We start from the raw sequence: 288,358 nt of genomic DNA on the forward strand, positions 1-288,358 counted from the left end.
ATTGGCACAGGACTCTGAGAACCAGAGTAAAGCAGTGGGTCCAGAGCCACAGTATCTGGATGAGTTCACCAGTCTCCTGATCCCTGATGACACGCGTGTGATGGTGGACTTGTTGAAACTAGCCGTGTCTTTGCGCTCTGGTGATAAAGGAAAAGAAGTGCTGTCTGCTGTGCTATCTGGCATGGGTACAGCCTACCCACAAGTATGAATTCTTCAGTACCTTATTACACACTTTCCTAATCAATATTGTATATGTCCTTTATGTCTGTGTACTCATGTTCTGGATGTTTGTATTGTCACGCAGGTGGCGGATATGCTTCTGGAGCTGTGTGTGACTGAGTTAGAGGACGTGGCCACAGACTGTCAGAGTGGACGGCTTTCCTCTCAACCTGTGGTGGTGGAGAGCAGCCATCCATATATTGACGATACATCCACCAGCGGAACTGTCAAAATACCAGGTTACTTTGTGTTTTTCTGTTTGTTCAGCATCTAAGCAAGCTTTATAACCTCATTAGTGGTGCTCGCCAGAGTGGTGTTGTTGCTCATTAAAGCAAATCCCTAAACCAATGCAATAAACTTTGGCACAGTTAGGCACATTTTTGCACAGGCCACTTATTTTCTTCAGAAAATGTACAAATCTGGTGTTTAATTAGTGATGGTAATGAAATGACAGTTTTAAAGGGCAGCTATGATGAAAATCATCTTTTGGAAGCTGCTTGGACAGAACTGTGTGTAGGTATAGTGTGTCCACAGTCATATTGGGGTGATTATAAAGACAATAAGTGTCTTTTTTTTATTTCCTGATGTTAAAATAGGATTAAAATACCTCCCATTTTGAGTCCCACTGCAGCGTGGCGCAGGATTGCGGTTTCCCTTCCACCGAATTAACTGACAGCCGCATATTAACTTGTCTCTGTAGTAATGCGTATAATCATGTCAACAAGACAGGACTTGCGCAAAGGAATTAAAAGATCTGTTCAGCTCTCTGTGATCATCAATCATCATCAAATGTGATCAAGAATGAGTTTTACAAGTTTAAAATGTTTTTAAAACAGTGCATGTTAATGAATTTCAGTGATTTTACTTTCTTTATCACCACAGCCGCATGTCAGTACAATTATAAAAGAAGACGCTTCAATCCCGGTTTGTGGACGTTAAATCAGCTTTATTTTGTTAACATAATGGATATCAATACAGCAGTGGATATTAACGTGTATCTTGTCACATTTGCTGTGAAAAAATGCAAAGTTAAACAAACACGCATGCAGTGTACGTGCGTGTGTGCGTGAATTTTGTAAATGCACTGTGTGTGACTCAGCGTTGCAGAAAGGCTTGAATTAACTCCACAACAAATACATCAAATAATCTTTGGGAAAATACTTACTGTAGAATTTCTCACAAACGTTACTTGAGATCTGCTTCCTTCATGTCTGTCACTGTGCGGTTTATCTGACACAGCCGAGGTGGAGATTGAGGCACACTCTGACAGGCATGTGGGAAGGGTGGTCGGGGAGAACTAGCATTAAATGTACAGGCAACAAAAACAGCTACATTGTGTTCAGAGCAGAAAATTCCAATATTCTGAAAGGTATAATAAATAATCTGATGGGTGTTTTAAGCTGAAACTTAAAAAAAAAGAGGCCCTTTAAAAAAACAATTCAAGGCTTGGCTGATGTGTACTACTAGGGCTGGGTAAAATTTGTTTAATGAGCCTTTTTTGAAGTTTTGAAACATGTTTCTAGTTGTAATGTTATACAATATTTACATATTTATAATGTTTGTATTTTTGCGCAGAATGTGCTATGCATTGCTTAGCGTTTGTTTATCACAGTAAAACTAAAAAGTAATTTAACGTAATTGTGTGAGCTCTATTGTTAATGTAAATGTTTCATTAATTCAGGAGGGTTTAAACCCCATATAAATATATATCGAATTGGCAAATTGGTTACAATACCAAGACCCCCCCCCCAAAAAAAAAAAAAGTCTTCATTGGATATCTTTCTTTTCTGTGGATATAAAGTAAGCCACTAAACTGTTCAGGTCTATAGTTGGTCTATACGATGTTTGTGCATAAGTGATTTATTTTTTTGCTTTTGATATTGGTAATGCTTTTCTGCTGGGTATACTGTTTCCCTAAAAAAATAAATAAAATAGCAGTTAAAAAGAAAAACTATTTACATATACCATTGGAATGGTATATTTAGCTGTTTTAAAACCTTGACTTTTTCAAACTGTGGTAAACCTTGAAACAAAATGTCCTGGCTAGTGTCACCTCACTAACTCAAGTGTGCAGCATTTATGACAACGGCACCATTGCTTTATCACACACCAGTTGCAAGTGGAGGGGAGATTGTGATAATGCCAATTCAGTGGATGGGGATGATTGGGAAGGCATGAATGGTAAAGGCAGAGGGAGAGAAACTGGCCAGAACCCCGGGATTACACCCCTATTTTTTACGAGAAGTGCCATGGGATTTTTAATAACTAAAGAGCAGTTGACACTTGAAAAATCATAACACTAACTTAGTAACGCAAATCACCTCTTAGCCGGGCACATAATGGCCTCACATAATGGTCTTTTCCTCTGTGTACCTCCACAGGGGTAGATTTAGCGTTTATGCTGTTCAGGCTAATTGTTGCAGTCTTGCTTTCCATAGGATTTGGTAAAAAATGTATTTTTATCAATTGAGTGCGTCTTTGCTAAATGAAATGATTCATTTCTTTAATGGACAATCTGGACATTGAATTTTTACCATTATTTCAGGTGCTGAAGGTTTGCGGGTTGAGTTTGATCGCCAGTGCTCAACAGAAAGGAGACACGACCCTCTTACCATCATGGATGGAGCCAATAGAATTGTGTCTGTTCGATCAGGTGATGTTCTTGTTTTATTTCAGTGTCAGGCAGTAACTAACTGGAATATTGGGCCACATAACCTTATCTGTGTCTTCCTCTTCAGGTCGTGAGTGGTCTGATTGGTCCAGTGAATTGAGGATTCCAGGAGACGAGCTCAAATGGAAGTTCACCAGTGACGGCTCTGTAAACGGCTGGGGCTGGCGCTTTACCGTCTATCCCATCATGCCTGCGGCTGGTACATCACCTTAATTTGACATCGCTTCATTGTTCATGCTTCATATGTAACATGATATTCTGAAGTGCCTGACCTTTTATTGAATTATCTTCAGGTCCTAAAGATCTTCTGTCAGACCGCTGCATTCTGTCCTGCCCTTCAATGGATCTAGTAACATGTCTGCTAGACTTTCGTCTGAACTTTGCATCAAACCGCAGCATTGTGCCTAGATTAGCAGCCTCACTTGCCGCTTGTGCCCAGCTCAGCGCCTTGGGTAAGTTGAACATCTTTAAAATCATATTTACAAACTTGCTGCATTTCAATAGAATTAACCATTCTAATATTGATTTATTTGTATGAATGCATCGCTGAACAAAATTCACATTTTTTAGCCAGACATATTATTCAAACCAGTGCCAAAAAAAAGAAAATTAAATATAATAATGAAATGTATGTAATATTTTTATTTTGTTATGTAACAGTTACAGTTTAGAGTGTTATCATAGACCAGGGGTGCCCAAACTTTTGATTATGAAGGACCAAAAACCAAACTTGATTGACATTGGTGGGCCGAAGGTAAATATATAATTAAAGCTGCCATGGTAATTTACTAATGTATTATTATTCAAAAATAAATGGAAAAAATACTTTAATTGTATTAATAATCATACTTTTTTGTTTACATTTTATAATCAACTATCAATAAAAACATAAACACATTTATAACACAATAGTGTGTTCAATGTTGTGCATTGTCCTCTATTTTCGAGTGACAGCATTTACATTTTAAAAATCTGATTTATGCACAACATTTAATTGAACCATTTCATATCAGTTGTTTTTTTTGTAGCTCAACAATTAAATAAACAAACAAAAGGTTACGTTAAACTAGAAATGACAATCATTGTTGAAGGCATTCGCTCCAACCTTCCCATCATTCTAAATCTCTTCTCAGATAGGATGGTGGGCCAAATCAAAGGCTACCATGGGCCAACTTTGACGTGCGCCCTAGTTTGGGCATCTCTGGTGTAGACAATTACATTTTGTAATTGAGTTTTGCTACCTAAACTCACCAATATTTTCTAATATTGTAGGCTTAAAACATATATTTTTAGATAAATTTAAAGACTTCTACTGAGTATTATGTTTTAATAAATACAAAATTGATCATAATTCTAATTGGATATTTTAATTACACCGCAACAAAGGATAATACAATACAATTTCTGTTTTTAATAATTTATTAGTAGTAGCAGTAGTTGGTAATAAACTGTTTTGGAAAATTACGTGTAACGGGAGTTACGTAATAATATTACTTTTCTAAGTAACGAGAAAAGTAACGCATTGCTTTTAAAAAATAAGTAATATTTGAGTTACTTTTTGAAAATGCAAAGCTAGTTACTTTTTATTTTAAATAATTAGCTTTTAAAAAAATAAGTTGCTGAATTAAAATGAGTTACAATGAATCATGTAGTCAATGCGAGAATGTGTTCATTATGTGACATCCCATCACACTTCTTGTAAAGAGTAGGGGAGTAACGAGTAGAGGTGAAGGGCTGTAGCAGTGAAAAGTGAAAGTACCCGCCCTCATTACATCAGCACCGGACCTAGTTGAAACCACAGGCTCCCTCCCTCACCTCTGCTCGTGTTCAAACCAAACTAAGATCAGCGCGGTGTTTCTAATGGCAGGTTTTTATCCCTCATACATGTTGACTGATCGACTTGATAAAGGAATATGTCTTGACATAACCCACACAGACGTGACTTAGTAAAGTGTGAAGTCATGTATGATTTTAATCGTTGCATTAATTTGAATGTAAATGTCCTCGTCAGGCAGCGCTGGAGCAGCGCGAGAGGATCACAGCGCATCAAACGAACATTATCAACAAAAGAAAAACACACAACTGAAGACTCTTAAATTCTTATATTTGTTGTATTTGCACCAGCTCTGTGATGCTCGTCCAGAACTTCATGCATTGGGTTAAATTAGGCTGTCTAGTCTTTGTGTTCAGTCCGTTACAAGCATGGTGGAAACCCAGTCAGGCAGCTAAATACAGAGAGTGAATCAAAACGCATCAAATGATCGGTATTTATATTAGACACACATCTGATGCATGTATTTGCAGCAGCTCCACGTCCACAACTTCACGCATTGGGTTAAATTAGGCTTTACAGTTCCTTTACTTCCATTGCTTCTGTTCAGCGGAGGGAACTCAACCAACCCCGTGACGTCAGACACGGCGACATTCCAAGATGGCTGCTCCCTAGGTCTAAAATCTATAATAAAACACGCCATTTTCTGCTAAATAGTTACATTAATCAAGTTTGTTTAATATATTTTCATTAAAGTGGAATCCAGTGTGCAAAATCAGGTAAACTTGACTGAGTGCTTCATTTCCCCTTTAAAGCTATGCTAAAATCTAAAATCTGATCATTTGTAATCTACATGTTCTATTTCTGTCTGCATTACCAGCGGCTGGTCATCGTATGTGGGCTCTGCAGAGGCTACGCAAGCTCTTAACTACTGAATACGGTCAATCTATTAACATCAACCGCCTCTTAGGAGACACCGAAGGAGAGGCTCGCTCTATGGTCAGACATTTGTTATATATTTTGTTTATACATTTATTTTTAATCCCATTATTAATATACCTTTTACTGAATGTTGTGTAGAGTTTTACAGGAAGTGCACTAGCTGCTCTGGTGAAAGGGCTTCCTGAGGCTTTACAGAGACAGTATGAGTACGAGGAGCCCATAGTCAGGGGTGGCAAACAATTACTCCACAGCCCGTTCTTCAAGGTACATTTAACTGACTTGTGAATATTTTTCATGAGATAAATGAGCTTCCCAGAAAAACTGTTGGTTTTCTTGTGGTGTTTAGGTGTTGGTGGCACTGGCGTGTGATCTGGAGTTGGACACTCTTCCATGCTGTGCTGAGACACACAAGTGGGCGTGGTTTCGTCGCTATTGTACCGCCTCTAGAGTGTCGGTGGCTCTGGACAAGAGGAGCCCTTTGCCCCGCCCTTTTCTGGATGAGGTAGCAGTTTCTAATAGGGTTTGGTGTAATAATCTACATTGTAAAGACAAGTGTACAGGTATTAGGTTACAATTGAAGATAGAATTATTAGCCGTCCTGTGAAATTTGAGTTCTTTTATTTCTGAAGTGATGTTGAACACAGCAAGGAAATTCTTCACTGTTTTTGCTATTAAATTTTATTCCTATTACATATTATCTTTTATTTTGGCTGTGATAAACAAAATTCAAATAATAAAGATTTATTAAAAAATTCAATCAATTAATTGTGTATAGATATATTGATATAAAATAAAATGTGTATATATTATAAAAAATATAATATAAGATAAATATAATAATATAAATGTACTTATTTATATATGTGTAATACTATATATTTATATATATTGGCCATAGATCAAACCACTGTTATCACTGTTGTTACACCATGTAAAAAATTTATGTACAAACAGTTTTTTTACCGTAATATTTATGTGGTGTAAAACATTTACCAGGTTGTATTCTTTTGTATAATATTAGCAACTCTAATGTTTGCCAGGTGGCAAAGAAAATCCGCGAGCTGATGGCAGATCATGAGAACATGAACACGCTACATGAGAGCCATGACCTGTTTAAGCGGGAGCAGGATGAGCAGTTAGTTCAGTGGATGAACAGGTACTTTTCTTTTCAACACAAAGTTATTTGTTGCACCTTAAGCAATGCAAATGGTATAGGGCTTCATTAACTGTTCATTTTGATGAATTTGTTCATGTTTTCTATAGACGACCAGATGATTGGACACTCTCGGCTGGTGGCAGTGGGACCATATACGGCTGGGGGCACAATCACCGGGGTCAGTTAGGTGGTATTGAAGGAGCCAAAGTCAAGGGTCCCACACCAACGGAAGCTCTAGCCACACTGCGGCCAGTTCAGCTGATTGGAGGAGAGCAAACACTGTTTGCCGTTACTGCTGATGGGAAAGTAAGTTTTCTTTTACACTATGCATTTAAATGAACACTCTAATTCTTTTTTTACATTTTACAAGTCTCCTAGAGTTAAACCGCCGGATTTTACAATTTTGTTTGTCTATTCAGCCAATGTTTGGGTTTGGTGGGAGCACTTTTAGCTTGGCTTAGCATAAATCATTTAATCGGATTAGACCGTTAGCATCTTGCTTTAAAAAAAAGTATAATGAAATTACACAGTGCCTGAAAATAGTCCCAAGCTAGGTAACTAGTTACTGCACTGTGTAAAATCATTGCGTTATATTATTTCGTCATGGTATGGCAGCAAAGGTCCTTGATCATTACGCTGGAATGTGAGTATATTGTAGTTCATAGCTATATCAGTTTAGAAATTTCGATGTAGCTACAGAAAGCTACAGAAATAAAAATCAAGCTTTAAATAAAAAAAAAAAGTATTTATATATATATATATATATATATATATATATATATATATATATATATATATATATATATATATATATATATATATATATATAAACTTTTTTATTTGTTTATTTTTATTTTATTTTTTGAGCAAGATGCTAATGGTTTAATCCGAATCAATGATTTATGCTAAGCTAAGATGTACTGCTCCCACCAGACACTGAGTACTGTTGAATGGATTCAAAAATGGTTAAACACAACTGTTTAACTCTAGGGAAGTTGAAAATGTAGCATATTTCTAAAACATACATGTTAAATTTACAACCATCAGTTGACAGCAACTTTTTATGTGTATATATTTTTTCTCTGATTAGATTATTATCTATGTTACGTATTTAGCATTTGCTCTGATCTTCACTATCAGTCACATTGCCAGATGGGTAATGTCCTTGCTTTTGCTGTCTTCAGCTGTATGCCACAGGATATGGTGCCGGTGGTCGACTGGGAATAGGAGGCACAGAGTCCGTCTCCACTCCGACCCTGCTGGAGTCCATCCAGCATGTTTTCATCAGGAAGGTGGCTGTGAACTCTGGAGGGAAACACTGTTTGGCTCTTTCCTCTGAAGGAGAGCTGTACTCCTGGGGGGAGGCCGAAGATGGAAAACTGGGCCATGGAAACAGAAGGTCGGTATCATACTTTGACTTTGATGGTTGTCTTTTCACATGGGCATCTTTGGTTCATCTCAGGCAGTGATCTTCTACATGTTTCAGTGTTTCATTTTTTTCCCATTTTCACAAAAGCATGTAGAAAAGTACTTTGTGAACAAGTTTTGTGGTTTTTAGGTCATAAATTAGCTATTTTTTTGGAAGTTCAAAATTTTTTAAATGCAACTTCTTGCAAAAGGCACAAGACACAAGCACAATGGTGAAACATCCATAAATTTAATATTTCTTTGTTTATACAAAACATTTACGCCTACCATTAATAATACCCTGCTACTGTTGTGTTTTATACTTTTGCGCTAAAATAAATCTACAATTTGGCTAAGAAATATTAAGTGTTTTTTTATATAAGATGTATATCAGACAATATTTGCTCTAATGCTATCATATTTCATGCATTTATTTTTCAATATGGTTAAAAGCCCATTTGTATTTGTGTAATTAGACTTTTGACCAGTCCATGTGTAGTGCACTCTTTAATCAAGGAGTTTTGTAGGTTTGTAGGAATTATGCTTTAGTTTGACAATTTTAAACATTAAAAAAAACACTTTTTTTTTTTTTACACCTTCTTATTTATTTATTTATTTATCATATCATCTATACTCTGAAGAACCAAACACTATTATCCTTTCAAATTTGTGCTCTAGACTATCACTGATTTGTTTTAGTTCAACAGTATTTGTGACTGGTACCTCTGTCTTTTCCCCAGCCCATGTGACCGTCCACGCGTGATTGAGTCTCTCAGAGGGGTGGAAGTTGTGGACATTGCAGCCGGTGGGGCTCACAGTGCCTGCATTACTGCCAGTGGAGAGCTTTACACATGGGGCAAAGGTCGTTATGGGCGGCTAGGTCATGGAGACAGCGAAGACCAACTTAAACCAAAACTGGTGTGTTCATTATGCATTATTTTTTTGACTCAAAAACTTTAATCCTTTAGAATTGTTTAAAAATCTTTAAATTAATTAATTAAGTGTAATATAATCAAACAAAGTGAAAAATTACTGCATTAAATCAAATACAATAGCTGAATATTTTAATATATTAATTAATATACATAATAAATATACAAAAACTATTTTTATGATGATTTTTGTTTACTTTTTTATTCAATACATTTTATTTTTTTAAGTATATTTGGACAATTATGGTTGGTGGTTGTGGTTATGAAGGTAAATGGGAACCAATAGCAATAATAATAAAAATATTGATGAAAATAATAATGACTGCTTTTTTAATTTTTATTAAAATATGTAAATAACTGTAAACAAACTTAAACTGATTGACCAAAATCAGTCATGCTTAACTGGAATATTTATAAAATGGCTGCTTAATATAATTTAGCTATAAAAATCTTTGCTTATTAGCAGCATATAAACTGTGAGTGTGTTGTACTTGTGCAGGTGGAGGCTCTTCAGGGTCACCGGGTGATAGACGTTGCGTGTGGCAGTGGAGATGCACAGACCCTCTGTCTGACCGATGATGACATGGTGTGGTCGTGGGGTGATGGAGACTATGGCAAATTGGGCCGAGGAGGTAGTGATGGATGTAAAGTGCCGATGAAGGTGAGATGCTGGTGTAGTTAAACATTTTCTGTTTAGGAATTGTAAAGCACATTGGTCAGCTACTGTTGTTATAGATTGTGCTATACCTATGGATTCCTGTATTCACATCTCTTTCTTTGCATAGATCGACTCGTTAACCGGATTGGGTGTTGTAAAAGTGGAATGTGGCTCTCAGTTTTCTGTGGCTCTTACCAAGTCTGGAGCAGTTTACACATGGTAATCAATTTCATAATTAGGGCTCTGATTATTATTATGAACCTAGTCATAAAAAATTTTTTGTGTATTGTCATGGCATATGGTATGATTTTTGTATATGTAAATCAAAACTATTGCGTATAGACCTTATTAAATATCAAACTGATAGTGAATTTTTAAAATAAGTATTGCATGTTATGTTTTTTTGTGTGCATGCCTGTGTGCGTGTGTGCGTGCGTGCGTGTAAATAAATGATGCAGTTTTGTTTACCACATGCATAAATGCGCTCATGGTCTAGTCTTACTATTGAACACATGAACTTTGTTCTTGAGCTGATCTTAGAGTCACTTCGTTGGCATTTTAACATTTCCTGTGACAAAAGCTATCTCTGTATCATTTGCTGATGGATGCTCAAACCATTTGCAGGACAATCGATCAAAATAGTTTAAGTTTATGTTTTGGTTTCATTTGAAAAATTTCATATTTCAAAGTGTTCCTAATTTTTTTATTCTTCATAATTTGGTGTTAAATCGAGTATATTTGTTGTTGTATTTTGTTGAATTACATCCTTTTGATCAATAAAATAAAATGTAACTATTAATAAGTACAAAAAAAAAAAGAGTAAAAATGGAGTTATGGGGAAAAAATTTAATCATTTCGTAGGACTGTATATAATTCAGTGTAACATAAGCTGATGTTATGTTTAATGTGGGCAAATGTACATATTTGTTTGTGTTTTTAGGGGGAAGGGTGACTATCACAGACTGGGACACGGCTCAGATGATCATGTTCGCAGACCCCGGCAGGTCCAGGGTTTACAAGGCAAAAAGGTCATCGCAATAGCAACTGGTTCCCTTCACTGTGTTTGCTGCACGGAGGATGGTAGGTCATCAATATGTTTGTGTTACGCAGGCCTTTGTCACTTTCATCATAGTCTTGGGATTTAAGGGATAGTTTATCCAAAAAATAATAATTTCCTCACCATTTACTCAATTTTGTAGGTATTTTGTTTTCTGTTGAACCCAAAACAACATATTCTGGAGAATGTTGGAAACCAGCAGCCATTTACATCCGTAGTAGTCAATGGATGCTGCTTTCCAATATTCTTTAATATATCCTTCATGTTCAACAGAAGAAGGAAAAACCAACAGATTTGGAATAAGTGGATGAGTAAATGACAGAATTAAAATTTGTGTGTGAACTGTCCCTTTAATGAGCTACCTGCTTTTTTGTTGTTCGAGGTCCACTAATAACATTATATAGATTTTACATGAAAAAAACATCAAAATCTAGAAGCAGTTTGACTTTTTTTGTGTATTTTTTTTACCCATTATCAGAACGGTCTGTTTATATGAGTGTGACAGACTGAAAACTCAGTATACATCCACTGAGTTGTGATTGGATAATATTTTTGCGTAATAACAGGACTGAAAAAGCAGTGCTGATCTTTCTGTGGAGGCGGGGGTATACCCTCCCTGTTACATCTTAGAGTAGAACATTCCATTTTCTGTCATTTTGGCAGACATTCTTTAATATTATCTGTTTTTAGAGTAACAATAATGTTTTGAGCTGTAAAACGCACAGGATGACTCTATAGTACTGTAAAGAATGGGTTTTAAACTACAGCGATTCGAACTGTAGTTCTGCCGAATGACTAAAAAGCTGTCAGTATGATGGTGGAAAAATTACATTTCTGGTCAAACTGTCTTTCTGCAATCTTATACCAAAAACGCAAATAAGGGCAACATTAATAGCTAAAAATGTGGAAGAGCGTTGCTATTATGTATTGTATTACAGTATGAAGCAATTAAGGATTGATGTTAAATCAAAAGTAATTCACAAATACTTAACAATGAAATTATTTAATGACAATAATTCTCTATGGTTGCAACTGAATTAGTTACAAATATCTGTAAAAAATGATAAAACATAAAAATGATAACAACATATGATAATAACTGTACCCAGCTTAAATGTAAAATAATGTTACCTGAGAGAGAGGGAGAGGCAGCGGCAGGGAGAGTAGGTGAGTAGGCCTCAAAGAGAGTCTGTTAGCAGTAGAGCCAGAGAAGATAGCCCCCGGAGCAGAGCAGGAAAAGATCAGAACAGGAAAAGACCAGAGCAAAGTTTACCAAGTTATTTGTCTCTTTCGTGACCAAAGCCCAAATACTGAGACACACAAACTGACCAATCAACATGGGACCACATTGTAAAACCCCCAAAGTCCACACACCAGGCCCTGATCTTATCAGTGTCTGCCTTTGGAGTCAAGTATGCACCTTCTTGGTGAAAAAGACATGTTTTGCCATATTAACAAATGCATATGATAATTATTCATTCCTACAGTACTGTGACCTCCATTATGTCAAAAGATCAAGGAAATTTGATTTCTTAGTTCATGACCCTTTTAAGATCTGTGCAGGGACAGTTCACCCAGAAATTAAAGTTTACCTACCATTTACTCACAGTCAAACGTTATAAACCTTTATGATTATTTTGTATTCTTCTGTTGAATTCAAAAGAAGATATTTTGAAGAAACTGTAACCACTGACTTCCATAGCAGGAAAAACAAGTCTGGAAGTCAATGTTTACAGCTTTCCATCTTTCTTTAATATATTTATGTATATTTTTGTATTCAACAGCATAAAGATGAACTATCCCTTTAAGTTAAAGAAATTGAGTATTTCTTTTTGTTTGTATACTTATTTGTGCTTGCTAAAAATATGGATGTGTACTGCACACACAGGGGAAGTCTACACATGGGGTGACAATGATGAGGGCCAGCTTGGGGATGGGACGACTAATGCTATTCAAAGACCCAGGCTAGTGGCGGCACTGCAGGGCAAGAAGATTAATCGTGTGGCCTGTGGTTCAGCACATACACTCGCCTGGTCCACTAGTAAACCAACCAATGCTGGAAAACTGCCTGCTCAGGTACTGTACCAACACACACAGCCTTTTAGCCTTCATAAAATGTTTTACCTTTTGATTTTACAGTTGAGTTACATAAAAATATCGAAAAACCGTATTTGTTTTATTTAGGTTTTTTTTTTGTCATCCTGTAGTGTATAGAGTACCATTAAGTGTCAGAAATGCTTTAAATTATTTATTATTTAGTTAAATTAATTACAAATAATAGGATATAATAGGATTTATAATAGGATCTAATTATCAGTCACAAAAACATATGTACAAAAATGTACTTTTACAAAAATATGCTTTTAATACGATACAATACAGTAGAAATTAACATTTAAAAAACGAATATAAGCGATTTAAGCTGCTTTGAAATATAAGTCGCAGCACAATTCAGATTATTGCAAACTTGTATTCCACAAAGTACAGTAAAAGTTTGTGGTTAATAACATCATGTCTGTCTGTAGGTTCCTATGGAGTACAACCACCTGCAAGAAATCGCCATCATGGGCCTGAGGAATCGGTTACTGCTACTGCATCACATCTCTGAGCTCTTCTGCCCCTGCATCCCAATGTTTGACCTAGAAGGACGTCTGGGTGAAACTGGACATGGTGTATCTGTCGGCTTTGACACGCTCCGTGGAATCCTCATATCGCAGGGCAAGGTGAGGTTGCTTTACAGGAAAGTACATGTCCTGTTTTCACCAAATGTTCATCCATTTTATCACATTTGACTAAAATGGTAAAACCTTGTGGTTTGATCATAGTGGTAAAATGTGATTTAAATATGAGCTAATTTTAAATGTATTTTAAAATAACATTTAAAGTGACAATTCATTAATCTGTTATTAATTGCTCTGTTATTCCTAAAAGTCTTTAAATGTTGTGAAATGATTATTGTTTTTATTAAGAGTCTTCTGTAAATGGGCTACATTTACACTGCAGATCTTGATGGTCAATTCCGATTTTGTAACTGTATCCAATTTTCTTGACGACCTACTTACATCATCTTTTAAAAGTGAATCGTATCTGATTGTCTGCATTTACATAGCGAAATTCGCAATAAGCAGAAAAAAAGGAGTGGGCGCTGTCTGACAGCTGATAATAAAAGAGCGCTCTTATCTCCATTCCTGTATTTAATCTGTTTGCAGCATTTAAATTTTTTTAATCTTCTTTTTGACAAGTTTTTTCTATATTTTATGACAGAAACGTTATAATTTGTCCATATTCTATTAATTGAGGCTTTTTTAAACCAGTGGATTTGAATGTCTTGTCCAAGGCGTGATTTATACACGCTTTGTATGCAATAGCTTTATACTAGTTTATATTGCTTACATGGCGAATGTTGTGTTTGCTCTCTCGTTAGCATCCTTAAATACTTGTGCTACATGTATTGGCAGTATTAAAGCTTTTTTTTGTCCTAGTATATAAGATGTAAGGTTTGGGACTCTGTTAAACTCTGTTCTGAAATGAAAGCATCAAATTTGATTTCATTCACTAAAGTTTTAGACGCTCGACTTGCATTGACGGGTGAAAATCTGATCTACCTGCTCACACTGCAGACATGAGGGCGCGGATCCGATTTATATCGGATAAATTTCCACAAATGAACAAGGCCTGAATCTGATTTGTGTAGATTGGAATCCATGTGATTTTGTTTTTTCCTGCTTAAACGTACATGGGCCGTATCCGATCTGTGCCAATAATATCCAGCTGCAGGCCCGCAGAACCACACACGCTTCAGGCACACACAATCCAGCACACACGATCTAGGCAAACCATATATGGTTACAAGGGATGATAATGTTATTAACGTCTTCTCAGACATCGTCATCAATAAAATTTTTAATTGTTAATAAATATAGTACACAATAAACAATAGTGTTTACTATTTCACAAATATTGCAATCAAGACGGGCGAATGGGGAGCGTTGTTTCGATCTAAATTGGACAGGTTTAATTTATATAATGGATTCATTTATTATGAAGCAAATAATAGAAAGTTAATATAGGTAATAATACATCTTTATATGTAATAAAAATCTTTTACATGTAATAAATGTATAACACTATATTAATATTTTACTCAAGCAATTTAATAGTGTTTAATTGCTTAATTTTCTAATAACTTTTGCATTAATGATTCTCACATTAAATACTATAATAATTTATAGTAAGCAATATATTGTTTTTGTTATAAATAAATAAATAAATATATATATATATATATATATATATATATATATATATATATATATATATATATATATATATATATATAACTAACAGTTGCTACAGTTTAGAAAAAGATAGTAGTTTATAATCAGATAATCAGTTAAGATAAAATATATAAACTATATTTTATATTGTTAAAATGATTAACTATAGTAGTTAATTTTAATATGACACATTATTGTTTGCTTTTTATATTTTACAACAAAGCGATTTTACCCAAGTATGATAATATTAAGATCCTGAATTAGTTTATTACACGTAATCCTGAAACTATTGTAGGATTACTAATTGTCTATTACGTTTTCTTTGTGAATGTTGACACGTGAATAAAGTCATAAGTGTTCACTACTTATTTTTATTTACATAATTTGAGTTTATGCAGAAACTACAGAGATGTTAAAATGATGGTTACGATATAATAATGATATAATGACTGAAATAGGAAACCATATATGTGAAATTCAGTAGGTGGCAATAATGCTCCTAAGGGGTTAGTTAGTTACCATATATGGTTTGCCTAGATCGTGTGCTAGATTGGGTGTGCCTGAAACGAGTGTGGTTCTGCGGGTCTGCAGCTGGATATATCTCATCTGTGCCACATGAGAGAAAGAAATCGGAATGGGTCTCTTGAACCATGCAGTGTAAATGCAGCTATGAAGTTGTTTTGATACTTAAACTTTTCATTTTTGATTGGCGTGTATTAAAGTATATGTCTTCTCAAAATGTTTAATTATAATTATTTTGTTTTGTTTTTTCAATTGTCTATAGGAGGCAGCATTCCGCAAGGTGGTGCAGGCTACCATGGTCAGAGACAGGCAGCATGGGCCGGTGGTTGAGCTGAACAGGATACAGGTGTGAATTTATACACAATGCAGCTATATCCTAATTTACACTCCAAAATAAACCTTTCGTTCATTTTCCTTTGGCTTAGTCTCTGATTTAGCAGATTTTGCCACAGTGGAATGAACCGCTAATTATTCCAGGATATGTTTTACGCATCGCATGACTTTCCAGCCGCAGCATAGTGCTGGGAAACATAGGACAGTCTCAAACACACACTCATACACTACGGCCAGTTCATACAATTCACCTATACTGCATGTCTTTGGACTATGGGGTAAACCGGAGGAAACCCACGTGAACACAGGAAGAACATGAAAACTCCACACAGAAATGCCAACTGGCCCAGCCAGGACTCGAACCAGTGACTTTCTTGCTGTGAGGCGACAGTGCTAACCACTGAGCTTCCATGCCATCCCAATAAACCTTTCATCAGACTTCATATGCATGTTATTTACTTAGCACTAGATTTGTACTTGCATTTTTCTCTTGGTTTGAGAGTTGATTATTATGGTAAGCAGAATTCAAAATGAACAATTAATTTTAATGGGTAAAAATAGCTTGGAGGTCCTCTGGAAAATGGTCCCCCTTTCCCTAATCACCATAATTACCATTGCTCTTCCTGCTCCTTCCTGTCAGCATGGACACACAAGTACTGTGTACACAGTTTAATTATCAGCCTCCATTTTATTTTACTTACTATTTTGAGCCAGACTTTGCAGCACCAAATATGATATTTTCAGTGATGTGTTCTTGAAATTAATGTACAAGTTATTTATGGATCTGCTCGCCAGGAGGTTTACCTCCAAATTCATATCTTTATGGGTCATTGGCCTCCTCATAGAGGCCCCTGACAGTCTGCGATTTGCAGGAATGCATAAACAATGAATTTATACAGTATTTAATAAAAAAGTGATGTATATGGAGATTAATTAAACCCCTGTCATTTTCACTTTCAGGTCAAGCGTTCACGTAGTAAAGGAGGTCTGGCAGGGCCGGATGGCACCAAGTCAGTATTTGGACAGATGTGTGCAAAGATGAGCTCTTTCAGCCCAGACAGTCTGCTGCTGCCCCACCGCGTCTGGAAGGTCAAGTTTGTGGGTGAGTGTATAATTAGACACTGCATTTAGTGTGTTTTTATTTTAACCTGGTGTTTTAAAATGAAAACAATTTGTTGTCTATATTACTATATTCAGTGTGTTTCTCAAAGAACATATCACATGTCAGAACCTAAAAGCAGCTATAAAATTATAATATTTGTAGCCTGTATAGAGTTATTAAATGAAACAAATGATAATTGCATTCATTATAAATGACTGAAAATGTGTTGAGAGAAAAAGAAGTTTAAGTTGGAAGCACATTTTCAAAATGTTACCTTTTTTAGAACAGACCAAAATATAAAAAAATGAAAATATAAGTAGATGTTTGATCATAATACAAAACTGTATACACAGGTTAAGAAGTGAAACCTAGATTATAGAAGTATTTGTTATTAATGAAACTTTCTGTATACTTAGGTTTGATTGCCAAGTTCGCAATGCTAAGATATTTTAATGTGGAATCAACTGAGTTTACACGAATAAAAATAAAGCGCTGTAGAATTTCAAGAAAACATACTGTAGAATTGTATTTAATTACTGCATATATATGGAATTGATTGTTTCTAGTCCAAATATTTCAAAGCGAAAACGAGATTATTTTACATGCCTCACTGACTGTTTTAAGGAAAAACTTGAAAGGAAAAGTTGAAAACATAGCAATATGTTTACTTGATTTAAGAATTTTTAGATATTTGGACTAGAAACGAGACAAAGTGAGAAAAACAATCTCTGTATCAAATACTGTTAGACTCTATAGAAAACCATCAAATAGTGTCTTATAAAACTGTATTCCATATCACTATATTTATTGCAGAATATTAACTTATCGCAATATCACATTTTTGTCGAATATCATGCAGCCCTAGAACTTACTTTCACCAATTCCATTCACATTATTCTTAATGTATGAGTGGGTGCAGCCAGTGGAATCTTTTTGGCTTGAGACTTCCGGTGTCATTCACTTTTGTTGATTTTTCAGATGTTAAAAACAGCTCGTTGTGCTATTTGATTTTGCAAACTGGTTATTTTTATTTTTATTTATAGTTATGAACACGTTTGTTTGTAGAGTGAGTAGCTTGACCGTTTTCTGCCGTTTATTATCCCTAGTCATTTCTCCCATATTTTAAAAGTTCTAAAACAATCACGATAACAAGCTCAGTACCGCAATGCAGAAAAAAATCTGAAAATCTTTTGCGGCCACAAAAATGAAACAAAACGAATCAGCTTGGTCCTATAACAGGAGTTTGACAAATCAGGAAAAGATAAGCAATGATCGCAATGATTGATATGCAAAGGCCCAATCAGGGAGCGAATGTGGGCAGCAACACAATCATATTCAGAAGTTTTGGTTTGTTTACTCAAACACAACAACTGAAACCCCACAATTTAAAAACTTTTCTGAAAGTCTCTGTTTTTGAAGGTTGAAAACTCTGCAGTATTGTGAATGTCAGAACAAAAAAGCACAAGTGTAAACCTAGCCTTGCAGAGGGATGATTCTACATGAAAGAAAAATTATGTTTCTCATGTTTCTGTGTGTGTTTGTAGGTGAGTCGGTGGATGACTGTGGTGGCGGATACAGTGAATCTATTGCAGAAATGTGCGAGGAGCTGCAGAATGGCCTCACTCCTCTGCTCATCGTCACTCCTAACGGCAGAGACGAGTCAGGAGCGAACAGAGATTGCTTTCTGCTGAACCCAGCTGCCAAATCCCCTCTGCACATCAGCATGTTCCGCTTCCTAGGTACCAGCTGCACTCAAAACACTTTCAAGGCAGTCTGGAGTTACACAGCTGCAGTACTTTCTTCTGTCAGATTTGGCAGTAGAGCACGCTCTGTTCTTGTATTTGTGTTTAGGGGTGCTCCTGGGCATAGCGATCCGGACAGGAAGTCCTCTTAGTCTGTATCTGGCCGAACCTGTGTGGAAACAGCTGGCAGGCATGAACCTGACCATTGCTGATCTCAGTGAGGTAAGACTATGTGTGTGTGTTTGAATCCAAGGTTATTGAATTATTGTTAACGAAATCAACATTTTAAAGGCATGTGTTTAACTAAATTAAAAATAAAATAGGTAACATATTTACACTTAAATGGGTTTGTTCATCTTTAAGTTATTATTGCAAATTTGGTCAGACTTTGATTTTTAGACTGGATTAACAAAATTACAGAGCATTAAATGTAAATTTTCAGCGAAACTGCATTGGTTTGATTTGTTAGGGTTAACTAGGTTAAGATTTGTTTAGTCTCATTTCATCCTAGATTTAAAATTTAAAAATTTGTATGTTAAATTTATCAAAGCAGTGGCAAATGTGAAATACTGTCGATTTTATCTATCCGTCCGTCCGTCCGTCTAATGTTTTGTCTTACTGTTCTGTCTGTCTGACATTCTTTCTATCGTTCTCTGTCGTTCTGTCTGCCATTTTGTTTGTCGTTCTGTCTTATCTATCTGTCTATCTGTCTATCTATCTATCTATACGTTCTTTTATCAACCATTCTGTCTGTCTGTCTGTCTGTCTGTCTGTCTGTCTGTCTGTCTGTCTGTCTGTCTGTCTACCTACCTACCTACCTATCTAGTCTGTCTGTCCGCCCGTTTAATGTTTTGTCTTATTTTTCTATTTGTCTGACATTCTTTCTGTCGTTCTGTCTGTCATGTCTGCCATTTTGTCTGTCGTTCTGTCTTATCTATCTATCTATCTGTCTGTCTGTCTGTCTGTCTGTCTGTCTGTCTGTGTCTGTCTGTCTGTCTGTCTGTCTGTCTGTCTGTCTGTCTGTCTGTCTGTCTGTCTGCCTACCTACCTACCTACCTACCTACCTATCTAGTCTGTCTGTCTGTCTACCTACCTATCTAGTCTGTCTGTCCGCCCGTTTAATGTTTTGTCTTATTTTTCTATTTGTCTGACATTCTTTCTGTCGTTCTGTCTGTCATGTCTGCCATTTTGTCTGTCGTTCTGTCTTATCTATCTATCTATCTATCTATCTATCTATCTATCTATCTATCTATCTATCTATCTATCTATCTATCTATCTATCTATCTATCTATCTATCTATCTATCTATCGTCTACTTTTGTTTTCTGCTGAGCTAAAGTATAAAGTAAACTTTTTAAGATAAGGTATTTAAAGTATTTATTGTAAAGCATTCATTTAGAAAGTACTGCAAATGTGTGTTTTTTAAAAGTTTATGGTATGTGATTATTTGTATGCTAGTATGCCTACTTTAGTAAAAAAGAAAACATTTATAATAATTAAATATAAATTAAATGATGGAAAATTAAGATAGTAATATAAATTATAAAATTAATAATAATAATAGCAATGACAAAAAAACTTTTGCGAGGCGAGAAAATAAATGGAGCCTTTAGGTTTTCTATAGCACCAGGGCTCAATATGTTTCTAATCTGGCCCTGCATACACACTCACATGAACTCCAACACACACAGTTTTATGTTCAATCCACTTGAATTTGTTAAGATAACTTAATCGATTTGTGTTGGGACAACATGAATGGGTGAATTGTGTGTAACCCTGCATTTTTTTACAGTGTAGTGGAAGTTTAGCATTTATTTTATTTGCATTTGGTTTACTTTTTAATTTGTTGTAATTATGTTAATGCCGAAAGTAAGTCTGTAGCTTTTTATTTCTAAGTCCATTATATAAACGCACTGAATGCAAGCACATACCTTTTACATTCTGTACATTTGTCCTGATCAGTACGTATCAGTGGTCAGCTGATACATACTGATACGTACAACGGTATTAAACCCACCGCCCTTAATGCACATGTACTATAAGCAGCTTTCTCTAAATCTATGCGGTATGTATATGCTACAGTAATACATCAAAGTTCTACATATGTTTTTTTATTATTATTATTGAATGATCTCTGTGATGTACTTTCTGAGATCCGAGTGTATGCATCAGGCACGTGTGATGTGTAAAGACGAATGTGAGTGAGCGTATGGGTCTCCTGCGTTCACGCTGGGATCATGTGTTGTTGCAGTGATGGCATTTCTCAGTACAGGACCTCTCTTGCGCACAGAGCTGCTGTTGTTTGTGCTTTTGCCTGGAGATATCAGAAAGGTTAAAGAGAAAGATTACCAAGCACAAGACAACAGTGAGACGCTGACCGTGATGCACTTAAAAACACACGCTCATTCCTTTCATTCTTTAATACGATAATCATTCACACAGATTTAGTTTAATTGCCACACTATTTGTCTTATGATTATTTCTCTTATCTTATACTCTCCAAGAATGTATTTATTTTAAGATTTTAAAAAGTTACATTTTGACATTTTGTTTTTATTATTATTATTATTATATTTAATTATTTATTTTTTTGTTATTGTTTTAAATATTCTTTTCCCTGCTTTCACATATTTTAATATGCAATTAATTTCTGTAATATTGAAGCTGAAACTTCTGCAATTAGCGTTCAAATAGCATTCTAATACGCTATTATTGCTGTTCATGCTTGTTTAGTTTGATGGTTTTGTTGTTATTTAATTGATTTAATATTGGTATTATTTTCATTTTCTTTTTTAAAAGTCTTAATTTAATTGTTTGAATTATTTTTTTGTTTTGTTTTTTTAGTTTTTCTGGCTTTCACAGTATTGTACACCTTTTTCTTCTATGTGTTAGGTGGACAAGGACTTCATCCCCGGTCTGATGTATATTAGAGATAACGAGGCGTCTGCGGAGGAGTTTGAGGCTATGCCTCTTCCCTTTACTGTGCCCAGTGCCTGCGGACAGGAAGTCCAGCTCAGCTCCAAACATTCCCACATCAGCCTTGAAAACCGCAGTGAATATGTGCGGCTAGCAATAAACTACAGGTGAGATTGCTGTAGAAAAAAGGTTCTATTGAGCCATTTTGAATAGAGAGAGACAGTATTGGAAAGATTGCATGGCCAATATTAACTTTAAATGCAAGTATGGAAAATTGTATGCCTTGCCAATAAAATGTGTTGATTACAAGCCTGTGGCAACTTTATTGGCTGCCAGCAGTGCTAGCAAGAATTATGAGTCTGATTGGTTAGACTTTATCATAAAAGGTCATTGTTACAATGTAACTATTTATTTAACTACTGAGTAATAATACTGAATTACACACAATTTCTCTATGGTTAGGGTTAGAATACAGATTAGGTTTAGGGTTAGTTGCATGTTATTTTGCATAATTAACAATTTCACCTTAAATTTTAGTATTATTTGATGTAACAGACCGTATCTGGGACTAAAAAGAGACCGATTTTGTGAGAGCCACCAATCACATGGATGTCTGCTCTGTTAACAGTTTTCTTAACAGTATCCTCCCTATGAGCTCTAGTGCCTGTCCGATAAAAATAAAAACATTACTGTTTAGGCATGGGATGATAACTGTTTTCAAGGTTTACTGCGGTTTGGAAAAATCATGGTTTTAAAACTGCTAAATTTTTTTGTTATACCGTTCCTACTGTATAACATATATAATAAACTGTATCCTACTGTATAACATATAATAACATGTATAACATAGATGTCTGCTCTGTTAATAGTTTTCTTCACAGTATCCTCCCTATGGGCTCTAGTCCAATAAAAATAAAAACATCATGGTTTAGGCATGGGATGATAACTGTTTTCAAGGTTTACCGTGGTTTGGAAAAATCATGTTTTTAAAACCGCTAAAAATTTTTTACCTACTGTATGTGTAATGTTTTTTTAAATGCGTTTTTTTACTCTTATTTTATTTAGTACTTTTTTGATGAACAGTATCTCCAATAGAAAAGAGCATCCATATCAAAAGCCCACAATTCAGCAAACATTGCTTAAGGACCAGCATCCAATCATGCTATAGACCTGAACAGTGTAGTAGCTTACTTTATATCCAAAGAAAAAGATATCCAAAGATGCCTTTTAAAGTTATAAAGAAATCCGTGTCTTTGAAACGTTTTGAAAAATTTTTTGAAAATAAAAATAGAAGAAGTATTTATTTTAATCATGAAACATGTTTACTGTTCCTAAATATTTCTCAAAATAAAATGTGTTGTGTGAAATGGGGAAAAATATGGTTTTTTTTACGCAGACGTTTAAAAAAGGACATGTGTTAGAGTGCTAATCACATTACTGTGAAACTGTGATATTTCTATCTAGAGTTATAATACCATCAGAATTTTATACCGGCCCATGCCTACTACTGTTATAATAATTAAAATTAAAGTAAATTATTTAAATATTAAGCTAAATAAAACAAATCTGACACTTTTTATTCATTTAGTATATGTATTAAACACTTTCCCAAGCAAGCAAACTTGAAAGCAAAATTGAAATCAGTATCAGCATAGTTTATCAGCTATAATTTAGCTCATTAGATATCAGCAAAAATCCAGTTATCTCTTGAATCACTTATTCTGAGGAAAGAAAGACTTGAAGTACAAAGTAAAGTTCACCGGTTTAATGCTGTTGTTGTTTTGTTCCTCCAGGCTGCATGAGTTTGATGAGCAGGTGTCTGCTGTAAGAGAAGGTATGGCGCGTGTGGTTCCGGTGCCCCTCCTCTCTCTATTTACCGGCTATGAGCTGGAGACCATGGTGAGGACATGAGAAACATAAACAAACACTGAACAGTATGTGTTCATGAATGCTAAGTAGACCTGACTCACTTGTTTGTGTTGTTCAGGTGTGCGGAAGTCCAGACATCCCTCTGCATCTGCTCAAATCAGTGGCCACATATAAAGGAGTAGAGCCAACTGCGCCGCTCATCCAGTGGTTCTGGGAGGTTATGGAGTCTTTCTCCAACACAGAACGCTCGCTCTTCCTCAGGTTTGTCTGGGGCCGCACGCGCCTTCCCAGGACCATCGCAGACTTCCGTGGACGAGACTTTGTAGTGCAGGTAACTAACTATTGTCTCTTGAGACAAAGATTCCCGCAGTTACATCTACAGGTCACCATTAAAATCTGCTCAACAATTGCACACTCATTCAACTCTTTAAATATGTAGTTAATATGTATTAAGTATGTAGTAAGTAGTGCGGCATGATATTGGAAAAATCTGAGATTGCAATATTTTCTTTTACTGCAATATAAATAGCGATATGAATATCATTTTTACCAGATGATTTGAATAGCTCTATTTGGAAAGATTTCATTCATTTAGATCATCAAGTCTTTTTGTGTGCAGTGGATCTGAATAAATTATAATAAATTTAAGCAAACATAAACAAATAAACTGCCCTTCATGGTTTTCTGGGGAGTCTAACACTATTCATGTACATAAATTGAACAATCAAATGTAAAATAACATGGTGCTCATTGTATAGATGATTAAAAGATAATAATATTTAATAATATTTTTATCTTTTAATCTTTAATAAATCTAATCCGCCAAATGACTATTGCAGATACACACATTGTGATATAGATGCTCAAACGATTTATTGTTCAGCCCTGGTAGTTAGAGTTTTATGCTATAATAAATGGTAAATATTTTAATATGCAAAGAATTCATGCGATACTCTATATCCAGTCTTCAGTATCACATGATTATTTTGAAATCATTTTTTAAAAAGTAACTATTGTTTAAGGGTTTTCACCTTTATAGTGATAGGACAGTGAAGATTTACAGGCAGGAAAGCAAAGATAGGAAAGATCGGCAAAAAACCTCCAGTCATGATTCATTCTCGGTTTGCCTATTGGTGGCGACACTTTGAAATTGCTCTAATGTTTTTGTGAGAATTTTTTGTCTTTGTGAATATATTTCTATGATTTAAAGCTTAAGCTTCAGAATCATTTCTTCAGTCTTCAGTGTCACATGATCCTTCATGAATTCTAAATTCATTCTAATATCATAACAAGATCAAGAAACCTGAATTATTTACAGTGTTAAAAACATTTTATTTATAAGTTATTTTTACCTTTAAATTAATGAAAGTATCATAAAAAAAATACCACAAAACCCAAAAATATAAACTACAGCAACAGTGTTTTCATCCCCTTTAATTGTAAGAACCTGTATCAATGGTGGAACACCAATACTAATTGTTATTAAACATGGTGTCCGCGGGGTCTTATATTCAAAAAAGTCTTTAATTCACTGAAATATTGACTTGTAGGTTTTAATTCGTTTTAAACGGGTCTCAATTTTTTATGTCCATGTAAAGCTACCCAATCAGGCAAACGCTTGTATACAGTATACAGTCACCAACAATACATCTCAATAAAACCTTTAACAAAACTATTTACAGCTGTATTTAAGAATTTGGTTCCTCACCATAACATTTGTGCGTTCTCCATGTATTTATAGACTGTGGGGGGAAACTGACCTGGACAGAACGTTGTATATTTTGTTTATGATTAGTTTTTAAAGCTTGTGAAAGAAAAGTTATATTGGGAAAAAAAACATGACACAGTGGCTCAGTGGTTAGCACTGTCACCTCACAGCAGGAATGGCACTGGTTCAAGTGCTAGCTGGGCCGGTTGGCATTTCTTTGTGGAGTTTGCATGTTCTTTTTGTGTGGATTTTTTCCATGTGCTCCGGTTTCCCCTCACAGTCCAAAGACATGCGCTATACTGTAGGTGAATTGGGTAAGCTAAGTTGGCCATAGTGTATGTGTGAATGAGTGTATATGGATGCGTTCCTGTACAGGGTTGCAGATGGAAGGGCATCCGCTGCATAAAACCTATGCTGGATAAGTTGACGGGTCATTCAGCTGTGGCAACCCTGATGAATAAAGGGACTAAGCCGAAGGAAAATGTTGTTTTGAGACATTATTTAAGTATCATTCAAGTAATTAGAATTGTTTTTAATGAGGTAAGAAAAAATCCTTATTGTTCAGCCCCGTATAGGTCTGAAATTCCATTCATGATGGTCTTATAAAGTCTTAAATTTGACTTGGTGAAACCTGCAGAAACCCTGTTAAAGGAATACTACACTTTTTTTGAAAATAGGTTTATGTTGCAGGTCCCATAGAGGTAAACAGTTTGACATTTTTTTAATCCATTCAGCCGATCTCTGCCTCTGGCCTCATGCTTAGCTTATCTTAGCTTAGCATAGATCATTAAATCAAATTAGACCATTAGCATATTGCTTAAAAGTGACTAAAGAGTTTCGATAATTTTCTTATAGACTTTTTTATAGTTAAATTGTGTACTACGCCTGACAGAACATGAAAAGTTGCTATTTTCTAGCCCGATATAACTAAAAACTAAACTCTCATTCTGGTGTAATAATAAAAAAACACTGCTCCAGCTTCAGCCATGGTATGGTAGCAATGATGTTATGAAAAAAAAAAAAAAAAAAATCATCCAAACCTTTAACTGGCTCTGTAAATGAATAGATACCTTGCTCAGAATGATTGAGTACACCCCATCTTGAAAATGAACGTTTTGATCCATTTCTCAGTGAATATAGGCAATATATTTTGGTGCATTTAAACAAAACAGATTTATTAAACACATATATTTATTTAAATAATATTTCAGTTACCAAACATTTTGAAATTTAAAGATAATACAATTAAATTCAAGCTAAATATTACAAAAATAAACCACAACCTACAAAATTTAAACTTTTTTTTTGTTCGTTTTTTTTTTGTTTCTCTTGATTTTTTTTTCTCTTTTTTTAAAATTTGTGTTTAATATTTTTCAATACCATGATAAATGTGGGTGTACTAGTTGTAAAGTTATTTTGTTAGATAAGCTCCAGATTTGGTTTCAGTACTGACTATTCTAAAGCACATGCACAAATATAATATTGTATAGCTTCCTATTAAATTCTGATTTTAAAAGAGAGATGTGTGAGGGGTGTACTTGTATATGCTGAGCACTGTAAATATAAGTGCTCATTTTTAGAGTTTGTGCCTTTTTTTTTTTGACCAGGTGCTGGATAAATACAACCCTCCCGACCACTTCCTCCCCGAATCCTACACCTGCTTCTTCCTGCTCAAGCTGCCTCGCTACTCCTGTAAGCTAGTCTTAGAGGAGAAACTCAAATACGCCATTCACTTCTGCAAGTCCATCGACACAGATGACTACGCACGGATCGCTCTGAGTGGAGAACCGGCCGCAGACGACAGCAGTGATGACTCGGACAATGAAGACGCAGACTCATTCGCTTCTGACTCCACGCAGGATTACCTGACAGGCCACTGAGCTCATACGTTCGCACACACACACAGACAAACACTCACACACAGGCATTTGCTGTGGTAAGTTGTAGGAAACCTAAAAATAAGCTGACAAGCAGAAAAAGAAGTAAACTGAACCGAAGATGTCTGTTTTAACCTCACTTATTAATATGTGCATAGACACAAATACAACTAAATGAAGAGATTTAAGTGTATATCATTATGTGCAATTAGCTTTAAAACACCATTAAAGCAAAATAGATTTTTTTTCTTTTTTTAAATCTTTATTGTGAAGAAAACCAGAACGACGAGAGAAAAATACACACCTTTTTGTGTTAAACATTGTGTTCATGTTTTCTTCCAGAGGACTGACCGCTTAGCCTAGCACTGTGGTAGACGATTCCTGACAGGCGTCTCGGTGAAGAGCTTCACATCCGTTTTGTGTTCAATAGAGGTAGTATTATGAATTTCAGCATTGCCTCAAAACAGCAGTGTTTTTTTGAAAAAATCTTTTAAACTTGGAGATTTTTTTTTTATTATTATTTTTTTTTTTTGGTCGTTCAGTCAGTGAAGCCTGATCAGGGGTTGCTTTTAGGTTGTCGGTCAACATTTCCTCTCCTTTTTCTCTCATATGTGTCCGCACTGTTTTCCTTATGGAATGTATATAATTTGATTGTGCCATGTGTTTATGAGAGGTCTCATTCCCATGTTATAAATAAATGTTCATTTATGTTAATAAATTTAAACCAAATTGTTCTTGTAAGATTTTTCATTATAATTTTCTGTTTTTGAAACCATATCTTCTTCTGATTTTATGGGGGGGGGGTTTGTGTGTAGAGTATACACTCACCGGCCACTTTATTGGGTACACTTCACTAGTACCAGGTTGGACTCACTTTTGCCTTCAGAACTGCCTTAATCCTTTGTGGCATAGATTCAACAATGTACTGGAAGTATTCCTTAAAGATTTTGGTCCATATTGACATGACAGCATCACGCAGTTGTTGCAGATTTGTCGACTGCACATCCATGATGTGAATCTCCCGTTCCACCACATTCCAAAGGTGCTCTATTGGATTGAGTTCTGGGGACTGTGGAGGCCATTTGAGTACAGTGAACTCATTGTCATGTTCAAGAAACCAGTCTGAGATGATTCACGCTTTATGACATGGTGCGTTATCCTGCTGGAAGTAGCCATCAGAAGATGGGTACACTGTGGTCATAAAGGGATGGACATGGTCAGCAACAATACTCAGTAGTTAACACGATGCTCAATTGATACTAATGGGCCCATAGTGTGCCAAGACCCCCTCCCCCAACCATTTCACCACCACCAGATACAAGGCAGGATGGATCCATGTTTTGATGTTGTTGATGCCAATTCCTTGCCCTACTATCTGAACGTCGCAGCAAAAATCGAGACTTATCAGACCAGGCAACGTTTTCTATTGTCCAATTTTGGTGAGTCTGCGAATTGTAGCCTCAGTTTCCTGTTATTAGGTGACAGGAGTGTCACCCAGTATGGTCTTCTGCTGCTGTAGCCCATCTGCCTCAAGGTTAAATGTGTTGTGCAATCAGAGATGCTCATCTGCATACCTCGGTTGTAACGAGTGGTTATTTGAGTTACTGTTGCCTTTCTATCAGCTCCAACCAGTTCCGGCCATTCTCCTCTGCCTCATCAACAAGGCATTAACGCTCACAGAACTGCTGCTCACTGGATATTTTCTCTTTTTCAGACCATTCTCTGTAAACCCTAGAGATGGTTGTGTGTAAAAGCCCCAGTAGATCAGCAGTTTCTGAAATACTCAGACCAGCCCGTCTGGCACCAACAACCATGCCACGTTCAAAGTCACTTAAATAACCTTTCTTCCCCATTCTAATGCTCTGTTTGAATTGTAGCAGGTCGTCTTGACCATGTCTATATGTCTTAATGCATTGATTGGCTGCCATGTGATTGGCTGATAAGAAATTTGCGTTAACGAGCAGTTGGACAGGTGTACCTAAAGTGGCCGGTGAGTGTATATTGCACAAAAGAAAAATAAGCTAAATATTGTTAGAACTATTGCCAGAAACATGCTTATTTTAAGATATTTTTAATTTGCAAATGGATCTGCCACATTGAGTAATATTAACAACTAATAATATGATTGTAAGGAGAGACGGAGAGAAATCACCCAATAGCAAAGCAGTTGGCAATAAAACGAAAAAGTTGATCTAAACATCTGTATGTTAAACTATTATTAAAGTATATTTAAACTATGCATTGTGGACAATAATAATCTGATCTTTGTATGATCTGATATTATTTGCTTCCAGCATTTACACTGGGAGAAAGTAATAATAATAACTTTAAAAGGCATGAGTTCTTAAAATTCTCAAATGGGTTTACTTTTGTTTCAGGTGAACTCTCTTTAGTCTCAATCTTCTTTGGCTTTGGTCTTGTGTGGGATATTCAGACCCTTTCAGACACATTCCATAGAAACACTAGCATAAACGGTTTAATAAAATCCCCATAATGACCCGCACCACTCACACTGGCTTATGTTTATGGGGCACTTCCAGCCTTTCCAGCCGTCACGTGCAGCCAGAAGAAAGTCAAATGATCTTTACTCATGAATTGGCTGAGCCATCGAGCTTGACATACCTCACTCATCACAAGCTTTTTTTTAATGGAGGAGGGGCTGTAGTAAAGCTCAGGGGTCAGAGGTCGAACAGTAAACCCGCCTCCATCTTTTTTCTACGTCAAAGAGTGATGAAGGCAATAGAGATGAAAGGATATCAGGGGAGCATGACAGAGAAAAAAGGAGGGAAAATGATTTATGATGGCTTAATTTGGCTTAGAAATGGGGAGCATTCTTCACCGTCTTAATGCTTTTTTCTTTCTTTCATAAGCAGAAATCACAGAGCGCATTATGCTGGAACGGGTCAGGTGCTCTGCTCGTGTCAGTTTGGCTCCAGGCAGGCAGAAGAAATCAAGCAGGGCTGTAAAACTGTACTTACTTTAGAACGCAGCGGCAGCAAGGTCTGACTTTACTGTACACTCTTTCAAAATCAAAAAAGTATTTGTGTTGAATGAGTTTCGGTTTGGAAAACTGTTCATTGACATTTTGTTAGAGTTTGATTCATGATTTATTCACATTAATGACATCAATATCCTAATATTAATCCCTTTATCTACCAGTAGTTGCTACAGCAGAATGAACCGCCAACTTATCCATCATATGTTTTATGCAGCGGATGCCCTTCCAGCCAAAATGGGAAACACCCATACACTCTCACATTCACACACATACATTCATTCATTCATGTTTATTTGGGCATAGTCCCTTTATTAATCTGGGGTTGCCACAGCGCAATGAACTGCCAACTTGACCAGCATATGTTTTATGCAGCGGATACGCTTCCAACTGCAACCCATCTCTGGGAAACATCCATACACACTCATTCACACTCATACACTACGGACAATTTAGTATACCCAATTCACCTGTACTACATGTCTTTGGACTGTGGGGGAAACCAGAGCACCTGGAGGAAACCCACACGAACGCGGAGAGAACATGCAAACTCTTCACAGAAACGCCAACTGACCCAGCCGAAGCTTATACCAGCGACCTTCTTGCTGTGAGGTTACAGCACTACCTACTGCGCCACTGTGTCGCCCATACACATACACTACAGCAGCAGAAGACCACACCTGGTGCCACTCCTGTCAGCTAAGAACAGGAAACTGAGGCTACAATACACACAGGCTCACCAAATTGGTCAATAGAAGATTGAAAAAACGTTGCCTGGTCTGATGAGTCTCGATTTTTGCGGTGACATTTGGATGGTAGGGTCAGAATTTGGTGTCAACAACATGAAAGCATGGATCCATCCTGCCTTGTAGCAACGGTTCAGGCTGCTGGTGGTGTAATGGTGTGGGGGATATTTTCTTACCAAGTACCAATTGAGCATTGTGTCAACGAGTCATCGTGTCTGATTATTGTTGCTTACCATGTCCATCCCTCTATGACCACAGTGTACCCATCTACTCAAACAGCCTCCACAGTACTCAATCCAATAGAGCACCTTTGGGATGCGGGAGATTGGCATCATGGATGTGCAGCCGACAAATCTGCAGCAACTGCGTGATGCTATCATGTCAATATGGACCAAAATCCCTGAGGAATATTTCTGGTACCTTGTTGAATCCCTGCCACGAAGGATTAAGGCAGTTCTGAAGGCAAAATGGGGTCCAACCCGGTACTAGTAAGGTGTACCTAATAAAGTGACCGGTGAGTGTATTCAGTATACCGATGCTGAAAATCTTTGCCACTCATAGTCAGTGAAACACATACAGTATCTTCCACCATATCTGATGAAATGCAGCTTTAATTTTAATATGGAGGTATTCCAGTACCCTACTCGCTCTTCCTGTCGATTCAGTAAATGAAATGTTACATAAGAAGCATTGAATTCATTGGCTTGTGTTGCGTAAGCACACACCAGGTCATGTGTGTCAATTTTTTCACAACTGACTTTGGAGGAATTTTGCGATTAGCAGAGCTCAGACGGCCCAGGATCCTTTGATGGCTGCCTCCATTTGATGAGATCTCAATAATCACATACCTGTTCTGGATAAAGCATACTTCTCTTTATTCTCATTACTACTTTCCTCGTTATCCGAAGAGTATCTGACCTCGCAAAGTCCAATTATGCACTTCAGTGGGTTTCACAAGTCTCTTCCATCTCTGGTGTCCAGAGGTGTAAATGGGCTCCCACAGGATCCCTCTGAGCTGACGCTGCATCACAGCCGGGGGGTTTATTCGCTCTGGACTGTGCAGGAAGAGCTTGGGAGATATAGATGAGTCAAAACAGTCTGATTGAAGTAGTCTTGATTATTCTCAAATCAGTTCCTTCTCATCACAATCATGCCCTCATCAGTACATGTGAAAACGAGGGGGAAATCTGCTTGTTTTGTCTTAATGATGGCAGTACTTCAGGATGATCTCGACAAGTTTGTGCAAAAATTTGGTGATCAAGTTATCTAGAATCAGTTCAAAACGGTCCGATGAGCATCCATACTTGCGTAAATGTATTTAATGTCATAGACTTTCTTATCTGATTAGTAAAATAAGAATGGTAATGAATTTATATTACTGTTTTATAGCTAACTTAATTTATTTTACATTTTAAGTTTAAATTAAACTTTAAAATGTGTATTTTATTTACTTATTTTATTTTATTTTTCCTTAGCAATTTATATATATATATATATATATATATATATATATATATATATATATATATATATATATATATATATATATATATATATATATATATATATAAATTTTATAAATAAATATATATATAAAAAAAAAAAAAAATATATATATATATATATATATATATATATATATATATTTATTTTGCGTTTGCTTCGTTTCGTTTTGCTTTGACTTTGTTTTACAATGTTTTCATGTATTTTTTGCTTTCATTTGTTTTTATTTTTTGTTTGTTGTTTATTATTATTTGTTTTTATTTTTTAAATTGGTTTGCTTTTTATTTTTTGTTTTGCTTAGTTTTTTTTTTGCTTGTTTGTACTGATTTGGTTTTTGTTTTGAGATTTATTTACTTATTTATTGCTTGTTTTACTTTTGCGTTGCTTAGTTTTTTTTTTACTTAACTACTATTTTACTAACTAACTAATTTTTTGTTTTAGTTTTTAAATAAATTTTCTATATTCATTGATTTTCTTTTCGGCTTAGTCCCTTTATTAATCTGGGGTCGCCACAGCGGAATGAACCGCCAACTTATCCAGCATAAGTTTTACGCAGTGGATGCCCTTCCAGCTGCAACCCATCACTGGGAAACATCCATACACACTCATACACTACGGACAATTTAGTTTACCCAATTCACCTATAGCGCATGTCTTTGGACTTGTGGGGGAAACTGGAGCACCCGGAGGAAACCCACACCAACACAGGGAGAACATGCAAACTCCACACAGAAACGCCAACTGACCCAGCTGAGGCTTGAACCAGCGACCTTCTTGCTGTGAGGCGAACGTGCAACATTTTAGGACAGTATATATATATATATATATATATATATATATATATATATATATATATATATATATATATATATATATATATACCCCAGTTGTTAGAGCAACAAATAATAACTTGAACTACATCCAAGTCATATCTGTTGAACTGCATCCCAGTCATAGCAAATACTGGAGAAGACCTATTGGAACCCACATGGACCTAAGATTCTCACAGAAATCAGTCAAGTTTGGTGAAGGTAAAATCATGGTTTGGGGTTATATTCAGTATGGGGGCATGCAAGAGATCTGCAGAGTGGATGGCAACATCAACAGCCTGAGGTATCAAGACATTTATGCTGCCCATTACATTAAAAACCACAGGAGAGGGCAAATTCTTCAGCAGGATAGCACTCCACATCAAAGTTCCTGAAGGCAATGAATGTCAAGGTGTTTCAGGATTGGCCAGCCCAGTCACCAGCCATGAACATTATTGAACATGTCTGGGGTAAGATGAAGGAAGAGGCATTGAAGATAAATACAAATTAGATAAATCTTGATGAACTCTGAGTCCTGCAAGAACTGTTTCAACATGGCTTTGCCATTCCAGATGACTTTATTAAGTTATTTGAGTCATTGCAGAGATGCATGGATGCAGTCCTCCAAGCTCATGGGAGTCCTACACAATATTAACTCCTTTTCCACTGCACCATGACTTTATATTCTATACTGTAGATTATTTGTGACAAGATTTTTGTCTAAGCAAAGTCAGACCTTCCTGTCCTAATTAAGTAATAAAAAATCAAGGCATGATCATATTTTATTTTGCTAAAATAAGTGTAATCTAGAGACATTTGCCTTTCATATAAGCCACTTTTGAAAGCAAATGATGAACTTGAAGTTAAGTTATTATTTGTTGTTTGTAAAACTTGGATAGGCGACAGCACTTTTGTCAGGTAGTGTATATTTCATTCAATATGAATGTGTGCTTAATAACCTTATTAAAAGTTTTATGATGTGGCAATATAGCATCTAGCTAGTTAATTAGCCTTAACTCTCAGATAAGTAGATAAGTGAAGACTGCAGACTGAATGCACTGGGCCAAAATCCTGAATCTACTAGAAGTCACATGTAAGTCTGTCTCACTCTACCCCCACAGGGATCAGTGCTCTCTCTCAGACCCGTGTGATCACTCAGCCCCCTCTGCTTAGCTTCAGAACATTTTTCACATTCATTTCAACCTGAAATGTGATGCACACTAAATAATTAGCATGGAAAGAATACTTTTTGCCTAAAGCGTGTTAAGAGATGCCCACCCAGGACCAACTCCTGAATAATTAACGACTTCTGAATAATTAATGATCTCCATGACCCTGCTATTGATCTGCTCAGTGCTGCACCTGTTGAGTTAAAGTAGAATGTAGTGATTTGTTTGTAAATGTTCAATTCAATTCAATTCACCTTTATTTGTATAGCGCTTTTACAATGTAGATTGTGTCAAAGCAGCTTCACATAAAAGGTCACAGTAAATAGGAACAGTGTAGTTCAGTTTGTAGTGTTTAAGTTCAGTTCAGTTTAGCTCACTTCAGTGTGGTTCAAAAATCAGTACTGAGAGTCCAAACACTGAGAGCAAATCCAATGATGCTCAGCTCTACGGATCCCAAACCATGCAAGCCAGTGGCGACAGCGGAGAGGGAAAAAAAACTTCACTAATTGGCGAAAGTGAAGAAAAAAAACCTTGAGAGAAACCAGGCTCAGTTGGGCATGACCATTTTAATTTCTCCGCTGGCCAAACGTCTTGTGCAGAGCTGCAGTCTCAGCGGCGGAGGCTGGAAGCTGGCCTCAGCGAAGACTCGTCTGTCCCTGGAGCGTCACAGAAATCAGTCTCATGTTCCACTACTCCATGACCACCACAGTAGCTGCTCAGGATACGGCCTGGTCCAGGATATGGAAACCTTGGGATCATCTCGTCGTTGGTCTTGGATCGAATCAGTGACTCTGCATAGTCTAAGAGCCTCGGGAAGAGTATCCCCAGGTGGAAATGGAGAATAAAGAGAATAATTAGCGTAGCTGCTTTTCATAGTGTGCATAAACAAGATGCAGAACCTGTGTGGAAACCCGCTAAGTGGTGCACTGAGTGTATGCTTTACTGAACAGATAGGTCTTTAATCTAGTTTTGAATCGGGAGAGTGTGTCTGAGCCTCGGACATTATCAGGAAGGCTATTCCAGAATTTAGGAGCTATAAATGAGAAGGCTCGATCTCCTTTACTCGACTTAGCTATTCTAGGTACTACCAGAAGCCCTGAGTTTTGAGAACTTAAAGAGTAGCGAGACAGAAGGTTGGCTAGATAAACAGGAGCTAGATTATTTAAAGCTTTGTAGGTAAGAAGCAATATTTTAAATTCAATATGAAACTTAACAGGCAGCCAGTGTAAGGAGGATAAAATTGGGGTGATGTGATCAAATTTTCTAGACCTGGTAAGAACTCTGGCAGCTGCATTTTGTACTAATTGAAGTTTGTTAATAGAGGATGCTGGGCAGCCAGCAAACAGTGCATTACAGTAGTCCAGCCTAGAAGTCATAAAAGCATGGACTAGCTTTTCTGCATCTGAGATGGATAGCATACTACGTAACTTAGCAATATTTCTCAGATGAAAGAAAGCAGTTTTTGTGACATGGGATATATGATTTTTAAAAGTTAAATTGCTGTCTAATATGACACCCAGATCTTTTATAGTAGAGCTAACGCTAACTTTGTATCCCTCTAATTGCAGGTCGAGTTGTGAGATCTGCTGTGTACAGGATTTAGGCCCAATAAGTAATAATTCTGTTTTGTCTGAGTTTAAGAGAAGATAATTGTTGGTCATCCAGTCTTTAACATCTTTAATACACTCAGTTAGCTTGGACAGTTTAGACATCTCGTCAGGTTTAGTTGAAATATATAATTGAGTATCATCTGCGTAGCAGTGAAAGCTGATCCCATGTCTTCTAATAATGTCTCCCAGGGGTAGCATGTATATTGTAAACAGCGAAGGGCCTAAAACTGATCCTTGTGGTACCCCGTACTTTACTGGGCTGACTTGTGAAGGTTGTCCATTAATATTCACAAACTGGTTACGGTCAGATAAGTATGACTTAAACCATTGTAGAGCCTGTCCCTGGACACCTGTCCAGTTGATGCTTGTGAAACTACATTGAATGGAAGCATATTAATGAAAAATGTGTACCAGATTCACAAATGTTCTCAGATTTTTAGTATGTACTATTGGACAGTATATAAAGGAAAATGGTACTGCTCAAAAATTCATCTTTCTTTCTTTCTTTCTTTCTTTCTTTCTTTCTTTCTTTCTTTCTTTCTTTCTTTCTTTCTTTCTTCTTTCTTTCTTTCTTTCTTTCTTTCTTCTTTCTTCTTTCTTTCCTCTTCTTTCGTTTTTTCTTCTTTCTTTCTTTCTTTCTTTCTTTCTTTCTTTCTTTCTTTCTTTCTTTCTTTCTTTCTTTCTTTCTTTCTTTCTTTCTTTCTTTCCTCTTCTTTCGTTTTTTCTTCTTTCTTTCTTTCTTTCTTTCTTTCTTTCTTTCTTTCTTTCTTTCTTTCTTTCTTTCCTCTTCTTTCGTTTTTTCTTCTTTCTTTCTTTCTTTCTTTCTTTCTTTCTTTCTTTCTTTCTTTCTTTTTTTTCTTTGTCTGTCTGTTTCTATCTTTCTTTCTTTTCCTTCCTTCCTTCCTTCCTTCCTTATTTCTTTCTGTCTGTCAGTCTGTTTGTGTCTTTCTTCCTTTATTTTTTCTTTTCCTTTTTCTTTCTGTCTGTCTGTCTGTCTGTCTGTCTATCTTTCTTTTTCTTCCTCCATCCCTTCTTTTCTTTCTTTCTTTCTTTCTTTCTTTCTTTCTTTCTTTCTTTCTTTCTTTCTTTCTTTCTTCTTTCTTTCTTTCTTCTTCCTCCTTCCTTCTGTCTGTGTATTTCTTTCTTTCTTTCTTTCTTTCTTTCTTTCTTTCTTTCTTTCTTTCTTTCTTTCTTTCTTTCTTTCTTTCTTTCTTTCTTTCTTTCTTTCTTTCTTTCTTTCTTTCTTTATTTATTTCTTTCTTTATTTATTTATTTATTTCCTCTTCTTTCTTTCTTTCTTTCTTTCTTTCTTTCTTTCTTTCTTTCTTTCTTTCTTTCTTTCTTTCTTTCTTTCCTTTCTTCTTTCTTTCCTCCCTCCGTTCCTTCCTTTCTTTCTTTCTTCCTTCCTTCCTTCCTTCCTTAATGCATGAAAATACTAACCATTATTATAAGAAAAAAGTCAGTTGTAAGTATTGATGATGTCAAATTTAGACTTTGTTTTTATGGTGGAAATGTTTGTTAATTAATTATGTTTAATTAAAATTAATTATTTATTAAAATTGTATTGCTCATTTAATGTGATTGATATATTTATTTATTTGAGTTTATTTGAACATTTGAAAGATTTTTTTTCTTTTTTTTAATAAATGTTTTAAAGTTTTTATGTTTTGTAGTTTTTTCTGTTTTGTTATTGTTCAGAATGTAAGTGGACTGGATTGATCCTTGCAGAAGCAGGTCTTGGTCAGTAAGACGGATATAAAGTAGGGCATGAGATTCCTTCAGCTCTGGTAAGTAGAAGATTCTACGTCATACATAGTACATTTCTAGTGAGTAAAATTTGAGTGTGTGTGTGTTGAAGTTTAAAACAATCATTGTTCATTGTGCGTGTTATTTTGGTTTGGAGGGGTGTGTGTCCTCAGGCATTTGGAGGAAAGTCTGGCATGTGTTTAACAGTGAATGTTCACTTCCACAAGGTGTCTGAAAGGGGCAAGAGGGAGGAGGGAGGGCGGTTTGTTCAGTGTGCAGAGTTTGCTGTGGTTTCACTCCATCTTCTTGAAGGAGTTCAACCTCCATTTCAGACTGAGCATCTTCCTCCTCCTCCTCCTCCTCCCTCTCCTCCTCCTTCTCTTCCTCTTCCTCCTCCTGAACCTGACAGACCGGTGCAGACTCACTGGACTTCTCTTTATTTGACTTACTAATTTTTGTTAAATGTTATAAAATCATCATCTTCTTCATCTTCATCCATCCTCTTGTTCGCCACTTCACCATTTCATTCACTTATTTGGCAGGTAAGAAATTAAGTTTAATTTAAATCATGCGTTTTTTATTTAGTAAGAAAAAATCTTTATTATTTAGAATGAATTAAAAATAAAAAAAGGAGATTGGTTACAACAGAGTAATGAATTAATTTCTAATCTGCATGTTTGTTTCCGTTGGTTGATTTGGGTAACTTGGATATCATTTCAGATTTTGCTGTTTCTGTTAGTTTGTGTGGGTGTAATGTTTTTTCTTCTTCACCAAAACAAATCAAAACAAAATGGGAGAAAGTAATGAAAGGGGCAAAGAGCAATGGAGAGTAATGTCTGGAGACTGTGAGAGCTTAAAATCTTTTAAGTCTTGAGTCTTAAAATTCTTGAAGCATTACAGATTATTATTGTTCGGATTTAGAGGAAAATCTCCAAGCCTTTGTGCAGATTTTTTATTTGTTTATTTTCATAGAGTTTATATAAAGCATATAGTAGTGAACATTTGAAATGGATCCAAAATATTTGATTGCAGTATTGACACATTATTTCTTTCTTTCAGTTTATTGATGATTATTTATTTTATATGGCATTTACAGTTGAATCAGAATTATTAGCCCCCCTTTGAATTTTTTTCCCCCAAATGATGTTTAGCAGAGCAAGCATATGTCTGATAAATAAAAATATGTCTGATAATATTTTTTCTTCTGGAGAAAGTCTTATTTGGTTTATTTCACCTAGAATAAAAGCTGTTTTTAATTTTTAATAAACCATTTTAAGGTCAAAATTATTAGCCCCTTTAAAGTTCTATATTTTTCGATTAGTCTACAGAACAAACTATCTTTATACAATAACTTGCCTAATTACCCTAACCTGCCTAGTTAACCTAATTAACCTAGTTAAGCCTTTAAATGTCACATTAAGCTGTATAGAAGTGTCTTGAAAAATATCTAGTCAAATATTATTTACTGTCATCCTGACAAAAATAAAATAAATCAGTTATTAAAACTATTATGTTTAGAAATGTGTTGAAAAAATCTTTTTGCCATTAAACAGAAATTGGGGGAAAAATTAAACAGGGATGGGGGGATGGGTGGGTCGAATAATTTTGACTTCAACAGTAATAATAATAATAATAATAATAATATATATATATATATATATATATATATATATATATATATATATATATATATATATATATATATATATATATATATATATATTAGTTGAAGTCAGAATTATTAGCCCCCTGTTTGTTTTTTCCCCCCGATTAATTAGGTTAATCTAGGTTTGTAATATATCTAAAAAATATATAGCTTAAAGGGGCTAATAATTTTGACCGTAAAATTTTGCTTAAAAAATTAAAAACTGTTTTTATTCTAGCCAAAATAAAAGAAATAAGACTTTCTCCAGAAGAAAAAATATTATCAGACATACTGTGAAAATTTCCTTGCTCTGTTAAACATAATTTGGGAATTATTTAAAAATGAAAAAAAAAAATTCAATGGGGGGCTAATAATTCTGACTTCAACTGTACATATACAGTCGGACTAAAAAAAATACTAAAAATAAAATAAAATTTAACATGACGTTTTAGAAATTGTTTTATTATTACATTTTAATGAATGTTTCAACTGTCCCCCTGCTCGGGGTCAGTTGCAACGTTTGACTTTGTCTGTTCAAGTTTAAATTCTGCATATATTACCATATGTACACACATTATAGCAATGTGGGTAGGTTTCCAATATATGTGGGTTTATTATATTACCATTTTGGGTTTACACAAAAAACTGTCTCTGACAAAATGTAAAATAGTTAAATTGTTAAAAGTGTTAAATTGGTCATATAAATACAGACTACTACAAGAACAAGCAACAGCCAATAACATTAACATTCTAAAACAATAATTAATTCATTCATTCATTCATTCATTCATTCATTTTCTTTTCGGCTTAGTCCCTTTATTAATCAGGGGTCGACACAGCGGAATGAACCGCCAACTTAACCAGCATATGTTTTACACAGAGGATTCCCTTCCAGCTGCAGCCCATCACTGGGAAACACCCATACACTCTCAGGCGTAAAACAAACTAAAACAAAAATAATATAAATTTACTGAAATTCTAGACTAAACCTTTACTAAACTACCACTTTGAACTGTAAAGTAATTCATTTTTTTTTCAAATTAAATTACATTGAAACTGATGAAATGAAACTGTACATTGTTAATATGGCAAGCTTTTAAATAAATTTTGTAATTGGGGACAGTCGTGATGCATGTTGCAACTGTCCCAACTCTGTCAACCCTGATTAAACTGTCCATGCAGGGAGACACAATAGCTTTAATGCTTGATAGCTATACCTATTTAAAGCTATGAAAGCAGTGATTTGAATTATAGAATATAATTTTTTAAATAATTATATGAATAATGTTTCAGATTAGACAGTATGAGAAATTATCTGACTTTAAAAAATTTTTTTTAGTTTTATACTGAAGGAATGGTCACTGGCTAATTTCTCTCAGATTGAAGGAGGGTCTAACTGAGAATATGTAGTATGAATATCATCTCTCCAGCTCATTCCTGAATGGAGGAATAAATCTTGTTGTAACTGCCCCATGTAGCAACCGTCCCCACTTTTCCCTACAGCCTATATCGTCCATATCACACAGCTGGTCGTTAACCTCACCCTTGCTGTATTAACACTTATACAGTGAGCACCTATATTGACCACTGACAAATAAACTCATATGAGGAACGGAAATCAAACAAGCATCAGATCACCAGTCATTGGTCACAGGTCACTGAAAAGCCCATATATCTATTCAGGCCAACCTTGAGCTCTCAACACACAATGACTGTACTGTACACAATGTGTGTCTAAACGACTCTTTGAGAAAAGGGTGACCTCTTATCCTCGTTCAATTATTCCAGATGCTCTTATCAGGCCCTGAACTAATCATTTCTTAAATATTATGGTTTTAGTGGCACATTGATTGGTCGTGCTGCTCTTCTGGTGATCCTTTGTTTGTTTATTGTTGGTTGTAGAGGGCTATAAACTCTATGTGGTTGTCTCAAGGACATAATGATCCTCTCTTCTGTACAAATAAATCAATGCAATTGGTCATAGACAGAATTAGTGAATAGCGCTAAGAATTTCATGAATCTATGAGTAGTGATGTTATGTGAATATATATATATATAAATGCCCTGAGAAAAAATAATATAAATAAAATTATATATATATATATATATATATATATATATATATATATATATATATATATATATGTGTGTGTGTGTGTGTGTGTGTGTGTGTGTGTGTGTGTGTGTGTGTGTGTGTGTGTGTGTGTGCGTGTGTGTGTGTGTGTGTGTATATATATGTGTGTGTGTGTGTGTGTGTGTGTGTGTGTGTGTATATATATATATATAGTTATATATATATATATATAGTTTTTTTTTTTTTTTTCAAAGTAAGCTCCTCTTAAAGCTTCTTTTTAGAAGTAAAGAAGAGAAATCATCTTTTTTATGGGGTTGTTTTTTCTTAATAATTCCACTAGGGGGAGCTGTTTAACAAAACCAGCAAAATCTTTAAAATGAGTAGTGCTTGCAAGAGTTAGCAAGCTGATTTTTTATTACAGTTTTTCTCAGTCGCTTTGCTGCATTTCTCACTACACTATTTACATTTGCACAACAGTTAATGCATTTCTCAAAACAATTAGTCATTTGTGCACATTATAGTAGCAGTTTCTCATTTCTTCCAACAAATTGTAAATGCTTTTGGACATAGATAGATAGATAGATAGATAGATAGATAGATAGATAGATAGATAGATAGATAGATAGATAGATAGATAGATAGATAGATAGATAGATAGATAGATAGATAGATAGATAGATAGCTTGTAAACCACATATAAATACTAATGAAATGTGCTCAGAAGAGGCTCACAAACCCTTGGCTTGCCTTAGCAACACAATAACAACCACTTCAACATTTCTCATTATACTTTCTCATTAAAAATGTGAGCATATGCATGTGCAGCACTAGAGGGAGGAGGTGCATTCTTGTGAAATATAACTATATGTTGTGCACATCTCTAATTATTCTTACACATCATTATTCTGTATGACACTTTTACATTTAAGTCTGGAAATGTAAGGCTCAAAAGATCAGTCTCAGCTCATCTGATGCTAGTTACCATAAATACCCTCCATTAAAATATCATTTGACCATTTGACCTCAGCGTTCCCCTTCTCCCCCAGCTGCGGTCCAGTGAGCCTGAGTGAAGATGTACCTGGAGAATAAGAGTAATATTGAGGTGGAGATGTCTCAAACTGGAGGCCAGGGTCACTCCAGCAGGGTAGGCCGCAGAAAGTCAGACTCTGTGTCTGGAAACTTTGATGAGCTTCGTCTGCTGGAGGGATTCTCAGGAAAAAAAGAAACACAGAAATTACTGCAGGCTGCAGCCATGCCCTCAGGACACTGCATCATCTACACCGACGTCCATCAGGAGGACAGGTAGGACAGAGGTTCATGCGATTTTTAATATCAAACTGTTATTCAACATGGAGTGCACTAATAGTGTACTATTGTGCCTTTATGAGATGTATTAAAAGCCTCAGGTGTCCCCAGAAGGTATCTGTGAATGTTCAGTACAAAATACTTTACTGGTAATTCATTATAAACGGTGGTAAATGCAAAAATACAATGTTTTTTGTGTTTCTTTAAATGCAAATGAGCTGCTGCTCCCCGCCCTCTTTCCAGAAGAGGCGGTGCCTTTACATCTCGGGTCTCTGTAACTCTGGCAACAACAACAACCAAAGAATCTGTGTGCAATTTAAAGGGGTCACAAACTGCAATTTTTCTGTTCAGATTTGATCCCCCTCATCTGAACACAACATTCAAATAGCTTGGTTGATTTTAGATTCAGAATTAACCGCCCACAAGACACTTTTGCATTTTAAAAACGTGCAATGCTTTGCTTCTATTGCTAATGGCTCATTTTAACTGAGTGGTAAAGCTCGGTACAGTTTTGTTACGCATTCATTTCAGTTTCCAGTACTGGAGGATTATTTAGCATTGCATAATTCAGCATCAAATTGTGCCTTGTTTGTAAATGAATCAGTGATAAAATTAAGTGAACAATAGACCAAGATCTTAAAGATATGATCCTAAACTTCATCAAAAATACATTTCATCCACTCTTTCCTACTGTTGGGATCAGAAAGAAGGCAGTGTTTTTTTCACTACAACTATAGGAAACCTCTATAGTTTGGTTTAGCCCTGTGTTTACATATTCCGAGCTTAGTTTTTAACTTAGCAGATGGCGTTCTTTTTAATCGTGCACTTAAATGCTTACAAGGAAGAGCACTTGTACATTTGGCAGAGTCTTGTCAGTTGACTTATATATATATATAAACACAGCTCACTAGGAACACTTTGAAAAATTCGCTGAAACCTTCCCTAACGTTATTAATGATTATTTTAGGTTCAAGTGGGATTTGTAAGGAATTGAATGCAAGGAAAATACAGCTGTTTGCATGGCATATAGTGCCATCTTCTGTTAAATACTAAACTTAAAATGGCTTCAAGAGAGATCAGTGTTCTAAAAAAAAAAAATAAAAAAAAATTGCCAGAGATCTTCTAGTGCAGAGATGCCCAAACTAGGGCCCACGGTCTAAAGTTGGCCCACAGTAACCTTTGATTTAGCTTGCTATCCCATCTGAGATTGTAAATTCAAATCTATTGTAAACTTTTGTTTGTTTATGTCTGCAAATGTACTATTTACCTTATTTCCAGTAAAGGTCTTACACACACACACACACGCATGCATGCATGCACGCACGCACGCACGCACAAACACACACACACACACACGTTGGTATTGGTGGTTTACAGGGACTCTCCATAGGCATAATGTATTTTATACTGTAAAAAATGCCTATTATACGGCTCTACCACTAAAACCAACCCTCACAGGAAATTTGTGGAAAAATCTGAATTACAAAAGACTTCGTTTAGTATGATCATGAAGCTCTTTGAATTATGAATAAAGACATCAGGCATTTAATAAGTATGTAAAAAGGCAATAGAGTACAACTAATGTTGTTAAACAACAACAACAAAAAAAAAACTGTCCTTGTAGACCACCAAAACCAGTACACACACACAAAATGCCGAAGTGGACTTGTGAAGAACTCTGCTTGACAGCACTCTTTGTTAGTCCTTTCTCAAACACACATGTTTGTCTGTGCCAGTAGTCAAACACAAACAAAAAGAACAATGTTTTGTTTGTGCTGCATTGTTTACACTCCTCAGGGGGTTCGGTCTATGAATTACTTATGCAGTAGTTGTCTCTGCAAGTTAAACTGCAGCAGAAGAAAGGATTTTAACATTAAAAAACAGCATACGCCACCTTTGGGATGTTTCTGAGAAACCTTACGTTGGAAAAATGATTAATTTACTGGAAAAGAATCTTAATGTGAGATGTGCTTTACAAATTCATTGTAACACTGCACTTGTGGTATTATGGTTGACATTCAGTTGAACGCATTTGGCAGATAAGGCCTCCAGAACCCTTAGTGAGAGCTTTTCTGTGTGAAACAGCTGCTAATCGACTCTAAAGAGGATTCCAGCTCACATGTGGAGTCACATTGCTGTAGTAACGTCACTTCAGATGTGTGCATATGTGAGGGGAAATGTGTGTGTGAGAGACGGTATGGTAGAATATGATAATGGAGGTCTTAATCTGAAGCTTGAGGTTGACACTTTCGGGATTAAAGAGAGGAGTTTTAGATCAGCAGTCACGTGATGAATTGTTAGTGAGGCGTGAGATGACATCTGCTTGTGGTCTCGTGATCTCCTGCTCTTTAATAATAACCAAAGCTCTCAGTCACATCAGCTGATCACATCACATGCATTCTCAGAATCAGAATCAGAAAGAGCTTTATTGCCAGGTATGTTCACACATACGAGGAATTTGTTTTCGTGACAGAGCTTCTACAGTGCAACAGAATAACAGAGAGAGGACAAAAAACAGATAATAAATATATTTTTAAAAATAGTAGTAAGTAGTGAATGCAAATATACAAACTGACAAGTGTATGTACAGGTATATTACTATATACAACGTATATGTGCAGCTGTTGCAGCAAATTGGCATGTAAAGTGTGTTGTTAAATAAGTGTATATGTGTATAAAAGTGTATAGCAAGTAGTGATGTTGGTTCCACATATATTATCATCAAGTGTTCATGAGATGGATTGCCTGAGGGAAGAAACTGTTTCTGTGTCGGGCTGTTCTGGTACACAGTGCTCTGTAGCGTCGACCAGAAGGTAAAAGTTCAAAGAGGCAGTGTGCTGGGTGTGAGGGGTCCAGAGTGATTTTGGAAGCCCTTTTGCTCACTCTGGATAAGTACAGTTCTTGGGGAGTAGGAAGGGTTGTACCAGTGATTGGCTCAGCAGTCCGAACTATTCGACGTAGTCTTTGGAGATCGTATGTAGTAGCTGAGCTAAACCAGACAGTTATTGATGTGCAGATGACTGATTCAATGATTCTGCTACCATATATCTATTTCAGTAGTTCTTTCTTTTGTCTTATGGGAAATGTTTCATAATTTAATTACATAGAAAGTTTCATTATTATGTTTATTTGTTCTCTCATTTATTCCATCTTTTGGGTATTCCATCTTTTATTCCATCTTTTGGGTCCATCTTTTTGAAGTCAGAACTATTAGCCCCCCTGTACATTTTTTTCCCCAATTTCTGTTTAACAAAAAGACGATTTTTTTCAACACATTTCTAAACATAATAGTTTTAATAACTCATTTCTAATAAATGATTTATTTTATCTTCGCCATGATGACAGTAAATAATATTTTACTAGATATTTTAAGACGCTTCTATACAGCTTAAAGTGACATTTAAAGGCTTAATTAGGTTAATTAGGTTATCTAGGCAGGTTAGGGTAATTAGGCAAGTCATTGTATAATTATGGTTTGTTCTGTAGACTATTAAAAATATATATCTTAAAGGGGCTAAAAACTTTGGCTTTTAAAATGGCTTTTAAAAAATTAAAAACTGCTTTTATTCTAGCCGAAATAAAACAAATAAGAAAAAGTATTATCAGACATACTGTGACAATTTCCTTGCTCTATTAAACATAATTTTGAAAGTATTTAAAAAAAGAATTAAAAAAAATAAATCAAAGGGGTCTAATAATCTTCATAACTTCAATTGTATATTATACACGCAGTATACTGTATATATTATATATCACCAGTCAGTGGCAATTCTAGTTTAAATGGCACCCTGGGTGAACCACCCCATATACAAACCCACCCCCACACCCCCAATCATCCCTGGCAACTCAAACAAACAATTCAGACAGCATACAACCAAACTGAAATTTTACTAATATTCCCCTACACCTGGACCTTTCATGGCTTTTTTGCAGCAAAGTCATCAATTATATGATCATCATATAACCATATCATTAAAGTTAACCCAAACCCAGGGGCATTGCTAGACATAAAGCTCTACTGAGGCGCGCAACTAACTCCCCTCCCCTGAAAAAATTATTATAAATATTGATTTGAAATGAATATATTATAAGTAAATAAAATCATGATTCATATGCATATTCATATTCATCTTCTTCTTCTTCTTCTTCTTCTTCTTCATTATTATTATTATTATTATTATTATTATTATTATTATTATTATTATTATTATTATTATTATTATACAGTTATTATTCTAAATAATAAATAACAGAAATCAATCCTAAATGTAACTGGAAACAATGTAAAGATCTGGAAACAATGTACATCTAAACAATGTAAACAACCGGGATTCACACTGAGATCAGGAGCAACCTGTCTGCATCACCAGCAGTGAAATAGTAATTAAATTTTATTTCAAGGTGAAATATTATTGCAAAAATTTTTGTTTCGCGAGTCTATTTTATAAAGTCTATTTTTCTACATATTATAATACAATTCCTTTTTTATGGTGATAAAGCTAAGATTTAAGCACCATTACCTGTCTTCACTGTCACATAATTCTTCCAAAATCATTATAATTATTTTTAAAAACATTCTTTTTATTATATTTAATCATTTTATGCTTTTAAACTATTTTGTTTCTTTGTCTATGTGGGTACTATGATGAATTTTGTCTCACAGAATTGTTTTATGAATATATATATGAATATGTTTATATTGTTACTTATGCAAAATAGAAAGCAATTTATTTCAAATTACAATACAAAAAAATCCTACCGACCTCAGACTTTTGATACACAAAATAAATAAAAAAGACAGTTTGACATTCTAACAGCATAAAATACATTGCAGTTTTTTCGTACTGTTTATAAAATGGATCTGATTGATTGTCTCAGATAGCATTAAATTAGACTTGTATTCTAGTCATCTTACATCATCCCTGTAGCAGGATGGTAGGTGTCCTGCTGGGTTATGTACTCCCCGCCTCTTTCGTTTCATTCTCATCTGGACCTCACACACTCAGATCCAGGCACAATAAGAGAAGGCTTTGCTTCATTTATAAATCCTGCATTCGGTGAGCTAACATTTCAAATCTCCTCTCTGTTGTGTAACTGCAGAGAAAGGGATTAAAGGCCTTGAAATATCCTGTCTAATCTCCCTTTTGCCCAAACTCAACACCAGGATATATCCTGGAGGCCATGGCTATTATGTCTTGTCTGGAGCACACAGACATACACACACACTCACGCATCCCAGCTGTTTGCAGCACTGGGTGAATTGGTTGAGTCCTCTGTAATGCTAAGCAGCTGTGGTTTGGGATTTGCCCAGTGATGTGTTAGAATTGGACCGGGCTTGACTCTATAGTCTGGCCTGTGCTGAACAACATTGATCTATTCTGGCATTCGGCAAAGGCTCTCCATAACTCACACATAACACAGCAACTCAGAGCCAGCTGAGGAGATAAGAGGGACTTAACCCATTTAAACTGTCATTAATTATGACAAACAGAGAATTTTTCACCATTATTAGATTACTGAAGAGGCTCCAGTAATTAGCCGAGTTCTCAGGATTTCCATCTGCTCTATTCAGGCAGGCCTGAAAAATATCAGCACTCTTTGAGAAATGGCTCAGAACCAATCCTTTCTCTCCCCCCTCTTCTTTTGAAGACGTCTATTGATTTTTTTCTGTTGTCATTGAGTATATGAGATGTGAAATGTTTGCTTTATGACTACAGTAAATAGAGTTGTCCTTGTCTGAGGGGGCTGAGAGGATAATGTGTGATTACTGGATGAGGGAATGCTATCAGTGGCTTAAACTATGCAGAAATATATTGATTTGGTACTACAGTTTATTAAAATAAGTTTTTATGATCCATAGATTGCAAAGCCATTAAAATACTACATGGCTTTTGAATGCTTGATTCTTATTGGATGATGAATATTCTAAGGTGTGCAGTTATTTTCCAATAAATTCACAGCTGAAGTAGTTCCATACAGGGCTTGACCACATTAAAGTTCTATAGCTTAATATTTGGGCTACTTTTAAGTGTAAATTATAATAAAACCTTGACCCACAAAATTGGACCACTTGTTGAGTCCCCCTGTTATCATTCACATCACGGTTTGTTTATGTTCCGCTCCCCACCATGACTGACTGATGATGTGTCATGAAAACACAGTAATCCAGGAGCCTGCCTTGTGAGCTTTTGAAGATGTTTTACTGGAGCATGAGTGATGTTCACTACTTGACAAAAGTCTTGTCGTTGACCCCAGTTGTAAGAGCAACAAATAATAACTTGACTTCTAGTTGATCATTTGGAAAAGTGGCAAAAGGTAGATGTATTCGATGAATCGTCTGTTGAACTGCATCCCAATCTTCACAAATACTGCAGAAGACCTATTGGAACCTGCATGGACCCAAGATTCTCACAGAAATCAGTCAAGTTTGGTGAAGGAAAAATCATGGTTTGGGGTTACATTCAGTATGGGGGTGTGCGAGTAGATGGCAACATCAACAGCCTGAGGTATCAAGATGTTTGTGCCGCCCATTACATTACAAACCACAGGAGAGGGCAAATTCCTCAGCAGAAAAGCGCTCCTTATGCTTAAGCCTCCAAATCAAAGTTCCTGAAAGCCAAGAAGGTCAAGGTGCTCCAGGATTGGCCAGCCCAGTCACCAGACATGAACATTATTGAGCATGTCTGGGGTAAGATGAAGGAGGAGGCATTGAAGACGAATCCAAAGAACCTTGATGAACTCTGGGGGTCCTGCAAGAGCGCTTTCTTTGCCATTTCAGATGACTTTATTAATAAGTTATTTGAGTCATTTCAGAGAGGTATGGATGCCGTCGTCCAAGCTCATGGGAGCTTGGACACAATATTAAGCTACACAATATTAACTCTTTTTTTCCCCTGCACCATGACTCTATATTCTATACTGTACATTATTTCTGTTCAGCGACAAAACTTAATTAAAAATCAATGATCACATTTTATTTTAGTAAAATAAATGTAATCTAGAGGCCTTTGACTTTCATATAAGCCACTTCTGATACTAAATGATCAACTAGAAGTCAAGTTATTATTTGTTGTTGCAAAAACCTGAATAGACATCAAGACTCAGGTAGTGTATAAAGCCTTCAGTAGCCTATCAATTTTTTATACCGAATATAACATATAGCTTATGTTTCTATAAAAATGTAATAATTAACATGGTCTGCCCTTTAACCAGATTTCATGCCCTTTTATGAAAAATTAGGGGGCATTTCCAAAGCTATTTTTGTGCACACTTAAAACGGATCATGTCCATACATACACAAGTTTTCCCTGTTTTTGTTTTTTAAAAATCGTGCATGAAAACGCCAAAATGCACTGTGATGCTTGTTAAGGGCACAGCAAAACAACAGGCAGAGATAATGACACTTTTATGCTGAGTTTCACACCAAATGGGGGAATTAATAATATTTAGTGAATAGACTGCATACAAGTCAATGCAAATGTGAGAACAGACCCCCGTGGTCGAACAATGCGGAATATGCGATACATTTGCTGCAATTGTGTGGAATGAACCCTTTTCACAAGAATGTTGTGACGTGTTTAACGGTCATCATAATCTTAAATCCTTGAAAGTTTTTAATATTTCGAATAAAAAAAACTGAATGAACATTTATATGAAGTTATGTATGAACTATATCATCTTTGCGTCAAATTACAAAAACCGAATTACCGCTTATGCGAAGTGTTTGAAATGCAGCGTCTATGGGGCTGAGAGTAAATTTGACGTTATTCTCTTCTCTGGCTGCCGTCATCAGTCTCACACAATTTTACTCCTTTTTCTGAAAGTCTTTATAACACCATTGTGGTGTTTTTCTTTTATTATTTCAGCAAATAGGATTGTAATAAAATTATTTGTTGTACTCTTCAATTCACAGCGCTCTAAGTTTACCCAATTATGACGCCTTCCGCTACTGAGAAACCAGGAAATGTGAAAAGTGCCTATTTGCCTCATTCACGTCTTCCGCATTTAGTGTGGACACAGCCATGTTGGCCAATCAGAAAGGAGAAAACAGCGTTTATGCTGATGTCATGAGGTGAAAACTCCAGTTGTAGGGTTCACACGACCCCATTGTACCCAAAGTTTTGGAAAATCTTTACCCTTTCAGAAAGTGCAGTTTCACTCACCTGATTTTTTTTGTGTGCACCAGCACTCACCAATCTCGGTCCTGGAGGGCCAATGTCCCTGCAGAGTTTAGCTCCAATTTGCCTCAACACACCCGCCCTGAATGTTTCAAATATACCTAGTAAGACCTTGATTAGCTTGTTCAGGTGTGTTTGATTAGGGTTGGAGCTAAATCTGCAGGACACCGACCCTTCAGGAACAAGTTTGCTGACCCCTGATGTAGACAAACAACAAATGAAAATACTGTGTTAGAGTGCGCAGTTCCTAAAAAACATGGGATTCACCATTCTTAAGAATGCAGGTGCAAACATTCTGCTGCTTAAGAACATGTTGTGAATATGGCATAGATTGTTCTTAGAAAGAACAACTTAACAAAAATATTGAAGTCCATTGACTTTAGGGACATCAACCGTATAGTGTAAGAGGACACATGATACATGGGAACAAGGTACATTTCTTAAGGGCCTTTCTTAAACTTCTGTCTGCAAGTTTTAAGCATATCTATATGCTACTGTAATGTGCTTCAAAACATTGACAAAATTTGCATTTACAAAATATAAGCATTCAAAGCTTAAATCGATCAACGGTTTTATTTAGGACACCTCATACTTCAGTTTCTCATCAAATCTTGACCAATCAAATGCTCTCTAGCATCTGACATGCCCCACCCCCTTCAAGACGCTTTTCAAGATTAGCTTTTCTTTTGATGTGCTTGAGCTCAACCACTCTCACTGGCAGAGCTGTTCTAAAAACGAAACGCTATTGGCTATTTTTTAAAGGGGAGGAGTTACTCTATGTCCCACCCTCTCTTCATTTTTCAGTTGAGATTACATGAAACATTGAATAAAAATGCACATTTCAAAGCACGTCACAATTGTCTCTGGTGGAAGTGCACCCATCATATATTTGCATATTTCAAATTGGCTATCTGTGAAATATTAATATATAAATAAGTACTTTTAAATGACAACACTGTAATAGTGGCTTCTAAACAGGATTTGAGCATTACATAAACTTGTCACTGGCACAAGATAAAGTCACAACGCAATTGTTTGATTTATTTCATTGTGTCGTCATGTTTAATAGCATGTAAACCAAGGTTAGAACATAATTTTAGTGTTCAAGGCCCCAATAAATAGCATGCCGTTGTCCTTAAACCTGTCATAACCAAATCAAACTCTTGCCTCTGTGAATCCGCAAACCACCTGATGCCCGATTTCACCCTGACAGGTTTTGAGATGCTGGTTAAATCATCAAGACAGTTTGACAACAGACTGCTGTAGGAGGACACAACAGCTCAAAATGATAACTTATAGAAACACATTTCATCTCGTGGACGTCCAACTTAGGTTTATAAATCCACATTTATGTTATGATCATGTAGCTTAGACCTTGTTTGACGCATTGTCACGAAATGTTTGATAGGGGTGTAAAGATGACTAAATAGGGGTCGAAATGGAGGGATGACTTTCAGGGCTCCTCAAAGACTTTGAGTCCCGTTTTATTTCAGCTGCCAGTTTTTATAGGAGAGCCATTAAAAATGGATGCCAGGAATTGATTTCTAAATGTGGCCGAGGTGTTATTTATGACGGACGTCATGCTGGGATTTAATAATTCTCTGCTTGTTCACAGGCACAGCTTCAACATGGTAAACCTCCTCAATGGCAAATCCAACCAAGCAAACCACACGGAGCGGACACCCCTTCTCAAGTTTTCCCAAAATGATAGGTGAGCATATATGGGGGTTTTAAAGTTTCACATTGTTCTTCTGTTCTTGAGTACTTCAGTGGTGTTCGGTGCTTCAATAAATTTGCTTTCCTGCTTTATTTAATTCATTTTTTTCCCTCTATTTTTTAATTTAAAGTGGTTGTCATAGAGGTTTCTGTATCAAATCACAATACATTTGATGCATACAGTATTTTCACATATTATTTGCAAAGGTACTCCAAAAGTCAATTTTTTCCAATACTTGTCAAGACTTAAGTTAAACTTGAATCCCTCCATATAGTCTATCTCCTTTGCAATTCCTATCCATTGGATCCTTATTGGATCAGCCTGAATAGATTTTGTAGTTATGGCTTTTCAGCTTGATACAAAAAGTATTTGTATTACAATGTAAAACCCAAAAAGTTAAGGTAACTCAAACCCTTTGCAACCCTTTGCAACAAACCATTTACGTTCAAAAACTAATCCTAATGAGTACTGTGAACTTAATCCATTTGAGTAAACAAAGCAATTTGAGCACAGTGAAACCCAATAAATGAAGAGAACTCAAACCAACTGAGTACTGTGAAACCCAATAGTTAAGTCAACTCAAACCGTTTAAAGAAACTGATCGCTACAAACCATTTGAGTTAAAAACTAATCTATATGAGTACTGTCAACTTACTCCATTTAAGTTAAAGCATTACCTTCAACACTGAGGTCAAAACTCTTTTTAAATGAGTAGAATTAACTTTCAGTAAATTTAGAGTTAACTACACTCATTTCATTTGATACAGTTGACTGTTTGGTTTTACAGTGTAAGTATTTCTCATTGGCTGGAAAAATGTCTGAAAATTTCCCAAGGTATAATGAAATTAATTAATAATCCAGTTCTTCTCCAGTGCTTTCATGTCATTTAACATGAACATTCTGCTATTCACCATATAAAAGGGTATTTATTTGCAATGTTTGGAAGTTACTTAACAATATTTTATTCTGACAATCCTTTTTAAATTACATTTCTAAATAATCCTAAATCAAACAAAAAGTGCTTTAGGGATGGCAAATGCATCAGTGCTTTTTGGATTCATAAGGGTAAACAACAAAATCATTAGTCCAAGGCATTCAAACAGTAAGTGAAAAAATTTAAAAGCCTTTATTTACATGGCTATTCTTTAAACAGCACCTACGTATTTCAGCAAAACTTGTCTTCATCAGTGTAGCAATGCTCAGGTCTAATTTATTAATACATTTCTAATTACTTTATATGATAAGTAATTTAATAAATACGTAAGTTAATTATTGAGTTTGTACTACTAAAAGCTATATAAATCTTAATGCATGAGTTTATTAAATTAAACTTTTAAAATGTATATTTGAGTTAAACAGTGCCTTTTAGCTGTAAAAAAAGTTAAACATCATGTATCGAAACAACTAATGACACCATATCTCATACAAATTGTAATTAATTTCTGACTAATTAAATTTTTGCTTACGCATGAGCAATTGTTGGACAAATCCAGGTTGAAGACAAACACAGTTATTCATATAATGTATGGCATTATTATTTCTTCAAGTGGTCTTGACCTCTGTGTATATTTTAATTAAAGCAAACAGTGCTTGCAGCTCACTATCAGCACTCTGAGCTGTTAGACTCTATTATACTCAGGAAGGATTATTAAATAAGATTTTCACAGCACCGTTCACTCAACCAGTCAGGCATGTGTTATCATTAGACATGATATTTGCATAAGAATACCCTGTTTTTTTATATCTAGATGTATATTTTATCAATCATTGCTATTAGGTGAACTTTAATAACTCTTGAATAAGTCAATTTGTTTAAGGGGAGACACTGCAGACAAAAACACTTGTTGTTTCTAATTTATAAGCCATAAATCTACACTTTAGCAGCACTTATATGCCTTTACAGTTTTATTCATATCTAGGATATATAATGATATGGATAATGAGGATTTATTTATATAATATTCATGAATAGATACATTTTATTCTACAATTTTATTTACTTTCTTGCTTTGACTGTGAAAAAGAACTTTTTTTCCACAAGACACAAGAATTTTAAACCTAACTTCATCTAATGTGTGAAATGTATGCATATTTAATTTCATATTTCAATTGTAATACTACACAGAACTTTAAAAAAGCTGTAAATTTTTATTGTAAATAGTCAACTGGGGATGTATGCTATAAATTATTTATTTTTGCAATGTCACCTATTCACCTGCAATGTCTTGCCTAAATGCATTTTTTCTTCAGCATTTGTCCTTGATTCACTCGTGCATCCCTAACAGAACTCTAAAGCCAGTGATTATGTAACAATATTTGAAGAGGCATACGCATAAGGATTACACCTGTATTTAATTTTGTTGGGATGACATTGTCCTCTTCAGTGCTGAATATTCATTCATGAGATTTCATTTTATCTTTCGTTGAGTAACACTTGAATTGTCATTGATAATAGACATTCAAGTGTAACCAGACGCAACATTTTAATGCATCAATTGTTTGTCTATGGATAAAAACTGTAATGGAAGTTTTTCTCAAGAGTCGGGGGCCTAAAGTGAATAAAAATGACAGAAAGAAAAAAAGCAATACACAATAACAACAAAAAGACAAAATATAAAAGAATTTTAAAAATATTTTAAAAAATTAAAAAAAATATTTAAAAAAATATATTTATAAAAATAAAAAATAAAAATAAAAAATTAAGAAAAAAACAGAAAAAATAAATATCAAGTTGTTTTTATTTCATACAAAATATACATATACACTCCTGGCCACTTTATTAGGTACAACTGTCCAACTGCACGTTAACTTTTTCGTCAAATTTTTAATCAGCCAATCCAATGGCAGCAGCTCAATGCATTTAGGCATGTAGACATGGGCATGTAGATCTGCTGCAGTTTAAACCGAGCATCAGAATGGAGAAGAAAGGTGAATTAAGTGACTTTGAACGTGGCTTGGTTGTCGGTGCTAGATGAGCTGGTCTGAGTATTTCAGAAACTGCTGATCTACTGGGATTTTCACGCACAACCATCTTTAGGGTTTACAGAGAATAGTTCGAAAAGAGAAAATATCCAATGAGTGGCAGTTCTGTGGGCGCAAATGCCTTGTTGATGCCAGAGGTCAGAGAAGAATGGCCAGGCTGGTTCAAGCTGATAGAAAGGCAAAAATAACTCAAATAACCACTAGTTATATCCGAGGAATGCAGAAAAGCATTTCTGAACGCACAACACATCCAACCTTGAGGCAGATGGGCTACAGCAGCAGAAGACCACACCGGGTGCCACTCCTGTCACCTAAGAACAGGAAACTGAGGCTACAATTCACACAGGCTCACCAAAATTGGACAATAGAAGATTGAAAAAATGTTACCTATTCTGATGAGTCTCAATTTCTGCTGCGACATTTGGATGGTAGGGTCAGAGTTTGGCGTCAACAACATGAAAGCATGGATCCATCCTGCCTTAAATCAACGATTCAGGCTGGTGGTGGTGTAATGGTGTGGGGGATATTTTCTTGGCACATTTCGGGCCCATTAGTACCAATAGAGCATAGTGTCAACGCCACAGTCTACTCAAGTATTGTTGCTGACCATGTCCATCCCTTTATGACCAGAGAGTACCCATCTTCTGATGGCTACTTCCAGCAGGATAACGCACCATGTCATAAAGCACAAATCATCTCAGACTGGTTCTTGAATATGACAATGAGTTCACTGTACTCAAATGGCCTCCACAGTCACCAGAGCTCAATCCAATAGAGCACCTTTGGAATGTGGTGGAACGCAATTCATTCAGGTTGTTCAAACAAAAATGTATTAAGTTAGCAAATTTAAGTGGATTAAACACAAAACAATTAAGTTGCCCCCAAAATATCAAAAGTTGTGCTGTTTACGCTGATTTTACATAAATAGTTTGAACAAGCAGCAAAATATAAATAACCTTTTTTTTATTTGTGTTTGTATTTCATGTTAACATCACTTTAGAAAATATTAATAAATTTATAACATATAACAGCTGAAGGATAGTGAGTAACATATAAAAAGCTAGAAACATATATTCACTCAAATAAAACCATGTTTGCTTATCTAAATACCAAACAACAACTTTTTAATTAATTAGTTTTGCGTTTACAGTAATTAGTTTGCTATAAACAATTAATATAAACAATAGGTGCCTTGTGTTGTCTGCTCTGTGTCATCAAAACAGTCCTCTGAGATCAAGGAGTAGCTGTTGTCTTAATGCTAATATGGCAGCTCGCTATCAGTTGCCTACAGTAATACATTTTCCATTGCCTCTGTTTAGCAATGAGCTGAATGCTAATGCTGCTAGCGATTATACTGTGTACTCTGGTGGAATAGTGCATCTTGCTACTTATAATCAACTAAAAAAATCTCCAGTTATGTAGGCACTTTTATACTCATAGGTAAATGTTTATACTATTAGCATAACTTTAAAAAAAAAAAGTGTAGCATAACATGATTTTTACACCTTTATCTGACTGCAATATCTGTTATGTGGCTGCTATGAGCATTTAAATGATGGATCATTTGCTAATGGTGTCTGCAGTTATGTGTTACTTTGGTTGATAGTCAATGTTAGCTAAAACGTTGGGGAGTTTGCATGTGACTATATCTAGTGATGGCCATGTTTACACAATTACACCTGCCTTTAAGATACGCTTTCTATTGGTGTTGTCTGGCAACCTGCATGTGTCAATTTGTTGTTAGAATAACCAGTTGAATAAAACTCTCTCCAGTACTTTGAATATGGATATAAGGCATTTACAGAGGGCATGGAAAGTATTCAGACCCCCTTAATTTTTCCCTCTTTTTTATATTGCAGCCAATTGCTAAAATCATTTATGTTCAAGTTTTTTTTTCCTTATTAATGTACACAAAGCACCCCATATTGACAGAAAAACACAGACATGTTGACATTTTTGCAGATTTATTTGAAAAAGAAAAACTGAAGTAACACATGGTCCCAAGTATTCAGACACTTTGCTCAGTATTTTGTAGAAGCACCCTTTTGTTCTAATACAGCCATTAGTCTTTTTGGGAAAGATGCAACAATTTTTTCACACTTGAATTTGAGGATTCTGTGCCATTCCTCACAGATCCTCTCCAGTTGTGTCAGGTTGGATGGTAGCCATTGGTGCACAGCCATTTTATGTCTTCTGAAGATGCTCAATTGGGTTAAAGTCAGGGCTCTGGCTGGGTCATTCAAGAACAGTCACGGAGTTGTTGAGAAACCACTCCTTTGTTATTTTAGCTGTGCTTAGGGTCATTGTCTTGTTGGAAGGTAAACCTTCAAACCACTCTGACGTCCTGAGCGCTATGGAGAAGGTTTTCGTCCAGGATATATCTGTACTTGGCCGCATTCATCTTTTCCTCATTGCAACCAGTCATCCTTTCCTTGCAGCTGAAAAACACCCCTACAGCATGATGCTGCCACCACCAAGCTTCACCTTTGTGACTATATTAGACAGATAATGAGGAATTCCTGGTTTTCTCCACATATAGCGCTTAGAATTAAAGCCAAAAAGTTCTATCTTGGTCTCATCAGACCAGAGAATCTTATTTCTCACCATCTTGGAGTTCTTCAGGTTGACTTTCTTGTGTCTTACACTGAGGAGAGGCATGTGTTGGGCCACTCTGCCATAAAGCTCCATCTGTTGGAGTGCTGCAGTGATGGTTGACTTTCTACTACTTTCTCTCATCTTCCAACTCCATCTCTGGAGTTCAGCTACAGTGGTCTTTGGGTTCTTCTTTACCTCTCTCACCAAGGCTCTTCTCCCCCGATAGCTCAGTTTGGCCTGATGGCCAGCTCTAGGAAGGGTTCTGGTCATCCTAAACGTCTTCTTTTTAAGGATTATGGATGCTACTGTGTTCTTAGGAACCTTAAATTTTTTGTAACCTTGGCCAGATCTGTGCCTTGCCACAATTTTGTCTCTGAGCTCTCCAGGTAGTTCCTTTGACCTCATGATTCTCATTTGCTCTGACATACATTGTGACCTGTAAGGTCTTATATAGACAGGTTTGCCTAATAAAGTCCAATCAGCATAATTAAACACAGCTGGACTCAAATGAAGGTGTAGAAGCATCTCAAGGATGATCAGAAGAAATGGACAGCATCTGAGTTAAATATATGAGGGTCTGAATACTTTCCATACCCACTGCATATCATTTGCGCAGATTATATTCTAAATTCAAACTTGTTTAACAAACATTTTAGATCAGAAAACGTTATACGCCGCAAAACTTCACAGAACCCTGTGGGTTTTGAATCAGGCGTGATAAGAGAATATTTGCTTTTCACATTTTTTTTTATTTCAAACCAAACAAGTGATTATGATCTGCAAAGGTTTAAACTTGTCTGGATTATGTTCTTTAGCAACACCTCCTGTAAAGTGTCTACACCTTGAAACCAACCTGATCAAATGTTTATTAGATTACCTCTGTAATCTGTAAAAAGTTGACAAGCTCAAAACATTTGAGAGTTAATTCAGACTTGTATTTAGCTTTATCCACTTGGCTAAATAATTGGACAGATGATTGAAAATGCAGTTTTATACCAGTTGTGAATGGGGCCAATATAGTTTCAAACAGACTTTCAAGGTCAAACTTGTTAATTTGACTATTAAACGAATAGTTTTGCACCCAAACTCATGTCATTAGTTAGTGTCTAACTTGTGGTTTTTGTGCAGTATCACCTACATGACTCTGCATGAGCCCAGTCTGGGGTCTGGAGAGGAATCATGGGAGGCGAGCTCTGCTGAACTGGAGCGAAGGTGCAGGCTGGGCAGTGAGGTGACCAGTCTCTCACACATCACATCCCCAGAGAAGAGTGAAAATTACTTCAAACTTTCTTTTCCCATCAGGTATGAAATACTGTTCAAAGGTTGTGCTCAAGTAATGTTTTTCTTAAAAAGTGAAAACTTTTATTCAACATGAATGCATTACACTGGTCAAATGTAACAGTAAACGTAAATAAATAAATGCTAGTCTTTTGAATTTCTATTGATCAAAGAGACCTGAAACACATATGATATTCAGTTCAATTCATGTTTATTTCTATAGTGCTTTTACAATGTAGATTGTGTCAAAGCAGCTTAACATACAAGTTTGAGTAAATTAACTGTGCCAGTCCAGTTTTCAGAGTTGAAGTTCAGTTTAGTTCAGTTCAGTGTGATGTAAATTTCACTGCTGAAAGTCCAAACACTGAAGAGTAAATCGACCAGTCCCAAGCAAGCCAGGGGCGACAGTGGTGAGGAACAATATATATACTGTATATATATATATATATATATATATATATATATATATATATATATATATATATATATTTATATATAAATGATATTTAGCATCAACTGGCATCACAAAATACATTCAATTTTAAAACAGAAACATGTATTACAAAGTAAGTCACGCACAACTAACAATTTCACCATTATATGCATTACAGAACTGTGTTGTAGTGCATGAAAAGCTTCCTAAGATAAAAAACAACAACAAAAAGTGCATATTTTAATTGATACCAAAAATGGACTTAAAGTATCAAAAATTGACAATGTTTATTTTGCTAGTGTAATTTGTTATTCTTTAGGCGAACGATTGATCCATGCAGGTAAATTTACTGAAAAATAAAGTTTGTTTTGGTAATCTTCGATCAAATTCTGACCATTGCTTTTGTGCTTGGAGTGGCGGTGCTTCTCCTATGACATCAATTTGATAGCTTCAACTACAATATTTTTAACCTCACCCCTCTTAACCATTAAGGCTGATTTATACTTCTGTGTCAAGCGCACATGTATGCTCTGGCGCAGCTTTCGCGCACTTGCATATTCCTCACCATGGCTGACGCCAACACTGACGTGCACCTCTCAAAAAATGTAACTACACTCGCAACGACGCATAGCGCAAGCTCTGTGATTGGTCAGCTTGGTATCTGTGCACAAACCCATTAAGTAAGTTTTTACAAGTGTCGAGTCCCTTGAAGTAGCTCTAGATGGAGACTGTTGTTTTGGGTTTACCTTATGATTAAAGTTGTTGCACGTCCGCCAGTTTCTGCCTCTGAATGAGCTTGCTTGTACATTAAGGTAGCATTCAGAAAAACAAAACACCCATAAAGAAACTCGACACTGAGGAACATAAAAACCTACTGCCAGCAAGCATTTCAGAAGTGTTATTGCAAAGCAACACAAACAGCATGCAGAAGTATAAATGCACAACTACGCGCAAGACATGCTCATTGGGTCATGCCAATCACTCGATGCAAAAGTATAAATCAGCCTTTAGTTTGCTATGAAGGAATGATTTGCAAAAAGAAAGCCCCACACCTAATTCAATATTCAGTTTTAGTTGGAAGTACAGCAACATACTGAAATATTAGTCGTTATAATGTTAGTCTCAGCAGCTTCCAGTTCAAGCACTTTTTTTACACCAGAGAAAATATCTGTTAATTAATATTATTTGATTCATAAGTGTTTTCTATTTATTTACAGAATTGCATAATGGGATCTCTTTTCCATTGCACATAAAACAATTAAGTTGTCCCCAAAAAACTCTCAAGGGTTGTGTTGTTTCAGCTCATTTTATATAAGTAGCAAAAAAAAAAAAGAAAAAGCAGCAAAAATCATTGTTTGAATGTAATATACAACACCAACCCAGACAATATATCACTTTAAACTATTAGAGATGTTAATAATAGTCCCTTCTTCTAACATTTTTTGTTCAAGGTTTTTTTTATTTATTTGTTTTTCATTTTATACAGAGCAAACAAAAAACAAAACACCAGATCCAGGAACAATATATAATCAAATGTCTATAGAGAAAATAAAAGATGAAAACATGACATGAAAATATGACACTAGCTCTTTTTATCCCTCATATGTTGTGTGCGTCCATTTCAATCACAAGAGTTAAAAAAGATTGACCTTAAAAAAATGTCTCAACAGACTCTCCAATTGTATGCCTTATTTTCTCCAACTTAAGATGAGACATGACTTCTTTTATCCATTGATTATGTGTGATAGGGTCTTTCCATTTAAACAATATCAGTCTTTTAGCCAGAAGAGAACCAAAAGCTAACATGTTAATTTGTCTGATGTTGCGTTCTCAGGGGCCACCCCAAACAATGCGAGAAATAGTGATGGTACTACCACCCTAAATGCCTCAAAAAAGTCTCAAAAAACTAATCCAATACATGTAAAGCTTTGGACATGTCCAGAACATGTGCAGCAGAATTGCAGGAGCCTGCCTACTCTTATCGCATATGGGAGCTATGTTAGCATTGATCTTAGAGAGTCTGACTTGACCAGTGCAAACGATGAACAATTTTGAATTGTACTTTTTCTAACATTTTAAGGTTAAAAGTTGTTGGAAGAAAGATCAAGCTCCCATAATGCAATTCAAAAGAATAAATATATAAAAACGTGAATCACAAAATACAAGAAGCTTCTAATTTATGGATATTTTTATGGATGGATTACAGCCTAGTGTTGAAGGAAAAACCCTTGCTGTCCGCCATTTGATTATAATACAGTGTTTTTTGATTGCTTTCACTGCGTGTCCTTACTAAACCCTGACAGTAGTTTTAATGCCAAAAGAGGGTTTGCCCTGGCGCAAGCTGTCATCAAATCTGGCCTTAAAAAGCTGAGAGCTTTTGCTTCATAACTCACAATCAACTCTAAAAGCAACTGTTACTTTTTGGCACATGACTTTCTTTCTATTGCAAAGTAGATATCATAACAAGTGTCTGAATTTGCTTTTACAGATATTGCCTAGGGATGACAAGACTCATCACCATCTTCGTTATTGTTGTTCTGAGTTCAGTAAGTTCTCCATTAATCAGACCTAATCAACAAAGTGCTTTTGCGTGCATTCTATTGTTTTCAGTCATCTGCCTAAGTGACACTCTAAAACAACTCTATTTATCTGAATCATCAGCTGTTTTTCAGCATGTATCCCGACCGGGAGAGCCCCTGGAGGATGCTGGCGGTCTCATCCACCGAGAGCTTCTGTATCCTCCCCATTTGTGTGTCTTAGAGAGTCTGCATTGTTTCGGTTTGCATTGGCTGGATGAATAAGTGTCATTAATGCACAAGTTAAATAGTGTGCTGCCACAGTCTTACGCCTCAGACCCTGCGGGGATTTTCTGTTTGGTCGGGAGATTGCACTGAAGGGCTGCACTAATTCATTTCCGTTTCTGTGACAATCTCGCCATCTGTTATTTACAGCAGCTTGTGTCATGGAAACAGTCTTGCTTATGACTCCGTGCATAACAACAGATCTGCCTGATACTTTCGGCAGTCTGCGGGTCCTGTAGAGATGAATGTGAAGAGTGAACAATGCACTGAAGTGGTGCAAAGTGCCTTCTGCTGGTGATTGTTTGACTGAAATTGAAACGGTGGCCGGCTGACGTCTGTTTGACAAAGTTTTCCAAAACACTCCCTTTAAAATCTGTCATCATTATCATCCTTCACTTGTTCCAAACTGTTATGAGTTTCTTTCTTCTGTTGAACACAGAAGAAGATGTTATGAAAATGTTTGGTCATCATTGACTTCCAGTGTTGGTGTAATTAGTTGCAAAGTATCTAGTTACTATAATTACATTACTTTTCCACTGAAAAAGGATAGGTTATTTAAGTGCATTAAATAATATACCTGCTTAAAAATTGTACATAAGTTCAACAATTCTGTATAAATCAATTCAGATAAGCAAAATAAATGTATTTTATGTTGTTTTATTGCCTATTTTTCAACTAAAGAAGTCTACATTTATCAAGACGATTGCGTATGCTTATGACAAAATTGAACTGAGAAATTACATTCAGAGATCCACAGTAAGCTGTAGATAATTATATAATTTTATGTTTTCAGATATTTTTTTCACAATTAATGAAAAAAGAATTCACAAAAAATCATAGGTTTATGTCAGAATTGTTCATGCTTAAGAAACAATTAAATGTTTTATAAAATTTAAGTCAATATATGTGTGCAATATGATTTCATTACATTGAAATCTTTTGAGTTTGAAACATATGTTAGTTTAAAGTGTAAGGAGCCTATATCATACACCTGGCGCAATAAGGTGCAAGATGTGTTTGGCATGATTTGTTGCTAGTTTTAGACCAGTGCAACCCCAATTTTCATGCTTTGCACTACGTTGCTTAAATTTCAAATCCATTTGTGCCACTTTGTGGACTTGTGGGTGTGCTGGTCTAAAAAAGCAGGTGTGTTAAGGCGCATTGTTGACGCGTTGCTATTTTGATGAACTGAAATAGACCGTGCCATTGATCGTGCCTAAAGTCCAGCACAGGGGCGTTAGTTATGCGCCTATGCAGGTCCAAACGATTACGCATTGCTTAATACACACAGGGTGTACAGCAATACACAAATGTCTTTACATGTGAAAAAATAAAGGATTAAAATGTTTTATTAAATAAATTATATAATTTAATAAAATTATTATTTGCTGCAAAAATATAAAAACCACTACCTCTCTGCCTTCTTTATGTCGGGTGGCTTTTTTCTAGTTTATTCATGAGAATCTGCATTTGTATAATGTTATTATTAGTAGTAGTAGTATTTATTAAATGCATATTTATATTTGTTTTAATAAAACAAGTTTAGATTTGTCCATCTGTCAAGTTTTGGAGATGCATCCCCATATGGAGCATAAGAATAGGACGTGTGTGGATATACTGTAACTCAGTTTTTTGTCCACACTTCGTTATTATTGTTCATTTATTCATTTGCCGGAAATTAGAACAGAATTTTTAAATAGTTTTGAAACAAATCTTTACGCTTAACAAACTAAATTAAATATGTAGGGCAGGCTAATGGATGTCTTCAGTGGAGTGCATACAACACCATTTCACTATCCACGAATGTAAAGGAGTAAAGTAAAGAGTAAAAGTAAAGTAAAGAGGCCGAATGGTGGAGGCTCATTCTTTATCCTCGTACTGCAGATGGTCTGTTTAACTGTTTTCTCGCTAGTAAAGTGGCATTCATTTTTTCCACTTACAATGTTTGCCATGTACAGTAAATAGCAAATGCGCCATGGCGCGACACAACTGATGCTTAAAGTGAATGGGAGATGAGACTCTTATTGGTTTAATGCGCGCTATGCTCAAAACACACCCATAACTCATAAAGAGAATAAACACATCCCCTTAAAATAGCAAAAATGAATTCAGAAAAAACAAGCCCTCAATGCTTTTACGCCATGCACTTTAGATTTTGCGCATAGATTGTTAAAATAAAGGCCTAAGTGTTTGTTTTTTATAAACAAAACTAAATGCTCCTATTTAACTTTGAATTTTGAAATTTGAAGAAATAAAGTTTAATTTCTGTTGTCTGTCTATTGTTCAAGTGGGTTTTTAGTATTGAGGTAAATAATATAATTACTCTAAGTATTGAAGTTACTAATAAAATATTTAAAAAGGGCAGCACAGTGGCTCAGTGGTTAAGCACTGTCTCCTCACAGCAAGAAGGTTGCTGGTTCAAGTCCCCACTAGGCCAGTTGGCATTTCTGTGTGGAGTTTGCATGTTCTCCAAAGACATGTGCAATAGTTAAATTGGATGAAATAAATTGGTCGTCGTGGATAAGTGTGTGTGTGTGTGTGTGTGTGTGTGTGAGAATGAGTGTGTATTGGTGTTTCCCAGTAACTGGAAGGGCATACACCACATAAAACGTGCTGGAATAGTTGACAGGTCATTCAGCTGTGACGACGACCACTGATAAAGAAGGGACTAAGCAGGGACAAAGGAAGGAAATAATTAGAAAAGTAATTAAAATACAAATTCAGTGCAAGTAAATGGTGTCCATTAGCTAGAAGTAGAGGTCATTGGTGACCAATAATTCTAAAGTGAGTTACTCCAGTGCTTGATGGATATTTTGTGTTGTGTATTTTCATTTGTGTATCCCCTCATGGAAGTTTTTCTTAACCTAACTGATCACTGTAGCCATGAATCTTACAGATTTTCGTGACAACTCCTTGCTGAAGTTGCAAGTCGGTGGGCCATTTTTGGGAGGGATGGAGGCTGTGCAGGAGTCCCAGGAGTATATTCTCATCCAGGTGGAGCAGACGGAGGAAGCCGGGCCTCGCCGGAGAAGAACTCAGCAGGTTAGATGCGTTTCAGCACAGCCAAAAAGATCAATAATGCAGATTAGGCTAATGTTAAATGCAGTTTGACAGTTAATAAGATGTTCTTCACCTCGGTTTACTGTATACATGCTTTCCGTAATGTATTGCAAACAAAACTGTACTTTTTGCCTTCATTTTAAACAATATCGTCACCTTAGAATTAGAGGATTCTATCTGACACTTTTGTTAAAATTGAGTTATTGACATATTCTTATTAAATGACAACTTATTTACATTATGGGATGTATTTTTATAAGTTGTTTACATTTTAAGACTTTTTATTTAAAAAAACAGATGTTACACACATATTGTTTGCTATATGGAATGCAAAAACTTTGAAGCTCAATATCTCAAAATCATTCAGAACGCAGATAGAACCTAGATAGAATAATTCCAAAGTGACAATATGTTTATTGTTTTCTCTTGTTTTTACACTTAAATTGAAAAGTGTGTTTATGCTTTAATAGCCCAATAGTTTGGGGTTAGTAATGTTTTCACCTGTCCTGGATTAGTTTACATTTATATTTAGTCATTTAGCAGACGTTTTTTTCCAAAGTGACTTACAATTAAAGAGGCAATACATACAAGAAATGTTAATTGTACAAAGGAACTTTGAGTGCTCAGAGCGTAAAGAGGGGAGTGTTTTTATTTTTTAAGAAAGAGAGAAGTGTTTTTACAGGTAGTTTGTCAAGCCCTCTCACCAGTGTGAAGCACTTCATAAATGCAGAACGTGTCCAGTGCAAATGTACAGAGGAACTCTTGTGCAAATGTAATCAAACTTCAATAAAACAGTAAACTTCTGAAATATTATTTGAAATTCATTTTTAAAAATATTTAATACTAAAGATAAGAAACCTTTAATATTAGTATCAATGTTATAGTAAAGTTATAGTATATTATACTAAAGTTATTATATTATATTTTATTATTCATTTATTGATTTGGCTTTGATCCTTAGGCTTAATCCCTTATTTTTCAGGGCTCGTCACTGCGGAATGAACTGCCTATATTATATTATATTATATTATATTATATTATATTATATTATATTATATTATATTATATTATATTATATTATATTATATTATATTATATTATATTATATTATATTATTAACCGAATATTACATTCGGTTTAGTCCCTGATTTGTCAGGGGTCCCCGCAGCGGAATGAACTGCCTATTTTATTTTATTAATTTTTTTGTTTGTTAAAAAATGTATTTAAAATAAATCCTACTTAGTTTTACATGTTGTTATATTGTTATAAGGTTTAGCTCATAAATTTCTAAGCTTTTTATTATCCATGTAGAATATGAAATCTCAAAAAATTTTATTAAACAAAAAACACTTTTTTCCTTATGGATATATTACAAACATTCACAATGTTTTTTTCAACAGGTGCTGTATAATTGGACCATACCACTGCATTCCCAGCGAAGTGACCAAATTCTGAGAACAAGAACATTTGAAATGGTTAGCAGGTACGATTACAGTTGCAGTGATGAACTGACAAAACTCAAACCAAATGCAATGTGATATGATGATTTGCAGTAGTACCTGATTGTCATAGTTTATGCAGTTGTGCATCTCCATCCATGTGACGTATCTCTTTTTGTCCAGCGCTCCTATTCAGATCAGCGTTCAGGCCTTTCTACTGGACAATCAGGTGGTTCCTTTGTCCATGACTAACCAGTCTCTGTATGTGACGGTGGAAACACAGGTGCTCATCGCCGGTCTTATCCTGGCAGGAGTCTACGTGCTCATCATCTTTGAGGTAAAAATTTATTTTCACACCATAAAATAATCTGTTCAGAGGTCTTTCATGATTCATCATCACACTTCATCCCCTTAAACATGATCATGCCACACTGACGTCATGTCCAGCCGCTTGTTAAGTTGTGACGTATTTCACAATTTCCAGGACTAAGCCTCTCCTCGTTTGATTTAAGAAAACTCAATCTCAATAGTCGTTTATGAACACTGTTTGACCATCTGGGATTAAAAATGAACAAAATTAATCTTAAGTTTTTCAATATGATTAAGAAACAATTATGATTGTAAATGATATATTGAATATATACCACAAGTTTTGCCATGGATATAGCCAATGCTGCTATATTGTCTGTAGTGTGTGAGTGTGAATGAGTGTGTGTGGATGTTTCCCAGAGATGGGTTGCGGCTGGAAGGGCATCCACTGCGTAAAAAACATGCTGGATAAGTTGCCGGTTCTTTCCACTGTGGCGACCCCAGATTAATAAAGGGACTAAGCCGAAAAGAAAATGAATGAATGAATAAGTATTTAATAATAACAATAACAACAACAACAACAATAATAATAATAATAATAATAATAATAATAATAATAATAATAATAAATTATTATTATTATTATTAATCATGATTTCAATAGTATTACAGCACATTGTTAGCAGTGTATATTAGTGTCATTTGTACTTTTGACATTTTATTGAATGTTTGGACCCAGAAACTGTGATGCCCCACATAAAAAAAATACAATGGTCATTTATAGTAAGTAGTACTTTAGAGTTTTTGAATCATACCATCTAGTAAAGTGTATCATACATTATATATTATAGAATTTACAGCATTTTGATAAGTAGTATTAAACCTTTAGGTCCTGCCTTCATCACAATGGACATCAAATGCCAGGTTATGATTTTGCTTATGGAGCATTTCACCTAATTTAAAGCCTGTTATCCATGATGTTATACTTTTTTTTATCCAGTCCAACGACAGTAAGATTCTACCTGCTGTAATTTAAAAAAAAAGAATATGTGTGTTAAAAATATGTGCGTTCAGATGTTGTATGTGTCTGCCCAATATATTGGACAATGGATTTTTTTCATAATGTGCAGTCTAGAAGACCCTCAAAATTAAAACCAGATCTTATAATTATCAAATTTGTAACCTTGAGAAGAAACTTCAAGACCAACAATTTGTATGATTTTATTTTTCATTTGATGTTGGTTTATTGTTTTTGTAGTACAGCTGTGTTTTGATCTCTGATTAAATGTGAAATTCTTTTTTTTCATTATTGTTATTATTAAACCTAAAATTAAATAACAAGTATTTTTTCATGTGGTGTGTGACATCAGATTTCAGAAGGAAGAATAGATGTCATGGTGGAGATGTTGTTCATAAACTTTATAAAGCTGTGCTTGTAGATGGAGTATTGTGCTTGTGTGTCCTTGGTTGTTCTCAATCTTACGTCTTGTTTGTTTGTTTTATTTCTTGTACCACTGTTGAGCACTAGAGGTCACTGGGCTCTACTGATATTAACAGGATGAGTTTTATTTATCTGGCTCACACTGACTGTGATTCCACAGAGGTGCTGGATTTGAGGAAGATCTAAAAGTAACATATGAATCAACATGAGGATTTAGAGTGCTCAAATTTTATTTCATGCCCAGATTGCTTTGGTCCAAATGGCTGAAAGCATTTTTTCTTATTAATATAATATAATAATTTGCTGTAAATGGTACTCTCAGGCCATGAAAGTTGTCAGGTTATTAGAGATTAAAATCCCTCATCCTGTCCTTAAGTCATTTTGACTCAAATTGTGTTGCATTGTATTGCATTGCATTGAATTGCGTTGTATTGTATTGTTTATTTATTTATTTGTTTATTTGTTTGTTTTATTATTTACTTTTATTTATTTGATTGTTTGTTTTATTGTTTTTTATTTAATTATTGGTTTGTTTTATTGTTTATATTTATTTTTGTTTGTTTGTTTTATTATTTATATTTTTATAATAATTTGTTTCTTTTATTTATTTGAACTAGTTCAAGACATTGTGATTTTTGTACATGGCCATTCAAAACAAGTGAAAATTAAACTTAAAATTGTAAGGCTACTTAATGCAGTGTTTTTTTGAGTTGACTGACTTGAGTTGATTTAAATCGAGGCAAGTGCAGTACTTTGGCTGAAAGTTGAGTTAACTCAAAGCTCTGCAGCAAGTTGCCTTTCAATTTTGAGTTGAGTCAAATTTCTTTTTCTTTTTTTACAGTGTCACACTGACCTGCATACAGATTAATGAAACATAGTGATTTTTCATGTATGTGGATAAAAGTAAACATAAATTCCTTTTTCCATTTAAAAAATTGGTTATAAATTAAATGTCATTAAAAAAACCATACGAATATTTAAACAAAAATATACAAATTCATATTTAATTATGTAAAAATAAAATAAAATAGATGAAAAATAAAATAAAATAGTTTTTTTCTAAAAGTAATTATTATAATTTTTTTTATCCAAGAGGGGACACTATAGCCCCTTTCACACAGTTATACTGGTAAATATCCGGAAAATTTCCGAAACGACTTTACCGGTAAATTCATAAAAAAGGTGTTTACACAGGCAAGGACGTTCCATAACTTTTCCCGGAAAAGACCATTCACACATCCATTCCAAAATACCTGTAAATTCTGAACAAATGCACTTGTATTTGTAAACATAGAATGGGTCTGGCTTTTTTTGGTTTACACATTTGACTACATTACAAATTCTGTGGATGTATAAGTATTGTGATAAGTATTGTATAAGTATTGTGCACACGCGACACGCAACTGAAGGTAAACAAACAGCAGTTTATCATAAGCATTTTATCTGTTTTTTTACACGGTTTACATTAAGAAGTAACATAGAAACGGTATCTGACTAACATCTAGCAGCTAAATGTGTCTGGAAAAATATTCAAAGGCTTTTATTTTCATAAACAGCGCAGATGCGAATGCGTCTGAGTGTTCTGATTGGCTAAAGTTGACGTCTCACGTCAGCGCGTTCTAGATGTAAACGCGCTCTTTCCAACAATTTTCCATCTGCGTTCACACAGCGCAGCGTTCTGGCAAAATACCAGTAATGTTACAACTTCTGTTTCCTGAAAATTGCTGGAACTAATTTACCGGTATTTTCAAAAAGGGCCTGTTCACACATACAGACCTTTCCGGAAAATTGCCGGTAATTTTTCGGAAAGGTCTTTATGTGTGAAAGGGGCTGTTGCAAACCAAAACAGGAGGATTTTTAGCTGAAACCGATTCAAAACAAAAGTCAACAACTACAGACACGTTTAGATTCAAAAACATACAAGCAAAAAATAAAAATCTAAAACATATTGCTCTTGAACTTAACATTATTTACAACATTATTACCTTTAATGGAAATCCTTGGCAAACTTATACTCAGTAAATTCACAAAAGTCTGCTGCACAAACATCCTGATGATTTGGTAGTCTGTATATAATAACATGAACTACTTTTTACATATTAGGTTGCAGCATCCAGGATATACACAAGTACAGTTCTGATAACAATAAATATTAAGCTGACCCTCTAGACTTTTCTGAGATGTGCATTATTATATAGCCTCATAGGCAAGCACTCCTCCACATTTAAATTTCCTCTTCTCCCTGTAGTGCACACATTTTAGAGTTTTAGTGTGGCTCCAGGGGGACAGGAGGGCAGAGGGGACGTCCCTTCTTAATTACATTTATTTCTTCAGGAGGGACAGCATGCTGCGTGTCCGCTAGTTTAATTAGGCCTTTGTGAGAATGTTAATGGAGACTTTGGGGGCCATGTATCCGCTTTTACCAAAACACTGTGTTAATACTAATGATTCATAGCTATGACTACACTGTCATCAGGATGCTGAGCAAATTAAGTTTATCTATTCAGATTTTAACTAATTATTTATTAATGCTGATTGGGTGAGTAATTTTTTTATCTAATTGTTAAACATGGTTATTTAGCATTAATGTTGTTTTTTAATTTGATATTTTTTAAATAAATTAAATTTAATAATTATAATTATATTTATTTTAATTGTTCATTAAATTTATTTTATTTAAATTTTGTTTATTTTATTTTATATGATCTTTATTTTGTTTTCACGGTGGCGCAGTGGGTAGCACGATCGCCTCACAGCAAGAAAGTCGAGTTTGCATGTTCTCCCTGTGTTTGTGTGGGTTTCCTCCAGGTGCTCCGGTTTCCCCCACAAGTCCAATGACATGTGGTACAGGTGACTTGGGCAGGCTCAATTGTCCATAGTGTATGTGTGTAAATGGGAGTGTATGGGTGTTTTCAAGTGATGGGTTACAGCTGGAAGGGCTATCTGATGTGTAAAACATATGCTGGATAAGTTGGCAGTTCATTCCGCTGTGGCGGCCCCAAATTAATAAAGGGACTAAGCTGAAAAGAAAATGAATGAATGATTTTTAATTTTCTTTTTCTATATGCCATTTACTGGATTTATTTTATTTGTTTATTGTACATTGTTTGTATGTTTATTTATTTAAATTATTTTTATATTATATTTACTGGTTCTATTTCATCAAATTTCTTTATTTTATTTTTATTTTTATGAATATTTTATTTTGTATGATTATTTAATTTTTCTATTTTATTTATTCTATTTACTTTTATATATACGTTCATTCATTCATTGATTTTCTTTTTGGCTTAGTCCCTTTATTAATCCGGGGTCGCCACAGCGGAATGAAGCGCCAACTTATCCAGCATATGTTTTACGCAGCGGATGCCCTTCCAGCTACAACCCATCTCTGGAAAACATCCATACACACTCATACACTACGGACAATTTAGCCTACCCACTTCACCTGTATCGCATGTCTTTGGACTGTGGGGTAAACCGGAGCACCCGGAGGAAACCCACGCGAATGCAGGGAGAACATGCAAACTCAACACAGAAACGCCAACTGACCCAGCCGAGGCTCGAACCAGTGACCTTCTTGCTGTGAGGCGACAGCACTACCTACTGCGCCACTGCGCCGCTTTTTATAAACGCAATTTTTATAATAATATTTTTAAATATTTGTTTATTTCATTTCGTTTGTTTATTTTTCTATATTTTATTTTCTGTTTTTATTGTATTTTATATATTTATTTTATAGTTTTATTTTATTTTTCTATATTATAATCACTTATTCTATTTTACTTTATTTGTTTAATTTATTTTATATATTAAAGAAAATCAGATTATTTATTTAATTTTTCCATGTTCCATTACTAATTATTCAGTTTACAATTTAATTTTATTTGAATATTGAGTCTATTTGAAAGCACCAAAAGAGAGAGAAAGAGAGAGGAAAAAAGTTAAAATCTTATAATAAATAAACTGAAAGTCTAGTTCCAAGCCTGTTTGAAGCAATCAAAAAGTGTTAAGAAAAACATTCAATTTTAATGAAACATACCTCACACATGACCCAGCGTGAGATTTCCACAGAAGAATCATAACATCTAAAATAAGCACTCTAGTAAAATAAGAAACTTATTCTACTCTCGTCTTTATGAGCTCTTTTGTGACTTTCCATTTTTCTTAGTTTGAAATCTTTCAAGTTTGATTTGCATTACAGATATGCAGTTCAGTCCTTTGGACCCCATTGTAAATAAGCAAATGTTTGTGCTATTGACCTGTTTCCGTGTTCTTCCTGCATCTGCATTGCACGATGACTTGGCTGCTAATCCTCAGAGCTGATCTAGAATCAGCTCTCTGAAAACTGCTTTGATTAAAAGGGCTCAGATGGTGAGTTTCATCAGCAACCCTGATAGCTAAAACCCATTTGCCCCAAGAGAGGGCAAAACCCGAAACCTGAGATACACAACCACACGACATGCTTATAAATATTAATATGGCTTAAAAGACTCCTGAATAATGCATTTCTCCACAATCTAATTGCAGATATCTTGTAAACATTTTAATAATGGCTGATAGATTATTTCTGAATTAGACTCGAGTTTCACTGTAACCGGGGGTCTTTGGATCTATAAAACCAGCGTTATATCTTACGCATTTCATTTCGACCATAAAGTGTTTCTTGCCCTATAATTGAGACTAATTGGTGAAAATCACCAAACAGAGAAGCATTAGTCTCAGAGGATGCTTTCTTATGCAGAACAGCACAATGTATATCCATGTTGCTGATTAATTCTGCAGAGAAAGCAGTGTTCAACGATTTATCTTAATGACCTGTTTTAGACTTACAATCACAACATTGCGCCGAGCGTTCCTCCTCCTCGGGGAAGTTGTCGGACTGACACAGATTACTTGCTCCTTGGAGAGTGGAGTCATTAGCTGTTAGCCCGAATGTTATGTTACTCGTTGTCCTTCTCTTCGCTCTTCTGGCTGATTACACTATTCTTGTAATGATGGCTTTATTGCGCCTTGTGACGTCTGGAGAGGTACATCAGGTATTTGATTGTAGCGTCCTGGATGGTCAAGAGCTCTTAGCAGGAAAACAGATGCTGAGGATGTTGATGGCTTACACGCTGTTGGAGGTGCTGATTTTAGCCCAGAGAGTAATTGAAGAGCAGAAGACCTGAAGATGTTGTTGAATGATGCAAGATCAGAAGCTGATTGAAGATTCTATGAATTTGACTTTGCTGCTACTGTTTTGTTTTTACTCTATTTTGTTTTTTATTCCATTCAAATAGATTATTGAGTGCAGACCAGCTTTGATATTTGTGGTCATTTAAATATTTAATAGTAATTAAAAATAAAGGCCACACTTTATTTTGATGGTTTGTTGAATTTTAGTTACATTGCATCTACATGCCAGCTAATTCTCATTAGATTATAAGCAGACTGTTAGGTTGGGGTTAGGGTTGGTGTAAGTTGACATGTACTTGCAAAGTTTCTCATAGTCAGTTAAATGTTGCTGTTGAATGAGCATATCAACAGATATTAAGCAGACAGTAATACTCAAATGGACCATCAAAATAGTGTTACCAAAATCAATTAAAAAGAACTGTGGTTCTCTAATGCTAACACTTTCTATTCTGTTTTCGGTCTCATTAAAATAAAATAAAGTATAAAATAAAGTAAAATAAATACATATTTTACTGCACCTGCTTTTCTAATAGTAAATTTCTGTTATGTTTTCTATTCTTTGTGTGTGTGTGCTGTAAAATACTACATAGTTAAAGTCAAAATTATTAATCCTCCTGTAAATGTTTTTATTTATTTTCAAATTTCACTAGCCACTTTATTAGGTACACCTGTCCAACTGCTCATTAACGCAAATTTCCTATCAGCCAATCCCATGGCAGCAACTTGGTCAAGACATGGTCAAGACGATCTGCTGCAGTTCAAACCAAGCATCAGAATGGGGAAGAAAGGTGATTTAAGTGACTTTAAATGTGGCATGGTTGTTGGTGCCAGACGGGCTGGTCAGAAACTGCTGATCTGCTGGAAAATTCATGCACAACCATCTTTAGGGTTTACAGAGAATGGACCCCACTGGGTGCCACTCAGGTAAGATTAGGAAACTGAGGCTACAATTCAATTTTGCTGCTACATTCGGATGGTAGGGTCAGAACTTGGATTCAAAGCATGGATCCATGCTGCCTTGTATCAAAGATTCAGGCTGGTGGTGGTGGTGTAATGGTGTGGGGGATATTTTCTTGGCACACTTTGGACCCATTAGTACCAATTGAGAATCAAGTCAAAGCCACAGCCTACCTGAGTATTGCTGCTGACCATGTCCATCTCTTAATGACCAGAGTGTACCCATCTTCTTATGGCTACTTCCAGCAGGATAACGCTCCATGTTATAAAGCACGAATCATCTCTGACTGGTTTCTTGAACATGACAGTGAGTTCACTGTACTCAAATGGCCTCAGAAGTCACCAGTTCTCAATTCAATAGAGCCCGACTGGGATGTGGTAGAACGGGAGATTTCTCATGAATGTGCAGCCGTCAAATCTGCAACAACTGCGTGATGCTATCATGTCAATATGGACAAAAATCTCTGAGGAAAATTTCCAGTACCAGAAAATGTATGCCTTGAAGGATTAAGGCAGTTCTGAAGGCAACTTTTTGTCCAACCCAGTACAAGTAAGGTGTACCTAATAAAGTGGCCAGTGAGTGTATATGTATGCTGTATTCATGTACGTAATGTAATGTAAAACTGTTACGGTCAATATTTATTTTGGATTACAGAGCAATGCTACAGAACATTTCAGACCTTAACTGAACTTGCCTAGTTAACCTTATTAGTTAAGCCTTTAAACTGTACTTTAAGCTGAATGCTAGTATATTGCAAAATAACTAGTAAAACATTATATACTGTCATCATGACAAAGACATTAGACATTAAAAGACATTCGATATTAGAAGTAAATTATTAAAACTATTGTTTGTGTTGGTCTTGTTGCTTTGATTACCCTTCATTTGTAAGTTGCTCCGGATAAAAGTTTGCCAAAAGAATAAATGTACATGATTGCAGAATTATTGAGAAATATGAGAAATGAGGTGGATCAAACTGCAAAAGGACATAGAGGAAGTGTTATTTATAGAAAGTTATTTGTCCAAAGTCTTATGCATTACATATTTGGCCATTCTTGCTAAGGTATGCACCATTGTTATTGTTGCAAATGTGGAAAGTTGAACCTCTAGTGTTATAATTTAGCATTATATTGAGCATAGAATCTCATAGCAAGCAGCTTGTTGACTTGAGGAGAGCTATTTCTTTTATAAGCAAACAGATATTACTTTTTGCATGATGGATGAAAAAAAATGAGAAAAACACACTGGTTTAGAGTCGATCAAAAACAAAATAAAAACAATCATTTGATTTGTGGTACACTGTGGCCAATGTTATGACCAAATTTTGTGAAAAATATTAGGCAAAGTATATTGTGATCCAGCTTGGAGTTATTATTCTGGTGAAATGTGTATTCCTCCACCTTATTTGTCCTTCTTTGTCTGTGTTTGCAGATTGTTCACCGCACTCTGGCTGCAATGTTAGGCTCCCTGTCCGCGCTGGCAGCTCTGGCTTTTATTGGAGATGTACGTTTTATTTATTCCATTCTGATGAAGATTATTTGTCTTGAGTCAAGAGTTGGGCTCTGGGACTTCATTAGTTTGGTAAACTGCCGTGATGGTCTTTAGTCTTATTAGCTTAAAGTATGAGAGCACTGCTACAGAACATTCTGTCTTGTACTGAGGTCTGCATGAATAATATATAAGGGGCAAACACGCATTTAAATTACAGTACAGAGTGTGAGCTTCAGAATAATATGTAAAGAAGCACCTACAGTACATTTACACAATTAAGTAAATCAGACCGGGCCATTTCACATCAATGGGATTTTGGTGGTAATTGCATTAATTGTCTTTAATGTGTAGCGCAGGACGGTGAATAATGAAAATCTTGACTTTCTCTTTGTGGCTCTATGTATTAGTTTTTGTATTACAGAAACCAGAGATAAGTGCGTTGTTTGAGCGCAAGTGAAATTACTCAGTATACTTCTGTCTCTTTGATAGATGGAGTGCCCTTTAAAAAGTCCCAGAGCTTTGTAGTCTTAGATCTCTGTTTTTCACTTAAAACTTTATGAACTTTGAACTTGGTTAGTTGTTAAACTCTCCCGTAAACAGAATGCAGTATTAAGGTTTAACTGATATTGCTATGGATTTTTAATATTCAGAGAGCCTAGTTAAGACTGAAATATTCTCATCCCATTGTCTCTTCACTGTAGAGGCCGAGTCTTATGACTGTCGTGGAATGGATTGACTATGAGACGCTTGCTTTGCTGTTTGGAATGGTGAGTATATTAAAAAAAGTCTGTAGGAGTTCTAATGCTAATCTTTTTCCCAGTAAACCTTAGTACTGTGGTTGGAATGTGGTATACATGCTTGCATGAGAGTTTTTTCAATTAAAAACCAAAAACATTCACATCGAAAGCATCTTTTCTTCTAAAAATCCGAGATGCAACTCTTCAAACAGGTTTGAAAAAAGGGTAGCATTAAGCACAACAGTATCCAGATTATTCTGATTGGTCCACTGCTGGTGAACTGATTTTTTTTTATTTTAAAGAGCCCCTACTATGGTTTTTTTTTTTAAAAATGACCTTCCATGCAGTGTGTAAACCAGCTCTAAGTGAAGTGAAATATTCAGCTAAGGCTTAAATCTGAAAGTGCACCATGTTTAAAACTATTGACTCTTCTATAAAAGAGTCGACTCATGGTGGTTCGAATTAATCACAGCTGTAACGAATCCTTAGCTGTGGTATTTCCCCTACCCAAAGATGAGGCTGTGAAGAGTCAGTGGCTGAAGTTTATTTTTGCAAATATACCTCAGCATTATAGCCCCAGCCTTGTGCTGTGTTCCTGTCATTTTTCTGATGAGTGCTTCAGCAATCTACATGCTTACAATGGGAGATTTGTTGGCCGTTTGTTAAAGGAAGGATCAGAAAAGACTATTGATGTATGGGACTTTGTCAGAGCTTGACAGGAACTTTACAGAACACAGTTTATGGATCAGTTACTTCCTCCATTTCATAAATGTAAGTAACTTAGGTGTGATTAAAATGGTTGCCTTCTTGTTTTGTCTAGCTTGCAAATTATGTTTTTAATTGTGTTTTGTTGCTTGTAACCGCTTGTACTGTATCTGGTTAAACGTGACACGTGCCGCATTGTTTACGGGTTTAAATGCTTTCGTGAGCTTGCGATCCTCTTCCGTTTGTCGTTTCTATGGCCACCATCAGCTGTTTCTATACACGTGCGACGGTCAAGTTTCAAAGTAGTTCAGCTGTTGCCGCTGTGTGGATTAATACTGAATGTGTGTCATTGTTTTTACTTATGGTTAAGAATAGAGCAATATGCTGGTCTTCAACTGCGTTGCTTTAATGCACTCCTGCATTGGGCTCACACATCCGCTCTGCACTCTGACTACTTCAAAATTGTTGATAAGCTGTGGTGGGCATATCTTTCTGTCTCAAGCTGAACGCAGTCGACCAATCGCAATAGACTGGGCCATTGGACCAATCAGTGCAGATTAGCATGGTGCTAAGGAGGGGTTTGGGAACAAATGAATCACTGAACGAATCATATGGGAGTCGTTGGGATAATGCGATAAAAATAAATGCATATTATAAGACAATGAAAGTGTTTTTTAACCTTGCATGCATATCAGACTGTTGTTGGAGACCCCCAAAACCAAAATATGACCTTTTTTAATACGAACATAACGGTCACACACTTCAGTCAAGCGTGTGTTTACATTGAAAACCAATAGAAAATAAGTCCACTGGAAAGGAAAAAAGCGTTCTGTGTGAAGGGCCCATTAGATTTGCTCATGAGTGATGCTTTCTGTTTTACTTCTGTGCATATAAAGTCATACCGGGTTTGTTTTGTTGCATGCTTCAGATGACAAATCCACTAGAGGGCACTGTTTACAGTTTTGTGAATCTGAAATATGTTTTGTTATTGGGCTTGTCATCAGATCACCTATAACAGAAAACCACTGACCTAAACCCTTCACTAATTCCAGTCAATAGTGTTTTCAAAAGCAAACATCCAATGCAACCATGCAGTTTTAATGTCATGACTTTTATGGCATTTTAGTAGTTTGAGACAATATATTGTTTAAGACATTTTAAAGAGAATTAAGTCTCTTATAACAGAAATAACAGAGCAACTCTAAATTACAGAAAAAGTACAGGTAGTTTATTTCCAGGTTTTTCTACCCTAATTTACAACACAAACCCAGACAATATATCACTTCAAACTATTAAAAAATGAAAACAACACTAATTTTTTTTACTTTTCCACATTAAAAGCTTTTCGAGGAAAGATCTAGTTGGAAATGTGGCTCAGTCTACGTTTTTGCAAAAGGTAAATAATACATTGTTCCGGATACATTTCGTTGCATGCTTCAGTTGACAAATCCACTAGAGGGCACTGTTCACATTTTTGTGAATATAAAATATGTTTTGTTGTTGGGGCTTGTAATACAGATCAACTTGACCAGCAAACCACTGACCTAAACCCTTCACTAAATCCAGTCAATAGTGTTCCCGTAATGCAATTCAAAAACATAGATTAAAAAAAACATGAATTACAAAATACGCAAAACTGAAAAAAAAATTTCACAGTATTTCCAGTAATAATTTTTATAATATTTTCCTATTTCTTTTAGTTTTCAATTTCTTGAGTATTTTTAATTTCCAATATCGTGACTAATTAACCTAACTTGCCTTTTTAATCTAATAGTTATGTATCTTGCAAAATAAGTAGAAAAAACATTATGTACTGTAATTATGGCAGAGAAAAAATGATTAGATATTAGAAATTACATTTACTAATTAATACAAATCACTACTTTGGCTTAGTCCCTTTATTTATCATGGGTCACCACAGTGTCAACTTATCCAGCATATCTTTCACACAGCGGATGCCCTTCCAGCTGCACACTCCACAACTCCACAAAAATACTGCTTACTGACTCAGCCGGGATCCAAACTAGCAACCTTCTTGTTCCTTCAGTGAGATGAGTGCTAACCACTGAGCCATTGTGTTGACCGTACTGGAAATACCACTACATTTTAAAATGTGTTGGAAAAACTATTTTCCATTAAACAGCACTTGGGAAATATAAAAACAAAATCAAGATTATTAATAATTAATTAATACATTATCATTAGTCAATTAATAAACTAATAATTTAGATTTAAATTAAACTACTTGAGTTGCTTTACTGCACAAATAACATGAATTATACTGCAGCATTGACAATAGTATACTGTCTGAAAAATATTGTGGGATTAGCAGTACAGTATTTTACAACTCCAGTAGCGCAATCCTGCCGTAGTATCTGTAAACGTGCAGCCCTATTAGATACTTATCTCTAGTGTAATGAGATGCTTTAACTTGCCTGTTGACAAAGAAGCCCTAATTGTTTGACAGGCTGACAAACCGCTAATCCAACCTCTAACCTCAACCCATATCAGCCCCTCCGTCAACCTGCCAGGCTCTAAATGGGGCAGCTTTCTTTAATGTGCTATTAACCTAGTGCTTCTTTTAGAAAGAACTCTTCAGAGGTCATTTATAGGGTTACTTTACATTGCAGAAGAAATGTAAGGTGTTTTATGTGTCTGGATGTCTGCTTAATAAGAAATGAGTCCATGTTTTACATGGTTATGTGACAAAGTATGACAAAATATGCGAAAACACGTTAAAACACACAGGCTCTGTAATATTATTACTGAAGTGGCACCCTTTTCAAGATCTGTGTTTGTTCAATGGCTGTCTCCATGGAAACAAATACGTTCAATCAGCCCTCATCCAGAAGACTACATGTAGGAGTATTTGAGGAAAAGCATAAAAGAAAATCAGACACTGATGATAGAAAATGAATCACAGCATCTGTCAATTTTAAAGATGAGCGTACGAGGCTGAGACGCATTTTACATTCGAAATGTTAGCTTAATGAACTCAGCAATGTTGATGTTTCACTTTATTGATTTCCCGTATTTTAGGAATTCAGTATTTGAATCTGAAGCAGAGAGGAAAAAAACAGGAGAAGGATATATGTGGCATGAAATTGAGTGAGAGGCTGTGTGATATTTGAGACATAATGTGATTTTATAGCAACACATGAGGCAGTAAGCGCTAAAAATAGAAAGCATGAAATGTCTCATAACCCTTCCTGTTTACTTTCAGATGATACTGGTGGCAATATTCTCGGAGACTGGTTTCTTTGATTACTGTGCGGTGAAGGTGAGTTTTCTTCTTTTACATCTGCTTGTTTAAGATTTGTTTAGCATATGTCTGCTTATGCAAGATACAATGTCTGTTCCTGAGAGAGTTCAGTCCTGATGTTTTCTGTAAAATTAAATGTTATCTTTCTAAACCACCTTAAATATAATTATTGGGCAAAGACGACTAAAGGTTTTCATGCATTTAAAAAATCCAATAGTACAAGTTAAATGTTTCCTGTACATAAGAATATGTTTTTATACCTTATATATTTGTTTTTTTATATATGTTTTTTTAATAATATGATTTATACCTTCGACTTGCATTGCATCACGCACCTCTGCTGACTGTGTGCGCACCTGGTGAAACGGACGAGGCTTTTATACTTGACGCATTCACCATTGTGATATTCTTTAAAATGACAGGGGGCTGTCAAAAGAAACCCACTGTAAGATTAGACGGATAAACAGAGATGTAGGAAGTTTGTGGAACTACGTCATATCATTAATATCATTTAAAATTATTCAATTGTTTTTATTAATTATTTTAATGATTCTAAAGATTTTTATAACCATTTAAGATTTTTTAAATTGAAACTTTGATGCATCTCTTGCTTTTGTTCATATCTCGGACAGTTCCACCTTTTAAAGTTTATTAAAATATTAATGACAACAGAGCATGGGTTACTCTACAAGTATATTTTTTATTATAGCGAGAACAAAAGCAAAAAAACTGAACAAAAAAAAAAACACTCACTAAAATTCTAAAAACTAAAGACTTTTAAAAACAACAATTCACAATGCCCGCTCAACAATTCACATATTACAGTCTGGCTTGTTTGCCATTTAGTGATATGCTAAAAAGGCAATAATGGTCCAACATTCCTGACCATTATCACCAATAAAGTCTAGAAAAACAGGCCATCAGTATATTGTAAATCGATAGGTTCAAATATTCTTTTCCAGTTATCAAAGAAATAATTTGTTCCTTAATTATAGTTTTGCAACTATTAAATTGTTTTCAATTCAAAATTGTAATATATACATCAGTGTAAAACATATGAATGGTGGAAAAACATATTCCGTAATATTAAAACCACCTGGGTCTCCACTTTTGCAATGGCCTCTCTTTTTGCTTTTCACAAACTTGTCCCTCGAGTTTATCTAAACTTTTACAAAAACTTTCTTCCTTTTCCCTCGGCTGTAGCAATTTCTAGCCAATAATTATTGTCCATCTGGTTATCCCTATGATCAGGCATATACGGATCATAAAAATGTGTGTACACTCGTGCCTGTTTCAGACAAAATCTCTTCAAAGTGATTCATATTTAACTCAAATCAAATGCAGCACCGCACAAACTGTTTGCTTGAGTCTCAAAAAAAAATGGTGCGCTCAGCCAGCTGAAATCATGTCGCACACACCCAAAGCGAACTTCCGCAAACACTGCGAAGACGTCACATTTGCAGCACGCACTCAAGCGAACTAGCGGATGCGTCGAGTATAAATCAGGTTTTACAGTATTTATTTTGTTCTCATCAATGACAGTGATGTGTTTGCCAGCAATAGATTGTTAATCAAAAACTTCTTGGCTGGCATATTTAGAAGAAGAACCATATGACATAATAATAAGAATAAGAATAAGAATAAGAATAAGAATAAGAATAAGAATAAGAATAATTCCTTAAATAATAATAATTCATATATTTAATTTATATAGCGCTTTTCTGGACACTCAGCGATTTACACACATGTTTGGGGGGACTCTCCTCATCCAACACCTGTGTGCAGCATCCACCTGGATGACACGATGGCAACCATATTGCACTGGACAGCACACCCGCTGATTGGTGGAGAGGAAACAGAGATGATGATGAAGCCATTTAGGATATGTTGATGGTTAGAAGGCCATAATGGACAGAGGCCAGTGGGCAAATTTGGCCAGGATGCTGGGGTTAAACCCCCACTCTTTTTTTTGAAAGACATCCTGGGATTTATAATGACCACAGAGAGTCACGACCTTGGTTTAGAGATCTGCGCAGGACCGAATTTTTAGTCCTGCTCCCACCAGGTTTAATTCTGCACCCGACCGCTCCCACTGTAAATTCAGCCTTTGTTCACCCGCTGCCCGCCCCGTCCCGTTTTCTACCTGACCTGACCCAATCGTTTCCGCTAAATTTAGATCTGGCTTCCAAAATCTGACACTAAAATTGGGTTGTACCAAAAGAGAGCCATAACAGATAAAAGTGTAGGTTGTGCAAGGATTGTAGACTTAATGTCAGTTTTGTTTGCCCGCCGCCTTAAACAGCGAGGTTTGTGGCTGGTGAGGCACTGACTCTTTCAGATCAGTCAGATTTACAAACATATCTACTCAATATATTTGCCAACTACAGATTGTGTTTCATATATCATATCAGCATTATTTCTATACACATGGCAGGCACATATCCAGACAGCCTATAACAAGCGACACACAACACCACGGTGGATGCGCGCGCTCTCTCTCATTCTCACACACACACACGCACACACACAGCACCACTGCGGATCTCTCTCTCCCTCTCTCTCTCGCTCTCTCTCTCTCTCTATCTCTCAGGATCGCTATATTGTTAGACCGCCCACTCCGGTTCAAATTACACCAGAGTTACCGACCGCTGCATTTTATTTAGAAATTAATTACCGCGCCGCAAGAAATCCGGTCAGGTCCCGCGGTACAGCCGTGGGAATGCAGACCTATACCTTAGTTTAACATCTCATCCGAAAGACGGCACTCAGTGAGCAGTATAGAGTCCCAATCAATATAGAGGGGCGTTAGGACCCAAACAAACCACTGGTTGAGCTCCCCCTGCTGGTTTCACTAACGCCACTTCCAGCAGCAACCTAGCATTCCCATGTGGTCTCCATACAGGTACTGAACAAGCACAGCCATACTTAGCTTCAGCAGTCGACCATGTCAGAGTTGCACAGAGCTAGCTGCCGGCCAAAAGATAATATAAGATTATACAGTATTTAGGGATCACGGTGCAGGCAAAAATTCTCATTTTAAATATATGTACTTCTTGTTTTATCAATTTATTCAGCAAACAAATGTTTTTTAATAATTAAAAGTCTCATAAAATCTAGTATAATCCCTTTTTTCATTTTAAATGTAAAAATAATGACAGGTCAGAATAAGTGTGTTTTTATATAAATACATTTCTTAAACACTCAATGACAACAAGCGTAAACTATTTGACCATTATTTTGAAATGCAATTATTTGAAGCATTAAAGTAGGCATTACCTGTGGAATATATAACCTGCTTTACACGATTATAAAAGCACTTTTTAAAATTGCGTATGTGCACACCGAAATGAGATGTTGTGTCTTTGACCCACCAAATAACAGCGGTCTCTGCTGCTGATTCAGTCTGATATGCTTTCATTTTACATTATTGATGTTCCGGTTTTGAATTTTGTCAGTGTAATCCCATCATTTTACTTTTACCCAGTAAGCTTTGGGGCAAAGGAGCAGAGCTATTACCATAGCTGCCCTGAAAATCCCTATCGTTCACAAGCAAGCAAAGTGATGAGAAGCCATCCAATGTTTTATATCTGAAATTTACGGGTGAACATCAAGCCCTGATAGAGATAGAAAAAAAGGAATCTGATGGAACAAATCTTTGTGAAATGATGCAAAAGTTTATAAATCATGAAGAAAATGAGTTCTGAGAGATTATGAAAGCCTTGAAATGAATCCACGATGAGCGTCATTGGATGGATATCTGTTCAAGGATTCTGTGGACCCCTATCAAAGCTCTTTTAGATCATTAAAGATGTGCTCAGGACATTATGAGGGCACACGCTTATGTCCTCTCATCCCATTCATGAATATTAAGAGGGTTTTGGACAAGGGCATGTCCAACAAATTAAAACATTGCCATAGAAACAACTTCTGATCGAATTCAATGGACCAACTCAAGAGAGGATGAAGTTGGATTTTTTTATTTGAAATAAAAGTGTATAGTCGTGTGTGTGTGTGGGTTTGTATATATATATATATATATATATATATATATATATATATATATATATATATATATATATATATATTTTGTTAGTTACCACCAATTTGAGACAGGAAGGTGGGCTACAACACTCCAGTGTTACCACTTGATTAAAATGATTCCAGACAGTCTGACAATGTCTCCATAGTGACAGGATCTTAAAGTGCAGCCATTTTCTTTCTATTCTTTCCAGGCTTGTACAGTCTTTTAGCAATAAAGCATGAATGAGCAAACACACTATGGATCTGTGTCAACTTTTAGACTGAATCCCTCATTAAAGCTCACTTTTGCACGCTGCGTTGTGAGACCCTCTCAGAGGACTGCTCTTGATCCTTTATCTTTGAGCCACTGATAGATCTATCTCTTCTTTCCAATGAAGGATTTTTATGAAAACATGATGGTGTTAATGTTCAGAAAGGCATTTTTTTTTGTCTCAGTTAGTTTTAATTTCTGTGAAGTTATGAGAAGAGATCTAAGTTAACGAGAAGAAGAGATCTAAGTTTGTAAACTAATTGTTAAGGTATTCCCCACTCTGTTTGTTTGTCTCCACGCAGGCCTATCAGTTATCACGAGGAAGAGTTTGGCCCATGATCATCATTCTCTGCTTAATTGCGGCAATTCTGTCGGCCTTCCTTGATAATGTGACAACTATGATGCTCTTCACCCCTGTGACTATAAGGTATACTAGTCTCTTTTCCTATTTTGTTTTTACCTAGTTAATTAATTAGCTTACAATTGAATCAGCATTTGGCCACAGCCAGTTATTAAAAGTAGAACATTATTACTTGTCATTACTTATGACTAGGGCCAGACAGAATCTGTGGACATTTTTTGCTATTTCTGCAGAGAATTTTGTAAAAATCTGCAGATTTATGTGGAATTATTTTGGGAGTATCGTAACTAAAAACTTAATATATGAAATAAAAAAATAGCTTTTTAACTTTTATTTAATATTTACAATGCAAATCCATCTAGATCTACTTATTTGGTAAACAAAGCAAGTCTCTCATATCTCTACTAAGAGACAGAAAACATGACTTTACAAACTGTATTGTAAATGCATTAAACGAACACTTTCATATTAGTCACTAATATTACTGAAATTAATAAAAAAAAAACTGAATAAATATAATAAAGGGACTAAGCCTTAAAGAAAATGAATGAATGAATAAATATAAATTTACACACATTTACACAAGTAAATAAATAAACTGTCAGACCCCTGTGTTTATGTCATGTGACCTTTTTTTTCTCCTTTATTCTGTTTCCCGTTGTTTCTTAATGTTCATTAGTTCAACCTGTGTCTCACCCGTTTGTCATTAGTTCCATCAAATCATGTGTATTTATACTTCTGTGTGTTGTTCAGTTCTTCGTCCGTTATTCTTCGTTATGCATTGTCTACACTCCATGTTGTTCCTGAGTCTCCTGTGTTTCTTGTGTCCTTCAAGTGAGTGTTTGTAAATAAATCGACGTGTTTGATAACTCCTGCGATCCTTTGTCTTTGTGAGAGAGCCCAGGCGTCACATAAACTCAATGGTGGACTTGAAATCGGCAGATTTCTGTGCGCACAGATTTCATGTGGGCCCCTTTCAAATTTAATATTATTACTTATTACCCCTTGTAAATGTTTATTCAGTACATTCCTCACATTACTTAACCATAACAAAAAAACTAAATGGGTAATTTTGGGATTTCTCCTCAAAATACTGACTTTGTAATGTTTCTTATTTCTACCTCCTTGATCACTTATGCATTATTAGCTGCACATATATCACCCTTACAATGTTTATAACCTGCTCAGACTCTTCTGATGATAAACTTTAACAAAAATTCTGCATTCTTACGAACTTACGCAGGGAAATATTAATATAGATATAACATGAGTTGTATGTTATAATCACTCACTGAACCTAAGTGAAATTTTTTTCCATGATTAAAGTGAAATTCTAAATAATGACTGGAGCATTATTATTGAAATTTTAGTAGTTTGTTATACTACTTTCTACACTGTATACATTTAGTTTTATTAGTTCATTTACGTAATAAGCAACAGGTTTATTCACTATTTAAAATCAACTAATCAGTTTAAAAGCAATGAACTTACTCACTTTTTTTAAAAGTCAGTTAATTGCTTTTTGCAATGTATTGGAATCATTGTTGTAAAGCATTAACAGTATTGCATTACTGCCCAACTCTCTAAGGAAGTCTATGGGGCAAATGGATGTTATCTATTCATATTGTGAAAATACAATTTTATGAGAGTTTAGTAAAAAACATGCAGAATACATGTTAAAGAAGAACCTCAGAGAACTTTTAGAATGCCTTAATACTTAGAAATTCATTGTAAGTTCTGTACAGTATATATGCTATTTCATATTTTACATACTGAGAGATGAATACAGATTATTTTCTTTAGCAGTCCACACTGGTGTTGTCAGTATTGCTTAACTTGCATTGTACAATATGTGAAATATTTCTTTGACATGACATTGTAAAGATGTCTGATCAGCTGAATACTAGAAGGCCTTGAATTTTCTTTGGACAAGACTTTTTCTTTCAGTCTGCTTAGTTATAATAGGAGTCAAAAAGTCATTTCACCACACTATAAACTTCCCACCCTATTTGCTCTTTTCAGCTCGAATGGAGCATATTTGAACCTTCCATCTTTTTACTTTTACACAGTCTCTTTCATGTGATTCATCTTGTATTTCATATTTATGTCACTTACAGTATATGCTGTTTTTGCTTATACATGCCATTATTTCTACAGGACACCACTTCCCTTCAGAAGTCACACACTGTGAACCAATTAGTTTCATCATGTGCCATTCCTGCTTAAAATAAATGTATATAAAATAATCCAAATCCACTTTTGTTATAGCAAAGATACTCTTTTGGTACTTCTGCGAAAACCATCCATCAAATTCTTATCATCTCATTTGGATCCTAGAAATCCCTAGTCTGGTAGCATAAAATAAATCTATATTTCAAATAGCCATTAAAATGTGAGCCGCTGCCTCAGCACTTTCATGACATTGCTGGTGAGAAATGACTCCTTTTTTTTTGATTATGCATCACCAATTGCATCTTCAAACACCTTCAGGGCTTCAGGGTTTAAAAACAGAGAACACACACACACGCACGCACATGCCCGTGCGTGCGCGCGCGTTAAAGAATGAATTTTAGAAATTAGAGAGTTCAGCTTTTCGTTGACTGCCAATTTGATTGTGCAAGTGCTTTCTTCACGGCAATTTAACAAGGAAACTGATTTGCTTATCTTTGGGTTTGCTTGCAATTCAGTGTTAATAACTAAGCTTGTGCACAAACCTAGAATTTTGTGAAGCTCAGCTTAAACTTGATGAATTAGGCCCTCTCATCTTCCTGTTTTATAGTACTATTACAAATAGGGCATAATTAAAGGTACAGTATTTACGTTTGACACCCAGTGGTAGAACTAGGTATTGCACACCTGGTTCAAAACAAACACAAGTGCAAATTGCCAGATTGATGATGCCAACAGCAGTGTGCTTGACTGTAAAACCTAAAGGCTGATATAAGGCTGATTATTAAATTATGTTGTAAATAAAAGCAACGGCACGCGATAGAAGGAATATTTTTCATATTAAAAGGAGTTTTAAAAATAACACCTGAAATTTATATTTTAGAAACTATTTCTTGCAGCTGAGCAACAGAAAACTGACAATGATTGCCTCAGGTACACTTTGTGTGCTTTATTCAGTGTTAAATGCTAATAGTGCGAGGTTAAATGCCATTTTGCATGATATTTATTGCCATACTATTGAAAGCAGCAGCAGATCTTGAAAATAAAATAAACCATTTAAAAATGGAACTTCTGTGCAAGCCAACACATATCAGTGATTAGGCATGTACATTAAATAATGTTAATATGTGTTAATTAGATTATAAACCTTACCTACTCACCTAATGTTTACATTCGTAACATTTATATTATTTGCTAATTAATAACCACGTCATGTGGAACTCTGAATCTGCGTTATTTGGAGTCTGCTACTGTCCACCGGAAATCGCATTTCGGTCACGGATGTGTAGTTTGAGAGCGTTTTTGACTGAATAAATGAAATACGCTGTTTTCCCACCAAGGTAACCCAGGGTGCTGAAATATAATTGGCTAAACTGGCATAAGGCAGGCTAAATGACCAAAACAAAGACAGACTTTCCAGCATGGAACGCACATTTTCAAAGCAGAATATCTGACTTCAGCATTGCTTTTCAAATAAACAAGTATCTTAACTTGTTTCTTAAATATTTGCAAAGATTTTATGGTATTCGTATGCTTTAGAAGAGTCAAAAACCTACATACAGCAACTTTAAAACTACAATCCTCTGTAAAAAATACATTGATGTAGCCACCGATGGCGCAATAAAGGTGCCATACACATGCACACTGAAGAGATTCATCCTTGTCTATTGTCTGTTTTTTTTCTGCTATGGGTTTTGAGTGATAGAAATGTCTGCACTTATTTAAAATTAAATAGTTTGCACTGTTCGACATTCCAGAATCGCCAGTGCTAATCAGATTTTTGGTGTCTTTTGTACACTAGGCTTTGTGAGGTGCTTAATCTGGACCCCAGGCAGGTCCTGATTGCAGAAGTAATCTTCACTAACATCGGAGGAGCTGCCACTGCTGTCGGAGATCCCCCAAATGTTATCATCGTATCTAACCAGGATCTCCGCAAAAAAGTAAGTAATTATTTATTACCTTTAGCGTTTGATGCTAGGTCATTCATGGGTGAACAGATATCGTGCTGCTGTCTTGTGGCTGTCGAAAATGTGTCCGGGAACTTGACGGACAAATTATACATGGCTGCTCAAATAAACAAAAAACACACAGACACATGACCAAGCATTTTTCTGGCATGGAATGATAGCCTTGTGCCAAAACACCCTGTCACTAGCAACTCAAGGCTAAAACACTATGGCATTCTGTCTTACACCTCAGACTATTAATTATGTAGGAATGTTTCTTGCCAGCTTCGGTTTCACTCTGCCAAATTCTCTCTCTATCTCTCTGTTTCTCTCTGCAGAACTGAAAGCGTTTAACTTCCGTAAAAGCAAAACTGCAATTGTGTAGCAGACAGTTTGTACAAACTCTGAAACCACCAATTTCTAACTAGAGCTTGTGGGATGTTTGGCTGCAAGAAACCTAGCTTTCCCATGTGGTCTCTCATCCGGGTACTGACCGGACGCAGCTCTACCAAGCTCCTTATTCTGTCATGATTAACTCACCCCTTTCTTGTTCCAAACCTGTTTGAGATTATTTCTTCTGTTGAACATAAAAGAGGATATTTTGAGGAAACTGGAAACCTGTTACCATCACAATTGTATTTGTTTTTGTTATATAGAAGTCAGATTTCCAGCTTTCTTCAACATTTTTTCTTTTGTGTTCAACAGAATAAAGAAACCCATAAATGATTGGAACCACGTGCATCAAATATAGTAAGTTAATGCAATTTTGGGGTCAACTATCCCTTTAAGTTAAGCTGCATGAAGGGCATTTGTCGGTAAAACATATGCCAGAGTAATTTGCAGTTCATTCCATTGTGGCGACCCCTGATAAAGAAGAGAGCAAGCTGAAGGAGAGTATATAGCACCACTTCTACTTCAGCCTGCACTTTGAAACAAGTCTAGAATGTGTTTCTTGATGCGGTTGAAAGCGACCGATTACAAAATATTGAGTCTGAAACATTGCTGTGTACTTACTTTGCTAACTTAATCACAGAACAGGAGCACAAGGATTTTCTTTCCTTCTAGTACAACCTTAGAGTCTATGTTCAAACCTATCAAACCCTTAGTCAAAGGAAAGTACAATTTAAAGTTCCATCCTGCCAACTGGACAAGGTCACGAGGAGCCTGAATAATCTTCAGGTTTATGATGTGACCTCAAAGCACAGAGTCTTGTGTGCTTTTGTCTTCATTGAGCCTTGTGCAAAACTGGATTGACTGAAAAGGTGAGGGGACATTTTGTGATTTATTATTCGCTTTAATAGAAAAGACAGAACCGTGGGACTCAGGTTTGTGTTTGTGACTCACCAATGTATGACCTTATTGGTGGTATGGCTAACACAAGTGTATTTATTAAGATAGTACTGGAGTGTCTGCTAGTTTGTCTTTTTGTTGTTGGGTGTGTTCATGTATTTCTCATTTAGAATTATGCGTTTGATTCTTGGCCAAATGGAGAACCCTTTGAATGCATTTATAACACACCTGAAGTATGCCCTTCAGAGGCAGATTTATTGCATGCACGTTGCATTTACATTGCTTTATGTATTTCACAGACACTTTTATCCAAAGTGATTTACATTGCATTGAAAGGTAAATACTTGATCTGTTTTTGCTTTCATTGCGAATCAAATTCACAGCCTTGGGGTGTAGTGTCATGTAAAGTAACTTGAAGCAAGACTTCAATCTCATTTACAAAGTGTTGGGTTACACACTACATCCTGTAGCTTTTTGTCAATCTAATAGAACTTGACACTCATGTTTGTATAGTACATATTCAATAACCTTTTGGATTTTAGATAATGTCATTAGATCAAGACATTAGATCCGAAAACATTGATCATTACGCTTAAGAGGACTGCCAAATATAGTTTTTGGATAGATAATAATAAGTAAGTAGTATTCAGGTAATAATTTGACATATCTAATTGTATCCAATGTGCTCAAAGTAAAATTGGAAAAACAAAGAAAGAAGCCACTTTGGTGATCAGTGCAACTTACCAACCAGCTAAAGGAAAAAATATGTAGTAAAATATACTATAAGACTTCAGTTCAATTAAAATTCACTTTATTTCTATAACGCTTTTACAATGTAGATTGTGTCAAACAGCTTAACATAGACGTTCTAGTAAAGCCCAGATGTCAGTTGAAGTTCAGTTTAGTTCAGTTTAGTGTGGTTTAAATTTCACTGCTGAAAGTTCAAACACCGAAGAGCAAATCCATCGATGTGCAGCTCCACAAGTCCCAAACCAAGCAAGCCAGAGGCGAGAAAAAAACTTCACCAATTGACGAAAGTGAAGAAATAAAACCTTGAGAGAAACCAGCCTCTGTTGGGCATTTCAGTCACTTAATGTGTGAATGTGCTTTACTATTTTAAAACTCTAATCATCTTGCTAGATAACTGTTATTGGGTAACTTACTGTAGCTGATTTTTGTTCCTCTTAGCAATAATGCGTAGCTTAAAGGCCTGGACACTAAGCCGATGGTTGGCTGTTGCGCAGCTTTGAGTCATTGGTCAGCGTCGGTCTAGCTAGTTCGTTTGATGCGTTCCAATGAGCAAAAATGCATAAAAATAAGTAATACAAAAACTAGAAATGCACTGACTAGCCAAGAACCAGAATCAAAGTTTTTTTTTTTTGCATGATCGGCCTGACTAGTGACCAGACTAGTGATTCCAGCCCATAGATAACATTAGATGTCGCCTTCGCTGTTGTTGTCTATGGGATAGTATGTGTCAGTAGAGCTGCCATTTTAGTACAGGGGAAGGCTCATTTGAAATGAATGTGGGACCATGGTGCAGTGGAGGACTGGCCATCCAAAGCCAGATATATACACGTACGCACACACATACATATATATATATATATATATATATATATATATATATATATATATATATATATATATATATATATATATATATATATGTGTGTGTGTGTGTGTGTGATCAGGAGTTTTCCCAGTGGTCATTATGCAAATATTTTATTTTAATTACTAAAATTATAACTTTAAATCACTTTTCTACATCGATGGATAAGTGACTGCACAGGCATTGCTGACAAAGAGCATGTGTTTGTGTGCATAAAAATGTATTATCCTGCCTACCTGTTAAATTTAATCTAATCAGTGTCCTGAAACACACTCCCTCTCCTGCTTTCACTTCTCATTCTAACGGAGGGAGTTATTCATTTGTCAATGAATCTCCGTTATGAACGACTAGTTCACTTTGCAGACAATAATATACATTTCCAGCATCAAAACATCTTGTTGTCATATTTCATTTACATTGTTTGCTGACTTTATTCAACAAAACTTGAATAAGCCTAGTATTTAGTGCAAGTTGGTGCTACTTGGTGCCTAACAGAAAATGCAGTAAGTGAAATACCCATTGTCATTGATACTTGTTTAGCACAATAGTTCAAAATCTTTCCTATGAACTTTTTTGCCTTTGTGCTTTGTTTTCTTTGTTCCCTCATTACTACACCCGTACACAGCACAAAAGTCCAGCATAAATGACACTTGTTCTGGGAGCACTGTACAAATGTGGCTGTGCTACTGACGCATGCTCAGGGTCCGTATGCGATATCTAATGTATATATCTATGATTTCCAGCCAGTCCACATTGTTAGAGGCTAGCAGCGTAGATCTCAACATCATAAAGCCGTGGTCACCAATCCTGTTCCTGGTGAACTACCTACACAAGCAGATTTCATTTACTCCTCTGGCCAAACACACCTGTCTGTAACTAAAATTATCAAGGATTGTAGCTGAATTTTGCAGTAAGGTAGTTTTGGAGGAACAGGATTGGTGACCACTGTCATAGAAACACTGTCATAGAGACATGCGCTCACAGTCGGAGTCATGTTTAAACTGTCTACAAAATGGTTTACGAGAACAATATTATAAAAATCTGATAATACGTTTCTACATATACATACTGACATACTGATACTGGGCGTCGCAGGCACTGTTATTCAATGGTTAAGTTCCTACCTCTCGGACAGGTCATTCAGGGTGTCGTGGAGGGGAGAGGTGTCCAACCTACAGCATCTAAACACTGGGGTACCTCAGGGCTCTGTGCTTGGGCCACTTCTCTTCTCTATCTACACGGCATCTTTAGGAACAGTCATCCAGAAACATGGTTTTTCCTACCACTGCTATGCTGATGACACCCAGCTATACCTCTCTTTTCACCCTGATGATCCCTCGGTTCCAGCTCGCATTTCAGCCTGCCTGTCAGACATTTCACTCTGGATGAAAGATCATCATCTCCAGCTTAACCTCATGAAAACGGAAATGCTTGAAGTTTCTGCCAACCCGACTCTTCACCATAACTTTTCAATCCAGATGGATGGAGCAACCATCACTGCATCCAAAATGGTAAAAAGCCTTGGAGTTACGATTGATGACCAACTGAACTTCTCTGACCACATTTCTAGAACTGCTCGATCTTGCAGATTCGCACTCTACAACATCAGAAAGGTCCGACCCTTCCTATCTGAACATACAGCTCAACTCATTGTTCAAGCTCTTGTCCTCTCCAAACTGGACTATTGCAACTCTCTGCTAGCCGGGCTACCAGCTAGTTCTATCAAACCTCTTCAGCTGCTTCAGAACGCAGCAGCACGAGTGGTCTTTGATGAACCCAAAAGAGCACATGTCACTCCGCTACTCACCCGTTTGCACTGGCTGCCAGTTGCTGCCCGCATCAAATTCAAAGCTCTGATGTTTGCTTACAAAGTGACCTCTAGCTGTGCTCCTTCGTATCTGCTCTCACTTCTGCAGATATATGTGCCCTCCAGAAACTTGCGTTCTGTGAATGAACGTCGCCTCGTTGTTCCATCCAAAAGAGGGAAGAAATCACTTTCCCGAACTCTCACATTCAATCTGCCCAGTTGGTGGAATGAACTCCCTAACTGCATCAGAACAGCAGAGTCACTTGCTGTCTTCAAGAAACGACTAAAAACGCAACTGTTTAGTCTCCACTTTCCTTCCTAATCTGCAACTGCCTCTCTGGCTATACCACTGTGCCCTCTCTCTCTCTCTCTCTCTCAAAAAAAAAAAAAAAAAAAAAAAAAAAAAAAAAAAAAAAATAAATTCTACTAATGTTTTGCTTCTTAGACTTTTACACACCTGAAACTTGTCTATAGCGCTTGTTCACTGCTGCTCTTATAGTTGTGTAAATTGCTTCCTTGTCCTCATTTGTAAGTCGCTTTGGATAAAAGCGTCTGCTAAATGACTAAATGTAAATGTAAATGTAAATGATATTAATCAAAAAAAATTTGATAAGCATAGCTTATAACCAAAGTTAAAAACAGAGGAAAATTACATGTTTTGCTAGTGTTGTTGCAGTTTGATGACCGCTAATGTTTATTTTAATAATGTATATATGTATATTTTTTAAAATTTAAAATAATTTTTAAATGATTTTACATTGATTGATTGATTGATTGATTTATTGATTCATTGATTCATTCATTTATTCATTCATTCATTCATTCATTCATTCATTTTCTTTCAGCTTAGTCTCTATTTCAGAGGTCGCCAGTGGAATAACCCACCAATGGATTTTCAATGTATTTTATATAATAGTCTAATACCTTTTTTATTATCAAAAAAATGGACTACAAAATATATATTTGCATGTACTGTATATTCTGTCAATTATAGTTCTTAGAAAAAAAAATCTAAATCAGCAGGTCACAAGTCATAAATCGTAATCGGCCAAGAAAATGGCAATCGCTGCATTTCTAACAAAAACAATTCAAAACACACATCTTAGTTGCATTTAGAAAAATCTGTGTGTTCTGATTACATCTGTGCCCTAACATACATATATAAAATCGAAGTATGCTCTGGGCTTAAGTGCATATGGTCAGCGAGTTTCAGTAAGTATGTGTAAGTGTCCAGCTAAAGCCCTGAATGAGGCGCAGAGGCCTTTCATCTCCAGCTCCGGATGCTGATTAAAGATGCTCTCTTTGGAACCACTCTACCCTGCAGCTCTTTCTGTCACACACAACCACAGACACAATGACTAAAACACAAAGCCGCATGTGTGTATCAGTGCAAAAGAGAAAGGGAGCGGAAAGCGGCTGGCTATAAAAGTATAGGAGATTCATCTTTTTCTGACAGTCTATTTAAAAGGATACACGCAAAAAGTACAACTATATGCCTGAAAACCTCAATCTATTTGAAGCCATGTATTTTTGTGTCACATAAACAACTTGTTGGGAAAATTGATTTCCAAACCCATCATACTTTATGACTGAGATGGATGAATTAGTGTGTGAAGCACATTAAAGTAGCTAGTTTATTTGAGTGCTGCAGCACTTTCTAAGAGAGAAAATCTCAAGAGTATCTTGAAGGGTCATGCAAAGTTAAAGAGAGGATTTTTGTAATATATGCTGTAATATGCAGTAGGTGCACCTCTATTTTGGATTATAATGGGTGGTCTTATAAAAAAAAAATGTTTTTCTTTAAAAAAAATTTCTTTTGCTGCCACACAAAGTTAGGGTTAATTAGGGCTAAGATTAGCAATTTTGTTATGAAACATTTAAAAAATTAATATTTATTTTTTCATTCCTATAATATATATGAGCAATATCATACAAGAAGCAGTGCGATATGGCTGTATATCGACACTGGTGGGAGGCGTGCGTTGGCTCGAGGTCACAGGCCGAGTGCCTTAGTGTCCCACCAATGATGATATACAGCCATATCGCATAGCTACGAGTGTGATGTTGCGTTTATACAACAGTTCGACGGCATAATTGTTTATAAAAAATAAAATCAAACACGGAGAGTCAAAAATCTGTTTGTATGAGGAACTACTTTCTTCCGCCATTCATACACATCTGCAGCTGACCTTCAGAACAACAGAAACCATTACTAATTCACAAACGTCACTTTAGAACTAGCATTTGAACGATTCTCTAGCATAATGTCTAAAATGATGACAAAACAGGTGATTTTGCTCACATTTTAAGATTATAAGGCTGAACTGCATGACGTGCCATCAGTCTACAGAGATTTCGGAGTATTTTTCTCTGTTATAATCTGGAAATCACAATAGTTAACCCAGAAAAAGCCAAAGCAAAGTAAACACTACCAGATTACTATGGTATAAATACAGCACTACAACATACAAAAGAGAGAGATTGACTTAAAATGTCACTTACCTGTTTTATAATGATTTGATCAGCTGTAGTTTAAAACTTAAGCTGAGAAAATTCTGTTTTCCCTAAGGACTTATTATGTGCTCTCTGTCACCATCTTTTTTTTTTTAAATAGGCACTATCCTTATAAAGAAACTACATAGTTGCAATCTAACCAACTACAATCTTGCCTTAAGTACATTACCACATTGCCACAACTAGTGAGATTAATATTAAAACTCATGTACAATATAGGCAAATTAGACTAATTTATTAATGTCTGTAAATCTATTGTTCATTTATTGTTTGAGCATTATATCTACTAAATTTAACAAATTTTGCCAAACTGAGCCATATTGTTCAGAATTCCTGGATCCTTCACGAGAAAGGCCATTAAAACCCATCAACAAGGATATATAATGAGATAATGAAATGTTTAATGTTTGCCATCACAGTTTAATATTGTTATTTCTCATTGTTCCTCATCGGCGACAGAAAGGTGCCTGGTTTTAAACAGTTGTTTCCTCAGCTGGCTCTCAAAGCAGAAATCGCTGTGGGCTTGCAGTTAATTTGTGGTTTAGTAGAAACATCGTCCTTGTCTGTCAAAGCGGCTGTTGTGCAGGATGATGTAGTGGTAATCAAGCTCAAGTTACATTTTCCACATCAAGGTCACTTCCTGCTGGGCTGCAATTGACAGTGGGAAGTTTCTGAAAAACCCAATATCCATACACGCACATTTCTGACACACCTAAATCTCTTGAGGGTGGAACCCATCAAAATGCACTGAAGCCTGCCCCCTATGAATTTACCAGTCTATAAACATCATTTTTTGGGTTTCCATCAGGGCGTTCGGTGATGAATGTTCTCCTGTAGCCAGAGTAATTTATTTAGGCATCCCGAACCACCAGGGGGCTCCCTAAGGGGTGTTTCAATTATTTTTTTGTTGGAGGGTTAGAGGTGCCAGATAGCCCTTCAGGATTTTTTTGGACCACGTACATACGAAGGAGTATGAGACATTTCCAATAAAAGTTAAGAGTATTTCTACTTTTAAAGCTCTCATGAAATTAAAATAATGTTAATTTTAGATGCTAATATCAGTGTTGTTTGTTTTTAAGATATCTAAAGCTAGTTTGTCAGTTCCACCTAAATAAATCAACGGTTTCATTTATTTATTACTCCTCAAATCCTGGCCATTCAAATGCTCTCTAGTGTCTGACATGCTCCGCCCTCTTCAAGACGCTTCAATTTTGATGCGTTTAAGCTCAATCACCCTTTACTGGCAGAGCGGCGATAAAACAAATTGCTATTTGTTGTTTTATAAAAAAAAGGGAGGGGCTAAACAATGTTTCGGTTGAGAATACATTAAACATTGAATAAAAATGCACATTTCATAGCCCTTTACTGGACATTTAATTACGACACATGCATTTCAGTGTCCTTTTTCTTTTCTAAGTGAATATGCATACCTCTGTTGCCTAGCAACTATAATAATAACATTACTTCAAATACGTCTTTCATAACAACAATTGCAGTGTCGTGAAAAAACCTTGCTCTCCAGCATGTGAAGTGAAAGTGAGGTGCGGCCCTTTGAGTGCGGTCTAGTAACTCTTACACATTTATGTCACAGTTGGTGTAGGGTAAGGGAGCGAGGACTCAAATGCAGTAAATAATATGGGTTTATTAATAATAAAAATAAAACAAAAAGGCAACAGACACAACCCTAAGGGGGAAAAACAACTAAAACACAAAAAAACTTGACTGGGCTGGCTGGCAGGGAAGAGCAGGGATGGACACAACTGGACAAGGTAGTGATCAACAACGAACTGGCACAGTGCATCAGACATGGGGAGACAATAGACAGGAGACACATGACATATGACATAAAGAAACAACACAAGCCATGTGCTCACGTGAAAACAGGACTAGAACACGCAGCCAATGAGAGAACTCATTAATCGTGTGTTCACATGAGACACTAAAGCATGTAAACATGAACCACGTGCTAAACATGACACCAACAGAAGACTGAACACAAGACACGAATACACGACAAATAAAAACTCACCATGCACTTACAGATGTAACGTGCATGTTTCATACCAGCGGCAACGAAAACCAACTTGAGTGAGACAGCACGATGCAGACAGAACAAACACAAACACCAGGAAGAGCATGCATCCCAAGCACGCCCAGACCTCGCACACCTACATCAAGTGGGAACGCGCAGGCTGCGAGTGTGGCCACGATGGCGCTCATACAAAGACACACAATGACAGAAAATGAGTGCTCGGCTCGACCTCAGAAAACTCAAGCCGAGCACAACATACAAGACATGACAGGACTAGTGTCTGGACTCTGCTACCAAAACAAGAATTATCAAGACCGAAGTGGCAGAATGGCAGAATAGGATGCCAAAATCAAAAGTCCAAAAATAGAAAACTTAAATTTTACCGTACACCACACTGCTTTTAATGCCAACCACAGATGTCTTTGGCTAACAGCCATCATAAGAGCTGAATGGAGTGAGGACCTAATTAAAAATTACGGTGGCCGAGGAGTGCAAAACAACATTACAAAGTGAGAAACACTTTTACAAAGCTGAAGACAAATTTACATTTTAACCTATCATAAGACACAATTACATAGGAAAAACGATTTTACCAAGGACGAAACAAATTTACATTTTAGAAAAAAATTTACGAGATGCAAAACACTTACAAGTCCTGAAACAAATGTACAATTACAGATTCCTTACTGAAAGGGAATGTAGCACACAATGGAAGTGACATGGAATGTACCACACACCAGGAGTGACGTGGGGAAAAGTGTTGTTGTTGTTGGTGGTGCGCGGTGGAGTATGGCGTAAATAAAGTTTATGGTGCCTGCACATGGACTACGGTCGAGGGTTGTTTTGCCCGTTTTGTGGCAAACACATGAGCAGGTTAATGCGGTTTTGCTTTACGTGTGGTCAGGGTTTGGAGTTTCTGAATGATGCGGACCAGATGGAAACACCAGACATACTGCATCAATGAGTTTAATATTTTAACGAGGGCCACTCGTATGCTGTAATCATGGACATGATGTCAAGTCTACACGGTGTAAACATCTGCTTGAGGACTCTTAAAAGTAAACTGAATGAAGCCGGTGTTATGGTTTAACTGGTGACCGTTTTAACTGGTGCCCCTTTCCAGATGTAAACTATTCACGTTTGCAGATTGGCAGATTCGTCACATTTTCACAGCAACAAAACAAGCCCATACCAAATAAATATTCTTATTACTTGGTGTCAGTGTCATTGTAAACATTGTTGACTTTAATATTTGTGTGGCAGAACAGTATATAACCAAAATTAATGTAAAGAAATAATTATAATTGACATGTCCTCAACGGGATTCGAACCCAAGTCAAAAGGTTCAGCAGGAGTATCAACTGACCTATCTAATTGAGCTGTTCAGGACTACATGTTGAGTCACAAACGAACTGATATTTTCGGGTGTGTGTTAGATTCCGGGTCACTTCCGATGTGTGCTACATTCCCTTTCCGTAAGGAATCTGTAATTGTAAATTTGTTTGGGACTTGTAAAAGTGTTTTGTGTCTTGTTCATTTTTTTCTCAAATGTAAATTTGTTTAATCCTTGGTAAAATTGTTTTTCCTATGTAATTGTGTCTTATGATAGGTAAAAATGTTTTTTAAAATGTAAATTTGTCTCGAGCTTTGAAAAAGTGTTTCACACTTTGTAATGTTGTTTTGCACTTCACTGGTCACCGTAAAAAATGCTCAAATCTGCAGTTCTCATTTCATATTAGGTAAGTTCACGCTATGCTGAATCATACACATTACTCGTTTTTGCAGCAATGATTTCAGCAAAAAACATGGTTAATTAAACTGCGGACACTAATTGCTTAGAATGAAATGTAAAAATGTAAGTTCACATACCCTGCCGTACAGGTGCAGTTCTCTGTCAGAATGCAGTTGTTTTGCTTGTTGATGATTACCCAGGCCTTGTACATTTCCGTCTTCTTTCCTTGTCTTTCGCTAGGCAGAACCTCGGTTTTTAGCACTACAAAGTTTTGAATCTGGTAAACATGGAACATTATTTATTGCACATGACCGCACAGAACAAAATTGTAGGCATCCAAAGACTTGTAGGCCTTTAACTTCTGTCTTGTAAAATCACTTTGAGTTTCAATGAATGTTGTATATTTCGGGCTGGACGCGCTTGGGAGGTTGCTATCGTAAATAGACCTGTCACAACGAACGCCGCTCACTTTAGCATTAATTTCGCAGAATAACTGCGCTTATCACTGGGTAACAAGCTGTTATAATATGCTGAAAGCATTATGTAAATAATATATAAATATGTAATCAATATATCTTATTTCTAAGACAACAACAAACTCTGTACCGCATCAGATGTCATTCTCTTGCTGTAAATGCTAGCGCTCCCGTTTTTTTTTTCTGCAACCTCAATACGCGCTCATTCTGAATGTTTACAAACCGATAGTTCGCCTACAGGCTGTATTACCAAAAATATTTTTAATAAAAAATGATAAAAGACCGCCAAACTTAATTTTTATATTGCAATAGAAAAAAATATATACTTTGTGACATGTCAATATGTGGGATATATGGTGTAAGCATAAAGAATCTTATGTCAAAAGAAAAAAATATGATTATTTTGCTTACCCCATTGGCAGATTATTTTGCTTGCTTTACAGAAAAACTCACTTAATTTTGGTGTATTGTTTCTCAAAGCATGACAATATTTTTGCTTGTCTAGAAAACGCTTCTTGAATTAAGAATTTTTTGATATTTTGACAAGAAGAAGGCAAAAAAAAAAAAAAAAAATTGAGGAAAAGCGTTTTTTTGCAGTGTAGAAGCCTGTAGCTGATGCACGTGTGTGAAATGCTGGACAGATTCATCCATTCTGATCGGCAGGGAGAGATTGCATCTGCTGTAATTATTGACATGGACGCAGCGGTTTGTGTTATCTCTGTGTTACACGGGCCAGATTTGTTTATATTTGAGAGGGCTTCTGTTTGCGTTGATAACATGCAGATGATGAATGGAGATACAACTTTATGGGCAAAAAATGACACGCACACACACATACACAATTCAATATGCCATTTGCTTATCTGCTGATTGCTTTGTGCATTGATTTGGTACCTGTTTAGCTGGCTCTTAAGTCATTCAAATATGATAAGACTTTTATGGAGATTTCCTGCATTATGAAACACATTTCTGGTTTACACATGTCTGTGTATGTGTGTGTGTCTGAAGACACGGGTTCCTGATGCAATAGAGGTGGGAGTCGATGAAACTCTGGGCTCTCTGTAAATCACAATGATCCAGAACTATATTTAAGCTAGTTCAATCATGTGCTTGTGTAGTGTATATGGGTGAGGCAATGTTTTGTTAAGCTTAAACTATTTTTTATAGTTTTAATTTAATTTAATTTTTTAGCACCAAAATATTACTTTGAAACTTTCTAAATAAATGAGGACAAATTTCTGAATTCTTGTGTATAGATTTAATATTGTATAGAATGTGCATAAATTTGTTTCTTGAGTCTGGTGAAAGCACTACCTTCTCCAGCAGTTGTTTTATTTGTTTATTAAGCTTCAGTCAGCCTCAGGATCTTTAGAGCCTCTGGTATCTGAATGGAATCTCTGCCATATAAATATATGGATGACATTGGGCCAAATAAAATAATTAAAAGCTTAATAAAAAAGCACACTGCTAGAAATTTGCTTTACTAATCCACATCCTCAAAAGATTTTATACTCACCTTGTAAAATATTTTTTTCCAGATCTCAGCATATCAGAAGGAAAACAAACAAAAACAGATCGAAAAGTAATCAACTGTAATAAAAACAATTACACTAAAATAAATATACATAATTATACTACCTGTTACAATTTTATACAAAGTAACTTAAATTTCCAAAGTAATCTTCCTAACACTGCTTAGACGCTTCAGTTAATAGGATGTTACTGATAGGATATTACTGTATTTAATATTTTTTAAAATATAAAATTAAAATGCTATCTTGTACTAATTTAATCATTTAGTCAGATTACAGTTCTCACACATGCATTAGGAACTAGTCAGGTTTGAAAGTGATTTGACACTATACAGTAAAAGAAATTATTTTACTGTCTTTTATTATTATTTTAACTATTAAAACTTTAATTTAATTTAATTTTACAACTGCCAACTCAAAGTTCTAAATTATTAAAACTTATTTTATTTTATTTTATTTTATTTTATTTTATTTTATTTTATTTTATTTTATTTTATTTTATTTTGCAACTGCCAACTCAAAGTTCTAAATTATTAAAACTTATTTTGTTATTTTATTTTATTTTATTTTATTTTATTTTATTTTATTTTATTTTATTTTATTTTATTTTATTTTATTTTATTTTATTTTATTTTATTTTATTTATTTTGCAACTGCCAACTCAAAGTTCTAAATTATTAAAACTTATTTTGTTATTTTATTTTATTTTATTTTATTTTATTTTATTTTATTTTATTTTATTTTATTTTATTTTATTTTATTTTATTTTATTTATTTTGCAACTGCCAACTCAAAGTTCTTAATTATTAAAAAAAATATATATATATATGTTATTTATTTTTATTTATTTTTTTATTTTATTTTATTTTTGGCTCAGTCCCTTTATTAATCTGGGGTCACCAAAGTGGAATGAACCGCCAACTTATCCAGCATATGTTTTACGCAGCAGATGCCCTTCCAGCTGCAACCCATCACTGGGAAACATCTATACATCATTCACACACATACACTACGGACAATTTAGCTTACCCAATTCACCTATCCGCTTGTTAAGTGTCATGTCACACGAAGTGGCTTTTGGGTCCAAGTGCTCTATCAAACTGTATGAGGAGACTTCTCAAATGGCAACAATTAACATTTACAAAGCGATGTAATACTTTTTAAAAATCATGATATATCCATGCCTTATATCTGATAGCCAGAAATGTGATTATTTTTTTATAAATTGTAAAAATTTTGTTATTTGTGATGCAGCAAGACCAGAGACTGTTGTGTACACCATGATTTTATATAAAATTCACTTTAATGTGTGATATGATTAAAAAGTGGTCATAAACGAATATTTTCTCAATTCAAATGAGTGGCGGCTTGGACCCGGGAACAGTACTCCATACGTCACCGATACGTCACAACATAACAAGCGGATACAGCATGTCTTTGGACTTGTGGAGGAAACCCACATGAACACAGGGAGAACATACAAACTCCACACATAAATGTCAACTGACCCAGCCAAGGCTCGAACCAGCGACCATGTTGCTATGAGGCAATCGTGCTACCCACTGCGCCACCGTGACGCCCTTTATTTTATTTTATTTTATTTTATTTTATTTTATTTTATTTTATTTTATTTTATTTTATTTTATTTTATTTTATTTTATTTTATTTTATTTTATTTTATTTTATTTCTGCCAAATCAAAGTTGTAGGCTTTCCATGACCTTGCTAAAACCAGTGAACAACCATTGTCCGCTGCATTCTGGTCAGTCAGTCAGTCAAAACAGAACATCTTGTACTTGTGGCCTCTTTGTTTATTTGTTTGTTTTTCTCTGTCTGTTTGGGCCCCCCATTGGTCTCGACAGGATCACTACAGCAGGGAATTTACCATTTGGTCAGTCAAGCATCCATCTGTGGAGCTCTCTGTGGATCAGACATTTGTGGCTGGGTGGAAGAAGTGTTTCGGGGTCGTTGAGGAGGTGTCTCATACACCCTGAGCATCTCTCTCTCTCTCTCTCTCTCTCTCTCTCTCTCTCTCTCTCTCTCTCTCTCTCTCTCTCTCTCTCTCTCCCTCTTTTTCTCTCTCTCTGGCATCTGCTAGATTGTCACATACACTTCCAGAAATCTCAGCCAATCAGTGCTTCTTCAGGCTTTGGCATTAGTGGACTCTGGTCTGAGTGCAGCCCCAACTGTTCTCTAAGCAGCAAAGATCTTTTGCATAGCGGTTTCTTGGTAAACAGTAGGTATGTTTACAAATGGTAAAACACTATTTCTTTTCCACGTTGAATAGAATACATTTGTTTGCAAGCTGAGAAACCACTTTATGTCTTTTTCCTAGTAAATAAGTTAGTGAGATGAGATTGGTTTACTTGTTAGTGTACAGTAGTTATGTTCACATCACATGTTAAGGCAAAATGATATGACCTTTTGATGGGCATTAATTATAATTATCTTTTTCTTTTCTCAAATAATGTGTTGTCATTGTAGTTTATGTGCACATATAATTTTATTGGATACAAAAAATAAATCAATAAATCAATCACTTTATAGTGTACATTTTTTATTGTAACCCTGGACTAAAGCCAAAAATACATCAAAAAGTATATTTTTATTTTATGCCTAGAATAAAGATCATGTTCTATGAAGATATTTATCAAATTTCTTTCTGTCAATATATCAAAACTATTTTTTATGAGTATGTTTTTTTATTTTATTTTATTTTATATGCATTTCTAAGCATTTAATTTTCATTCATTCATTCATTCATTCATTTTCCTTCTGCTTAGTCCCTTTATTCACTAGAGGTTGCCACAGCGGAATGAACCACCAACTTATCCAGCAAATGTTTTACACACAGGATGCCTTTCCAGCCGCAACCCAGTACTGGGAAACACCCATACACTCTCACATGCACACACATACACTATGGCCAATTTAGTTTATTCAATTCACTTGTAGCACATGTCTTTGGATTGTAAGGAGGAACACCGGAGGAAACCCACATGAACACAGGGAGAATATGCAAACTCCATACAGAAATGCCAGCTGACTAAGCTAGGATTGAACCAGTGATCTTCTTGCTGTGAGGTGACAGTTCTACCCACTGAGCCATCATGCCACCCCATTTGATATTTGTTGCACATATAACTTTATTGGATTCACAAAAATGCAATCATTTGATAGAGTACATTTTTATTGTAACCATAGACCACAAAATGTTGTAGTCTTATTTTAATGTCTTATACTGCCTGGGTAACCATAAATACATTGGAAAATTATGCAGTTTTATTTTAGTTAAAAAAATATTAGACTATTGAATACAGATTGTGTTTCATGTGGATATTTAGTAAATGTCATACTATATATATTAAAACTCACCTTTTTATTAGTAATGTGCATTGCTAAGCACTTCATTTTGACAACATTAAAGGCAATTTTCTCAGTATTTACATCAGATTCTAGATTTTCAAATAGTTGTATTCCAGCCAAAATGGTTCTATCCAAACAAAGTGCACATCAAGGACAGCTAAATGCATTTTTTTAATTACTCTTATGACTGTTTTATGGTCCAGAGTCCCAAATGCAGGTTTCTAGAATTTATGTCAATCTTTCGTTTAATGTTACGCATCCTAAAAAATTAAAGCATCCTAAAATGTCATTATCACATCAAACCTGACTTCAGGACAAAACAAAAGGATCTACACAGAAATATCCCCAAACTCTGCCTGTTGTCGGCAACTGCACTGCTGACAAAGTAATGAGGACTTATGCATCTTCCCTGTATGACAGGGCATTGAGCTCAACAGCACAGGAGGTCCATGAGGAATAAAGCAGAGGAGCACTTTAATGAAACGTTATCGACAGATCCCCACAAGCATGAATGTATCTGAGAGGACATTTTTTTATTTTTAGCAGATTCAGATGTTGGATCTTGGATTTTAGATGCAGAGCATTGAAGAATGATTGCTAAAACATCATTTAATCAAAAGGATGTTGTGATGGAATATATTCGATTAAAGGGGTTATGAAGTGGGAAATCTTGTTTTTTGACATATTAAAGGTCATTTTACTATGAAAACCATCTTGTTAGTTTCAAAACTTTCTTAATAATCTAGAACAACTTATATTGAAGCCAGATTTTGAAAACAGGTCGTGGATGTGCAAATTCATTACATTAAAAATGTGGCTAAACTGGGCGACACAGTGGCTCAGTGGTTAGCACCTCACAGCAAGGTCACTAGTTCGAGTTCGAGCTGGACCAGTTGGCATTTATGTGTGCAGTTTACATGTTCCCCCCCGTGTTTGCATGGGTTTTCTCTTGGTGCTCGGGTTCCTTCCACATGTCCAAAGACATGCGCTATAGGTGAATTGGATGAACTAAATTGGCCGTAGTGTATGAGTGTGTGTTTGTGTGTGTGAATGAGTGTGTGGGTGTTACCCAGAACTGGGTTGCAGCTGGAAGGGCATCCGCTGCGTAAATCATATGCTGGAATAGTTGGCAGTTTATACCGCTGTGGCTACCCTTGATAAATAAGGGACTAAGCCGAAGGAAAATGAATAAATAAATGTGTCTAAACTCTGTCTCCAAAGAAGATGACCAACCTCCGTTTCTACATCACTTCTTGGTTAGCCCCACCCACTGATTAATGATATTTAAATAATGAAAGGTAAACAAAGCTCTACATAGAAATCAAATAATTTAAATGACACCAAAGACAAGAGGATATTGTGCAATGACTTTATTTGATACCAACATTTGGAAAGAGTGGATGAACATTATTTTATTATATCATTTTAAGTTCAAGACCACTTCAGTAAGAACTTGGTCCTTTGTTTACTTCGTTTTACTGTATCCTAGGTTCTTTTGCAAACAATCTACACAGAATTTTCAGAAAGTCTGAAACTACAAGACAATGCTGTGCTGGCTATATTGTAACTGTTTTAATTATGGGGCTGCTATTGCTTCGTCATTTATTATAGATGATATGAACTGAGCGTTTATGCATTTTTAATCTGAATCACATCAGCGTCCTTCTGTGAAGGATGTAGGCTGTCAAACATTCATTTAGAAGTTTACATCAGTGAGCAAGCAGCTGTGATTTGAACTCAGGAAATGTTTTTAATATGCAAAACTGTTAGCCAATCATTTCAGAGGGTGGCTTCTTAAGAGTACAATTTGCCATGTCTGGTAAAACACTGTGTTCTGATGAACAAGGAAAAGAAAATAGCTTATTACTTATAAATTACAGTAGGATGTTTTATTGTAAAAATATTGAGACCATTACACTGTATGTGGACTTAAAAAAGTACAAAATAATAAAAAATGAGACTTTAAAAATGAGAGTTTAAAGAGACAGTTTGCCCAAACCAGTTTATTTCTTTTGCTAAATACATAAATTCTCCTTCGTAAAATTTTTTTTTTACTCTTACATCAGAGAAAACATCTCAAACGACACGCTCCATGATAACTTCCTAGGGCTAGAGTGTCCACATACGTGGACAGCACATTTTAGCTCTTTAGTGGCTATTTGAAATACTTCGAATGTTTTATATTTTGTTACAGACATACAGCACCATCCTGCAACTCTTTTGCAGCATATATGAGTGTCCCAAACACTATTTTAAACTGTCCAATATGGGGAAGAATAATTGTTTTTACTCTTGGATAAAAAAATTTTCTATGTTAAATGTGCATAAAAAAATTCTGGAAAAAGTGTTTTATGTAAATTCGGACCACGAGACCACATATATGGACATCATTTTTCTCTCAAAGTACATCGTATCAAAAGATAATACTTAGATGTTTATTCGAATTAGGTTCTAATAAGCCAATACCAATGAGAAATAAAAAATGCATGCAAAAAATAAATAAATAAATAAACACCTTGGGCCTTAAGAAGTTAAGAGGGGAGTGTATTGTCCCTGGATGTAAAACCTCTTTTGGCCATTCGTCTTTTTCTTATAGAGCCACAAGTCTATGGACTACTTATCCAACAGAATTAATCATATGCACAGACTATGCTAAGATTGAGTCTGTATGCTTTAAATTGGCAATTTTATTTTATTTTAAAATGTATTTTATTATTATTATTTTTTCTTTGATTGATTTTAGGTTTACCTGTCCAGGGACTGCTGGTGTAAAATAGCAACTTTGCTAAAACCTGGCACAATACATCTTTCTTTTTCGAGGTTAATGTATTTTTGTGCATGTCACTTTTAAAATAAAAATTCAATTCAAAAGTAGATATTTTGAAGAATGTGGGTAACCAATTGGACCCCATTGCTTTCTACAATATGAAAAAAAGTACTATGGAAATCAATGGGATCCAGCAACTGTTTGGAAAGAAATGAATACAGATATGGAATAAGTAAATTATGTCTAAATTATGACATATATATTTTTTGATATTTTAGTTTTTTCTATATCTCTCAGGTCTATCAAAATAAAAATAGGCCACATTTAGAAGGCAAAAGAATACTTTTTTAAAAATAAAACTCTTAACGCACACAATAAAAGGGTCATTTCTACTATTCAGTGCCATTCAGTCCCCAAGGCATTATATAGTACAGACTATTTAAAAATGCAATAAATAAATTCCTTAAAGCTTGTCTGATAGGATCATCCAATTTCCACAATAGGACACAATGATAAGTGCTCAAAAATAAATTTAATTTTAAATAATTACTCTAATTTCAGTGCAAGTAGCTGAATTGCCATGTCCCAGGTCATGTATGCTCATGTTCAGTTACAAATATAACTTGGAAAAGTCTTATAAATACTAGACTTTTTATTGATCTTGTATCGTCATATAATACATATCACCAAAATTCTATTTAAAAAAAAGTTATTTAATTGTAAAACATATGCCGGAATAGTTGGCAGTTCATTACACTGTGGCGACCCCTGATAAATAAGGGACTAAGCCGAAGGAAAATGAATGATTAAATGAATGTTGAGGATCAGGGCCGTGCACAGGGGGGTGGCCTGCCCTCAACTTCCCCCAGCCCTCATTGGCTGACCATCACAACCCACTCCCACTTAGCGTGATTTCTGCGATCGCCACCCCCCTCACTTAGCGTAATTTCCGCGACAGCCCCGCCCCCTCACTTAGCATGATTTCCGTGACCGCCCCCCCCCTCCACTTAGCGTTATCCCTCCCCCTACCTAGCTATTTCTGCGACCGTCACCCCCCCACTTAGAGTGATTTCCATGACCGTCACAACCCCCCTTCCCCCATGTAGCGAGAATGAGCACCTGCCCAATTAAAAGTCTGTGCACTGCACTGATGAGGATGTGGCAAAACTACTTTCTTAATGTAATGTCCACTCGGTTACTTTGTGTCCACCCTGTTACTCCTCTCTCCATCCTATTAACTATGTAGTTTTTTCAAATTAATTAAATAAAATCAACATATATTACACATGTTTTTCTGGTTACTTGCATCCAAAGAGCTGACAAAATAGGTCACTTAAAAACAGGACTTAATTGCATTGCAGTCTTTTTTATACTAAATGAAATACATTAAATTTACAATGTGCCATAAATCAGAAGTCTTTTTTTAGTTAATTCTCGTTTAGTAGTACCTTTTAACAAATACTATTGCACGGTAAAGTGAGGGACATTTTAACCTTTAGAAAATGTAAATATTACAGTAACTTTTTTTTTAAACACCTTTTAAAAGATATAAAAATGTTCGGTTACAGGAGGGACATTTGACCTGTGTTACATGTGAAAATTCTGTAAAAAATACTAAACCGTAATATCCTGAGCTGGACCAATATGTTTTTCTTATAGTTTAATAGGTTTTTCTTCAACTGAAATGATAAAATCTTGGAAAGTTTAACATTTTTTCAGAGACGGTTACTTCTCTGAAATGGCACCAAATAGTAGGAATAACCGAAAAATGAAAATCCTTTAAAATGATAGTTTATAATGTACAAAATATCTGGAATGCTGTTAGTGAATGCTCTCAGATGCGAAGGTCTAAAAGCTGGGGCAGTATCTTTTCAAAAATACATGTCTGTCAAAGGTAGATGTATCAATACAAAAGTGTATCCTTTGAAAAGGTGCCCCCACAGTACCTTTATTTCTGAAACTGCAGTGGACGAGACCTTGTCACTCACTTTGCAGCAGCAACAACATGTATACACTAAGAGTGACATAACAAACATTTCAAATCCATTTGTCCTCGATGTCAAAAGAAGCATGAGCACTTGGAGGAGTTGAATGCTACTGTTGAATATTTTTCCCTTGCATTGTATTCCATCCAGTGTAGATAGAATCATTGTTTTATTGTTGTATTGAATTTGTCGTGTCACTCTTTTTCAGTGTAGACACGATGTGAGTTGTTCAAAAAACGAATCTAACTTGCATTTAAATTTTTAATAATAATTGGATTTTGAAAAGGTCTGTTTCAAAAAGAATGATTTGTTCTTGGGATTTTCAACAGAATTTTCATTTTCACTTTCAGCTGCTTTTACTTCAAATCAATGTAGTTTTTCTCACCTTGCACTTGCTTGTCCTTGCTGTCGTTTCAGTCTATTTATCTTTCTCTTTCACTCCTCTTACTGTTTGTTCTTGATCTCCTGTAGAGGTCACTGTACTCCAGTCTTCACGTCTCAGTCTCCATTCACATTTCGTCTCATTCTGGAATCTGAGATTGGACATGTTGATTGCTTACTCACAGTTATTTTTTTATGTTTCTAAATCATGCAAGGCCATATTTGTTTTTTCATTCATGGCTTTGTTTTAAGGGTGGAGGATTTAGTACCGTGAGCTGATTTAGGGAGGTTATACTGCCAAAAAACAGCATCAGGGTTTTTTTCCCCTCTACATGTTCCCCTTTTTTCCATTTCTAAGAAGAATCTCGAAGTCCTGGGTTTTTGCCAAGCCCAAGCTATGCGGGGAGCAGAACTACAACAGGGATGCAATTATCCCGTATTTTGCCAGTTTACAAAAGTCTTTTACAAAATAAAGGAGACTGTGTCTATTCTAACACATTTGGCTAATTTAAGTCTCTGATGCAAAAACTCAGAGACTCATACAATGCAACGGGGCATCTTGCCTACAAGATTCCAATAACCTCTTTTGCACCTTTCCCTTAAATAGGGGAGACCGGTATAGTTGAAACACAGGGAGAGTTGTAACACTACTAATTCCATGAATCAGGGATAAGATAGGGGCCATGTAACATTTTCAGTTTCCTCAGGTTAACTTAACAATCACACATGGAGATTTTCCAGTCAGTCTTGCAATCTTACAACAGAAAATCGAATTCTAAGGTAAGAAAGTAAAAAAATAACAAGATAATTTTGTTTAATTACTCTGCTGTTGTAGATGATGTTGTATGAGTTATATCAGGTCAAACTGAAGTTTCTCTAGTAAAGAATGGTGTATCAACCTCCTGCTAATTTCACAGCACCATGCTAATACAGCAAGCTAAACAATGGGTGACAGTGGTGGGGTAGGTTGAAACACGTGTTTTGAAAGAATACAAACACTTACACACACATACATATGAATATGCACACACAGACATGAGCACACAAACGCACTTGTGCATGCAGAAACACGCACAATATGCACATACACTTCCAATATTCACATAAATTGTATTGTTGCAGTCATTTATTTACAATAAATCTGTTGTTGTGGCATATCACTTGTAGTACCCTTAGTTTTCGTGCATTTTGTCTACATGTTACTTACCCCAGTATGTGTTACAACCTACCCCAGTAGTAGGGTAGGTTGTAACAAAGGACCACTTTGTATTTGTCATCATCTCACAAAGTCTTTGATATAGAAATTTAAATAGTTGACATTTGTAGTAGACAAATGTGGGTTTTTTGCCTAAAACTTTCAGTCTTGTAGCTAAAAGAAAGGTAGTTTTAGGTGCTAAAGGAAAAATTGTGTTACTATCATCCCGGGTCTCCCCTACTCAACTCAGAACAAACAACCATAAATTCAAGACAACAAAAGCTTCATAAAGGCTCTTGCATGGTAGTGAGTTTGAGGTGTGAACCTTTTGCTCTGGGGTGAAGCATCTTGCACAGATCTTATCAAAGCTCCAAACCAGATCAACGTATACAAGTGAAATTCTGAAATATTACAGTGAAATTGACACCATTTTACCAATCACACAGAGACATTTAAAATGACACCAAACATGAATATAGATCTACAAGATACACATTCTATGTGGAGTCCTTACAATGGCGAAACAAAATGGCCTCTCTGGGGAATAACGGTCCATCAGAGGAAGTGCCGTTATTCACAACAAAAAAAAATCAAATAACTACATCCTCCACCTATAAATTAACTAATTAACTGTGATGTCACACTGCAAGGCCATCGAAAGGTAAGAAAAGTAAAGACAGGGTAACAATTCGTAACAATTATTTTTATTATAATTATTTTTTATTATAATTTTTTGTAGGATTTTAAACTAGATTTTCAAAATCAGCATACAGAAATGTTTATGACTTTGTATTTTGCCTCAGTAGCCTTGTGAAAGTTTCCCTCTTGTGTGCAAGCAACCCTCCGTTTGGCTCTGCTTGTAAATTATCTTGTATGTACAAAAGCCATTGTAAAAACAAGCAGCAATACCTCACTACAATGGGTTACACAGCAGCCGTATATTGAGAGATAAGTCGTCGGATTAGATTTCAGGCCGCACGGATCTATTTTACACATCTCTATCAGTGGTGCCATTTGAAAATGTAATGCCATCTGGTTATGATGAGAGACGGGATGGATGAACAGGCAAGGAAATATCATCCAAAGCTAGAATTTTAGTGCTGCTAGCTCTTGTAGACGTGAATGAAAATTAATAAATAGTCGAGAGCGTTTTAAGAGGATTTATACCACATGCAGGTGCTCATTTAAATCTTATATAAGTGTTAAAATGCATCAAGATGCAAGCATTAAAACTGCTGGATATGATTCTGTTGATGAAATGTAATCAAGGCCTACATCCACATTATATGGAGTGCCAGTAAAGTGGATGCGATCTCTACTTAGCGCTTAGAATAGATTTCATGGAATGCCGCAGCAAATTAATTGCATAAGTTGCTTTTAAAAAGGGTGAAAATTAACCCGCCCCCTTTTTTCCTCCAGGGGATTGACTTTGCGGCCTTTACGGGTTACATGTTCCTGGGAATCTGCCTAGTGCTGCTGACCTCGTTTCCCTTTTTGAGGATGCTGTTCTGGAATAAGAAACTTTACAACAAGGAGTCAAGTGAAATCGTGGGTGAGTATTCATTTATTCTGCTCTGATCCTACGCACCAGATTTCTCCCAAACCAGAAGATATCCTCAGGAGAGCTTGCGAAGCACTTGGATTTCCTCTTTTTAGGATTCAAACTTTTTTTGTTCTGACATGTGTGGTGGAAAATGTATTCATAATCCAATTTGACCTAGATCTTAAAGAATGAGAAATCATTTGTAAAAAAACAATTGAGTGGTTGCAGGCACACTTGACCTTCTGCAGTTCTTCCTATTTGAGAATGTGAATGGGTGTCGTACAGCATTCTCTGCTATTTACACCAAATCTCATATCCTATCCAAAGCTCCTTACATTTGGCTTTTGAACCCTTGTGACTAGGATAGGGACGGCCTACCCTTTCGTGGATGATTACAACCTCAGCAATACATAAATTTTTCATCCGCCCCTCCTTCTATGATCACATTGATGCGTTTAGTCTCTTTGTACCCTTCAGGCTGTTTTTCCTGATATTTCCATTATTCTTATCGGATGAGCCTGTGCTGAAAGCCTTAACGGGTCTGTATTAAATACATAAATCCTGTCGTAGATGACCCCTCTCAAGACCTAGACTTGCAGTATGTACTGCTCTCGGACAGGACATTACCCTTATCTTTTCTCTCTATTCTCCTCTTTTTTCTCTCTCCTCTTATTATTATTATTTTTGTTTTTTAAGGGGTCAAGCTGTCTGCTTACTGTACCTTGGCTTTTTTAGCTCCTGCTGGTAGATGTTGTAACTACAGCATCTGCCAAAGCACCCTTTTCTAGCTAAAAGGCTCATCGAATTGATCAAATTGATTTTAAAGTTGTCCAAGTTCTCCAAAAAAAGTTCCCTTTTACCTAAAGGTTTTAAGTTTAAGTACTAAAGTAAAAAATAAAACCCAGAATAAAATCAGTTATATCATCAGGCGGTTCATTCCGCTGTGGCGACCCCAGATTAATAAATCGGACTAAGCCGAAAAGAAAATGAATGAATATCATCATATACTGTATAAATAAAAAGATAACACTTGAAGATAATTGTCCATTACTTAATGTTAGTTAATGCATTTACTAACATGAACAAACTATTAGTAATACATTTATTATGATATTTATTAATCTTTAATAACATAAGTTAACTTAAGTTTGATAACATAAGTTAAATTACTTAAATGTAATTTAAGTTAAAAAATGCTACTTCATGTTAGTTCATGTTTACTCAGGGTGCATTACATAATGTTAAAAAGCTTATTAGATGGATATTAAGGATGGATTGGTTAATGTTAAACTATGATTAATAATTTCAATTCATGTTTATGTCTATAGTGCTTTTACAGTGTAGATTGTCAAAGCAGCTCAACATAGAAGTTCTAGTAAATTGAAACTGTGTCAGTCCAGTTTTCAGAGTTGAAGTTCAGTTTAGCTCAGTTCAGTGTGGTTTAAACTTCATTGCTGAAAGTCCAAACACTGAAGAGCAAATCCATCGATGCGCAGCTCCACAAGTCCCAAACCAAGCATGGGTGAAGGTTAAATGCATGTAAGCCTTTTAGCACATGTGAAAAGAAATATTTTTATCCATTAAGATTTATTTTAATTTGTTTCCAACTCCGAATTTTAATCTGACTCCAATTCATAATAATTACAATTTAGATTAATCTAATTCATGCTGATCACCTTATAGGTTGTGATTCGGACTAATTTAGATTGATTAACCTAATAAATCCTTATTCTCAAGTAATGGTTCATCGTTTACCCGAAGTCGCTTAGAGTCAGTATGCTGGCCAGTTACATCTGCTCATGGACACATCCTCGCCAGTTCCGATTCTTAGCCGATAAGCTAATTTCCTTTAAGTAATAATAGGATTATTTTATGATTACATTAACGAACAATAACTAATGGAGCATTATTCTAAAGTGTTACCACAAAAACCTTTATTTCAGCTAGTTACCACAAAAAAAAAAACATCTTAGCTTAACTAAAATAACTAAAATAAAAAATATTCTATAGTTTAAATATTTTTATTTACAAATAGAACAACAAATATACACACCAGAATTGAAATGAGAAACGTAAACATGACCTAATTTAAAAGTTAATAAAAACTGCAATGGTTACTCAATGGTATAAAAAAATAACACTAGAAGAAAATAAAATATATTGTACATCTTAATTGCTTTGGAAAATATGTCTGTTAATCCAGCCGGTTCGAATGTTATCACTCGATTGAATGGGCATTATCAGTGGTTATCAACTGATAAGTGCCTACTGGTGGGCTCAGAAAGCTGTTATCATCCATCCACATGATTAATCAGCTATAGAGCACAATTAGGTAACGAGAATTATTTATACTATTTATTAAATTTCCCATTTATTGTACGTATTTTATTAATATCTACCCCTACTCCATCCCTAAACCCAACCATCACAGTAATCTAAAAACAAATCTATTAGTATAGCTGATTAACCATGTGGATGGATAATAATAGCCTTCTGAGCCTACTAGTAGGCCCCTACTCTCCCATATTTATCAGCTGATAACCACTGACAATGCCCATTAAATTGAGTGATAACATTCGAAGTGGGTGGTTAATCGAATAAATGTAACTGCAAATGTAATGTAACTCTAAATTGTTTCAAACTGTATTTCGTCTTAGATTTAGTTATTTAGTTAGAGTGCTTTTACTGTATTTTTTCCTTCACACCACAGCTGAGTAGAGTCCCTAATGAAGGGCTGGCAACAGTGTGTTCTTATGGTGGGATTAGTCACATTAACAGTTCAGGTGATTAACTCCAAAGCCTCCCTACCCAGTACTGCCTATAAGAGCAACAGCAGCTCAATCTTAACTACCCTTTTCTTACACTGCTATCTGCAAAAACACATGCTGATTGCATCCATGTTAGAGCATGGTTATAGCTCTGCAGTTACCTGTCTCTGTCGGGTCGTATGTTGTTCTTGTACCTTGAAATTCAACATTGTGTAACACTTGTTTGGGATGGCCGATGTGTCGAAGAGTTGCATATTTATGACATTCTGAAGGAACAGGTCACATTTAGTCCAATCGTGAAGGTGCTAAAACAGCTCGAAAGGCTGTTAAAGGCCTCATAGACACTGACAGGTCAATAGCACTCTCACCTAGGGAGTCATCACTTCAACACCACCTCCACGGACAGTACAGAGTCTCACTGGCAGAATGTCACACTTTTTTTTTACTCAGACATTCTTCTATCCTGAGCAGTCATTAAAGGTAATGGCTGGTTATACTTTATTTTGATGGTCTCCTTCAGACATTCCATAAATGTACTGTATCCGCACGTCAACTATTTGTCATTAGAGTAGTAGTATAGTGTCCTTCCACCTATTTTATGCTCATTTCGGATTATTGCAAAAAAGCTTAATGGAAATGCTAACAAGTGCATACATTTTGAAAATGTTTCTTAAAACATATATGAAAACATCTGAGTAGGATAAACTTTATGAACAATAAGAAAAAATCTGCATAAACTATTTTGCAGTCATAAAATATATATTGCATAACCTATAAATTCCAGCATGCACATCAAAATATTCATGTGATTTTGTTTTAACTGATCATCTGATTATAAAAATGTGTGTGATGGGACGGCATAAATGGACAAAACATCAGACCGACCACATTGAATAATATCTGAAATATTGTTTTGGATTTTGGATTGTATTGTTAATTGTAAAATCCCTTAGCTATAGTTCATCTAAATTGTCCAGTATTTTTACCTCCCAGAATAGTATTTAGTGTCTGTGCTCCCTAAGATCACTTACATTCCTCCATTGCATTTCATTTTCATCTTCTAAGACATATGTCATTTATTATATTAAATAAAAAACTCACTTACTGCAGCATATTCTATTTTTCTAAATGGATGACTATGTTCTTTTTTGACTCATTAAATGGAAACAGCCCTTTATTCGCAACGTTTTTATGCAAAATTCCAATTTTGTGCATAATTTTAATTCGCATTCAATTATTAATTCATTAATTCATTAATTCATTCATTCATTCATTCATTCACTCATTCATTCGTTTTTCTTTGACTTAGTCCCTTTATTCATCTGGGGTCGCCACAGCGGAATGAACTGCCAACTTATCCAGCATATGTTTTACACAGCGGATGCCCTTGCAGCTGCAACCCAGTACTAGGAAACATCCATACACACGCTGGAGGAACACGGGGAGAACATTCAAACTGACCTAGTCGGGACTCGAACCAGAGTCCCTTTAATTCACCTCCATAGATATAGATATTGCTTGTGATACTTTATTTTGATGGTTCCCAAACAGACTTTTTTTTTGCCCTTTTTACCATTAATTGGATAGGACAGCATTTCAGACAGAAAGTGAAGTGGGAGAGAGAGAGGGTGGGGAGAACTCGGGACGCCCTGAAGTGCTACTGCACCATATGTCAGCGCTTACCACTAAGCTATTGCGCCGACCCCAAACAGACTTAATTAGCAAATGCATGTTAACCTATTCTGCTTAACCCATAGTAGAATAAATGTCTACTATAATCTAACGAGGGCTGATATGTGCTTATAGTTGCCAGAATGTCTAAAAGGGCCATAATATCCCTGTTTCAGCAGTGCTGCAGTTCTCATTGTAGTTTTGGGAAATACTGCAAAATTTGGAGGAGGACTGATGAGGACTGATGAAACAGTCAATGCAACAGCAATTTCAGTTTCAGACCATAAAAGCTGCATAAAAACACGCCACAAAATAAACATACTCAGTATATGCTCTGTGACACTTATATGCGTATTCATAAATGCATTTTTTTTTTCAATTTTAAATGTGAAGAAACTCCAAACTGACAATTATTTAATTATTTACTCTAACTTCACCTTTTTGAGCTTCTTCTGTTGAACACAATAAAATATATTTACGAAAATATTGAAAACAGTAACCATTGACATCCACAGTATTTGTTTCTCCTGCTATGGATGTCAAAGATTTCCTGTTTTCACCATTGCTTAAATTTTGTGAAAAACAGAAAAACAAAACCCATAATGATTTGGCAACACTTAAGCGTGAGTACATCTTAAATAAATTGTCATTTTATTTGAAAATGTGTGAACTATTTTTTAAAGCTTTACAGCATATCCATGAGCCGTTTGATTAGTAAAGACCAGTTACAATCACAAAGAGAATAAACTGTGTTTGTGTCAAAGATTTATGGTATATGGAAGGGATTTTATACCCCTTACAAAGCTCAAAGCTCAATTACTCCATTAGCACACCTCTCGCTCATAAAAAAACTGTGCATGTTTTCATAAATAATTCAGCAAAGCGTCTTCTCATAGGATAAGGACATGCAGTTTCATCAATAATTATGAGACAAGATTAATCCAGTGTCTTTTATGATGTGCAAACCAAACACCTCTGTTAAAATCTGTAATGTTTTATGAATCCTAAGTTAAAATAAAAAGTACTAATTGGGTTGAGTACTAATAAATATTAAGTTCACAGACGTTAAAAATATAAAAATAATTTGCCTAAAATTCTCATCATTCCTGTATGACTTGGTTTTACAGAAAATGTTTTTAAGATTGTATTTAATTAGGTCACACTTTATTTTAAGGTGTCCTTACAAGTACTACAGGACAACTATTCATTCATCTACAGTGCATTGATGTACTTTCTAGTCAGCATTTCACATTTAACATCAAAAACCTTTCATTAAAGTTGTCCTAAAATATAAAACAACACCAATTCTTGTCTTAGGACAATTGTGAAAAATGTTTATGATCCACTTCAAATGTTGACTACTACACTACCTGACAAAAGTCTTGTTGTTGATCCAAGCTGTAAGAGCAACAGATAATAACTTGACTTCTAGTTGATAATTTGGAAAAGTGGCAGAAGGTAGATTTTTTTTATGTGAATCGTCTGTTAAACTTCATCTCAATCTTCACAAACACTACAGAAGACCAATTGGAACCAGCATGGACCTAAAATTCTCAGAGAAATAAGTCAAGTTTGGTGAAGGAAAAATCATGGTTTGGGGTTATATTCAGCACGGGGGCGTGCAAGAGATCTGCAGAGTGGATGGCAACATCAACAGCCTGAAGTATCAAGATATTTGTGCTGCCCATTACATTACAAACCACAGGAGAGGGCAAATTCTACAGCAAGATACCACTCCTTCTCATACTTCAGCCTCCACATCAAAGTTCCTGAAAGCAAAGAAGGTCAAGGTGATCCAGGTTTGGCCAGCCCAGTCACCAGACATGCACATTATTGAGCATGTCTGGGGTAAGATGAAGGAGGCATTGATGATGAATCCAAATAATCTTGATGAAGTCTGGGAGTCCTGCAAAAATGCTTTCTTTGCCATTCCAGATGACTTTATTAATAAGTTATTTGAGTCATGGGGTCACACACAATATTATTTTTTCTCTAAGCAAAATCTAGAGGCCTTTGCCTTTCATTTAATCCACTTCTGATAACAATTGATCCACTAGAAGTCAAGTTATAATGTGTTGTTCCTAAAACTTAGGCAACAAGACTTTTGTCAGGTAGTGTTTATACGGTTATGGTTAGAATTTGTGTTAGGTTTAGGGTTAGTTGCATGCAAGTATGCACAAGGACATGCAACATGTCTATTAATGAGTCGTTAAAGTAAATAAAGTGTAGTTTTATTGTTCAATAAGTTTTTGTTGATACAGTTTAAGTCAGAAGAGTCAGTATAAGTCAGAGGAGTATTGAGGATATTGTTTGGGGAAAGGTTTTATTTTAATAAAAATATTATTTGTGTTTTTGAGTGTAAGACGGTTATAATATTGATACCCACATAGCAAAATTTCTTTGGCCAAGCTCTGGCCCACACAATCAGCTTTTGCTTGGCCCACATGCCTCAGAGAATTACTGTACATTACTGGACCAAGTCTGGCTTCCATGTCTGGGCCAAACATCTAGTCTCAGCCAAGTTAATAACCCATAACTCGGTCTGAACTTGGCCAGCTATGGTCCATGTTTGGCCATTGTCTGGAAGCCATATTTGATGTGTCACGACTGCAATAAAAATGTATAAACCCATGAAGCATTGCGCTTTAGGCTCGTTAGTATTGGTTAATAATAACATAATTTCTAAAATAAAAATTTGGTTAATAAAATATTTGTAATATATGTAATGTAGGTTAAATTACATATAGCATACATATTACATATTACATATTACATATTTTGCAGCATACTGGAAACAATAGCTTAATAAATCTTGATTGTTTCCTGGATTAAAATGAAGGCATTAGAAGATGCAAACAGGAAGATGGAAATGGCTTCAAGCATCAAAATATTTCTTTACTCAAATAATAATTTAAATGTATTTTAAATGTGGGTCAAGATAGGCCAAACTTATGTAGCCCACATATCAATTTTTAACATCTGCCTTTTAACAGCTTTATGCCAAATCTGGGCCAGAATTCTTTGCTACCTGGGTATTTCATTTGTTAACTATTGATTAAACTGTTGCTTTAACTTGTTCTAATACATTAATCAGATTTGAACAAAGTTTTAACCTTTACAAAGTTGAACCTAATATTATTAGTCAGTTTGACTGATGTTAGTTAACTAGAAAAGTTTATTTGATTCAACTAAACATATTAAGGCAGCAAGATTTTTGTGTTCCTTTTGTGACATTGTATTCCTTTAAAATAATCCCACTTCAGCTAGTGTCTACAGAATGTTACAATTTATAATAATACACAAGTAACATTCAGAATTAAACTTTAAGTGCTATAATTATCTCTGCACTTGCATACCTTTTTTCAGCTGCTTGTTTTGATCATTTTTAACCCCAAGTCAAATATGCTCTGTTTATTCCATTATTTGTTATGAAAATAAAGCATCAGAATAATCATGTGCGGTTGTCAGAGTCTCTCCACAGATGGCCATTAGCCTCTTGAGCAGCTGCTCTGTCTGCTTCTCACATCTCCTGAACACCTCCACACCTGAGCTCTCCTTCACACTCCTGACAGGATGACAATAGCTGCTTTATAATAAACCACTCATTCCAGCCATTCGCAGGGTTCCCCGAGAGGCTTTCGCCGCACTTAAAAGTCAGATTGAAAGGAAAACACAAAGCCTCTTCATGCACCATAATGTTTTCTTTCAGAATGCTCTAAGAGTTCCGCAGTAGTTGATCATCCAATTTAAAGCAGGTCTTTTAAGCCATTTTATGATGAATTGGCGGTGATGGTGTATGATAACTGCATGTTGATCACAGCACAAGTCACAGCAGTTATATGGCCTTAGTTACCTGTATATCTGGGCTCGATGAGAAAGTTGATGAGTACTTATATAGTATATATATAAGCAGGAGTTTACTATTTAAAATAGATTCACTCTTCATGCTTGAATAGACCTTTAAACTTTAATTTTGTGCAAAATGTGGGAATTTTGTGTTGCTTGAGAAATTTAGAGTAATTAAAGCTTGGTGATATGTGATAATATGTGACTTTGATATGATATAATGTAGACTCATTTTTTAACTAGTACTTTATATTGTTATAAACTCACTGGCCACTTTTTTAGGTACACCCATCCAGCTGCTCGTTAACGCAAATTTCCAATCAGCCAATCACATGGCAGCATTAGGCATGTAGACATGGTCAAGACGTCAACAACATGAAAGCATGGATCCATCCTGCCTTGTATCAACAATTCAGGCTGGTGGCGGTGGTGTAATGGTGTGGAACATATTTTCTTGGGACACTTTGGGCCCATTAGTATCAATTGAGCATTGTATCAATGCCACAGCCTACCTGAGTATTGTTACTGACCATGTGCATCCCTTTATTACATTTACATTTACATTTAGTCATTTAGCAGATGCTTTTATCCAAAGCGACTTACAAATGAGGACAAGGAAGCAATTTACACAACTATAAGAGCAGCAGTGAACAAGTGCTATAGACAAGTTTCAGGTGTGTAAAGTCTAAGAAGCAAAGCATTAGGAAAAAAAAAAAAATATATATATATATATATATATATATATATTATTATTTTTATTTTTTTTTTTTTTATTTTATTTTATTTTATTTTATTTTTTGAGAGAGAGTACAGTTAGTGGTATAGCCAGAGAGGCAGTTACAGATTAGGAGGGAAAGTGGAAACTAAATAGTTGAGTTTTTAGTCGTTTCTTGAAGACAGCAAGTGACTCTGCTGTTCTGATGCAGTTAGGGAGTTCATTCCACCAACTGGGCAGATTGAATGCGAGAGTTCGGGAAAGTGATTTCTTCCCTCTTTGGGATGGAACAACGAGGCGACGCTCATTCACAGAACGCAAGTTTCTGGAGGGCACATAAATCTGCAGAAGTGAGAGCAGATAAGAAGGAGCAAAGCCAGAGGTCGCTTTGTAAGCAAACATCAGAGCTTTGAATTTGATGTGAGCAGCAACTGGCAGCCAGTGCAAACGGGTGAGTAGCGGAGTGACATGTGCTCTTTTGGGTTCATCAAAGACCACTCGTGCTGCTGCGTTCTGAAGCAGCTGAAGAGGTTTGATAGAATTAGCTGGAAGCCCGGCTAGTAGAGAGTTGCAATAATCCAGTTTGGAGAGAACAAGAGCTTTAAGAATGAGTTGAGCTGTATGTTCAGATAGGAAGGGTCGGATCTTTCTGATGTTATAGAGTGCGAATCTGCAAGATCAAGCAGTTCTAGTAATGTGGTTAGAGAAGTTTAGTTGGTCATCAATCGTTACTCCAAGGCTTTTTACCATTTTGGATGCAGTAATGGTTGCCCCATCCATCTGGATTGAAAAGTTATGGTGTAGAGTCGGGTTGGCAGAAACTTCAAGCATTTCCGTTTTAGCAAGGTTAAGCTGAAGATGATGATCTTTCATCCAGTGTGAAATGTCTGACAGGCAGGCTGAGATGCGAGCTGGAACCGAGGGATCATCAGGGTGAAAAGAGAGGTATCATCAGCATAGCAGTGGTAGGAAAAACCCATGTTTCTGGATGACTGTTCCTAAAGATGTCGTGTAGATGGAGAAGAGAAGTGGCCCAAGAACAGAGCCCTATTCTTGCCTTTATTACCACAGTGTACCCATCGTCTGATGGCTACTTTTACAGGAAGTCTCCAAAAGTCTTGACGAACTATTGGGCCATTCCAGATGACTTTATTAATAAGTTATTTGAGTCATTGCAGAGATGTATGGATGCAGTCCTCTAAGCTCATGGGAGTCCTACACAATATTAATTCTTTTTCCACTGCACCATGACTTTATTTTCTATACTGTACATTATTTCTGTTAAGTGACAAGACTTTTGTCTAAGCAAAGTCGTACCTTACTTTTAAGGCATGATCATATTTTAGTTTGGTAAAATAAGCATAATATAGAGGCCTTTGCCTTTCATATAAGCCACTTCTGATGTCAAATGATCTACTAGAAGTCAAGTTTTGTTGTTCCTTAAATGTTGATAGGAAACAAGACTTCCAGGTAGTGTACTTTGTAGTTACTAATATAAATGAACATAAATTGCCATTATGGGCCCTTTTAGATATAGAAATGTTTTTCCATTTTGAAAAGATACCATTGCAGTAACGTTTTCTTTACCTTTATTTCTGAGAGTGTAACCATGCAGTAAGTACTGTAATTAATTACCAATACTCAGTAGTTAAATGAATAGTCACAAAGTAACGTGGGTACCTTAAAATAAAGCGTAACCCTATATACAGTGAGACCTAATGCTTTTTTTGAGTATAAAGAATCAATATTCAGTTCTGCTCAAGCTTAAAATACAGTACATCGACAGAAAAACTCAGTTCTTTTGAAAACACTCTGCTCTGTGTGGCGGGAATGAATGCATCACACCCAGAGCCTCAATTAAATTTATGCATTTTTGCACCTGTCGTTTTGGAGATAAAACAATAGGAGAGACAAGCAGCTGAAACAAATGCCTTCCCCCGGCCGCTTTATATGTTCTGCCACACCACTGGCCATTGCCCGCTGTGAGGATTGTCTTCGCTTTGAGCCATCATCAGCATGATACTCGCACAATCCGGAATGTCAGTCTTCCTCTCCTTCCTCTGATTATTGGGTTATCGGGTGATGAACACAATGAATGAATACTGCTCGGTATGGAGTTGATGCAAACTTTTCGAAGTGTGCTTTATAAAGAACAGGAACTTAAATGATCGGTTTGCCAGTTCCCTAGGTGCTCGCTGCGTCTGGAACCAAAGACCTCCACTAAGTCTGATGGTGACCACGCAATGCCAGTCCAATTTCTAATTCTGTAAAGCCTTAAGTCCCCACAGAGCCTTACTTTCAAAAAATCAGGCCTGCTGTGCGGCTGATATAGTTTTCCAGGCCCTCGGCATGATGCATTACTGTGTCGATTGTGATCAGCATGTTTTTCCTGTGTCAATTAGCTTCTGGAAAGCTTTTCCTAGCAGCCCCACCATCACTGGTGAAAAGTCATGCTGAAGGACTAGTATAAATCCTTGTCCCTCCTGGTCTTTTTTTCTTATTTTTCCTTATCTTTTCCTTCTTTACCCTCTCCATTTGATAAAAAAAATTATATAAAAGTAAATGCCTTTACTGTGTTTTTTCATCTCCCATCAGAATTTAAGGAATTAAATTTAATCATCATTAAATTACGGTCATGTCTTGTTATTTTATTTTATTTTATTTTATTTTATTTTATTTTATTTTATTTTATTTTATTTTATTTTATTTTATTTTATTTTATTTTATTTTATTTTATTTAAATTTGTGTTGCTTTATTTAATTTTATTTTAATTTATTTTTGTGTTTGTTATTTTATTTTATTTTATTTTATTTTGTGTTGCTTTAATTTTTTATATTAGTTTATTTTGCTTTATTTTTATTTTATTTTATTTTATTTTATTTTATTTTTTATTTTTTATTTTTTTATTTTATTTTTTTTATTTATTTATTTTTTATTTTATTTGATTTTACTTTATTTTGCTTTATTAAATTTTTTTTGTGTTGCTTTATTTTATTTTATTTTATTTTTGTGTTGCTTTTAATTTAATTTAATTTAATTTAATTTAATTTAATTTAATTTAATTTAATTTAATTTAATTTAATTTAATTTAATTTAATTTTATTTTATTTAATTTTATTTTATTTTATTTTATTTTATTTTTGTGTTTGTTATTTTATATTATTTTGTGTTGCTTTATTTATTTTATTTTGCTTTATTTTATTTTTGTGTTGCTTTATTTTATTTTATTTCATTTTGCTATTTTATTTTATTTTATTTTATTTTATTTTTGCATTGCTTTAATTTATTTTATTTATTTTTGTGTTGCTTTATTTTATTTTATCTTATTTTATTTTATTTTACTTTATTTTATTTATGTGTTGTTTTATTTTATTTTACTTTATTTTATTTATGTGTTGCTTTTTGTTTTATTTTACTTTATTTTATTTTTGTGTTGCTTTATTTTATTTTACTTTATTTGATTTTTGTGTTGCTTTCTTTAATTTAACAAATTTTCTTATTTATTTAAATTTTTTTTAATAAAAAATAATTTATTTTTATTTTATAACTCCATACACATTCTTACTTAAGAAAATATATATATTTTGCTAGAAACTAACATGTTATGTCAGAGATACGCAAATGTTTATTCACAGACCTTTAATCGTCCTGGAAAATGCAATTTACTGCAGAGTTTAAAAGAAATATTGCAAAATATGTTATTAAATTAGAATTCTTATAAAGTTACCATAATAATTACAGTTATTATCGTGAGGGTAACATAAGCTTACAGACTCATGCTAAATTGGCATATTAAGGCTAATCTTAGTTTCAAGTTATAAAAAATTAGGCTGGCATTAATATAAATGCATTTATATTATTTTATATAAATAATATTTTAAGCCAACTTTAAGTGTTTATAGTTTTTTATCCAACAAAATAGACTCTTTATCATGTTTGCTGTAATTTGGTCATTATATTGTCAAAAAGCTGTATAGCTACATTTAGCTGTATCTGATAATGTAGTGAAATTGTTAGCCATAGTATTGGCAAATGAGCGAACAGAAGTGTTACAATTTACCCCCAATTTTTATTTTTGTTCTGGATTGACTCCGATTAGCCATAAATCCCTATCTTTAATAGTTCTTGTTATCTGTTTCTTCCCAGTTTTTTTGTAACAGATTTGAAATTCTTATCTTAATTTGTATTTATCTGTTCTACTGCTGAACTCTTTATCTTGTCCCGATTTGTGTCGCCGTGCAGAGCTGAAGCATGAGATTCTGGTGTGGAGGCAGACAGCCCATCGCATTAACCCTGCCAGCCGAGAGGAGACCGCCGTCAAGTGTCTTCTCATGCAGAAGGTGCTCAATCTGGAAAGCCTCCTGCGCAAGAAGCTCAAGACCTTCCAGAGGTGCTGTTCTTTATGTTGTCTGTCTGCTTAAAATAGGGACAGTCTGTCTACACTGTGCATGTTAAAACCAGGTATGTTAAAACAGGGATGCACAGCATGTTGCATGTAAGCATATTTTTGTTACATTGTTTTTTGTGTTCACTTATGTCATCTAAATTTAATTTAATTTAATTTAATTTAATTTAATTTAATTTAATTTAATTTAATTTAATTTAATTTAATTTAATTTAATTTAATTTAATTTAATTTAATTTAATTTAATTTATCCATACAAATCTGATAGATGTAAATTTGATCATTTCTACCATGCTGATGTAAAATCTGAAAAGTATTTCACTAAATCAGACACTTAAAACAACACCCTGGATTTCTTACCATAATAATTACAATTATTATAATAAAATGAGCATGGTTTAAAAGACTAATGTGCTAAATTACCACATTAAGGCTAATTCTGGTTTCAAATAATTATTTGATAAGGCTGACATTAATATAATTCCAAACTGACTTGGTATTTTAGATATACGCGTAGATGACTGTTAAATTCATGAATGTAGAGTGTTAAATATAAGCATATTTTTGTGAGTGATTTTAGTGTTTACTTATGTCATGAGTGCAAACAAATGAAAAAAATTTATACTTCTATTCAATGTACATTTTCAAGCCTTTTAGAATATTATAAGCCATTTTGACATCACATACAGTTGCAATCCGAATTATTAACCCTCACTGAATTATTAGCCCCCCTGTTTATTTTTTTCTCCAATTTCTGTTTAACGGAGAAAAGGTTTTCTCAACGCATTTCTAAACATAATAGTTTCTAAATACGGCTTAACTAGGTTAATTGGGTTAACTAGGCAGATTAGGGCAATTATTGTATAACGATGGTTTGTTCTGTAGACTATCGAATAAAAAATATAGCTTAAAGGGGCTAATAATTTTGACCTTAAAATGTTTTTTTAAAAAGTGAAAAACTGCTTTTAAAGAAAAAAATATTATCAGACATATTGTGAAAATTTCCGTGCTCTGATAAACATCATTAGGGAAATATATAAAAACGAAAAAAATGTCAAAGGGGGTTTAATATTTCTGATTGCAACTGTATTTGATATTAAACTATACATATTACTCATCTACAGTCCATCCACCCCATAAATATGACTTTCTTTCTTGTGCTAAAGAGAAATCAAGGTTTTTGACTACAACTTTGCATAAGTCATGCAAGAGATAACGAACTGAAGCATCTCATGAATGTGCAACACAGATTTATTTTTGTCCAAGAATGATTGGAAGAGCTGATTAATTTGCTTGGGAAAAACCTGTATTTGTTGTCTCTTTTTTGTTTGGGTCATGTGGATTACTTTGAAATTATGGTGCTTAAATTAGGCCTGTCACGATATCTACTTTTTGTAGCATGATATCATATACTGCATTAAAATATATTGCGATAAATTATATTAATGTCATTTTAAGAGCATTTTAAGCCACTCTTTATATAATGTCAGAATGACACTATAATATCATCTCAATGCAAGTTCATTCTTGCAAAGAACACATAATAATTTATTTTTAAGAATATTTTAACTTTATTATAGTCATTTTAACAATTTAATAGTTTGAATCAGAATGTGAAAATGCATACCCTAAATAAATAATATAATAAATGTTAACAAAAAAGTGTGTAAATAGTGTTTTTAACCATACTGACGCTTCCAATAGAGATAGAGATGTTGCACAATCAGCTAAAATGTTGCTAGAATTAGTTTTTATGTATGGGCGATATATATTGCATCTCCAAAAATGATTGAGGTCATGTCCATATATTGTGCAATAAGTCGATATATTGATTATTGTGACAGGCCTAGCTTAAATATGTACTTTGGATCATCACATCTGTTGTGCCCTATCAACTTTCATTAGATTCCTGGAGAAAAATCCTGAATTGTTTCCTCCAAAACCTTAATTTCTCTTCAGATGAAGAAAGAAAGACTCTCGTTAACCGCATTAGCCAATCATGAGGTAGCAACTCAGTGTAATTAAGCCTGTATAAGTAAAATAAAGTGTGAAATATGATCACATATGAATAAATATATACTTTAAAATGTAAAAAGAAATAGTCCTTTACATGTGGTCAGTATATATAACATATTAATTGATTATATTTACAGAAATAGTGCTATATCATGAAATGTATCATTATCAGGATATGAGATGACTTATATTGTGAGAAGAGTTTTTTGTGTCAAATAGCCCAGCCCTAATTCAGATGATAGAGTCAGATTTTGGTATAGACTCCATGAAAGCATTCATCCTGCTAGTGCTGAAATGGTGTGGGAGATATTTTCTTAGCACACTTTGTACCTCTTAGTGCATCATTTAAACACCACAGCCTACCACCTGAGTATTGTTGCAGGCCATGTCCATTCCTCTATGACCACAGTGTACCCATCTTGTGATATTTGCTTCACTGAGGATAATGCTCCATTTGTGACAAAGCTCATATTATCTCAATGAGTTCGCAATGCAAAAATGACTCCACAGACACCAGATCTCAACCCCCCCTCCCAAAAAAAACACCTTTGGGATGTGCTGGAATGGAAGATTAACATTATGGATGTGCAGCCAAAAAAAAATCTGATCTAACTGCGGGATGCTATCATCTAAATATGGCTCAAAATCTCAAAACAATGTTTTGAAGCATCTCTTTGAAGCTATGCCATGAAGAAGTAAAGCTGTAATGGAAGCAACAGTGGGTCCAATCTGAAAATAGCAAGGTGTACCTAATAAAGTGGCCGTGGAGTGCACACATTGGATGGGCTTGGGGTGAGTAAATAATGAGGATATTTTCAGAAAATTGTCTAGATATCAGATCACTCGAAAACACCCTATTAGGTCCAAAATATATCCATTCCCACTGCATGACACCTGTTGTGTCTGTCAGCAGCACATACCCAGAAGCCCAGGATGATGAATGAGAAATAATTAACCTGTAGAAAAGTAGGTAATTGTTCTCAATTGTGTCTGCCCTCAGAAGTTCTTGTAGAGAGCTGAAATTTTAATCACACAGACTAATTTTGTTCTCAACAGTAGCCTGTTTTAATTTTTTTTTTCTTTTATTATCATTATAAATGCCTCTTTTAACTGAAGAAGAGCGATTGTGGTTTTGTGCAGCTCGTGGTTTGCTTTGATGACAGATAGAATGAGCAGAAGCCATTTACAGCCTCTCGTGCTGGATAGAAAAGGTTCGGGGTGACCATATGAAATCACCACTCCTACTCATTTGCAGGTGTGCATGCTGGCTGAAAGGATGTATTAATATACTCTTATTCTGCTTCATTCCTTTATTTTCACAGGCAGATTTCGCAGGAAGACAAAAACTGGGAGCACAATATTCAAGAGCTGCAGAAAAAGGTAAAAACAAAGCTGCTTTAAGATGGCTCTAGTTGATAGAGTGTGGGACCTCTTTGCTAACCCTGCCTTGTTATCTTTCTGATGTTATCGTATTAAATGATTAGGGACTTGGCTTACTGTGGAGTCAGCATTTAGATCATTTTGGTTCTCAATTGGTTTGGCTTCAGAACCCTCATGGTATAATAATAATAATAATAATAATAATAATAATAATAATAATAATAATAATAATAATAATTATTATTATTATTATTATTATTATTATACTATAACTACTACTACTACTACTACTACTACTACTACTATTATTATTATTATTATTATTATTAATATTATTATTATTATTATTATTATTATTATTATTATTATTATTATTATACTATTACTACTACTACTACTACTACTAATACTAATAATAATAATACTATTATTATTATTATTATTATTATTATTATTATTATACTATAACTACTACTACTACTACTACTAATAATAATAATACTATTATTATTATTATTATTATTATTATTATTATTATTATTATTATTATTATTATTATTATTATTATTATTATTATCCATTTTATCCATACATTTTTTGGTTTAAATAATGTTACTATGAGCTGCATAAAATTGACTGAATTAAAGGTGCGAATGTAAGTTTTATGCTTATAAATCATATAAATACCATAATATGTGAACATACTTCTTTATCTGAAAAACAATGCTAAAGTCAGATATTCTGCTTTGAAAATGTGCGTTACGAGCCAGAATGTCTGTCTTTGTTTTGGTCCTTTAACCCGCCCAATGCCAGTTTAGCTCTCAAAGTGTGCGTCTGCGACTAAAATGCAACCTTCAGTGGACAGTAGGAGACTGAGACACAGAAATGAGACGCAGAGTTCCTCATGAGGTGATTATTAATTAGCAAATGATATAAATATTACAAATGTAAACATTAGGTGAGCAGGTTACATTGTATTAACCCATGTCCTAACAACGCGCTACATGGCGAGATTTGTAGTGATAAGCATTTGGGCTGTTTGCACCAGACGAAACACAACAGAAATTTAAATACAACCTTTCAGAAGCACATAATATGCACTCACTGAAACCCAACAAAATGGTAAGGTTAATAAACTAATTAATACATATTAAACTTCTTTAACATTATCAAATGTACATGCTGAATCACTGATATGTATTGGCTTGCCCTGAGTCAGTTCTAAAGTTCAATTTCAAACATTTTATTTTATTTTCACGATCTGAGGTGAATTATCTGCTGCTCTTTCAGTATAGTATGGCAATAATGGTCATGTAAAATGGCATTCAAACTGAGTAAATCACACGAGGTGTACCTGAGGTGATCATTGTCAGTTTATCCTGTTGCAAGAAATAGAAGCTGCAAGAAATAGAAGTCGTTTCTAAAATATAAATTTTAGGTGTTCCCTAAAAATTCCCTTTAATATGGAAAAATATTCCTTCTATAGCGTGCCATTGCTTTATTTAGAACATGAATTAAATCAGCCTTGAATCAGCCTTGACTGCTGTTGGTGTTGTCAATCTGGCAACCTGTGTTTGTGTGTGTTTTGAGCGGTTTTGAGCGAGGCATTCTAAATCTAGTTCAACCACCGGGAGTCAAACATATATACTGCACCTCTCTTAAAAATGGACTTTTGTGATCTCATAAATATTTGCAAAAGTGTTTACACTGTAAATCATTTGGCTTTGAAATATCTGTTGAAATTTTATGATTTTATTCTCTTGAAAGCCAAATAATTCACCATAACAAGTATATTGTGGTTGGTAAATATTACTACTAGCATTGCTGTGGTTTTATCTTTGTATACATAATTTGGGATTTCTATTTATTAAATTTTCATTGTATTCATGACCTTTGACATCAAAAGCAAAATATATATATTTTCCTCCACTGTATAAGTTAGTCTATACCAGCTTAATATGGCTTAATACCAGCTGTTACGTAACTAGCATTATAATAATATTTAATTTATCATTGTTTTTTTACAGCTGTAAATGAACAGAAGAGGTTTAGAGGGCATGTTAAGATGGGATTTTTTTGTCTTGTTTCTAAATATGTTGTTCATGTTTTTTTTTACAGCACAGAATAACAGACAAAGTCCTCTTGGTGAAGTGCTTGACTGTCCTCGGTGTGGTCATCTTCATGTTCTTCCTGAACTCCTTTGTTCCTGCCATACATCTGGATCTGGGTAAGTGAGATACAATCAAGGACACAAATAATCAGGATTCATCCGTTTCTATTGCTGAACTGACCCCGCTGTTTACATGCCTCGCTGTATAATTACAAGGGCTTGTTTCCTCTCTGTTTGAGCAGAGGAAATGGAATCACAAGAATACTTCGCTATTTTGGAAATGATCAAAAATGTGCCAGCTTTCTGCCACAGAGGAACCATTTCGTTTTATGCGCATTATGTTTCACAGATTAGAAATGGAGAAACAAATGCTATTCTAATAAAGCTGGCCACATCTTCCCATGATCTAATTGGTGTGTGCATGAATCCGTCAATGGGTTGATCTCGTAATTGTTTGCAGCTGGGTTTTAAATGCAGAAAGAGACACAAATGCAAAGCCATAACAATGGAGTAGCGTGAGACTGAATAAGACAGTCAGTACTGCTCGCCCCAAAATTAGTCTTGTTTTATGTTTTGTTTTCTTTACACCGTACAACCTTGCTTTTTGTTCTAGCTGGTTTTTGGAAGTATATTTAGGCCAAATCCCATTTCTACCCCTTAGCCCTTCCCCGTACCCCTACCCCTTGTTTTGCGTATTCACGTGAAGGGGTAGGGGTGTCCCAATTCTCTTTATCTTGAAGGCGTAGGGCTAAGGGGAAGGGGTAGATACCCCTTCGAGATTTTTCAAGACCACAACCGAGACCAAGGGTTAAGAAAATTTCCCAGAATACACCAGCTACAACGGCTGGATAGCTGCACCCGGAAGTAAGGAGAGCCACAAATTAGTAGTTTTTGTCATTAGTGGTTTATTTAGTAGTTTAGTAAATTAGTAATTTTTTAAACTTGCAACGCTGACAGCAGGTATACAGAAAAGATAGGGCATTATACAATTTCATCCTTTCAGAAAACCTAGAGAAGTGTATGTAATGGACTGAGACATTTGATTCGAGATTATTATTGGAGTTATTGGACTGGCAATGTTTAATGAATGTTTGTGCATTTTAGTGTGACACCATTGTAAATGTAATAAACCTAATGAAACATCATAGTCTAGAGCAGTGTTTCTCAACCAGGAGGACCACCAGATCTGCACGTTTTCCATGTCTCCTTAACCAAACACACTTAATTCAGATCATCAGCTCATTAGCAGAGATTGAAAGACCAGTAATGGATGTGACAGACAAAGGTGACATCCAAAACATGCAGTGCTATGGTCTTCCAGCAACGTGGTTGAGAACCACTGGTCTAGAGATCCTTTCATTGATTTGACTTCTGCTGTTCTGTTATATAAGGGTAATTCTGCTACTGTTTTGATGGCGTTTGACAGTTTTGTATACATAATATGATGATAGTTGCGTTTATCTTATTGAATATGACCTCCTCGCTTCAATATACTAACTTTATATACACTACCGGTCAAAAGTTTGGGGACAGTAGGATTTTTAAATGTTTTAAAATAAGCTTCTCCAGCTCACCAAGGCAGTGGTGCACTATAAAATAACTGTTCAAAAGTAGATTATAATTTAATTGAATACTTTATTCCAGATTTTACAGATGAATTTTCAGCTTCATTACTCCAGTCTTCAGTCACATAATCCTTTAGAAATCACACTAATATTAATTAATATTATTGTTAATATCATTATTAAAGGGCACTTTTTGCCCCATAGATTTCCATTCATACGCACGCGAATGCAGCAGACTGGAAACGCAAGCTAGTGCGCAAGTTTCATATTTCTCTGCATGCAAGAGTTCAAGCTTGGTGAACCCTGACCTGTGAAATCGCATCACATGATTGCGTGAGACCAATAGAAGATCGAAAAATGTACAGAACTCTCTCAGTACAGAAATTTTGCATAATCATATTATTTTATCCTGCCCCTTTGCGCAGCACTGTATGACAGAATTTTGCAAGCTCAAAGTCTAGTGTGACTGTGGCATTACTGAGTTACCAATGGTGGGTGGCAGATTGAGTGGCAGTTGTTTTTCAAAGGGTGGTAACACCGTGCCACCCCAGTTCATCCACCCCTACACTCATATCCTGAATATATACCTTGTATGCATATTGCAGAGATGTCATTTTACTAGAAATTATTCACTATTTCCTAAATTGATAAAGGATCACTATGGCCTTCAAGCTTGTCGGATAGAGAAGGGCAGGGCTTTTACAAAGGGTCAATTAGAGATGAAAATGAGATCGCGAACTTTACCAAATGCTATTTCTGAGCATGAGTTGGTCAGTTGGTCAACAACTTAGACAGTTCACTTAAGTTGTGGTATTGTTTGGATCTGATTTGTGGACATTTTGATCTCATGGAGGGTTGACACACAAGTCTTTGGCACAAAATAATTTTAATTTTCAGTCTCATCTCTTCATACAAACCTCCCTCCCCTCCCTTTCCCACAGCTGTGTACATAATTAATTGGCCCTGATCGAAAAAAAATAATCACTGTACATTACCATTTTGGAAAAACAGCGTTGTTCTGCTTTCAAATTCCCCTCAGTTCCTCGTTCTGATCAAAACCAGGGTCGACCAGCATGGGCTGCAAATGACTGTCATTAGACTTTCATTAGGTTGACACATCACCACTCTGTTTGACCTTTGATATTGATTATTTAATCATGGGCGAGAATACAGTGTGCCTGCTGGAGGGCAGTGAAGCACACAGGATGCGTTGTGCTCACAGAACTCTACACGACTTTCCAGCGAAAAGCACATTCATGACAATTAAGTGATACTTAAACCCCAAGGCCATCCATTTCTCTGAAAAAAAATACGCAATTACAGTTTGATTCCTCCATGATTGGCTACTGAACATTATGGAGCACAATTCTATGTGCAGCATTAGCAATGATTGACTTTTCTTGATTTTTAGATTGTTTTGAAGCTGTTAAAAGGGGAAAAGGGCTCTGAAATGCCATTTTTGGATGCCAGGCATTTTCAAGGAAATATCAATAATGCTCTCAGTGTGAGACAATAAGATATTCACTTGCTCAAGATATGGAAAAATTCATAAATAAACATTATTAATGATTTGTTGCGCATTAATGTGGTTAAAATTCAACAGGTTTGCAGTCATTTGCTGCTCTGTTCAAAAACTTAAGTAGCTTACTTGTTGCTTCAGCAGTGACTTTGCTGGCTGAAAACTTTTTAATGAGTTTAATGATCAACAGCAAAATAGAAAGCTTTGATAATTGAATATTTGATAAACAAACACATTCCTTTCTAGATTGCAGTCAAAAGCTAAAAAGTTATGTAGTCAAAGTGTACATTTACACACTAAATAGCAAGCTTAACTAAAATATGGACCAAACCAACAGCTTTGTTTGCAATGGTGCATATTTTACCCAAATTATCCAAGAATTTGGCACTGGCCTTATTTACACATGGTATTTAAATGGTTTTTTAGTGATTTGATCACAAGTGGACAAGGATAAATAGTTTAGTTGATATAGAGTGTAGTTGAAAACACATTCGAACCTATTGTTTTCCCACTATAGAGCTGGAGTTTTCAAGGCTCAATTCAAAGGTCCAAATGTGAATTTTCATCCATGTCAAAGGTCCAGAAAAATTGGTAATAGCAAAATGTTTTTAATAAATATACAAATGCCCCCCCCCAGTAACTGAAGTGTCAGCATTTTTTATGAATGCAAAACCAATCAAAGGAAGTTCAATGGTATTGTCTATATTTCATCAGCTGACTAAACTTTTGTTTAATAGCGGTGTTTAACATTTTTTACTTCACAACCGTATAAAATAGACTGTATAAAATAGTTCACAACACAAAATTTCTTATTATGAATCAAACAGGGGTGCGTTTCCTAAACAACGGCATAACTCGTGGCTGAACTATTATAGTACAATGCATTTTTTGGGAAAAGAACGATGTAGTGAGGATTGTTTCCCAAAACCGTAGTTTCTCTGTCACAGATCCATCGTTTGAACCAAGTTAGTTATAACGTAAAACACCTATAATGACGCTCCAAACAGGGTGGAGTAACTACTTCTTTAGAGAAAACCCGATAATTTTTTTGTGCAAATTTTATTGTTTTACACGCACATGCAAAAAAAAATCCAATATTAGTTTTGGTAAAAACATGCACTCGATTTCCATATTAAATCTATATTCTAAATATAGAAATATATGAAACAATACATATAGGACCTGCACATGTTTCTTTTACAAATATTTTTGAGAATATTCAATATTAAATCACTTCGCTAACACATGTTCTAATCTCATATATAAATCATATAAATTGTTAATGTTTGTAGGCCTAATATACAGTAGGCTGTTTATTAAGGAATAAAAAAATCTTACCAGAACAGTTTAGTGCTGGATTAGAGCAAAATGAACGCTTACCTCTCTGATCAATCATTTTTGAAAAATGACATTTTCTTTGTCAACTTTTCTTTTGTGAAACCTAACGTCCTTGACCGTTCAAACTTTCACCGCAGTGAAGAGTGTTCCCGATTACAACAGATGTAATAGGTTGACTGGATGTTTTGACATCAATCAGGTAAAATTTCACCTACAATTTCCTTTTGGACATTGCATAAAAAACATCGAAAAACACTTGTTAAACTTGTTATCTTGTTATTTTTTGAAATAGTAAATCCACGCTCCCTGAATACAATTAGTGCTCTTGAAATATGAAATGGAAGTGGGTCCACATTGAATTCTCTCCTAGTCTGCATCTAATATGCATCTGGACTGGAGTCTGGACTTTGAGCCCTGGTGTACACCATCATGTGCCTTCTTTGAATACTTGTGATCTGATCAACTGAACTGCTACCCAAATCTATTACCAGGTGTAAACAGAGACTCATTAGATTTGAACATTCAATGTTGCCAAAAAGGTGTTTTTGTGTGAATATTATTCTGATCGATTTGTTTCTGAATAGACTGGCATGTATTGACACCATCATGTAACGTTAAAATATTTATTACATTCATTCATTCATTTTCTTTTCGGCTTAGTCCCATTATTAATCCGGTGTCGCCACAGCGGAATGAACCGCCAACTTATCCAGCACATGTTTTATGCAGCGGATGCCCTTCCAGCCGCAATCCATCTCTGGGAAACATCCATACACACTCACTCACACTCATACACTACGGACAAATTAGCCTTTCCAATTCACCTGTACCACATGTCTTTGGACTGTGGGGGAAACTGGATTACCCGGAGGTAACCCACACGAACGCAGGGAGAACATGCAAACTCCACACAGAAACGCCAACAGACCCAGCCGAGGCTCGAACCAGTGACCTTCTTGCTGTAAGGCGACAGCACTACCTCCTGCACCACTGCGTTGCCAAAATATTTCTTTATTTTAGAGTAAAATTTATAAACAATATTTTAATTATTACATTTAAAACCTGAAGGATGTGCATATTAAATACTACGTCATGTATCTTGATATTGTCATTTATTTGTTAATAAACAAGTTAAGAACTAGACATAATTTATCTCCCGGACAGCACACAAGCTGTACCAAATAATGAATGAAGAAACAGAGGAAGATTAATCAACGTAGAAACCACACAACAGCTCATTTCTTCCAGGAACATCCAGAGCGAGGCTGAGTTCTTTATAAAGAAGGTGCTTGTAGAAACACATTTGCTTTCAAATGAAGAACATGATGAGGTTGTGTTTGTGTCTCACTCAACGGGCCGGAATGCCTGTGTTGTTTGGGTTTGATGAATGAGCCTCTCAGGCTTCTCTGCAAACTTCTTTTAATTGCAGAGCTTTCTTTCTCTCTCATTTTTTTCCGGCTCTGTTTGTGCTGTGTACTGCTGAAGGCTCTAAATTCCTCCCCTTCCTTCAGTCGGATGCTGTAGGGGAAACATTGAAGCAGAAAGCAAATCAAAAGTTACTTTTTTGGAATTTTGCTGTGACAAAACTGTCCCATTGCTTATGTGGAGGAAATCTGGGGTTCATTTCACACCACACATAAACAATAGTGCTGGTATTTGTGCATGTGTTAATGCAAATTTGTCAGCTAAACATCTATGATGAAAATTTCCAAATTCTGACCCAGGATGTCCCGATCAGATTTTTTTGCCCTCGAGTCAGAGTCTGAGTCATTTAATTTTAAGTATCTACTGATACTGAAACCCGATCCGATACTTCTATAATACATGAAAAAGAATAAAGAAGACCGAAGAAACAAATCCAGGATGTTTTTTCAGGATCTGTTGTAAAACAGATAATTTTTTTTTAACTTTTGGACTTTAGTGCAACAATCTAATATGAAACAAATCTAATATGAAACAAATAGCACCTCAACCTAAAATGCCTGGCAGGCAATCCTAAGTTTACTCACTATTTGCTATGGCAATGTTGTCGTCATCAACTTTATAATACCTCCAGACCGCAGACATACTCACACTTTCCGCTTCAAGCTGCTTCCGTGTTCTACTTTGCCGGCATTTAGCATCTCTGAAACAAAATGATGACATGCCACATGCGTTTCTGTTTCTGTGTGAAGTCAATAAAGAGGTCTAACTCTGTGCCACTGCATAACTAGCGATAAAGTAGTTCCCTAAAGCAGTTTTGTTTTGTGGTTGAGGAACACTGTAAATGGCTGCTGTCATGACGATCTCGGCAGATGCAAACAGCGCGTGAACCTAGCGCGACTTAACGGGTTAGCTAAACTGTAGCCACAGCTAAAATGAAACACGTGGGCAAACAAAAATAATAGAGTTTACTTTTGCTAAATTTCTAGATGATTCTCTGGCATGCTGATGTTGTTTTTATCAGCTATTTTCTTCCCATACAGTTTACGGTCTTTTTTATCTTGACATTAAAAGTGAATCTTCTTTTTCTCTCAGCTGTTGCCATTTCATTATAGTTTAATCAGACAGACAGCTCCATGAATGATGATGTAATCGCATCACACACCAAGATTAATTCTGATTGGATATTTTCCAAAAAACGTCCCTCAATCACATTCTCGTCTCGTTTTTATTAGTCAACGAAAATGTCAGTATATTTTTATTATAGTTGTCGTCATCATCGCTTAATTTTTATTTAGTTTTCATCTAGTTTTCTTCTGTAGAAACTTGTTCGTCATAAAAATTATGACAAAACATTTTCGGACATCGATCTGGACATCCCTAATTCTGACCCTACCATCTGAAAGTCACAGCAGAAATCAGACTCATTAGAAGAGGCAACTTTTACCATCTTCTGTGGTACAATTTTGGTCAGTATGGGAAAATTGTAGCCATGTTTTCCTGTTCTCAGCTTGCAAAAAGAAGGCAAAAGTATCTATCTGACTTGAAAGATGTCAACTTTTATGTTTTATTAGATCTCCCCAAAGACCTTATAAAATTTATCTAAAAAAAACAATATAAAGTAAATGCTACTTGATTTTTTCTAATCTTACAAGAAGCAAAGCAACCTTTATAATCACAGTCCTAAAGAGATTAAACCTTCATTACTTTCTTTCTCCTGTGCTTTAACTTTATCATAGGATATGGAGAGATTGTGAAAGAAAAATAAAAGCTTAATTTTGCAATAATGATTATTTTTTTACATACACATCTTCAACCACACTTGAGCGGCATAACTGAGATTAGAAATGAGAATTTCAATTATATCAGTGAGGTTCAGACTTTCATTTTTAATTTTGAGTTTGAATTGTTCCTCATAAAATCATTGGCTGAAGTTTCTCTTATTGCAACTTTGTTTTTATACCTCTTTTTTACTAGTCTTTGAGACTTTCCTCTTACATAACTTTATCTTTCACCATTTGGCTATTCTGAACACCATTGCCTTTTCCTTGTGAGATATTTTTTGCATTAAAATCAAAACATGTCCACATGAATACATTCTCCTTCACAATTACACCACATCTGTGTCCTCTGTGTGACTGCAGATGAATCCTTGCCTCTTGTCTGCTGTTCTTTCTCTTCCTATGTCTGACTCTTTCTGCCGTTCGTCCTTCTCATCCCTTATTAAATGATTTCCCATGGGCAATCTCCGGCACTCACCTGTTTAATCAAATTTTGGTCGAATTGGAAGGGTACTGTCGCCCCCCTCCACCATGATTTATTGCATATCAGTTTGTTGCAGCACTTACTGACCAGAGCTGCTTGTAATCCCAGAAGTGTGTGTGCATGTGTGTGTTGTTTTGTACTAAATGTGGGAAACCTGAATAATAACTGTTTGACCATTGTCCAGCTTTTTTATTTTAATTGAGGCACTTAACTAACTGGCAGTGCATGTAAAAGCTCAAAACTTCCGGCTGGCCAGCAGGAAACTTTCCGGCAGAAGTCAAATTTTTAGGTAATTGCTCTGTAATTTTCAATTCTACTTTGAGTGCTGTGGGTTATATTTTTGACATTTAAGACTATTTCAGGAGTTAGAAAAATAGTGAGAATTACGAGTGTTTTGTGAATGTCAAGCTAATGCTGGCTAATAGTGAAATAAAAACACTAGAAAAAATCTTTTCTTAAGTTTTCTCAACTTTTTGTTGTGTATGTGGCTGACTGTAGATGTTTTCACAAATCCCTGCAAAACATTGAACCATTTTATGAATGCCCTCATTTTGCTGTACCAAGCAGTTCTTTGGCAAATCGTTTTGCTTTAGGATGCAGAATTTACATGAAAATTAAGCTGCATTTGGATGGTAGCCGTTAACAAATTATAACATTTTGATATTTGCTTTGATTCTTTTAATTTCATTCAGCTGAAGGTGCATACTTGTGGGGGTGAGGAGATTGTAAAACGCAAAGTGAAAACTTCACACTCTCAGAAATAAAGGATAAAAGCCATCACTGATGCGATTGTACACTTTTATACCTATCAGGTCCTTATATACCTTAAAGGTACACATTTAAACCTAAACAATTACAAACGTTGACCTTGTAGGACAATCTTAAATAACTATTTTGCACAATACTAAACCTTAAATACCTCTTTTGCACAATATTCATCTTTAATACCTCTAATGCACAATAATGGTTTATTCATTTGATTGATTGATTGATTGATTGATTTATTGATCGATTTGTTCATTTGTTTTTCATTTGATTGATTGATTTGTTTGTTCATTTGTTCATTCCTTTGATCGATTGATTCGTTCACTTGATTGATTGATTGATTGCTTTGTTTGTTTGTTCATTTGATTGATTGGTTTATTCATTTGATTGATTGATCGATTTGTTCCTGTGTTCGTTCATTTGATTGATTGATTCGTTCATTTGTGTGCTAATGTGTTTGCTCATTTGATTGATTGATTGATCGATTCATTCGTTTGTTTTTTATTGATTGATTGTTCATTTAGTTTGTTCATTTGTTTGTTCATTTGTTTGTTCATTTGATTTATCGATTGCTTTATTAGTTTGATTAATTGATTGATTCATTTATTTGTTTGTTTATTTGTTTGCTCATTTGATTGATTGATTCATTCATTCATTTGTTTTTCATATGATTGCTTGATTAGTCAGTTCATTTGTTTGTTTAATTATTCATATTCATATATTTGATTGATTTGTTTATTTGATTGACTGATTGATTGATTAGTTTGTTCGTCTGTTCATTTGAATGATTGATTGGTTCGTTCATTTGATTGATTGACTGGTTCATTCATTTGATTGATTAACTGATTGATTCGTTCACTTGTTTGCTTATTTGTAAGTAAAGTCAACTGATCATTTTTACAGTGTATATAGTGCAAATACGATCACTCATTCATGATTTAAGTATAATACATTCTTTTTGTTAGCATATTCTAGTGTATGTGCACAGTTGCAGATATTTAATATTTTTGAAGGATTTTCTATCAATGACTAAATGTGATCCATCTTTGGATTGTGACACTTTCATTGAGCCACCTGTATGTGTTCATGACGATACACTCTAGATAAGGCCCTGTGTGACTGTCATAAAAATAGATAGGGATGTTAGGGATAGGGATGTTTTTGGGTTGCATGTAACCATCATCCAAACACCTGAGTCCTTACTATATCTTTCTGGTTTCCAAACACTTATACACAAACCAAACATCAACTCTTGCACTACACAAATAGAAATAGAACGATTAGTATTAAACAAACAAACAAACAAACAAACAAACAAATAAAAGCAAAATAAATTAAATTTATCCTTTCACATCTTTATTTTATTTATTTATTGCTATATTGCTTCAAACACTACATTACAGAGTTTTATTTCCAGGAACCATTTCATCAGGATGAAATTGTACAATCAAAGTTCCATTAACGCTTGCTGGGGTAAAATGCAACCTTCAGAAACTAATCTACTGCACTTTAATATGTTTCAAACTCTGATCTTCCTGCTTGTAAATCTTTCTCTCAGTGTGTAAGCATTCATTAACTGTGCTAATGGCTTCCGTTTGTTGTAACATTTGCGGGCAGTCATTTTTTTCTCGCAGTTGTCGACGTCAGGCAGTTGATTGTAATACACAGGTCCAGAATAAAGCCTGTTTTTCTGTGGCTATTATAGTAAAGGTCAAAGGCTGACGTGTGACGCATTACTTGTGCACGGCCCTGATGTCTAAATGGCACACTCATTATGATGGACTTCTATCTCCGGCATATAACCATGTCCTGTCGAATTTTTCTTCTCGATTTAGTCACTAGTACATTTTGTTTCTGACACGCTGAGTGTGTTTTTTTTCGGGCTTCTGGGAAACGGCACATCAGCTAATCAGTAGTAAAATGTTTGCCAATGTTTTTTTTAGATTCCATGTACAATGTTCAAATCAGCTAATGTCCTTAGCCTACAGTATATTTAACTTGTTCACTTTAAAGGTTTTTGAGACAAAAAATTAAAACATGAGTGGATTAAAATATGTGGTACAAAAAGTTATACCTATGACCTGTGTTAGGGAAAATTACTTTTGAAAGTAATGCATTACAATATTGAGTTACTCCCCTAAAAAAGTAACTAGTTGTGTTGCTTACTTTTACTTTACTTTTTATTACCTGGCTGAGGCTGATTTCTGCAATTTACAGCACACTGTATAACCTACAATACACCTACATTTACCTTTAAAAAACACATACATTTTTTTAAAGATAATGTTATCTGAGAACTTCCTGAACACAGAACTATACATGCCATTTATACTGATTATTGAACATTTAAAGCAATGTGTTTACTACATTTTACTGTCTAAAGTAAAATCACTGTCCATTGAGACAATCCCCCTTTCCTTTTCTTCGATGCGTTCAAATAATGAACACATTCTCTCACTGACTGCATGATTCATTGTGACTATTTTAATTCAGCAGTTTATATTTTAAAAGCTTATTAATTAAACTAAAAAGTAACTCGCGTTACATTTTCAAAAAAAGTAAATATTATTACTTATTATTTGAAAGTAAAGTTTTATTTACTTGTTACTTAGAAAAGTAATATTATTACGTAACTCGTGTTACTTGTGAAGCATTACCCTCAACACTGCCTATGACAAAAATTGCTTGGAGTTTAAAGGGGACATTTATAATTTTACTCACCCTGATATTGTTCTAAAACTATATATTTTTTTGTTCATTGAGCCATATTGTAAGCTAATCCAGAAATATTTACTTTATTTTTTGACACTTGAAATTGATAAAAGATTGCTGTTAAGAACTTTATATTCTTCTTAAAAAATCTTTACAATAGTTTCAAATATTAAGCATTGTTATACACGCACGCACACACGCACACATATGCACATGCAAATGCACATCCAAATGCATCCAAACACATGAAAAATTTCCCCAACAATGTTTTTGTAAAATTTCTAAAAATTTCACCCAAATATTAAATTGATTTGTAAATGTCTTCTAAAAAAATAATATAAAAATTCTATTTTATAACACAAAATATTTTAAAGATATATAGCTGTTTTTTATTTTCTGTTTTCCAAACAATCCTAAAAAAGTATAACACTTTCTACACAAATGTAAACAAGCATAGTTTTTTTCAACAGCAATAACAATTTGATAGCATATTAGCATGATTGGTTTGCCATCACATAAAACAATTACACTTTAAACAGCATAACGATTGAAAATAGTTATTGTAGTAACGTTTCATAATAATGCTAATTTTCGTATATTTTAATATTTCAATTAATTTTTAATTTTAATTTTAAAAGCAAATAAATAAATAGACTAAATAAATAAATAAATAAATAAATAAATAAATAAATAAATAAATAAATAAATAAATAAAATAAAATAAATAAAATAAATAAAATAAATAAGTATATAAATATCTTCAAACTTCTAAACTATTGTATTTTTCATCATGCAACTGAATGCTCTAAACATAAAACCAGCATAAAGAATTAATTAACACGCTCTACTCTCTCTGGGAAACTGCCACTTTGTTGTTCTGTTATCTCTGTTGTACTTGTGATGGCATCATTTATTTAGACTGAGGTACTTAGATCGCTATCAGCCACATCACAGAAGCATTTAATGAAAACTATCCAGTAACTGGCCTATTATTCTTACACCCTGACAACCTTGTCTTGCACCGTGGCGTCTCAGTCTACCTGTGGTGTGAGTGTATCGATGTGCAGAGCATTTATGAGGCTGTTTGTGGGCTTGCTGGACTGTGTTTCTAATTGAATGCCGCTGGTTGGGCTCTCTCCCGTCGACTGAGGATTTGTGTGACTGGAATAGCAGATTGGTGACCGCCGTTGATCACCTGATGAAACTGTGTTTGGGGAAAACAAGACTGATAGAGATGTAACATATGATTGATGCGTTGCATTATCCACCGGTTGGCTGTTTTAGTTTTTTTTTTTTCTAGGATTCCATTATCTTAAAACATAAGTGCAACAACAGAATAAAATTGTGTTTGCAAAAAAAAAAAATCAATAATAAGCAAACAAACAAATACATAAATGACAGTTTAAAAGTGTTTCCGTACTCAGTATAATTGTCTCAGTTTCCATTACAAAACCTAACCCAAGAAACATTTACTTGAGAAGCAACCCTGGCAGATTTGTTTTGATTGATTAATTGATTGATTGATTGGTTAATTTGTTTGTTAATTTGTTTGTTCATTTGATTGATTGATTGATTGATTGATTGATTGATTGATTGATTGATTGATTGATTGATTCGTTCATTTGTCTGTTAATTTTTTCGTTCATTTGATTGAATGATTGATTCGTTTATTTGTTTGTTCATTCATTCATTCATTCATTCATTCATTCATTCATTTGATTGATTGATATGATCATTTGTTTGTTCATTTGTTTGTTCATTTGATTGATTAATTGATTGGTTAATTAGTTTTTTTATTTATTTGTTCGTTCATTTGATTGATTGATTGATTGATTGATTGATTGATTGATTGATTGATTGAATTGATTGATTGATTGATTGATTGATTGATTGATTCGTTCATTTGTCTGTTAATTTTTTTGTTCATTTGATTGAATGATTGATTCGTTCATTTGTTTGTCCATTCATTCATTCATTCATTCATTCATTTGATTGATTGATATGATCATTTGTTTGTTAATTTGTTTGTTAATTTGATTGATTAATTGATTGGTTAATTTGTTCATTTGTTCGTTCATTTGATTGATGTATTGATTGTTTGGTTTATTGATTTGTTCATTTGTTTGTTCATTTGACCTCCCGGTGGGATGGGTTTTCTGAGGGCTGCTTAAAAAGTTTACGTAATAATGAAATATGTCTGTTTGATCTTCCCCCATTCTTACACCTAAGAAGCAAAAGGGTTGGAGATTTTAAGACATAATTTACTAACACATTAAGTGAAAACTTGCGTGCTTAAATAAAAAATGCATTTCATTGGTCGTAAATGCAATTATTATTATTACGTATATTTTCCACCCACTGACAAATTTGATTTAATTGATTTCGCATTGATTGATTAATTTATTTATTCACCTGCATGACTCATTTCCATCAGCAGGAAATAAGATTGGGTTTGTGTGGTCAGGGCTCTCAGTTCATTTCTTGATGTTTTGTTCTTCAGGTTGGATCGCTATCTTGGGGGCTCTGTGGTTACTGGTGCTGGCTGACATTCAGGACTTTGAGATCATACTTCATAGAGTAGAATGGGCCACGCTGTTGTTCTTCGCTGCTCTGTTTGTGCTCATGGAGGTATGGTAATGCTCACGACTCAGACATGCCTGAAAACACAAACGCCCACATGCTGTAGTCTAGTGTTCTGGCATGTGATACATTACAGTGACGTCTGGTCATTGTTTACCAAGCTGAAAGGAACAACTGCTCCATGTTGATTTAATCTGCAAAATGTAAAAAAGATCGTTTTTTTGAGTCCAAAGTGCTGTTTTGAGTCAGTAATGAGAAGCATATATAAAATAAATGGATTAATACATGAAAAAAATTATATATATATATTTTTTTCATGTATTAATACATATATAATAAATGCAACATTGCAATATATTTATTTGAATCAACTCAATATGTGTAACTATATATTAATAATAGTAATATACTTTTAAAATAATTATAGTTGTTTAAAATTTTTAAATAAAAAAGCCTTATAGCTTAAGATTAAAAGAGGAAAAACAAGTGCATTGCTTTATTTTATATTGACAAAAATATATAAAGTGCATTGTCATGGAAGATAAAATGTTTAACTGCTTATTATATAATATTCCATTGTTGTGTTTATTTTTATCCATTCCATTTATAAGTGAAGAAAGAGAAAGGGACCGACTTAGAGATTAGATTGGGAGTCTAACTAAGAGGAAAGTGAGCTTGTCAGCAGCAGAAATGCTGGGTTTGCTGTTTGTGTAGGTTTAATCCTTTGTTTTGTTCGCTGGACAGTATCCACACAGGGAAGCCCACCCTTTGGGCCCAGTGGGGAGCTTAACGCTGCTCCAAGATAAACTGTTTGCCCTCTATAGCAGAGCCAGCATTCACAATCACTCAAAGCAGGGTTCAGCGCAAGCACCCAGACATAAAAAATACACTACATAAATTTTGATATTTAAAAGTTTAAAGGATCAGAAAATCAGAGGAAAATCATAGCTGTCAGGTTAAATGCCTGTTTTTGGTTTCTGGTCTATGGCTTGATTTTTCTTTTTGGTGTGTTTTTAAGGCTCTTGCTCAGCTGCAGCTCATCGACTACATTGGGGAGCAGACTGCAGTGTTGATAAAAGTGAGTATTGACTTTGTACCGACTTTAAGGGGGAGTTCACTATTCATTTAAGTTTGTATGAGCTCTTTGTGTTGTTTTGAGTCACCACAGAAGGTAAAAGAATCAGCACAAAACATCTAAATCAAGGTATTAAATGTTATTTAATCCCAAATTGATTATAATGCAAATACACAAAGGTAGTGTGAAGTGCAACATTGCAATTTAGCATTAGTGGTGTTTCTGTTTATGTAATAATAGCATGTTTGCAATATTAAAAAAATTATTTGGTCGCACTATTTTAAGGTACGATTTTCATTATTAACAAAGCATTAACTAAGATTTTAGCTCAATTAAACTACAAATTTGCTGCTCATTAACAGTTAGTAAGATAAGCCGTAATCACACTGCACTTTTCACCCCATAGACTTCCATTCATACCGAGCAGACTTGAAACGCAAGGTCGTGCGACAAGTTTCGCAGTTTGCTGCATTGCAAAAATTAGGCATGGTGAACTCTGACCTACGAAATTGCCTCGTATGATTGCGTGAGACCAATATAAGTTCAAATCCTTAACATCTCTGTACAGAAATTTAGAATATGGAGCAACCACTTGTTTTTTTTTTAAATGTCTAATCATCTTGTTTAATCCTGCCCCTTTTCGCAGAATTTGGCATGCTAAAACTAATGGGACCACAGGTATAGTAGTTGGGTTTAGGTTTTTGGGTAAGATTATGGATTTAGAATAAGATCATACTTAATATGCACTAATAAACAGCCAACATCCTATTATTAGGCAGATAATTAGCCAGTAGTTAATTGGGTAGTGGAAATTGGTACTTGATCTAAAGTGTTGCTAATTTATTTCATCTAAGTAATTTTGGTAATATAATATAATGAATCTCATAATTTTGTTATTCAAAATGTTGACTTGATTGTCGTATGATTTCTATGTATCATAAGTAAAACAAGTCAAATGTAATTAACTACAGTAAAAGTTAACATGATGATATCTTTGCAAATCATTGTGAAAGGAGTAGTTAAAGCAAACAATTGGAAGCTACAATGCATGGCTTTGTATCACTAAGGTAATTAACTGAATTTATTTGAAATTTGTTTGTAATTTGTACAAGTTAATACTATGCTAATTAATTCATTCATGATGATGCATTTAATTAATAGCAGTTCATATATTGACTTACATATATTCTATATGATACTAATTACTATAGACTAGGGCTTCTCAAAGTCCATAGTATTCAATACGGAGCTGAGTCTATGTCATTTAGACCCTTTCCGGGTTTCTCAGTAGCAGAAGGCGTCATGGCTGGGTAAACTTAGAGAGCAGTGAATGGGAGAATACAACTAATATTTTTCTCATTTGCTGAAATAGTAAAAGAAAAACTCCACAATGATGTTATACAGACTTTCAGAAAAAGGAACAAAATATTTGAGACTGACGATGGAAACAGTAAAACTACAACACCTAAAGTTTTCATTACACACCTTTTGTATTTTTCACCTTTTTTGGAGAGAGGTCTGGGTGCAGACCTGGTGCAGTTGCAATTAAAATGAGTTGCTTTTTAATGCACACACATAACCCTACCCTTCACAGTGACGTCACTAGCTCCATTTAGTGCATTGTGTCTGACATTGCATCTCTGAGACATGCAATCTCATCTATTGCCTACCTTTTGTTGTGTTTTGTACACAAATGCACTTATATTATCGGTTTTGCCACATTTGCATTGTATTTAATGTGTTTTGAATGCTAATGCCACTTTATTTAAATAAAGTGTTGACTTGTGATGCATGCATCCCAGGTTCATTCTGAAAACGTAACGCATTCTGAAAACGTAACAGTTTTTGCTGTGTATGCTTTTTGAGATCTCAAATTTTCCTTGCGAGTGCCATTCGCGCCTGCTGTTCTCGTGTAAACCCACCAGAGGCCGCTGTTGACTGACTTTTTGACAGACTTTTTGACTGACTGAGCAACCAATCGACTGACCCAACCTCCCCCTACCCTAAACCCAACCAATTTTATAGACTGACCCATCCCCAGCGTACATGGCACGCTAACAGGACAAACTGGTTGCAGCCGGAATGCCGTCCATACGGAGGTAAGCGGTCAGCTGGTAAGCGCGAAAAGGAACGGGGTCACACCAACCCGTAGCGTTTGTTTAAAAAAAACATGAAATGCAGCCATATGTACCTCCGACTACGTAATTTGCGGTCTCCAGAAACATCTGTAGGGCTACATTTTCAGAATGAGCCTGTGTTGGATGCATGTTATGGATGTTTATTAAAAACAAGTTATGGAATTTTTCCGGACCTTTGACCTTAATAAAAATTCAGATTTGGACCTTTTAATGTAGACATTGAGATATGCCTTGCTATAGACCCTTATTAGTGGCTGATGCAGTTTGGTTTAGTTTTCCATGAGTCATATGTTAACTAGTGATCATCTGCGCATTAGTTAAGCATGAATAAATGCATATTAGGGCACAAAGTGTTATCTATTTTTGCTTTAAACTAAAATGTATATTGTTGCGGTTCATCTTGTTTGCCGGCTGGTTTGGTAAATGACTTATAACTCTAAAACCAATAAAATAATAACCCTTATGGTAAGCATGCATGCTCCCAGAACCGGGCACTGAAAAAAGAAACATTTATTTCCATACATTAACAATGAGCCAAACGAGCCTCATTAAATAGTTTGGCTGGCTGAAATGATTGTTATCTTTGATTCAATAGTGGAGCTGTGTGGGCCATAAATACAGAGATTTCCAAAGGCCTGGAAGAGTCCAGCTCTGCCTGGCTGGCGATCACACTCTGATAGACCCGTCAGCTTGTGTTTGGTGTGTGAGCCTTTTACAATCACAGTAATTATTCATGACAGGTGCTGCTGTGGAGCCCTGATGCATTCAGTCCAATCACCAGCACCAGACCCCCAAAAATATGACTACGTACATATAGGAACAGCAGGGAGTCGATGGAAATAAAACCACGTCCTTCATAGATGCTTATAAAAACCGTAAAAATGTTTACACATACACTGTTAACAATTTTCTGTATATTCTACAGTAACTTACTGGCAGCAGTTCACCAGTAATTTACTGTAAATTAATTACAGTAAAAAATTCAGTACAGTACATGCAATACAATATAGGACATTTCACAACTCAACTTTAAAATACAATTCATATTACAGTTAAATACTGTGTAATTTACAAAACCGTTAACAGTGTACATTAAAAAAAGGTGTGTGTGTTAAGTGTACATGTATGGTGCTCTGTATTGATTAAATAAATCCAATCCAACCTTGTATATGAAATAAAGGTTATTTTTTTTACTTCACAAAACTTTACTACCATTCAGATGTCTGTATTTGTTGTGTTTTAAAAAGAACTCTTTCAGGTTTAACCAAACTGTATTGCTTTAATAAGAAAAAGAGTACAAATATAGTGAATTAATAATTCAATGAACAATTTTCATGTTCTACTTTGATGGCAAAGCTTAATTTTTAGCAGCCGTCACTCCAGTTTTCAATGTCACGTGACCCTTCAGAAATCATATTCTGACATTTTCATATTATTTTTTTGTGATTAAACTTTTATTGATTTTACAAGTGAGTGGTCACAGCATCTTTTAAAGTTTCTTTCCAATAAACAAAACAAGATCCACTCGCCCCAGCCCATCCAGAAAAACACCCACCACACTCCCGGTGCCAAAGTCCCACAAATTACATTGCAATCAAGACAAATAACAGAAAAAGCCTGTTATAAACATAAGATTGACATATCTTAAACACAAATATAATAAATACAGGGTATATTTACAGTCTGTAATATCATAGAAAATAATACACATATATATACACATGTATGTATATATATACTGTATCTACATATACATATACATTTATGTAAACACATACATACAAATACATGTACATATAAAGAGTTCAGATGCAAAAGCCTCTAAGTGCCGTCTGAAATTGTCTTCTAAAATGATTTTTTTTTTCAGGATCCTCTGTTTATGGCCAGTTATTTCACTTTTATGATGATAAATGTTTTATTTTCATTGCCTTTAAAGTAAAATAACTGACCATAAACATAGGAGGCTGAGTAAAATGCTAATTGTAGAAGAACATTTCAGATGGTGTTTAGAGGCTTTTGCATCTTAACATATATACGGTATACACCCATACACACATAATAATAATTTAAATAAAGTAACTAGAATTTCACACAGATTATCAGAGATTTAAAGATTCAGGTTGTAGCACATTCATTTCTATTATTCTTGAGTCTTTCTGCCAGTTTGTCTGCAGCCACTTTCCACGCATGTAGAGTTGGGGCTCTAGCTTTATTTATTCCGGCTGTTGAAAGTTCTAACAATACTATATCATAAAACTGAAATAGCCACTGCTGAATAAAGAATGCGGAAGAAGCCATCTTTGCACAATTATCTTTTTAGCAGATGTTAGTCCTGCCAACCAGACCTTTCTTTGTCATTTCGTCAAACCCAAACTGGATTCATCAATTAAAAGTAACACAACTGGTTGCACTGGTACAGTATATCTTTTTTTTATATATATATAATGTCAGATAATTTTTATGAAGTTTTTTTTTCCTATAAATCATACACTTTCTCACATTCCCACAGTTGTTGATGAGAACAAATACTGCAATTGGGATTTGAAGATAATTTACAGAGAAAACGTTTCTTTAGTGTACAGTACAATCTGTGACAGGACTTGAGTTTTTGAAGAACAAATATGTTTTCCCAAACTGTCTCCCAATCAGTCTGGTCCTCAGATAACTCTCTAGCCCAAATCATATCGAAAATTGCTTTTGGTTAGCCTTAAGAAGGCAGGTATTTTGTATTGTTATCATTTGGTTTTGTTATTTTGTTAATAATAAAATATCAAAGTTGAAAATAGTTTGATTTGAAGAAAATTGAGATGCGATGTCTGACGCCTGCAACACAGGCTCAATGAAAATACAGTCTACTTTTTTTTTTTTTTTGTGTAACAGCAAAAACTTTCTTTGTGTAGTGTAATGAAAAAAGGTTTCTAGGTAAAATGAAAATAAATTACACAATAAAAATGGCAGTAGTTTTGTTTACAGGGACATATTAAATGCAAATAAAGGAAACATTTTGTGCAGTACTTTCCAAAATACCAAATAAATGCAATGTCCATGATTTTGTAATTGAATATTGTTTCCTCACGTGTTTATCTCCATATAAACAGCTTTCTACAGTATATCTCCATATAGACAACTATCTTTGGTCAGTTTATTTCAGGTTCAAGATGAGTGAAGCACAAAAGAGATCAAGACAAATTAAAATCAAGTCGTTCACTGGTCTAGGTGATCTGTATTACAAGCCCTGCCTTCTCGTAGTCGTGTACCAGAAGGATGTTTAGCTGAGAAATAAAAGAAAACATACCCTTTGTAACATAAATTTCAGATTCACAAATATGCAAACATCGCCCCTAGTAGATTTGTCATCTAAAACGTGCAATAAAACGTACCCAGAGCAATGTATATTACCCTTTGTAAAAAAAAAATAATAAATTGAGTCAGGTTTTCAATGAATCTGGGCTGAAAATCACATAATACGTAGTTTTTTTTACGAACCTATTCCCATTTTTTACATATATAACCAGAAGACAAACAGGCATATGGTGAGAAAGAGTGTTTATGTGTGTTTGTGTACACATGTGGTGTTGTGCTTTGGTTTATGAAGGCAACAGACCGTGAAATAATGAATCCAATATGACTGTGTCATGAACACATTGTCTGCGAAGCCTCCCACCTTTATGCTGGCATCTACAGGCCTTTATGAGACTGACAGTGAGAGAGGGTTTGTGTGTGTTTGCTTGTGACATATTTTATTGTTATCTTCTCTCCCAGGCAGTGCCAGAGGATGAACGGTTGGCCATCGCCATCATTTTGGTATTGTGGGTTTCAGCACTGGCGTCCTCTCTAATAGACAACATTCCCTTCACTGCCACTATGGTAAGAAACACACAAGCACAGCACACAACCATTTGCTCACAAACACAAAGATGTGGTCAAACAAAAAGCTAGCTCCTAATCACACTGTGCTCTGCTTCATACATCAATAACACTTTCTTTCTTCTTACTAAACAAAGAAACTGAGATGCATTTTTTCAGGATAGAAACTTTAAAAGACCAGCATTTCTACAAAGATTGAAATAGTCTGTGATAATTTTTTGGCTAAATTGTCCTTGCTAATCAAACAAACAAACAAACAAACAAACAAACAAACAAACAAACAAACAAACAAACAAACAAACAAACAAACAAACAAACAAACAAAAAAAAGTATATGGGTGGCACGGTGACTATCGTCTTACAGCAAGAAGGTTGCTGGTTCAAACCCCAGCTGGGCCAATTGGCATTTCTGTGTGGAGTTTGCATGTTCTCTCTGTGTTCACTTAGGTTTCCTCCGGGTGCTCCGGTTTTCTCCACAGTCCAACGACATGCGGTACAGGTCAATTGAATAAACTAAATCGGGCGTAGTGTATGTGAATGTGTGTATGGATGTTTCCCAGTACTGGGTTGAGGCTGGAAGGGCATTCGGTCAGTTAAGGGGGAGGAGAGTAACATTATTTTGGATGAAACACATAGAGAAAGCAAACACACAATATCAACGAGTGAGGGGCAAAATACCACGACTAACTAAATGCAATAAAGAGAGTTTTATTTACAAAAGATGTGTGTCTAGCAAAAGGGATATTTAAAGCTCATAGATATATACACTAGATATTGCATACGGACCCTGAGAATGCGTCAATAGCGCCAACACATTTGTACAGTGCTCCCAGGACAAATGTCATTCAACTGCACTAGTCAAGACTAAAGAAAATCTAAAGATGCTGGACTTTAGCGCTGTGTACGGGTGTAGTAACAAGCAAACAGAGAAAACAAAGCACAAAGGCAGAACATTTTATAGGTAAGATTTAGTTTTTTTTACATTTTTGTATGTTATGAGTTTTTGTGCTAAAAATTTTAAGTTATTGATGATAATAAACACTGACTATAAGGCAAAGTAGCACCAACTCGGACTAAATACCAGGCTTATGCTAGTTTTGTTAAATAAAATGAGCAAACAATGTAAATGAAATATGACAACAAGATGCTGCAGTGCCATAAACTTGTATTATTGTGAGTTAAGTGAACCAGTCGTTCATAACGAGGATTCATTCACAAACGAATCACTCCCTCCGTCAGAATGAGAAGTAAAAGCAGAAGAGGGGTGTGTTTCAGGACATGGATTAGACCAATTTTAACAGGTAGGCAGGATAATACATTGTTACATAAACACATGTACATAAACACTTGCTCTTTGTTGGCAATGTCCATGCGATCACTTATCCATCGATGTAAAATTATAACTTTAGTAATTTAACTAAAATATTTGCATACTGACCACTGGGAAAACTGCTGATCATTAGCTAGGTTTCCATCCAAAAATGCGAACAAACTTTATCAACAAAACTGGATTATCGCATTAAAGATGTGCGAACAAAGCAGCGTTTCCATCCAACAAGTCAAAGCGAACAAAATCGTCATTCCTGATTAACTGGCGCCAAATATCAGCAGTAAAAACTAAATTTACTGCAGTAGGAGAAGCTGTGTCAATCTTTTCTTCATTTAATAATTGACTTGCGCCTCAGAAGGCAATCCTGACATGCAGTGAACGTGCGGTGGCGTTTGAAGATGTCAGACACGGAGTACAGACGCTCTTGATTCTGGAGGTCATTAATAATATAATAACACTAATAAACGGAAAGGCGTTTTAGAATGGCCAAAGCAACAGTTCAGATGGTTTACAGTGTGCTCAGCCTGCTGGTTTGTACATTTACGCACATTTTCATGATCACATGATCTCTTATAACAAAATCACGACCTTTTTTAATGCGCACACTGAAATTTGTGCGGTAAAAGTGTTTCCATCATAGTTTATGCACATCTTTTCTTATCGAATAAGAAGTTTATCCTACTCAGGTATGCACATACGTTTTTATGCGCATTTTCAAATTTTATGCGCATCATGGCGTTTCTAGCAACCGTTTTTTTTAATGCGCATATGCAAAATGTGCATAAAAATAGGTGAATGGAAACATAGCTATAGATATACGTGTATATATCTCTGGCTCTGGATGGACAGTCCTCCACTGCACCTTGGTCCCACATTCATTTGAAAGGAGCGCTACCCTGTACTAAAATGCTGGTTCTATTGACACGTTCCTTCCAATAGACAACAATAGCATAGGCGACATCTAATGTAAATATCTATGTTCAAAGCCTGTGCTCAATGTATGTCATGCGACATTCTTACCTGTCCCACTCTCCAACCTCAGATGAGCGTAAAAACTGATGGTGGACAAATGATGAATAGACAACGAAAATGGACAAATACCAAAATTTAACACACTGACTGAACGGATTGAAATGATTCACAACACAACACAACACAACACAACACAACACAACACAACACAACACACAACACAACACAGAAATTTTAAGTTTCCCGGGCCTGGTGAGTAGCATTTTGTCACCACTTTTATGCCACGGTGGCAGCAGCTGGATTGGAAGACAGTATGATGACGTTAAACTGTAGAGATAAAAGTGGGAGAACAGAGAGAGAGAAAAAGAGAGAGAGGGAGGCTGCGTCCGAAACCTCATACTTCCATACTATAAAATCAGTATGCTATACGCTAAAATCAGTGTGCGAGCCGAGTAGTATGTCCGAATTCATAGAACTCGAAAATCAGTATGTGAGAAGTACCCGGATGACCTACTAATTCCGGCGATATTCTGAAGTGCGCATCCCATGCACGCTGCGATATCCCATGATGCCCCGCAAGAGAATTCATGAATGGGACTGAAGCGACACAACTGACGCAGGTAGGCCACGTGACCATGACAAAATGGCGAATGTAGTACGTCCGAATTCCATTCATACTTCTCCAATTCATACTGTATAGAACATACTTTTATAACAGCTGAGCAGTACATTTAAATTCAAATGCAGTACCTACTGAGTAGTAGGCAGGTTTGGACGCAGCCCGAGAGACTGGCGAAAGGAGAAAATCATGATAACAAAACAACACAGGGACGTAACACGCTGCGTAAAACATATGCCCATTATATATAAAGGACTAAGCCGAAGAAAAATATGTGTATATATAATATACATATACAGTTAAGGTCAGAATTATTAGCGCCCCTGAATTATTAGCCCCCCTATTTATTTTTTTCCCCCATTTTCTGTTTAACGGAGAGAATATTTTTTTTTCACCACATTTCTAAACATAATAGTTTTAATAACTGATTTATATTATCTTTGCCATGATGACAGTAAATAATATTTGACTAGATATTTTTCAAGACACTTCTATACAGCTTAAATTGACATTTAAAGCCTTAACTAGGTTAATTAGGTTAACTAGGCAGGTTAGGGTAATTAGGCAAGTTATTGTAAAATGATGGTTTGTTCTGTAGACTATCAAAAAATATATAGCTTAAAGCAGCTAATAATTTTGTCCCTAAAATGTTTTTTTTTTTTAAATTAAAGCTGCTTTTATTCTAGCCGAAATAAAACAAATAAGACTTTCTCCAGAAGAAAAAATATTATCAGATATACTGGGAAAATTTCCTTGCTCTGTTAAACATCATTTGGGAAATATAAAAAAAATAAATAAAATAAAAATTCAAAGGGGGGCTAATAATTCTGACTTCAACTGTATATGTATTTATCCTTGCTTATCCCAAACAAAGCAGGGATTTACCTTTACATAACAGATCCCTTTTTTGCTCATACATGTAAAACCTAAATTGAAAAAAACAGTAATTGAAATGTAATTGTAATTAAACCAAAATGTAATTTCTATACTTGTAAGAATACATTTACATTGAATAGATGCTGAAATTGGTCACAATTTTATTTTTTACCTGGCGATTAAATTATTTCTCATTTTCTTTTTCCCATAAAAAATAATCTTGCCAATTTTGCAGTTGTGTCAGTACATTGAATTGAATAATACAGAAACACACACTGACAACTGCCACTTTTGTAGTAAAGTGAGTCCACGATAACCTGATGCCATAATCAAATCACTCTGTACAGCATTTTGATTTGTGTTTTAATATTTTTGCTCATTTCTGTAGCTGCCCAGATGAGCCTGTAATACCAGTTTTATCGGCTGTTATTAAGGATATTAACTGTTATTTTTGGCAAATCAAGTATTCCAGAGAGCAGCATAAAAAGTAATGCTAATGCTTGGATTCTTACATGTTATCCCTTGCTTAAAGAGACACTCCACCCAAACATCATCCTACTATGGATGTCAATGGTATTCCAACAATATTCAAAATATCTTCTTTTGTGTTCAGCGATGACAGATTTTTTTTCCACTTAAATTAACCCTCCAAACAAATCAAAACATGAAATCTCCAGCTAGTCTTTTAAAAAAAGTAGAAAACTGGAGCTGTTGTGTGATTATAAATGAATTAGAAACATGCTTTTTCTAATAGTTTTAGTATAGCATGTCACACTGCAGGACATCAGCATCGCTGCATGACGTGCCTTGTTAACGGCCCACGTTCTGTTGACAAATAGGTGAAAATAGTGTATCTTATCCTCTACAGTCAACTGAAACGTGCAAGAAACAGTATTGAGTGATGGTGCGCTATCAGAGCAACGCATGAATCATGTGCATCATCAAGAAACACGTGCTGTGTGCTGATATGATGAACATGGCACCAAACAGACAGAGCTGTGCCGCCGATCGCTCACTGCCAAATGAGCAGAAGGGAAGAATGCAGGGCAGATGAAGAGACAAGTCACTCCAGAAATCACTTAGCATTTCAAAAGCCTTTTCATTTCCTTCTTCTTCAGTGTTTTTCCACACGTTTCATTTGATCTGTCTATTTTACCCTCGTTTCTTTCTTGCTGTTTCTCTGTGTTGCTTAGCAAAACTATTTATTTTCAATACTAGTAGGTTGGCGGACTATCTGTGTCTTCAGAAAAAGAAATAGCAATATGTAGCAAACACTGTGAAAATATGATTACAATTTATTTGAACCGTTTGCTGTTTTATTATAATTGAAAATGTATTTTCTCCATTTTTTTTTTTTTATCAGACATCTCCTCTGTTTTTATCTGTTCTTGTCCTCTTTCTTATCATTCTTACCATTCTGATTTGGTGCTTAAGTAACATTGTTGCTCTTAATGCTGAAAATAGTTCATTCGTTTTACTTCGGCTTAGTCCCTCATTTATCAGGGGTCACCACAGCAGAATGAACCACTATTCCAGCATATGTTTTATACATTTAGTTTATTCAATTCACTTATAGGGTAAAATAAGTCTTTGGACTGTGGGGGAAACCTGAGCACCCAGATGAAACGAACACAGGGAGAACATACAAACTTCACACAGAAAAGCCAACTGGCCTAGCCGGGACTCGAACCAGCAACCTTCTTGCTGTGAGACAGTGCTAATCACTACAGTAAGCCACCATGCCACCCCTGAAAATAGTTGAGCTGCTAAAAATTTTTGGAAACTAAGACACATTTTGACTGAATTCTTTGACCAATAGAAAGTTGAAAAGAACAGTATTTATTCTTTGTCTTTACAATTATTCAGTTAAATTGAGCTTGATTATATACAGTGCTCAGCATAATTGAGTACACCCAATTTTGAAAATGTATATTTTTATCAATTTCTCAGTGAATTTAGGCAACGTATTTAGGTGCATTTAAACAAAACATAATATAAAACAGATTTATTAAAATAATATTTAATCACCAAACATATTCAGACATTGAAAGATAATACAATTACATTCATGATAAATATTGTGACAACAACAAAAACCTACACAATTTCAACCACATTTTGCAATTTTTTTGTTTCTCTTGATTTTTTCTATTTTTGAAAATGTTTTTTAATATTTTTCTATAACATTAGGTGTACTAGTTTTTGGGTGTTATCGTATTTTGTTAGATTAGCTCCAGATTTGGCTTCAGTACTGACTAATCTAATGTACAGTATATGGACAAATATAATATCCTTTAACTTCCTATTAAATATATGAATTTAAAAGAGAGATTTGTGAGGGGTGTACTTGTATATCATAAATCTTTCTCTGTTTGACTAGTTGGTTGTTGGACGAGTACTGTAGTTCAGCAGTCCTTTTTCTAACCTGTTTGGTTTCATATTTAGTCTCTATTTCTTTCGCTCTGTCAGAATAGAGAGGTAAATGAAATGTACTTGTGTTCTCCTCTGGTGGTAATAGACTCCATTGATTTTGTATAAAATCGTCACTGTATAAGCACAAAAAAGACTTCTCAGCAGTGTATTGTGTTCTCAAGATAATTTTTTTTCAGGATGCATCTTCATGATGACCTTGCAATGTAAAATCATAGTCTCTGGATTCTCAATTATTCATTCATTCATTTTATTTTCGGCTTTGTCCCTTTATTAATCTGGGTTTGCCACAGCGGAATTAGCCGCAAACTTATCCAGCACATGTTTTATGCAGCGTATGCCCTTCCAGCTGCAACCGATCACTGGGAAACATCAATACACTTTCATTCACACACTTACATCACAGACAATTGTTTTAGTTTACCCAATTCACCTAAACCGCATGTCTTTGAACTGTGGGGGAAACCGGACCACCCGGAGGAAACCCACGCGAACGCATGGAAAACATGCAAACTCCACACCGAAATGCCAACTGACCCAGCCGAGGCTCGAACCAGCGACCTTCTTGCTGTGAGGAGACAGCACTACCTACTGCACCACCACGTTGCCCGATTCTCAATTATAATTGATTTATTTTATTGTCTCCTACTGTACATGTTATGATGTTCCTGTGAGTTAAAGAGTTACAGATGTGGCTACTGAGAATGCGCAAGTGAATGAAAGTGACCACACACAATGCTTCAGTACTGCGCGGCACAGCACAAAATGGTCTAACACAAGAAAGGCATGACCAGCAGGGGGCAGTTATATAACATAGTGAAAATACTGAACTGATATACTGTAGCAGCGCACAGACGGAGAAGCAAAGGAAATTAAATCAGCTAATCATGATTGTCGCATTAGTAGTATCATGAGTTTTTTATGATGGTTTGTTTGCTGAAAACTAAATTTTCGAATGTGTTGTGGATCAACTAACAATCACGATCTAAAAACATAGCTCTGGCTAGCCTCCAACTTGAACGATGCTAGGGGTTTGAATGTTATTTCATTAGAAGTATAAAAATAAACCCCTCAATAAAAATAAAGTAAAAAGAATTTCACCGCGAGCAAATTAACTCCTGCAACTTTATTTTTCATAATTTCATTTCAGCTTATGCGTTTAACTCAGGCTGCGCTCTCTGTGTTCTGCTCGTTTTGAGTCGCGCAGTTAATGTAATGAAATGTATTGTGTATTTATATAGCGCATTTATCATGTATGACCATACACCCAAAGCGCTTCACCATCATGAGGGCGTCTTTCCACACCACCACCATTGTGGAGCATCCACATGGATGATGCGACGGCAGCCACAGGACAATGGCATCAGTGCGCTCACAACACACCAGCTATAGGTGGAGTGCAGAGACAGTGATAGAGCCAATTCGGTGGATGTGGGCTAGTAGTGGGTGGAGTCTCAGAAATAAGTTACAAACCGATCAGAAATTTATTGAACACTACTAAAGATTTTTTTAAATGAAATTTAAGAGATTTCTGCCTTTTCCACTGAAAAGTCGACTCTTTTTAAAAATACACAAAAAAACCCATAAACATTTTGTTTAATAAAAGTCTTCTGAAGAGACATTATCTTTTATATAATAAACAGTTTTCATGTTTTTAAACATGCTAACATTGTTTTTGAACATAAATTCGTGAAGCTTAAAGCATTGTGTGAATAAAAATAGACTTTCAATGGAAGGAATATCACAGATTTAAATTAAGTATGTTCATTTATTTTCTGACTATGTAAGATAAGTCTTATGACTCTGAGTAAGTAAATGAGGCCAATATTTACATTTTGGGGAGAACCAACCCTTTAATATTTTGTGGCCACAATAAAGGTGAACCCATGTATTCTTCTCCTAGTCACTGTTATCATTAATATTTAACTGCCGTCTTGGAAATTTTGCTATGTTCTTGGCATGCTGGTGTCCAAATTAAACCTCATAACTTGCTTAAACACCAAGTCTTCATTCAATTTTAAATTTAAAACCCAGTACTAACTAGAAAATTCAGACTTGTAAATTCATACTGGCCATTGTTGTTTAAAAATAACTAATGAAGTCTAAATTGCTTGAAGTATTGACTCCATATCGCACGATACACAAAGCAATTTTTAAACTGGCAATCATGTCTTTAGATTCATGTATCAGACACGGCTTGTTCAGTTTGAGTATTCCACACATTTTTGAACCTGACACAATCACTGACATCCATATGGGGCATTGAACATCTGATCTGAAGATCAATACAATGTCTAGAATCTGTTTACTTCTATCCCCGGTCTCATCTCTGATGGATTATATATGACATATAGATGGTTCTCTCCTCTACCTCATGTTTGTAGATCTCCTGTTGTGTCCCTGGCCATTTATTGGATCACATGCCATGGACTGTTTTGGAGTTGCAATAAAAAAACTAGATGTAAGATTGTGAGGGTTATTATGTAGCATAACCATCACTGACCATTTTAGACTTGTCATGTATTGTGGTCGATTTTTAAACCGCAATCAATGCTATAATTTTAGGAACACTCAGTGCACATTTTGATGTACTAGAAGTCCCAAAAGAACGTCAAATGTTTTCAGTCTGTGAGATTATGAAGGGTTTTTGGGTGAGATTATGAAGGGCCTCTTCATACAGGGTTTTATCAATGGAAAGTTTAAAGGAATCACATTTCTATAGACAATTTCAATGTGGTGATATCACTGGCCCATGAACAATTTCCTGCTTATCAAACTATTTTAATAACTGTAACAAGAGGCAACTGAATCATATTCTAACGTTAAAACGGCTGTCGTAACATTATTTATCAATATGTGAACCTTTCAGGATTCTCAGAAGCTATGGAAATGAAAAATGTAAACCCGGAATTATGTTTGGACCAATGTTATTGTTTGCATCCCTCAAAATGGTCTATAAAAGACATTTGATCATTAGATTTTTTTTCTTCCTAAAGGGCATGTAACATTTTTTTCAATCTCATTTTATCTTGAGTGCTTATATAGTACGTCATCCATATTTAAAAAAAGTCTTCAGTTTTTTAATAATTTTAGGACAAGTTATTGATTGAGTTACTTATTTCTGATGCTGAGGACATTGTGAAAGGCAACAGTACGCCATTGCAGCTTAACTGACGATGCTTAACTGACTACCACTGACCATCTAGTGTAAGAAAGGCAAGCATGTTGTTTGTCAAGCATCAAAACTCATCAGTACATTCAATTAAATAATGCTTAGTGAGGTTGCAGACATTTTAATACAAAGTAAACAAAAAAAGTGTGGTGTAAAATGCATGCTGTTGTCAAAATCATATTTTTAAACTATACCCATGCTTGAGTCTAAGAGTAATTTCGCATCTGTAGACCGATTCTTTTGTTCCGAAACAGGGATTAAAATTGTTACAATGTTGCACTTTGCTCCTGGTGGGTCAGTGTATCTTTTGGTCATTGGATTTTCATTTTAGAAATGGATATAAAAACGAGTCGTTTTTTGATTTTTATTTTAAAATTAAAAATCAAAAATTGAAGTTCAATGCGGTTTTTGAATTTTAAAACGAAAATTAAAAAACGACTCGATTTTCGTTTTGATCGTGAAAATCGGAAAAGCAAAATTAAAAAATTATTTGATTTTTATTGTTAATTTCGAATAACAAAAAAAAATATCACCAGAAAACAAAAACAAAGAAAAACTTGTTTATTTATATTCCGAAACCAATTAGGCCGACTCATTCTGCTGCTGAAGTTACAGTAAACAGCACTTGGAGGTGCTCAAGCGCAAAACTGTCAATGCGAGCGCACATTGAAGAAGATGCCTAGAGGCGATATGAACGTGGAGCTGCTTATTGCTCTGTGAACAATAATCATTTATTCATCGCTAGAGCTGGAGCTGCCACTTGAACCATCCATAACAACAAGCATGTCAACTTTGTCTTCTTCTTTTGCATTACAAGCGGGTGTCTGAAGCTTAAACTTGTGTTGCGCCATCTAACGTCAAGGAGTGATTTTGCATACTCTTTTGCTCGACGTCCGTGAAAATCACTTGGATTTGAATCCGGAAAAAACGTCTTGAAAAATGCTGACGATAAACGCAAATGAAAAACGTCCCGATGTGTACGAGCCTTAACGCTATACCATAGTAAACAACTCCTTATGTATGAATCAGCATTGGGCCACCCATTTTTTCTTACTGATCCCAAAATTATTTGTTTATTCTAGAAGTACCCATATAATAAGTATGATAATTTAGCATAATAATCAAGTTATTAAAAACTATACCTCTTCAACTTGAACTGGGAGTTACTTTAAGATTGAGAACTGACTCTTCTTTAAAGAAAAGTTGCAATTTAACACAATATAAAAAATGAAAGTTTAATCTAAGTTAAGGGTGACACAGTGGCGCAGTAGGTAGTGCTGTCACCTCACAGCAAGAAGGTCGCTGGTTCGAGCCTCGGCTGGGTCAGTTTGAGTTTCTGTGTGGAGTTTGCGTGGGTTTTCCTTCGGGTGCTCCTGTTTCCCCCACAGTCCAAAGACATGTGGTACAGGTGAAGTAGGTAGGCTAAATTGTCCGTAGTGTATGAGTGTGAGTGTGAATGTGTGTGGATGGTTCCCAGAGATGGGTTGCGGTTAGAAGGGCATCCGCTGCGTAAAAATGTGCTGGATAATTTGGCGGTTCATTCCGCTGTGGCGACCCCCGGATTAATAAAGGGACTAAGCTGGAAAGAAAATGAAATAATCTACAATAATTGTCAAATAGTAGCTATATGTTTAAAAAAATAAACTATTTTAGTTGTGATTATGAGTGTGATCTTTCTAAAAATGTTTCTGTGCCACCTGTGTCAAAGTAGGATTTTTCACAGATATTAAAATGAGCTATTTATGCTCCATGGCAAACATAAAATTGCTATTTTCCTGTCAGCACAAGTGTACGGTTGATTTGGCTCCTGGTGGCCTCCCATCCATCGTGCCACGCCACAGCTGAATGAACCGGATGGCAAATGTAGTAGAAAATGTAATCACAGTTGTGCTGTGTAATTTATTCAAGTCGATTGCAGCTGTAGCCGCTGTTAGCAGGGAGGCCAGCGTGTTGCAGACATGTGGCTACACATTGAAATCTTCGAGGCAGAAGGCATTTGCTGCAAATATGCAATCTTTAAATTACGCCACACTGGTGGGAAGATCGAATGCGCCTTGTGCCCTGAGAAATATAGTATGTGTTTGCTGTTGTCGCCACAGGGATTCATTCTCTTCTTCTCAATGCTACAGTACGTGCTCATGCTATATAGGCAGATGCCTGTATAGTCATTGTGCAGCTAAAAATGTTTCATACCTAGGCAAAAGCATTGATGCTTAGATCATACATGCATTTTGCCAAATTTTCATTTGCTGTTTATTCAAGTTGCAAAAAAATGGAAAAGAAATCTAATGTCATCCACTATTGACTTTCTTGTTCTTGACTTGTGCAGTAAAGAGAGTATGACTCAATCTGCTAATAGGCGGGATGGCTGTCAGGCTTATTGACTACAACACTCTTTATGACCCTGACATACACTATGTTTAGTTCTTGACAGATGATTGTTTGTTTATATCTAATCATCACTCTCCCCTTCCTATCTATCTATCTATCTATCTATCTATCTATCTATCTATCTATCTATCTATCTATCTATCTATCTATCTATCTATCTATCTATCTATCTATCTATCTATCTATCTATCTATCTGTCTGTCTGTCTGTCTGTCTGTCTGTCTGTCTGTCTGTCTGTCTGTCTGTCTGTCTGTCTGTCTGTCTGTCTGTCTGTCTGTCTGTCTGTCTGTCTGTCTGTCTGTCTGTCTGTCTGTCTGTCTGTCTGTCTATCATCCATCCATCCATCCATCCATCCATCCATCCATCCATCCATCCATCCATCCATCCATCCATTTATCCATCCATCCATCCATCCATCCATCCATCCATCCATCCATCCATCTATCCATCCATCCATCGTTTAATATATCTATTGTTCTACCATTCTGTCTATCATTCTACTGTTCTACCAATCATTCTACCGTTATATTGTTTTATCATTCTATTGCTCTCTATATCATTGTATCTATCATTTTATTGTTCTATCCATCAATCTTTTCTTTTAGTTTAGTTCCTGTGCCTAATGAAATTATTATTTATTCCCCCCACAGATTCCAGTACTCATAAATCTCAGTCAAGATGCTGATGTCAACTTGCCAATAAAACCTCTGATTTTTGCATTGGCTATGGGAGCTTGCCTTGGAGGTCAGTCACATGTTTTCTGGATTATAAAAGTGTGTAAACGAACGAACAAACAAACAAACAAACAAACAAACAAACAAACAAACAAACAAACAAGCAAGCATGCCATCACACCAACCTTGCCTTAAATGGTTTGACGAACTTGATACTTTAGTACCATTGTGAAGTTCCATCTGAATCGCAAGCCACCATCTAACATGCTGTTTTATGCTACTAACTCAAACCTTTGAATTATAAAACAGGTTTCTTTTAATAACATCATATCATCATTAATAATCTGTAGCTTTTTAATGCCATTCACCTCTCACCCACACTGAAAGCTCCACTGAGCACTAATAGATCACTCTACATTTAGGAATGTAGTGTGCTTACAAGGCCATCTGAAAATGCCTCATTGCCTGTTTGGCTCTGAGGACACGTAGAGAAAGATGTGGCAGTGCTACGGCCTAATCACTGGAGAAATGGCTCTAGTATTGATCCATGGAATGCTAAGGCAGGCTTCTGGTTTTGTTATCCTGCTGACATCTTTTAGGACAAAACTTTTTGTATCAACACTATACTTATTCTATTCATATTGTTTAAATAAAAAAATTGTGTACACTTTATTTTGTTACATTAAGTACTATATACTACTTACATCAAAATAAGCATAGTGTTCTCATTGTGTTCATATTGTGCTGCTGAAGACTTATAGGTCTATTAAGCTGTGGTGCAGGTATAGGGTTAGGGAGAGTTTTTGTGGTATGGTTAGCTTTAAACGTGGGTTAAGGTGTAAGAGATAGGTCAACAGTATAATCATAAATTACAGAAATATATATATATATATATATATATATATATATATATATATATATATATATATATATATATATATATATATATATATATATATATATATATATATATATATATATATATACACAATGTATGTACATGTACCTACTTAATAAATGCATTTTACCAAATTATTAATTTAAACGAATGTGCTAATTAATGTGACTTACAACAAGTCTAACTGAAAAATTTATCTTTTTTAATGTTTTAAAGTCTTTTAATGTATATTTGATTAAATAAATCCAGCCTTGGTGAGAAGAAGAGACTTCTTTTAAGTAATATATTTAATTGAGTATATGAATGCAAATGATATAAATTCATAATACATCTGTCTGTCTGTCTGTCTGTCTGTCTGTCTGTCCGTCCATTCATCCATCCTTACATCCATCATCTATCTGTCCATCCATCCATCCATCCATCCATCCATCCATCCATCCATCCATCCATCCATCCATCCATCCATCCATCCATCCATCCATCCATCCATAATATATCTATGGTTCTACCATTCTCCCTTTCTATCTATTATTCTACCGTTCTACCTATCATTCTACCATTCTATTGTTCTATACCCATTGATACCCCAGCACCCATTGGTTTTAGTATATATTTATATGGTATATTGATTATATTATAGTTACATTAACAGCATTTTTATAAGAGATGAGACTTTTTCACTCCCTAAATTGTTTTTTTTTTTTTAAAGATTTAAGATTTGCTATTGAAAGCCATTAAAGGCATGGTAGACTTCCTCAAAAATACATTGAAATAAAGTATTACATATAAGTGTATACAAATAATAGTTAAACATTTACTATTACACTAAATTAAACTACTCTGTATATTAGAATCTAAGACAAAATATAGTAGCAATAATGAAGGAATATCGAATGACAACAGTCAAAAACAGATATTTCCCACATACTAAAGACACATGACAGTTTTGCGCGTCTTATAAGTGTGAGGACTGATTTAAACCACTGATGAAGCCACTTGGATCAGAGGTGTAACAGTAAACTGAAGAACACATCTAGATGCTCCAGAGTAAATTTTTCTAGACATGCTAGTGATGAAGTGATGACCTCTGTCCTTCATCACAAAGCTATCATGCCTGTGATTTGAGTGGCGACAGAAATCCCTCTCTGTGCCATGCATTACCAAAGCAGGTACTACAAAAGAGAACGCTTGCCAAATCACCTCTGCAGTTTAGTCATTTCATCACCAATACTCTTAACAGAAGTGATTGCACAGTGGAGAACTTTCAATTGCAATCAGCATAACAAAATCTGCTGTGCACATTGCACCGAATCTAATACTAATATTCATTTATAAAGACCTGTGTTTGTGCAGTGCTGTATTTGTAGAGGACATGTAGTGCTACTTAAACATTTACAAATTCTCAGGTCCCTCTCTCTCTCTCTCTCTCTCTCTCTCTCTCTCTCTCTCTCTCTCTCTCTCTCTCTCTCTCTCTCTCTCTCTTGAGAGACTTGAGTATACATGGAAGAATTCACAGTGCAAACTTTTTTTCTTTTATTAAATATAAATGAATGTCTGTGTTTATTCAGGCTATTGAAGTTATCTAAGTTAGCCATTCATTTTTTTCTTCTTTTTCTATTCTCAAAGGAAATGGTACACTGATTGGAGCATCTGCAAACGTGGTGTGTGCTGGGATTGCTGAACAGCACGGCTATGGATTTTCCTTCATGGAGTTCTTCAGGTATTTATATTGGGAAAAATTATATTCTTCAACACCTTTTATTGCAACATTAAATGCTCTTTTTAGACCAAATGCATCTAAACCCCATTCACGTTTGTGGCTGCTTGAATGTTACAAAAACACATCATTTAATACATTTATAAATGACAAGTTTATTATTATTATACATTTATAAATTATAAGTTTATTATTTTTAATAGTCTATTTCACATAAAGTCAGACGTGAAAGTGATTTAGTATTGTTATATGAAATATCATATAGTTGATTGATAAACATTTGAAATGTTGGAATATCTAGGCAATTTCATGCCTGTTTAATAAACACAGAAGAGAATTTTCTTCAATGTCAAAAATATTAGTAATTTATTAGATACAAATGAATGATTCAATGACAGAGCTCTGGGTTTCGTTACAGTAATGCAATACAAGAATTACATTCAGGAGGTTCGCAACAAATCTACATTTCCCTGACTCCAGTATTTACACACAACTGATATTAAAAGGTGGAGTCACTTGTCAATCATTCTGCAGTCCTTTGGCGGTTGCACCCAAACATACTTCTTCTCTCTGCAACCCTTCTCTGCATACCAGGACTGAATAGTTAGGTGCACCCTCAATGCATTTCACAACTTCAACAAGCATCCAGCTCCTTGTAACCATAAATATGTCTAGACTTCTTGTTATACAGGAAGTCTGGAGCAAGGCTCCCTGCACTATTTTTATTGTTTTCCGCTATTTCCCTATTGTCAGCAGTTCTTTCTAAGGAATGTTCCATTAGTATGCAAAACAGTAAGAAAGAAGAAGTATGTTTGGTTAATATATCGTGTCATACAAAAGAAAAAGATTGGTTAATCTGTTGCTAGTCAAAACATATTTTCTAATGAACATAAAATTTATTAATCTGTTGTTAGTCTAAACATTTTTCAAATAAAGAGACAAAAATAATAAAAATAAATATCTTTTTCCCAACAGAAGATATGTTGAAAGAAACAATAATAAATGCAATGCTGGATCAATGTTTCAACCTCATAATGATGTCTATTATGCATTATGTCACATAACCTGTTACATTTACCTCAGGACAGCCATTCAGTACTAAAAACTCATTAGCTACTTGAAAAACTATATGTAAAGAGATGTGTTTTGGTGAAGACTGTATGTGCACTATAATACAAATAATGTATCTGTTACTTATTTTGGTTACCCTAATAGAGGCACTTTTGCAAACTCTTTTTTTTACCAGCAGAATAAAAAAAAGGAGTCAAAACAAAACAAAAAAATATAAAGCATTGTCAGAGTCAATCTTATGAAACCAGATCAGTCTCAAAAATAATTTACAAAATGAAATTCAAACATGCACAGCACAATTCACATTTACAAAATCCAATTAGTAAACTTATGAACACAATTTGGGAATTCACTAGTAAAAATCATAAATATTTTCAAAAAATAAACTGGATTTGCTTATTTATGAATCGTGTTTTGAACTTCCGAATTGGATTTGTGTATTTTTGAATCATGTTTTGAACTTCCGAATTGGATTTGTGTATTTTTGAATCATGTTTTGAACTTCCGAATTGGATTTGTGTATTTTTGAATCATGTTTTAAACTTCCGAATTGGATTTGTGTAGTTTTGAATCGTGTTTTGTAATCATGAATTGGATTTGTGTAGTTTTGAATCGGGTTTTGGATTTACGAATTGAATTTGTGTATTTATAAATTGTGTTTTGAATTCACAAATTGGATTTGTATATTTATGAATCGTGTTTTTAATTTACGAATTGGATTTGTGTGTTTTCGAATCCTGTTTTGAATTTGTGAACTGAATTTGTGCATGTTCAAATCATGTTTTGAATTTACAAAGATTTTGTCAATGTGAATTGTATTGTGGATCAATGAATTCCATTTTGTAAATATATTATTTTTGAGACTGATCTGGCTTTATGTGAAATGGGTAATTTCTTAATTTATTTTCTAATATTTAAACATAAATAGAAAACATTACTTTGAATCGTATAAACCAATGCAGTATAACTTTTCAAATTATAATTGCAATAAAAACAAACAATCACATCTATAACACACTGGAGTTATAGCGGAACCTGCTTTTGCTTTGATTTGCTCAGCAAAGTCCTTTGGCCGTTGGGTGACAGTATGTACGTTTTAAACTAAATTTGAACAATTGACACTGTTTAAATTGAAACGTTTAATTTTTGTTACAAATGACAGTCTCAAAACCATCCCGATCATTCTCCCTCTCTTTTCTGATGGGATGGTGTGCCAAAACAAAGCTTACCATGGGCCAGCTTTTCCCCGTGGGCCCTAGTTTGGGCATCACTGGACCCTAGTTTTTCATTTAAAACTTTTTTTCTAATAATATATGTTGTAATATATTTGTATTTTTAAAATCAATATTTGTCATATTTCTTCGTTTAAATCTCATAATTAAATAGAAAAAGAGGCGTATAACTGCAAAAAGGTCCACTTTTTGAGCCACTTTCTCCGGGGCTGGCTACAGGCCTGTAAGGAGTTGAAAGTACAGATATTTGTATACAAATGGTATGAGTAAAAGTAAAAAGTAGTCAGAAAAACATTATTTGTAATTTGTTACTTTTCATCTCTGTGTATATGTGGATAGAAAGAAAAACTGTAACTTGAGTTTGCAAAAAATCTGCTTTAGCTCAATTATAGCTCTCCATTTAAATGTATTAGTAACAGTAGTTCTACAGTATCATTGTTGACTTGACAACTGCAGTTAAAAAAAGATAAAAGGACAGTATATGAACTTTCTTCTTTATGAGTGTGAGCCAAATGTTCTGTTATGAACACTGTTATTTGCATGTTCCATGTAAAATGAGTGAACATGGAGCAGGTTCATCATGTTCCAAAAATATCCCCAAGTATGGCTCTCTTTTAAAGAACTGACAGATCCAGTTTTAGAGAGACTCTTTAGACAGCTTGATTTCAAGCACTCTCTAGCGTATCAACAAATACATCTGAATGTGGAAAAGGAGCTGCACGCTGATTACCTCTCAGTGAGTGGCTTGCGGAGATATTCACCGTCTCTTTTGATTCGGTTCTCCCTGCTTGTTACCACCTGCTCGATGGAAGTGCTTTCCATGCAAATACAGATGCATGCAGCTATCTGGCTTTCTCCCAGTTGTTGGGGTGTTGGTGGTCAATAGTGAAAAAGAGGAACTTGAATGCACATCTGATTGGACTGTGAAATGATCCCGGTGGGAGACAGTGGCTTCTTTCATTCGCAATATATTGAATCCAAAAAGGAAGTTCAGACATGCCTAGCACAGAGCCAGACATGAAGACACTTCACGCTTTCACCCATACCTTGGGGAATTTGTGTCCCGGATTTTCTTAAATACTACTTGCATGTTTGCAGTTTGCTTTGAAATTCACACAAGGTTTAGAAACAAATATCCAGGTATTATTAAAGATGTTTATTTATTTGTGCTTTTTTTTTTTTTTTAATGTGACAACTTTGTAATTTGGTATAATGGTCATACTTATTTATGTATTTGCTATCTATTGCTATTAATTATGCTATTTAATTGCCATATTGTGTTTATAATTAGATTAGTGTTAGGTAATCTTTTGTGAAGTAGTAATAGAAATAGTAAACAATAGTTATTGTGAAAGCATTATACAAATTAAAGCTAATTGAATTAGGATTACATCTTAAATGTGACAACTTTGTAATTTGGCTATAATGGTCACACTGAGGCGATGCAGTGGCGCAGTAGGTAGTGCTGTCGCCTCACAGCAAGAAGGTTACTGGTTCGAGCCTAGGCTGGGTCAGTTGGTGTTTCTTTGTGGAGTTTGCATGTTCTCCCAGCGTTCACGTTGGTTTCCTACGGGTGCTCCGGCTTCCCCCACAAGTCCAAAGACATGTGGTACAGGTGAATTGGGAAGGCTAAATTGTCCGTAGTGTATGTGTGTGAATGAGTGTGTATGGATGTTTCCCAGAGATGGGTTGCAGCTGGACGGGCATCCATGTGCTGTTAAACATGTGCTGGATAAGTTGGCGGTTCATTCCGCTGTGGCGACCCCAGATTAATAACAGGACTAAGCTGAAAAGAAAATGAATGAATGAATGAATGAATGGTCACACTGATTTATGCGTTTACTATCTATTGCTATTAATTATGCAGTTTAATTGCCATATTGTGCTCATAATTAGATTTGTGTTAGGTCACCTTTTGTAAAGTAATAGTAAAGGAATGTTATCGTGAAAGCATTATACAAATTAAAGATAATTGAATTAGGATGTGGTGAAATAACAGGACACTCAAAGTCAACAAGCCACTTGCTCGATTTGCAAAATACAAATATGTCTTATGGAAAAGAATGGAACGGATGGAATTAAGTCTGTTAAATGATTCATTCTAGTTGTTTCAAACTAAATGTAGAAATAATCAAATGAATTAGATGAGAACTTGTTCATTAAATAAGATTTAAGTTCTTCATGTGAACGACTTGACATGATGAGTGACTGTGTGCCTCCATCACAGTAGGTGGCGGTATGCACTTGTAAACTGGTTCGCATACCCACCAATAAAACCCACATAAGAAGATGTCACTGCACATGCTTAGCTTAACAGACTGAACTTTTGGATTCCTGCAGTTCCTGCATATATGGACAACTTATTCTTGGCACAAGTCACTTGGACACAAAAACAAAAATGCACTTGCAGTTCCTTTTGCATGTTGACGTTTAATTTTTGCATTGTTCCCTTCAAACTATCTACTGGGGCATGAACAATGGTGCATAAGCTTGAATAAGACTGATGTAGTGATTGAATGAAAAAGATGCACATTTGTAGCTGGACAGAAGCTCTCCTAGTCAACGACTATGACACTTCATTTAAATGGGGATCACACATTATTTTGATGGGCCGTTTGTTGAATTTAAGTTACATTACATCTACATGCCAACTAATTCTCATTAGATTATACGTAAACTGTTGGGTTAGGGTTAGTGTAAGTTGACATGTACCTGCAAAGTTGATTATAGTCAGTTAAAAGTCTATTGAAGGAGCAGTATCAGCAGATATTAAGCAGACAGTCTACTAAAACTCAAATGGACCATCAAAATAAAATGGTTCCAAATGGTGTGCTAGAGCAAGTAGGCTTGGAGTGGAACAATGATTGATGCTTATTACATCTTTTTTTTGTAATCTATATTTTATTAAATACCATTGTTTTCATCTGTGTTACTATTTTACAGACTTAAAAAAGTCATTTACAAATGCTCTTGTTATAATTTTATGTTTATTTGTGTCAATGAATAAATGTTTTTTTTTTTTTTTTGTCTCAGAACATGGTTTAACTGCCAAAAAGATACTTTGAGACATGAGTGAGGATGCGAGGCAATATAGCTATACTGGTAATTTGGTGAAATCATAGCGAGCTGGCTGCAAGTTAAGATTAAGACATTAAATTAAGAACAAAATAGACTTTAATACCCATACATGGACAAGACCAAAACTTGCTGATGTAAACGTCTTGTTGAGTTGAAGTTTTAGATAAACACAACACAATCATATTAATTCAATTAGCTGCAAAGAGATAACACAGACCTAATAAAACCATGTTGAAATTACAAGTTTATATTTGTTTAGATGCACAATGGGTGCTACGATTAAATCATGTTGATTCAACATTATATTTTTGAGTGTAATTATGTTTATTATTATTGTAATAAATATCATTTTAGTTAAGGATAGTCATTGCATGCCAATCATTGATTATCCTGCTTATTCTGTTGTCGTTGGCAAAGTTATAGACCAGCTATAATTAGTTTTGCTTTTTGCAGCACATTATTTGACAGAATTTTTTTCAGTTATGACATGTTAGACCTCCTAGTGCCCACTTTGAATCAGTCACAGCCAGACATTAAGAGAGGGAGAGAGCATGCAAGAGAGTTTGTGCATGTACAAAAATGACATGGCATATCTAATAACTCACACTGTCAGAAAAAAGGGGACAGTTGGGGTCCATTTGTGAACACTTGAGGTACAAATGGTGAAGTTGTACCCTCAACGGTTCATAGTAGCACCTTATGGTACTCATATGTACTATTTTAAGATTAAAAAAAGGTGCAAATATGTTTCCAACTGAATATACAAATATTTTGAGCACATTTGTGAGCTGGTTATTTCCCATCAGCAGGTGAAACACATGGAGTCCTTGAGCTTACATAGAGGAATTAAATCTCTGGCAACTGTCACTGAATAACTACATTTTTTTTTGGGGGGGGGGGGTGCATTTACTTTGAACTGTGATTAAAAACTGACTGGAATTACAGTATCAGTGAATTAAACTATTTTCTTGCAGCATTTTTGCATGACTTGACAATTCACTGGCAAACTATCGCCTACTATTTTCTAGCTCCTTTTCCTGTCTGTCTAAGTGGCCATGGCACTTTTAAACCTTGAAACAGAGAAATCAATGGCATTAGACAGAGCATAAGGCCTCTCGGCTGAACATCGGGGAGGAATGGAAGCTCAGTCTAAACGGCACATCAGACAGGGAGATAAGGCAGATCAATTCAAGTTAATCTTGGCAGTGCATCCAATCCATCCTAGTGTTAGCAAGACCCCCAGATTCTGCCTCGCTCTTCACTTTTAGTTGAACGGCTGCCACTTACTTCCGATTCTGTTTCAGTAATGAAGCACCTCTGCTCAGCAAAAGAGCTGTTCTCTGCATTCACTCCTGAGATGCGCTCTTAAAATCCCTCCTTCCTCTTTAGAGGGGCCCATAGGAGCGTCCTGAGGCAGGTATAGCAGCTGGCCCACTCTGGGCTGAGCCAAATGGGGATGGACTAGTGGTAGCAGGGTGGCTGTGGGAGGAAGGAATTGCCTGTGGGAACATATTTTTTTTTGGCAGTGCAAAGAAAACAAACAGGGTGGCAGCAGATGTTTGAGTAATTGCTCATTCATCATTAACCTCCCTCCTGCTTGATACTGATAGAATACAAGTCATCCTTATCAATGTCATCTGAAGCGCTTCTGTATCACTCCAGGTAAAGTCCCAGCAGCAGATGAATTGCGATGTAATCCTGGACTGGAGTATATTGGCTTTTTGCATTTTGGGGCTTCATTTGTATGCCCTGTGATGGTTGGAACTTTGTGATGAATGGGTAAGTCCTCAGCTCAGCCTGTAATTGGCTGATTGGCCGGTTGCTATGGGAATGAAGACTTTCTCTGGCACTCTGGTTAGAAACTAGTGATGGAACACCACTGAGCTTCACCACGAGCGCTTCTCAAACTGTTCCTCTCCTGATTTAATAACAAGATCACCTGAGAAGCTGGCTCATTTGATTTTATTCAGAATCTAAGCATGACATAGAAGCCTTTTTTTAGCAGTACTGTTCGGGTCAGATGAGGCAGAGATTCAAACCTTTGAATGCATTCCAGATTTTTTCACATTAAGCCAAAATATAACTGCAGATGTGCACAGATGCATGGTTATATTCTATCTATCTATCTATTTATCTATCTATTTATCTATCTATTTATCTATCTATCTATCTATCTATCTATCTATCTATCTATCTATCTATCTATCTATCTATCTATCTATCTATCTATCTATCTATCTATCTATCTATCTATCTATCTATCTATCTATCTATCTATCTATCTATCTATCTATCTATCTATCGTTCGTTCGTTCGTTCGTTCGTTCGTTCGTTCTATCGTTCATTCCATCCATCCATCCATCCATCCATCCATCCATCCATCCATCCATCCATCTATCTATCTATCTATCTATCTATCTATCTATCTGTCTGTCTGTCTGTCTGTCTGTCTGTCTGTCTGTCTGTCTGTCTGTCTGTCTGTCTGTCTGTCTGTCTGTCTGTCCGTCCGTCCGTCCGTCCGTCCGTCCGTCCGTCCGTCCGTCCGTCCGTCCGTCCGTCCGTCCGTCCGTCCGTCCGTCCGTCCGTCTGTCCGTCCGTCCGTTGTACCTCTTTTATTTATTTATTTATTTATTTATTTTTCATATCCATGAAATGCTAGCAGTGGAATGGAAGAAAACCCCAAGCCCAAGCCCTAAGAGTTCTTTATTTTCCAGAATGCCTTCAACAAAAAATATGTTTGTTTTTTCTAGAAAAGCAATGGGAAAGTAGTGCTTTGGAATAAAACAAATCCAACTATTATGATTATTTTCTTGAGTTTTGTTTACACTCTTGTTTCCAGATTCAGTTGCTAGTCCTGTCTTTTTGAAGCCATCACACACATCATTAAAGAAGGCAAGTGATGTAGTCTGACGTGTTTCTTGTGCACAATACAACAAGAAAAGTCAAAGTTGTATAATTTGACAGTAATTAAACCAGGCAAACACAACATTTTTTTCTAAACATCACACTGACTTTTAGACTATTTACAAGAGCTCATTACAGTACTTTTCAGTGAAAGTGTTTGACGTGTGGGGTGGACCGGAGTGAGAGTGGTAATGTGAAAGATAACAAATAACACCTGTGTGCCCGTGTAATACCACATTCTGTGTTGACTGTTAGATGAATTTAATCTTAACTTAATAGTTACTTCTAAAGTCTTAGCATGATCTGTCCAGATATAAGGAACAGGAAGTCTTGCATCGGTGTTCAGATGAGTCTGGATTTTATTAAACCACACATCTCTGTCATTCCCTGTCAATCTCCTGCCCTTTTCCACTCACCTTAGCCTATCCCAATAGTGGCGATATTGGTTCCTGATGACTGTCTTGGCTTTCCATCCTTGCCCCTCTGACCTCCCTATATACTTAAAAAAACATCACTGTCTGTCTTCGGCATGAGAAGGGTAGTGAGAATGACCAAGGCTTTGGGGACCTGCTTTTAAACAGAGCATGTTTACCGCACCAGAGCAAGTTGCCTATATTGTGCACTTTTTTCCTCTCTCCAACATCCATCTTCTTTTGGCATTTTTCCTCTCTGGCGAAGCCCTCTGAGAGAGCTGCAGAATTAATGAAGTGACATACGGAGACATATTCTGACCAGCTGTAAAACCTTAATGATGCGAAGCTTGTAAATCTGTTTTATACGGAGTTACCACATGTTATTGATAGGCTATAAGTCTGCCTCTTGACAATTTTACAGACAAGTGTGACCTGAGCAGTCTTCAAAAGGAGAGCCTGGTGGAATATACCTGTAGAGTATAAACCATTCTCAAATAGCCAATCACGGTTAATTTACGGATTGATGACAGAGTCCAACTAGACCACAAAACACGATGACAGTGGAAGCACCATTTTACTGTTTTTGCACTAAAGTAAACAGTGCATCAAAAAACCCAGCAATGAACACCAGAAGCACTGAGAGTTGTTCATGGTAATGATTTATCAGCTGCATTTACCCTTTTTTGCTTTATGCACATTGCTTTTTCCTACATTTGAGATGTAATATGTGGCTCTGGACTACAAAACCAGTCATTTAAACATCACACATAAATAAGCTTTATGTTGATGCATGGTTTTTTAGAATAGGATACTATTTGGCTGAGATACAACTGTTTGAAAATCTGAAATCTGGTGACAAAAATCTAAATTCTAAAAAAAATTAGGTTTTTACATTTATCTAAATTAAGTTTTTTATATATTTACAGTAGAACGTTTACAAAATATCCTCATGTAATATGATATTTCAGACCTGTAGTCAGCCTGGTGTAAGGGGTGGTTCTTTTTTCTTAAAAAGAGATCTTTTTGCAGTTATTCAACTCATTTTCTATTTAATTATGAGATTTAAATACTGCATTTTAGTGACATTTTAAGCACTATATTTAGCTGGATTAGCTAGTCGGGTGTTCATAACTACACTTTTTGATGTACCAAAAAATTTCCTAAAGATTTTAAATAAATAAATATGAATAAATACTTATTTTTAAAATACAAATTTATCACATTATATATCATTAGAAAAAAAGGAATCTGTTAAAGTTTAAATTAAAAATTGTAGCCTATTGTCATTAATTGGCAAATAACAAACTGGCGAGCACATTCAGCTTTCCTCAGACAGAATTTGGCCATTTGAGTAATAAAAATTAAAACTTAATAATAATAATAATAATAATAATAATAATAAAAATGTAGAGCTTCGCGGTTTTACATTTGAAAATTTATAGATATAACAACAATAGCCAAATTACTCTTCAAGTTAAATTTAATATGGGCCACTTGTGGTGCTTCACACTTGGGCACTGCTGAGACTGAGATATGAATGTGTTATTATGCTGTGACTGTTGCTCAGTGAAGTGATTGGTGGTCTTTGAAAGGTGAGTTGTTTTTCGTTTATTTTAATATCCTGATTACATGACATAACACATCCATATCTCAGCAGGGTCCGTCATGTTTTTGGGTCCCCTGGAAACATTTCCGTTGTGTTACGTGGATATTTGCAAGTGTTGTGACCAATTTGCAGCGCGTTTCTTCAGTTGTTTGTGTTGTGACCAATTTGCAACACGTGTGATGTCAAATTGATGAAGATAGTTTCTTTATTTGCTGGTGTTTTTTGTAGTTGCATGTGCCACTCAAACCCCCCTGGCTACTGGTCTGCATTTACTTAATATTATAATGATTTTGGAATAAATTAAAAATCAATGATTTCTACTATAAAATAGCTACTGTCAGAAACATATTTGTGCAACTTAAGACTGATTTTGTAATCCACGGTCACATATATGTTGCATTTAATAATGCAATAATAATAATTAATAAGTATTTAAAGACTGTAAGCATTTAAAGACTTCTCAAAAAAACGCAGAAAATGAGACTGCAGCCAATACAATTATTTTATGTGATATGCATGTGAGTTCATTCATAAAACCAAGCTTTGTGATACTAGTTTACTTGCTTGTGACAAAATTTTTGTCCATTTTGAAGTATTGCTTTGTTTAAACCACTGAACCATACTGTAATTACAAACGATTTTTTTATTATTATTATTATTTGACACCTTCTTAGTATTAATGACTTCTATTCACTTGTTAGGACCTGTTTTTGTTTTGATTATAATTTTTTTTTTGTTATAATTACATGCATACTTTCTATTTAATAAAATCATTTATAGGCAACGCAGTGGCGCAGTAGGTAGTGCTGTCGCCTCACAGCAAGAAGGTTGCCGGTTCGAGCCTCGGCTGGGTCGGTTGGCGTTTCTGTGTGGAGTTTGCATGTTCTCCCAGCGTTCATGTGGGTTTCCTCCGGGTGCTCCGGTTTCCCCCACAGTCCAAAGACATGTGGTACAGGTGAATTGGGTAGGCTAAATTGTCCGTAGTGTATTAGTGTGTGTGAGTGTGTATGGATATTTCCCAGAGATGGGTTGCGGGTGAAAGGGCATCCGCTGTGTAAAATATGTGCTGGATAAGTTGGCGGTTCACTCCGCTGTGGCGACTTTGGATTAATAAAGGGACTAAGCTGACAAGAAAATGAATGAATGAAATTGAATTCATTCATTCATTTTTCTTTGGCTTAGTCTCTATTTCAGAGGTCACCACAGCTGAATGAATCGCCAACTATTCCAGCATATGTTTTACGCAGTGGATGCCCTTCCAGCTGCATCCCAGTACTGGAAAACACCCATACAAACTTATTCACACACACACACACACACACACACACACACACACACGCACACACACTCATACACTATGGCCAATTTAGTTTATTCAATTCACCTATAGCGCATATCCTTGGACTGTGGGGGAAACCGAAGCACCTGTAGGAAACCCACACGAACAGAACATGCAAACTCCACACAGAAATGATAACTGGCCAAGCTGAGATTCTAACTAACAACTTTCTTGTTGTGAAGCGACAGTGCGAACCACTGAGCCACCTTGCCACCTTAGTTAATAAATTCAAACCCAGTATTCAGTAATGGTGGTCTCAATGAAACGTAAAGCGAAGATTTCATACAAGATATATATTTGCATCTTAATGTGTGTGTGTGTATATGTGTGTGTGGTTTCGATTAAATGTATAAATATAGATGGATGAATTTGCATACAAGTGCATCAGCGTTTTCATTAATGCTGAATTAATTACACTCTAAGTCTATTGCAAAACACTTCCAGCAAGGAATCCATGAATACCATTGACTTGCTTCAGGCCCGATAAACAGTCGATGCAACTAAAAACAACAGAGACAGCACTGGCTTATTTACGTGGAAAAGGCCTCATTCTGTTGTTTCCAATAGATGAAGCCCTGCTTTTCTTTTCTGCGGATCTCCCGCGTCATGTGATGTAATTACAATTCCTATTTACAGCCGCTGAGTCTCGATACCCCTGTGCCACAGACAATACCAAATCTGTGCTTGGAGATTGCAGGTGTGTAATCTGCATTTGGCTCTGAATCAATTACTCACCCTGTATGGTAAATCAAGAACAATGAGTCCCATTCTGCATGGACCACCACAGACATCCTCTACTCAAGATAGTAATAGCTGTACACAGCAAAACACCTAAAGAGAGAATAATAGAGCGGATCGCTTTCACTGCCTCAGTCAGACACCTTCTGGCTTTAAAACAATAATTGAATGCATTTTACTTTATTGTAGTCTTGGACAACTTTTTGGATATGAAACGAGAATAAGCTTGTGAAAGAGAGCAGGCATGGAATTTTATTTTAAACACTTTAAATGGAGAAATACACTTCATTAGGTAGACCTTACTAGTACCAGTTGGACCCCCTTTTGCCTTCAGAACTACCTTGATCCTTTGTGGCATAGATTCAACAAGGTATTGCAAATATTCCTCAGAGATTTTGGTTTATAGAGGCTAACAAAGTTGCATGATGCGAATCTCTCGTTCCACCACATCACAAAGGTGCTCTATTGGATTAAGATCTGGTGATTGTGGAGGCCCTTTGAGTACAGTGGACTCATTGTCATGTTCAAGAAACCAGTCTGAGATGATTTGCGCTTTATGACATGGCGTGTTATCCTGCTGGAAGTAGCCATCAGAAGATAGGTACACTCTGGTCATAAAGGGATGGACATGGTCAGCAACAATACTCAGGTAGGCTGTGACATTGACACAATGCTCAATTGGTACTGATGGGTCCAAAGTGTGCCAAGAAAATATCCCCCACACCATTACACCACCACCACCAACCTGAACCATTGATACAAGGCAGGCTCGATTCATGCTTTCATGTTGTAGATGCCAAATTCTGACTCTTAATGATGAAGCAGAAATCAAGACTCATCAGACCAGGCAATGTATATTCCAATGTTCTATTGTCCAGTTTTGGTTAGTCTGTGCAAATTGTAGTCTCAGTTTTCTGTTTTTAGCTGACAGAAGTGGCACCCAGTGTTGTCTTCTGCTGTTGTAGCCCATCCACCTCAAGGTTGGATGTGTTGCGCATTCAGAGATGCTCTTCTGCATACATCGATTGTACCAAGTGGTTATTTGAGTTACTGTTGCCTTTCTATCAGCTCCAACCAGTCTGGTCATTCTCCTCTGACCTCTGGCATCAACAAGGCATTTGCGCCCACAGAACTGCCGCTCACTGGATATTTTCTCTTTTTCAGACCATTCTCTGTAAACCCTAGAGATGGGTGTGTGTAAAAATCCCAGTAGATCAGCAGTTTCTGAAATACTCAGACCAGCCTGTCTGGTACCAACAACCATGCCATGTTCAAAGTCACTTTCTTCCCCATTCTGATGCTCGGTTTGAACTGCAGCAAATTGTCTTGACCATGTCTACATGCCTAAAGGCATTGAGGTGCTGCCATGTGATTGGCTGATTAGAAATATGTGTTAATAAGCAGTTGGACAGTTGCACCTACAGTAATAAAGTGGCTGGTGAGTTTATGCTGTAGTTTGCATGGAAGTCAGACAGGGAAGACTGCAAAAAAGTATGCATTTATTCATTTTGTTTGTCCACTTGCCCTTTTTTGGTGCTTTGCTTAATCCATCAATCCAAAGTTGGCAAAGTGCTAAGATAAAGCTTTTAGTTGTATTGTCCTTCAAGAACAAATTGTAAAGAAAAGCAATACAGATAAGCAAGGGGTACAGAAGAAACCAACACACACAGTCAGTTTTCTTGAATGTAGTTTTCAATTAATTAAAAGGTGTAATTTTGTAACTCCAGAGATGTTTATTTTATTAGAAGCATGGATACAAAATAAATCATTAATACATACAGATTTCCTAGAAAAGTCAAATATGGCATTGGTATCATGTTTTTTTTTTACTCGGTATGGCAATGGTATTTTCATAGCAAAACAATCAGCAAACAAACAGGCACATACATTTATTACATAGGGTTTTTACATTAATAAATGATCACCATTCAAAAAATTTATCTGGCAAAAGTTTGTTGAATTGGGTGACATAGTGGCTCAGTGGTTAGGGTTAGGATTAGGGTTAGTATTTAGGGCCTCACAGCAAGAAGGTTGCTGGTTCGTGTCCCGACACATTTCTGTGTGGAGTTTCATGTTCTCCCTGTGTTCGTGTGGGTTTCCTCCTGGTGCTCCGGTTTCCCTCACAGTCCAAAGACATGAGGTTTAGGTGAATTGAATAAACTAAACTGGCCGTAGTATATGTGTTAATGAGTTTGCTGCTGGAAGGGCATGCGTGGTGTAAAACATATGCTAGATAAGATGGTGGTTCATTGCGCTGTGGAGACCCATGATGAATAAAGAGACTAAACTGAAGGAAAATGAATCAGGAAGGTTTTTGAATTACTCTTCCGGAGTTTAAATCATGAAAAAGTCCAAATTGTGGAGGAAATATGTTTTTATTTGTGTGTTTTACCTTTGAGGCTATATGCTGTTGTATACCTAAGCTTGAACTAAAAGCATTTTAGCAGATATACACATTTTAAGTATATATTATTTTTCTTCTATAAAAAGGCATCAAATATTTGCTCATGTTTTGCCACATAGATATTTGTCCAATCAAATGTTTTCTGAAAACTCCTTCTGTAAACCACCAGCATGTGCTGTACTGTATCATTTTTTCTGTGCTTGAATTTATTTTCTAATATTAGTTTGTAGATTATGCTTTAATGTCACTAAAAACTGAAATTCACTACTACTTTTGCCCTGATTTCACGTAATTTATATTCTGAACAAGTCAAAGTATGCTAAAAGTCACAGTCTGTTTGCAGATTTGAGCTGACATACTGTAGCTCATGATGGTCACAGACTCAAATATTTTCAATTTAAAGTTCAGACTTTGATATCATGGGTCAATTTTTCATATTGCAGTGTAGGATGTGTAGCTACTGAAATAGGTAATCATGATATAGTATGCTGACCAACCAAGGAATTCAAGGGTGAAAAATCCCAAAGGTTTAGAAGAAATAAAGATGTACAAGATTATAATTACTGATTCAGCTGTGGATAAGCAAGAGTCTATTTATAAGTTGTAGATGACAACTATTATTAAAACAGTTAAGACAAAGATAAAAGCTGGGTGATGATCAGAGCAGAACTAAAAACCAACCACTTAAGTGTTGTTTCCCCATTAGCTTTGTCTTGACATACAGTAGTCAGCAAACATTTATCTTCATTCATTATGTTCAGATTTGTCATTATCCAGGGTTTGAACATGAACACATTTTCCAAAATAAGTGAATAAGCAGTTTGGGTTTTCAAAAGTAGTCCAAAATGGCTGTGTAATCCAGGGTAATTATAAGATAAAGCATTTTTTCAATAGTTTAAAATGCCCATTACATGCTTCATGTCTATATATTTTACTATATGGACCTTAGCATAAGCTAACATGGAAAAAACACGAATTTAGGTTACTTGTAGAGAAGAAATTTTGCAAGTTTGGCATCATAATTGTCACCTATAAACCTTTTTCATTGAATGATACTAAGAAGATGCTCTGAACTTCTGGTTGGCTGTTTGATGCATTTGGTTAAGCTAAACAAAGTTATTTGGACAGCTCTGAAAAAGCAGTTGTAATCTGTTTTACTTGTTTTTAATGTCCCCATTTTACATAATGTCCAAGCAGTTGAGAAACACTGCAATGCACTTAACATTTTAATTTCTTTAAATGATTCACCATATCTCTGTTTAAAATGATTGGTTGTGCTTGAAATTCTGCCTTGACAACCACGCTGATTGGTCGATATATGTCATATGACACAAGATGGTCAAGGTGAATTTTGATATTCTGAATGTAACTGGCAGCCAGTGGAAAGACCTAAGGACAGGTGTGATGTGCTTTGATTTCCTGGTTCTGGTCAGAATCTTGGCCACAGCATTCTGGATGAGGTGCAACTGTCTGACTGTATAGTGAGACAGTTGTCTGTTAAACAAAGTGAGATAATGAGATAGTTTACCTCATTTGAAAATAAAATTACTAGCAATACCATAGCCTTAACATTACAGGTATTTATTATAAGTTTAGTCTAAAGTACAACTTTACTTGGATTTTGATTTGAAGTCGCACCAAAGTAAATAAATAAATTTGTCTATAAAAACAATATTTTACCTTTGAGTCAATGTATTTTTTTTCCTTGGATAGAATGCATATTTTAAACAAAATTAAAATGCATTTTTCTTTTTCAACAAAGTCAAAACTGTAATTTGAGGATAATTTAAGCATTTAGCTGAAACAAAGTACAGTATTTTCAGTGTGATGTAGCGAAGGTTTTCTTTCTTTCTTTCTTTCTTTCTTTCTTTCTTTCTTTCTTTCTTTCTTTCTTTCTTTCTTTCTTTCTTTCTTTCTTTCTTTCTTTCTTTCTTTCTTTCTTTCTTTCTTTGAATATTTTACCAATTTACTTGATAAAGTTAACAGTTAAAATTAAAAGTTAAGCCAGCAATATTAAGTTATGTGATCTTATCTCAAGAGATGTTCTTTAGAGGAAATTAATGCATTAGATCAGTTACATGGACTGTGGCTGTGCGACTGCTTTGATTATATGGAAAGATTTAATGTCACTAAGAGTAGTATTGAGATAATCAACGTCATTCAACTGTTTCAGAGCCTGTTTCAAATGCTATGCTTAGAGATTATAATTGCACAATCGCTCTGTAATTGATGCGAATTGAGCCACTTAAGTGATTCCTTTTCAGGGTAACTCACACTATAACCACTTTTTTAACCTTTATGCAATAGCTTTTAGAAGTAATCGTGATTGCTGCCCATTGAGACCTTTTATGATCAAAGTTTCATGCTATTACCAGGCTGCAATAAGACGCCCTCTCCATGTCAAATTGTATCACTCCCTCATTTGTTTGAAGAGACTTGGCCACGAAGGAATGCTTGTTAGAGATCGGACTACATGCTAATGGAATTCCTCTTCAGCATTCATTTAACAACAAAGAGAAACGGTTTTTAAAAGTTTATCCCAATCCTGGTGTTTCAGTCGCTGGTCTATTAAGGTGCCGTACTTCTAAAGGATGTCAACTTTAGATCTTGTGTTGATTTTATGTGTGTGTGTTTCTTGGCAAATGATTAGGGGCCCATTATTGCAGATAGGGAAGACCTAGATTGATGCTATTTATAGCTCCTGCTGCAGAGTCACATTGGGAGCATGATGGATGCTGTCAGGCTTCTGTAATTAAGGGAGGGAGTTTAAGTGGCACACCTGGGTATACAGGTTTACAGCAGGCAGAGGAAGATCAGTGTGTAAATCTGCGAGAGAAGCTTTCAGAAGAACACACATCAGTTTTGATATTCTGTACATTATATTTGCTTAAATAGAAACTGTATTTGGGTGTTAAAGAGCCCCTATTATGCATTAAAAAGAGTAATATTTTGGTTTTGGGGTATCCAACAACAGTGTAATATGCATGCAAGGTTAAAAAACACTTTCATTGTCTTATAATATGCATTTATTTTTACCTAATTATCCCAACGACCCCCATATGATTTGTTCAGCGATTCATTTGTTCCCAAACCCCTCCTTAGCATGATGCTAATCTGCGCTGATTGATCCAATGACCTAGTCTGTTGTGATTGGTCGACTGTGTACAGCGCGAGAAAGAGAGAAATGCCCAGCACAGCTTATCAACAATTCTGAGGTAGTCAGAGTGCAGAGAGTATGTGAGAGCCCAATGTAGGAGTGCATTAAAGCAATGCAGTTTAACACCAGCATATTGATCTATACTTAACCATAAGTAATACCAGTGACACACATTCAGAATTAATTCAAACAGCAGCAACAGCTGATCTATTTTAAATACTTGACCATCGCACGTGTGTAGGAACAGCTGATGGTGGCCATAGCCACAACGAACGGCAGTGATTCGTGAGCTCACAAATGCATTAAAATCTGTAAACAAAGTGGCACGCGTCACGTTTTCAACATTTTTAGACGCGATATGAGAATATAAAAAGTAACCAGATCCAGTACAAGCGGTTACAAGTAACAAAACACAATTAAATACATAATTTGCAATCTAGAGAAAACAAGGAGGCAACCATTTTAATCGCACTTACACTTGTGAAATAGAGAAAGAAACTAATCCATGAATTGTGTACTGTAAAGTTCCTGTCAAGCTCTGAAAAAGTCCCATACAACAATAGTCTTTTCTGATCCTTCCTTTAACAAATGGCCAATGAATCCCCAATTGTAAGCATGTAGATTGCTGAAGCACTCATCAGAAAAATGACGGGAACACAGCACAAGGCTGGGGCTATAATGCTGAGATTTAAAAAAAAAAAAAATTAACTCCAACCACTGACTCTTCACAGCCTCATCTTTGGGTAGGGAAAATAACTTTAACTTTCCTTCACACTTCAGAGCACAGTGTCTTCGCGACTTGATTCAACCGGGATTTGCTACAGTATTCGTAGGCGAGGCTGGGGGTTTCAATTTTTCCCCAGGTCTGCGTGTGCAGCAAATGGGCGGGGCTTGAGTTCCGTATCGACGTTACGTTGGCACAGCTAAAGACTCGTTACTGCAGCGATTCATTCGAATCACTATGAGTTGACTCTTTAAAGATAAATCAATCATTTTAAACATGGTACACTTTTAAATTTTAGCCTTAGCTGGATATTTCTCCTCACTGTGTTACACACTGCATGGAAGGTCATTTTCAAAAACCCGTAATAGGGGCTCTTTAAAGGAAGGAGCAAGGATTTATTATCATTGTTACATGGTTTTCTGTCTTTTTAAATTTATTTTTATTTTATTTGTAGTTTTTGCAGACATAGAAATACGAGGAACAGATTAACAGACAAACCTATCATGAAACAAAATGTGAAAAAAGCATGAAACAAGGGAAAATAGCTTCATACAAGAAATTTACGAACTACAAAAGACACAGCAATGGATGGGAAGAGAGAGAGAAAAAACTTACAAATCTTCAGAAATTAAACTACGTTATTAATCTTTATGGTTTTTAGAAAAAAAAGGACAGGATCTCACATTTCATCAAATTTTGCAGGTCCCAGAAGTGGTAAATCTAATTCTTTCCAAATGTAAAGTAGAGGTGAGTCCAAGAAGCCAGTCAGAAAAAAAGAGTTCTAATATTTTCTATTAAGTTCTAAAAAGAATAATTTTTTTAATGCTATGATCATGCCATACTAAACACTGAACATACTGTTATTTTAACCCGAGAATGGAAACTGGTGTTTACATTTTAGTTAGTTTGATATGGTATGTATGAGAGTGGCCATTGAAATACTGGAAAATATTGCACACTGTAAAGTAATTTGTCTTATGGCTGTTACACATTGAGTGTGCATTCCTTTTCAAATAATTCAATGTCTCAGAGCCAGGTCGTCTATTACAGATAGATATCAATAGATTTGTTTTATCCATAAAGTGCTCTTGTTTTGTCAGGTTAAACATTTAATTTGTTTTGTCAAAATTTTGTTTATCTTGCAAAACACTCTTCATAGACAGTCTATTGGAGTTATAACTAAGAAAGAGTGAAAGATTGTGTGTGAATTACAGAATAGGTTTGTGTGTTTGTGTTTGACAGCAGTGTTGGTACTTACATTTACATTGAAGATGTCTGTTTAACCTCAAGAAGAGTGTCATCCACACTCTAAAAATGCAATTTTGAATTAAAAATGGACAGTCTTTTGTTTTTTTCATATAAAAAATTTTCATACAAATGTTTCTCCACTTATCTCATTCATCCATTCAACAGCCTCATATTGTAATTTAAATATAGCTTAAATGGTCCAATATATTATGTTTGTCAATTATTTTGTTTGATAAATATGATTAAATACTTCAGAATCTTTTGAGATGCAAGACCTCATGCCAGATATCAGATATTATGACACATCCAATATTTTTTCCTGCCTGTTTACATTAATACCCCACCAAGATGGGAATTGTGTTTGATCATCCACTGCTTGAAACCAGCTGCCTCTCTGTTGGCGCAATGGTACCTAATTGGTTCCAAAAAACTGTAGAAACATCTAACAAAATAATTTTTATTTTGTTAATTTTATTATCATCATGCTATTTAGCCTCCACTTTCCTTCCTAATCTGCAACTGCCTCTCTGGCTATACCACTAACTGTACTCTCTCTCAAAAAAAAATAAATGAATAAAAAAATTACATTACTAATGCTTTGCTTCTTAGACTTTACACACCTGAAACTTGCCTATAGCACTTATTCACTGTTGCTCTTATAGTTGTGTAAATTGCTTCCTTGTCCTCATCTGTAAGTCGCTTTGGATAAAAGCGTCTTCTAAATGACTAAATGTAAATGCTACCAGAGTAGTTCTTTTTTATATGCTGGGTTTGAATTATCTAATTAATTCAATTAGTTGCAGCACTATGATGCCTTCATCTAGAGACAGAACAATTTTTTTTTCATCCTTTTTTCACTCTCTGTCTTACAGTTTCACTTATATCCCCCAAGAAACTAGCTTGATCTAATGGCTTAATGTGAAACATTGTTCTATTTCTTTTTTGTAGTAAGTGCAATTGCTCATTGCTCTCTCTTCTCAGTATTGCACCTTCCAGAGTAGACAGCTCAGTTATAGCCCTCAGCTAGTCTACTTTCACAGATTTCTAAAAGTTCTTACATTTTTAAAGATGATATTGAGCAAGCTCCATTATATATATTTTTCTTCTCCTTTCATTTCTAATAAGCCTCTACCAAGCTTACCTCTCACATAGTGGAGGTAAATTATGGTCTAAATGGTTTACACTACCCCAACAAAGCTCTGCAATCATTTCTATTCGCCACATTATGGTGGTCAGCACGCTTCTAGAATGAAAACCAAAATGAACTGTGATTTCTGGGACACCATTGCATTTCCTAGAAATGTCATATGGAGAATTTGTCCAATTAATGGAGTTTAATCTTTACAGTTAGTGCAATTTAATATTTCCTCTTGTTTTTAGCTACCCCAACTTAATATTTCTAGTTAGTGCAATTTTCTTTTTCTAGTTACTGCATTTGCATTACAGTTTGTGAATTAATGTACTTGTTGGTGCTTATTTTTATTTACCACATTGCACTTATTTTTTTCTAGTTACCACAACTTAGTAGTTGTAGTTAGTGCAACTTAATTTTTCAGAATTACGACAACTTAAATTTTCTAGTTATTGCAACTTAATACTTAGTGTAACTTCTTATTTCTGGTTAGTGCATCCTAATTTTTCTAGTTATAGAAACTCAATATATCTAGTTAGTGCAACTTAATTTTTCTAGTTACAACTTAATATTTCAAGTTAGTGCTACTTACTATTTCTAGTTAGTTCAACTTAATGTTTCAAGTTAGTGCTACTTACTATTTCTAGTTAGTGTAACTTAATATTTCTAGTTAGGTCAACATGTTATTTAAAGTTTTCCTAACAAAATGTTTCTTGTTTTGGTACACTGTAAAAAAATCTTGCTACCTTAAATTTTTTTGTTGAATTAAATTAACTTTTCTAGTCATCTCAACTTACATCAACCAAACCGACTAAAGAAATTAAATTAAACATTGTATAACTTAAAAAATACATAAAACCAGATTAACTTTTTAAAATAAGTTACAACAACATAAAATATTTGTTGTCTTGACTTTTTGTTATTACATTTTTTACAGTGTAGTTACTTTATTTCTAGACTGTAAAAAATAAAATCACAATTTGTTCAGCACACTGTACTTTTTCTGTCATATATGCAAAGAATTGTGAATAACTATTGATCTACATAAAAAAATATGTTATTCGCTAAAATGTTATGTCTACACGTTTAACAGAGTTTTCTGGACAAACATTTTTTTGTTGAACAGGAATGTTGATATTTAAATAATTTGCGCATGCATGATGCGATGATCGAAAACTAAGCTTGTTTATCTGTTGCTTGTAAGAGGGGTGACACAGTGATGTAGTGGGTAGCACAGTCACCTCACAGCAAGAAGGTCGCTGATTCAAACCCCGGATGGGTCAGTTGGCATCTCTGTGTTTACGTGAGTTTCCTCCGAGTGCTCCGGTTTCCCCTACAGTCCAAAGACATGCAGTACAGGTGTATGTCTGTTTCCCAGTACTGGGTTGCAGCTGAAAGGGCTCGACTTAATATTACCACGACTTAATAGTTCTAGTTACCAAACTTAGTATTTCTAGTTCTCCTAACATCATTTTTACACATAGTATTTTTTTATTAAGTAACTTAATATTATTTGTTATAGCAACCTATTTTTCTAGTTACCAGAACTTAATATTTCTAGTTGTCAAACCTTTATTTTTCTAGTTAGTGCAACTTTTTTTTCCCAATTACTGCTGTTTAATCTAGATACCACTACTTAATATTTGTATTTGGTGCAACCTATCTAGTTCTCCTACTTCATTTTTTATAGTTACCACAACTTACATTTTTTCTTTAACTATTAGCTACAACACATGACAATTCTTAATATTAATAAGATTTAGAAACATAATTAAACCTACAAGCCTACACTGTAAAAACTGTTACTTAGATTCAACTCAAAAAAATTAAGGCAACATTTTCCAACTACTTTTGTAAGTTTAGTGAACTTCTTGTTATTTTGATTTAGTAAAAATCAATATTATTTATTTTGCTGTATGCTAAAAAATTAAGTTGAGTCTACAATATAAAGCAAAATATTTGAGTTTAACCACTTAATTAAAATAAGTAACATTTAAAAATTTTTTTAAACTTTTTGATTTTAGACAATCCAATTTAAATAATTAGTTAGCATTACCACAATTTTAATTAACAAGGAAAGAGAGGTATTCATTTCAAACATTTATTACTCTAAAACAGTTGCCTTATACAAACTGGGTGCACTAAGTTTCTATAATCAATTTTAATGTTTTAACATTAGAATCACAGAAACTTTTAACTTCATCTTTAAGTACAACATAGAACACCTTTAAAGTTCAATCTGTGTACTCTAAACACAGACAATAAAATAGTGACTCTTGACGTGAGCAATTTACATAAACGGAATGAATTTGGTGCACAACAATACATTTTCATATGTACCAATACATAATAAACTAATACAAGAACATGTTTGAAGTACAGTCAGTGCTATATTCCAGTAAAATATTTGACATAAAAATAAAATAAAGGCCATTTGACCTCAGCACTTGACATAACAAAACAAACTTTAGCACATCAAGTGCCCAGAAGCTGCAGACATGTCCAGGAACTGAAGTCATCTGTGCTTGACAACCACATTGTTCTAAATAAAACTGTCCATCGAACAAGAGTGAAAGAAACAGAACCTCTAAGCCACAGCCAATTAACAGATAAACATTCACAACAATCTTCTGGAAAATTCAACTAAAACACAAGATTGCCATTTAGTGTGAGGCTGGCATTTGCTCAAACTCAGATGTTTGTTTTTTAGTGTCATAAATCCGGAGGAAGGCTTTGTGCGTCTAGTCCCACAAAAAGTCTTTGGAACACCTTAAATGTTTTGCAGAGTTGTGGTGGATACTGCAGGTTCAGAGCATGACATCCCCAGAAGCAGGCAACATGCCCTGGCCAGATTTCCAAGATCAGTAAGCACTGGGATTCCCTCAATGATGAAGCCCACCGCATCTGGTTCATGGCAGACATATATGTGCATATTGAGCTAGTCCTCATGGACACTGCCCTCTGTTTTTCCCTGTATGAGAAAAAAACAGAACATTAAGTGGCAAAACTGAAAATGCCACTCTTACAGTTATATAGTCAGATAATTATGACTCCTGCATAATGTAAAACAAAGATTTTACTTTTGTGAAACTGCAGTTGAAAAATAGGACAGTATTTTTTAAATCAAGTCTACAAGCAACTGGATGACCAAAAGATTAAATTGGGACCCTGGTTTCTGCACATACATTTGGGTGTTTGTACGTGTGTTTTGAACTTTTGACAGAGCCAGAATAGCCATTTCATTATATATACATACATACATACACGCACACATTTTTAATATTATACCTTAAAATTAATTAGAAATTCATATTCACCCAATTAGGCAAAACGAGTAAATAAAGTGCTTATTGCAATAATATGCATCTCCACTTTTGCCTCACCTGTATCAGTTCCAATAACAAGTTCTTGATGCGCTGACTAGCTGCTCCACCCGTCGCACTAAACAGGTCAAGAAATTTTGGAGTGTACTTGTCCAGCTGGGATATAAACACTGATTGTAGTGGAACTGCAGTACACCTTCGGAATTCTTCATTTATCTGCAATACATCAATTGTTTGTCTGTTATTTGGAACACTCAATATGTGTAAAGTATTGGCAACCTTTCATTCTTATGCAATGTAATACACCATAAAACATGTGGTGTGAATCTTCAGTATGGATTCAGCAAAAATTGTGTCTAGTATCACAAAAACATCTTTGTTCACCATTTAAACGAAAACTGAGTGAACAGCATGTCAGTGATAAATCATTTACCTGGAATGGTTCAAAGACGACAGGCCATCTTTCTTTTAATTTTGGACGATATGGGGACTGGGCAACCACTTCCATTCTTCTCCAGCTATATGTCCTGGCCATCATGTTATTTATGCCTCTGACATCCCTTTCTAAAGAAGCAACACAAATCAAATAAGAGTTTAGGAAAATATTAGGATCACTGATGTTATTGTTATGCAAAATAAATATTTAATATTTTTAGTTGAACAAATGGTATGAATTTTTATGATTTGCAGAGGGGCGCCAAAAATATAATGTCCTCATCTTTTTCAAATCAAGCAAGAACAATCACTGTGACTCCAAACACTTAGCAGTTAATGTAACTTTTAACTGGCACATGTACGAGGATGAGAGACCATGCTACTAATGTTTTGCTAGCTAATTCTGAAAGAGGCTGAACATTTAAGACAAATTATTTGAGACAGAATAATTCACCAAAGCTAACGCTAACATTACTAGACAAAACAAAATGACAATGTTTTTTGTAAAAGTACACAAACTTAGTAGAAACATAATCTGGCAATATATCTCACATATACTCATCCTGTTAGTGATAATTGTTTTAAGATTAATATACAATTTCAATAACTTACCTTCGGTAAGGCCGCATGGCACCCAGCAAAACTGACAAACATACAGTGTGAAACCTGGTGATGCGTTTACATGTTATAGTGCAATAAATGCGTGCTCATTTGGCTAAAACCTAACTTTATGCAATGTAAATAGTTTACTTACATGTGTTGCACGTTGTATAAAGCCCTCAAACTCCACAGAAATCCAAAACTGGTCCGGTACAGGTGACACTCTGAGCAACGACGTCGTTCTGTGTGCATGCTGCAGCATGTGGGCGGATCGTGACGTTTTACTTTGGATATAAACACTTAAATAAAGTTTTGTAGAAGCAATTTATTTTGAAGGTCAGTAAAATGCAATTTTTGATAGGGAATAATAAGTTACAGAAACAATCACACTTTTTACTTTTGTAAAACTTAAATTAATTCAAAAAGAAAAGGTAATCAATTTATTGTAAGAAATATACTTTTTAAAATTAATTCCTATCGACAACACCCTTGAAGAACTTTTTACAGTGTAGTAATTACACCTACAAGCTATTTTTGACATAGTATTGTTCATCCCTTTCCCCCCCATTCCCAATTAGTGAATATACTTGCATGTGTATGAATATGCAGCATGTGTGCGCATGTATGTGTCACCATGGCCTATTATACAAACAAACCCAGAGCCCGGATCACATTGTTATTCCCAGTATCATGCCAAGCCACTTTGGCCTTCAAAATCCACCATGTGCCCCCTAACACTGGCATGTAAGATAATGGTGGACGTCCAAATGACAAACCATCTGTTGTGTCCCTATTGAAGTACAGAATGGTGACGATGATGGCATTTATAATAATGTGTGAAATATCAGGTCTAATCATCACTGACCTTAATTTTCACTCAGTTCCATATCTTCGTGTGACATTGAGAAAGTCATTTTTTTTTCTCTGGTTTTAATGGCTTTCTGCTTTTTTTTTTTTGCTCTGGTTCTAACTAAAAGTGGGCATTCTGATGTTTTCAGAGCCACACTAGATGAGTTTTCACAGTCATAAGGAATGTTGTGTACATCAGCAATCTTGTAGTGATAGCGGGTGAGATTGTGGCAGATAGCTGTTCTGATCTCATCATGTTTGAGATGTTCAGGGATTTTAATACAAAATGTGCCACATAGTTGATAGCCCTGAGCAAGGAGGGATGGATAAAATGGATAAAAGAAGCTGCTATTTTTCCCTCAACCCAAAACAGATTTTTCCCCAAGGTCATCCATATGGGTGCTGTAGTTCAGTGGAAAAGATCTGAGCTTGTAATTCAAAGTTTTAAGACATACACCTCTGAAGCCTGTTACCATTTTTCCATAACACTACAGGCTCAAAAATATCTGCATTTGTAAAAATTAATTTATGCACATATATATTTTTGCAGCACCATTCACAAACTTTTAAGCATTAATATGTATGTGATTTTATGGGTTAAGAGGGAACATTGAAGCATACTTTTATACATACATATTTGTTTCTACAAATTCAGCTAGGCCATTCAAATGGGAATGTTAATTTTATTTTACATTGTTGTTGCCAGTGTTGGGAGTAACGTGTTATAAGTAACACGCGTTATGTAATAACATTACTTTTTTAAAGTAACGAGTAATATAACGCACTATTTAAAAAAAAAAGTAATATTATTTGAGTTACTTTAAAAAAAATAAGGTTGAACCACACACTCAATAAGAGAGCGTGCTGCAAGGGAACAGACAGTCGACTCGCACTCATCATCATCATAATCAGGTCTCCTTTTTTACGACAGTATACGGTATGTTAGTACTTACTGAAGACGCAAACGTTTCATGACAACTTAGTCAATTTAATGAACTGGTTCGACCGGTTCACTTAGAAGATCCGGTTAAAGTAAACAATTCATTCACGAATCGCCTGTCATCACTACAGACAGTCAGAATGGCAGGCCGAAGACTTTACATTTTTGCAATAAATTCTTGTTATTTTGAACTCATCGAAGAAAAGAAGTGGATTGTTGTTAGTGTAGATTATGTGTGAGTAAAACTCTTGACAACTGCATGAAACAAGACATTGAAAAAACTAAACTGAATGTGAAGCACTACACCAGCACCCCACCTCCAGCTAAACAAGTTCATGTTCTCCAGGTAAAACAAATCTTTCGACTAAACTAAAAAATGGTTATTGCTTTTATTGTTGAGGAGATGCAGCCACTGTCTAAAATTACTGTAGAAGCCACTATGTTTTTTAATAAAGAAAGGTTTTTTCTCTTTTGGGAAACGATTTACACATTCGTTAAGGCCACATGAAGCAGTTTATTCAATGTTTAAAGCTCAAAGATTTATTTTGATTTAGGTTTTTTTTTATCATCTTACTGTTTATTTTGTTATTAAACATTTTAAAGGTTTTAAATCTGTTTTTGTCTTAATATAAATTATTTACTGTTAGTACTCTTAGGCTTTATTACAGTCTTGTAATATCTCAATGGGCAGTGAATTTACCTGACTAATAACACAAAACATTCAAAAGTAGCAAACACATTACATGCTTTCATTAATCTGTATATAATCTGTATACAGCATGTATAGCACTGGGCTCAGAAAGTTCTCAAAATATAATTTTATCCTATCCTATATATTTTACACCTATGAAGGTGTAGGTTTTATAGGTGGCTGTTAAATGCAGAGCTTCTTTATTTAAAAAAGGTTGAAAAAACACCTGCAAGTTCTGAAAGAGATAAAACCTAATGCACTGCTTTCAAAAGTAACTTTCCCCAACTCTGGTTGTAGCATCCTTCCCTTGTTTCAACTCAAATTTGGTTTAAATATGAACAAACTCAACTGGTTGATTTATTTCACTTAGAAAAAGTATCCATATTTTTCCTTATTTGGTTCGAAACATCTTAGTTTTTTTTATAATGTTAGGTTTGCAGTTTAAAAAAAGACTTTTAAAGCTATTAATTTACTCACCCTTATGTCATTCAAGTGTTTTAATCTCGCAAAGAACATTTATGAAAATTTTGCAAATTATTTTTTGCTAGAAGGACTGCCTTAATATGTGTATCAGGTCATCTTTGTCCTCCACATAGCCATAAAGGCCTTGTGTTACATTTGAAAAACATTTATTCACATTTCCTTTCCTTTTATTAGACTGTTAAAAAAACATTCTTTAGTTTTCAATGGTTTATGCAGTACTTAATGTGCTATTTATTCAGCCAGCTTAACAAACCACACGTGGAGCTGCTTTTCAGTTTGTAACCCTTGCAGCCTTGATACTCTTTGTTTCGGTGCACATCGATTTGTCCACTTCACTACATATGAATCAGGCACCTGGCTGCTTCATTCACATGGCTCCAATTGTGTATTAGCCACCTGACCTGCCCTCGCACCCGAGATACATGCACCTGCTTTGATGTATGTCACACAATGGCAGATACAGATTATACCCACCTGTTCCCTATGCAATCCAGCATTTAGCCTTCCCACCTGCCTTCCGGATACTGAACACCTGGTTTGTGCACTGGGCCAGCTGTGGTCTTTGCCATACTTGCATAATAGGCCTTAAAATATGAGCTTTCCAATAACCTAATCTATTTTTAGAAGATGTTAGAAAGAGATGAAGTAGAGGACAGGAAGTGCTGGAGGACATTCCAAACGAGATTGTCTCATTTTCTTTCTAGATTTGTGTGCTTTGACAGCACCTTTTGCTCTTGATCCTTTATTTGGATTGCTTTCACCAGTACCTCAATTTGATCACCATTTTTGTGCTGAGGAAACAAACTAAACTAGTCATAGTTTTGGTTGTAGTTTTTATTTTGCACGTGGCAGACATTTTCAAACCAAAAGCAAAAGTGTGTGACAGACTAAATAAAAACTCTGAGAAAAGTTTTCTTTTGTTGTGCTTACGGTGTTGCTTAATATGCATGAGAGGACAGTTCTTTCATGCTAAAAGTCAATAGAATATTAAAACTAAATTTAAGATAAGTAACGTGCATGGCTAAGATGCCAAAAATACCATGAAGTACCTAAAATGGCATAAGTGCAAGCTACAGTATACATTGTATCAATTCATGATATCCCTTTTGAACCCTATTGGACGCTGTGGGAAATCAAAATTTACTATGTTTATTTTCCTAGTGAACATTGTTAGTCTTTAGGTGTGATTGTACTGATCCCTGTCTTGGCTGGTCTCCGAAGCATACAATCACACTGGTGTGATTATACCTTGGACCACAAAATATTTCTGGAAATCTTATCTTGCATGGGGCAATAGCCAAAAATATATGCTATGGGTCAAAATTTTAGATTTTTCTTTCATACTAAAAATCAATAGGATATTAGGAAAGATCATGTTCCATGAAGTTATTTTGTAAATTTTCAACTAAATTTTCGAACTGAATTCCAACTAATTGTTCCAGATAAATTTTTGATTAGTAGAGGGTAGGGCTAAGATGAAAAAATACCATGAAGTACCTTTTAAAATGGCATTAGTGCAAGCTACAGTATACATTGTATCAGTTCATGATATCCCTATTGAACCCTAACAACCCTTGTGAACCCTATTGAATGCTGTGGGAAGTCAAAATTTACAATGTTTATTTTCCTAGTGAACATTGTTAGTCTTTAGGTGAACAATTAACCCTTTCATGTGTATGATCACATGTGATTAGAACCTTCAAAGCGCACATCATCAGCTGCTCAAATTCAAATCTGATGGCGCATCGCTTGTCATAAATTATAATTTTTCCGTGCTTTCAAACAAATAACATTTATTTTCGTTTTCAGAAATTCACGCACAAATAACTACAAGCAAAACATACTATTTAAGGTTTGTAAAATACACATGGATGTCTTTGGAGATGGCAATAATAATTATTTTTCAGTATAGCTGGACGATGTGATTTGTTCATCTAAGAAATGCACTGTTTATGATATGGTTAGAGAGTTATGTCAAAGTCCCTTTAAGGCAAGTCATTTCACTCTGCGGCCATCTTTGAAACACCTCTCGGGCAGTATGCTCAAGCATTCTGTCTGAATGGAGAAACATCAAATTCTCCAAAATTGCTTGCCAAGCTTATGATACATTTATATTAGGAGTCATTAATAAAATTAAACAACATCACATGTGTTGTTTAATTTTATTGGTGATTCCTAATAAGAAATAGAGAATCCAATCCATGTCGAAAATCAAATGGAGAATTTGATGTTTTTCCATTCAGACAGAATGCCTGAGCATACTGTCTTTAGTTTCATTTCTAAACGTTCTAGTCACACAAAATCTGCTGAAACTCACAGCTGATCCGAGCTTCTTTCCCGGAGATTTGTCAGTCTATATCGATCGCTACACTTTTCCCCATTCAAAACTATATGAGTGACATATATTGTGTATTCTTCAGTCTTTGGTCATGTGATAAGCTTGAAGCGTCACCATGGGAACTTTAGAACAATGGATTCTAATCCAGTGGAATTCGATCTAATTCAATGGAACGGTCACCAAAAAAAAAAAAAAACTCAGCTGGTGTATAAAAAAACGTATTTTGTGTATTGTGGTTTATTTTCATGCATGAAAGAGTTCATTCATTCAAGTTAATTCACTGAAAAAATGTTTCTTTTGGTAATCTTCATTTCATCTTCAATTCTGAGCATTTGCTTTAAAGTTTGGAATGTTTGTCCTTCACTGCTGATGTTTGACAGCCTTACTGTTATTTGCTACTAGGCAATAATGCACAAAAAGAAAGCTCTGCCCCTACTCAATATTCTGTTTCAGTTGGAAGTATATCAACCCACTGAAATAAAAGTCTCAGAAACAACTGGACTTTCGGAAACATTCCGTCTGTGCACCTTTGTTCTTATAAAAGTTGTTTTGCTTAGTGCTTTTGATTGGCAATATTTTAGGAAACGCTGTCTCTCCTTCTCTAACTTCATGTATTTGTTCACTCTTCTTATCATCCATTTGCTCTCCTTTGGCCTCCCTCTCTATCCTTCTCAATCAGTGGCTACTTGCTCTTCTGAGCTTGTTGATTTCTTTGTGGCCCAAATGTTCTGTATTTACCCATGCACTCAGTCAGTGGATACCGCACTGAGCTGAAGGTATGCACTCGGTTTAAATGGATGTCCAGAGCTTTCATCCTCACAAGTGCTTTGTCCCCTCTCAGCATTTTTCTCACTCATTTATTCATTCCAGAATCCTTCTCTACAAGACTTTTTTATACAGAAACAAGACCTGACTGTTTTTTGAACTATCAGCGGAGTAAACAGAACAGAAATTATTAAAATTGCATGTGGATTTTTTGGTGTTCTGGAAAAAAGAGTGGGGACTTAAATTTTCAGACTGAAGTGCAAAAACAAAACACACATTTAATTTCTTAAAGTAGCAGTATTTCAGCCTTTAAAAATATATATAAATAAACACTTTATATGTTCAATGCAATAAATTAAAGTACTAAAATTTTAAGGTAAAAGAACAAAAAAAAGTGATCTAATTTTCTATTTACTTGCTCCTGTGTTGTTTTTGCGTGTCATACACTTTTTACCAAAGTATGTGCTCTAAGTCTGTCAACATATAGGGCTCTATTTTAATGATCTAGGCGCAAAGTCTAAAGAGCATGGCGAAAAAGCATTAAGGGTGTATCTGAATCCACTTTTGCTATTATAAGCATGGAAAAATAATTTGCGCCCTGGCTCATGGTCTAACAGCATTGTGCTTATTCTCTTAGTGAGTTATAGGTGTGTTTTGAGCATAATGTGCAAATAACAAATCAGAGCATCTATCATTCTCTTTAAGAGTCAGTTGTATCACACCATGGCGCATTTGCTATTTACATGGCGGACTTTGTAAGTGGAAAAACGGAATGCTTCACTAGCATGAAAACAGATAAACAGACCATCTGCAGCGCGAGGATAAAGAACGAGCCTGCTCCATTCGGCCTTTTTACTTTCTCTTTACTATACTTCTACTATTTACTTTACTCCTTTACTTTTGTGGAGTAACGAAAATGATGGAAACTCACTCCACTGAAGACATCCATTAGCCTTCATATTTAATTTTGTTTTTAAGCGCAAAGATTTGTTTAAAAACTATTTCTAAATTTAGTTCTAATTTCCAGCAAGCTAATAAATAAACAATAATAACGAAGTGTGGTCAAAAAACTGAGGTATATCCAAACACACGTCCTATTCTCATGCCCCATATGGTGATGCATTTGTCTCCAAAACCAGACAGGTGGACACATCAAAATTTTTTTATTTGTAAAGACATTTGTGTTCTGCTGTACATACTGTGTGTATTAAGCAACTTGTAAGCATTTGGACTTGCATAGGCACATATCTAATGCTCTCTGCATTGGAATTTAGACCAGCTTTTAGTTGGTCAATGGCGTGGTTTGTCTCAGTTGCCTCAAAATAGCAATGAGCCAACAAGGCGCCTTAACACACCTCCTTTTTAGACCAGCACACCCATGAGTCCACAAAGTGGCACAAATGGATTTGATATTTAAGCAATGTGGTGCAAAACGTGAAAATTAGTGTTGCACTGGTCTGAAAATAGCAACAAATCACGCCACACCCGTCTTGCGCCTTACTGCGCCGGGTGTATGATAGGGCCCATAAAGCCAAACTTGTGGCTTCATATTAGCCAACTCAATTTATTATTTGGATAAAACTCTGTATCTTAAATAAAATTGTTTACATCCCTGATGCATATTGTCAAATTTTAAACCACAATATCTTGACACAATAATATATAGTTTCAGCTCATTTATTGATCCATTTCAGTTTTGCTCTATGACCCAGATACAGCTATTTATAGTATTGAAAAGCTCATTGAATAGAACATACTGTAGATTTTGGCCTGCTCACATACTATCCTCAAAGTGCTATCAAACACACAATGCTTTAGAACATTACTATTACTGGACTACTTTATGGATTCTACCAGCCATTAACAATGTGAACTTTAAAGGAAAAAATAGGCTCATTTTAAATCTCCCCTAGAGTTTTATCATTAAACTGTTGAGTTTTAATGTTTTTTAAAATTCCACACCTCTAAGCCTTACTCTTGCACCAAAAGTTAGAATCTGTATAATATCATTGCACCTGCTGTAGCTGTGGTACAAAAGCAGAGTTCCTTGATTATTCAGTCAGAATGAGAGTATAGTTCCTACACTGTAAAAAATTCAATGACATTAAAGTCAAGACAACAAATGTTTTTTATGTTGATTTAACTTAAGTTAAAAAATGAATCATGTTTCAACTATTTTTTTAAGTTATTCAGTTTAACTTAATATTTTTAGTCAGTTTGATGGATGTAAGTTGAGATGACTAGAAAAGTTCATTTGATTCAACTCAAAAAATTAAGTCAGCACTCATTTTTAGTGTACACAAAAAAATGTAATGACAAAAAGTCAAAACAACAAATGTTTTTATGTTGATTTAACTCATTTTATTAAGCTAACCAGGTTTCACCTATTTTTTAAGTTACTGAATACAATGTTTAACTTAATATTTTAGTCAGTTTGATTGATGTGAGTTGAGATGACAAGAAAAGGTCATTTCATTCAACTAAAAAAATCAAAGCAGCAAGATTTTTTACAGTGTTGCAATATTAGGCTAGAAAACAGCTTCTCCATCTGTCTAAGTAAATGTTGTAACTACTGAGGAGTCAAGCTTTAAATAGGAAAAATATTGAAACTCTTAATATTAAAAAAAATTTAGCAAGATGCTAATGGTCTAATCTGATTCTATTATCTATGCTAAGCTACGCTAAAAGTGCTTCTGCCAGACCTGGAGATCAGCTGAGATTATTTAACTCTCAGGTAGTTGTAAAATGTACCTTTTTCTAAGTTTTTTTTTTTTTAACGGACACTTTGAAAGGCTTCTTTTGTGTTCCACATGAAATTAACAGCATACAGACTTGAAATGAGTCGAGAATGTGTTAACGTGATAAAATCTCATTGGTCTTGATTATTTGATAAAGGTTTGGGCCACCGACTTGGTTTTGAATACAGATTATATAGTTTCCTGTATATTTGTTGGTTCTATAGTCCATATTCCATTTTTAAGCTGTCCACTTTGCCATTATAATCTGTTGATTTCTTTTGTTCTGATTTGCTCAACAGAGTTTCTGTGTGCAAATCTTAGTTCAACTGTTAATATGTGAGGTCGGATGGCATACAGTATAATCCTCATGGACAGATGAGATGCAGTGTGTTGAACTGAGGGTCAGAGGACCACTGATGCATGCCGATCGAGTGTGGAGATTAGGCCAGTGTCCAGTTGTAATTACAATGGTAATTCCACTATCCAGATGGATGCTTTTTGCAAGCGAGTGCATCAAGGACAGTCCACATGTCTCTGAGAGTTGACGGCTTTGCAGAGGCTGAGGAAAGCAGCTTACATTAAATGGGGGACCGGTATCATCAGTCTATTGCGTCTCCAGCCTTTGACTTCACCGTTAATGCCTGGAGATCATACTTTAATGCTGTTGTCCCCTGCTTTTGACTCTGCCATAATGTTTCAAAACTCACACTTTAATACCACTTGGATGAAGCGGGGAACGTGTCTGCCATGCTCCTCAGCGGGACAGCATCGAGACCCCTGCTGTTCAGATCCAATCCCACACTCACACACAAACAGACAGAAACGAATGCAGTGCACAAGGGGGAAATAATGCAGAACTGCCCTGAGATTGTCATTTGATAAAAGGAGTAGGAAGGAATCGGAGGGAGATGTTGAGGGATAAAGTTTCAGTGTAATGTCTGTATTCCAGACACCTGTTAAAGGGAAAGTTCACACATTTCTTCACCATTTCCTCACACTCAAGTAGTTCTAAACCTTGATGAATTTATATCTTCTGTTGAACACAAAACAAACATTGATATCCATAGATAGAAAAAAAACAACAACTGTGGAAGTCAATGGCTATTTTGTCCCCAACATATTTCAGTAAATCGTACTTTGTGTTGAACAGAAAAAAACTCAAGCCGGTTTGGAACAGTCCAGGGGTGTGTTTCCAAAAACCAGTGTTAGCTAACTAAGGTTGCAAGTTCTGTTACAAATATAGTTAATTGATTTGGCATTTCCCAAATGCGTCGTTCCAACGAACATTCGCAAACTGCATTGCAAACTTGTATGCTTGCAACTACACCTCTAGAGCTGTAGTTAGAAGCATAGTTCCTGATTATGATCTATTCCCCATTATCCCCCCTTTGCCCTATTCATTTAAAACATTCTAACATTTAAACTGGGAATGATTTTTAAAAAAAAGGCATTAGTCATCTCTCTTAGGTGTAATTTGCTTTCAAAGTATTTTACAGTTCAGATTTAGCGATTGTAATGTGAAATGGATGCTGGACAATGAAGTGTTGCGGGTTTATTGAGAATGGTCAGGCAAGCAACGTTCAACACAGAAGCAAACATATGTACAGGTGTAAGTCAAATCCAGATTCGTAGTCAAAAAAACAGGCGAATGGTCACAAAAAACAAAAACAAAGCAAGGTTCAAAAACACGGAAGGCAAGGCAAGGATTACGCGTTGTAATGTCACAGAAACAGATAACAAGACTCAGCAATGAGGGTTTCAAAGTGAACCGTATATATGTGTGGTGTAATCAGTCCATAAGCAGCATCAGCTGTGTGAGTCTAATCAATGGAGACTTGGAGCAGGTGTGTGTGTTGCATGTAGTCCATATACCAGCAGATTTGTAGTCCTTATAGTGATCTGCATGTTTACCAGCGATCTGCACAGGCTGGCGACAGCGATCTTCATGTTGATAATTGCACACCCTTTGTACTGCACTTTGAAAACATTTATGCCATTTTGAACACAGCCATGCCTCATGACGAAAGCTCTAGGTGACCTATTATTTAAAAGTGGAATTTAGGCTACATTACGTCTCCAAAGCCAATGGAAAAAAAATATATAAAGCATACGTTAATGGTTTCAATTTATAGTAAGTTATTTATTAAGAAATGTATCGGTACTGTATATGACATGAGCCTGTTGGTTAGAACATTTTTGCAGTAGTTTGAATGTGTCAAATTGTAAAAGTAGACTTTTCAAGACTTAGACTTTTATTATTATTGTTATTATTATTATTATTATTAAGTAGGATTTTTTTTCATTTCTTAATAAATAACCTACTGTAAATTAGTCCTACAATTTATATGATTTATATATTAGAATACGTGTTAGCTAAGTGATTTTATGTGGAATATTCTCAATAATATTTGTAAATAAAAAACATATATTTCAATTAATATTGAAACGAGTCCATGTTTTTGCCAAAACTAAAATTGGATTGTTTAAAAATGAATCGGTTTGTGTCAGAACAACATGAAGGAATAGTGTGGAAACCAGCAATTTTTTTTTACAGTGCAGCCCAAATCACTTCCCAGGTAGCAAAGAATTCTGGCCCAGATTTGACATAAAGCTGGCACAGCAGGCATTCATCTGGCACCGGCACACAGCATTTAAGCCAAACATGTCCCAGGTTTGGCAGAGGTGGCACCGTTTTTCACAAGAATTTGGCTAGATGTAAAATGTAGTGTTTGGCCCAGATGTTAAAAATGTATATGTTGGCCACATAAGTTTGGCTTATCATGACCCACATTAAATACATATAAAACATTTTTGAGTAACAAAAAAATAAATAAAATTCTAGCAATCAGGCCACTTTGAGAAAAAGCATGCCCTTAGCACCCATGAAGTGCCGCACTTCTTTGATATATAAATTTCATTGCAGTCATGACACACCAACATGTCTGGCCCAGTTATGGGTTATAAACTTGGCTGAGACTTGGCCCAGATATGGTCCTTGTTTGGCCCTTATCTGGAAGTTTGACTTGGTTCAGTCACCTTGCAGTACTGTAATTCACTGCGGCATGTGGGGCAAGATGTGCTGATTGTGTGGGCCAGAGCTGGGCCAGAGAAAATTTTGCTACGTAGGTTTTTTTTTTTTTTTGGCTCAGTTTGAATTTTTGCTGCAGTTTAGTAGGCTTAAAGTGGATGTGATTATTGCTGTAATTGTGCCACCCCCACTGTCGTGACATCATCATTTTCATTCTGGGTCATCCCATCCACCTCTCTCTGAATCTACTCCGCTACCAACGAGATGATTTTGAGCCAACAGCAGGTAGATTATTTAAATAAAGCAGGTTTGGTGTCTTGGTTTGCTAATTCAGTGATGTGATAGTGATCACCAGTATGCACACTTTATGTTTTCTATGGCTTACTTGGAACCTCACCAGAGGTAGTACTAAAACGTACCAGGTACTAGGTATGGATAAATAATAGATTCTGAAACTTTTGAGAACAGATTCTGTTCCCAAAAGTTTCACATTGAACTGAGAGGGATTTACAGACTTTGTAGATACCTGAAATCTGAATTCTCACTGTATTTTATTTCACAGGTTGGGCTTCCCTATGATGCTTATGACCTGCACAATAGGCATGTGTTATCTGCTCGCAACTCACATCGGACTTCACTGGAACACATAAACTTACCCTCCACATGGGGAACCAAAAAGACTTCTGAGTTTGTGTGTGGATGTTAATGCATGTTTGAATTCTGTTGTTGTGGGATGTATCCACAAAGAGCTAAACTTCGTAGACCTGGTTCGTCCTGAGAGACTAAGCTTTACATGCAGAAAAGGTACAGAAAAGACAAACCATGGGACCATGGGAACATCTGATCATCTGATGTATTTCTACAGGTGTATCACACTGCTATGGTGCTACTGTTATATTACAAATGTGGAAAGTAAAAGATTTTTACCATACGTGTTTGTATTTTGCAAAACAACTTAACCTGAAGATATTTTTAATGCAGATATCTGCTCACAGTATAATTATTTATTGATGCAGAATGTGGATTAAAACATTTTCTTTTTGTTTATTCTTTTTGAGACATTCCTAGAAATGGATCCTCTATGGCCCATAGTTTTATTATGACCAAATATATAATTTACATCATTCGCCATGCTGAGATTTCTAAAATTGGGTAGCAAGTACCAATTCTCATTAATAACTAATTTCTTATTAGCAGCTTATTATTAAGATATTGGTTGTTTATTTTATTTATAAAGTACATATTCAACATTATCCTATTCCACAACCCTAGTCCTACTACACAATGCCCAATCCTAACTACTACCTAACAACTATCATAAGCAGCAAATTAGGAATTTATTGAGGCAAAAGTCATAATTAATGGTGTGTTATTATCAAGAATTGTACCTTAAAATAAAGTGACCAAATTTATGCATTGATATCTGCATTCATTTCATGAAAACTATTACAAACAAAATCTAAATTTACGTATTTGTCAATATAAGTTGTACTTCTAAACACATTTTATTTTATTTCAAAGTTTCAATGACAAAAGATTCATTTGCACAAAATGGAGACCAGTAACACTTTCTATGACGCTGAAGTTTAAAATATATTAAAATGGGATTAGTCATGCCTTGCAATGCACCTTATTAACATCTATGCTGTGCTGTAAAAAACTGTAACCACTGATTATAATGCATACTTATTCATTATTATACCTACTAATGTAATAAACATATTACAATGTTCCATATTACAATTACATATTACAAATAACAATGTGTTTAATGCTCCTGGAAGTTGAATAGGTAAGTATTAATCGTGGTTACAGTTATTTAAAGTACAGCATGGATGTGAAAACCTTTAATAAATGAAAGCCTCTACAATAACATGCAGTTTGTGGATACATGATGCATAGTGTTGAAAGGGTTGCCATGCTTTTTATTTCAGCACTGTGTTCAGTCACTGTTTGTTTGCATCAAGAAGAAAACCTTGCATCTGATTGCAGAGAGAGAGTTTATGTAATCAGTGATGCATTAGAGGGCCTGTGTTTTAATCAGTTCACTCCATTTTTTAATTTGGCCATTCCAGCACTGACCTAATTAATCATTTCTACCCAAATTCTCCACCAGTAGTAATATTAATTAAATCGGCTTTTTAAGTAAATTACTAAATGGCAGGATCTTTTTTCCTATTATCTGTGTATTAAGCCCACACATGTTTTTTAAGCAACTTAAAGGGATAGTTGACCCAAAACTGAAGATCTTTAGACTATTTACTCACACTCGAGTGGATCTAAACCTTTATGTTTATTTCTTCTGCTGAACACAAAAGGCGATATTTTGCAGCTAAAACCTTCTATCATAGAACAAAAAAAATACTGTGAAAGTCAATGGTTACAGGTTTCCAACATTTTTCAAAATGTGTTTAACATAAGAATGGAATTTATAAAGGTTTGAATCAAATAATGTCAGAGTGAAGGATGACAACATTTTAATTGATCTAACTGAACTATCCCTTTAAATGTATAACCTTACTGAAACATGCAGTAAATACTTAAAAATATTTGCTGAATTATACTTCATATGAATGCTTTTGATTTTAAATGGACCATACCATTTTGACAACCTTGTAGAGTTTATATTTGATGATGTGTAATGTTTATTAATAACTCACTTCCCCTCTCATGGATAACTCTTTAATTTCCCCTCATTATAAACACTTGATGATTACGTGTAAAGGATAATCAGTTGGTTGCTTGTCTGTACATGTTCTGTGACTGGGAATAACACATGTTGTACAGTAAAAAAATGCACAAGCAGCACCAAACCATCACTCTTTTTGACTCAGTGTCTTTTATAATTTCATGCATCAGTTTCATATTCAAATGTCTGATCATATCAGACAAAACACCTTTGTGTGCTATGATTGTTATTATACTTATTTACTTACTCCCAAAGCCGTTTATATCGAAGTTGATATATAGCTGCAACATGTTGGTGTTCGTAACATCTAATTTTTACGAGGTGGGTTATTAGCCCAGCGCTCAACCCCCAATCTAGAGGATCAGGACATACACACATACGCTATGGACAATTTAGCTTACCAAACTCACCTATAGTACATGTCTTTGGACTTGTGGGGGATACCTGAGCACCGGAAGGAAATCCACGCGAACACGGGGAGAACATGCCAACTCCACACAGAAATGTCAACTGACCCAGTCGGAGCACAAACCAGCAACCTCCGTGCTATGAGGTGACAGTGCTACCACTGTGCCACCGTGTCACCCATGATATTTATTATACAGTTTTTAAAACATTACAGTTGAAATTTTTTTTAAATGAATTGAATTCTGGTATTATTTAAGACATGCCTAACATTATATTGCTTTGCGTGCATGATGCTAATGTTTCTAGCATGTTAAGCATTTTGCTAGCCTGTCTAGCATGTTATTGATGTCATCTTTTTAACTTGAATTACATTTGCATTGTCATTTTTAGCAGACACTTTTGTCCAAAGCGATTTACAATTGAATGACTGCATTGCTAGCAAGTTATTAGCATGGTTAGCACGCTGATTAAAAAATTTGCATGTTGCTAAGATGTCCTTTACATATTTACAGTGTTGCTAGCATGAATGTGTTGCTGGCATAGCATGATGAAAATATGTTAGCATTAGCTTGTTGTTAGTGTGTTTAGACAAATGGCTAACCCTTAACTGCTACCAGGCTTGAACATGTTTTATCTAACATGAACATTTATTATTATTTTTTATTATTATTTTTAATTATTTATTTATTCTGACATGGACATCACAATTACACTGGACAACCAAATGCATTGTGTTTTAGCAAACTTGCTAGTTCTGTCCACAAACTCCTTGCTAGTACCTTTCCACGAGAGGCTTGAACCAAAATGAAAATAAAATAGATACATATACACTATTATAAACATTAAAACACATTATAAACACAAACATTATAATTCTTTACATAAAATTGCTATAAGACAAAAGCAAAGGTGGCATGATCAACAAACTAATAGTAAACTATTTGTTATTTTAATATTTATATTATTTATCTAATTTATTTTATATTAGTTTTGCACTGCTGTTTTGTTTTTAACCATTTTTTAAGTACACTACTAAAAACATTTTGCCAAAATATTACCATGTTGTCCTTGTTGCTATGAGTTGTTATAGATGATGGCTGGTGAGCCTAGAACTGAATGAATGCAGTATAAATATTCTCTAAGAGTTTTAGCCTAGATTGTGTGCTTATCTACAGAATGTCTATTAGATGTCAATTTTTAGACATTAAATTGATGTATTTTAGATGCATTTTAGATTTTAATGATATTTACACACATTTAAACATGTCAGATTTTTTTCCAGACCAAACTATTTTAAACCTACATGTTTCAGATGTACGTGTGCTATCTGGGAATGAATAGTCTAAATAATAAAAAATTCTGACATTAAATAGATGTATTTTAGATCCATTTTAGACTTTTAAAGACGCTTTCAGACTTTTGAACATGTCAGATTTTTTCCAGACCAAACAATTTTAAAGGTACGTGTTGAAGATGTACATGCGCTATCTGGGAATGAATAGTCTAATTAGAAAAAAATTAAGACATTAAAGAGACATATTTTAGATCTATTTTAGATTTTAAAGACATTTTTAGACATTTGAACAGGTCAGATTTTTTTCAGACGAAACTATTTTAAAACTACATGTGCATTCTGGGAATGAATAGTCTAATAAGTAAAAAATTCAAACATTAAATAGATGTATTTTAGATGCATTTTAGACTTTTAAAGACATTTTCAGACATTTGAACACGCCAGTTTTTTCCCAGACCAAACAATTTTAAAACTACATGTTGCAGATGAATGTGTGCTATCTGGGAATGAATAGCCTAATTATTACAAATACAGAAAATTGTGTAGTGCAGCATCAACTGCTATAATGTTGCATGACTTGGAACTGTGATATATGTGGAGTACGACAAATGGATCAATAATTGTAATTTGTCTGTTTGTCTGCTCATCACATATCTGCTGCATATCTTGAATGCACATTATCAGAGAGTGATGCTGAGCATGCATGTCACCACTTTGCTATAGAATAGCTGGAATGCTGGTGATGGAGGAAATTAAACTGGCAAAGAGGTGCTGATTACCTCCAGCAGCCATGAAATGTAGCAAGCAACACTGGCCAATGAAGCAGTCGTTCAGAAACCAGAATGCCTTTGCTTATTTTCTTCTTTTCATAAAGGGCTTTATGTCTTAAATTCATGAGGTATTTAATTTTTTAAAAGCTTGATGTTTATTCATTTATAGTCTAAAATATATTTTGATAAAATTTTCTTTGATATACACTACTGGTCAAAAGTTTGGGGTCAGTAGCATTTTTAAATGTTTTAAAATAAGCTTCTCCTGCTCACCAAGGATGCATTTATTTAATCAAAATACAATACAAATTGTAAAAATTGTGAAATGTTATTGCACTATAAAATATTTGTTCAAAATTAGTTTATCATTTAATTTAATAATTTATTCCAGTGATTTTAAAGATGAAATTTCAACTTCATTGGTCCAGTTTTCAGAGTCGCATGATCCTAATATTAATTATTCATTCATTAACTTTTCGGCTTTGTCCCTTTATTAATCTGGGGTCGCCACAGCGGAATGAACCGCCAACTTGTCCAGCACGTTTTTACGCAGCGGATGCCCTTCCAGCCACAACCCATCTCTGGGAAACATCCACACACGCTCATTCACACTCATACACTATGGACAATTTAGCCAACCCAATTCACCTGTACCGCATGTCTTTGGACTGTGGGGGAAACTGGAGCACCTGGAGGAAACCCATGTGAACCCATGGCAACCCCTGATAAATAGGAGACTAAGCCGAAGAAAAATGAATGAATGAATGATTGTCCTACTATGCAGAATTCCAAATGTGGCCTGTCTTTCAGTTGATGCTGATAGTCATGTACTGTATGAGCAAGATACAGTATGTTGCTATTCTTGTTTTCAACAAGTTTTACTGAATATTCAAATGATTAAAATTAAATAGTGGTAAAGTCTCACAATAATGCCTGAAAGTCCAAATATGTTGAGCAATGTAGATGGATAACCAATCAGAGACCTTGTTAAGAGCATTTGTAATAATAATTAATTCAATTCATTTCCCACAACAGCAGCTACTGTACACATAAAAAAAGAAAACAACATCAATACATTACAGCAAGATACAGCTGTGGTCTTGAGCATATAGAGCACAGCTTTACTGTGTGCAGCTGTTTATACATACTGTACATACTGTATGGCACATGGCAGTGTTTTTCTGTGCACTTTGTGTTTGTCAGTTGGAACTGGCTGCAAAGAGAGGATGTTAAAAGGTAAGTCAGTTCCCCTCTGAGTCAGTCTCAGTATAAAGCACATTGGGCTTGACAGTTGCACATATGGCGTGATAACACTTCTGCCGTGGCAACATCTGCTGAGCATTCGCTGAATCCACTGCATCTACTCACTGAGCGTTAGCATATGAACATGATTTATTTCCTTGTAGAATCACTGTGACCCATTTGAAGCAAAATAAGTCTTAAAATAGAACCAAAGGCAAATGTACTCCAGGAAAATGTTGAAGTTTCCATTCAAAAAGTTTTTGTCCAAACCTATATAAAAATCTTTGAAAAGTTAGATCCTTTTTTACAGCACTTCCATTTTCACATTTAATTTATCAGCAGCATATATCAGCTGGTTGTCTAACAGAATCAGTTTTAGCTATACAGAATAGATAGTTAAACTTTTTTTACTTTTCTGAAATGTCTGATTTGATCAAGGCAGATTCTGTTGAACTATTTCTGTACTTTTTTTGAAGATCTAACAGGTTTAACATCTTCGTTTTATTTTAAAATAGTGACAAAGCTAAAAATAAAACAATATTTGTACTCTCAGGGCAAAAAAAATAGCAAAAGCTATCACTAAGGGTGGTAAATATTTTTGATTCATTTTCTTTTCGGCTTAGTCCTTTTAATAATCAGGGTTCGTCACAGCGGAATAAACCGCCATCCAGCATATGTTTTACGCAGCGGATGCCCTTCCAGCCGCAACCCATGGGAAACATCCATACACTCTCATTCACTACGGTCAATTTGAGCATATCCAATTCACCTGTACCATGTGTCTTTGGATTTGTGGGGGAAGCCAGAGTACCCGGAGGAAACCCACGCCAACATGGGGAGAACATGCAAACTCCACACAGAAATGCAACTGACCTAGCTGAGACTTGAACCAGCAACCTTCTTGCTGTGAAGGAAACGTGCTACCCACTGTACCACCGCATCGCCTGTGGTAAATACTTTTTTAAATTATTAATATGTATCTTCTGTGTATATAATACACCTTTTGGGAGTAAACATGGCACAGAGGTACGATCCCATAGACAATTTTTGGACCTTTTTGCTTGAGAGTGTAGCATGTGTGCTCAGCATAAGTTAGATAAGCTCCAGATTGGGCATGGGCCGGTATAAGATTCTGATGGTATGATAACCTTGGATGTCAGGCTGAATAATTCAAATGAATCATTGACTTCTACTGTCTTCATTTGTTTCAAAAACACAGATTTCTTTACAATTTAAAAGGTATCTTTGAATATTTTTTCTGCTGGAGATACTGTTGTCCTAAAAAACTAAAAAAAATGTAAATATATATATATTATATATATGCCTTAGGAGCGGTATTACAGAAAATTTTGGCGGTTTTAAAACCTTGACTTTTCCAAACTCTGGTATACGTTAATAATGGTTGTCGTCCCATGCCTAGTTCTGATTTGGGTTTAGTACTGACTAATGTAATGTATATGCACAAATATAATAATGTATTTTATCCTGTTAAAAATCTGAATGTAAAAGATTTGTTTTGTGAGGGGTGTTCTTATATATGCTGAGCACTGTATAACCATTGAAAATTGTTTGCTGTGCCAAACAATGCACTATTATGACATATGTTTTTTTTATATTGCATTTGTTTACCAGTTTAGTTCTAGCAATCAAGTCTGTCCTCTAAATTCTCTAGTTTTTTTATTCGGCTGACAAATGAGATAAAAATAAACTACCGCAATAGGCTAAGATTGGTAACAGGATTATTGGTCCATCTAGGGAGTGAGTAAACATGTAATGTAGCAGATTAGGGCTCATAAAAGCACAAAATGCACAGGGATATTTCTGACTGCTCCACTTCTCAGTTCAGGATTGTCACTAATGGAAGGCTTGAGGCTGTGCGTGGATCCACTCTCATGGTTTTCATTTTCCTCCAGTTGAAGAGCTAATATATTTACATGCCATTTCCAACTTTTATTTTAATTCAAAATTAATCCTTGAAGTTGTGTGTAAATCATTGGATTAAACAACTTTTAAGGTATTGTTAAAAGCCACTTGCAGACCCTAAAGTTCTCCTTGGGTCTCTGGCACTTTTACATTTACATTTACATTTAGGGTGCACTATCACTAGGCAATTTGAATCATGCCCGGATGTGTTTCCCGGTTTGTTTGACAAGTGTGAGTGCTCCTAATCAGGCCCAGGCATGGCTGGAAGAGGTCTGCCAGTGCACGGTTCGGTTGGGCTTTTAGTGTGAGTGCAAAGCACGCCTGAGCCCAAAACTGAAGACACAACATCACTTTTAGGCCATTGTTTCAGATGGATTTATTAATCATTCTTATTTTTCAATTAAAGCAAACTGTCATAGTTTATTAAAGATGCAAACCTGCAGCATGATGACTTTATGAATATTATGAGCGTCAGAAGTGGTGGATCTGTTCGGCAAAAGATTTGACTGCATGTCACAGCATCCCATTCATTCATTTTCTTTTCGGCTTAGTCCCTTTATTAATCTGGGGTTGCGACAGCAGAATGAACCTCCAACTTATCCAGCACATGTTTTATGCAGAGGATGCCCTTACAGCTGCAACCCATCAGTGGGAAACACCCATACACTCTCATTCACACACACATACACTATGGAGAATTTTAGCTTACCCAATTTACCTGTACCGCATGTCTTTGTACTTGTGGGGGAAACCTGAGCACCGGAGGAAACCCATGCGAACACGGGGAGAACATACAAACTCCACACAGAAATGCCTTCTTGCTGTGAGGCGACAGCACTACCTTCTGCGCCACCGCTAGGGTTGGGTATAGTTTGGGGTTATTTCCAAATCTATTTCTAAATCGATACTTTTAAAACGGTACTGGTGCCAAAATGGTGCCTGAACCGATACTTTTTAGCCACAAAATTATTTGACAAAAAAATAATATTTTAATCATTATAATTGAACAATATAAATATATATATATATTAAGTTTAAAATAAACATCAATTCATATTTTATAAATTTGAATTGCATTAATATATTTCTGAGCGACGCAGTGGCGCAGCAGGTAGTGCTGTCGCCTCACAGCAAGAAAGTCACTGGTTCTCGTGGGTTTCCTCTGGGTGCTCCGGTTTCCCCCACAGTCCAAAGACATGTGGTACAGGTGAATTGGGTAGGCTAAATTGTCCGTAGTGTATGAATGTATGTGTGAATGAGTGTGTGTGGATGTTTCCCAGAGATGGGTTGCGGCTGGAAGGGCATCCACTGTGTAAAAACGTGCTGGATAAGTTGGCCGTTCATTCTGCTGTGGCGACCGCAGATTAATAAAGGGACTAAGCTGAAAAGAAAATGAATGAATAATATATTTCTTTTGATCATTTGTTTATTAGCATGAATGCAAGATTTGCAATATGCTATTAACATTACATTAACTTACTACTAACCTGTGGAAAGACTGTCATCAAAATCAAGGAACACCTTTTTTCTGGGTTTGGGGCTTGTGACTACTTTTACATGGACTTCAGTGATCTAATGATTTGCCTTAATCTGAATAAGCCAATAATAAGATTCAGGTGTTTACCCGAGTTGCTTTTGACTGTTACATTCATGATTTCCAGTTACGTTATAGCACATAGATCCATTAACGTCATTGTGTCACCAGCCTATTAATGTTTCCTTAGCAGTTTGTGTCTGTGGTCCTTTAAGAAAATCAAAAATCACTGTTTACAGGTTAGACTCTTGATCTTGATCTAGTATTGTCTTAATCATATTAAAATCAGAGTATTGGTGTTCATGTAAACGTACTCACTGAAAGTGCCTGATGATGTCACAAGCTATCAAAGACAGTCCATGCCTCACCTTTAAGTTGATTCCATGAGCCCTCAAATTTCATAAGTTTGACGTGTTTCCCCCCTTACACGCAATTTTTGTAAAGCATCTGCTGCATGTCGGTGTGTCAGAATCATTGCTTGTAAAATATAGCCATACTTTAGGTTCAGCACGGTTCAAGGCAACTTTACCTAGTATGAGTTCACCCTTAGTCATTTGGCAGAAGCTTTTGTCCAAAGCTACTTACAATTGAGGAGACATTCAGCAAATCAACAAGAAGAGGTAGTACACACCGGAAGTGATCATTTTAAAAATTAAGTGTCCAAGCAGGCACAGGATGTCAACATGACATCAGATTGACACTGTACCCCAACGTCATGGGACGTTTAATTTTGTTCGGAAATAAAAGTCAGGTTAACGTCAGAACCCAATGTCAGGCCGACCTTAATGTCCAACATCGGACAGATGTTGCATTTTGGCTGCTTTCCAACGCAACTTAAAATCAACCAAATATCAATGTCTAATGATGTTACAGTTTCACGTTGTGTGAACATTACCAATAGGATGTCTATCAGACATTACATTTTGGTTGCCATACCTAACAAGTTAATTCCTTATTTGACGTCAATATGACGTTGGTTTAAGATGTTGGATCGACATTGGATTTTGGTCACCTTCCAACACAACCTAAAATCAACCAGATATAAATGTGATTTAACGTTGCTATTGGACGTCAAAATAACATTGTCCTTAGATGCTGGCGACCTAAATCTAACCTAATATTAACATCTTATGACATTGTGTGTCTGCTGGGTCTACAGGTGGTTTGTACACTCACCTATGTGAAGCACACTTTATAAATGCATGCTTTTTTTTGTGTGTGTACCAAGATGTTTTATTGTGGCACCAAGATGTTAGCAGCAGATTCTTCATTCAACAATGTGTGCAGTGTGGCAAAGTGCATTATTCTACTGTAAGTGGTCATCCATTAGTGTTCCATTAGTGTCTGCAATAATGTTAAAGTTAAGTTTATGTAAATGTTAAGTTTACATTTTATTCATTTTGATGGCATTGTTCTTATTTAAGTAAATAAAATCCACTTTCAACTATAATCCACTGAAAAAAAAAGTTTGTTTTGGTATTCTTCAATCAAAGTCTGACCATTTGCTTTTATGTTTGAAGTGGCGGTGTGATTGCTTCTGTCACAATATTTTTTAACCATGCCTCTCTTATTGTTAGTTTTCAATAGGGCAATGTTGTTCAAGCCCCACCCTCTAATCAATATTCCATTTCAGTTGGAAGTATAGTTGAAGTCAGAATTAGTAGCCCCCCTTTGATTTATTATAATTTTTTTATATTTCCCAAATGATGTTTAACAGAGCAAGGAAATGTTCACAGTATGTCTGATAATATTTTTTCTTCTGGCGAAAGTCTTATTTGTTTTATTTCGGCTACAATAAAAGCAGTTTTAATTTTTTAAAAAACATTTTTACTTTTTACCTTTAAGCTATATATTTTTAATAGTCTGCAGAACAAACCATTGTTATATAATAACTTAATTACTCAAACCTGCCTAGTTAACCTATTAACCTAGTTAAGCCTTTAAATGTCACTTTAAGCTGTATAGAAGCATCTTGAAAATTTTCTAGTAAAATATTATTTACTGTCATCATAGCAAAGATAAAATAAATCAGTTATTAGAAAAGAGTTATTAAACAATTATATTTAGAAATGTGTATATATATATATTTATCCTGAATAAACATGGGGGACTTCAACTGTACATCAACATACTGAAATAAAAGTCTCTGCAACTTCTGGTTTATGCAGATTTTAAACCATTCACGCATTGTCCAAATTCACGTCATGCCCAGGGTTTTCCATCAGAACATTGACACTCCCTATACTGGCTTGTTGTTATCCTACATCCACACAGCTGTGATGTTAAAGAAAACGACACTCATCAGATGCAGGTAACCTTTCATTGTTCAGCTCTAACACTTGCTTGTTCACTGTACGCTCTTTCAAAGGTGGACAGAGATCAGCAGATCTGGTCTGATTATTGGTCTCTGGCAGCACAGCAGAGTCACTTTCCTTCCTTAACCATCATTAAAACTGTATGCCGCGGTAACCTTCTCTTGTATCGGGACCAGGCAGGATAGTTTTTGTTGACCCTGTGCATTGATCACTGAGACCTGGCACCAAACACCCTGTTACCAGTTTGTGGTTTGTTCCTCTTTAGAGCACTGTTTGTTACTCCTGACCACTGCTGACAGGAGCAAACCACAAGCACTGGCTCTAACCCAGTTGCTTAGCATAATTTGGACCTAGTCTTTATTCCTGCCTTCTTTAGAGATTACAAGTATTTGTGCATACTATCATGTAATTCTATCTGTTGTAGTTCTGTCCAAGTGAGTTCACAAACTTTTTAATGATATAAACCTATTTGATTTTCATATTGATGACCTGCACACCTAATGACTTAATCACCATAGCACCATTGGCTAAGTTCTGACTGACAGATAGCATACAGTATGAAGAACAACAAAACACTCGACTGCTTTGTTTAGATTTTAGTAACTATAACTTTGACTTTTCATTCAGTTTGTGGTCGCATTTTAATTGTAACACTGTAAGCTATGACATCGACTTGCTTTTACTACAAAGACCCCATTTTCGTGTGTAAGTAACATAGTAAACAATGTAAACAACAGGTCTCCGGCAGAAACGCTGGCATGAACAAACAAATAATCATCCATAATTCAACTCTATTAACCAAATGTGTTTGATGAGATGTTGTTCTGTGGACTCTTACCTTTCAAAATAAACCCTGATGTACAGCAATGAATGTGTGTGTGTCTTTTTATTACGATAATATTCACTCCATATCCAATAAGCGTTTTCTGTACAACTTACAGAAATTTCAAGAGTTCACACTTAGATGATGACTAATTATAAGCTTGTTTGGCATGCTGTCCCGGGAGAGAGCCCTGAGCTCATAAGATCCACGAGCCCGGGGCTCCCTCCCATTGCAAGCCGAGAGGGGAGTTTGAACTCAGGTAGATCTCGAGAACTCCCCTGCTGTAATAACCAATGAACAGCCAGTGATTGCTCTTGAGATATAACCATTTACTAGGAGCATGTCTATAGTGCCGGTTTGGATTAGTCAATTAACTTATGTTGCATGTTTTTTGGATGGTGGGGGGAAACCGGGGAACCCGGGGGAAACCCACGTGAGCACGGGGAGAAAATGCAAACTCCGCACAGAAATGTCTGCTGGTTTGGTAAAGCCTGGAACCAGAGACATTCTTGCTGTGAGGCAACAGTGCTAACCACTGGGCCACCGTGTCACCCATCTAGGAAGAAGGAGGAGTAGGGGTGGATGGGGGGATTCTTCAAAACGAAGATAGCGGTGATACGTAACCCAGGGTATTTGTAGTAGCTTAGGAGTCATTTGGTTGGTGCATTAAGAATTGGATAATGCGGATCCAGCCGCTAGCAATCATAAGCACATGATCCTCTCGAAATTAGTTTATAACTAAACTTCACTTAGCAAATACAGTATACACTTATAAGCTTCCCATAGAAAAACAACTAGCTGCAATGGCTGCTTGAGGGTTGTAGCTTTAGACTGATGTATAGTTTGTCAAGATTACTCATGTTCATTTTGATGTAATCTATTCATAAACACTGACGTGCAAAAACAGCATCCCAGTGCGTCCACATCCTGATGCTGGCTATTAAAACAGATGTCTCGATCGTGTCTCACAAATGTTTTCATGAGTATGGAAAACAGAAACTTTTGTTGTTGCAGTATTGTGATTGAAAGTAAAGCCGGCGGAGGCCTGCTTTCGAATTGTTTTGCGGTGTTGCCATGTCAGTCCTTTGGGAATCTCACAATTGGTGCAGTGCCCTTAAAGGACTGTGTTTTTCATTTTATTTCACTGGAAAAAACATAAAGAAATGACATTGTTTCTGTTTCTTTCTTGTTTCAAGTGAAAATTACATCTCTCCGAGGCAGTGAGGTTGGCAGGAAATTGCATTATCAAAGACTTAAACAGGCTTTTGGGTGGTGGCAACAAAGCACGTGAAGATACAATTTCATTACAGCTAAACTGATGCAATTTGGTCCTTCATTTCAGCATGCCCCTTTCAGTTCCTTTCTTCCAGGTTAGAGTTTCAAGGCTTAATATGCAATGTAAATGCCATTTAAAGAGCTGGTTCTGCACCCCAGCTGCCAGCATTGATTAACGTTAGTTAGCACTGAATGAGTCATTATTGTGGTGCTACATCACCCACTATCTAATCTATGTGCTTTACGCTTGTTTGAGGGCTGGTCCCTAAGGGAAGGAAACATTTGGCTCTTTTCCAACCTGATATTCCAGTAGTTTTAGCTCTAGTCTGTGAATCACTCCTAAGTCTTGCATGTGAGAGGATAACCGAAAGTGTTGCCTGAGCTTGTCAAATGTCACTCACCGCTGAAGCAGTCTAGTTCTACGAGTGGAGTAGATACCCTCCTTTCCCGTTTATAGGTATAGACGCTTTTACAGTACTGTAGGTCTAAGCTCAGTTTATTTACCTCAAACATGGGAATCGAGAGTTTGCAGAACATAACATGAGTGGCAGGTTTTTTTTCCAGGTGGGTTACTGATTCCAGCTACAGTAGTGCAGTGGTTTACAATAGTGCAGTAGCGAGTTTAGGCTTCTTGTGGAAAATCTGAACTTCAACCAATCACCTGAGCTGTAAGTAATGTGTCACAGCACAGAAAACAAAACATAATTTATATTTTTATATATAAGTACACTCCCCAATTTTGTAGGTTGCATTTTTCTTTATTTAATTGTATTATTTTTCAGTTTCTAAATTAGTTTGGTGACTAAAATATTATTTTAATAAATATATCTGTTTAATAAATCTGTTTTGTTTAAATACACCAAAATACATAGCCTATATTCACTGAGAAATGGATAAAAATATTCATTTTCAAAACGGGGTGTACTCAATTATGCTGAGCCCTGCATGTGGATTACTGTCCAATCTGAATTCAGCTATGTCTGTACGGATTTTTCCCTGCTTTGTCGTTTCTGAGTGATTTCTTTGCAATTTCAGCAAGGTACCAACTCACACTGAATGAGATCTCATGGAATGTGAAGCCAAACTTAAAAATGCTAAAAGCTCAAACTATGTGGTCTACACCATGTATTAACTTTCCCCACATGCTGGGTAGGAGTAATGATTTGCCATCATCTTTTGAATGAAATGTTCAGTTGTGTTTTATTGTTTTATGAACTACAAATTTGTCCTCAAAATTTAATTTTGGTAATATAATTGAGCATTTAAAGGGTATATTTATTTATTTATTTATTTATTTATTTATTTATTTATTTATTTATTTATTCATTAATTATTTATTTATTTATTTATTTATTTTTTTTTTTTTTACCCCTTTCAAGATTGAGGATAAGTCTTTTGTGTCTCCAGAATGTGTCTGTAAAGTTTCAGCTCAAAACACCCATCAGATTGTTTATTATTATTAGCTTTCAGAAGATTTGATTTTTCTGCTCTGAACACAATGTAGCTGTTTTTGTTGCCTGTGCCTTTAATGCTAGTTCTCCATGTGCCTGTCAGAGAGTGCCTCAATCTCTGCCTCGGCTGCGTCAGATAAACAGCACAGTGACAGACATGAAGTAAACAGATCTCATGTAACGTTTGTGAAAAATACTACAGTAAGAACTTTCCCAATGATTATTTGATGTATTTGTTGTGGAGTTAATTCAAGCCTTTCTGTAGCGATGAGTCACACACAATGTGGTTACAAAGTTTACGCACACACACAGACATGCACAGCACACGTGTTTAACTTTGCACTGTTTTTGCATGCAAATGTGAGAGGATACACATTATTATCCACTGCTGTATGGATATCTGTTGTGTTAGTGTACAAAATAAACCTGATTTACGTCCACAAACCGGGAAGTGTCTTCTTATAATTGTACTGACACGTGGCTGTGGTGATAAAATAAAGCTGAAGTAAATTGCTGTAATTTATTACAAACATGCATTGTTCTAAAAACATTTTAAACTTGTAAAACTCATTCTTGATAACATTTGATGATGATTGATGATCACAGAGAGCTGAACAGATCTTTTAATGCCAGTTGCTTTGCGCATGTCCTGTCTTGTTGATATGGTTATACGTGTTACTACAGAGTCATGTGAATATGTGGCTGTCAATCAATTTTGGGGTGGGGAAACCGCACTCCTACATCATGTTGCGGTCAGCCTCAAAATGGGAGGGATTTGAATCCTATTTTAACATCAGGAAATAAAAAAAAGAGACTTATTGTGTTTATATCAACACACAGTTCTGAACAGCTTACAAAAGATGATTTTCATCATAGGTGCCCTTTAATTGAAAAAAATTCCAGCAGGTCAAGATAAAATATCTAATGTTTTTAAACCAATGTCAAATGATCAAGAAAATGAAACACATTTTGTTATTTGGCAAAAGTTTTACTTTGTGACAATGCTGCAGAATCAGAAACTAAAAGTGTCATGCATTAAAGTAAACTCTGCTGAATTTAATTTGGTCTATATTTATGCACTGGCAAATCACAAAGGGCAGAGAGAGCAAGCTGGATAATGAATGATGCTGTTTGGAAGCATATAGAAGCATTCATAAACATACAGTATCCTGATTTGCATTTGAATGTAACATTTGACTAATCTGTAATCTCCTTTATTTTGGCACCATTATGCATGATGTTGAATAGGAAAAATACCCAGTAAGCTGTGTAGGAGGCTTTGCCTGACACGGTGGTTTTACAATGTGAATTAAACTGTTACTCTTTTGTTCTACTAGGACAGATACTGTAATTGTCCTTTCAGCTCTCTGACCGAGTTTGCTCTCTCCCTGATTGTAGTCTGTGTCTAATTTTCATTCCCCCCCCCCCCCCCCCAATACTACTGCATGCTGAGTCTCGTATTAATTAGAATGGGATTAAATGGGTTATGTCGACTGTAATTAAGAAGTTGGGTTTGGAGCTTAGGGGAGACTCAGTGGAAGGTTTCTGAATGATCGAACCTTGGCCTGTAGAAGTGCAAAGTAATAAGACACAAGATGAGATCAGTGTTGGTGCTGTCAGTCAGCAACCTCTGCATGTTTCCAGGGGTGACCGTTGAAATTTAGCCTAAAACACCATATGCTTCCAGAGCTCATTCTGTACCAAATAATCACCAAACAGATCAGGCTAAAACTCTAACAAGAGGGTAGATGTAAGGTTAATGTTTTACATTTTATTCTGTGGCACTTACACTTATTCTGTGGCTATTTGCCACAAAAGTTAATTTTGCAAGCAAACAACTTTAATCCTAGAGAACAAACAACCATGTTACACAAATGGTAGTTTTTTGGCAAAATGAGTCACAATAAATACATTTTCATAAATTAGTTTTTTTTTGTTGTTGTTGTTATTATCAGATTCAGAATTAAATACTATTATTATTTTGTTATATTTAAAATACATGTTTAGTACAGGACCTTTAGCACCAGTAACAAGTTGTGACTTCACAAGTGGATGATTGACAGTTTTGAACGAGTTTTCCCCAAATCCCTGTGGCTAATGTTGAAGCTCTTCTTGTCTCCATGGCTACAGCAATGGCATGTCGTGTGTGTTGCTGTTGTTGTGAGAGGGTGTTTTTGGGGGCTTCACAGACACAGGCTCACAAGTCATGTCAGTGGCAGTGGAAGCAGTCTAGTCACTGTGACATCCATATTGATGACGCTCTCATTAGTCTTCCCTTCAGCTGCATGGGGCTAGCCAAGGTTTGCCAAAATCTTTCTATTGTCAAACAGACACATTTATTTATTTATTTATTTATTGGCTAGATTCTCAGCATCTGATTGCAAGGTTAGCCCCTCTTTTGACAGTACAAAAATTTTACTGAGGCTTGCATTATGTAAGGCTTGCAGTGGGGGTAATCCATTACAAGTAACTCAAGTTATGACTTAATCTTACTTTTCTAAGTAATGAGTAAAGTAATGCATTACTTAAAGAGCCTCTATTATGTTTTTTCTATTTTCTATGTGGTGTTCAACACAGCTCTAAGTGAATGAAAATGTAACAGGCTATAAAAATACTTCCACTTGCTTTCCTTTTATGTAACCCCACTCTGTTCATTGATTGGTGGCATGTTATAAACTAGTTCCAGACAGGTCATTACTATTTACGCCAGCCAAGAGAGTGGTCGTGGTGAGTTTACCAGGTACATGATTTAATATTTCCCACTGTATTTCTGACTTCATGTTGTATGTTTACTTGATTACTATTCGCACCAGCCAAGAGAGTGGCATGTAGGCTGCTTGAACTGATCACTGTGTTTTTAATCTGTTTACCAGAATAAAGCCATCCACCCCAGGTGTGATTTGATGTCAGATATGATCGTTACTATACACAATGCAAAGAAAACCGAGTAATAACCATTACAAAAACATCCAGCTAAGGTTTAAATCTGAAAGTGCACTGTGTTCAAAACTATTGATACAAAGGAAAGAGTCAACTCACAGTCGAATAAATGAATCATCTTATGTTCAAATCTTTTGCCTGCTAGTATTGACGTTGATACGAGAGTGCCAGATTCGGTAAAACACAAACCCGCCCTTTCGTTCAGACACTAGTGAAAAGGGGGAAGGGGTTGATCATGACTCAAAGATTATGATCACGGCTGTGGGAAATAAATGGTTAAAGTTCATTTTCACAACAATACCACAGTATAGCCAACCCTGTGCTGTGTTTGTTCCTGTCATCTTTCTGATGATTAATACAATAACCAACCCTGCAATGCAGGATTCGCTGGCTGTTTGTTATTAAAGAAAGGATCAGCAAAGACTATTATGTATGGGACTTTGTCAGACCTTGACAGGGTCTTTGTCAGTACACAGTTCATGTAGATCAGTTTCTTCTTCCTCCAGATCACAACTTGTTAAAATGGTTGCCCTTTGCTTTCTGTAGTTTGCAAAATATAATTGTGTGATGTAAGCTGTAATCATGGCTTTTACTGTACTGTATCTCTCTGGTTAAATTTAAATCGCGTGATGCTTTACTGATTGCGATGCGTTTCTGAACTTGCGGTCCTCTGCCGTTTGTCATTGCTATGGCCACTATGTTCCTACAGCTGTTCCTACACAGACGTGACCTGGTCAGTTTTCAAAATAGTTCAAAATACAGTGAATTAATGCTGAATGTGTAGAGTAGGGATCGGGAACCTTTTTTCAGCAAAGAGACATTTCTGATTTGTTTTATCAAATGTATTATTTAAAGAGCCATTAGGGGTGTGTATATAACAAAACCTTTATTTATTATTAAAAAAAAAACTTTGTTTATATTCATGCACAATTCAAAAATAAACAAATATAACGCATCATAATGTATGGACAAAGGACAATTTATAGATTTTTTTCTTTTCTTTTTGCCATAGCCAGTCATGAATGTTTGAATTTACATGCGAGAGATTACCATAGAAATGTAAGTTGCTTGCTCTTTATAAGTGTCACTATTCAAGTTAAACCACAGCATCACATATGCACATTGGCTAAAAAGTAATTTTATTGTAAACTGAGTTCTTATTCATTTTGCTGTAGAAAATACAATATAAAGGGAATTGTAATTGTATTTTCATAGGAAACTGATTTCTAGTCACAGTTATAATTTTTAACTTTAAAATATTATTGAAGGGAGACAGCAGGAGAGCCACGTATTTTTGGTCAAAGAGCCACATGTGGCTCCCGAGTCATAGGTTCCCTACCTCTGGTGTAGAGGGTCAATAAATATGTAATGTGTACATATATATAAATACAAAAAAAAAAAAAAATTAAGAAGTTAAATGAATGTATTTCGAATGCATTAACTATAATGTATTGTTGGGCTAATCCCAAAGTTCATTTTGTGTGTCCTGTAGAGGGCGCTTAGTGTGTAAAAGATGTTGAACATTCCGTGTATGAGCTTTGACCTTGCGCACGAGCAAATCCATTTCCTTGCCAGTGAAGCTTTCTGTTTCTTTGCTTACAAAGTCCTCCATATAAATGAAGAATGTGCCATTGCATGACTGCAACTCACTACTAAAGGTGATTGGTTTAATGCATGTTACAACCATAACTCATTTAATATAATAGAATAAGGACAACCCTTTTAGACCATGCCCAGAACATTTAGACTATTTTTCTCATCCTTAAAATAGCAAAAGTGGATTCTTACCTGCACCATGTGCTCAGATTGTTAAAAAAGAGCCCTATATGTCAGGAAAAAACATACACATCCTCACTTACAGTCAGCCATTGATGCATTAATCTTGTAAAGGATAATAAATATGAGATCAGCTATTGTAGACAGCACTCAGCTTTGTTGGACACACAGAAAACAGCAGGATTTTCTCTTATGGGTGTTGTTTCAGCTTTGATAGCTTTGAGTGTACACAATGAAAATATTGTATTCAAAATGTCTAAATATTTAATTGATCTGTGGGTGGACCTAAAAGTAGGCCTTGCTCAGAAGAATAAATGATCTCATGAATAAATGCAGGCTAGTATAACATCAAACTTTTCAACTCAGATGTGGTTTAATGAACTCCTGAAGTAACCTTGAAATGCACTGCATCATAGGTTGGAAGTGTTATGTAATTTTAACTGACACACTGCTTATAGACAGGGCGGGTCTATTGAGTAATTTCTCCCAATTTTAAAAACAGCTAGTCACATTTTGTTTATTCAAGGCTCTGTTGTCATTGAATAAAAGCTTATCTGACTCCTTACAGCTACAGTCCATATCTGTCTTACAACTTCTTCACTCTGCAGTTTTGTATAGGAATGAAATATAAAATTTGAAATTGACCAAACAAAGATGTGGAAAAGCAGAGGCAGCACTCATGGTGACCTCATTTTAAAGTTAGCTGACCTGAATTTAGCAACAAGAAATAACATTTAGGTTTTGTGAGACATAGTCACTAATCTTCTTTTCTAAGAAGATCTGTGTAATTCCCTCATTTCAAAGAACCTTCTTCATTTAATGAACCTAGGTTGTCTTTCATATGTCATCTTTTCTCTTTGGTTTTCTCTCTATCTTGTCTTTCCTTGCCTCCCCGCCACTTCTGCTTTTTTCCCTTGTAACAAAAATAGATACTGAATATTTCAGGCTCTAGTTAAACCGCAACATAGAATACACAGCATTTCATATTTGTTGTACTGTGTTGCACAAAGATTGATACGTTAAATGATCCACACTGGATGTCAATTATTCATTCATTCATTTTCTTTTTTGGCTTTGTCCCATTATTAATCAGTGGTTGCGACAGCAGAATGAAAAATGAACCCGCAACCTTATCCAGCATATGTTATTCCGCAGTGGACGCCCTTCCAGCTGCACCCTAGCACTGGGAAACATCCATACACTCTCATTCACACACATACACTATGACCAATTTAGTTTATTCAATTCACCTATACCACGTCTTTGGACTGAGGGGAAAACCGGAGCACCCGGAGAAAACCCACGTGAACACAGGAAGAACATGCAAACTCCACACAGAAATGCCAACTGACAGGGTCCTACCCATTGTCATTAATAGAAATTAAATCTGCTTTTCAATATATATATATATATATATATTGATTTCAAATAGAGACATTAAGAATGGCTGATGACTGATATTTATTAGTCTACATTGTATTAAAACAGTACTGCTAAGTGAAGTTTTTTAAACTAATTTCGGGAGAAGCACACACAGATAGTAAAGACAGCAAATTCTCTATCAGCAATCACACTAATCATCCAATCAGAATCAAAGAGAATTCCCTAACCAAGCTCATCCTACCTGTCATTTCATCGACTTAGTAGACGCCAGCCTGAACACCTGCCAGTGACCTACTCACACCTGCAGCTTCTCCACGATGGACATTCAGTATTCTCCAGCCTCGAGAGCCTAGACTGCAGCTCTTCACAGTAGAAGTTTGGCCAGAGGAGAGATGGTCATCCCCAACTGAGCCTGCTTTCTCTCTAGGTTTTTTTCCTTCACTTTCGTCAACTGGTGAAGTTCTGTTCCTCACTGCTGTTGCCACTGGCTTGCTTGGTTTAGCATTTGTGGAGCTGCGCATCGATGGATTTGCTCTTCAGTGTTTGGACTCTCATCAGTGAAATTTAAACCACACTGAAGTGGAATGACAGTTTCAATTAACTAGAACTTCTATGCTAAGCTGCTTTGACACAGTCTACATTGTAAAAGTGCTACATAAATAAACTGAACATGCATCCCTCCACCCAAACTCCACACTTTTAACCAAATCCATACCAAGCATGGGGAGGGGGAGCTTTCTGGGATTGGGCTATATGCTGAACTCATATTCCTCTTTATCTCTCTTAACAGAAAGAATGTCCCGAACTCAGACATCTTTCTGGCCTCAGAGCCCTCTCCCTGGACAGCATGCAAAATATGCCTATTTTGATCTGTTACCTATGTGTGGATGCGAGTCGTGAAATAAATAATTGTAATGGCAATATAAAGGATTATTTCTCACCATGTCACAGAATCCACAAGAATGGAGTTTAGATGCTGGACTTAGTCTGTCCTTCTTTGACATGTGGACTTTGTCATTGTTAGCGTTGACCTCGGTGAGCGGAGGTGACCCGGTGTCCGCTCACCCTATCGGTGACACATCTTAACAGCCAAGAACATCTTTTCTGCTCCGTCAGCAACACACCATCTGTCACATCGATAGGTCTGTTTAGCAAGAATGGCCTTGTGAAAGCGTCTCTGATTCACTGAGTCCTCAGCCGTGTCCCATGAGAGTTTCAGGACATCACACATGGCCAGAATGACCTTCTTACTGTGCCACAGCATGTGTGCTGCATAACCCACTGTTAGTCTCCATCTTTATCCTCCTTTCCTTTACATCAGTTTTGGAGTTTTAATGTTTTTGAATTTTAGGCTGCACTTCTTTTTTTGAACAGATGAAATAAGTTGACTACGCACGCACGCACACACACGCACGCACGCACACAGGCACACACGCACACACACACGCAAATACACCCAGAATCAAATGAAGTAAAATGTTTTTGTTTCATTGCCATATGTCCTTCTTTCATTTGCAGATCACAAAAAGACATTTTAAAAAAGTCTTGCTAATCTTTATCCATACTGTCAACATCCACCATCATTACACAAAAAGATCACAAAACATTGTGGCACATGCTCTATATATTCCAAATGGTGGAACAACAAAAACAACAACAAATACAACAACAACAACAAAAAAACAACAACAACGTAATTGATTATTATTATTATTTAATGAAAATCCACCAGGGCCCTCTAAGCCAGTGTTTCCCAACCCTTTTCCTGGAGGCACACCTACAGTACATATTTTGGATGTCTCCCTTACCTGACTAATTAACTTCCGGTTTTGGAGTCTCTTCTTATGTTCTAATTAGGTGATTCAGGTGTGTTTGATTAGGGGGACATTGAAAATGTGTACTGTTGGTGTGCCTTCAGGAACAGGGTTGGGAAACACTGCTCTAAGCCCTCAAAGTTGAAAACTATTCTATATATATACAGTATATATGTACATGAACTTTCAAAACATCCCAGTTTTAATTCAGTGTTTAATATGGAGTTGGGCCACCCTTTGCATATAATACAACAGCTTCAACTGTTTAGGAGTGTGTGTTTTTTTAATTGTTTTTTTCCTAGAAGTGCATTTGTGAGGCTCACAATCTCCACGCTAATTCATCACAAAGTTGTTCTATCGGGTAGTGGTCAGGACACTGTGGAGGTCAGTCAAGTTCTTCCACACCAAACTCACCCAAAACTGCTTGGTGTCCCAAAAACCTTTAGCATTATAGTCTATATACAGTTAATATGAGTATCCAAGTGTGAGTAAATTCATTCATTCATTTTCCTTCGGCTTAGTCTTTATTTCAGAGTTCGCCACAGAGGAATAAATCTTCAACTAGCATATGTTTTACGCAGCGGATGCCCTACCAGCCTCAACGTAGTACTGGGAAACACTCATATACTCATCCAATTGACCTATAGCACATGTCTTTGGACTGTGAGGGAAATTGGAGCACCCAGAGGAAACCCACGTGAACAAGGGAAGAACATGCAAACTCCACACAGAAATGCCAACTGGTCCATCCGGGACTCGAACCAGCCGTGCTGCTGTGAGTAAACTAATAATTAACATTTATTTATTTTTTGTTTGTTGTTTTTTTTTTGTTCGTTTGTTTGTATTTGTTCGTTCGTTTGTTTGTTCATTTGTTGGTTGAACAATGTTTTTAAATCAGACAGATTCAAGTAGTTTCTTAAATTTAAACTGTTTTATTTGTGAACAGTATAAGTAAAATCAATGTAATGTTTATGCTTGCTCAAACAATTGATTTGCTATACTGTGATGTGATGTACTGTTACTTAAAATTTGTTCTTTGGTTTACTGTATGCATTAAAAATTCATTTAAATTTCAAGTAAGATATTCAAAGTTACAAAACATATTTTATTGTTTCACTAAATTATATTTTTGTCTCAACTTTATTTATTTATTTATTTATTTATTTATTTATTTATTTATTTAGTTAGTTAGCCTAGTCTCTGCCTACAATGTTTATTTATTTGTTGATTTTTATTTGATGACCATTTGATTTTGAGAATAGTCAGCTAACACTGGGCTTTCAATGAAGCTGTAAATGAGAAGACCTGGAATATAATGTATTCCAACCAACACATTCCTACAGAGTAATGAATCTACTCTATTTCATGTCTCTTCAAATAAAAAAATAATAATTATAATATGATTATCCATCTCCAATGACAATCCTATCTATGTTAATGCACAGCAGTAATAACACCTGCCATCATTTCTGCAGGCTTTGTATTGTGATATGGAAATGCAATAGACTCCAGTAGAGCTTTTATTTCACGAACCTTTTGCCATCAAAATCTTTGATCAATGTTAATCAGATGCAAGTCCAATAGAACTGAAATGTCATCCTTTCCCTTGAAGGTTAATTTAAAAATCAGTACATTTAACAAACTCTACTCTTTTCAGTCTAACATCTAAATGTTTTCGGCAGCTGTGAGCCTTTTTTCCCCCAACGATCTTAGAATTCCGCATGCAGAACATCCTCACTGAAGATTCACCTATTCAATTATGAAAGTTTTTTATTTATTTATTTAGACTCAGTTTGTAGCTTTCTAATAGTACTATTACTATAGTACTAGTATTTATCCCATCTGTGACATAAAAAGATCATAATCAGGGCAAATATTTATTGGATTCTTGAAGGTTTCTACAGTTCGCAGAAATATTTGTATTATACTTTTTGCTTTGTAGACCTCCAATTTTGCATACTGGACACTGTTTAGCACACGCAAGAGATTTATTTCAAAGCTAAACATCCATCTGAAACTTAAGGAGTTATTTAGCACATGTCAGATTGTATCAGAAAAGCCTAAAAAAATTAATACAATATCATCTGTTCTCTCGTGTGGTTGAAGAAAGGAATTATATCTCATTGTGTGTAAAGTGGGAATGAATCTCAACACTCATCTCTCAATAAAAAGATATCGTGCATAGTTTCACAAAACAGCATTGTGTCCTCAATTTAATCCATTTTCTAAGGCCAGACCCTTTGTCTTTAGGGAAATCACATCTTAATCTACAGGATAAACAGTTTAGATTTGCTTTTATTCTTCTTCTTCTTTTTAAGGGTTTTGTACGTTCTTTGAAGCCTCAAACAGTCTCTGAAATGAGGAGCAGAATTATACAAATAAAGTGATCTTATTAGTTTATTTATGTGCACATCATGATGCACCACTTTAGACAACATGCATTTTAGTTTTTATTTGTTTTAGATCCCTCAGTGCCTCAGTTTTTACCATTTATAACCCTTAGGTTTTGTATTAATTTACATTTTTAATAATTGTCTTTTGAAAGTCTTAAAAGTATTTTGTGCATGTTGCTTTTTCTCAGATGAGTCTGATGTAATTCTTTTGGTAGCACTATTTATTTATTTATATTTATTTATTTTATTTATTTATATTTATTGATATAAGTACATCAACAATTGAATGAAGGGAACTTTAATTTTAGTATCAGTATGTAACTGGAGTTGTTCTTAAATGTTTTTTTGTTTAGAATTATATGCATATTTTTATTTAATATACAGTTGAAGTCAGAATTATTAGGCTCCCTGAATTATTAACCCCCCTGTTTATTTTTCCCCCAATTTCTGTTTAACAGAGAGAAGATTTTTTCAACAAATTTCTAAACAATAGTTTGTTCTGTAGACTATCGAAAAAAATATAGCTTAAATGGGCTAATAATTTTGATCTTAAAATGTTTTTTTTTTTAAAATAGTTTTTTATTCTAGCTGAAATTAAACAAATAAGACTTTTCCAGAAGAAAAAATATTATCAGACATACTGTGAACATTTCCTTAAATATAATTTTGGAAATATTTTAAAAAAGAAACAAAAAAAAAATCAAAGCGGGGCTAATAATTCTGACCTCAACTATATGTAGTAGAATGTAAAGCATATGAGTAGTTAACAAATGGACATGACATGAATTTCTTTTAAAAAATATATTTTATTATTTGTTCATGTTTTTTTAATCACCATCTCATTTAAAATAAAGGTTCCCAATAAAAAAAGAAAAAAGAATTTGTGAGCAGGGACTTGCAGATAAGTCTGTGGTGGATTTACAATTTACATGACAAAAATACAGTAACGTTAGATTTTTTTTTACACCTTTTTAATTTAATTATACTACTTTTGATTACTTGTAGATTATTTTTGACTTTAAATTTTTGTTTATTAATTTGGTTGTTTGTTCGTTTGTATTCTATTAAAGTTGAAATACCAAAAAAAAAAAAGTCTATAAAAATCTAAATCTTAAAGACTTTTTAAAAAAGTCTTAAAGACTATTTATTTATTTATTTATTTATTTATTTATTTATTTATTTATTTATTTATTTATTTATTTATTTATGTCTTATTTTTTTCTTTCTTTTCTTATTTCTTTATTTATTTTCTTTCTTTTCATATTTAGTTATTTTCCTATTTATTTATTTATTTTTATTTATTTATTTATTTTTATTTATTTTCTTATTTATTCATTTTTTTCTTTCTTTTCTTATTTTTTTCCTATTTATTTATTATATATATTTTTAATTATTATTAAATATTTATTTTTATTATTTATGTTATTTATTTTCAGGAGGGAAATTTAAAAAAACACTTATGGAGAATCAACAAATTATAAACTAGCTGTAATCCTGATTTCATTGAAAAAGTCATAGTAAATCTAATTTGATTGTGTGTAATAATTAAGTGTAATAATCACATTAGAATTACCCTTAAAATGCAAATATATTCTTAATTACTTTTTAAAAACCTCTTTTTGTTCAATTTAAACACATTTCTGTATTTCACTGTCCAAAATACACATAGTTGCAAAATGTTGACAGTTTTACATAAAACACTAACTATGTACAGTAACTAAATACTTTTGTAAAGACTAAACCCTTCTTGCGGTACATTCAACTGATAAAAGATAGACTATATGTGTTAAAAAATACCTTTTCTCTACATTCTGCACTGCTATCTTCACTGTTGCTTCAATTCACCTGTGAATCTCAGAAAAGCAGTGTCAGGCATACAGGATAGGATTTGAAAATGTGTCAAAGCTCATTAGTAGCGGATCTCTGCATCCATTAGCCAGGCCTGCCGATGGAAGAAAAGAGATGAGAGGATGCATTTGACAGAGGTTGTGGATGTAAGATATCCATGCAGACATAATAAGAGTAATGGAGGGTGGGAAACGTTCATGCTCTGTTTATATGCCAGTGATTTTATTGCAAGACGCCTATATACTGTACAGTTGACTGTAACTATGTGACAAGACATTCTTATTTGTCAAAAGCTAGTTAGCTACGCTCCAATTTGTATGAGCAATGTAGAAATTGAGATGAAATAAAATGACGTTCTTTCCTGTCCTAAAAAAAGATTTTTGCATTCAAATTATTCATTTAAAATGAGTTAACACAAAACAGTTGTCTATTATCTTATTGATATATGTTTTATTATGTTCAGATCCCTTAAACAGTCATCATTTAGTCATCCTTCACTTGTTCCAAACTTGTTTGCCATAGCCATATTACCCTGCAGCCCAAGACTGGTTACTCACTGAAGCGAAGCAGGATTGAGCCTGGTCAGTACCTGAATGGGAGACCACATGGGAAAGCTAGGTTGCTGTTGGAAGTGGTGTTATTGAGGCCAGCAGGGGGTGCTCAACCTGCGGTCTGTGTGAGTTCTAATGCCCCAGTAAAGTGAAGGGGACACTATACTCTCAGTGGACGCCGTCTTTCGGATGAGATGATAAACTGAGGTCCTGACTCTCTGTGGTCATTAAAAAAAGCCCATGGCTCTTAAAGAGTAGGGGTGTAACCCTAACGTCCTGGCCAAATTCCTTCCATCGGCCCTTACGATCATGGCCTCCCAATCATCCCCATCCACTGAATTGGTTGTATCACTCACTGTCTCTCCACTCCACCTAGCTGGTGTGTGGTGAACGCACTTGCGCCATTGTTTTGTGGCTGCCGTCTCATCATCCAAGTGGATGCTGCACACTGGTGGTGGTATAGAGAGACCCCTCTCATGATTGTGTAGTACTTTGCATGTATGGCCATACACAGTAAATGTGCTATATAAATACACACAAACATTGTTTGTTTGTTTTTTCTTCTGTTGAACACAAAAAAAGACATTTAAAAAAAAACTGAAAACCTATACCATTAGTTTGCATATTTTATTTATAATTTAGTTTTTATAAAATATGGGTATAATTATTTTTTTATATTTATGTGCAGTATTTTTTTCTTACAATGAATGTCAGTGGTTACAGGTTTTTAGCTTTCTTTAAAACAACTTATTTTGTGGTCAACAGAAGAAAGAAACTTTTTGAAGGTTTGGAACAAGTAAAGGTTAAACTATCCTAATAAAATAAAAAAAAATAAATAAATAAATAAATAAATAAATAAAATAAAATAAAATAAAATAAAATAAAATAAAATAAAATAAATAAAATAAAATAAAATAAAATAAAATAAAATCAGCATATCTAACTTGATAGTGGATGTGTTGTTCCCAGTATTACTTGGAATTGCATGAGAGGAGCAAATGTTGATGCTGTGAGACAACAGTGCGTACCACTGAGCTTCACTGTTTTAAGCGTTTTAAGAGTTTAATCTTGCCTTTTTTGGGAGATTTAGAAGTGTTTCAGTTAAGGTTTTTAGGTCTTATGGATTCTAAGGACTGACAATGTTTTTTAGACTCTTTTAACTCATGTATCTTGTTAAATATAAAATAATAAACACTATTAAAGCAGTTGCTATGTTTGAACTGCAATTTTAACAAAACATTTTTTTAAATTAAGTGATTTGAGATTAATTGGCTCAACAAAGGGTAAACTGTTAAAGTTAAATTTAAGGAATTCATTTAATGTCCTTTGGCTAAGTCCCTTTATTAATTCAGGGATCGCCACATAATAAGAAACTGCCAACTTATCCAGCATATGTTTTACACAGCGGATACCCTTCCAGCTGCAACCCATCAGTGGGACACACATGCACACACATACACTACGGCCAATTTAGCATACTCAATTCACCTACAGTATAGCGCATGTCTTTGGATTGTGGGGGAAACTGGAGCCGAAGGAAACCCACGTGAACATGCAAACTCCACACAGAAATACCAACTGATCCAGCCGGGACTCGAACCAGCAACCTTCTTGCTGTGAGATGACAGTGCTAACCATTGAGCTACTGTGTCACCCGTTAAAGCTAAATTCACAATGTAATTCAAATTAAAAGTGATTTGATCTCCTTGGTTCAGAAGAAATTTTGCTCTTGGATTCCATTTGACAAAATTAGGTTAAAATGTGTGACAAAATTATATTTATATAATATTTTGAAATATATTATATTTGTTTTTTGATTTATTTTGATTTAGTTTTTTGAGTGTGAAGGTTGTTTTGTGTCCTTGTTTTGTACATTGGGTTTCTCCTTCCTGATAGTTATAATTTTTTTCTGTGAACTATCCCTTTAAATACTACAATGGTGAAATCAGTCAAATGATTGCTTTCTATTTCTGCAGCATTTAGCTGTGATTTAACCAAAGGATGTTTAATCCCTCTAACACCTTCTCTCTCTCTCTCTCGGACAGCTGGTGCCTTCTGGTATGAAGAGGCATTTCAGTCTCAATTATTAGATTTTGTCTCTCTCCTTCTTCTATCCAGAGCTGCACTGACAGCTCTACCCTGAGGTTGGATTTCTGCTTTGCACTCCCTAATAGATCTGATTTCTCCTCAGCCTGATGGGATCGGTAGATTGATTGCTTCAGTCTGGCACCACACAGTGATAAAGGATGTTCCCATGGAGACATGCCCAGATGTGGCTAAACACCAGGATGGAGAAACCCAATGTTCAAAACAAGGATACAAAACAACCATCACACTAAAAAACAAACAAAAACAAAAAAATTGTAATACTAATTATAATTATGTTGCACATTTAAACTTAATTTCATCATATGGAATCGTCCTGCAAACTTCCTTCTAAACCAATGAGATAAAATCACTTTCATTTGAAATACGTTGAGATTTTAGCTTGTTAGTTTACAGTATTAGCATAAATAATATAATAAAGTAAATTTATATATAATATATACAGTTGAAGTCAGAATTATTAGCCCCCCTGAATTATTAGCCCCCCCTCCCCCCTGTTTATTTTTCCCTATTTTCTGTTTAACGGAGAGAAACTTTTTTTCAGCACATTTCTCAACATAATAGTTATAAGTTAACTCAATAGTTAACTCATCTCTAATAACTGATTTATATTATCTTTGCCATGATGACAGTAAATAATATTTGACTAGATATTTTTCAAGACACTTCTATACAGCTTAAGTGACATTTAAAGGCTTAACTAGGTTAATTAGGTTAACTAGGCAGGTTAGGGTAATTAGGCAAGTTATTGTATAATGATGGTTGGTTTTGCAGACTATCAAAAAAATACAGCTTTAAGGGGCTAATAATTTTGATCTTAAAATAGTTTTAAAAAAATTAAAAACTGCTTTTATTCTAGCTGAAATAAAACAAATAAGACTTTCCCTAGAAGAAAAAATATTATCAGACATACTGTGAAAATTTCTTTGCTCTGTTAAACATCATTTGGGAAATATTTATTATAAAGAAAAAAAAAATCAAAAGGGGGCTTTTAATTCTGACTTCAACTATATATATGTACGAGCAATATCACAGAAGTAGCAGTGGCTGTATATCGGCACTGGTGGGAGGCATGCGTTGTTGCCTTAGTGTTTCACAAGTGACGATATACAGTCACATTGCACTGCTATGACTGTGATATTGGTCATTTATACAACAGTTTGATGGCATAATCATGTATATAAAAAAGAAAATCAAATATGGAGAGTCTCAAAAGCCTTTTGTACGTCATTCATTGACATCTGCAGTTGACGTCAGAATATAGCAGAAACTGTTTCTACTTCACAAACGTCACTTTAGAGCGATTTTGAATGATTCTCTAGCGTAATGTCTAAAGTGATGACAAAACAGGTAATTTTGCTGACATTTTAAGATTATAAGGCTGAACGGCATGAAATGGCATCAGTCTACAGAGATTTCCTAGTATTTTTCTGTTGCAATCGGGAGATCACAATAATTATCGCAAAACCAAAGCAGCGCAAACATTACCAGATTACTGTTGTGTTTGCGATAAGAAAAAACGCTAAACACATGCGGGCATTTCTTCTTTCTTTCTTTTTACTGGACTAGTCTGCAGCAACGAAAACAGGAGACACATTAGAAACAAACAGATGGCTAACCAAAAAGTAACTCAAGGTTATACAAAGAGTGGCCAACACAAAATACATACAATCCTGATATCGGAGTCCCATCTCACACTCAATACACTACATTTATATAGTATAAATACAGCACTACAACGTATAAAAGAGAGAGATTGACTTAGAATGTCACTTGCCTGTTTAATAATGATTTGATCAGCTGTGGTAAGAAATTATGCTGTTTTTATCCACTAATGGCTTATTATGCGCTCTCTGTCGTCATCTTGTAGATGAACAGCATCAACCGTCTTTGCTCAACCACAGGTTAATAGCTGCCGACGGCCTGTCTCTCAGAAAATATAAATATTTAAAATAGTCACTATCCTTATGAATTAACTGTATAGTCGCAATCTAAACAACTGTATTCTCAACTATAAAAGCCTCAAAAGTACATTATGTTGTCCAACAGCAGCAATAATAGTCAAACTGTAGAGTGTCCTCTGCTTGTCGCTGTATGTGGGTGGAGTAATACAAAAGGATGAAAGGTTAACATGCTGGACGAGTGCTGTTATTTGCAGAATATCACACACCTATCAGCCAATCAGATACAAGAACGAGACAGAACTGTTGTACATACTGTACATATATATATACATTTCGCTGCTTGTTCAAACTGCATATTTAAAATGAGTGGAAACAACACAGTTCTTAAGATTTTAAGATTTAATTGTTCAATCCACTCAGATTTGTTATGTCAACTTGATTTGTGTTGGGACAACATGAATGAATTGTGTGAAACACTGTATTTTTTTAGTTTAGTTTAGGCAGTAATAAAATGAAAAAGTAATGGTAACAATATTTTGATGGTCCAGTTGAGTATTAGTAGTGTTACGTTTCGCGTATGTTTTGTTTGTTCTGTTTTGCGTGCTCTTCTCTCTCTTCCGCTGTGTGTCATGTGCTGGTTCTAGGTGTGCAACCATTGGTCCAAGGAGCTGTCAATCACCATCGACACGCCAATCAGAACCGGGTCCGCTCCGTATAAAAGCCGTGCGCTTGCGCTGTTCTTGAGGAGCGCTTGGCTTACAGCCAGACTCCTCACTTGGGTCGGCCAGCCTGTTCATCTGCGTTTTGCTTACGGTTTTGCTTACGATTTGCTGTATTCTAGTTTTCTCTTTATCAAGAGACTGCGTTATTAGATATGCTTGTGCAGCTCAATAATTATCTAGTGAGAAATTGAACGATCTTTGTGAGAATTGGATTATATGAGATTGTGTTTTGCTAATGGCTAACAGTGTGTACTTTACGAGAACTCTAGTATTGTTAGTTCGTTTGAGGAGGCGTTGCCACATGTGTAATTTTGTTTTGAGGTTATGAAGTTTAGTTAAGCTTCGTGCTGAAGATTACGGTTTTGTTTCTGCATTTTTCTTTTGTTAGTCAGTTTAGTCGGTTGGGGTTTAGTTAGATCGTTTTGTTATATTTATTTCTTTGTTTTGGCAACACTCCTATTTTCTTTAATTTAATTATTTAACATTACATTTATAATGCATTCTCTCATTGTCTGACATTCACTGAATATTAAATACTTAATTTGTTTCACTTAACAAGTGGTCGTTGTATTCTCTGTCATCCAGCATCAGTAGACTCACTGAATGTTACGTTTCATCCTCTTTAATATCTTAACAACTTAAACACGTAACAGTAGACTGTCTGGATAATATCTGTTGAAACTGCTGCTAAACAGACATTTAACTGACTATAAGTAACTTTGCAAGTACATGTCAACTTATACTAACCCTAACCATAACCCCAACCTAACAGTCTACTTACGATCAAAATAAAGTGTGACCAAAGTAATTTTTTACTTTTTTTTTTTTTGGGGGGGGGGGTGGCATGTACAAATATATAGTACATAGAGATGCAAAATTGGCGATTTACACTACAAGTATAAAAACTATTTGATACTATTTATTTACAATAATTTATGCAACTGCAATAAGTGACAATATTAACTGAAGCACTGAATGAATTCTTCCGATCTGGGTCACAACGCACACTGAAGCTTTCATTCATGAATCAGACTGACTCATTCACAAATGGAACTGGGTATTTGTGATGTTTGAGCTGTTCATTACACAACTGTCAAATACCACAGTAATTCAATTTAATACTACAGTTAATACTGTTATAGTGTAAATAGTGATTTTGAACCATACTACAGTAAAGTAGTTGAATTATTCTGTCGGGGTACTGTAAGTCTGTAGTTGCTGTGGTAATATAGCAACTATATTATTATACAAATTACCCACCATTTTACTAAACATTCAACAGATTTAGTGTATTTTCTACAACAATACATCACAGTTAACTGTAAAGAATGAAGTACAAAAGTATTTATTACAGTTTACCACTTCACTAGTTAATACTCCAGTATGCTGTAGCATTTATTAAACTAACAGGTAAAGTTCGTAGACAAAGTTCGTAGGTTAGCATGTTTTTATTATCCATTGGCATGTTTCTTGCTAGGCTGTCGATAGGGAGTTTTGAGTAGTTGCTAAGGTGTTGCTAAGTGGGTGCTAGGGTGTTCTGAATGGTTGCTAGGGTGTTCTGAGTGGTTGCTAGGCGGTTGCTAGGGTTTTCCAGGTAGTTGTTAAGGTGTTGCTAGGTGGTTTCCAAGATGTCCAAGGTCGTTGCTAAGGTGTTGCTAGGTGGTTGCTATGGTGTTCGGATTGGTTTGCTAGGTGGTTGCTAAGGTGTTGCTAGGTGGTTGCTAGGGTGTTCTGAGTAGTTGCTAAGCAGTTGCTAAAGCGTTGCTAAGTGGTTGCTAAGGCATTGCTAGGGGGTTGCTAAGGTGTTGCTAGGTGGTTGCTAAGGTGTTCTAGGTATTTGTTAAGGTGTTGCTAAGTGGTTGCTAGGGTGTTCTGAGTGGTTGCTAAGTTGTTGCTAGGCGTTGCTAGGGTTTTCTGAGTGGTTCCTAAGGCGTTGCTAGGTGGTTGCTAAAGTGTTGCAAGGCAGTTGCTAAGGTGTTGCTAGGTGGTTGCTAAGGTGTTCTATGTTGTTGCTAAGGTGTTGCTATGTTGTTGCTAAGATGTTCTGAGTAGTTGCTAGGCAGTTGCTAACATAAATCTCTATGGTTCTAGTATGAATTAGAATGTTGCTACCATGTTTCTAGCATGAATTGGTGTGTTATTACCACGGTTCTAATTTGAATTAGCATGTTGCTAGCATATTGCTAGTATGATTAGTAGTATATCGTAAGCATGTTTCTAGTATGGATTCGTATATTGTTAGAATGAATTGGTATGTTGTTAGTATGTCCAATGAAAAGCTAATGGCAGTGTTTATGATGGAAGTGTATGTGACAGTTGCTAGGGTGCCGTAAGTGGTTTCTAGGGTCTGGCTAGTAAGTTTAATTGGCAATCGGTGATTGACAGATTGGTAGTCTGAGTGAAATGAGCTCAAACTTGAGTCTGTATGACAGTCTGATGCAAAGTTATGAGGTCAGAAAGTGTGGTTCAATGTTAAGTCAATGGGACTTTTCAGAATTTTCTGGGTCAGTTCCCGGGAAACCGTAAGTTGTATCAGTTGGAAAACATATAGCAACCTGAGTCAGACCAGTTTGGAGATTTGGAGTTAGTTTGGTTGTAGTATGAACGGTCTAGGAGGAGATGCATTTAGAAATTTATATCAGAAGAAGAAGAAGTTTATGTATTATAACATTATGTTGGCTTTCTCAAGCCACCATAAAAATTATATTTTAAAGACTAAAATATAGGCTATATATGCATACGGTGTTATACATTAGTATATACTATAAACTACTATAGTATGTTTTTCATGTGGCACTTAAAAAATTTATATAACAGATCATACACATACATTTTTTATGGTGCTTTTCCTTTTTCATATTACACCATGACACCATTAACTGAAACTGATTTTCTTTTCCACAAAAAAAGGAAGTGATACAGGTTTGACATTAACATTAACTGAAATCAGTCAAATGTTTTCATGTTTGAGTGAATTATTTAAAAGGATAAACAAACTAAAACCTACATAAATCAAATTCTGCTTTCTTTACATGTCCGTGAGGTTTTGCGTCCTCTGTGAAAGAGCCTTGTATCTTATAAAAGATGGAAAAGCTAATGGAGGCTAAAGAAAGCCATTTTAGAGCTTTCCGGAGAGCCCTCAATATACTGACGTATAAAGCCTGAGAAGATGCATTTCAGATGGACAGACTCCATTTAGGTTGCTCCTTACTGAATGATGGGTAGGGGTGGATAGGAACGTCTCATGATAGACAAACACTTTTCTGAATAAAAAATTAATACAACTGCATTTTAAAACCATAAGCCAATATTTCAGAGAACTGGGTCAGATGCTGGGTCCTGTCATGTTATATATTTACTATTTGAAATCATTTACTGTAAAGTGTCAAAACATAGCATCGCTTGTTAGCTAGCTATGAGCTATGTGACTTTTATCCATAGAGAATTAAGAGGAATTATTTGGGATATACAATGCCCCAAAATGAGTAGCTTGTTAAAAGGCAATTCATTCACTCTTATGTTTTTCCAAATCTTTAAAACGTTTGCTATTGTTAATCTAAGAGCCTTGTGTCCCTCCATTGTAAATCAATTCACATAAAACTTTATAACAAAATAAACCTCAGTGGTTCTTCTGAGCAAATTTAAACGCTTTTATTTATTGTTAAAAAAAAATATGGAGAGAGAGCTCATTAAGCTTCAATTGATGAACCCCCCCCCCCCCCCCCCCCCAAATTAGGAAAACAACATCGTAGTGATCACACATGTGCTGCAAACCCCCACAGTACACTCTCAGAAATAAAGGTACACAAGCTGTCACTAGGGTGGTACCTTTTCTATAGGTACAAATTAGTACCTAAAAGGTCCATATTATTACCTCAGGGGTACCTGAAAATTTTAAGAGCAACACTTTTGTACTTTTTAAGTACTAATATGTACCCTTGATGTATTAATACAGACCTTTTAGGTACAAATTTATACCTTCTGAAAAGGTACCACCCCAGTGACAGCTCTCGTACCTTTATTTTTGAGAGTGTACAATGAAATACAACAACCAAATATACTGTAAAAACACACTGCAAATGTGCTCCTGGACCACAAAACCGGGAGTCAGGTTTTTGGAAATTGAGATTTATATTTTTAATTATATTACCATCTGAAAGCTGAGTAAATAAGGTTTCTACTTAAGCTAGGCTTGTTGCGATGGCATAATATTCGGCTGATATACAACTATAGATACAAAATCTATAGAGACACTTTACTAATCAAAATCATTAATATTTTATGTACTTCTGGATAAATATGTACAATATTTCTTAATGGATGATGATGATCTTTACCTATCCTGACGCTGGCTAGGAGGTTAATTAATATCATACACTGAAACATTTTCATTGTGGTCTAGTATGCTATTTGCAATGCATTTGTATTGTCTTGCGAGTATTTGCAACATGTTTCTAAATGTGGAGCACATTTCTGAATTAGGTTGCATTATGAGTTAAAAAAAGTTTCTGTGTCCGTTTGTTTCCCTCAGATTGCATTAAAATAATCTGTAAACACTTTACTTTAAGGGGTGTACATAAGTCTGTCATGTCATGACTTGTAACGTCATGAATATGAAGGATAATTTATGCATAATTATGATAGCTGTCAATAAGATTAATTCGACTTGAAACAAACAAATGCATTGTTATTAATGCTTTGTCTTGACAAGTAGACATTACCAAGACAACATAAATCTGTCATAAACATGATCTTCATGAGACTATTATAATTGTGTTGTGAATATTTTTCTGATCACTTTTTTAGTGGAAGAAAATAAATCTGTCATTAACATTTCCCAGTAAAAGTGTCAAATAAATGTATAACAGCGTTATTAATATTTAATGACATTTTGATGATAAGTCCAATTTGTTCCACTATAGCTAATGTCAAGAAAAATATTAATGACACTATTATAAAATTATAATGGCATCATTACAATCATGCTTATGATAGATTTAAGTGTATGACAAGTTATGTGGTCTTGGTAATGTCAAGTTGTCACAACAAAGATAAAGAGAGGTTGTGATGTATTTATGTGAAGTTATCATAACAAGGACACCTCAAGCAATGTCACCTTTGCATTTAAAATGGCATAACCGAGCAAATTACACTTAATGACAATTATTAAACGCATTCATAAAATCATGCTGTGAATATGAATGTGTCTATGACAGTATATGACCATTCCCTTCAAGTAAAGTTTAGAAGAAATTTAGAACAAAAAAGTGTGGAAATATGACAGAATTTTCAGCTTCAGATTAACCTAGCTTTAAAAGATTAGGATAGTGGCAGGGGAGTTACTTGTTTAGTAATGGGATACCTTAAAATGCTGCCATGTAATAATTACAGTATTTGCACTAGAAAGTACATCTCATCATTTGACAAGCACTGAGGATTTTTTGTTTTTTGTTTTTGCACAAAGCATATCTCAGTGGGTGGTCTGCTGTATACCTTATTGTTATGCACAAACATACAGCAAAAGAGAACACAAGAAGAAACCTACTCACTCTATGCAGACTATGCAATTAAATCCAATCTTGAAAGACGATTTAATCACATGTAACATTTTTAGAGCACTCAGTGGTAGATTTTCTGCTGTACATTCAATAAAATGGCATCAAGAATAAGCTACTACACTGTAAACCCTGCTGTTGTCATTACTAAAGATATTAAGTTGATATAACTTGACATTAGGGGCGACGTGGTGGCACAGTGGGTAGCACGATTGCCTCACAGCAAGAAGCTCGCTGGTTCTAGCCTCGGCTGTGTCAGTTGGCATTTCTGTGTGGAGTTTGCATGTTCTCCCCATGTTTGCGTGGGTTTCCTCCGGTGCTCCGGTTTCTCCCACCAGTCCAAATATATGTGGTATAGGTGAATTAAGTGAAATTATCTGTAGTGTATGTATGTGATTGAGTGTGTGTGGATGTTTCCCAGTGATGGGCTGCAGCTGGAAGGGCATCCGCTGCTTAAAACATATGCTGCATAAGTTGGTGGTTTATTCCGCTGTGGCGACCCCAGATTAATAAAGGGACTAAGCCGAAAAGAAAATGAATGAATGAATGAATGAATGAATGAATGAATGAATAACTTGACATTACTTAAAATACAAAGTTTTGGCATCAGAACTTAAACAGGTGTGTTTAACTTACTCATTAGGCAGCAAAAAACTTTTTAATAATATTTTAAGTTCTCTGAACTTAACATTTTAATTTCTTTAAACGATTCACCATCTCTCTGTTTAAAATGATTGGTTGCACTTAAAATTCTACCTTGACAACTGCGCTGATTGGTCGATATATGTTATATGGCACAATGTGGTCATTTTGCTTGTGATGCTAAATTTTGCTGAACCACTGCAGGACAGAGGCACTACCAGAACCCAAAGAGAAAAGTTAAATTAGTAAGCAGATATTTAAATGCTTAAACATTTTTTTTTGATATACACGCATGGGTGACACAGTGGCGCAGTGGGTTGCCTCACAGAAACTAGGTCACTGGTTCGAGTCCCAGCTGAGTCAGTTGGCATTTCTGTGTGGAGTTTGCATGTTCTCCTCGTGTTTGTGAGGGTTTCCTCTGGGTGGTCTGGTTTCCAAACACATGTGCTATAGATGAATTTGGTAAGGTGAATAAGGAATTTGGAAGAGACCACATTTGGTCAACTCAATTAACCCTCATGTCGTGTTCAAATCCCGCCCCTTACTTTAGTGTTCCCGGTCAAAATTGACCGGTCTGTTTAACTGCTCTTAAATTAGCACAAAAAGCATTTTTCACCACCAAAAATTCTTTAGCTGTGAACAATGTCTCAAAGTAGTGTTTAACGTGAATTTATTGAATTAGACATAAAATAACTGCAGTAAAAATACAAATAGGCACTGAAAATGTTTACAAAATCATTACCAACACACAGCTCGCTAAAATAATGATCTCAGGGTCTGACCAAACACATAGAAATTAATCTATCTGAATGATTTATCAACCAGTATAGCCCAAACAAAACGCTATACTTTCCTGTGTACTGAGTCCTTCAATTGGACTATATTAGTGTACAAATGTAGTGAATATGGATGATGAGTATGGACAACTAGCACTAGTTATACTTTAGTCATTTTTGAGTGAGATGGTCTAATCCAATAAAATAATTGATGCTAAGCTAAGCTAAAAGTGCTCCTGATTGGCTGAAGTTTCGCAGTTTGGCACAACAATATAGAATGTGCTTTCATACGCTGGTCAAAAAATGGTACACAAACGATTTGTGTTGGGACAACATGATCTAATTAAGTTAACCTATCAGTTTTTACAAATTTAAGTGGATTGAACATAAAACAATTAGGTTGTTGTAATAAAAACTCCTTAAGAATTGTGTTGTTTCAGCTCATTTTAAATAAGTAGTTTGAACAAAGTGTGAGGTTTTTATTTTGTCATTTCAAAGGCTCCGTTTTAAAATTAGCATGACAACAGCATTTTCATAAGAAAGCTGTGTAATTATACAAAATGTTCTAAGAATCACTTAGGACACACAGGCAGAGGAATTGGACAAAGGCTAATGGCAGTAAATCCTCACCCATGAAATTGCTGGAGTTAGAGCAAGTATATTGGAGAGCAGTGTCGTCCCCGAGATGCCTGGAGACTTACTGTTGCTGTCAACCATAGCAGAAGCCTGACAGTATGGCACCCCACAATTTCTCCAAACATACTTTGATGAGAAGAATACGGGTTTTAGAGGGCAAGTACCAAAGTGATGCCTCTTTTGATCAGAGCTGATAGAGGACTCTCTCGCTCTCGACTGCTATAATGAGTTATTTGCATATCTATGACTAAAACATATTTCAATCACAAAGGCTTATCATTTATAAACATGTATCAAGTAATTGCAGGGAAGGGAAATGAGACTGGTTCTGGCTGAACCTAATTGGATTTCTTATCAGGAAATCGGGTATACAAAGAAACAATGCTCTGTTGTTGGCTTTCAAATTGTGTACAGTTTGAACTTCTTGTTAACCTCATGATTCAACAACTCTGTAGTGTGACATATGAAAATGTATATATGCGACATGAAAATGCATCACCCAATAATTTGTTTTTTGAAAAACATAATTTTTATCGGTTGAGCAACTTTTAAAGCCTTTGTTCATTTCTCTTCAAGCATTTTTTAGATATTTCTTACCCCATTACCACAGTATAACTGTACAAAAATATTCTCTGGTTCGACTCACTCAAACAGAGAATTAAATCCCTGAATGAATTATCACACTGATCAGATTCACACGTTAAAACTTGCAATGGAACTTTTATTCGTAAAATAGTTTATTCAAATATTGCAGTTTAAAGCATTTTCACTGATTTACTTGCTATTGTTTTAAAATCAGATTTTTAGTATAATCAATTTAGCTGTAGAGTCAGAGATATATATCAATATTTAAGTAGCTCACATCAAGCAGGTCGCTGGTTCTAGTCCTTGCTGGGTCAGTTGGCATATCTGTGTGGAGTTTGCATGTTCTCCCTGTGTTTGCATCCTCCGGTTGCTCCGGTTTCCCCCACAGTCCAAAGACATGCGGTATAGGTGAATTTAATAATCTCGATTGGCTGTAGAGTATGTGTGTGAATGAGTGTGTATGGATGTTTCCCAGTACTGGGTTGCAGCTGGATGGGCATCTACTGTGTAAAAATATGCTCCATAAGTTAGTGTTTTTTTCTAAATAAAGGGACTAAGCCAAAGGAAAATGAATAAACGAATTAACATTTTTGCAGACTAATAAAACTGATATAAGATGTTTTGGATGCTGGATTTGTGGTAGATTCAGTGGCGGATTTAGGCATGGGCAATGTGGACTATCACCCGGCTCTTCACTTTCGTCCACAACATCACACCGCACACTATCACACCCTTGCAATCACTGCTAAACACTCCAGAGTTCATCCATATTTTACCCAAATTTTGGTTGAAACAACTCAGCATTTTTGCAACCATGAAGTCTTTAAAGTTGAAGTTTGCATATTTTCAGTTGTAATTATGACATAAACTACTTCATTACTTTTGTACAGCATGTTGTCAAATACGGACACTTTAGTATGGAGGCCAGTTCCCACTTACTATCTACCTTGCATACTGGCTGATTTTACTACTTATTAAGTGCATATAAATGCTTTATTCTGGATGACCACAATTTAGATCCCTTGATCCTACCCCATACCCAAACTTAACCACTATAACAGTTATCTTACCAACACGTAATAAGCAGGAAATTAGGATTTTATTAAGGCAAAGTCACAATTATTTTATTAATGTCTACCCCTACCCCAACCCTAAACCCAACCATCACAGCAGTGTAAAAACAGATCTGGATCTGGAGTCTTCTCTATTAGTATAGCTGATTAACCATGTGGATAAATGATAACAGCCTTCTGAGCCTACCAGTAGGTGCAGAAGGCCCCTACTGACCCATATCTATCAGCTGATAACCACTGATAACGCCCATTCAATCGAGTAATAACATTCAAAGTGAGTGATGCCTTAGTGTTATCCATTTGAATATATGAATGCAAATGAAAGTAAACAAATGGCATTGGGCCCATATACTGCATGCAAGGAATGAGAGACTGCATTAACTTAAATTAAAAAGTCATAGTGATGGTTTATTATTAAAGATTATTGATTACGGAAAAAAACTTCTACAGCAAACAGCTGAGAATGCAGATAAACAAATCTTTCTTTCTTTCTTTGTTTACAATAAGGTTTTATTAGTTAATGTTTTGTATTTACTAATATGAACAAACTATGAATAATACATTTATTACTGCATTTGTTCATGTTAGTTAACATTAGTTGATAAAAATACAGTTGTTTAATGTTAGTTCATGTTAACTCACGGTGCATTAACTAACGTTAATGATGCAATATGTTGAACGATAATTAAAAGGTGCTGTACAAGTTTTGTTCATTATTAGTTCATGTTAGTAAATAAACTAGTTAACTACACAAATTGTTTTTGTAACCAGAATGTTCTACCTAAAAATAAAATGCAATCAATGTTTTAGGTTCTCTGTACATTAAAAATTTAAATAAAAATTCTCGAAAAATGAGGTTCATAATACTCCAGTCAATGTTCAAGAGTAAACATTTATGTTTCATTCATGAAATCAACTGAAACTGTTTCTTTTAAAACATTGAGTGTACTGTACAGTATGCTTTGTTTCGCCTGTTAAGGTCCTGTTGAAACCCCAAGAGACATTTTACTGAGTGTTCCAATTCCTACCTCTGAGACTTCTGCTGTGAGATGCACTGCAGAATGATCAATTGCCTTGAATAACAGCCAAAAGAGAAAATTAGACAAAGATAGAGTGAGTTAGGTGGATGGTTCATCATTACTCGCAATTCCCATTGAACCTTTACGATACAAAGTATAAGCAATTAAGACTACCACTCAAGCAAATTGTTTAAGTATCAAAAGGTGGAGCCTTTACTGATTTCACTTACCACTGATAACAACAGCGCTGTGTGCAAAATAAAACACATTTGTTGTCTGGTGGGTCAAGCTGTTGACTTTAGTATTGACGGAAGAAAAGAAAACTTCTACAGCAAACAGCTGAGAATGAGATAAACTAATCTTTTCTTCTCTTTCTTTCTTTCTTTCTTTCTTTCTTTCTTTCTTTCTTTCTTTCTTTCTTTCTTTCCAACCAAATTTTTTCATTCAATCGTTCATATTCTTTTCAGTTTAGTCCCTTTATTAATCTGGGGTCGCCACAATGAAATGAACCGCCAACTTATGCAGCATATGTTTTAAACAGCAGATGCTCCTCCAGCCGCAACCCATCACTGGGAAACATCCATGCACACTCATTCACACACACCACACACACACACACACACACACACACACACACACACACACACACACACACACAAACACACACACACACACACACACACACACACACACACACACACAAGTCACCACATGTACCACATGCCTTTGGACTTGTGAGGGAAACCAGAGCATCCGGAGGAAACCCACGCGAACACGGGAAGAACATGCAAACTCCACATGGAAATGCCAACTGACCCAGCCGAGGCTCAAACCAGCAACCATCTTGCTGTGAGGTGAATGTGCAACACTGCGCCACCGTGACGCCCCATTACCTAATTTTAGTATATGTATTTATCAACAACAACAAGCATCTGCAAATACAATAAGATTCTGCAGGAAACACAAATAAATAAAGAAATGAAATAAAGGAATAAAATAAAGAAAAGCAAAAGCTGAAAGGAATAATTTTTCATTTAAAGTGTTGTTTTTATTATCATCATAGAGCCAGAAAAGAACTTCTAAAGACACTCTAATGATTAAAATGTAATTATGAAGTGGTCTGGTTTCCGTCCATTTATGAGATGATAATGGTTGAAAGTATGGCTATAATCATTCCTGTGCTTTACGGCTTCAATAATGACGTTGCTTATACAATGAACTTTACTTGCTCCTCCAACATGGCACTGCTGTACTAATGAGAGGCACTTTAATTTAACGTAGTGTCTTTTTCAGGAAATATAAGTGAATATAGTATAATATCTAATAAAAACTTTCTTTTTAAACTTGCTGAAGAACTTTTTCAGTAAACCACAACCAAACCAGTACTCAAATTTGTAAGCAAAAAGTTCTCTTCAGGTTTCTCAATGAAAATCTCTCACAGGAAATTGGTGTGTGCCAGTTCAGACTTTTTATGACATCACTTTTCTCAGTTTGCTCATTGTCATCCCTGTTGCCTTGGAAACAATAGCTAGTTGAGACTTCATGGAAGGGAAGATATTGATTGCTCGCAGAAAAATTTAAACGCTGAGATGTTTGGCCAAGTGTTAAAGCTTTAAAAATGTGTTAAAAGGTTTTTGAGTTGAGTCAGTGTGATGTTATGTAATTGCAAAGTTACTTAAAATGTACACAATGGGCCCTATCATTCACCCGGTGCAATAAGGCGCAAGACATGTTTGGTGCGATTTGTTGCTATTTTCAGACCAACGCAACTTTATTTTTTTGTGCCAAGGTGGTTAAATAGTAAATCCATTGGTGCCGCTTTGTGGACTCATGGGGGTTCCGGTCTAGAAAGGAGGTGTGTTAAGGCGCATTGCTGAAAGCTGGTCCAAAGTCAAGCACAGAGCACTGTTAAAACCACTGCTTCCATGCTTCCTTCATCTTGGGGGCTTTTTTAGTTTATTCATGACAATTTGCTTTTGTATGATGTTATTATTTGTAGGTGCATATATTTTGGTTGTTGGTTCTGACACGTTTGTTGCTTGAACGGATCAATATTAAAGTGAAATGTCCATACCTTTTGCAAATAAAGTTGGATATTCCAATCCATTTATTGTCCATTTTGTCAAAATTAAAAAAGTAAGCATCAAAACAAATATAAACCCCTTCTCACATCCATGACGGTCAAAAAGTTTGTTTGACCTTCTTCTACACCTCTCAGCTTATCGTGAGGAGAGCATAAATACCAAATACACTCTCTAGTGGCGTGAAAGAAAATTGCAACTAATAAATGGCTCCAACATTATTATTAGCAGTATTTTTTATTATATGCATATTTATATTTGTTTTATTAAAAACAAGCTTAGATTTGTCCACTTGTTGGGTTATGGACCATATGAGGCGTAGCACGTGTTTGGATATAACTGAGTTTTTTTACCACACTTTGTTATTATTGTTCATTGATTCATTTGCTGGAAATTAGAACTGAATTTACAAGAAGTTTTGAAACAAATCTTTGCGCTTAACAAACCAAATAAATATATAGACTGATGGCTGCTCAAAACAAACCCATAACTCATTAAGAGAATAAACACAACCTTATTAGACCAAACTGTATTTTTCTATCCTTAAAATAGCAAAAGTGGACACACCCTTAATGCTTTTGCACCATGTGCTTTAGAGTTTGCGCCTGATCATTAAAATAGAGCCCAATATCTAAAGGGGACCATGAAAATAAACAGCAGCAGCTGTTCATAAGTTCTTGCTGTTCGTAAGCTCTAACTAAGGCAATGTGTCACATGTATTGAATGATGCAATACCCAATCAGAAGCCTTAATTATTTTACTAGCCTACACATGGAAGGAAGAGAAAAGGAATAGGTAGAAAAATTCATGAAAAGGTTATTGTTTTAATTGATGGAAATGATTCATCTGTCACAACCCCCCCCCCCCCCCCCCCCAAAAAAAGTTACATTTGGCAGGACATAAAACAACAAAAACAAAAGCAAAAAGCTGTAAGATGTGGGAGATGTGGTTTTTTGTTATCAATTATGAGCTTATCAATGTAATCTAATCTCACTGTCATCTCTTTTATACTGTTATACATGGGAAGAGGCTTCAGTAAATATTTCAACACAGGGTCATTCTGAAAACGTAGCCCTATATACATGTCTGGAGATCACAAATTATGTAGCCAGAAGTACGTATGGCTGCATTTCGTCTTTAAAATAAATGTTACAGGGCGGTATGACTTCGTTCCTTTTCGTGCTGTACCAGCTGACAGCTTTCCTCTGTGTGGACGGCTTTTCCGCTGTTACCAGTTTGTCCAGTATGCTCGACATGAGATGCAGAGAGGAGCTGACCACGACAACGAGGTTTGAGTCTGGCGAAGAACGATTCCAGAAAGCAGGGAAGACAAAAACAAGCTAAAAATAAAATAAACAAGTAAAAAAAAGAATGTGAGAATGTTGAGAATGTGGTAAAATCTGAAAACGTGGTAAAAGTCAGGCGAGGGCTTTTCTTTTTTTGGATTGCTTTTAGAACACTGTCGGTTAGGTTTAGGGAAGTAGGTGGGCGGGTCAATCAGCACTTTGTAAAACACTATTGGTTGGGTTTAGGGAAGGAGGAGGGTGGGTCAGTCGATCAGTCAGTCAGTCAACAGCGGCCTCTGGTGGATTTATGCAAAAACAGCAGGCGTGAATGTCACTCCCGAGAGAATTTGAGATCTCAAAAAACATACACAGCAGCCTCTGGAAGATTTGCAAAAACAAATACTGCAAAAAAAGTAGCTCCTAAGAGGTATTTGGTGCTCTCCATAAATGTATATAGCGGTACATTTTCAGAATGAGTTGAGATATTTAGTTGGAACATAGTTACGTTTAAACAGTTCAGTTGTGCAACAAAATAAAATTTATTTGGTAGTGCATACGTTGTAATTTAGTGTCTTTTTAAGTCACAACTTAGCTCAGTTTAACATTCACACTGCTGGTGCAACCAGACCAAAAGCACTGAATACCAACAATATTTCTAAGTGATGTTTACATTAAAAACAAAAATTTCAAGTTCATCATTTAAGGTGCAATTGTGACCTAATGGTTAGAGAGTTGGATGTGTAATCAAAAGGCTGTAGGTTCAATTCTTGGTCCCAACAAAAGTCAAAGATAGGGGAGTGATTGAACCACACTTTGTCCATCTTTGATACCCACCTGTGGTGCCACTGCACCGAAAAAAAAAATGACAGCATACGTTTTTAGTTCATTGTTACTTATTAACCTAGGTTAATCATGTTCTAACCTGATTTTATAAGTTGCGCATGCTGTTTTAAGTCAGTTTAACATAATATAAGTTCAAAGGACTTAAAAGATTAATTTGATTCAGCCTAAAAATTTAAGGCAACTAGGATTTTTTTTTACAGTGTGAGCAAGGCAGCTTACCCCTAATTTCTCCCCAGGCTCTGGAAGCAACAGCTGCCCCCTGCTTCTGGTGTATGCTCTGTGTGTGTTTGTGTGTGTGTGTGTGTGTCATTTCACTCCTCGCTCAAAATGTATGTGTGCATTTAGGTAAAAACAATTTAGAGTATTAGAGTTTAGAGTAGACAAGGCTCACTTCACTTGTTCGTTTGTTTGGATAAAGTCTACACAATAAAAAACACTGAGTGAAAAAACTATTTAAAATCAATATAAAAATGCAACCCAATAGTTGGGATTACTAATATTTGACCCAAGATGTCAACATTTTTAGTGTGTAGACTTCATCCAAGTAAATAAAGACGTATTGCATCAAACATTCAGCCAGCAGTATATGTGCATTATTTCCGATACTGAGACTGTTGTCTTTTGCTTGTTGGGAACTTTTTACTAATGCATGGATACAATAATCTCTCTATGTACACTCAAACACATATTTTTGCTGCTTGTTCAAACTACTTATTTAAAATAGTTGTATATAAAATGTTTGCTATATTAGTAGAGTTTTTAGGGGGGTTAACATAATTATTTTATATTGAATCTACTTAAATTTGCTGAAAAAAAATGTAATTGATTTTTGTTAAGACAACATGAAGAAATTGTGTGGAACTATTTTTTTGCAGTGTATGATACTTATCAAATCACACTCAAGTAAAATCACATTTATTTAATTTTTAGTTTTAGCCTATTTTCGTTTTTTCATGATTATACAAATTTTTAGCCAACAATTATTATAAAAGTATGCATTTTATTTTAAGAAAAGCTACTGACGCCACTGTGTTTTTTTCGAAGATCCACTTATATTTCTATTTTTGTCCTTGCCACTGAATCAAATGGAACTGCTGAATCAATTTAATCCTTTTCATTCACAAACAGGCAAACATTGCAGCTTCTAGCGGGGAATGTTTGCACTGAAACATCCTGTGTGACACTGGTCACTCTGTGAGAGTAAATTTTTTCTCTGGGTAGACGGATGTCATGTTTTCCAACGCTAATAGACGTGCCAGGAAAGAGACTCAAAAGCTCTTAGTGCTGGGAAGCTAAACAACTGAACTGTGAAAGCTTTCAAGGGACGAGAAGGAGGTGCAGTATAACAGTAATAGAGGAGAGGCCTATTGCTCAGCTGGATCTGCAGAGCGAACACAATACAGCTCCATCTTTCATGTAGAGGCTTGTTGCTGCTGATGGACTTTCATCATGCTTTTCTATGAAGCCAGAATGCTTGCTTATGGGGAAGATGAGAGGCAGACTGTGGCATTCTGTCCCGATATGTTCACAAACATCCATCACCCAGTGTGGAAAAGAAGGCTTCGTAAAAATAAACATCAGCATATGTTAGAAGTCTGGAACTGACGGCGCTGAAAGCGGCAGAGGGAGAATGACCACATAATGTCACTGTTATTCTGAATGGACAACATGATTTATATAAATAACTGGGTCAGTGACAAATTAGGTTATGTGAGATGATGAACAGGAGAAAAAGAGGCAGGCTCTTGGAAATATAATTATTTGTACTCCTATTTTTTAATAGTATATAGTATATAAAATAGCTGGCTACTTTGAAGTTTTGTTCGCATTTCATAATTTTCATTTTTGACAATGTAAGAGGCTAAATTATTATATGCGTTTGTTTACATGTATTTTTGACTCAAGAAGGTCCATACTGACTCCAAAGGCAGAGACTGATAAGATCAGGGCCTGGTATGTGGTCTTTGGGGGTTTTACGATGTGGTCACATGTTGATTGGTCAGTTTGAATGTCTCAACATTTGGGCTTTAGTCACATGGTCAAGAAAGATACAAAATAGGTGGTAAAACGCGGCTCTGTCTCTTTTCTTTTCCTGACCTGTCTTTTCCTGGTCTGCTTTTCTCCTCTCCTTCTCTGGAGTCTATTTTCTCTGACTCTACTGCAATCAGGCTAACTTCTGGGCCTGCTCTCTTTGTCTCTCTCTCCCTCCTCCTGTGTCTCCCCTTCTACCTCTGGTAACTTTAATTATACATTTAAGCTGGGTACAATTTATATCATATACTTTTATCATTTCATATTTGATCATTTTATACAATTATTTTGTAACTAATTCAGTTGTAACCATAGAGAATTATTGTCATTAAATCATCTCATTTTCAAGTATTTGTGAATTACTTTTGATTTAACATCAACACTTAACTGTTCCATATTGCAATACAATACAATCACATAATATCAACGCTCTCCCACATTTATAGCTATTAATACTGCCCATTCGGCAGAACTACAGTTCGAACCGCTGTGGTAATTAACCCAATCCTACAACAAAATTATACAGAAAATATTGAAATTTATAATCGTAGACGTCATTTTCTATTTACAAACCATATTTCTAAATGCCATCGAACATCTTTCTGACAAATGTAAAATCTGGTGCTATATATTGTGCAGAAAAGGACACATGACAGCATGTGTTGCGAATATTGACCAACATGAGTGTTTCACAATCCTTAAGAGGGACAACAAAATCAATACATCAGTGTTCAGAGGCTATGCACAAACAGAAGATAAATATGAACTGTTATGACAAAGGACCCTAGTGCACTGACAGTGCTTCACAGCAATATTGTACATCAGTCATTAAATTCAACTGACTTTGTGTTTCTAGAGAAAGCTAATGCCTTTGCGTTGAAGAGAAAAAGAAAAGTTTCGTTAGTTAATGTTAGTGTATTTACTAACATGACATAAGAATGAACAAACCTTGTACAGAAATTATTAATCACACACTGTAAAAAAATGATATGACAAAAAGTCATGACTACAAAAAAAGAAAGAAAGCTGCTGGCTACAGACAGGTTGTTTCTCCTGGTCCCAGAGAGCGCTACAACACAAGTAGCGGTGGTGGAGCTGGGTCCATTCTTCGGTCTCTGGGCATTTCTTTGGTCTGGTTCTTCAAGAGCGGTTTGTATATTAAAGCAAGTTTGCCTAAAAAAGCAACATGGTCGAGCAGAGCATCTTTTTAAAGATGCCATTACGACCATGTGTTTCTGGATGCTGTGGTTCCCTGTCCCCGGATAATGGGCACGAGCACTATGTTGCATATCTGGTAGTCCAGCATATTAAAGCGGTACTCACGGGCAGTGCATGCGGTCACTGCAATGGCAAGTTTTCCACATTGGAGTTCCCCTCCGTCTGGGGCAACAAAACGGTTGCTGCCAGCTGTGTGCATATATGCACCAATTCATTGGCATTTCATTGGCCCATTTTATCACTCTTCAGAATGATTAGCTTTCTGACGAAATCCCCATAGTGGAAGTTTTCCACATAACATTTACGTTCCCCCCTTCGGGAAACGAGGGTTACATATTAACTGTTTCATTTTATTTTTAAAAACATGGCAACAATTTGTTTATTATGTTATTCCAGGGGTGTCGCTAGACCCAATTAAAACTTGCTGCTCTCGCACCTCTCATGCATTGTGAAACCGGCGTAACAGCCTTTTACGCGGAGGTGACAGCAATCAGTAAGTTTTACAAGTCGACAAATCTAAAGTTAAAATAATATGATGGTGATCTTACTAAGCATGCCAACTGATTTTTTTGTATGAAGTAAAAAGGAGGGATGATGAGTCAGGGAGGTAAGACTTAATAAACCCAATTGTCTGCCATATGTCAAGTCTAAGACAACAGAAAATTCTATAAACATCTTTTTTGTATTCTATAGAATTGTCTATAGAATTTCATTAAAATTAAATGAATATTCATGTAAAAGATTTCTTAAACGATCTTAGCATCACTCCAATTGTGTCTTTACGTTGTTTTCCAGTTACCTTTAGGATTCATTTCTGTTATTTATTTAGAATAATAATTGCATAATAACAATAATCCTTTTATTTATTTATAATGTTTTTTGCATTAAAAAAAGTATATATTTGTTTTAAATACAAAAAACATATATATAATGCATTTATTTATAAGCTTTTCACTCATTTTTCACTTTATATATAAGTTTTCACTCATCACAGCACACGTGCTGCTGATGATGTGACAATAAAAGTGATTTGATTTTATTTGGATATATATATATATATATATATATATATATATATATATATATATATATATATATATATATATATATATATATATTAATTTATATACAATATTTGTAAACGCCCCTGTGTTATTTAAAAAAAATAACTTCTATGCAGATAAATTTTAATATGTTCTGTATTAATGTTATTTATTCGTCCAGTTAAATTATTTAGCAAGTGTTGGCAATACATTCAAAATGGGTGGATGTGTAACTGCTCAGTTTAATAACATGAAAGTTTTAAATAAATAAATTAAATTCTTGCTGAGATATTAAATATATTCACTTGATGTGCTTGGTTTAGGAGGACATATGAATGTTTTATACAGAGTGAACACTTTAATAAAAAATGTATGTTGTTTTTTAGAGAGAGAGAGAGAGGGGGGGGGGGGTGGCTTGTTCAATGTTGTTACATTTGCAAGTGAATGACAAAAGGTAAAAAAAACTACATCCCAAGAAAAACACTGTGTTCAGGGACATCGAAGACCTAACTTCATAAAGCAAAAGCCAAATGGAGAGTTAATAATTCATAATTCCAGCCTAGTGAAACTGTGAGATGAAAAGGGTTTTGGGGCAATTTGAATTTGTGTTTTAAATTTTATTTAGGTGTTATTAGGTTATGGACATGAAAAAGTGCTTATGTAAAGTGATAAAATCATTTATACATTCAAATGAATGCCCTGCGGGAACAGAGAGTGCACATATCAAAGGTTTGGAGTATGCATGAGGTTAACAAAGATTTGCTGTTATTCTGAGATAGGAAGGGCTTGACTTGTTAATATTGTAGCCCGAGGATAATCAAATCTCCCAAGCCGAGCAGAATAACTTACATTTTTTTGTGATTAATTCATTGCAAAAACAGTAAAAATGTCTTATGAATGTGTTTTCGATTATATAATAAAGTCTAATTAGCTGACATGCTTTCTCATTTTATAATGAATGTGATGAAGCAGAGTTTTGATTTGCACAAAGTCACATAATGAAGGCCTTTCATTTTTATCATTATTACTGAATTAATGCATCATTAATTAAAAAAAGAATGACAAAGTTTATTCTCTTCAAATATTTATATTGTAAAATAACAAAACAAACAATTTTTTTCTTAATGTACAACATTGTATGTGGTCAGCTTATTTAATGTATGCAAAAGTTCACCTATGGCATCAGAAGTATTGGATTGGGACTCAGTATCTGCAAATAGTCAATATTACGTAATGCACACTGAATCAGGGGCACACACACATACATACAGACATGAAAAAAAAAAACTTTGGGACATTCCTAGCTAAAACTAGATCATGTTTCTGCATGAAAGAGAAAATGAATGAAAATTGCATTTAAGCTAAATCTACAAATCTTGTGACACTTCATTGAGGAAGTTTGGTGGAAAACCATAAAACTGAGTCACATGGATATGGTCCAATGTGACAGAACGTCTGAAAGCTAATCAGTCCTGAGAGTTGACTTATATGTCAAACTGTATACAAGTTAGACAAGGAGTTAAAATGTCTTTAGAAAGTAGGTCAGACACTCCAGTTCCAAATCAGTCATCTCTCATCTTTGGCTTCACTTCATTACACACAGAATGAAGAATGTTCCCATAGCAACCATGCCAAGTTTAGTGGTGGAGAGATTCAGGCCTCATCTGAATAGAGTCAGGAAGAACATCTCAAACAAAGCCAATTCATCATGTTTAAATTCATTTTCATTCCTAAATTGCTTGCCACATTAACTGTTTTTATTTCGACGACTGCAGATATCAACACAAGCTTAAATTTAGGATGCATTTATGTTAGTTAGGGATGTCTGCAATTAATTGACAATTGGTTGTTGATGATACTTTAAAGGGCACATAAGATGCAAAAATCAACTTTTGGAAGCTGTTTGGACAGAACTTTGTGTTGGTATGTGTGTAGGTATGTGATATAGTGATATAAACACAATAATTATCTTTTTTTTAAATTTACTGACGTTAAAATAGAATCCAAATCCCAGCGCTTTTGAGGCCCACCACAAAGGGACATAAGAGTGCAAATTTTCACTCCCACCAAATTGATTGATAGGTGCCATGTTTTGATAATAGCATGTATACACATGTACAGAAGACATTTTTTTGCAAAGAAATGGGAATAAAACATGTTACAACTCTCTCTGAAGTTTAAAACATTTTTAAAACAGAGCACGTTTGTAATAGAGTAAAATTGCCATGTAATTCTTAACCGCTATAATCACTATAACTGCATGGTGTCAGTAAACGCTAATGTGTGTGTGTACTGCAAACGGCATTTTTGTGTGTGACTCATCATTTCAGAAAGGCTTGAACAAACTCCCCTCTAATACATTAAATACACTTATTTGGTAATTTTGACTAGTGGCCTTATATCAGCTTCATCCGTGTCTGTCTCTATCACTAACGGCTGTTTATCTGATGTAATGTATGAGAAGCAAACATATACGTGGGAACAGTGAGAAGAAGCTCATTTGCATTTAAAGCCACAGGATAAAAAAAAAAGGTACATTGCACTCAGACACCAAAACGGGCAGATTCTACATTATATAAGAAATAATCTAATGGGTAATTTGAGTTGAAACTTTATAGACACATTCTCAAGGCATCAAAGTCTTATCTCAAATTTTGGTTAAAATAGGTGCCCTTTAAATTAATGCACCTTAACATTATGCACCTTCAGGTCGATGGACATCATTAACATCCAAAGTCTAAAGGTGAATGAAGAACGTACTGTAGATGCAAGAGAAAATGAGGTCAGAATGTAAAAGTTTATTAAAGGGTTCTGCTTTTTTCCACATTTTGAATTCTAGTCAGGGTGTAGTGTGCATGCTTGGGCATAAAAAATGTCTACAAAGTTACAAGCCTCCAGGGGAGATATATCTTAAAAAAATATATAAACTATTAAGAACTACAATGAACAACTTGTTTAGACTACAGCATTGTTTTATGATGCCACAAAAACAAATCCTGCCATGAGAAATTCAAATGGTTGGGAGATGGGGAGCATCAAAACAACAATAATGATACCATCCTCATGTGTCTTGCAATATTAGTACACGCAAAAAAACCCCCCTAAAAAAAAATTTAATTTTTGACTTGACTGAAATAACTGATATTCCATCATCTCATGTGTAAAACATATACAGTATCTTGTCGTTTAAACATTTTAATGATCATGTTAAATTAGTTGATCAATGACAGCTAATGGGTGCTGCAATGTCATGCTGGGTTCACACCAAACGTGAAATCTGTACATTCTGTACAAAGTTAATACAAATTGAATTACTGTTATGTGCAGGGGCGCCACCCATGAAATGTTGTGTGGTGCGAATGATGCAGAATGTGTAATCAAATGAATGGAATTTGCCTCAATCATGTCTGCTGTACAAGTTCAAATAATTCAACTCCAGTGGAAAATTAACAAGAGGTGAAAAACATTCTGCAAGTAGATTTACAACACATAAATTCATCCACTCTTCCGAAAATACATGAAAGTGGCTTTTTAACTGAATGAGTAAAGTAAACGTTCTTGTTACTCTAAACAGTGTGTGCATAGTACATACTGTATGTGTATTAAAATGTCTGCAACCCAAAACAAATGTTATATCATTGCAAACACTGATAAGCTTTTATCTTTGACAGGTACAAGTAAATGTTCTTGTCTTTCTCTTGCTGAGCACCAGTCATCAAGGAACAGACAAATTGCTGCTTTGGAAGGTGGTGGGGCAGCACTGAAATGCTGTTCGCCAATCACAAAGCATTGGGATAGCAAACCAATCAAAACACATTTTGTTTTTTGAAATGAACCCGGAACTAATCGAGCTATTTGTGCCAGGCTGATGAGAAAGGTATAGAATCAATCTATATTATGTGACAAAAAATAATGCGCTTTTCAAACCAGTTTGGTTGAGATGTTCTTGTACACTCCCTACCCACAAATAGAATTAAGCCTTTATAAAATAGCATAATAAAACCCTTTAAAGACTCTCCAGTATTATTTATGCTTGGAGAAACAGTGTTGTGCTGCATCCATTATCAGATTGTTCATTATTTGAAATGGATTATCATGTCTTCTAACTCACATGGTAGAGTACATTTAGCTCATTAAGGTAATACATAAATATAAAAAATAATAATAAATATGTAAAGACAGATGAAGGGAGCTAATTACTCGATGGAATTAGCCAGTATAGTAACAAAAAATTGCTCACATGCATCAGTTTAAGGGTGCATGTGCCTTTCACATTACAGCAGGGAAAGGCACAGCCGATCATATGGTCTAGGTTAATGAGAGTTGACAAAACATTTTTTTTGGAGAGGCCTAAATTACTGGTGGGGACAATTCAACAACCAGTGAATATTTCTGGGGACACGTCACCTCCGTCCATGCTAATTCTATGCCCTTGCACAAGTGTGAACACCCAAGACAGTGTTATCAACAGGTTATACAGATAAGGCTACTGAGAATGAGCAAGTGATTTAAAGAAATATCGCACGTCTCCGAAGCAAACCGCAGTAAAGCAGAGCTTGGTCTAACACAAGAAATACATAGTCAGCAGGGGGAAGTTATGTAACATAGTGAGGATACTGAACTGATATACTGTAGCAGCCAGAGCACGTGAGCTAAGCGGTGTGAAAAGCGGCATTCTTTCTTGTGCTTTTTTTCTTTCAGTACAGTTTTTTTTTAAGGCTGCAACAACCAACAAACCAATTTTTTTCCATTTGGAAAATTAAAATTATTAATAATAGTTCTCATAAAAGACGCATTCATTTTATAAACTATAATACAGTATTTGTCATTGCTTTATATGATTAAGAGGTTTTATTAAATGATCAGTCACTGATTCTTTTTATAATCCTACAATTCTTTTACTACGCTTTTTAAAGCTTGCCTGAGGTGATTTTGGACTTGTGGGAAAAGGGTTAATGAGAATACTGGGAGATGGAAATGCATTTGTCGAATAAACTCTGATATAGCAAACATGAGGGTTGGTACACACTAAGCCGAACTGGCATAGACAAAACGCAACAGTGTTGTCGCCTCTTGTCGACTCACGTCATGACCAAGAAGCTGCCTGTGAACACACCAAACAGAGTGCGTGTTCTGCACCTGTGCAAGAAGACGTGTCTTTTGGCAAAACTGGAACGTCCGGTGCAAACAAAGTGTAAACAAAGCAGCATTTGGTACCATTATTACAGTAATTATCACTCACCATGAAGGGATTCACTCCTGCAAATATGTCTTCATTTTTAAAAATATTTAAGAAATGTAGCCAAATTTCAGCCAGCCGCTTTGTTCTTGATGTGAATTGTTTACTTGCTACATCAGTTCACTATGTCACACTCGTGCTCTGATTTGTTGCTGGATAACCAATCAGAGTGCTCTCTTCAGCTGACGGTCCAACACCAATTCTACATGCTGAATCGGGCCAATGCGAGCTGATATTAATCCGACAAGTGCGACATGTGGAACGCTGACCAACGAAGCCCAACAGCTTGGTGTGTCTCTGCTGCTATACCCATGTGACTAATCAGTGATCTCCATTATGCTTGCCTCATTTACTGTTGGTTACTAGGTTACCAATACTACACTTAGCTGCTTCATGGAAATGCAGATGATTTGCTTTATGCAAGGATGAAAACCCAGCTAATGTGCCACTGAAGTAGATCAATCTTGCATTATTAGGGTAAATGATTGATTGATAAATTAATTGATTGATAATTGAAATGTCAATCAGTCATGAGAATTTGTTGAAATCCCTAGTGCTTATATTAGACTCGTTTCGAAAGACATATATTCAAGAATTCATGAAAATGTGCAATGCTTTGGATCAGAATAGTCACTGAAACAATTTCACCTTTATTGCTGAACTCTCTATTGCATTTGTCATATGACAAATGCCATTTGATATTGCCTTTCCAATAAAAAAAAGTCTAAAAAAGTGTGATTTAAGAATATATCATATCATGGCTCTCCAGGGTTAGTGAACTTTGCTGGGACAGTGTTTTAGATGAAATGTCAGATACATCATTATCTCTTATTTTGACGTCATGTATCAGCCATCCATTTGCCCAGGGAATCTGATCTGTGACATTAGAAAATGTAATCATCCACCCGTCTCCCTGTGCATTTCATAAATATGCATTCTCAAGGTTGGTAATGCTCAGTGAATTATTTTGACAGCGCAGAGCCTTTGTGGATGCATATGCAGCACTAACGGCATTAACCTACTTTTAGATATGCGCTTAGAGCTTCTGCTGTTTTCATTGTTTATTTCATCACAGAAAAGAGGAATTCTTTCTGTTTTATTTGCGTTTTGCTTTTAGCCGGGATGCGGTTTATCTGTCAGCTACTGCTGAGTAAGCTGTGCTGCATCAACAACACATGAGAATGCAGAAATTGTGTTTTACTAGGAAGGGGTTTTAAAGGAATAGTTCACCCAAAAGTGAGATTTCTGTTATTATTTATTTACCATGTTGTTCCAAGCCTGTATGGCTTGAAAATGCAGTAGCAACACAGAAGTTCCCTTTACACCTGGTATCAAGATGCATTTTTGCCAATCCGATCACAATTGGAAAATGCTAAATACAGGTGCAAATGGGGTGCAAAACCGCTTTAAAAATGTAAACACATTATTGAATTTGTTCAAACAGCCTCAAGTTAATCTACTCTCCAGCAACTGACCTAACATAATGGGATGAGTTTTGAGAACAGATATTCATACTTTGATTTGTGCCAAATCACACAGAATATAACTGAAATCATAGTTGTCATCCACATCCTTTAATTTACTGCAAATTAACTGATCATGCATGTTAATATCATTTGTTTTTTTTAATGTGTACCCAATTAACCCATACATTTTAGTAGATTTAATATACATTTTACCATCTTAAAGGGATAGTTCATCCAAAAAATAAAGACTTTCTCCCAAAACCTTGTTCCTTCTGTTGAACACAAAATGTGATATATTCGGAAGAATGTTGGAAAAGCAGCAGCCTTTCACAGTTTATGTTTTGTTTATACCATGAATGTCAATGTCTCCTGCTTTCCAACATTCTTCAGAATATACTATTTTTTGTTCAACAAATAAAATACATTTATAAAAATTTAGAAAAACTTGACTGTGAGGAAATGCACATTTTTAGGTGAACTATCCTTTTAAGTGTACATATTAGTACTTACAAGTGGTATATACTGAATTGTTTCAACAAATCAAATTGTTTTCTGATATCTACATAGTTGGTGGCTTAGGCGAGTTCAACAATTCTCCAGCAATTCTTCAGTAATCGCTGATTGTGCAGGTCAGGCTGACATAGAAAGTGACCTAAAGTACATACAGTACAAATGTTAAAAGTGTGCTAATGAATAATCTTATGAGCAACATACCAGTCTGTATGGTGTTCCGATAGACCTGTTGTTTACCAGGGTTTTACACTTGCACAATTTACATAAAAACGAGGAAACAATGATGTTTCAGCCGATTCAAATGTAATCACTTGATTGAATGGGCGTTATCAGTGGTTATCAGCTGATAGATATGGGCCAGTAAGGCCAGTAGCATCTACTAGTAGGCTCAGAAGGCTGTTATCATCCATCCACATGGTTAACCAGCTATAGATCACATACGGCTGCGGCCAGAAGTTAGCAATAATTAAATAAATGATTATTACATTTCTCATCAACTGTATTTTATTAACGTCTACCCCTACCCCAACCGTCACAGTAATGTTAAAACAGATCTGGATCTTGAGTCTTCTCTATTAATATAATTGATTAACCACACGGATGGATGATAACAGCCTTCTGAGCAGACCAGTAGGTGCAGAAGGCCCCTACTGACCCATATCTATCAGCTGATAACCACTGATAATAAACGTTCAATCGATAACATTCGAAGCGGGTGGATGTTTGAGGCTCACAATATGGTCATTTCCAAGTACCAAACTCTTATTTGACTAGGCATACACAAACTGTCTTTATAGGACACCATTAAAAGGGGCTTTTTTTATAGTAGTTACAAGAACTTCTGGTTCCCTAAGAACTAATCTTCACCTGCACCATTATTCTGGCTATATTTTGTAGGAACTCTAAAGTGACACTAACCAACCAGCAGCTACATTAAATTCTGCATTCAACAAAATCAACAACTGGAGGTTCGAGGATGTCATGAGCAAAGCTGTGTTTCCATTGTGTATTGTGTGTTTTGTGAAATTGGAGTAAACAACCTTAGCTGAATGTGCATGTCTTGTAAAACTTTAAAATACTGTGACTGTTTTATATGACATGCATTTGCCCTATCAGCATACACTACTACCATTTTAGATCATATTGTGCTGGATTAGACTCTGTTTGGAAGTATAGCAGCTAATATAGTTTCATAGTCACTAGAACAATATAGTCCAACACAATCTCACGGGAATTCATAACTTTTTGTTTTAGTGGCTAATTCGCATGAATTCGTACGATGTAATTCGTTTAATTTAGTACGATTTGCTCATCACCCAATGGCGGCTGGGTTTAGGGGTGAGGTTGGGTGCCATGCCTCCTTTTTAAAATCAACTGAACACGTACAAATTAGTACGAATTTGCCACTAAATTGACAAAACGTAAAATAAGTTTTCTCGTGAGATCAGGCTGATATAGTCACTAAAACAAAAATTGTTCCCAGTTCCTGCTTTAAGAATACACCAAAAAGCGGATACTTCAAACATGAGTTCTAGGAAGCAAAGAAAAGGTTATTTCTGGTTGTAAGCCTACAATGATACATGTTAGTACTTTTGGAAAGAGCACCATCTTTGTGATAGTGTTTACAATTTTTTTTTTTAATTAACAACTGAATCAATTGAATCAACTGAAACAAAGTAGAATTTGTGAAACTCATGATTTGAAATAACAAGAGGGTGAGTCAATACTGTCAGAAAATTCATTTCTGGGTGCACTATCCCTTTAATAGGACTGATAACACTGAACAATGGGTATTTTGATACACAGGCACTGAGGCTGTTATTGGCAACTGCTGAGGCCAAAATCAATAGGGAATCGACTTGAACATTCTTGCACATCACTATAACTGGACTGTGTGCTGTTAATTACAGCATTAGATGAGATGGTGAAAAACCAGATGAATAAATAAAAAGTCAAATCTTCCAGCTAGCAAAGGAAACGTGCTCCTACTTACAAAATACCTTTAATTCGTTGTAAATACATAGAACTAAGTCACTTATAAAGTGCAGGTAAGATTGCAGTGATATACAGAAATGGGAAAAAAAGAAAACAAAATTTTATTTCACAACTTCTGATTCACCTCTGCACTTTACAATTCAATTATAAAAAGAACTACATATATGAAAATAGCACAAGAAATAGAAATGAGTTCATAGACAGGCCAAAAACTCACATAAACCCTCTTTTATCAAATCCAAATGACAACCCCACTGACAACACTGCACATCGTGAGCACTCACAAACCATAGAAACATGAGAGAAATACACACCAAATTGTCATTGTAAACACAAAGCAATAATCTACAATGAAAGGTTGGGTGTTAATGCGAAAAAAAAATGTGCCTGCGTGTGACAAGGGCAAAATATACTTTTTTTTTAGTAAGCGATATCACTATTAGTACAGTTGTGATATTTTCCCACCCAAAACAGTACAGGCCACTGACAATAATGTAGATTGCTACTGATCTGACCACTTTAAACAAAAGAGTTTCCGACACTTTCGTAAATGAGGAATTATGGTGGAATATCCTGTACTGTAGTGCATAAACAAATCCTAAAATTATTGAGCAAGATGAATAATACAAACGGGGAGCCATCTTCACAGCAGATCAGTGAATGAGTTTTCTTTGGCATTCAGCCTTTAACGGACGACCTGCACTTTGAAGGTTTTAATAATCATACTGCATGTAAATTTCAAGGATGTAAAAGAGATAAAGGACGAAAATGGCTGCTTTTGAACTGGATTTATCCGGTCTGCCCGGAATATGGGAAGGATAGAGTTTGAGTGTTCAGTGAATGCATGTTATATATCATTAAGGATAGCATATCCACCCTCTAAAAGGTCACTTGGATGTAGAAATCTTTTGCAGGAAAACAAAACAAAAACAACTCAACATTATATTTGTTGCACTGAAAAGAACCCCTGGCTTAAATGATTAAGGCCCAATCCGAATTCTATTTTTGTATTCCTTCCCTTTGGCCCTTGAAACAGAGTGTGAAGGGGAAGGGCTTCAAAAGTTACCCCTAAGAAATGGGACAGCACTACATGAACGATGAAACTTTAATACATTTATTTTGTAGGTGTGAATTTGTTCAGAACTTTTGGTTTGACTTCGATCTTTTAGTTATTTGTTATTACTCAGAATCTGCACATAAATCTAAAGAATTTATCCTCAACTTTTTTCATCTTGTTTGGAATTTTTTTTATACATAAACAAAAAAGCATGTTCTCCATCCCTACTTTTCGATTGAAGTTGACTCACTGCTCAAATATTTCCGTATGTGTAACCTCAAAAAAATGTGTCAGATTTTTGATACTAAATGAAGAAATGTTGTCTATTTACTCTGATTTGATTTAGATAGCTTTCCTGTAATGCTCTTAATTTATTTATTTTCATACACTTTTATACAATTGTAATTTACTTACCCCTTTCTTTGTTTTGTTAGTCTTTTTTTTTTCTTTCTGCAGTTCCTGAAATACCTTGTATTTTCCCTCTTTTGTATCTCTCTTATATTGATCTTCTGATTGTGGTTGTATATTTTCATTAATTAATCAAAAAAATAAAAAATAAATAAAAGATTGACGATGCGACTGCTGTAATTATTCCAGTTGTGTTATTTGTGGGTATTTATCTTCAGGAAATCGCTGAAGGCATATATCATGTTATCATAATTATATATTGTGGCAAAAAGATCGTAACTGTACTGTGCATTTACACCCAGGCCATATTCCTCTATGTAAACATTATTATTCATCTATGTAAACATTATTATTATTTTAGCGTGTTTTTTTTAAAGCAAGACGGTAAAATGCGAACACGGTTATGAATATATTAAAACATGTGCTTGTTTGTTGTAAAAATTTGTAATAATGACAAAAATACTAATTTGTACCACTCCTTTCTTCCGTGTGCTGCCACTTTGCCATTGTAGATGATGTATTCTGGGAAAAATGTTCTTGCCCCTTGGTTTCGAGGGCTAGCTAGCCCTTCCCCTTACCCCTACAACTCAGCTAGGCTAGGCTAGTTAGCCATCTAAACTGAGATTTTACAGGACCACAATAACAATAATTCCTGTATAGTAGTCCCAAAACATTCTGTCACTCGATAACACTCGAATACCCTGTCGGAAAAGTCTAGTGTCTGAGAATGACCTTTTTACATTGTCTGGATTAATGTCAATGTTGTTTTCGTGTGTTTACAAACATGAAAATGGTCATGGTGTAAATGCACAGTACAGAGTTTTTTGCCACAATATTTCATTGTGATAATATGACATATGCCTTCAGAGATTTCCTGAAGATAAATACCAAAAAATAACGCAACTGGAATAACTACACCAGTCGCCATCGTCAATCTCATATGAAGCAAGAGATCACGATGACATCTGATGATGTGTGCAGGTGCTGTCCCATTCCTTAAAGGTAAAGTTTGAAGCCCTTCTCCTTTACACACAGTTTCAAGGGCCAAGGGGAAGGGGTAGGGGTAGGGGTACAAAATTAGAATTGGGATTGGGCCTAAGTATGATATCCAGTAGCCTGACAAAATGTGACCAAAAACACTTGAAATACATTAAGGGCTAATGCACAATTTCTATTTCCTTCCTCGGAGCACTTCGTCATTGGAATTAATGTCATTATTAGGCCACTATAAAAAGCTGTGTAATTGGATTTAATTCCAGCATATGGCTTTAGGTAACTAACATGAACTTTTGGCAACGTCAGATTTGTCTTGGTGTGAAGAGCAAAAAAAAAAAAGGCTGCTCTGCAGATGGTTGAACTGCAACGATGGTCAGTTTGAAGCTCTAGCACCACTATAAACAAACAGCTAATAATTATTGTACGTCAAACTGAATTTAACCGCTGCAATAACAACATGTTGAAGCACTCACAGGTTATCATCAAACAAAGTGGATTGACACCTTCAAGAAGCCACAACGGAGAAAAAAAAAGGTCACTACTTACAGTAGCATCATGAAATGCAGAAGGAGAATCGGCTTGGCAGCAATTCACAGCACATTTCTGGTTATTCAGAACATAGCGAGACAATCTTTGAAAAGATCACCTTACACGAGTACACGTCAAAGATAGGATCAAATAAAAACGTGACTTCAAAGATTAAAGTTACACAAAGTCCACAATGACAGGCGGAAAATCATTTGATTGATTAAATGCTGATACCTTCTGAAGGGTCAGATGGAAAAATGTTCAGTTGAAAAGAAAGAAACAAATGCTACAATCAGTGAGGAGGAAAATAACAACAATATTGCCTCTGGTGTGCATCACACGCATTAACATATTACCTATGAGACAATAACGATAATGAAGATCACGACTACAAAATAATTAATCAAGAAAAAAAAGCTTAAGATTGCCTCAGAATGTTTTCAGCTAGTGTGAATCCTTTGGTAATGACTATAATTTGAAGTAGATACCTTATATTAATCCATTTGTCTTTCTCTAATGGATCATCTCACAGCATCTCTGTGCAGGTGACCCTAAGGCAACACAGTAACAACTCTTATTGTGAATTACAGTTCGGTAATGAGCACAGTGATTATGTGGGGTTTATAACTGCAGTGTGCTGAAAATTGCTTGGTAACACTTTACATTGCATTTCAATTCTCTTACATAAGCTAATGCATTAGGTAGCATGAAATAACAACAAACAACACACTTACAGCATTTATGAGTTGAAGTTCATGCTCATTTAAACATATCCCAATTCATAAAATTTATATGATTGAGCACAAATCAACAGTGACTATTGGTATGATAATAAAATGATATTAGCCTAAATTAATAAAGGCTGTTAAAATGTTGTTCATTGTTACTTCAATTATGCACATGAAAAAAAAGTTGTAAAGTATTCTTGATTGTTTTGATTCCGAGTATTGATTTGACACTTCCTTTTATCAGTAAATGGATAATTCACTCAAAAATAAATGTCATTATTTACTCACCCTCGTTTCACCACAAAACCTTCACGCGTCACATTAAAAGCCAGTAAAGTAGACAACTACAACTACACTCACTGGCCACTTTATTAGGTACACCTTACCAATATCCCCTTTTGCCTTCAGAACTACCTTAATCCTCCATGGCATAGATTCAACAAGGTACTGGAAATATTCCTCAGAGATTTTGGTCCATAGTTTCACATAGTTGCTGCAGATTTGCCGGCTGCATGTCCATGATGCAAATCTCCCGTTCCACCACATCCCAAAGGTACTCTATTGGTTTGAGGTCTGGAGATTGTGGAGGCCATTTGAGTACAGTGAACTCATTGTCATATTCAAAAAACCAGTCTGAGATGATCCGCACCTTATGACATGGCACGCTATCCTGCTGGAAGTAGCCATCAGAAGATGGGTACACTTTGGTCATAAAGGGATGGTCAGCAACAATAATCAAGTAGGCTGTGGTGTTGACACAATGCTTAATTGGTACTAATGGGCCCAAAATGTGTTTAACACTAATACTAACCTGTTTTTAGCTGACAGTAGTGGCAGTCTTCTGTAGTAGGTCTTCTGCTGCTGTAGCCTATCCGCCTCAAGGTTAGACGTGTTGTGCTTTCAGACATGCTCTTCTGCATACCTCGGATGTAACGAGTGGCTATTTGAGTTACTGTTGCCTTTCTATCAGCTCGAACCAGTCTGGCCATTATCTTCTAACCTCTGGCATTAACAAGGCATTTGTGCCCACAGAACTGCCGCTCACTGGATATTTTCTCTCTTCTTTCGGACCATATTTTGTAAACCCTAGAGATGATTGTGCGTGAAAACCCCTGTAGATCAGGAGTTTCTGAAATACTCTGACCAGCTCCTCTGACACCAACAACCATGCCACGTTCAAAGTCACTTAAATCACCTTTCTTCCCTAATATGATGCTGAAGTTGAACTGCAGCAAATCGTCTTGACCATGTCTACATGCCTAAATGCATTGAGTTGCTGCCATTTGATTGGCTGATTTTTTGCGTTAACGAGCAGCTGGACAGGTGTACCTAATAGAGTGGCCAGTGAGAATATGTTGATCCTGAAACAACATTCCAACCCGCCAATCAGAATTAAGTTTACATTTACAGTTTATGTTAAGTTTAGGATTATATTCTTCTACAGATTGTTATCCAAATATTATTCCCCTCTTATTTTGGGAATAATTTGCATGTAGGGTTGGGTTTAGGGGTAGGGTTTAGGTATGGATTAAATTTTTGAACAAAAATTATGTTCAAGGATCAACATCGATCACACCCACCTGGATGTTTTCTGTAAGTCTTGCATAAACAAACAAATAAAATAATTAAATAAATTATATTCTTTCCCCCATACAGTGGTTATGGTTGACCCATATACAGTATTCGATTCAGTTCATGTTTATTTCTATAGCGCTTTTACAATGTAGATTGTGTCAAAGCAGCTTAATATAGAAGTTCTAATGAATTGAAACTGTCAGCCCAGTTTTCAGAGTGAAGTTCAGTGTGGTTTAGTATGATGGTGAATAAAGTATGACAAAATCTTAATTTTAAATGAACTTTGCAATGTATGTATTTTTACCCAAGCTGCAAGTGCCAAATGTATTGCCATTTCATAGTATGGGGCTGTAGATGCAAGTCCAAGACAGGATAATAAAATCTGTAAATAATTATATTATCAAAGTTCCACAAACACTCACTTGATTTCCTTTGGGTGGTGTTGATTTTGCAAATTTTTTTTTGGTGTAGACATGGATAGCTGTGTCAACTCTTGCTGAACTGAAAAGTGAGAGTCTATGGAACTTAAAATCCATTCTACGCATGCACTTTTTAACCAATAGATTGATATAATATGCATTTCAAAATAAAATATAATCTACAATATAATATATTACTTTGATCTTTACTTACCTTCTGTTGTGTGTAAAATTAGGCTATAAAAATCTAGAAATATATGCAAACTTTTGCAATCTACCTACTAATTAAATTCCAAATATTACAAAATGGATCTACTCTCTCGCCGTTATTGTGCTGATTCAGGGTAGAGCTTAATACTATCATATGTAACATGCAGCGACAATGGGTTCTGACATGTTAAATGCATTAAAATAATGGGCGACTATAACTAAAACTTGAATAAATCCAAAAGAAAACCCTCAGCGCTCAGTCAAGACCAGAAGATGCTCCTGCCATCATTTCTAAGATTTCTCTGCCTGATGGCTTCTCCTCCAGTTGAAGGCACTATAGATGGCTCTGAAAGCTCTGCTTACATGAAAGCCAGTCTGGTTTTGACTGATGGCTGGATGACATGTTCCCATTCATGTGAACGATCTACCAGGATTGTAAGAAACACTAAAAGTCAGGGGGTCACATGCTATGCAAGGCATTTTTTTTACTTGCGCTGTCTTGGCCTAAGGATTTTTCGCACCTTGACTTCTTATAGTTGTTCTCTCAGCCATAAAAAGGACGAGATTGTGTGAGAGGAACATTGTGAATCTTTTTTTTCCCTGGTACCTGAAGAACAAAAGGCAAAGATCTCTGCCAGAGAATTGCAACCACTTAAAGAGCTTGTAGCAAAATCCATCCTTACCACATAAAAACAGCCTGGTTTTAAGGGTTTTGATTTATCTGCTGTAGCTTTCGGTTTCTGTGGTCTCATTTGTCACTTATGTCTTCTACAGGAGAAGTCCTTGAATCACCACAGCTCAACTTTGATAACCAGTATCCACTCTTTTGTTTTAAAACATACCTTGAAAAGTCCTTGTTTAGTCCATGCTTCGTTTCTGCTTTGACAGAACCAAAAGTCAAGTCTGTTGCTTCGTGAGGTGTGTGGGAATGCTAAAGATACAGGTAGCCTACCCAGTAGACAACATTGAACAATAGGAAAGAGGTGGGAAAGAAGACACGAGAGTATGCATCGAGTTCCAGGATGTCTAAATGCATACGGCCCTTTCGCCACGCTCCATCTTTGCACTCCTCGTAGCAGCAGAAGAAACTCTGGCAGTCTTTTCCATCCAGGCACTCATAAACGCAGGCATCGTCAAACTCCTGCCAGTACATGGAGTTGTTGAGTGTGATAACAGTGGGAGGAGGACCCACATCCAGTACCGAATAGTTCTGTAGGATAAAAACAACACCCTGTTAGAATCTGAAGGACTCATTTTTGCAATATGCAAAAAGAAAACATAAAATATGCAAATAAGCACTTGAGTAGAAGTACAGATATGCTAAAAATTTTACTCCACTAAAAGTGTAAAGTTTTAAATATAAAAAATGTAAAGTTACAGTTCTATTCTCTACTCCTCTAATGATAACCCTTGCATTAGTTGCTCTGAAAGTCTATCTACTTGTCCGTCCATTTGTCTGTCTCTGTTTGTCCACACCAGAAATGCCCAAAGTAGGGCCCGTGGGCTAAAATTGACCCATTGTAACCTTTGATTTGACCCATCATCCTATCTGAGAAGAGAGAAAGAATGATAGAGAGGGTTGGGGATTTATTGCTAAGCTACAAAAAAGCAAACTGAAATGAAAAGTTTCAAATAAATGTTGTAAATGAATCTAAAATGTAAATACTAGGGCTGCACGATATTGGAAAAATTAAACATTGCGTATTTTTTTATTCTGCGATATATATTGTGATATGAATACAATTTCATTAGATGAGTTGAATAAATGCTCGTTAAGAATCTATAATTTTAAATTGATTGAGAAGATTCTGTTGGGAAGTGCATAAAATATAATAATCTACAACCATAGATAAATTTAAAGAAGGAAAATATGCTAATTAAATAAAGAGCATTTTATTGTTTTCGAAAGGGTCTGAATGTATTCAGGTATAAAGTAATTGCATAATCAACACTGCATAGTCTTTATTTTATAAATAATTCCAAAAAAATTAATCGTTAATAAATTTTCAAAGTTGCTAACGGTACATTTTCTTATGCCTGAACGCTTTTAAATGCCTCACACATTCACAAGCCTCAAAAAACACTTGCAAAATGATGAATTATAATCCAGACTCAACATTGCATATACTTGCGATGTGACTATTGCGAATGATCAAATTGTGATATAGATTCTGAAATAAATATATAAAGGACCACACAGAAGACATCGGGGAGCAAATCAAAGCAAAAGCTAGTGTAACTCCATTCTATTATAATTGAGATTGTTTTTGTTTGTAATGTAATAGGTTCATTATAAAATGTACACAAAAATATATATACTGTATTAGTTAATATGAAGCAATGTTTTGTAGTTATTTTTAAATATTATTAAATAAATTAGGAAATTACCCATGGTAACTATAATTACCTTCGGTCCACTAGCCTCAAAAGATTGGGTTTTGGCCCTTTATAAGAACATTTTTGGGCCCCCCTGGTCTGCACAGACAGAGACACACAATTGATTTTTCTGCAGCTCTTTGTGGAAGTTCAGTGGTTCTTTGACTCCTATAGGGAAACCAGTTTAAGTTATATATAGTGCCAGTATTGGTTCTTTAGTTGTTCTTTGTGGTGGGTAAGCTGCTACATATCACCATCTTTAAAGATATAGGTGCTATGTAGCACTTAAAATGGTTCCCCTATGATTACAAGCCAAACAGCTACTTTTAGTTCAATTCAATTAAATCCATCTTTATTTCTATAGCGCTTTTACAATGTAGATTGTGTCAAAGCAGCCTAACATGGAAGTTCTAGTAAATTGAAAATGTGTCAGTCCAGTTTCCAGAGTTTAAGCTCAGTTTAGTTCAGTTCAGTTCCTCTAAAAACACTTTAAATTAAATATACTAGCCTATTTTATGCATATACAAAATAAACAAACATGCAAAAATGCTTTGCACACAAACTGACCACTGCCTTGCATCTCTGGCACTATTCTAAAGGTTTCCTACAACAATAATCCAAATATTCCACAAAATTAAAACAAATAAACAAATTACACCACTGATTATGAGTGATTCTATTTGCATTTTGTATGCACTGTACACAATACATGACCCCAAAAGAAAGATAGAAGAGTATGCTCATGCATCTAAATAAAGCCTTCACAGGGAGCTGCCATTCAAATCATAAGATCATGGTGGCTTCTAAGAGATTCCACTCACTTGAACTAACAGTGTTTTCTCCGGTGGGCAAGGCAAGTGTGGAATCAGTCTCTCACAGGCAGGTACAGCGACCTCAAAATCTCAGCGTGGCTGTCTAAATCCTTCCTCTAAACCCTTTAGACCACACAGCCAAAACTCTCCAGCAATATTCTGACACTTATTCCCAGTTATTCTTCTCATTACTGTGACAACTAGCAAAGCATGGTAATTAAGCTGCCGAAAGATAATCTATGTGAGATCACCTACAGTATAGAGTGATATTTGTTTTCTGTAAAATTGCTATGGTAATTATCCATGCTTCGGAGCAGAGGTAAGATCTAATCAAAAAGAGTGATTGTCGAGAGTGGGGAATTTCAACAGAGAAACACAATGAATAAAAAAGTAAGATGTGCTTGCTCAACCATAATTTAGCATCGCATTATACAACTAAATCCGCCTAATGAAATCCTATTTCTATAGCATCCTAAGAAATAGCTTTTATCAAATACATAAGGAAAAAGAACTTCTGCCTGTATGTAGTGGAGTAAGAGCCCATCACTATTTTTCTTTACCAAAGTATAACACTTGTAGACTTGTAGCATATACATTCTGTCATTGGATGGGTATTTTTTGCATTATATAGTGTAAAACTAATGATGTAATGACTTGTTTTCTAAACTAATGAATGTTTTTACTCTGTTATTTAATTGTTTATTTAATTTTTTGCCTTTTGTTTTTGTTCTACCTGCTTTCTGGAACTGTTCTTCATCAGACTCGAACCCTGTCATCTACTCCACTTAGCGTTTCAAGTCCGTGTACATGGCAAGCAACTGGGCAAACTGGCAACAGTGGAAATGACGTCATCACGGAGGTAAGTGGTCAGCTGCTAGCTCCAAAAAAAATGAAGCTGTCGGCAGCGTCATACTGCCTCCTAGCATTCGTTTTTTTTTAAAAAGTGCAGCCATACGTAGCTCTGGCTACATAATTCACGCTCTCAAGAAATGTATACAGGAGTATGTTTTCACAATGAGCCTGTGTTTATAGTAATACCAGATAACTTGACTCAGACTGGTCAATAGTTGCTGTATAATTGAATCTAATCTAATCTAATCTAATCTAATCTAATCTAATCTAATCTAATACAGTAAATACACTGCATACACTCTGTGTAAAATATTAAGCAGCACAACTTAATATGCTTTACAACATTGTATTTAAATTAATATTGAGCAAGAAAAAATAAATAAATAAAATTTTATATATATATATATATATATATATATATATATATGATTTTTAATGAATTTTTGTAACACTTAAGTGGGTAGTGTCTGCTTTAATTTTAACTTTGTCTTAGCCATAATTATTAGCTATATGTGAAATTCATTATTTCATGAAATTTTCTTCGGCTTAGTCCCTTTACTCATCAGGGCTCGCCACAGTTGAATGAACCGCCAACTTATCCAGCACATGTTTAACACAGCGGATGCCCTTCCAGCTGCAACCCAATACTGGGAAAAATCCATACACACTCATACACTACGGCCAATTTAGTTTATTAAATTCACCTATACCACATGTCTTTGGACTGTGGTGGAAACTGGAGCACCCGGAGGAAACCCACGCGAATGCAGGGAGAAGATGCAAACTCCACAGAGAAATGCCAACTAATCCAGCCAGGACTCAAACCAGCGGCTGTCTTGTTGTAAGGCGACAGTGCTAACCACTGAGCCACCATGTCGCCACATCATGTGAAATTGTAAGTCTTTTTCAAATATTGGCCAAATGCTGTTTAATGGAGAGTTTCTTCTCCACAAAAAAACATAATAGTTTAAATAACTTATTTCTAATCACGAATTTCTTTTGTCTTTGTTATGACAACACTAAATATTTTACTGGTATTTTGCATAATACAGTACTTTCATTCAGCTTAAAGTGCAATTTAAACACTCTCTTAATTTGGTAAGACATTTTAATTAGACAAGTTCATTGTACAAAAGTGTTTTTTTTTTCTGTAGTAAATATAAAACAATTTAAGAGGGCTAATAATATTGACCTTATTGAAAACTTATTGAAATAACACCTCCTCAAGAATACAACTATAATAAAAATCATGCTTATAGTGGAAAAGTGTTCATATTCTTTTTCTATGCTATAAAAAACACACTGCAAACACTAAAACTTTCTATCACTAAAACAGAATCTATTCTTCATTCTTTGTACTTTTTTATAGATATTTGTTTATACTATTATGCTATAACAATTAATGGTAATTAATGTTAATTACACAAACACACAAAGTAAAACGTATCAAAGCTATCATCAGAAACCCTTGAAAATACTTGAGATTTTTTAGGTGATGATGCACATCGCTACTCTCTGAATCGAAACAAAAAACAAGCTGATTCCAAATTAAAAGGATTAACTCCTGAATACATCCAAAATTGGCCATGGAATATGTCAATGTTTTTCACATAATGAAATCTGATAAATGTCCAGAATATCATGACGTCCCTGTGCCAGCAAGACAATAAAACCCTTACATATCATATCATGTGAACAGGATACACAGCTTTCTCCTAAAAGTAGAACCCAATCTCTGCAGCATAAAATCACTGATGCAGAACAAATGCTCACCGATCGTTTGGTCTTGTTGCAGGTTGGTCTGCGGGCGCTGTAGGAGTAATAATTGAGTGTGGCATACTCCATGAGAGCCGCGAAAACAAACAAGAAGCAGACAGTGACGAACAGGTCCATCGCTGTGACATACGAGACCCTGGGCAGCGATGTCCGAGCCACCGTGCTGAGAGTAGTCATGGTTAATACCGTTGTTATTCCTGCATAACCAGAAGAGAATATTAGACAGAAAGGCTGGTGACAGGGGAAATGTCTGCTAATGAAAAATATGAGCTAAATCATCTAATGCGTATGCTGACATTGTTAGCATGTGTAAAATGTAGTTTGATATCTCGGCTGAATAGAAAACACTGTCATTTTTTGGCTCTAAACAAATTATGCTGTGCTATTTTACTCTGCAAAGCTGATTAAATGCTATGAGACTCCATTTCTTTGGTTGTTATGAGGCAGGCATGACAATAATGTAACTTGTGCATAATAACGTAAATGAATTAGGCTTATTGGAAAATTTCTATCAATATAATGTGAGTGTTTCAATGGTTTGGTGTATTCAGTCTTGCTTTAGCTTTATATCTGCTCTACTGTTTTTTTTCTCATGCATTTCAACTATTCAAAATGAGACAGTTAATGCAGGTCATTATATTATTATAACCATTTTCAATATACATCTCATTTGCACCTTTTTTAGCCATTCAAAGTGAGATGTAATGCATGTCATTATAATTCTAGCCCTATTATTAAAATTTCACTAAGGTTGCATTTATTTGATCAAAAAACAAAGACGTGAATAATAATTATGTAAGGAATAATTGACGATGGGGCTGTTAAATTATAAGTAGGATAATGCCCCTCGAGTGTGCATTATTTTCTAAGGCTTTCATGGAGGGAGTCTATTATTTCTCTTATATTACAGTTACCACACTATGCTGTTCGGGTGTTGTATTTAAAGAAATTTGTCAGATAATTTGTGTACTACTAGTTTCTTAAACATCTTTTCCAAAGTTTTGATTTGATTTTTGACAGCTGTATGCTACAAAGCAATTGAAATTCAGAATAGTGATATGGAACTGTAACGCTGTCAAGACATGCCTGAGTGTAGTTTAGCCTTGGGGCTGAATTAATCATTTAACGGCCCTGCAGTACAGGTATATCTTCATTTATACAGTATACGCTGCATCTTACTGTACCCCATGATTAGGCCCACATGGAATCTGCGCACACAGAAATCCATAAATGTCCACAGATTTTTAGCCCATCGTTGAGTTTATGTATTTACTTGGGTAAATGTGTGTATATTTATATTCAGTCAGTTTTTTAATTAATTTCAATAATATTATTTGTATATAATAATATTAATATTAAAATATTCATTTGATTTATTTACAGTTGAGTTTGTAAAGTAATATTTTCTGTTTTTTGTAGATACATTATATGACAGACTTGCTTTGTTTGCCAAATAAGTGGATCAAAATGGATTTGCATTGTAAACATTAAATAAAAGTTGAAAATTTATTATTTTTTTATTTAATTTCTTAAGTTTTTAGTTATGATACTCCCAAAATCATTCTGCATAAATCCACACATATATATATATATATATATATATATATATATATATATATATATATATATATATATATATATATATATATATATATATATATATATATATATATATATATATATATAGATATTATTTATTTTTATTTATTTATTTTTTAACAAAATTTTCCACAGAAATAGCAAAAAAAATTTCTCAGATTCTGTCTGGCCCTACTCTTAAGTAGAAATGATTTACATAGTGATATAATAAAAGCAAAGTATTTCCACCTTACTGTGCTCTCCACTAATATTTTAAGGTTATAAAAAAGGTTATTTATTCTTTTAATATTTTGCACACACACACACACAACTCTCATTGACAACAAACAATTGCTAACACAGGACAGTTTGATATAAAAATGAAAAATTATATATATATATATATATATATATATATATATATATATATATATATATATATATATATATATATATATGTATGTATGTATGTATGTATGTATGTATGTATGTATGTATGTATGTATGTATGTATGTATGTATGTATGTATGTATGTATGTATGTATGTATGTATGTATGTATGTATGTATGTATGTATGTATGTATATATATATATATATATATATATATATATATATATATATATATATATATATATATATATATATATATTATATCTTTGTTAAATGTATGTGATGTTATTATTGACACACCTATGACCTCATATGATAAAATTTTAAAAGTACATTTCTATTGGTATTTAAAATAAAACTGTACACCTGTGTGACTAGTAACAGAAAATCGTTAAGCCATTACCTTCTGTTTCAGAGGGCTATAAATATGTGGTATCACATACAATAGGCCAAACTTTGTCATTTATCACAGTCGTTAAGATCAAAGAATTGTGATTTAGTGGCAAAAAAAGATCATAAATGGGAAGTAGTTACAAGAAAATACCAAAAACACAGAAAATGCCCACCAACAGGGCAAAAATTAAAAATTCAAGCCACATGGATGTGCTTTGAACCTGGCTACACTGCAAAAACTAACCATAAATTAGCAGTTTTCAATATTTTATGATTCATGCTTTTATTTTTCCCCTTTTATTTGTGCTTTTAAACTGATTTAGGTGGCCTTGGTCTTTCTTCCAACAGCTTTTAACCACGAAAAGTTAGAAAAAGTGACTTTTATGAACATTTTTAATAGTTTAAAGCGATATATTGTCTGGGATGGGGTTGTACATTACGGTACAAAAACTGCCAGTACATTTTCTGTTATTTTACAAACTCATTTCATTAAATATAATAATTTCTTATACATTCAATTATTTCAAACTGCTAAAATGTCAATAAACGTCACTTTGTTAAACTGTAGAGTAGAATTTTAAACATCATAAGTTCACAGAACAGAGATCAACATCCCATAATGCAATTCACAACCGTAAATAGATGGAAAACGCTTATGAATCATAATATACGGGACATGTTAATTAACAGATATTTTTTACAGTGTAGTAGAAGAGTGTGTCTATTTTGTCACTGTTAAGAGAAAGGTTAAAAAAATGCTCCTAGAATCAAAGCTGGAGAAGAACAGAAATGAGTTGAGTCTTGTCATGGGGACAGACATTCTCCAAAACTACAATCCGACATCTGAGGGATGCCAGTATTTGTGTATAGGGCACTATAAACCACCACTACAGCAAATTACATGCCTTTATTGTTATTTTTTCCTTTCAACAAGACACCGTTCCAGATGCTGAAGTTCTTTTGTTGTGTTTCATAGGAACAGAGACACCTGCAAATGAAAAAAAAAAAATCCACCCACACGAACAGGCAGAATCTGAGAAGCGAGTACAATGTCATCTCCGCTCTTGCATGGGCATTTAGAGCTGCCTCAGAAAACCAGTGACTGTGCCCCTGTTTTGCAAAGGTTTCTATGGAAACAAGCAAGCTTCATCTATTTCAGACAGAAAATTCGCACTCCATTCCTTTTTTCCTCAGCTGTTGCTGGTCATTACCTTCACCTGTTAGACTGACCTCCCCTCATACAGTGGCACTTATTTAAAAGACTGCCTGCTTGAGTTCGAAAAGCATGTGAATGAAATATGCATTTCAAAATGGTACTATTTCCTGAACTGCTAAGCTCCATTTTAGCCTCATTAGTCCTCTGACATTTTTTTATTATTTTTGCAATGAATAAGAATGACATAATAACTGGCTAACATTGTAAATCTGTACTTTTCAATGATGGTATAGCCTGGATGTTGGGTTGTGGATGAACTAATGACTTTAGAACAGCAGTTTACTGGGTTCAGTGCTGCTCTACTCTTGGTTTATTTAATTTCTCTGTGTGTAATGATTTCTACCTATTTAAAGTGAGACATAAAATGTTTGTCATTATATTATATTAATTATATTATATTAATTATATTATATTAATATTTCACAATATTTAAAATTAATTATTAGGGAATCTGATAATGACAAATGTCTGAATTTACTAGTAGAAAAAAATGGTCTAATAATGTTGTCAATGACAGATTGCAAGGATATGCCTCAAACACAATAATTCAACTTCAGAATTATGAATAGTTGTATTCTGATGTTGTCACTTTACTGTGCATTAATGACCAGGACAAATTTAAAGTCTGTTCAAGTCCACCATTCAAAGTCTATTAAAAATTTAGCATTTTAACCAACAGTAGACCTACACACATTGTTATTGTTTTACCATATGTTTGAGAAATAACAATAATAATAGCCTACTCATATTAACCTTTATTTTACATCTACAGAATCATGAGAAAATCGTGATCTTGATTTTAAGCAAAAAAATTATGATTCTCATTTTAGCCAGAATCGTGCAGCTCTATTCTATACACATATCTAAACACCCATTTTTTATCTTTCCACAGTATTAGGCAACCTTCTGGATCTTTCTTTGGTCAGGCTAATGCACCTATGCACAGAGCGGCGAATATGGAAGACAGACACCGACTGCCCAGAGCTGTAGACCTCTGGGATAAATTTGAACAATGATCTCACTGAGGCTCTTATGTCTGAAAGGAAGCAAATCCCAGCAGCCGTGTTTCAACATAGTGGAAAATCTTCCCAGCAGAGAGAAATTTGTTAAAAGGAGGATGAAATACCTATTATTGCCCCTGGTTTAACATTTTTAAAGCACCTACAGTATTAATCTATTAATAATCGTAAAAGCACTCTTCTGAAGTTAAAGCACTGACATAGTGTTGTTTAAAAATGAATGCAAACATGTCTGAAACACAGAATCTTTTTGTTGTTTCAACCAACTAGATTAACAATTTATAGCTATGAGTGGACATTCCAGTTTAAATGATACAAATGTAGTATTGCAATTAATAAATAAATTGATCTTAAATTCACGACCTGATGTTGGATCTCTAAATATGTTCATCTTAAGCATGTTGTCACAATGACGAATATATTTAGGGATCCAACATCAGGTCGTGAATTTAAGATCGATTCATTTATTAATTGCAATATTACATTTGTTGTATATTGATTGGAATGTCTGTGTGGCTGCTTCTATATAGGAATGACTAACAGAAAATTTAAATTGAGATTAGCTGAGCATAAAAATGCAATTGTAATCTACTATATCCAATGGCTTTACATTACAAAATCAAGGTCACGGCAATCCCAGTTCATTAAAAATGGTTGGTATAGAGCATATTTTTAATTGTACAAGAGGAGGAGACAGAACAAAAAGACTTAAACAGAGACAGACCTTTTGGATCTACTGTTTACAGTAAAAAGTAAAAGCGACTAAACTTCTGTTTATATGTCCATATATTCACACACACATCTACAGTATATATGCGTGTGTGTGTGTGTGTGTGTGTATATGTATGTATATGCATATTTACGTGCATCTTTATGTGCATTTATTTGTACACTATTCTAGTTTATTTGTTTATATATGCATTCACATTGTATTATTTGAGAAATATGTTGTATAACATGCATCACTATTTTCCTCTTTCACTGCAAAAATATGCTTTTCTTGCTTAGATTTTTAAGGGAAAAACTCACTTAATTTTGGAATATCATGTCTTAAAACAATACAATATCTTTTGCTTGTCTAGAAAATGCTTCTTGGTTTAAGAATTTTTAGATATTTGGATTAGAAACTAGACAAAAAATCTAAGAAAAGCATTTTTTTGCGGGGTTTAATGCTGAATTACAGTTTTTCTCAGTCACTATGCTGCATTTCTCACTACACTATTTACATTTGCACAACAGTTAATGAATTTCTCAAAACAATTATTCATTTGTGCACATCATAGTAGCAGTTTCTCATTCCATCCAACAAATTGCGAATGCTTTTGGACATGCATCAATTGCTTTCATACAAATCTCTGCTGTTTTATAATATTATCAATTGCTTATGTCATGTCAGTCAAAATTAACTAAACTTGTGAATGTTGGCGAGTCATTCCATATAAAACTAAGAGTCCTCATTTCATTACTTTGAGTCATTACATACAAAAATGTTGAACTAGTTGTCAAAATCTGTCAAGCTAATTTTATAAAACTTCTTAAATCTTTTTTTTTCCTGAAAATGTCTATTAAATTTAACAATTTCATGAATGATTTACAGACCTACTGTATGTACAGTGTGTTGTAGGTTCACCTCCAATATGTACTGCAATATTGTTTACAGTTGTGCACAGCTCTTCTCAAAGGAAGTTTTTGTTTGTTGTAAATAAGGGTGCATTTATTTTTTGGCACAATGCTGTGGATAAATTAGAATTGCAAAAAGCAAATGCAGTAAAAATCCTCACTAAATACAGTTATGTCTAACTTTACTGTAGTTTTCAAATGGCTGTGCAAATAGAATCTAGTCATGTCTTGAGCATTTTCAGGACGCATCACCAAAATTGGACTTTTTTTTGCATTGGAAAAAATTTAGAAAGTGAACTGTCATGATGAAAACATGACAAAGCCATTTGACTATCTTGTTCATAAACAATGATGTCAGGACTTTTCATCTTGATGACTCTGACTCTTTGATTGACATGAATACTTGCTTTTGAGGAATGAGCAATCCATTTTGAGCAAGTGACACACTTTTGCAGGTTATCAACTAGGTTTTGCAGTTTGTACTAATTGTTTTGAGAAATGCATTAATTGTTGTGCAAATGTAAATAATTTTGTGAGAAATGCACCAAAGTGACTGAGATAAACTGTAATAATGATTGTTGAGTTGACCGTGTGTTCAATATATTATTTTAGTATTGTTTAGATATTCTAATGAGTCATGATATCATAGTGTTTAAAAAAAACTCCAAATGCACCTGATCTCCATGACCTTGATGAAGGCAAGCACTTGCCGAAATGTGTTGGTGCATAGCCAATAAAGAGATAGCCAATAAAGGCTTTTAAAATATTTTTTACACATTTGCCAAGTGCCTTTGACTGACTTTTGCTATTTATTCTGATGTCTGATTATCCAAAGAGCACAGACACCTTATTTAAGCTACCCCTGAGCACTTTGTGTTTGATCATTTCTTCAAAATAAAAAAAAAAATGTAAAAATGATTTAGAACATATATGAAAATGGTAAAAAATAAATAAATAAATAAGATTTGTCCCAAACATGTTTATATTCAGCTGTAAATTACACAATAGTAGTTTTAACTTTATTTAGCTACAAAATCAATATCTTAAAAACATTTGGTATTTTTTCCAACTGTCCTTTTCTGAAGGAAAATAATGCTATAATAGTGATAATATTTTCAACTCAAACTGGTAAGAAATTTTACCAAACCTCTATAGAATTAAGTAAATATTAACATTGTACTTGAACACTATTAAATCCATATGAATTCAGAATTTTCTCACACTTTCTCTTATGTCGTAGTTCTAAAAATCTCTTACATTTAATATCACAAATAAAACTACAGTATAGGGCAACGATATTTTAGAATTACATTCAGATTTTTGAAACACTGCAAGCCAATTAGAATCCATCCTGCTTTAAAGCTCAAGAGCATTTAAAGCTTCATATAACAAGCTGCAGCATGTGTTAATAATAAATAACATTATTGTGCCTTGATGTGGATAAGCTGTTATCATTATAGTTATTGTTTTTGGTGCGAAAAGAACTGCTCTTGGCAGACTGGCACCCTATACATGACCTCTCACCATTCTTCTAGGTTCTGTTTTGGTCACATCCTTTTCTGACCTGACATTTCCACAGCTGTAAGCCCAAAACCCCCTCTCTCTTCCTACCATTTTATCTCGGCTGCCTTTCTCTCTGGACTCCATCGATCAACCGGACGCCTGTAAAGCAAATCTCTACTTTTTCTCCTGCTCCCTTTCTTTCTACTGAAGGTGTAATGACTTCTTTTGTCAGACAGATTAATTGCATTCATCCTTCTTTTTCTTCTGCAGAGTATGTTGCCAGTTTATTTCTTTTCTTCCAAACATATATTGTGCAGACCTTTTCTTCTCATTTTCTTTGCATTGAGCTACAGTATAGTATTGGTGAAGATAACCAATTTATGTCAATCTATGGTCTTGTTTTTGTGACCGTCACTGATCCTGCTTTTTAGTTTTAGAAAACTCGCTGGAAACATTGATCTGTGGTGTGCTAATCAAAACAAGACAGAAAACACTCTTAAAAATAAAGGTTCTTGATTGCCATTAATGGTTTCAAGAAGAACTTTTAGCATATTTTCTATTCAATTAAAGTTTATTTAGAGTGGAAATACACTCAAAAAGTAATATTTGCTTTTTGTTCAAAGTACTTATTTAAAATTTGATGAAATAACACAATTTTTGAGTTTTTTTGAAGACAACTTAATTGTTTTATGTTTAATCCACTTAATTTTGTAAAAACTAATAAGTTAACTTAATTCCTTCATGTTGCCCCAACACAAATCAATTGTGTGGAACCCAGCATTTTTTTTCCAGTATAGGTTATTTTGTAAACTGTTCTTTACACTAAGTAAAAATGTTTTTTTTAAGAACTGTTCACTGAAATGTTAAATGTTTTTATATTTTATTATGATTATTATGATTATTATGATTGTGATTATGATTATGATTATTATTTTAATGGAA

The 288,358-nt window shown here is 35.3% G+C and overlaps 3 protein-coding genes across 4 annotated transcripts in view; 2 read left to right on the forward strand and 1 right to left on the reverse strand.

Annotated features, from left to right (window-relative positions):
• Window positions 1-27,900, forward strand: part of herc2 (HECT and RLD domain containing E3 ubiquitin protein ligase 2) — a 104,571-nt gene extending 76,671 nt beyond the window's left edge. Inside the window, exons 68-92 of the mRNA XM_056460167.1 lie at window positions 11-202; window positions 305-458; window positions 2,765-2,872; window positions 2,958-3,089; window positions 3,184-3,342; window positions 5,542-5,660; window positions 5,742-5,867; window positions 5,950-6,105; window positions 6,644-6,759; window positions 6,867-7,065; window positions 7,944-8,158; window positions 8,907-9,084; window positions 9,598-9,759; window positions 9,884-9,975; window positions 10,697-10,836; window positions 12,702-12,889; window positions 13,339-13,536; window positions 15,875-15,958; window positions 16,906-17,047; window positions 18,592-18,786; window positions 18,899-19,011; window positions 21,682-21,872; window positions 23,499-23,604; window positions 23,693-23,905; window positions 26,890-27,900. Coding sequence (XP_056316142.1) covers window positions 11-202; window positions 305-458; window positions 2,765-2,872; window positions 2,958-3,089; window positions 3,184-3,342; window positions 5,542-5,660; window positions 5,742-5,867; window positions 5,950-6,105; window positions 6,644-6,759; window positions 6,867-7,065; window positions 7,944-8,158; window positions 8,907-9,084; window positions 9,598-9,759; window positions 9,884-9,975; window positions 10,697-10,836; window positions 12,702-12,889; window positions 13,339-13,536; window positions 15,875-15,958; window positions 16,906-17,047; window positions 18,592-18,786; window positions 18,899-19,011; window positions 21,682-21,872; window positions 23,499-23,604; window positions 23,693-23,905; window positions 26,890-27,162 — 3,951 coding nt within the window. The 3' untranslated portion in view covers window positions 27,163-27,900. The remainder of the gene's footprint in view (window positions 1-10; window positions 203-304; window positions 459-2,764; window positions 2,873-2,957; window positions 3,090-3,183; window positions 3,343-5,541; window positions 5,661-5,741; window positions 5,868-5,949; window positions 6,106-6,643; window positions 6,760-6,866; window positions 7,066-7,943; window positions 8,159-8,906; window positions 9,085-9,597; window positions 9,760-9,883; window positions 9,976-10,696; window positions 10,837-12,701; window positions 12,890-13,338; window positions 13,537-15,874; window positions 15,959-16,905; window positions 17,048-18,591; window positions 18,787-18,898; window positions 19,012-21,681; window positions 21,873-23,498; window positions 23,605-23,692; window positions 23,906-26,889) is intronic.
• Window positions 27,901-38,084: 10,184 nt separating this feature from the next.
• oca2 (oculocutaneous albinism II) lies at window positions 38,085-209,603 on the forward strand. Its single transcript, XM_056460168.1, has 24 exons — window positions 38,085-38,279; window positions 42,503-42,758; window positions 52,554-52,649; window positions 59,361-59,534; window positions 62,432-62,489; window positions 62,605-62,677; window positions 65,626-65,786; window positions 67,205-67,287; window positions 67,427-67,580; window positions 76,561-76,632; window positions 77,322-77,387; window positions 81,286-81,342; window positions 85,918-86,042; window positions 89,947-90,085; window positions 114,199-114,331; window positions 127,566-127,713; window positions 131,067-131,124; window positions 133,243-133,351; window positions 147,321-147,448; window positions 148,419-148,478; window positions 154,376-154,480; window positions 166,921-167,014; window positions 169,469-169,562; window positions 207,358-209,603. The coding sequence occupies exons 2-24, from the start codon at window positions 42,529-42,531 to the stop codon at window positions 207,443-207,445; spliced, it is 2,505 nt and encodes an 834-aa protein (XP_056316143.1). The 5' UTR covers window positions 38,085-38,279; window positions 42,503-42,528; the 3' UTR covers window positions 207,446-209,603.
• Window positions 209,604-274,729: 65,126 nt separating this feature from the next.
• LOC130230870 (gamma-aminobutyric acid receptor subunit gamma-3) overlaps window positions 274,730-288,358 on the reverse strand; it is a 225,662-nt gene continuing 212,033 nt past the window's right edge. For both annotated transcript variants that reach the window (XM_056460170.1, XM_056460169.1), the window contains 2 exons: window positions 279,692-279,891; window positions 274,730-275,088 (listed from right to left, as the gene is read on the reverse strand). In XM_056460170.1, the coding sequence (XP_056316145.1) occupies window positions 274,810-275,088; window positions 279,692-279,891 (479 nt within the window). In that variant the 3' untranslated portion in view covers window positions 274,730-274,809. The remainder of the gene's footprint in view (window positions 275,089-279,691; window positions 279,892-288,358) is intronic.

The sequence above is a fragment of the Danio aesculapii genome, chromosome 6, assembly GCF_903798145.1.
Source record: "Danio aesculapii chromosome 6, fDanAes4.1, whole genome shotgun sequence".
Lineage (NCBI taxonomy): Eukaryota > Metazoa > Chordata > Actinopteri > Cypriniformes > Danionidae > Danio > Danio aesculapii.

Excerpts from the sequence above, each read along its gene's own strand:
- oca2 (XM_056460168.1), top strand. The coding sequence starts at position 42,529 with ATGTACCTGGAGAATAAGAGTAATATTGAGGTGGAGATGTCTCAAACT. Across the intron at positions 52,650-59,360 it reads AAGTTTTCCCAAAATGATAG|TATCACCTACATGACTCTGC; the intron begins GTGAGCATATAT and ends GTTTTTGTGCAG. Across the intron at positions 77,388-81,285 it reads TTGCTTTGCTGTTTGGAATG|ATGATACTGGTGGCAATATT; the intron begins GTGAGTATATTA and ends GTTTACTTTCAG.